This window comes from Pristiophorus japonicus, chromosome 11 (genome assembly GCF_044704955.1).
Source record: "Pristiophorus japonicus isolate sPriJap1 chromosome 11, sPriJap1.hap1, whole genome shotgun sequence".
Taxonomy (NCBI): domain Eukaryota; kingdom Metazoa; phylum Chordata; class Chondrichthyes; family Pristiophoridae; genus Pristiophorus; species Pristiophorus japonicus.
The window spans coordinates 64,340,056-64,585,614 of record NC_091987.1 but is presented as its reverse complement, the minus strand read 5'-3'; the positions used below and the strand labels follow the sequence as shown (position 1 = coordinate 64,585,614).

Here is a 245,559-nt window from a genome sequence, read left to right as displayed (position 1 = left end):
CTTTGTTAATAAACAGCAGGCACTTATTCAGCACCGAGTGAGATCAAACGTTCCCGCAAGTTTCCACTCCCCCTTTCCGTGCTCTCAGGCACACCAATCACACCATGCAACCTCCATCATTTATGCCACTTTGGCGCGGGAAACAAAAGCGTCCACATTCATATTTCTACAGTGCTCGATTGAAGATTTTTTTCCCAATCACCCCATAAAAACCTTAGGGTCTTAATTGTTGTTCTGTTTCAGTTATTTGTTACATTGCGTTGTGGCTTAGTGGGTAGCACTCTCGCCTCTGAATCAGAAGGTCGTGGGTTCAATTCCCACTTCAGAGCACAAAAATCTAGCTTGACGCTACAGTGTCGTCTTTCGCATGAGATATTAAGCAGAAACCCTGTGTACCCTCTCAGGTGGATGTGAAAGATCCCATGGCACTATTTCAAAGAAAAGCAGGGGATTTATCCCCAGTATCCAATTTGCACACAACAAGCTCCTGCCAATAGCAATGTAATAATGACCAAATAATTTGTTTTTTGTTATGTTGATTGAGGGATAATTATTTGACTCCTTCAGTATTGCACTGGAGTGTCAGCCTGGATTATGTTCATTCGTTTTTAAAGTGGGTCTAGAACCCACAACCTTCTGACTCAAAGGGAAGATTATTACCACCAAGCTAAGGCTAGCAGCTAATAATAGAACATGAGCATGATGAAGTGCAAATTACAAAAGCTTGCACCACACCAAAGAAAATACCAGCGAGGACTCTACGCTCCCTTGATGATGTCTCAGAAAAGGTCTGCTTAAGGAGGCAGCAGTTCAGTAAGAAGGCAGTGAAGGAACTGTTCCCCATTGCAAAGAGGCCTCCAAACATAATAAAGAACAGGCTTGCTTCAGAAAACAGAGCTCATCACAAAGTGATAGCAAATGATTCTTTTTAATCACAATGCCTGCATCTGCGGCCTCTTTTTGCTGTTGTTAAGTCTATCCTAGTGCTGCGCTGAGGCGACACCTGAGGGCGGGGACTCCATTGGTGCTTGGCTTCACTGTCTTATCATGAGCTTCTTCGAACCACGGTTGCCTTCATCTGAGGGTTTCTGTGTCCTGGGAGGATTCTTCATCAGGCTGCAACACCACTGTAGGCACACAAACAGCCTGGTCCTGTATCCCAACACCAACATGAACAAGCATCTGAAGGGGCTGTCAAGAAAGGTCACATGAGCTCTCAATAGGAGAGAGCACAGCATCATTAAGGTGGATTCTAGCCATTCCATTTGTGCTGGGTCCTTGAACTGAGTGCCCACATCAGTAGGAGGGCAGAATAGATGGTATCAGTTAGATTCTGCAGACCCTCAGAGATCAAAGATAAAAAAAGGGATTGTTACATTAATGGGGTTACACTACAGGCCCCCTAATTAGAGGAGGGATATAGAAAAGAAAATTTGTAGACAGATATCGGAGATGAGAAAGAATAACAAAATTATTGTTTTAGGAGATTTTAATTACCCAGTCATGGAATGAAATAGCGAGGGAGAGAATGGAGGCAAGTGAATGGAATTCCTAAAATGTGTGCAGGACTCCTTCCTCATGTCGTGTACCTACAAGGGGAATGGCATTGCTAGATCCAGTTATGAGTAATGAAACAGTTCAAGTAGACAGGTCTAATGTGGGTGAGCTGAGCACCTCAGGAATAATGACCATAACATGATATGAAAGTGGAAAATGTTAGTACAAAAACAAAGGTACCCGATTTGAATAGGACACCAATTAGAAAGATGAGATGTGATCCAGCTGAGATGAGGTGGAAAGAGAAATTGTCACACAGGACTGTAGATCGACATAGATCATTTTAAAAGGGGGATTGCAAAATTGCAGAATATATGTATAACATTAAAAAGGAAATTACTTCAAGTTTTAGAATACTAAGTAAAAGGGCCTTATATGCATGATAAAAATAAGAGATAATACTGTACAAGAAAATAAGGATCGAGCTTAAGAGAGGAATAAGGAAAACAAGAACAAAGTACGAGAAGAGTCTCAAAAATATTTAAAAGAATAGTAAAGTATTCTACAAATATACTAATAAAAATAAATTATTGATTGTGAGATGGGACCCCTGATAAGATAAAATAGTGAGTTAGTAGAGGATAAATGGATATTGGAGGAGATATTTAGCAAGTACTTCTCATCAGTGTTTACAAAAGAGATGAACATTAGGGAGGTCTGAACTGGCTATAAGCGAGATGAAGGATATTATAATAAATAAAAGGAAAGTATTAGAGATGCTAGTTAAGCTAAGGGAGAACAAAGTTCCAGGGATCCTGATGGGAAATAGAAATGATGGGGAAATTTTAACCTAAAGAAATAGGTGGGTTGGGGACAGCTAAAGTGTTAAAAATCTGAATACCAATCTGAAACAGAGCCAGAGCCAGTATCCTCGTGGGAGGGTTTGCTAGTGCTGTTGATGGGGGTTTAACCTAGCTTGGCAGGGGGATGGGAACCGGAGAATAGGTTCAGTGGGGAGAGAAGCAACGCTGGTATTGGGCAGCAGAGAAGTAGAAGTTGAAGGTGAATTTGGAAGACAGAGGAAACAAGGACTGGAAAATAGATAACAGGGGAGTTTGGCAATAATAAATGGTATATCATCATCATAGGCAGTCCTTCGGAATCGAGGAAGACTTGCTTCCACCCCCTAAGTGAGTTATTTGATGGCTGAACAGTCCGATACGAGAGCCACAGGCCCCTGTCACAGGTGGAACAAACATTCGTCAAGGGAAGGGATCTATGGGGCTGGTTTGCCGCATGCTCCTTCCGCTGCCTGCACTTGGCCTCTTCGCGCTCTTTGCATTGAGACTCGAAGAGCTCAACACCCTCCCGGATGGACTTTCTCCACCTCGGGCAGTCTTTGGCCAGGGTCTCCCAGATGTCAGTGGTGATGTTGCACTTTACCAGGGAGGCTTTGAGGGTGTCCTCCTTTGGATTGTTTACCACGAAGGAGCCTCGCATAAAGCATTTGCTTAGGGAGTTTTGTATCTGGCATGCGAACTATGTGGCCTGCCCAGCGAAGCTGATCGAGTGAGGTCAGTGCTTCAATACTGGGGATGTTGGCCTGGTCGAGGACACTGATCTTGGTCTGCCTGTCCTCCCAGGGGATTTGCAGGATCTTGCGGAGACATCGTTGGTGATATATTTCCAGCGACTTGAGGTGCCTTCTATACATCATCCATGCCTCAGATCCATACAAGAGGGTGGGTATTACTACAGCCCTATAGACCATGAGCTTGGTGGTAGATTTGAGGGCCTGATCTTCAAACACTCTTTTCCTCAGATGGCTGAAGGCTGCACTGGCACACTGGAGGCGATGTTGAATCTCCGCATCAATGTCTGCCTTTGTTGATAAGAGGCTCTGGAAATGATCCATGTTGTCGAGGGCCGCGCCGTAAATCTTGATGATTGGAGGGCAGTGCTGTGCGGCGGGCGGTGACAGGCTAGTGGAGGACCTTTGTCTTACGGATGTTAAGCGTAAGGCCCATGCTTTCATATGCCTCAGTGAATACATTAACTATATCCTGGAGTTCAGCCTCTGAATGTACGCAGACGCAGGCGTCGTCCGCATACTGCAGCTCAATGACAGAGGTTGGGGTGATCTTGGACCTGGCCTGGTTTATACTTCAATGCAAGGAGTATAGGAAATAAGGCAGATAAGCTGAGAGCACAGATTGACACTTGGGAGTATGATATTATAGCTATTAATGAGGCATGGTTGAAAGAAGGGCAGGTATGGCAGCTCAACATTCCTGGTTGCAGGGTATTTCAGATGGGATAGAGAGGGGGTAAACAAGGAGAGGGGGGGTTCACAGTATTGATTAAAGAAACAATTACAGCTGTGAGAAGGGTTGATATGTTAGAGGGGTCATCAAACAAGGCCATACGGGTTGAATTAAAGAACAAAAAAGGGGCGATCACTCTACTGAGAGTGTACTATAGACCCCCAAGCAGTCAGAGGGAGATAGAAGAACAAATATGTGGGCAAATTGCTACAAAGTGCGAAAACTATAGAGCTGTAATAGTAGGAGATTTCAACTACCCCAATATTAACGGGAAAACGATAGTGTGAATGGTACAGAGGGTGCGGAATCCTAAAATGCAGTCAGGAGAACTTCTTTAGCCAGTATGTAACAAACCCAACAAGGGAGGGGGCAGTTCTGGACTTGGTTTTGGGGAATGAAGAGGGGCATGTGGAAGGGGTATTAGTGGGGGAGCATTTTGGTGCAAGTGATCATAATCCAGTAAGATTTAGGGTAGTTATGGAAAAGAACAAAGGGGGACCAGGAATAAAAGTTCTCAATTGGGGTAAAGCCAATTTTGCTGAGCTGAGATGGGATTTGGCCAAAGTGGACTGGAAATGGCTATTTGATGGTAAATCAGTGTCAGAGCAATGGGAGGCATTCAAGGAGGAGATCCTGAGGGTACAGAGCAAGTATGTTTCATTAAAAAAAGGGTGGGGCTAATAAATCTAGAGCCCCCTGGATGTCAAGGGACATACAGGGCAAGATAAAGAAAAAAGGGGAAGCTTATGACTGATAGCGGGAACTCAACAGTGCAGAAACTCTAGAGGATTATAATAAGTGCAGGTGTGCAATTAAAAAATATATCAGGACAGCAAAGAGAGAGCATGAAAGAATGTTGGCAAGTAAAATCAGGGAAAACCCAAAGATGTTTTATAACTACATCAAGAGCAAGAGGATAACTAGAGAAAGAGTGGGGCCTATTAGAGACCATAAAGGAAATCTGTGTGTGCAAGTGGAAGACGTGGGTAGGATTCTTAATGAATACTTTGCATCCATTTTCACAAAAGAGAGGGGCGATGCAGACTTTGCAATGAGGGAGGAAGAGTGTGAAATATTAGATGAGATAAACATAGTGAGAGAGGCAGTATTAATGGGTTTAGCAGCTTTGAAAGTAAATAAATCCCCTGGCCCGGATTAAAAGTATCCGAGGATGTTAAGAGAAGCAAAAGAGGAAATAGCGGAGGCTCTGACTATCATTCTTGAATCCTCCCTGGCTACAGGTGCGGTGCCAGAGGACTGGAGGACTGCTAATGTTGTACGTTTGTTTAAAAAGGGAGAAAGGGATAGACCGAATAATTACAGGCCAGTCAGCCTAACCTCGGAGGTGGGAAAATTATTGGAAAAAATCCTGAGGGACAGGATAAATCTTCATTTGGAAAGACATGGATTAATCGAGGACAGTCAGCATGGATTTATCAAGGGAAGGTCGTGTCTGACTAATTTGATAGAATTTTTCGAGGAGATAGGGTCAATGCGGGCAGTGTAAATGGATTTTAGCAAAGTTTTTGACAAGGTCCCAATGGCAGACTGGTCACAAAAGTAATAGCCCATGGGATCCAGAGCAAATGGCAAGTTGGATCCAAAATTGGCTAGGAGGCAGGAGGCAATGGGTAATGGTTGATGGGTGTTTTTATGAATGGAAGGCTGTATCCAGTGGGGTTCCACAGGGCTCAGTGCTGGGTCCCTTGCTTTTTGTGGTATATATCAATGATGGACTTAAATGTTGGGGATATGATTACGAAGTTTGCAGATTACACTAAAACAGATTGTGCAGACTGCAGGAAGATATCAATGTACTGGTCAGGTGGGCAGAACAGTGGCAAATGGAATTCAATCCGGATAAGTATGAGGTAATGCATTTGGGGAGGTCTAACAAGGCAAGGGAATACACATTAAATGGTACAACACTGAAAAGTGTAGAGGAACACAGGGACGTTGTAGTGCAGGTCCACAGTTCCCTGATCCCTGAAGGTAGCAGGCCAGGTAGATAAGGTGGTTAAGAAGGCATATGGAATACTTGCCTTTATTAGTTGAGGCATGGAATACAAGAGCAAGGAGGTTATGCTTGAACTGTGTAAAACACTGGTTAGGCCACAGCTGGAGTACTGTGTGCAGTTCTGGTCACCACATTACAGGAAAGATGTGATTGCACTGGAAAGGGTGCAGAGGAGATTTACATGAATGTTGCTTAGACTGGAAAATTTTGGCTATGAGGAAAGATTGGAGATTCTGGGTCTGTTTTCTTTGGAACAGAGGAGGCTGTGGGGAGACCTGATTGAGAAATATAAAATTATGAGGGCCCTGGAAAGTATAGATAGGAAGGATCTGTTTCCCTTGGCAGAGGGGTCAACAATCAGAGGCATAGATTTAAAGTAATTGGGGGAGATTTAGTGGCGATATGAGTGGAAATTTCTTCACTCAGAGGGAGGTGGGGGTCTGCAACTCACTGCCTGAAAGGGTGGTAGAGGCAGAAACCCTCATCACATTTAAAAGATATTTGGATGTGCATTTAAAGTGCCGTAACTTACAGGGCTAATGATCAAGAGCTGGAAAGTGGGATTAGGCTGGATAGGTCTTGGTCGGCCGGCACGGACACGATGGGTCAAAATGGCCTCCTTCTGTGCTGTAAATTTCTATGATTCTATGATTCTATGAAACTGCTGCCAACCCGCCCACTTCCACTTTTAATGGAGGCGGGACAGGCAGCCAATCCTTTCCCAGGAGGCAGGTCGTCTATTTAAATATTAAAATGAGGCTGGAAGCCTCTGCTTTAATCTCTATTTTGTGTTTAACTGTAGCCAGTTGGGGTTTTGCACACCTCATGAAACCCGCCAGCTAATGCAAGGTGAGGACTGCTGGATCCAGGAGATAAGTGCCTTTACACTAACCTCCTGAATCCAGGGTCCCTGGATAACCCACCCCCGCGATCGGAGACCCTCAAACAAGGCCTCATTATTTTGCTTTTGTATTAATATTTTTGTACTGGTTGACAATTCGATCCCTCCTCATGAATTTGTCAGCAAAATCCAAATGAAACTGGTTTCTTCTAGGACAAAGGGAGGCACTGGGTCTCCTGTTTACAGAGGGCAGTCAGGCGTTCGCACTCAAGTAGCAACTTTCTGTCATCATACCCTGCAGAGACTCCAGTTCGTCGAGAATCCTTCAAAATGGTGCATTAGCAAGGTATTTCTTTCACCAGATGTACGGACAGAAGTCGGTGAAACATTCTGCCGACCAGTGGAGGTGACCGTGATATACTAAAAGTCTAGAGCTTAATAGTTTCCAGCAGGGGCTCTCTCTCGACCAATGCAGTGGCAATTCTGGCAATGCCAATCTTCCTCAACCCCCACCTCTACGTCCTTGGCTTTGGTAGCATGCGGTCAGCATAGAAAACCCTGTGGCAAATGTCCACGAGAGTCAGGGAAGCATAGGATGGCGGTGGAGTGGATTAAATCTCACCAGAGGTATTAGCTACACAGTTATGTGGCCTGGAGCCAAGACCATTCAGGAACTGAAGTCCGCACTCTGCACTGACTTCTGTATCGAGGGGACTGAATTGTGTGGAGCGGTTCCGTTCTGCCTCACCTCCATTTGGATGAGTCTGCTTATCAATTTGAAGCCCCAAAACCTTTCTCAGGAGCCCCCATCTCACAACTTGAGCCGTCACTCAGAAATTCCGTTCGGGTCAGTCCATTCTGCAAAGAGTGATTTCCTGCATAATTTGCTATTGTACTCTTAACTTCCTCTCTCTCATCTTCCACCCACCTGCACATTGGTGAAACATTCTGCCGACCAGTGGAGGTGACTGTGCCGAGTGGAAAGCATTGACTGATGGTACAAAATGGGTCCTGGGGTGGAAGCTGCTTTCTGACCTGCTCAATTGTATCTGTGGTCAACCATGGCCATCCCCTACTCAAAATCAAAAAAACTGGCGGCCCATTTCGCTGCTCAATGTGGACTACAAGATCCTGTCAAAGGTCATCGCCAACAGGATCAAGTCTGCTTTTGAGCTGGTGATTCACCCGGACCAGACCTGCGCTGTCCCCGGCAGGAAGATCTCTGACAGCCTGGCGCTACTCAGGGATACGATCGCCTACGTGCGGGACAGGGGGGTGGACACCTGCTTAATCAGCTTAGACTAGGAGAAGGCCTTTGACAGGATATCGCACACGTACCTGATGGACGTGCTCTCCAAAATGGGGTTTGGGGAGGGTATCCGCAATTGGATCCAACTGCTCAACAGAGACATCAGTAGCACAGTTCAAATCAACGGGTGGGAAACTGAAAGCTTTCCGATCAGATCTGGAGTCAGGCAAGGCTGTCCTCTCTCGTCTGTCTTGTTTGTGTGTTGTATCGAGCCCTTTGCCGGGTCCATCAGGAGGGATGCAGGCATTAGAGGGGTGATGATCCCAGGCAGCGGAGGCGCTCAGGTCAAGACCTCCCTGTACGTGGACGACGTGGCCATCTTTTGCTCGGATCCGCAGTCGGTCCGCAGATTGCTCACAATCTGCGACCAGTTTGAACTGGCCTCGGGGGCGAAGGTCAATCACAGCAAAAGCGAGGCCATGCTCTTTGGCAACTGGGCCGACCGATCCTTTATTCCCTTCACCGTTAAACCAGATTACCTGAAGGTGTTGGGAATATGGTTCGGAGCGGACGGGGCGTGCGCCAAAAATTGGGAAGAGCGTATCGCCAAAGTGAAGCAAAAACTGGGATGGTGGAAGCTGCGCTTCCTCTCCATGGCAGGAAAGATCCTGGTCATCAGGAGTGAGGTGCTCTCGGGGTTGCTACATGTGACACAGGTCTGGCCCATCTCTCACTCCTGTGCCGCGGCAGTCACCCGGGCCGTCTTCCACTTTATCTGGAGGTCCAAAATGGGCCGTGTCCGCAGAGACACAATGTAGAAATCTCTGGACAGTGGAGGAAAGGATGTTCCGAACGTGGCCCTCATCCTGATGGCCACCTTTGTGTGCGGCTGCATCAAGCTGTGCACAGACCCCTGGTACGCAAACACCAAGTGTCACTACGTGCTGAGGTTCTACCTGTCCCCGGTGTTGTGAAGGATGGGCCCGGCCACGCTGCCGCGAAACGCCCCCACCAGTTGGACCATGCCTGTCCACCTGTCCTTCGTGGAAAAGTTTTTCACAAAAAACCCTTTGACCGCAAAGCCATAAGACAGTGGTCGGCACGTAAGGTCCTGGATGCCCTACGAAAGAAGGAGAGGGTGGACCCTGTCGGGTGGTTCCCTGAGCAGACTGTCGAACTCGTTTGGCAGAACGTCTCATCGCCAGAGCTTTCACACAAGCACCAAGACGTAGCTTGGTTGGCGGTGAGGAGGGCCCTACCCGTCAGAGTGTTCATGCACAGCCGGCGTCTCAGCAGCACGGCACGGTGCCCCCGAGTCGGCTGCGGGGTGGACGAGACTGTCACCCACCTCCTTCAGGATTGCCCCTTTGCAAGGCAGGTCTGGAAAGAGATGCAGTGGTTGCTGTCGAGGTTCATCCCAAGCAGCTCCATAACACAGGACTCTGTGCTCTACGGGCTGTTCCCAGGGACACACACCGAGACAGACATCACCTGCTGCTGGAGGGCCATCAACTCGGTGAAAGACGCACTTTGGTCTTGCCGAAAAATGCTGGTCTTCCAGAGCAAGGAGATGTCCACGTCTGCGTGTTGCAGACTGGCGCAATCCAAGATCCAGGATTACGTGCTGAGGGACACACTAAAAATTGGTGCAGTCGCCGCAAAGGCACGGTGGGGAAGGGCCACAGTTTAAAGCCCTTCCGCCACGATAAACCCAGGGGCTGGAATCAGTACAAAACTCCCCTCGGGCTGTACTTGTAAACGTTTTGTATAGATAGAGCACCATGATCTGCAAACACCTACGTAGTGCCATGTATAATGCAAGTTCTGTTGTGTAATGCATGTTGGAAAGAAATGTAACTGTATCCTCACTGTGTACCGTATGGTGACACATGTAATGTAACTTGATGAACGTACCACAATGTATCCTGGATTGTATGAATCGTACCTTCAAATGTAAAGTAAAGAAATGTATTGAACGGAACTGCGGTCAGCATCCAAATGTAATGTATGGAATTGTTGACCGCATCCAAATATACTGAACTGCTTTCGAATGTATTGTGCAAATTTTTTATATGAATAAAGTAGATTTTGAAATTTAAAAAAAAATCCCCTACTCTTCTTCTGAAAATCTACTTTCTTCCATTCCTTATGTTATCCTGCCTCTGATGGTGAAGGCATTTCAGGCCAAGCTATAAGTTCAATCTGCAAGTTTAAAGCTACAAGCTCCAAGTTCAATGCCTTCAGGGCCCACTGCCCATCCCCCGGTATGCCTTTGTTCTTTGCCTCAGAGCTTGCATCAGTTGGATCTCTGAAAAAATGTGATTTCCTTCACTCGCGAACAGGACTTCATTGCTTTACCGTCTACATTGTTTGACTCATTAGCTCTGGCTTTGCTCTGCTTCAGTCGCTTCAAGTCTTTGCTGCTGAATTCTTCTGTCAAATTGGTATCCGATCTCCTGGACTTCGGTGGACATCGCTAGACTATGTTTCTGCTTTGAACCACACTGGATTACACTGCTACGTTTCTGCACTGTGTCATGTATGTAACATTGTAACTGTGTAAGATTTGCCATCAGAGGGCACAACTGTTGGAGGCCCAAGGGTCACCTGCACACCTCGTGCAAGGGAGTATAAAAGGTTGTGTGCCATGCTGCTTAGGCACTCTGGAGTTGTATTAAAGAGACTAAGGTCACATCAGTTTTAGCTCACAGTACTCAGTCTTGTGGAGTTCTTCCATACCTAACAATTGGCGACGAGTAACAGATTACAAACTTTCACGTGGTCATGGCTGCCATTGGTATTTTAGAGAGATTTGTAGAGGGTGATGATTGGGAAGCCGTCGTTGAGTGTCTTGACCAATACTTCGTGGCCAGCGAGCTGGATGGGGACGATAAAGTGATCAAGCGCAGGGCGATTCTCCTCACTGTGTGTGGGTCCACAATATACGGCCTCATCAAGAATCTGCTAGCACCAGAGAAACCAGCGGAGAAGACATATACAGAGTTGTGATCTCTGGTTTGGAACCACCTCAAGCCGAAGGAGAGCGTCTTAATGGCCAGGTATCGCTTCTACACACACCACCACTTTGAGAGCCAGGATGTGGCGAGTTATGTCGCCGACCTGAGACGCCTTGCGGGAACTTGCGAATTTGCTGGATTTTTGGGGGAAATGCTGCGGGACTTTTTTGTGCTTGGTATCGGCCACGAGGTCATTCTTTGCAAGCTGCTGTCCACCAAATCCCTAGACCTGAGCAAGGCCATCACGATAACCCAGGCATTCATATCCACGAGCGATAACACCAGACAGATATCTTCCCAGTATCGAAGCTCACCGGCAAATACCGTGCATAAAATAACGTCGCTAGCAGGCAGAACTGCATATGGCAGGGCCTACACGTCTGCAGCTGCAAGACCTAGGATGACTCAGAGTCCACCATCAGGCGTGAATGCAAATCCATTAGCACCATGTTGGCGCTGCGGGGGTAATCATCGAGCCCATCAATGTCAATTCAAGCACTATGTGTGCACAGGCTGCAAAACAATGGGACACCTCCAGCGAATGTGCAAGAGTGATGCAACTCAACACGTGGCAGACTTGGCAGAGGATGATCGATCCGGCACGGATCATGCAGATCAAACAAGAGAGGCAACTCAACCGAGGAAGAAGTGTATGGGATACACGCCTTCACCACCAAGAGCCCTCCTAACATGCTGAAAGTCAAATTGAACAGTATTCCAGTATCAATGGAGTTGGACACGGGGGCGAGTCAGTCAATTATGAGCCAGAATACTTTTGAGAAACTGTGGGGCAACAAGACACAAAGGCCCAAACTGAGCCTGATTCAGACAAAGCTGCGCACCTACACCAAAGAGCTCATATGAGTCACTGGCAGTGTGGCAGTTAAGGTATCATATGATGGAGCTGTGCATGATTTATCACTGTGGATGCTATTCGGCAGAAGCTGGCTGGGAAAGATTCGATGGAACTGGGACGACATCAAAGCACTATCTTCAGTGGATGATGCCTCGTGCGCCCAAGTGCTGAGCAAATTTCTGTCGCTATTTGAACCAGGCATCGGCAACTTCACAGGTGCCAAGGTGCAGATCCATCTAGTCCCCGATGCAAGGCCCATTCATCACAGGCTCGAGCCGTTCCATATATGATGAGGGAGAAAGTCGAGATCGAACTGGACAGACTTCAATAAGAGGGAATCATATCGCCAGTCGAGTTCAACGAATGGGCCAGTGGTTGTTGAAAAGCGATGGCACGGTCAGAATCTTCGGAGACTACGAGGTAACGATCAACCGAGTTTCGTTACAAGACCAGTACCCACTACCCAAGGTGGATTACCTGTTCGTAGCATTAGCGGGTGGAAGTCGTTCACCAAGTTGGACCTAACCTCCGCCTACATGATACAGGAGCTGGCTGAATCTTCGAAAAGATTGACGTGCATCAACACGCACAAAGGACTGTTTATATACCTCAGGTGCCCTTTTGGGATTCGCTCGGCTGCTGCTATCTTCCAGAGGAACATGGAGAGTCTGCTGAAATTGGTTCCGCGCACCATTGTGTTTCAAGACGACATCCTGATCACCGGTCGTAACACCACCGAACACCTGCACAACCTGGAAGAGTTCTAAGTCTACTAAACAGAGTGGGACTGAAACGCTCCAAGTGTGTTTTCCTGGCGTCAGAGGTCGAATTTTTGGGGAGAAAGATTGCGGCAGACGGCATCAGACCCACGGACTCAAAGACAGAGGCCATCAAGAATGCACCCAGACCACAGAATGTGATGGAGCTGTGTTCGTTCCTGGGACTCCTCAACTATTTTGGTAACTTTCTGCCCGAGTTAAGCACTTTGCTGGAACCGTTGCACATGTTGCTATGTAAGGGTGATGATTGGATTTGGGGTAAATCTCAGGAGACAGCCTTTGAGAAGGCCAGAAACCTACTTTGTTCTAATAAGTTACTTGCACTATATGACCCGTGTAAACGATTAGTGCTAGCTTGTGATGCATCTTTGTACGGGGTCGGCTGTGTGTTACAGCAAAACAATGTATCAGGCAAACTTCAACCGGTTGCATACGCATCTAGAGGTCTGTCTAAGGCTGAAAGAGCCTGCAGTATTGTCGAGAAAGAGGCATTAGCATGTGTGTATGGGGTTAAGAAAATGCACCAATACCTATTTGGACCAGTTTGAGCTTGAAACTGACCACAAACCGCTCATTTCGCTATTTTCAGAAAGCAAAGGTATAAACATCAATGCTTCGTCCCACATCCAAAGATGGGCACTAACATTGTCCGCCTATGACTATGTTATCGGCCCCAGACCAGGCACAGAGAACTGTGCTGATGCCCTCAGTCGGCTACCATTGCCCACTACCGGAGTGGAAATGGCGCAGCCCGCAGACTTGCTTCTGGTCATGGATGCCCTTGAGAGCGAGGGGTCACCTGTCACTGCTCGCCAGATCAGGACCTGGACCAGCCAGGACCCGGTGCTATCACTTGTAAAAAGTTGTGTCCTCAATGGGAGCTGGTCGGCCGTTTCCAGGGAAATGCAAGATGAAATGTCCATCCAGTTGGATTGTCTCTTATGGGGTAATCGCGTGGTTTTGCCAAAAAAAGGCAGGGAATGTTTATACATGACCTACACAATATCCACCCAGGCATAGTCATGATGAAGGCTATTGCCAGGTCGCATGTTTGGTGGCCCGGCATTGACTTGGACATAGAGTCATGCATACACCAGTGCAACATATGCTCACAATTGAGCAATGCACCAAGGGAGGCTCCACTGAGCCTGTGGTTATGGCCCTTCAAACCGTGGTCCAGGATCCATGTAGATTTTGCTGGCCCCTTTCTCGGAAAGATGTTTTTAGTTGTAGCGGACGCCTACTCTAAATGGATTGAATTCATAATCATGTCATCCAGCACATCCACTGCCACCATTGAAAGCCTCTGGGCTATGTTTGCCACCCATGGCTTGCCCGACGTCCTTGTCAGTGACAATGGACCGTGTTTCACCAGCTCGGAATTCAATGAGTTTATGACCTACAATGGCATCAAGCATGTCAGATCTGCCCCGTTTAAGCCCGCATCCAATGATCAAGCGGAACGGGCAGTCCAAACTATCAAGCAGAGCTTGAAATGCATGACGGAAGGCTCCTTGCAGACCCACTTATCTCAGGTTCTGCTCAGCTACCGGACACGACCCCAATCGCTCACTGGGGTTCCCCCTGCAGAATTGTTAATGAAGAGAGCACTCAAAACCAGGCTCTCCCTAGTCCACCCGGATCTAAATGATCATGTGGAAACCCGGCGTCACCGGCAAAACATGTACCACCATCGTGCGGCTGTACCATGTGACATTGATGTTAATGACCCTGTGTTTGTCCTTAATTACGGTCATGGTCCTAAATGGGGTGCTGGCACTGTCTTGGCCAAGGAGGGGATTAGAGTGTTTATCGTCAAACTATTGAATGGACAAACGTGCAGAAAGCATCTGGATCAGACCAAACTGCAGTTCACCGACAACCAGGAACAACCTGAAGAGGTCATCACCATCATCGATCCACCAACACACACCCAACCAGCAATCGACCTCGCTGTTAATCAAGAGGATGAACCCACCCAACTTCCTTTTCTGGCTCCCATGTTAGCTGACATTGTTAACGGTTCTCTCTCCCTCAAATCTGCCATCATCATCCCTCCTCAAAAAACCAACCCTCGACCCTTCCGCTCTTGCAACCTCACTTTCCTCTCCAAAGTATTGAACGTGTTGTCCCCTCCTAAATTCATGCCCATCTTTCCCGCAATTCCATGTTTGAATCCCTCCAATCCGGTTTCCGCGTCTGCCACAGTACCGAAACGGTTCTCATCAGTCACAAATGACATCCTTTGTGACTGTGACAAAGGGAAACTGTGCCTCCTCATCCTTCTTGACTTGTCTGCAGCCTTTGACACGGTTGACCGCTCTGTCCTTCTCCAATGCCTCTCCACTGTCGTGGGACTATACTCGCCTGGTTCCATTCTCATCTATCTAATCATAGCCAAAGAATCACCTGCAACAGCTTCTCTTTCCGTCCCTGCATCATTATCTCTGGTGTCCCATAAGGATCTATCCTTGGCCCCCTCCTATTTCTCATCTACATGTTGCCCCTTGGCGACATCATCCAAAAACAGAGTCAGTTTCCACATGTACACTGATGACACCCAGCTCTACGTCACTGCCACTTCTCTCGACCCCTCCATGATGTCTAAATTGTCAGACTGCGTATCCAACATCCAGTTCTAGATGAGCAGAAATTTTCTCCAATTGAATATTGGGAAGACCAAAGCCATTGTTTTCAGATCCCGCCACAAACTCTGTTCCCTTGCCACTGACTCCATCCCTCTCCCCAACTTCTGAGGCTGAACCAGACTGTTTGAAACCTTGGCATCATTATTGACCCTGAAATGAGCTTTCAACCACCTATCTGCAGCATAACTAAGACCACCTATTTCCACCTCCGTAACATCGCCCGTCTCCACCCTTGCCTCAGCTCATCCGCTGCTGAAGCCCTCATCCATGCCTTTGTTACCTCTAGACTTGACTATTCCAACACACTCCTGGATGGACTCTCACACCCTACGGCTGCCTGTATCCTAACTCGCACCAAGTCCCAGTCACCCATCACCCGTGTTCACTAACCTACATTGGCTTCCGGTTGAGCAATGCCTCGATTTCAAAATTCTCATCCTTATTTTCAAATCCCTCCATGGCCCTGCCTATCTCTGTAATCTCCTCCAGCCCCACCGCAATGTCTACCCTCTTGAGCTTCCCTGATTATAAATCGCTCAACTATTGGTGGCTATGCCTTCTGTTGCCTTGGCCCCAAGCTCAGGAACTCCTTGCCTAAACCTCCGCCTCTCTTTCCTCCTTCAGGATGCTCCTTACAACATATCTCTTTGACCAAGCTAATTGGTTACCTGTGCTAATTTCTACTTATGGGGCTTGGTATCAAACTTTTATCTCAAAACTCCTGTGAAGTGCCTTGGGACGTTTCACTATGTTAAAGGCGCTATATAAATACAAGTTGTTGTTGTATTCGGGGATCATACCTGGCAGTTGGGTGACCTGGGGTGGCGAATATTTCACAGCAGTGGCCTCAACTATCTATTTGGGCTACTTGATCGACACTCAGGCCACATGGCCGAGACAAAACTGTTGCACATTTTGTACAATGGCAGAGGTTGTAGCCCCATTTACATTTCTTAAGATTGTGCTCCTCAACAGATTGATGGATCTCCTGGTGGGCCTGTTGAAAATCCAGGATTTGCAAGATTGCTGCAGGGGTGTGTGTGTGGGGTGGGGGGGTAATTACTTTACCCACACATTTTTAGTTTGACTGGGTCACTGGTATCAGTGGTGCTGCCCTCTTGAGGTGGGCACTTAATTATTTTTCTGGTTGCTTTGGTCTCATGACTGGTGCCACTTTAGTGCCTATCAAAAGAATCCCAATAGTAACCCCTCACCCCTGAAATCCCACACTAGCCAAATACCCATTTTTGGAAGTTCTGTTATTACACAATTCCCACTTCGCCCTAGGCTGTGTTATTCATCTGGGACATTGCTGGGAGAACTCATTGAGAGTAGAATATCTAGATAATTTTTTTTAAGCATGGCAGTTCTGATGGAAAGGTACTACAGGAAGCAGGAGGGACATTTATCAGGAGGTGCATGCTACATGCAAACTTTTAAATAATAATTAGAAAAGGATGGTTGCATTCCTATTTTGAACATTGGCAGAAACAAGAACTGAAAAGTCAGATTAAGAGCTATGACTTAATAATGCATTTTCTTACTACATTGTTATTTCTCCAACCCCCCAGCTTTTTGTTTTGCACACTATTTTTGAATTCTCAGAATTTAAAGCATCTTTTGTGTTGTGGACATAACCACAGTGATAGGCTGGAACTTAAAATGCATTTTACTCATGAATCATCTATACAATAAATACTATCAGGATATTTTAATCCAGATTAAAGTACTGGACAAGTTTTAAACACTGTACCCGCAAAATGCAAGAGGGAGGGGAGGAAGACATTCTCAGCATATTTCAATGTACTTTGGTGGGTTAAAAAGTAGCCTAGTTTGCAGGAGAATTTTGATGAGCAGGAGTCTGCTGCAATCAAGTAGCCTGCACATATTCAGTTTAAGCTCATATGGGAAAGGGCCACTTGCTCACGGTAGCAGAAAGTTTCTGCCTTCCGTGCAGTTATATGCCAACAGTCAATACTCTTGCAAGAGGGAAAAAACAGATTGTGTGTTTGTGTCCATTGCCCATCAAAAAGGTGGAGAGGCTTCAAATTATGTAAAAACAAATTGAGAAGCTTGTATGAAATTTTACCTACAAATTTACTGAAAATATAAACACCCATTTTTATTTCCCCTTTTCAAATCAGTCCTATTTCATCAAGTAAAATACTAATTGGAACTGTACATTTCCTCCCGCCCCAAACTGGTATTTCCGTAAATGCTTTGTAAAAGTTTTGTATTAGAAGCATGCTTAGGATTAAACACTACTCGAGGAATCATTGCTTCCTAAAGGTTCTTAAAAGTAATTCAAATGTGCAAGTTTATAAAGACAAATCAATGCATAGCCTTTATTTAAAAGCATTTTAATATTTACACAAATAGTATACTATTTTTCACAAATAGTATAAAAAAGGTCATTTAAAGTGCAATTTATTAGCTACAAAAAAACAAGAAAATTAGTTTTAAATATTTTCTAACTGACCCATTTAATGAATGAGAGTATAAATCATCAGCTGAGGTATGGAATTCAGTGCAATTATACTGCTCAGGGATATGTTTTATACAAAAACATGGCACTAAGCACTCTGTGTTGTGTGTTTCTTTTTAAAGTTGAGTTTCATAAGACACCCCGTTGTGTATAATTATTACTGAAAGCAATCTACTTATTTACAATATAAATTTGCAGCAAAGCAAAACAGAATTATATAAAATGAATCTGAAATTAATTGACATCAGCATTAACACCCCACCCCACTGTGCTGTGTTTATAAAACACAAAGTGCTGGTGTTTTTTTTTTTAAATGGCTTGATCTACCTGCACAAACTTTTAATGTATTTGTACTTTCATTCATACATGCACCGTATACACACACACAATTTGGGAAGCCTTTCTTTTGGAAAAAGGAGGGATATGCGCTTATCCTGCAAATTATTTCCATTGCTTAAGCAAATGGTGAAGGCCTTAACTCACTTTTGTTTGAATCCAAAATAATATAAACTCAACCCACCCATTAATGCTCTAAGGCAGCTTTCATGAATATTAGAAGCTGCTACCATGCAACAAGATTTTGCTTTACAGTACTAGCTGATTACTCCTTTAGCTTTTTTTCATCTGAAAGCTAAAGGAGTAATCAGTTCCAATACAAAGTCTTGGTTGGTGCAAAAAAAAATCTAAAATCTGGCATTTGTCCAATACCTGTTAGATTTAACTTGATAACCCTGAAATGGCCATGTTAAATATTGGCCAAGTGACATTTTTCCTGATCATGTAAAGTACACTATTCTAACACAGTACCAAATACCAATCAAGATATTTATTACTTGAATTACTCTGGCAAAAATGGAAGAGTCTAGGACAATAAAACACTGATGCATATACGTGATGATAAATTAATCGTCTGAGATACTGAATGTGTAATTTGTAACTAGTTTTAATCCAGTATTGTGCTTCCATCAGAGACTGACCACTAATATTAGTTCTGACGAAAGGTTATCGATCTGAAACGTTAACTCGGTTTCTCTCTCCACAGATGCTGCCTGACCTGCTGAGCATCTTCAGTATTTATTTCACATTTCATAGAAACATAGAAAATAGGTGCAGGAGTAGGCCATTCGGCCCTTCTAGCCTGCACCGCCATTCAATGAGTTCATGGCTGAACATGCAACTTCAGTACCCCTTCCTGCTTTCTCACCATACCCCTTGATCCCCCTAGTAGTAAGGACTTCATCTAACTCCCTTTTGAATATATTTAGTGAATTGGCTTCAACAACTTCCTGTGGTAGAGAATTCCACAGGTTCACCACTCTCTGGGTGAAGAAATTTCTCCTCATCTCGGTCCTAAATGGCTTACCTCTTATCCTTAGACTGTGACCCCTGGTTCTGGACTTCCCCAACATTGGGAACATTCTTCCTGCATCTAACCTGTCTAAACCCGTCAGAATTTTAAACATTTCTATGAGGTCCCCTCTCATTCTTCTGAACTCCAGTGAATACAAGCCCAGTTGATCCAGTCTTTCTTGATAGGTCAGTCCCACCATCCCGGGAATCAGTCTGGTGAACCTTCGCTGCACTCCCTCAATAGCAAGAATGTCCTTCCTCAAGTTAGGAGACCAAAACTGTACACAATACTCCAGGTGTGGCCTCACCAAGACCCTGTACAACTGTAGCAATACCTCCCTGCCCCTGTACTCAAATCCCCTCGCTATGAAGGCCAACATGCCATTTGCTTTCTTAACCACCTGCTGTACCTGCATGCCAACCTTCAATGACTGATGTACCATTACACCCAGGTCTCGTTGCACCTTCCCTTTTCCTAATCTGTCACCGTTCAGATAATAGTCTGTCTCTCTGATTTTACCACCAAAATGGATAACCTCACATTTATCCACATTATACTTCATCTGCCATGCATTTGCCCACTCACCTAACCTATCCAAGTCACTTTGCAGCCTCATAGCATCCTCCTCGCAGCTCACACTGCCACCCAACTTAGTGTCATCCGCAAATTTGGAGATACTACATTTAATCCCCTCGTCTAAATCATTAATGTACAGTGTAAACAGCTGGGGCCCCAGCACAGAACCTTGTGGTACCCCACTAGTCACTGCCTGCCATTCTGAAAAGTACCCATTTACTCCTACTCTTTGCTTCCTGTCTGCCAACCAGTTCTCAATCCATGTTAGCACACTACCCCCAATCCCATGTGCTTTAACTTTGCACATTAATCTCTTGTGTGGGACCTTGTCGAAAGCCTTCTGAAAGTTCAAATATACCATATCAACTGGTTCTCCCTTGTCCACTCTACTGGAAACATCCTCAAAAAATTCCAGAAGATTTGTCAAGCATGATTTTCCTTTCACAAATCCATGCTGACTTGGACCTATCATGTCACCTCTTTCCAAATGTGCTGCTATGACATCCTTAATAATTGATTCCATCATTTTACCCACTACTGAGGTCAGGCTGATCGGTCTATAATTCCCTGTTTTCTCTCTCCCTCCTTTTTTCAAAAGTGGGGTTACATTGGCTACCCTCTACTCGATAGGAACTGATCCAGAGTCAATGGAATGTTGGAAAATGACTGTCAATGCATCTGCTATTTCCAAGGCCACCTCCTTAAGTACTCTGGGATGCAGTCCATCAGGTCCTGGGGATTTATCTGCCTTCAATCCCATCAATTTCCACAACACAATTTCCCGACTAATAAGGATTTCCCTCAGTTCCTCCTCCTTACTAGACCCTCTGACCCGTTTTATATCCGGAAGGTTGTTTGTGTCCTCCTTAGTGAATATCGAACCAAAGTACTTGTTCAATTGGTCTGCCATTTCTTTGTTCCCAGTTATGACTTCCCCTGATTCTGACTGCAGGGGACCTACATTTGTCCTTACTAACCTTTTTCTCTTTACACATCTATAGAAACTTTTGCAATCCGTCTTAATGTTCCCTGCAAGCTTCTTCTTGTACTCAATTTTCCCTGCCCTAATCAAACCCTTTGTCCTCCTCTGCTGAGTTCTAAATTTCTCCCAGTCCCCGGGTTCACTGCTATTTCTGGCCAATTTGTATGCCACTTCCTTGGCTTTAATACTATCCCTGATTTCCCTTGATAGCCACGGTTGAGCGACCTTCCTTTCTTTATTTTCACGCCAGACAGGAATGTACAATTGTTGTAGTTCATCCATGCGGTCTCTAAATGTCTGCCATTGCCCATCCACAGTCAACCCTTTAAGTATCATTCGCCAATCTATCCTAGCCAATTCACGCCTCATACCTTCAAAGTTACCCTTCTTTAAGTTCTGGACCATGGTCTCTGAATTAACTGTTTCATTCTCCATCCTAATGCAGAATTCCACCATATTATGGTCACTCTTCCCCAAGGGGCCTCACACGAGATTGCTAATTAATCCTCTCTCATTACACAACACCCAGTCTAAGATGGCCTCCCCCCAGTTGGTTCCTCGACATATTGGTCTAGAAAACCATCCCTTATGCACTCCAGGAAATCCTCCTCCACCATATTGCTTTCAGTTTGGCTAGCCCAATCTATGTGCATATTAAAGTCACCCATTATAACTGCTGCACCTTTATTGCATGCACCCCTAATTTCCTGTTTGATGCCCTCCCAAACATCACTACTACTGTTTGGAGGTCTGTACACAACTCCCACTAACGTTTTTTGCCCTTTGGTGTTCTGCAGCTCTACCCATATAGATTCCACATCATCCAAGCTAATGTCCTTCCTAACTATTGCATTAATCTCCTCTTTAACCAGAAATGCTACCCCACCTCCTTTTCCTTTTATTCCATCCTTCCTGAATGTTGAATATCCCTGGATGTTGAGTTCCAAGCCCGGATCATCCTGGAGTCACGTCTCCGTAATCCCAATCACATCATATTTGTTAACATCTATTTGCACAGTTAATTCGTCCACCTTATTACGGATACTCTTTGCATTAAGACACAAAGCCTTCAGGCTTGTTTTTTTTTTTTTAACACCCTTTGTCCTTTTAGAATTTTGCTGTACAGTGGCCCTTTTTGTTCTTTGCCTTGGGTTTCTCTGCCCTCCACTTTTCCTCATCTCCTTTCTATCTTTTGCTTTTGTCTCCTTTTTGTTTCCCTCTGTCTCCCTCCATTGGTTCCCATCCCCCTGCCATTAGTTTAACTCCTCCCCAACAGCACTAGCAAACACTCCCCCTAGGACATTGGTTCTGGGCAGGACCGGAACCAATGTCCTAGGGGGAGCATCTGCAGTATTTTGCTTTTGTACTACCACTAATACTACATTGGTTTCATTAAGAAAAGGTGTGGGGAACTGCGTCCTCAGATATCAGATTTCCACAGTCTGCTCAAAGTAGCTCTAGTCTCTCAATGATTAGATATTGGATTAACAAATCATCTAAAAAGGATAATTCAAACTATTGTCTTCTCCCAATTCCAAATTCTTCTTCCACACCCATTCAAAAAAAGTGACTCCACCTCTGAAGGAGCTGACTGGCAACCTGTGCCAAGGCCTCTAATCAATGCTGGAAGGAGGTGCATAACCACAGCACAAGTGGACTCTGCTGAATTTCCTTCTTTCCAAGGAAAGAACACGTGCAGTGTTCATTTACATTTAAAATGACACTGGAAACCAATACAACAGCTACAATAAGGAGATTGTGACAAATTTTCAACAACACTAGACACTTAGCTACCTCACCACAAGCCAGATCTCTATTGCACACACTAAAATCAATACTCATTTACATCAGGCCAATTATGTTATGTGCAGCATTAAAACCACCATAGTGCTTTCTAACACTACCCCAGACTAACTTGAAACAGACTTACTGAAAACAAGACTAATTGAGAGATAAATTCTTAATTTACTTCTTGGTAACTGGTGCTATTTATCTTAAAATGGGTTGTCATTACAGTTGTGTTCAGTCTCCAATACCATTCTTTCAATTGGACAATCATAGAATGATATAAGCATAGGAGGCCACTCGGCCCATGATGCTTGTGCCGACTCCTTGAAAGATCTGTCCAATTAGTCCCACTCCCTTGCCCTTTCCCCAAAACACCCTTCAAGTATTTTTTTGTCTGACCTATTCTTCTGTAGAATGCTACTAAGGGCAGACAGTTGCACGATCATAAAATTAAGGCCACTGGTATGGGTGATTAAATGTTTTAGCTGCAACTGTTTTTTGAATATGCTTTATAGCTCCACTATACTTACACTTCAACAGACCATAAATATATTCGGATACTCATTATAAAGTAGCAAAGCATAATTCCTGCTTAACTGACATGCTTACAGCAAAAAAAAAAGAGAAAAGTAGTATCGATGTACTATCTGTATTAAAAGGTACAGGTATCTATAAGTAGTCAATTATTAATAGTTGCACTGAGCAGCTGAAGTGAAAATTTCAGTGCAGTTGAATATTTAGGTTTCAGCCAGGGTACTCTTGTAGAATCTCTTCCCCATCTCCGATTGCAATTGCATTGGAGCCACTATTAGTAAGCCAACATCCCCAGCATTGAAGCACTGACCACACTGGACCAGCTCCGCTGGGCAGGCCACATTGTTCGCAAGCCAGGCACGAGACTCCCAAAGCAAGCGCTCTACTCGGAACTCCTTCACGGCAAGCGAGCCAAAGGTAGGCAGAGGAAACGTTACAAGGACACCCTCAAAGCTTCCCTGATAAAGTGCAACATCCCCACTGACACCTGGGAGTCCTGGTCAAAGACCACCTTAAGTGGAGGAAGTGCATCCGGGAGGGCGCTGAGCACCGAGTCTCATCGCCGAGAGCATGCAGAAATCAAGCGCAGGCAGCGGAAAGAGTGTACGGCAAATCTGTCCCACCCACCCCTTCCCTTAACGACTATCTGTCCCATCTGTGACAGGGACTGTGGTTCTTGTATTGGACTGTTCAGCCACCTAAGGACTCATTTGTAGAGTGGAAGCAAGTCTTCCTCTATTCCGAGGGACTGCCTGTGATGATAATGATGACCAGTAACTAATCAGTGTAGTGATGCGTGTAATTGAAACTGTGTAGACAGTACCAGTCTTTTAATCCCCATTGATTGGCAACTTCTTAAATCTCTTAATATTCTACACTTCACTTGCAAGTGAAGTATGCAAGGTGTGAAATGCATGGGGATTGTGTAATCCAGCTCTCCGATGTTTTTACAGAAACTCAAATCAAATTTAGCAGGTAATGCTTTAAAGGTATTACAAGAAAATTAATGAGGGTTCACAATTACTGGAAGGGGTGGCGAGGTAGAAGAAAGCCACCATTACTACTCAGATTTAGAACATATTTTAGAAGGTGGTGGTGGTGAAGGTCCCTAAACCAGGACAGATTTCCTCCAAAAATTGGTTTTAAGATTCTGTAGATGTCTACAGCCAGGATTTTAGTTTACCCCAAGACATACAGGAAACAATAGACTGTCCCCATTCCACACTGTAATTGTGTCAATGTGTGTAAACGGGTGTCTGTGGTACTTCCGGTGTAGGTTTGGAAACATAGAAAATAGGTGCAGGAGTAGGCCATTCGGCCCTTCGAGCCTGCACCGCCATTCAATAAGATCATGGCTGATCATTCCCTCAGTACCCCTTTCCTGCTTTCTCTCAATACCCCTTGATCCCCTTAGCCATTAGTCCATGTCTAACTCCCTCTTGAATATATCCAATGAACTGGCATCAACAACTCTCTGCGGCAGGGAATTCCACAGGTTAACAACTCTCTGAATGAAGAAATTTCTTCTCATCTCAGTCCTAAATGGCCTACCCCTTATCCTAAGACTATGTCCCCTGATTCTGGACTTCCCCAACATCGGGAACATTCTTCCCGCATCTAACTTGTCCAGTCCCATCAGAATCTTATACGTTTCTACGAGATCTCCTCTATCCTTCTAAACGCCAATGAATAAAGGCCCAGTTGATCCAGTCTCTCCTCATAGGACAGTCCAGCCATCCCTGGAATCAGTTTGGTGAACCTTCGCTGCACTCCCTCAATAGCAAAAATGTCCTTCCTCAGATTAGGAGACCAAAACTGAACACAATATTCCAGGTGAGGCCTCACTAAGGCCATGTATAACTGCAGTAAGACCTCCGTGCTCCTATACTCAAATCCCCTAGCTATGAAGGCCAACATACCATTTGACTTCTTCACCGCCTGCTGTACCTGCATGCCAACTTTCAGTGACTGATGAACCATGACATCCAGGTCACGTTGCACCTCCCCTTTTCCTAATCTGCCGCCATCCAGATAATATTCTGCCTTCGTGTTTTTGCCCCCAAAATGGATAACCTCACATTTATCCACATTATAATGTATCTGCCATGCATTTGATCACTCACCTAACCTGTCCAAGTCACCCTGCAGCCTCTTAGCATCCTCCTCACAGTTCACACCACCACCTAGTTTAGTGTCATCCGCAAACTTGGAGATATTACACTCAATTCCTTCATCTAAATCGTTAATGTATATTGTAAAGAGCTGGGGTCCCAGCACTGAGCCCTGTGGCACTCCACTCGTCACGGCCTGCCATTCTGAAAAGGACCCATTTATCCCGACTTTCTGCTTCCTGTCTGTCAACCAGTTCTCTAACCACGTCAGTACATTACCCACAATACCATGCGCTTTGATTTTGCACACCAATCTCTTGTGCAGGACCTTGTCAAAAGCCTTTTGAAAGTCCAAATACACCACATCCACTGGTTCTCTCTTGTCCACTCTGCTAGTTACATCCTCAAAATTCCAGAAGATTCATCAAGCATGATTTCCCTTTCATAAATCCATGCTGACTTGGTCCGATCTGGTCACTGCTTTCCAAATGCGCTGCTATTTCATCCTTAATGATTGATTCCAACATTTTCCCCACTACTGATGTCAAGCTAACCGGTCTATAATTACCTGTTTTCTCTCTCCCTCCTTTTTTAAAAAAGTGGTGTTACATTAGCTACCTTCCAGTCCATAGGAACTGATCCAGAGTCAATAGACTGTTGGAAAATGATCACCAATGCATCCATTATTTACAGGGCCACTTCCTGAAGTACTCTGGGATGCAGTATCAGGCCCCGGGGATTTATCGGCCTTCAATCCCATCAATTTCCCTAACACAATTTCCCACCTAATGGCTGAGGAGCATGAGCAGCTCCAAGGAAATTCCTGGTTAATAACACTGCAGAAATAGAAGTAAACCAAGCAGCATTCCACTTCAGTGAATGTAACTACTGAACCACATCACATAAAACTACACAAATTTGAAAATGTCCATTTCAGAAGTTGTCTTTAGTCAGCCTCACTGTGTGGATTATGTCTGCTCACAAGACAGCTTTGTTGACACTTCATCCCTGCAGTCCAAACAACCAGAAATGTTTTCAGATGCTTGTGACTCTTCTCTGTATTTCTTTACAATGTTGTATACACAAAAGACCAGGAACAGCACTGCAATTGCTGCAAAGTAAATGGAGTAAGCCAGAAACTGGAAAGAAGAGAAAAGTATAACATTCAATAAACAGCTCTTTTAGTCTCATCTAACAAATAATGAAAATGTTATTCAGTCTCATCTAACAAATAATGAAAATATGTTATTCATTAGTAAAAGAATACTAAATAGTCAGAATTCTTCCATCCTGTGGGCTCAGTATTCATTAAGATCTGTAGAGGGCATTTTACAGAAGATAAAAAGTTAAACTAGTCATGCATCACATTTAATGTTGAACGAGAGAGAGAGAGAGAGAGAGAGAGAGAGAGAATTCCCAGATTGTTCATACACACCAAATATTCATTTCAAAGCTGGGAGCATCCATCCATTTCTTAGCTAGAGATAAGGGGGGGGTGGTGAAGAGAGAGGGAGCAAACATTCAACTTCGACGGGAGTGGAATATTGGCGGTATCCGATGTCATGGAAAGAAAAATCAGGCGATGTGCATAATGGGCAATAAAATATTGTCCGTTTTCCACCCCCACCAAAGTTGAGGAGAGGCAAGATAAGGTAACTGGTACAATTCTAAAGGGGTATTGGAACAAAGACCTGGGGGTGTATGTACACAAATCTTTGAAGGTGGTAGAACAATTTGCGATGGCCGTTTAAAAAGCATACAGGTCCCTTGGCTTTATCAGTAGAGGCAGAGAGGACAAAAGCAAGGAAGTTATGCTATACCTTTATAAAACAAAGATGAGGCCTCAGCTGGAGTATTGTTTTCAATTCTGGGTACCACACTTTACAAGAAGGATGTCAAGGCCTTAGAGAGGTGCAGAAGAGGTTTACTAGAATGCTTTGGGATGAGGGAATTCAGTTACATGGAGAGACTGGAAAATCTGGAGTTGTTCTCTTTAAGCACAGAACATTAAGAGATTTGATAGGTGTTCAAAATCACGAAAGAATAAATAAGGAGAAACTGTTTCAAGTTGCAGAAGGGTCAGTAACCAAGGACACAGACTTAAGGTAAATGGCAAAAGAAGCCGAGGCGACAGGAGGAAACAAATATTTTATGCAGCGAGTTATGATTATGATTATGATGAGTGGTGGAAGCAGATTCAATAGCAACCTTCAAAAGGGGATTGGATAAATACTTGAAGGGGGAAAATTTGCACGGCTATGGGGAAAGAGCAGGGATGCGAGACTAAATAGATAATTTTTTCAAAGATAGGCACGATTGGCCTCATGTGCTGTATGGTTAGACGGTGGGATCTGTGGCCTATTTCTATGCCATTTTCTATTAGTGTCCAGTTTTCTCGGTTATAGCAGCACTAATGTGGACCAGGTGGGGAGGGGTAGAGTGCCTCAAGGTGGTGGAACCATAATGTGACTTTTATACTAAATCTCAGCCAAAACAAGATTGTAATTTCTCAGTACAGGTTGAACCTCCCTTATCCAGAACCATCCCTTATCCAGAACCATTGCCGGCCACTGGGTGGCAGATGTGCAAAACTCCGACATGAACAAATTGAAGTCCTTTCTCGCTGCTGACTCCCGCAATCGCTGGCCTGACCCCACAATTCCAACCCCACCCCCAATGATCTCTCTGCCACACTCCCAACCCCAAGCCAGCCAACCCCAATATCCCCTTGCTCAGTACCTGTACCATCCAATTTAACATGACCACCTCTCGTCCAGAAAAATCCCTTATCCAGAACAGGCCAGGTCCCGAGGGTTCCAGATAAGGAAGGTTCAACTTGTATCCATAATTATTGGGGGAAGATTTCCACTGTTTGTTATTTAAGGCACAAATCAAATGGATTCTTTATACACATTTATGACTTCACCTCCAGTTAAAATACATTTATACCGACTATAGCAATACCAAATTGGATAGGTTACCTGTCCAAATATGTCTAAATTCAGCATGCTAGATTCCACTACAATCAGAGTCAAGACAGTCTGAAGCACTAAGGCAACGAAAGTGTTTACACCAAACACCAAAGCATAGAGTTCCATGCTTAGATTTGCAGCAATTTTGTACCTTTAAGAAAGAAAGACAGGCAATTACTACTGAGTTTTCTCAAAACTATTATAAACTTAGAAATTAATTACACTTTTGAACAAGAAGTCTACTCACGTTGCTATGGTTATAAGCATCATGTAAATAATTCTGAAAGCAACGTAACAGATGTAGCACACCCAGATGTTTCGGACAGTGTCCATCACATACACTGCAGCAGCAATAACAAGAGAGAAGACGAGGAGTGCAGCTTCACCCCAGATGGACCATGATATCTTTACATAACCTACGACAAATGCTGCCACAGCACCTACATATAGACCAGAACAATAGAACAAGTATTAAAAAAGTAACTTTTAAGCACTTCATATCTTTAGTTGGATTGTGTGTAGAGCAGAAAAATATTCCCTGTCTATTGGAACTATATTTGGTATTGACAATGTGGAAATCAAGAATTATGAGCATTTGTACAAAGATACTCATAATATAAATGAAAGAGGGGAATAGAATAACAGTTCTTGCACCTTGGTACCCTGCAGGACAAGAATTGGGAATGTGAAGCCAGTCATATTACTCTCAATACATCCAAATCGTATTTCCTTAATATATTTAACAGAGTAAGGCATTGTACAGGTAATTAATATGTCTACATGTGGAATTTTATCAACTGCCAAATGCAGTGTTCAAATAAAGTGGTTCCAAAAAAGGGACGGCTGGGGGAAAAAAGTTGCCATTCAGAATGTAGATTCAGGGATACTGTTCATACAAGAACGCAAGACTTAAGAGCAGGAGTAGGCCATATGGCCCCTCGAGCTTGTTCCGCCATTCAATAAAATCACGGCTGATCTTAAACCTCAACTTCACTTTCCCGCCAGATCCCCATATCCCTTGATTCCCCTAGAGACCAACAATCTATCTCAACCTTGAATATACATAACAACTTAGCATCCACAGCCCTTTGGGGTAGAAAATTCCAAAGATTCACAACTGAGTGAAAGAATTCCTCCTCATCTCAGTCTTAAATGGCCGACCCCTTATCTGGAGACTATGCTCCCTAGTTACCTTAAATTTCTTCCCATTCTTCTTTTCCTCTGAAAATGTATCACCTTGCTTTTCTCCACATTAAAATTTCATTTGTCCTCTATCTGTCCAATCTACTAACCAGTCTATGTCCTCCTGAAGTTGCATACAGTCCTCGGTGACCCATTTTTGGTGGCCTGCAAATTTTTATATTATGCCTCCATGCCCAAGTCCAGATCATTTACATTAAGATCAATGGTCTCAACACTGACCCCAGAGGACACCACTGTTTGGATCAATTCTGTCTGTAAAACATCCATTAACCACTGCTCTCACCAAATGGTGTGACATTCCCTTTAAAATTAGTGCAGTTATTATCAACAAGCCTTTCATAAAACACCTCATCAAACACCTTTTGAAAATTTGAAATACCCACATAACCTCCACTCCATTATTTCCTATTTCTCAGACATTATTTTCCTTTTACAAATCTTTGCTGGCGGTCCTTAATTAACCCATCATTCTAGGTGCATATTAATTTTACCCTGTATATGGATTCTAGAATCTTACCACTACCAAAATTAGATTGATTGTTCAAATGACTGGTTTATACTTACCTGGTTTATCCCTTTCTCTTTTCTGAACAATGGTGCTACATTGTCTCCTGGTATAACTTTCATATAGGCCTCTAGGTCAATGGACCTGCCAGGATGAGACACTCCAGGCAGAAGTTAAAAGAGCAACAGAATTAGGTAGTATTCATGGCATGGTGGCGGGCGGTAGATAGTGTGCGCAAGTTGCACCATGTTGGAATGGTGCAGGCTTGATGGACCAGCTGATCTTTTCCTATCTTTGTATGTGTGTAAAGAGATTTGCTGTCTCTGATCTCCCTCAGCATGCTAGGCTGCATGTTAGCAGTGTTTGGTGCCTTTTACACTCTAGTCCCACCACTTTTTTTTTAGTACTACTGCCTAAACTCCAGTTATTTTAGTTATGCTATACCTCTATCTTGAAACCTTTCATTCCCATCAATAAACTTCCACCTGTGAAAACTGAGCCAGAGCACTCATTTAGTATCCGCATCCCTTCATCATCCATTAAATTACCTTTTTCATCTCCAAAATCAGTCCTATTTATTTTTTGTTAATAACATCCTTTACTGTTTCCCTGTATATTCCCTTCCAATCTTTCTTCTTGCCCTTCAAGCCCATCTATTTTTCGGTTGCTTCCCCTCTATGATCCATTTGATTTTCTTGTGTTACTGAGACATGGCTGAAAGATCAGGTATGGCAGCTCAACAGTCCTGGTTACAGGGTTTTCAGACAGGATAGAGAGGGGGGGGGGGTGTTGGTCACAATATTGATTAAAGAAACAATTACAGCTCTGAAAAGGGATGATATGTTAGAGGGGTCATCAAACGAGACCAAATGGGTTGAATTAAAGAAAAATAAGGGGCAATCACTCTACTGAGAGTGTACTATAGACCCCCAAGCAGTCAGAGGGAGATAGAACAACAAATATGTGGGCAAATTGCTGTAAAGTGCAAAAATTTTAAAGCTGTAATAGTGGGGGATTTCAACTATCCTAATATTAACTAGGAAAAAAAATGCAGTGTGAATGGCACAGAGGGTGCAGAATTATTAAAATGCATTCAGGAGAACTTCTTTAGCCAGTATGTAACAAACCCAAGAGAGGGGACGGTTCTGGACTTGGTTTTGGGAAATGAAAAGGGGCAGGTGGAAGGGGCATCAGTGGGAGAGCATTTTGGTGCTAGTGATCATAATTCAGTAAGATTTAGGGTAGTTATGGAAAAGGACAAAGCGGGACCAGGAATAAAAGTTCTCAATTGGGGTAAAGCCAATTTTGCTGAGCTGAGATGGGATTTGGCCAAAGTGGACTGGAAATGGCTACTTGATGGTAAATCACAGAAACATAGAAATTAGGTGCAGAAGCAGGCCATTTGGCCCTTCAAGCCTGCACCGCCATTCAATAAGATCATGGCTGATCATTCAACCTCAGTACCCCTTTCCTGCTTTCTCTCCATACCCCTTGATCCTTTTGGCCGTAAGTGCCATATCTAACTCCCTTTTGAATATATCTAATGAACTGGCCTCAACAACTTTCTGCGGTAGAGAATTCTTATTCTTAGACTGTGACCCCTGGTTCTGGCACTCCCCAGCAACGGGAACATTCTTCCTGCCTCTAACCTGTCCAATCCCGTCAGAATGTTATTTATGTTTCTATGAGATCCCCTCTCATTCTTCTAAACTCCAGTGAATACAAGCCCAGTTGATCCAGTCTCTCCTCATATGTCAGTCCTGCCATCCCGGGAATCAATCTGGTGAACCTTCGCTGTACTCCCTCAATAGCAAGAACATCCTTCCTCAGATTAGGGGACCAAAACTGAACACAATATTCCAGGTGTGGCTTCACCAAGGCTCTGTACAACTGCAGCAAGATCTCCCTGCTCCTATACTCAAATCCTCTAGCTATGAAGGCCAACATGCCATTTGCCTTCTTCACCGCCTGCTGTACCTGCATGCCAGACTTCAATGACTGATGTACCAGGTTACCCAGGTCTCGCTGCAACCTCCCCTTTTCCTAATCTGTCACCATTTAGATAATATTCTGTCTTCCTGTTTTTGTCACCAAAGTGGATAACCTCACATTTATCCACATTATACTGCATCTGCCATACATTTGCCCACTCACCTAACCTGTCCAAGTCACCCTGCAGTCTCTTAGCATTCTCCTCACAGCTCACACCGCCACCCAGCTTAGTGTCATCTGCAAACTTGGAGATAGTACATTCAATTCCTTCATCTAAATCATTGAAGTATATTGTAAATAGCTGTGGTCCCAGCACTGAACCCTGCGGCACCCCACTGGTTACTGCCTGCCGTTCTGAAAAGGACCAGTTTATCCCGACTCTCTGCTTCCTGTCTGCCAACTAGTTCTCTATCCACGTCAATACATTTCCCCCAATACCATGTGCTTTAATTTTGCACACTAATCTCTTGTGTGGGACCTTGTCAAAAGCCTTTTGAAAGTCCAAATACACCACATCCACTGGTTCTCCCTTGTCCACTCTACTAGATATATCCTCAAAAAATTCTAGAAGATTTGTCAAGCATGATTTCCCTTTCATAAATCCATGCTGACTTGGACCGATCCTGTTACTGCTTTCCAAATGCACTGCTATTTCACCTTTAATAATTGATTCCAACATTTTCCCCACCACCGATGTCAGGCTAACCAGTCTATAATTACCCGTTTTCGGTCTTCCCTCCTTTTTTTAAAAATAGTGGTATTACATTAGCTACCCTCCAGTCCATAGGAACTGATCCAGAGTCAATAGAATGTTGGAAAATAATCACCAATGCATCCACTATTTCTAGGGCCACTTCCTGAAGTACTTTGGGATGCAGCCCATCAGGCCTTGGGGATTTAATCAGCCTTCAATCCCATCAATTTCCCTAACACAATTTACTGACTAATAAGATTTCCTTCAGTTCCTCCTTTTCGCTACACCCTCGAACCCCTAGTATTTCCGTAATGTTATTTGTGTCTTCCTTAGTGAAGATAGATCCATAGTATTTGTTCAAATTGGTCTGCCATTTCTTGTCAGAGCAGTGGGAGGCATTTGAGCTGGAGATCCTGAGGGTACAGAGCAAGTATGTTCCCTTTAAAAAAAAGGGTGGGGCTAACAAATCTAGAGCCCCCTAGATGTCAAGGGACATGCAGGGTAAGATAAAGAAAAAAAGGGAAGCTTAGGACAGATACCGGGAACTCAACACCCGTAGAAACTCTAGAGGAGCACAAGAAGTGAGGGGTGCAATTAAAAAAGATATCAGGAAAGCAAAGAGAGAGCATGAAAGAATGTTGGCAAGTAAAATCAGGGAAAACCCGAAGATGTTTTATAACTACATTAAGAGTAAGAAGATATCTAAAGAAAGAGTGGGGCCTATTAAAGACCATAAAGGAAATGTACGTGTGGAGGCGGAAGATGTAGGTCGGATTCTTAATTAATACTTTGCATCTATTTTCTCAAAAGAAAGGGGCGATGACAGTCAGCATGGATTTGTCAAGGGAAGGTCGTGTCTGTCTAAATTGATTGAATTTTGAGAGGAGGTAACAAGGAGAGTCGATGAGGGCAGTGTGTAGGATGTAGTGTAGATAGATTTTAGCAAAGCTTTTGATAACGTCCCACATGGCTGACTGGTCACGAAAGTAAAAGCCCATGGGAACCAGGGAAAAGTGGCAAGTTGGATCCAAAATTGGCTTGGAGGTAGGAAGCAAAGGGTAATGGTTGATGGGTGTTTGTGTGACTGGAAGGCTGTATCCAGTGGGGTTCTGCATTGCTCAGTGCTGGTTCCCTTGCTTTTTGTGGTATATATCAAAGACTTGGATTTAAATGTTGGGGGTATAATTAAGAAGTTTTCAGATGACACTAAAATAGGTTGTATGGTTGATAATGAAGAAGAAAGCTGCAGACAGCAGGAAGATATCAATGTACTGGTCAGGTGGGCAGAACAGTGGCAAATGGAATTCAATCCGGATAAGTGTGAGGTAATGCATTTGAGGGAGGATCTAATAAGGCAATAGAATACACATTAAATGGTACAACACTGAAAAGTATAGTGGAACAAAAGGGACCTTGGAGTGCAGCTCCACAGATCCATGAAGGTAGCAGGCCAGGTAGATAAGGTGGTTAAGATGGAATATTTGCCTTTATAAATCAAGGCATGGAATATAAGAGCATGGAGGTTATGCTTGAACTGTATAAAACCCTGGTTAGGCCGCAGCTGGAGTACTGTGTGCAGTTCTGATCACCACATTACAGGAAAGATGTGATTGCACTGGAAAGGGTGCAGAGGAGATTTACAAGAATGTTGCCGGGACTGGAGAATTTTGGCTATGAGGAAAGATTGGAGATGCTGGGTCTTTTTTCTTTGGAACAGAGGAGGCTAAGGGGAGACCTGATTGAGGTGTATAAAATTATGAGGGGCCTGGATAGAGTGGATAGGAAGGACCCGTTTCTCTTGGCAGAGGGGTCAACAACCAGGTGGCATAGGTTTAAAAGTAATTGGGGGGAGATTTAGAGGAGATATGAGGGGAAATGTCTTCACCCAGAGTGTGGTGAGGGTCTGGAACTCACTGCTTGAAAGGTTGGAGGAGGTAGAAACCCTCACTACATTTAAAAGATACTTGGATGTGCACAAAGTGCTGTAACCTACAAGGCTATGGACTAAGAGCTGGAAAGTGGGATTAGGCTGGATAGCTCTTTGTCGGCCAGCGTGGACATGATAGTGCAAAATGGCTTCCTTCATGTTGTAAATTTCTATGATTCTATGAACCCTAGATGTACCACACACTTCTTCTGTTAATTTGAGTTTCTCTTCAGTAAGGAGCTCCAGCTTTTGCTGCACCAGTTTTCTTTCGGAAATATGTCTACTTCCTTGAACTAAAGTATTAACACCCCATGGCAGTTTATAAGAAGAGCAAACTCAACTGCTTTCATTCAAGAAACAATATTAATGTGAACGTACCCAATAGTGCAGATGCAGCTTCCACCATGCCGTTGTAAATCTGGGAATTCTGAGAAGGAAGAATTTTCTCCCACAGGATTTGAATGTAATTCAATATTTGAAAATAGCCGCAAGTAGACAATGCCCACCATGTTGACCAGCAGAGCAGTGGCCATGAGGAATAACACTGCAGGAAAGTCTTCCATAACATTGTAAGAACGCAGATACCTTTGAGCGGCTTTTTATTCTGAAAAATAAAAATAGTTAAAAATACATGTGCAAAAATGTATCCACCAAATTATTTCTAAAAATTGTTTCAGGGGCAGCATTTTGTATACTTGCAGAGTGAGCACAGTGCAGGCATATGCTCATTGGATGTATGCGGCAGAGTCATTGACAGCACTGCTGTGATATGTGACATTTCAGCTGATCTGGAAGGAGGCAGGTGGATAGCTTTGCCCTTCACTTTAAAATAGAGAGCAGAGTGGCAATATGGCGCATTAATGTTTAACACCATTACTGCTGATGCAACACAGGTTTGATCCTTTTTCCTGACACTATACTGCTGGGAAAGAGAAAGAAAGAGCAAAGAGAAATAAATAAATAAAAAGACGAGAGAGATAGATTTAATTAGAGGACTGGTTTCCTAGAAAGAGGGAATGGGAAGTGCTGCCCACCACACCTCTGCCCTCTTACGAGGGTTCATGGAATTCCAGGCCCTAGGAGTTTAAGTAAAGCTTTGTGATCTAGTGAAATCTGCTGTTTGCTCTGCTTTATAGTCTCTGTTAGAGTCCTATGTGACTATCACAGAGAGCCAGAATACAAAGATGTCTTCTAACATATGGGGCCCAAGTTTCGGCCCCGACCTGGACGCCCGTTTTTCGTGCCACAAAGTGCGCCTAAAAAAAACTTACAGATTCTCCGGCTCCCTGCTGGTCCTCTGGAGTCGGGCGCGGCGCAGCACGAGCTGTAGGGGGCGGAGCTAGGTCCCTGCGCTGAAAACAGTGCCGGGACCTCTGCACATGCTAGCTACAGTGGGCGCGCATGTGCAGTAGTTCCAGGTGCCCAAAACTGTGTGGGAGGGGCCCGAAGCACGCAGCCCCTAGCCCTGGCCGAATGGCTCCTGCTTCCTCCCGACCTGACTCGACTCCCGCTTCCCCCTGGACCGGACCAGACCCGACCCCCGGACTGGACCCAACCCGTGCTCCCCGCACCCGACCTGACCTCCCTCTCCATCCCTCCCTCCCACCCCCCCCGGCCCAGACCCGCGCTTCCCCCCCCCCCCCCCACCCGACCTGACCTCCCTCTCTCCGACCCGAACCGACCTCCCTCCGCCGCCGCCGCCCCCCCCCCCCCCCACCTACCTACCTGTAAATCTGGTGCTGGGGACGGGCCCTGCCCGAAGTCTTGGGCCCGGCCCGTTCCCCCCACTCTCCTTTCTCTCCCCCCCCTTTCTACCCCCACTCTCCTTTCTCTCCCCCCCTTCCCCCCTTCTCCTCTTTCCCCCTCTTCCCCCCTTTCCCCTTCTCCTCTCTCCCCCCCTTTCCCCTTTCTCTTCCCCCCCTTTCCCCTTCTCTCTCTTCCCCCCCTTTCCCCTTCTCCTCTCTTCCCCCCCTCTTTCCCCTTCTCCTCTCCCCCCCCACTTTCCCCCTCTCCTCTCCCCCTCCACTTTCCCCTTCTCCTCTCCCCCCCCACTTTCCCCTTCTCTCCCCCCCCACTTTCCCCTTCTCCTCTCCCCCCCCCCACTTTCCCCTTCTCCTCTCCCCCCCCCCACTTTCCCCTTCCCTCCCATCCCTCCCTCCTCCCCCACCCCTCGCTGTCAGAAACACAGACACTGACAGACAGAGAGTGAGAGACAGACAGACAGAGAGATAGAGACACTGACATGACACATTGGGGGGGGGGGGGCATCCCAGCATGCTGTTGGAGGGCTCCCAGTGCTGCAGTCGGCAAGTAGAAATTGTTTTATTTATTGATTTAAAAAAACATTATTTCTTACTAATTTTTTTTGATTGATTTATTGATGTTTTTATCATTTATTATTGATGATGGCTCTTTATTTGTAAAACTGAAGTGTTTAATGTTTGTAAACTTCCCTTTAAGCCCAACCCCCCGCCCCCCCCATTCCATACGCCTGATTTGTAACCTATGCCTGATTTTCTAAGGTGTAGACAAGGTTTTTTTGAGCGTACAAAAATCTTCACTTACTCCATTCTAAGTTAGTTTGGAGTAAGTTTTCACTGCCGAAACTTTGAAAACAGACGCCAGTGGCCGGACACACCCCCTTTTGAAAAAAAAATTCTGTTCCAACGTGAAACTGTTCTAACTGACTAGAACTAGAGCAAACTAAATCCCGAGAATTTAAATTTCTAAGATACTCCGTTCTACACCAGTTGCTCCAAAAAATCAGGAGCAACTGAGGCCGAAACTTGGACCCATGGAGTGTGAATATTCGCAGCGCAAAAGATTTATTACTTACCCTGGGCATATTACCTCCTACATTACTCATCAAGTGGGGGTAGGTTCTGGTTTGCAAGATGATGGATGCAGTCATTTTTGCTAGGCACAAGAAAATAAATCTGGAGACAACTCAAATCATAAGTTCACACCAACTGTTCACCCAAACCACTGTGCTTCTGATTTCAGCAGCAGGGTGTAATCAAAGCAGGAAATAAGGTAAATAAAACACACACACATTACCGTAATTTCATGGGTGTATGAGATGCTGTCCATTGGTTCTGGCAGATAGCCATCCACCATATTCTCAGCATCATCATGGTCACAGTTTAGTGGTGTTGTGGATGTTGATTCAAGTTCTTCTAAAGATGCCCTTGCACCTTTACCTTTGATTTCCTTTCCATTACAGTCTCCTCTCACTCGGTGAAAGAACATGCTCTTCTGTGGCATTGGAAGAAACATCGATGTAATAAAGGCAACTGCTACACAGACTAAGGAAATTACATTGAGGTGGAAGAGGGACATCTCAGTAAATGAGACCAAGATTTGTCCAGTAACAGATCCCACTGTGTACCCAAGCAATGTGGCACAACGACAATATCCAGTTACTTTCTGGTACATGTTAAAGTCCACTACAGTGTAGATGTAGGAGTAATAGGCCACTTCTGATGCAGTTACCATCCCATAGAAAAATTCCAGAAACTGCATTGCCAGCAGTCCTTGGGCATACAACAGCATGAACCAGGTAATGACCAAAGCTGCACCTTGTAGAATGATGACTGGCTTGTAACGAAGGTAGTCAGTTGCAAGGAAGATGGGAAACAAAAGCACTAGGTAGGAGTACGTCCACACTGGGAATATCTCGCTCACCTATTTAAAAAAAATAAAAGTCCAATAGATTTAAGTCATGAAGGTTAATTTCTAATTTTCACATCAGTGAGCTCTCAAAATTCAAAACCTTAGTTGTTAGAAACTTGAATGAAACTATGTATTAAATTGCGAATATACTCAAAATGCACACGATGTTATCTGATGAGAAATCTAAATGAAGATTCAACTTGTAAAACAGAATTTTATTTCCTTCTGAATATACTTCATTTCGAAGATAAAACTCAGTTATGAAAGTAATAATTACTCTGCTAATCCCATTCCCATACAAAATTCCCCCTTCTCTCATGGAGGTGCTAACTCATGCTACAGTCATCCCACAGGCACCTGCAAACATCAGTTATCCCACTCAAGTGACCATTCTTGCCACGAGCAGTGAGTATCAAGCCAGATACTACTGGAAAGGCCTCCCAACGAGAATCTGACCTCATCCAAGATCCACATGCAGATTTCCAGTTGAGAGTCACTGGTGGTGATCAGGAACAGAAACCCTGGCTGATTCTTCCTGACCTGTCCCCTGTCCTCAAGCTAGGGAGACTTGTGCCAAGTGTAGCACCTGGAATGCTGCCCTGGCTGACACCAGCTAGCAACACAGGCCAGGGATTAAGCTTGGCACATTTTTATGCCTTGTTGTTCATACGTACCAGTGTGGCAATGAACCACCAGGGGAGAAAAAAACTATTTTCACTTCATATAACTGTGGCTGACCTGCTCTCGGGATTCCATCATACTAACCCCAAATTAGCCACCAAGAGCTTGTCAGAACTGCTCAGAGCAACTCCTCATCTCTAAAGAAACAATCCTTCACGAGCACAATTTCATAATGACACAGCAGAGATCAAGAACTCAGCGTGAATCAGACTTGAAGCTCCAGCTACAACTCCCGTGATGTGCTACAGTATAAAGCGGGGTCTCACAGATAGATTGGACAATACTTCATTGCAAAGCAATTTAATTGAGATATTTAAAAGGAATTTTCTTGAATGACTACTTGTGACTTTTACTGATTTCCTGCCATAATATTACACAATTGTTTCTGTAATCTGTGCTACAAAATGGTAGTGTTTTCATTCAGATCTTAAATCTGCATTTATTCAAAATAATTTGCCGAAAATTCCGGCCTCCATCGGGTCCGTACGAAGTGCACATGGACCAGTGACGCCTCGCAAAAGCCGGTTTGCGGGGCGTGATGCACATGCGCTAAAAAACGACTTTTCCAATCTCCCTTGACAGATCCTCCACATCCCCGGGAGAAAGACATTTGCACAGCCGAGATTGGGCTATTTGCCCAACTCATGCCCAGCGAATGTCCTTCAAACTGTTACGCCTGGTGAAAGCAGGCGCATAGCCTACTTTTACCAGCGTAAGTTTTAAAATATAAAAATTAAATTTAAATACACATTTTTGTAGTTTAAAAACCTGTCCATTAAGGCAAGTTTATTTGTAACATTATTAAAACACAATAAAAAAAAATTCAACATTTTTTTTTCTAAAACATTTAATTTTAATTAATTTTAAATATGAGAGATGGTTTATTTATTTATTTTGCTGTGATTGGGTGTTTTAGGGGTTTTTCTCATTGATAGTAATGGGAACGCGGAGAAACGGAGTTCCCATTTTTATGAAAATACTGCATCATGATTGGTTGCCCAGGCCCACATGACTCCAGCTTGGACTTGCCTACTTTGAAGACAGGTCCTCATGTGCTGCGCAGCGAATGAAGGCCTCCGCTCCCGATCCTGCGTTCCTCCGAGACCAAGTACTTTTGCAGATTTTTTTCAGGTCGAAGGCATTTGTATGAAGGAAGCCTCTGACCTCAATTTCAGGCCCCTTATTTTTCTACATTTCACCATTACACATCCCAGCAGGGTCAAAAAGGACAAATTTGTTTTATTGAAAAAAAAATGTATAGATTTTAGATGTCCTGCAACATCACAACAGAAAGGAATGCCCCACCTCCATCTGTGAAAGAGTAAAACCCAGGACCTGGCCAGCAAAGGTCGTCCCAATATAGAACAATAATGAGATTCAAGAGAATACAGACTAGTTTGTGTGACAAATCTTGCTGCAACCAGTCTGAGCAACCTGATGCAATCTTTGTCTTCACAATGCACTTCAGAATCATAGAAATTTACAACACAGGAGGCCATTTCGGCCCATTGTTTCTGTGCCAGCCGAAAAAGAGCCATCTACCTAATCCCACTTTCCAGTTCTTGGTTCGTAACCCTGTAGGTTACAGCACTTTGAGTGTATATCTAAGTACTTTTTAAATGTGATGAGGGTTTCTGCCTCTACCACCCTTTCAAGCAGTGAGTTCCAGACCCCCATCATCTGCTGGGTGAAAAAAGATCTCAACTCCCTGCTAATCCTTGTACCCCTGGCTATTGAGCTTTCTGCTAAGGGAAATAAGAGTAGATAAGTATACCTCAATTAAGTCTCCCTTCAGCGACCTCTGTTCCAAAGAAAACAACCCCAGACTATCCAATCTTTCCTTAGCTAAAATTCTCCAGTTCCTGGCAACCTGCTCATAAATCTCCTCTGTACCTTCTCTAGTGCAATCACATCTTATGTTATGGTGAACCTTTATAGAACTCTGGTCTGACGTCAACTGGAGTATTGTGTTCAATTCTGGACACTGCACTTTAGGAAGGATGTGAAGGGCTTAAAGAGGGCGCAAAAAAGATTGACAAGAATGGTTCCAGGGATGAGGGACTTCAGTTACGTGGATGGACTGGAGAAGCTGGGGTTGTTCTCCTTGGAGCAGAGAATGCTGAGAGGAGATTTGATACAGGTGTTCAAAATCATGAGGGGTCGAGACAGAGTAGAAACTGTTCCCATTGATGGAAGGATCGAGAACCAGAGAACAGAGATTTAAGGTGATTAGAAGAACCAAAGGCGACATGAGGAAAAACTTTTTTTTGTGGAACGAGTGGTTAGGATCTGGAATGCACTGCCTGAGAGGATGGTGGACGCAGATTCAACTGTGGCTTTCAAAAGGGAATTGGAGAAGTACCTGAAGGAAAAAAATCTGCAGGGCTACGTGGAAAGGACAGGGGAGTGGGACTAACTGAAGTGCTCTTGCAAAGGGATGGCACAGGCTCGATATGCCGAATGGCTTCCTTCTGCGCTGTAACCATTCTATGGCCCCAAGTTTCCACATGATTTGCTCCTGATTTTTAGGAACAACTGGTGTAGAACGGAGTATCTTAGAAATCGGAATTCTCGCCATTTAGTTTGCTCCAGTTCTAGTCAGTTAGAACAGTTTCACTTTAGAACAGAATTTTTTTTTCCAAAAGGAGGCGTGTCCGGCCACTTACGCCTGTTTTCAAAGTTTCGTCAGTGAAAACTTACTCCAAACTAACTTAGAATGGAGTAAGTGAAGATTTTTGTACGCTCGAAAAAACCTTGTCTACACTTTAGAAAATCAGGCGTAGGTTACAAATCAGGCGCAGGGAATGGGGGGGGGGGGGGGGGGAGAGGGGTTTAAAGGGAAGTTTACAAACATTAAACACTTCAGTTTTACAAATAAAGAGCCATCATCAATAATAAATGATAAAAACATCAATAAATCAACCAAACAAAAAAAATTAATAAGAAATAATTTTTTATTTTAAATCAATAAATAAAACATTTTCTACTTACCGACTGCAGCACCGGGAGCCCTCCAACAGCCGCTGGGATGCCCCCCCCCCCCCCCAGTGTGTCTCTGTCTGTCAGTGTCTGTGTTTCTGAGAGAGAAGGGGGAGCGGAAGGAGGGAGGGGAAGGAGACGGGGCGGGGTAGGGGGGGGAGACGGGGCGGGGTAGGGGGGGGAGACGGGGCGGGGTAGGGGGGGAGACGGGGCGGGGTAGGGGGGGGAGACGGGGCGGGGTGGGGGGGGGAGACGGGGCGGGGTAGGGGGGGGAGACGGGGCGGGGTAGGGGGGGGAGACGGGGCGGGGTAGGGGGGGGAGACGGGGCGGGGTAGGGGGGGGAGACGGGGCGGGGTAGGGGGGGAGACGGGGCGGGGTAGGGGGGGAGACGGGGCGGGGTAGGGGGGAGACGGGGCGGGGTAGGGGGGGAGACGGGGCGGGGTAGGGGGGGAGACGGGGCGGGGTAGGGGGGGAGACGGGGCGGGGTAGGGGGGGAGACGGGGCGGGGTAGGGGGGGAGACGGGGCGAGGTGGGGGGGAGACGGGGCGGGGTAGGGGGGGAGACGGGGCGGGGTAGGGGGGGAGACGGGGCGGGGTAGGGGGGGAGACGGGGCGGGGTAGGGGGGGAGATGGGGCGGGGTAGGGGGGGGGAGGAGATGGGGCGGGGTAGGGGGGGGGAGGAGATGGGGCGGGGTAGGGGGGGGAGGAGATGGGGCGGGGTAGGGGGGGGGAGGAGATGGGGCGGGGTAGGGGGGGGGAGGAGATGGGGCGGGGTAGGGGGGGGGAGGAGATGGGGCGGGGTAGGGGGGGGAGGAGATGGGGCGGGGTAGGGGGGGGGAGGAGATGGGGCGGGGTAGGGGGGGGGAGGAGATGGGGCGGGGTAGGGGGGGGGAGGAGATGGGGCGGGGTAGGGGGGGGGAGGAGATGGGGCGGGGTAGGGGGGGGGAGGAGATGGGGCGGGGTAGGGGGGGGGAGGAGATGGGGCGGGGTAGGGGGGGGGAGGAGATGGGGCGGGGTAGGGGGGGGGAGGAGATGGGGCGGGGTAGGGGGGGGGAGGAGATGGGGCGGGGTAGGGGGGGGGAGGAGATGGGGCGGGGTAGGGGGGGGAGGAGATGGGGCGGGGTAGGGGGGGGGAGGAGATGGGGCGGGGTAGGGGGGGGGAGGAGATGGGGCGGGGTAGGGGGGGGGAGGAGATGGGGCGGGGTAGGGGGGGGGAGGAGATGGGGCGGGGTAGGGGGGGGGAGGAGATGGGGCGGGGTAGGGGGGGGGAGGAGATGGGGCGGGGTAGGGGGGGGGAGGAGATGGGGCGGGGGGGGGGGCGAAGGAGAAAGGAGATGGGGGGGGGGGGTCGGGGTGAGGCTGAACGTCCAGGCCCATCCCCAGCACCAAATTTACAGGTAGGTGGCGTTGGGTCGGGTCGGGGTCGGGAGCGCGGGTCGAGGTCGGGGCGGTGGTGGGAGGGAAGTCGGTTCGGTTCGGGTCGGGGGGAGGGAGGGAGAGGGAGGTCAGGTCGGGGGGAGGGAGGTCAGGTCAGGTCGGGTCCTGTCCGGGGGCCGGGGGGGAGGGGCGGGGAAGCGGGAGTCGGGTCAGTTGGTGTCGGGTCCGGTCCGGAGGCGGGGTGGCGGGAGTCGAGAGGAAGCAGGAGCTGGTCGTGGGAGGAGCCTTATTCACGCAGCCCCAGTGAGGCCATTGGGCCAGGGCTAGGGGCTGCGTGCTTCGGGCCCCTCCCACACAGTTTCGGGCGCCTGGAGCTACTGCACATGCGCGCCCACTGTAGCGCGCATGTGCAGAGGTCCTGGCACTGTTTTTAATGTAGGGACCTGGCTCCGCCCCCTACTGCTCCTGCTGCGCTGCGCCGAGCTGCAAACGACCTGCAGGGAGCTGGAGAATCTGGAAGTTTTTTTTAGGCGCACTTTGTGGCGCGAAAAACGGGCGTCCAGGTCGGGACTGCGCCGTTCTTAGCGCGGCTCGAAACTTGGGCCTTATGATTCTATCCTTCCTGTAATGTGGTGAGCAGAATTGTACGCCATACTCTAGCTGTAGCCCAACTAGTGCTTTATACAGTTCAAGCATAACCTCCCTGCTCTTATATTCTATGCCTCAGCTAATAAAGGAAAGTATCCCATATGCCTGCTTAACCACCTTCTCTACCCTGTCCTGTTACCTTCAGAGATCTGTGGACGTGCACTCCAACATCCCACTGTTCCTCTATACATCTCAGTATCCTACCATTTATTGTGTTTTCCCTTGCTTGGTTAGCCCTCCACAAATGCATTTCCTCACACTTCTCCAGATTGAATTCCATTTGCCACTTTTCTGCCCAACTGGCCAATGCATTGGTATCTTCCTGCAGTCTACAGCTTTCTTCCTCACTATCAATCACACGGCCAATGTTTGTATCGTTGCAAACTTCTAAAATCATACACCCTACATTGAAGTTTAAAATCATTGATATACCACAAAAAGCAAGGAACCTAGTACTGAGCCCTGCGGAACCCCACTGGAAACAGCCTTCCAGTCACAAAAACACCCATCGACCATTACCCTTTGCTTCCTGCTATGGAGCCAATTTTGGATCCAACTTGCCACTTACTCTCAAGTCCCATGGGCATTTACTTTTATGACCAGTTTGCCATGTGGGACCTTGTCAAAAGCCTTGCTAAAATCCATGTAGGCTACATCAAATGCGCTGTCATTGACCCACTTTGTTACCTCCTCAAAAAATTCAATCAAGTTAGTCAGACACGACCTTCCCGTAACAAATCCATACTGACTGTCCCTGATTAAACAGTGCCTTTCCAAATGACAATTAAAACTGTCCCTCAGAATTTTTTCCAATAATTTGTCCACCACTGCGGTTAGGCTGACTGGCCTGTAATTATTCGGTCTCTCCCCTACTCCCTTTTTAAATTAAAAAAGTAGGACCTCAAAAAAGGTAGTAATCTCAGGATTGCTATCAATGCCATGTGCTAGTCAGAGTAGGAATTGCAGGATAGTTCAGATGAATACGTGGCTTGAGGAACATAGAAACATAGAAAATAGGTGCAGGAGCTGGCCATTCAGCCCTTCTAGCCTGCACCGCCATTCAATGAGTTCATGGCTGAACTAAAGCTTCAGTACCCCCTTCCTGCTTTCTCGCCATACCCCTTGATCCCCCCCGAGTAGTAAGGACTTCATCTAACTCCCTTTTGAATATATTTAGTGAATTGGCCCCAACCACTTTCTGTGGCAGAGAATTCCACAGGTTCACCACTCTCTGGGTGAAGAAGTTTCTCCTCATCTCGGTCCTAAATGGCTTACCCCTTATCCTTAGACTGTGACCCCTGGTTCTGGACTTCCCCAACATTGGGAACATTCTTCCTGCATCTAACCTGTCTAAACCCATCAGAATTTTAAACGTTTCTATGAGGTCCCCTCTCATTCTTCTGAACTCCAGTGAATACAAGCCCAGTTGATCCAGTCTTTCTTGATAGGTCAGTCCCACCATCCCGGGAATCAGTCTGGTGAATCTTCGCTGCACTCCCTCAATAGCAAGAATGTCCTTCCTCAAGTTAGGAGACCAAAATTGTACACAATACTCCAGGTGTGGCCTCACCAAGGCCCTGTACAACTGTAGCAACACTTCCCTGCCCCTGTACTCAAATCCCCTCGATATGAAGGCCAACATGCCATTTGCTTTCTTAACCGCCTGCTGTACCTGCATGCCAACTTTCAATGGAACGGTGCAAGGAGGAATTCAAATTCCTGGGGTACTGGAACCGGCTCTGGGGGAGGTGGGACCAGTGCAAACCGGGCGGTCTGCACCTGGGCAGGACCAGAACAAATGTCCTAGGCGGAGTGTTTGCTAGTGCTGTTGGGGAGGGGTTAAACTAATATGGCAGGGGGATGGGAACTTAAACAGGGAGCAGAAGCAAAAGGTAGGAAGGAGAAAAGTAAGAGTGGAGGGCAGAGAAATCAAGGGCAAAAATCAAAAAGGGACACATTACAACATAATTTTAAAAGGACAAAAAGAGCGTTAAAAAAACAAGCCTGAAGGCTCCGAGTCTCAAGGCGAGGTGCATTCGTAATAAGGTGGACGAATTAATTGGGCAGATAGCTGTTAACGGATAGGATGCAATTGGGATTACGGAGACATGGCTCCAGGGTAACCAAGGCTGGGAACTCAACATCCAGGAGTATTCAATATTCAGGAAGGATAGACATGAAGGAAAAGGAGGTGGGGTAGCGTTAATGGTCAAAGAGGAGATTAACGCAATAGTAAGGAAGGACATTAGCTTGGATAATGTGGAATCTGTATGGCTAGAGCTGCGAAACACCAAAGGGCAGAAAACGTCAGTGGGAATTGTGTACTCCAGGAAATCCTCCTCCACTGTATTGCATACCAGTTTGGTTAGCACAATCAATATGTAGGTTCAAGTCACCCATGATAAATGCTGTAGCCTTATTGCACGCGTCCCTAATTTCCTGTTTGATGCCATGCCCAACCTCCCTACTGCTGTTTGGTCGTAGTAGGGAGGTTGGGCATGGCATCAAACAGGAAATTAGGGACGCATGCAATAAGGCTACAGCATTTATCATGGGTGACTTGAACCAACATATTGATTGTGCTAACCAAACTGGTATGCAATACGGTGGAGGAGGATTTCCTGGAGTGTATAAGGGATAGTTTTCTAGACCAATATGTTGAGGAACCAACTAGAGAACAGGCCATCCTAGACTGGGTCTTGTCTAACGAGAGGGGATTAATTAGCAATCTGGTCTTGCGTGGCCCCTTGGGGAAGCGTGACCATAATATGGTAGGATTCTTCATTAAGATGGAGAGTGACGCAGTTAATTCAGAGACGAGGGTCCTGAACTTAAAGAAACGAAACTTTGATGGTATGAGACGTGATTTGGCTAGGATAGACTGGCGAATGATACTTAAAGGGTTGACGGTGGATAGGCAATGGCAGACATTTAAAGATCACATGGATGAAATTCAACAATTGTACATCCCTGTATGGCGTAAAAATAAAACAGGAAAGGTGGCTCAACCGTGGCTAACAAGGGAAATTAGGGATCGTGTTAAATCCAAGGAAGAGGCATATAAATTGGCCAGAAAAAGCAGCAAACTTGAGGACTAGGAGACATTTAGAATTCAGCAGAGGAGGACGAAGGGTTTAATTAGGAGGGGGAAAAGAGTATGAGTAAGCTTGCAGGGAACATAAAAACTGACTGCAAAAGCTTCTATAGATATGTGAAGAGAAAAAGATTCGTGAAGACTAATGTAGCTCCCTTGCAGTCAGAATCAGGTGAATTCATATGAATTCAGGTGAACAAGAAAATGGCAGATCAATTGAACAAATACTTTGGTTCTGTCTTCACTAAGAAAGACATGAATAACCTCCCGAAAATACTAGGTGACAGAGGGTCGAGCAAGAAGGAGGAACTGAGGGAAATCCTTATTAGTCAGGAAATGGTGTTAGGGAAACTGATGGGACTGAAGGCCGATAAATCCCCAGGGCCCGATAGTCTGCATCTCAGAGTACTTAAGGAAGTGGCCCTAGAAATAGTAGATGCATTGGTGGTCATTTTCCAAAATTCCATAGACTCTGGATCAGTTCCTATGGATTGGAGGGTAGATAATGTAACCCCACTTTTTAAAAAAGAGGGAAAGAAAACAGGGAATTATAGACCGGTTAGCCTGATATCGGTGGTGGGGAAAATGTTGGAATCAATTATTAACAATGTAATAGCAGCGGATTTGGAAAGCAGTGACAGGATTGATCCAAGTCAGCATGGATTTATGAAAGGGAAATCATGCTTGACAAATCTTCTAGAGTTTTTTGAGGATGTAACTAGTAGAATGGATAAGAGAGAACCAGTGGACGTGGTGTATTTGGACTTTCAAAAGGCTTTTGACAAGGTCCCACACAAGAGATTAGTGTGCAAAATTAAGACACATGGTATTGGGGATAATGTATTGACGTGGATAGAGAACTGGTTGGCAGACAGGAAGCAAAGAGTGGGAATAAACGGGTCCTTTTCAGAATGGCAGGCAGTGACTAGTGGGGTGCCGCAAGGTTCAGTGCTGGGACCCCAGCTATTTACAATATACATTAATGATTTGGACGAAGGAATTGAATGTAATATCTTCAAGTTTGCAGATGACACTAAGCTGGGTGGCAGTGTGAGCTGTGAGGAGGATGTTAAGAGGCTGCAGGGTGACTTGGACAGGTTAGGTGAATGGGCAAGTTAGGTGAATGGGCAAATGCATCGCAGATGCAATATAATGTGGATAAATGTGAGGTTATCCACTTTGGTGGCAAAAACAGGAAGGCAGATTATCTGAATGGTGACAAATTAGTAAAACGGGAGGTGCAACGAGACCTGGATGTCATGGTACATCAGTCACTGAAGGTATGAATGCAAGTACAGCAGGCAGTAAAGAAAGCAAATGGCATGCTGGCCTTCATAGCGAGAGGATTTGAGTATAGGAGCAGGGAATCATAGAAAATAGGTGCAGGAGTAGGCCATTCAGCCCTTCGAGCCTTCACCACCATTCAATATCATGCATGATCATTCACCGCAGTACCCTTTTCCTGCTTTCTCTCCATACCCCTTGATCCCTTTAGCCGTAAGGGCCATATCTAACTACCTCTTGAATATATTCAATGAACTGGCATCAACAACTCTCTGTGGTAGGGAATTCCACAGGTTAACAACTCTCAGTGAAGAAGTTTCACCTCATCTCAGTCCTAAATGACTTACCCCTTATCCTTAGACTGTGTCCCCTGGTCCTGGACTTCCCCAACATCGGGAACATTCTTCCTGTATCTAACCTGTCCCGTCAGAATCTTGTATGTCTCTATGAGATCTCCTCTCATTCTTCTAAACTCCAGTGAATAAAGGCCCAGTCGATCCAGTCTCTCTTCAGATGTCAGTCCAGCCACCCCGGGAATCAGTCTGGTGAATCTTCTTGCTATTGAGGGAGTGCAGCGAACATCCTTCCTCAGATTAGGAGACCAAAACTGAACACAATATTCCAGGTGTGGCCTCACCAAGGCCCTGTACAACTGCAGTAAGACCTCCCTGCTCCTAGACTCAAATCCCCTAGCTATGAAGGTCAACATACCATTTGCCTTCTTCACCGCCTGCTGTACCTGTATGCCAACTTTCAATGACTGATGAACCTTGACACCCAGGTCTCATTGCACCTCCCCTTTTCCTAATCTGCCACCATTCAGATAATATTCTGCCTTCGTGTTTTTTCCCCCAAAGTGGATAACCTCACATTTATCCACATTGGGCAAATGCAGTATATTCACCTAACCTGTCCAAGTCACCCTGCAGCCTCTTAGCGTCCTCCTCATAGCTCACACCGCCACACAATTTAGTGTTATCTGAAAACTTGGAGAGATTACACTCAATTCCTTCATCCAAATCATTAATGTATATTGTAAATAGCTGGGGTCCCAGCACTGAGCCCTGCAGCACATCACTAGTCATTGCATGACATTCTGAAAAGGACCCGTTTATCCCAACTCTCTGCTTCCTGTCTGACAACCAGTTCTCTATCCACATCAGAAAATAACCACAAAAAACATGTGCTTTAATTTTGTACACCAATCTCTTGTGTGGGACCTTGTCAAAAGCCTTTTGAAAGTCCAAATACACCACATCCACTGGTTCTCCCTTGTACACTATACTATTTACATTCTCAAAAAATTCCAGAAGATTTGTCAAGCATGATTTCATTTTCATAAATCAATGCTGACTTGGACCGATCCCATCACTGCTTTCCAAATGCGCTGTTATTTCATCTTTAATAATTGATTCCAACATTTTCCCCACTACTGATGTCAGGCTAACTGGTCTATAATTACCCGTTTTCTCTCTCCCTCCTTTTTAAAAAAGTGGTGTTACATTAGCTACCCTCCAGTCCATAGGAACTGATCCAGAGTCGATAGACTGTTGGAAAATGATCACCAATGCATCCACTATTTCTAGGGCCACTTCCGTAAGTACTCTGGGATGCAGACTATCAGACCCTGGGGATTTATCGGCCTTCAATCCCATCAATTTCCCCAACACAATTTCCTGCCTAATAAGGATATCCTTCAGTTCCTCCTTCTCACTAAACCCTTAGTCCTCTCGTACTTCCGGAAGGCTATTTGTATCTTCCTTTGTGAAAACAGAACCAAAGTATTTGTTCTACTGGTCTGCCATTTCTTTGTTCCCCATTATAAATTCACCTGAATCTGACTGCAAGGGACCTACATTTGTCTTCACTAATCTTTTTCTCTTCACATATCTATGGAAGCTCATTGAATGGCGTGCAGGCTCGAAGAGCCAAATGGCCTATTCCTGCACCTATTTTCTATGTTTCTATGTTTCCCGGCAAGCTTCCTCTCATACTCTATTTCCCCCCCTCCTAATTAAACCCTTTGTCCTCCTCTGCTGAATTCTAAATTTCTCCCAGTCCTCAGGTTTGCTGCTTTTTCTGGCCAATTTATATGCCTCTTCCTTGGATTTAACACTATCCTTAATTTCCCTTTTTTGTCACCGTTGAGCTACCTTCCCCATTTTATTTTTACTCCAGACAGGGATGTGCAATTGTTGAAGTTCATCCATGTGATCTTTAAATGTTTGCCATTGCCTATCCATTGCCAACCCTTTAATTATCATTTGCCAGTCTATTCTAGCCAATTCACGTCTCATACCATCGAAGTTATCTTTCCTTAAGTTCAGCACCCTAGTCTCTGAATTAACTGCATCACTCTCCATCTTAATAAAGAATTCTACCATATTATGGTCACTCTTCCCCAAGGGGCCTCGCACAACAAGATTGCTAATTAGTCTTTTCTGATTACAAATCACCCTATCTAGGATGGCCAGCCCTCTAGTTGGTTCCTTGACATATTGGACTCGAAAACCATCACTAATACACTCCAGGAAATCCTCCTCCACCATATTCCTACCAGTTTGGTTAGCCCAATCTATATGTAGATTAAAGTCGCCCATGATAACTGCTGTACCTTTATTGCACGCATCCCTAATTTCTTGTTTGACGCTGTCCCCAACCTCACTACTACTGTTTGGTGGTCTGTACACAACTCCCACTAGCGTTTTCTGCCCTTTGGTATTCCACAGCTCCATCCATACAGATTCCACATCATCCAAGCTAATTCCTTCCTTACTACTGCGTTAAATTCCTCTTTAACCAGCGACGCTACCCCAACTCTTTTTCCTTTGTCTATCCTTCCTGAATGTTGAATACCCCTGGATGTTGAGTTCCCAGCCTTGGTTACCCTGGAGCCATGTCTCCGTGATGCCAATTATATCTTATTCATTAACTGCTGCGTGTGCAGTTAATTCGTCCACCTTATTACGAATACTCCTTGCATTGAGTATTCAGGCTTGTCTTTTTAACATACTTTGCCCTTTTAGAATTTTGCTGCAATGTGGCACTTTTTGATTTTTGCCTTGGGTTTCTCTGCCCTCCACTTTTACTTTTCTTCTTTCTCTCTTTTGCTTCTGCCCTCATTCTATTTCCCTCTGTCTCCCCTGCATAGGTTTCCATCCCCCTGCCATATTAGTTTAACCCCTCCCCAACAGCACTAGCAAACACTCCCCCCTAGGACATTGGTTCCAGTCATGCCCAGGTGCAGACCATCCAGTTTGTACTGATCCCACCTCCCCCAGAACCGGTTCCAATGTCCCAGGAATTTGAATCCCTCCCTTGTGCACCACTCCTTAAGCCACGTATTCATTGGAGATATCCTGCGATTCCTACTCTGACTAGCATGTGGCACTGGTAGCAATCCTGAGACTACTACCTTTGAGGTCCTACTTTTTAAATTTAACTCCTAGCTCCCTAAATTCATCTTGTAGGACCTCATCCCGTTTTTTTACCTATATCGTTGGTATCCATATGCACCACGACAACTGGCTGTTCACCCTCCCCCTTCAAAATGTTCTTTACCCATGCACCAGGAAGGCAACATATCATCCTGGAGCCTCGATTGCGGCCGCAGAAACGTTTATCTATTCCCCTTACAATAGAATCCCCTACCCCTATAGCTCTCCCACTCTTTTTCCCGCCCTCCTGTGCATAGTGCCATGGACTTGGCTGCTGCTGCCTTCCCCTGATGAGTCATCTCCCCTCCTCCTCCCCCCCCCCACCCCCACCAGCACCCAAGGTGGTGTATCTGTTTTGGAGGGGGATGATAGCTGGGGACCTCTGCACTACCTTCCTTCCACTGCTCTTCCTGTTGATCATCCATTCCCTATCTGTCTGTGTAACCTTTACCTGCGGTATGATCAACTCACTAAATGTGCTATTCATGGCATCCTCAGCATCGCGGATGCTCTAGAGTGAATCCACCCACAGCTCCAGTGCCGCAATGCGGTCTGTCAGGATCTGGAGCAGGATACACTTCCCCCACATGTGGTCGTCAGGGACGCTTCCACATAGCACAGGAGCATGACACGTGTCTGTGCTCTCCTGCCATGACTTAACTTTTACTGCAGTTGTACAGGGCCTTGGTGAGATCATACCTTGAGTATTGTGTGCAGTTTTGGTCTCCTAATCTGAGGAAGGACCTGCTTGCTATTGAGCGAGTGCAGCGAAGGTTCACCAGACTGATTCCCAGGATGGTAGGACTGACATATGAAGAAAGACTAGATCGACTAGGCTTATATTCACTGGAATTTAGAAGAATGAGAGGGGACCTCATAGAAACATATAAAATTCTGACTGGACTGGACTGGACAGGTTAGATGCAGGAAGAATGTTCCTGATGTTAGGGAAGTCCAGAACCAGGGGTCACAGTCTAAAGATAAGGGGTAAGCCATATAGGACCTAGATGAGGAGAAACCTTTTCATCCAAAAAGAGTGATGATCCTGTGGAATTCTCTACCACAGAAAGTTGTTGAGTCCAGTTCGTTGGATATATTCAAGAGGGAGTTAGATGTGGCCCTTAAAGCTAAGGAGATCAGTGGGGTACTGAAGTTGCATGATCAGCCATAATCATATTGAATGGCGGTGCAAGCTCGAAGGGTCGAATGGCCTGCTCCTGCACTTATTTTCTATGTAAACAACGGAACGATAGCAGTCCTCCAGCATCATACCTGTAGCCAGAGAAGATTGGAAAACTTCACAGTACACCAGTGATGCAATCTTTGTTTTCTCATTGCAATGTCACAGCACACCACTGTTGTTTAGAGCAAGGGCATCCAAGCTTTTTGCATTTGTGGGTCAGAGGGGAAAAAAAAATCACAGCTATGGGGAAAGAGCAGGGGAGTGGGATTAATTGGATAGCTCGACCAAAGAGACAGCGCAGGCACATTTGGCCGAATGGCTTTCTGTGTTGTATCATTCTATGACATAGAGACACCCAGGACTCCGGCATAACATTGTGTGTCTATTAGTTTGCATACATCTTAAATTGCTGATCCAAACAGATCTTGGTGTCTATTTGGAGGATTTATCCACCAGTGAGGCAACCATGCCAGAAACAGCATTTTTCAAATCACCAGTTTTACAAACTTCAAAACAAGACAAAGCTGCAATTAAATATAAAAACAAGTCAGACTAAGTTGCCCGGACTCGGCCAGGACATTCCTATTTTACAGCGCTGCCTGCCAAGTTTCAATTTCTACTACCTGACTACTGGGCAGTTTTTGAACGAGAACAATGTAACATGGTGAGGGCATTTACTTTCCAAATGAAGTACATAAAAAAGTACATCTTACGTAATTTAAATTTTTTCTAAATAATCTATAGTTGAATGTAACAATATGCAACAACCGTAGGGAGGGGAAAGACATCATTTTGTCATGTTAGGAGGATGCGCCGTTCAAAGGGCGCTTGGATCTGACGTCCTTTTTGCTGACTCATACTCATGACCTTCCAGTATTTAGTATTCGGCAGTTCCTCCTATCGAGATGTGTGACCTTCCAGTAACACTTTGAAAACAACGCTGCACCGTGTCCCGCCAACACGACCTTGGATAGTGCAGCAAAGATCTCCAGGGACTCAGAAGTCCAGTGTTGAACTTAAAGATATTGGAAATACAAAACAAAAAAACATCCCTGGCAGTCACAACAGAAACACTGAAGGCTGCATATCCTCTTTTAAGTTGAGAAGTAACTGACGGCACGAATGTTGGCGAGTGCAGCTTTAACACCAGTGCACGCTCTGTACAGACCAGCAGGATACATTTCAACAGCAGAGCACTGGGGCATCACACGGCAATTGCGGGCCTGCATCCTCACATGTTTCTCACTCACCTGCTGCTCCGTCAGGTTCTTGTCGGGTCCCAAAAGATAGGGAGTGAGGAAAGGTTCCGAGGGGCGGACATTGGAGAAGAAGCCGCAGACACAGAGCACGGCGGTGGGGCAGAGCCAGCCGGTGTGGGGGGCCTCAAAGGCGCTGCCCATTGCAGTGTGGCGGCTCCGGGCTCGGCCTCTCTCCCGGGAAAACCCACCGGGCTCAGTCTCTCCCGGAATAGCCACTAGCGCCCCGAGCGTTTTAAAAAAGGCAACTTACACCAGAGTGCACGCCTATTGTAAAAACATTAATTCTAACATTACTTCAAACCCACTTAAAAACACACACAAGACCTGCGCGCAAACTCTGCAACCCCCGGCAACTGAACCGAAAAGACGGACCGCTCCGCCTGCTCTTTAAATAGCAAATAGCAGAGCGGAATTGGGAGGTGCGGCCGAATGTCATCACAACGCGCCGTGACTGGAGGAGGTGATGCAGTTTGAGAGGCTGGGCTGTGTGCTGCTGTCCTTTATCTCAGTGGCACCACTTCGTGCACCAAGTGTAATAACACTGTAGTGTTTCCTCCTGGCTGTCGACAAGGACGTGCGACGTTGTATTAGTGCACCATTATCATCATAGGCAGTCCCTCGGAATCGAGGAAGACTTGCTTTCACTTTAAAAATGCACTTGAGGATTGCAAGATCTATATGCATGTAAAAGGGTCAGTACTTTGAACAAAAGTCTCCTCATAGCTCCCCCCCCCTCCATAAAGATGCTTAAGATCTAAAGCACATTATGCGCGTTCGGCTCGCTTTAAAGTTTAGGGTTGTGAACTGTAGGCGATGTAATTCCTAAACGAACGATTTTTGTGAAAACTAAGTAACTCAGGATTCGATTTTGAAAATGTATACTTCTAAAGACAGTGCACCACAGTGTGAAGACCCACGCGTACCACTGGATAATATTGGTTTTCGACATATTTCACCCACACCTCCCTCAGACACTGTTATATGGAATAGGATGTGTTTAATAATAGAAATGTACAGATTAGCAGCATCGTTTCACAGTACGCTCTAAGTCTTGCCTTATATATTTAGGTTTCGGGTCTTGCTTTAGACATTTTCTCCGGCACGGCGGTGCTAGTTCCATTAACAGACCGAGTGTCTCATGTTTAGATGGTGCCCATACTAACTATACGATAACATAGCCCGGGAGTGTAATAATAGTATCCCCTTCTGATCTGAACTAGATATTAATGTCTTTCACATGTTCTTCAATCTCCTTGGAGGTAAATATTTGGTGAGATGAGGACAAATACGAATTGTTAAGCTTCTTTATTTCACAGCAAGTGTACATACAGAAGTTATAATCAGACTCACTTAATTCAATTAATACAATTTGTCTTTGTACAATACAAAAATAATCAACACACTATATTACCCGCTCCCCTGCTGAGATGATATTGTCGACACTCCCACTGCCTCCCTTCTCTCCTCTCCTCTCCTATCTCATTCTTCTCTCCCTAACCCTATAACCACTCCTTTCTCTTCTATCTACTGTTAATATTGATAAACTCCAAACAATAGTAGAAAGAAAACCTGTACTTTAAAATATCTACAGACAAATTCTAAAGTACTATACATTGATGCATTTTACGTAACTATTAAAAAAATCTTTTGGCAAAACCAACTATGTAATATACGATTTAGATCCAACCAACATCAGCTGTGTTTTGATGCTGAATTATATTGTAATGTTTTATAAATTTATCCAAACCAAAATAACTAGTAATAAAATGTAACCTGATTCTTCAAATCAGCATTACTTCATCCACTCTATGTTGTGTCCCCTGTAAAAATGCATTGATGATTTTAATTAGAAAAGTATTTTTTTGTCTTTTTACAAAGGGTTCTCCTTTCTTCTGCGAATGCCCTTGAAAAGACCTTCATTCAAAAATCACATCCAATGAATTCCAGTCGAAGTGCAATGCCCTTGTTCCAACTTTTCGGAATAATTCGGATATATTTGGCAGAAATGGGTGGATTGATGTAGTTTTTCTTGTGTCTATTATCATCAGTGTTTCCTATGAATATCTAAATTAAAGACAATATCAATAAAAAATTCAGTTTTGTTGAAGTATTCTTACACAAGTGGACAGGCTACCCTCATCCTATACTTGAGGCTCTTGCATTCAGTTTTATTTCCAAAACACTGAGCTCTTTGGAGAAATATTTAACTGGGTGTTTTTCCTTTTCCTTGGATAAGACCCAACCTTTCAGACCAAATGAGGATTTTAAGATACTATTTGACCATCAGCAGCCATGGACTCAACCAACACCGACACTGGTGATTGTCATCTTTCTCATTCCTGGATGATGATGTGGTGCCATTCATTTCCTAACCCAGTATTGGCTGAATACAAAGCAGAAATGAAAAGCACATTGGTCCTCCAGCCACTGCAAGAGTGTCTCAGGGCCTACACCAACCTCCAATATCAGTGTTCGAGTGTGGTGCGATGATCCAATTTAGGATTCTTTCTAATAATTTAATTGTAAATGAGCAACCTATTGCTTCGGTAAAATATTGAAAAATGTTACTAATAAAGTTTATTCTTTGCAAATTGGTATTGATATAGCTTAAAGAATACAATATTCATTTTTCCTTTTAATATGCTTTTTCAAATTGAATTATGCAGGTTACCATGGAGAAAATGAAGATGATATGATTTACTAGAGGGAAAAGTGATATTAAAGCATAATGAACGAAGAAATTAGTGTTATTTTAACAAACACAATAAGTTCTATGTGGTATAAAAATAATTCTGGCCATATGTAAAATAATAAATATTCTATTCATCTTTTTGAAGAGGCACTAGGATTAACAATTCCACCAACGTGCAGTAATTGGCAACAGGGTCTGTTGCATCATATACCTCAGACAATATTTTTATAAAAACTCACCACAAGGTCTTTGGCCAAGAGCACTGACAAGTCTGCATTAGGGATCACTATACCCCCACTTACTAATTTAAAAAAATGCAAGGTCAAGAGAGTGCTTCTTTTCCCTGATGGGACAACAATTCTAAGAAAATATAAATTATAGGATGATTCCATCCAGCTTGCCCCATTGCTTAGTCGATGTTCAGGATAGGTACAAACTATTTTTATTGCTCTTTTCCCTTGACAATAAGCAAAATAATTCCTCCATATTTCTTTTAAAATTACTCATTTTATTTTCTGCAGAAGGTGCTAATTCATATTCAGATATAGTTTCACATGCACAGACTGGCAACTCTCCAGCAACTTGTTCCAAGTAGCCAATTTTCATTTGTGAGCCTATTTGATCATAAGTAGCTTTACAGCCGAACAGATCTGGTTATCACCAATGATCTACAAAAGTGCACTTACCTGATGTATGTGATTTACACTTCAGCCCTTTAAATACAAAAATATTCTGCATTCCACATAGATAAATGCTACCAAGAATTAATTTTTTAAAATGGTGTTAAGGTACAGATCAGCCATGATCTGATTGAATGGGGAGCAGCCTCTGGAGTGGTGGTGGTGGGGGGGGCGGGGGGGGGGGGCTTACTTCTGTTCCTATGATCTTAAATAAAAGCTATTTAAAGAGGAAATGCATGTTTGGGTACAATGAGTTTAAACATGCCGTTTAACTTGGAAATATATATGACATCACAGATTAATGCAAATGTACGTTTACGTATTGAACTTTCTAAACTAATTGTAGACAATCATGCAGATTTATTGTGAAATGTTTATTTTTTATTAAAACAACGCATTAAAGCTTTATCCGATTTATACATATTTTATGTTACAGAGACCAGCTGTTTGTAACAGGCTCTCCTGTTGCTCATTAACAAAGATATTGAGGCTTTATAGAGGATATAATGCAGATTCACTCGGATGCTGCCTGGTATGAGGAAATAAACAGAAAGAAATATGACAGAAGTATTTAAAATGATAAAAGGATAGAGAGACAGAAGCAGACTGTTTCTAGTAGTTGAGATATCTAGAATGAGGAGCTATAGATGCAAGGTTAAATGTAAGAGATATAAAACAGAGAGCAAGGTAAACTTCTTTACATAGAGAATTGTGAGGCTATGGAATTCACTTCCAGGCTTAGTGTTTGAGGCAGAAACAATGTCAGCATTCAAGATTAGATTGGATAGGTGGTTGAAGAAAAATGGGATGAAGGGATATGGGAACATGGTAGATAAACATGGTTTGGGTTATTTGCTCAAGTGGAAGGTAAACACCAACAAGGACTGGTTGGGCTGAATGGCCTGTTTCTGTGTTGTAACTTCTATATATTTCTACGTAATGTCACACCAGCACTGACAAAACAGACATAACATTCTTATCTTTTCCTCACCACATTCAACAAGTTATGTTCCTACCTTTTCATCCACATTTGGCTGATCTGTATATGGTAGCCATATTTCTCCATTATTGCTAAAATGCACAGCATAGGTTTGCACAAACATTGCAGTGGTGAAGGACTTGGCCCCTTGCGTAATAATGCCACTTATCTTCATTTTCTTCAGAAAGTTAACCTGAAGCCATTGGTTTAGATTTTGTTTCTGGTTCAAAAAAAGGACACACAGTTTTTTTTAGGGATACTTTAGTGACATGGCAGAACACTGAAATTTAGGTAATTGTTTTACACTTTATATTAACATTACTTGTGTTATCTATACCTGTATAATGACATTAAGTTTGTGTCTCTCCCCTGTATACTCTTCCCTCCTGAACACCATTCCCCACTCCTTTGTGTTTGTGCCATCCAATGTGAAATAAATGAAAGTGTTTGAACTGGCAAACAATGCTTACGTCAGTGGTTTTATGCATCAGTGGAGTGAAGACTGACTGATATGACATGACACATTACCAAGGATAGCTTGGAAGGATATGGTTGTGTAAAAGATTTATGCTGTAGTGACCTTCACAACTATGTTGTGCTGCAGAATTCGACTTTGCCCGTTTTGGACCCTGGAAACATGCAAAACATAATTTCGTCCCCACGAGGAGAAACCTATAAAAGGGGAAGGAGACATCTGTGGCCTTTTTTTCTGCTGGGAGCTAGAGGGATAGTTACTGTCGAAGATTAGTGGGCCAATAATATAAAACAACATCTCCAACTCATCATAAGCAGTAAGACAGATGACCCCACTGTACAGATGATATAAGATTTGTGCTGATGCTCAGCATTGAATATTAGATACTAACATTTATTAATAAACATAACATAAATCTTGTGGTGTATAGAAGAACTCCACGAGGCTGAGTACTGTGAGCTAAACTTAGTGTGACTTTAGTCTTCTTTATTACAACTCCAGAGTGCCTAAACAACATGGCAGCCAACCTTTTATACTGGCCCTGCAGGTGTGTGTGCAGGTGACCATTAGGACTCCAACAGTCATGCCCTCTGGTGGTAAGTATTCAAAGTTACATACATAACAAATCTAAAGTTGAGTCCTTAGTATTATCAAAATGTGTTAACTTATTACTTGGATGAGATCATTTTAATATAAATTAGTCATTTAGTGATCAGGCAGATAAACAATTGATGCTCTATTTCCTGCATACATTTGATTGCCACGCATTATTTCCACGCAGGTCCAGACGTGCGCGTGATGGTTGCCAAGAACCCCACCAATATGACATCAGGAAGGATGAAGCAGTTATCTGATCATCTGTAATATTTCGATTCTCCATTCCCAGGGGTTGTGAGCAATCTGAAAAACAACAAAGAGTTGTGCGTGTGTGTAAATAAACAAAACCAAAACTCTGCAGTCTATATTCCACTAATTTTAGTGAAAATGTACATTGCACTACTTTATACTCATTTTCTCTTTCAATAAAAATAATGAAGAGATGAAACTATTGCCCTATATTCTCCCCTTCCACGGTCTGGTGTGCATTGTTTGTAGCTGAAAGACGACGGTCATATGAGAACCAGCAAGGATTTGTTGAAGGCAAATAAGTTTTTGACTAACTTGACTGAGTTCTTTTATGAAGTAAGAGAGAGGGCTGATTAAGGTAGTGCGGCCGAGTTATGTGGACTTTCAAAAGGAGCTAGATTAAATACCACATATGAGAGGTTAGCAAAATTGAAGCCCATGGGATTAAAGAGGCAGTGGCTGCTTGGTATGAAATTGGTTAATAGACAGAAAGCAGAGAATAGTGGTGAACAGTTGTTTTTCAGACTGGAGGGACGTCTACAGTATTGTTCCCCAGGGGTCAGTATTAGGACCACTGCTCTTTTTGATGTATATTAATGACTTGGGTAAATAGGGCATAATTTCAAAGTTTGCAGAGGACATGAAACTCGGAAATGTAGTAAACAGTGAGGATAATAGTAATAGACTTCAGGAGGACATAGACAGGCTGGTGAAATGGGCAGGCAAATTGCAATTTAATGCCGAGTAGTGTGAAATGATGCCTTTTGGTAGGAACAATGAGTAGAGGCAATATAAACTAAATGGTACAATTTAAAAGGGGATGCCGGAACAGGGAGACCTCGGGGTGTACGTACACAAGTCTTTGAAGGTGGCAGGACAAGTTGGGAAGACTGTTTAAAAAAAATCATACGTGGATCCTTGGCTTTATAAAGAGGCATAGAGTATAAAAGTAAGGAGGTTATGCTAAACCTTTATAAATCACTGGTGAGGCCTCAGCTGGAGCAGTGCGTCCAATTCTGGGCACCACACCTTAGGAAGGATGTCAAGGCCTTAGAGAGGGTGCAAAAGATATTTATTTAGAATGGTACAGTGATGTGGGACTTTAGTTACATGGAGAGACTAGAGAAGCTCGGGCATTCTCCTTAGAACAGAGAGGGTTAAGGGGTGATTTGATAGAGATGTTCAAAATCATGAAGGGTTTTGATAGAGTAAATAAGGAGAAACGGTTTCCAGCAGCAGAAGGGTCAGTAACCAGAGGACACAGATTTATGGTAATTGGCAAAAAAAAGAGGCGAGATTGTTGTGTATGTAGGCACCTTTAATAATGACTCCACGAGGCAGGGTATGATACTTAAACTGTGTAGACCTGAGTGCAGACAACAAGCTGTGTGTTCCTTTTTATACTGGGTTACCTGCCGTGTGCAGGTAACCCTTAGGTCTCCAGCAGCAGCACCCTCTAGTGTACAGACAAGGTGTATACAGTGTAAGGGTACATTCAGTGTTGCATAACAGTGTTACAGACATCACACAGTAAACAGGCATGCATACACAACAACACTTCCCCTCTAAGCATTTTTCATATCCTTGTCGTCATGTCCAGGGGAGGTGATTAGTGGTGGGCTATGGGAGGTTGTGGTGAGGGTTTGAGGATTGTGTGGTTGCCAGGTGTGACCCCTGTGCTTGAGGCTGGCCTTGTACATTTCCCCTCCCTCACACACAGACTATGTGGGTGTTCCTGTTGTGGGATCCCTTGGGGGGGGTAGCCACGGCAGCAGTGGGTGGTGTGCAGGGCCACAAGACTGGGTGGGCTCCTTGTCCACCAATTGGGATGAGGGTCAAGTCATCCCAGGGTTTGCCAGGGGAGCTGGAGGGAATTGGCCTCATGCTCCTGGTGATGGCCCTGATGGCCAGGGGTTGTAGGGCTGGTCTGGTGCAGATTGCCATTGGTGGTGCCCATTGACCACTTGTCCCTGTAGTGGGTCTGCTCCCACTGGCTGTGTGTGTGGCCTGCAAGGGGCATCACATTCATTTCAAAGGTCCAGGCTACATGGTCAGGTAGCCTGCCTGGACCTGGGGGTCTCCCACAGGGGGATTCCATTGGCATCTGCATGGTCCCTGTAGAACCCAATGTCCTTTGGCAGTGTCCTACCGGTATACATGACACCTTGGCTCTGATCACACAGTCGAGCCTGCATTATACATTCTAGCATTAGCATCACTTTTGGGTGTCCTGGTTTCAACAGACATTAGGCATTTCACATTCTCTATCATTATTGTTTAGCATAATGAACTTGTTCTTAACCTTACTGACACCTGCATTCATCTCATTAGTCACATTAGTTAAACCAGCATCACAATTCATTGTTACATTGCATACATTTTCATACTTGCACCCTTTAATCGCATCTTTAGCTTTAGAGTCCGTGTATTCAAATAGTTGAAACTTCCCCTTTAAATTTCTTTGGTTACCGGTCACCTTTAAGGGAGCCTTCAAATCCAATTGGCCGCTCGGTGACACGTGATGCTCCTCCATGCTCACTTGTGGTATGGCCGCGGCCATTTTGATTACAAGTTTTTCTCCTTGTGCTGCGGCTGCCATTTTCTGGCTTTCCTGCAGGTAGGCTGTGGTGCTCTTTCATTCCACAGGTTTGACCCTGGACATCGGGAATCCATTTCTTTCGACGCCGTTCACCTCGGAGTGCTGCCTCAGCTCGGAAAGTGGAGTTTGGATCCTCGGTCTTGGAGATTTCGCCGGGATGCTGTGGGTAGTCGATCTGGATAGTGGAACCTCCGGATGCAGCAATGGATCCATGTTCGAGGCCGATTGCCGGAGCCCGGAGGCCTGGGAGCAGCTTCGCTTGGACAGGATGCCGTTGTGGTCGATTGGCGGGATTCATCCAAAGTTCTTCAACAGTCGCTTGGCTCATCACAGACTGGCTCGCCCCTGTGTCGCTCTCCATAGAAACTGGGACCGTCGACGTCTACTTTCATTGTCCATGGAGAACTTTCGGTGGAGCAGGTATGAGTTCCATACTCTTTTTCCAGGGGTTGAGCTACTTCATCTTCCTCTGTGTCGGAGCCCCGTTGATCAGCCAACAAATCAGAGACACGGTGAGTACAGCTTTTTCTACACATCCTTTGAAGGTGCCTTTTCTCTTTGCATGCATAGTCTTTGTAGCGGCGCTGGTGGGCCCTGTGGTTTCGTCCACAGCGCCAGCATGGGGCTAGCCGGTTTGCCCCATGTAGCGGACTCAGGTTTGCGGGACTCAGAGCAGCATTTCTGCCCTCAGAAGCATCAATGCGGTGCACTGCTCTCGTCGGTTTAGAGTCCCTTAGTGCTTCATTTATGTGGTCGCCAAAGTCACACAGTGCAGCCAGTCTCCTTAAGTGTCCCAATCTTCCCCATCAGTAAATTGCTGAAAGATGCTGAGATTCGACATGCTGAGTGTGTGGTTCGTAATCTCATATTCCCATCGCCAGTTGTGTATGTAGGCACCCTTAGTAATGACTCCACGAGGCAGGGTATGATACTTAAACTGTGTAGCCCTGCAGTCCTTTATTTGCAGCTCCTGAGTGCAGACAACAAGCTGTGTGTTCCTTTTTATACTGGGTTACCTGCCGTGTGCAGTTAACCCTTAGGTCTCCAGCAGCAGCACCCTCTGGTGTACAGACAAGGTGTGTACAGTGTAAGGGTACATTCAGTGTTGCATAACAGTGTTACAGACATCACACAGTAAACAGGCATGCATACACAAGAGATGAGGAGAATTTTCTTTACACACCGAGTTGTTGTGATCTGGAATGCACTGCCTGAAAGGGTGGTGGAAGCAGATTCAATCGTAACGTTCAAAAGGGAATTGGATAAATAGTTGAAGGGGAAAAATTTGCAGGGTTATGGGGAAAGGGCTGGGGAAATCAGACTAATTGGATAGCTCTTTCAAAGAGCCAGCACAGGCACGATGGGTTGAATGGCCTCCAGTTATACTATATGATTCTATAATGATATATTCTCCTAGCCATCCATCAATAACACTTTGAACTGGCTGCAAAAAAAGTACTCAAGGGGATCTTAACACTTATGCAAGAATGGTCCACAGTGAATCTGCTTCTAATTTTCCCTCTCCCTGTGGACAACGTGCCTGGCTTCCACTATTAGAAAGAACAATGGCATTACATTAAACACTGACAAATCCCCAGGACCTGATGGTTTCCACCCCAGGATTTTAATGGAAGTAGGTGAGGAAATTGCAGATGCATCATCTGATTCAGGAATTATCCCTCTAGATTGGAAAATTGCAAATGTAATTCTATTATTTATGAAAGGTGAGAGAAACCAGGAAATTGTAGACCTGTTAATCTAACTTCTATTGTGGAGAAGTTATTGGAATCTATAATTAAGGATTGAGTGACTGAGCATTTAGAGAAATGAGAGCTGATTAGAGACAGCCAACATGGATTTGTAAAGGGTAGGTCACATCTAATGAACCTAAATGATTTTTTTGAGCAAGTAATTAAAGTAGTAATGTCTATGGATATAGTTTATTTAGACTTCCAGAAGGCATTCAAGAAGGTTCCGCAAAGGCTAAAATTAAAGCTCGTGGAATTGAAGGCAAATTATTGGTCTGGTTAGGTGATTGGGTAGGTGATAAAAGACAAAGAGTAGGGATAATGGGTATGTACGAGAATTGGAAGGAAGTGACTAGTGGTGTCCCACAAGGATCTGTGCTGGAGCCTCAACTATTCATTATGGCCTGGAATTTGCAGTTAGCGGCAAAGCGAAGGCATTCGGTGCTGGCCCCGAAGTATGTTTGCACAAGGATCTCGCAATCCGAGTGTCAAGAACTTCGGGTTTTCCGACCTTCAATTTAAGTCAACGAAATATAGTTGGAATCCCTTTGTGCAAACTGCTGTGTCATCAACAGGCTGTCAAAGTAACCAATCAAAATGCAGAGTTCTCACTGTAAAGTCCTGTCCCCTCAGTACAGATTCACACAAGGCATGTAGTGAAGTCAAGGTCACTCTGGACCTGCACCTTATATACCTGTCTTTTGCAAGTGCATCCCTGGTGGTAAGGTATGCTGGTCGTTACAGGTCATATCTTATTACAGTCATGTATAGCATACAGTTATATGTAATAATGTAAGATACATGACACTCACAGACAGGGAACAGTGAAGTGAGTAAGTTCTTAAAATTCTAAATGTTTAAAAAATGTTAGAGCGCAAAACAAAGATCGGGGCTCTCTCATGGGGAAAAGGCAAATCTAAAATAAAGATGGACAAACTTTAAATAAAAAGTAAAAAAACTAACATTTTTCTTTAAAATGTTCACAATTATTAAAATGGGCGAATTTCACACTACAGAAAATTAAAATTAGTTTTGCCAGGACCTTACAATTTGTTGTGTTCAGAATAACTCCACAAGACTGTATATTGTAAGCTCAAACTGTTGTGACCTTGGTCTCTTTAATGTAACTCCAGAGTAAGGAAGCAGCATGGTAGACTGCTGCCCAGGGTGTGCAGGTGACCCTTGAGTCTCCAATAGGTGCGCCCCCTGGTGGCACAATAGTAAAGATTACATACATAACATCACTCCCCCCAAAGTCTTAGGTACAAGTTGAGGTGATCCGGGGCTCTACGTTCCCGGGTTGATCGCCTGAGTTGAAGTCCTGGTATGCGTGAGTTGGTCGGATCATTGCTGCACTGTAGCGCGGCTGGTCTGATCGGACTGTCGGGCATGGTGGGTTCATCCTCGTGGTTGACAGCGAGGTTGATTGTTGGTTGGGTGTGTGTAGGTGGATTAATGATGGTAATGTCCTCTTCAAACTGTTCTTGGTTGTCAGTGAATTGCAGTTTGATCTGACCCAAGTGCTTTCTGCACATTTGTCCATTCAGAAGTTTGACAACAAACACTCTGTTCCCCTCCTTGGCTAAAATAATGCCAGCAATCCATTTGGGACCATGACCATAATTAAGAACAAACACCGGGTCATTAACCTCAATGTCACGCGATACAGCCGCACGATCATGGTACACATTATGCCGGTGACGCTGGGTTTCTACGTGGTAATTGAGATCCGGGTGGACTAAGGAGAGCATGGTTTTGAGTGCTCTCTACATTAACAATTCTGCAGGGGGAGCCCCAGTAAGTGACTGGGGTCGCGACTGGTAGCTGAGCAGAACCCGAGATAACCGGATCTGCAGGGAACCGTCCGTCACGCGTTTCAAGCTCTGCTTGATAGTTTGGACTGCCCATTCCGCTTGACTATTGGATATGGACTTAAACGGGGCAGACCTGACGTGCTTGATGCCATTGCGGGTCATGAACTTGTTGAATTCCGAGCTGGTGAAACATGGTCCATTGTCACTAACAAGGGCATCGGGCAAACCACGGGTGGCGAATATGGCCCGGAGGCAGCGGTCGTACATGATGACATTATTATACATTCAATCCATTTAGAGTAAGCGTCCACTGCTACTAGGAACATCTTTCCCAGAAAGGGGCCAGTGAAATCTACGTGGACACTGGACCACGGTTTGGAGGGCCAGGACCACAGACTCAGTGGGACCTCCCTTGGTGCATTGCTCAACTATGAGCAAGTGTACGCATGACTCCAATTCCGAGTCAATACCGGGCCACCAAACATGCGACCTGGCGATAGCCTTCATCATGACTATGCTTGGGTGGGTACTCTGTAGGTCACGTATAAACGTTTCCCTGCCTTTTTTTTGGCAAAACCACGCGATTCCCCCATAGGAGACAATCCGAATGGATGGACATTTCATCCTTGCGTCGGTGGAACGGCTTAATTTCGTCTTGCATTTCCCCGGGAACAGCCGACCAGCTCCCATTAAGGACGCAGCTTTTTACTAGTGATAGCACAGGGTCCTGGCTACTCCAGGTCCTGATCTGGCAAGCCGTGACGGGTGACCCCTCGCTCTCAAAAATATCCATTACAAGAAGTCTGCGGGTTGCGCCATTTCCATCCCGGTGGTGGGCAATGGTAGCCGACTGAGGGCATCAGCACAGTTTTCAGTGCCTGGTCTGTGGCGGATTATATAATCATAAGCAGATAACGTTAGTGCCCATCTTTGGATGCGGGACGAAGCATTGGTGTTGATACTTTTGCTTTCTGAGAACAGCGAAATGAACGGTTTGTGGTCAGTTTCGAGCTTGAACCGGAGTCCAAATAGGTATTGGTGCATTTTCCTAACCCCATATACGCATGCTAATGCTTCTTTCTCAACCATACTGTTGGCTCTTTCACCCTTAGATAAGCTTCTGGACGCAAATGCAACCGGTTGCGGTTTGCCCGACACATTGGCTTGCTGTAACACACAACCGACCCCGTACGAAGATGCATCACAAGCTATTACTAAACGTTTACACGGGACATACAAGTAACTTGTTAGAACATAGCAGGTTTCTGTCCTTATTAAAGGCTGTCCCTTGAGATTTACCCCAAACCCAGTCGTCACCCTTGCGTAGCAATAAATGCAACGGTTCCAGCAAAGTGCACAACCCCAGTAGAAAGTTACCAAAATAGTTGAGGAGTCCCAAGAACGAATGCAGCTCCATCATATTCTGCGGTCTGGGTGTATTCTTGAAGGCCTCCGTCTTGGAGTCCATGGGTTTGATGCCGTCCGCCGCAATCTTTCTCCCCAAAAATTCGACCTCTGGTGCCAGGAAAACACACTTGAACGTTTCAGCCCGAGTCCCACTCTGTCCAGTCGCGTTAGAACCTCTTCCAGGTTGTGCAAGTGTTCGGTGGTGTTGCGACCAGTGATCAGGATGTCGGCTTGAAACACCACAGTGCGCGGAACCGATTTCAGCAGACTCTCCATGTTCCTCTGGAAGATGGCCGCAGCCGAGCGAATCCCAAAAGGGCATCTGTGGTATATGAACAGTCCTTCGTGCGCGTTGATGCATGTCAATTTTTTTGAAGGTTCAGCCAGCTCCTGTGTCATGTAAGCAGAGGTTAGATCCAGCTTGGTGAACGATTTCCCCCATTAGCATTGCGAACAAGTCATCCACTTTGGGTATGGGTACTGGTCCTGTAACGAGACTCGGTTGATCGTTACCTTGTAGTCCCCGCAGATTCTGACCATCATATCGCTTTTCAACACCGGAACAATTGGACTGGCCCATTCGTTGAACTCGACTGGCAATATAATTCCCTCTTGTTGAAGTCTGTCCAGTTCGATCTCTACTTTCTCTCGCATCATATATGGAACCGCTCGGGCCTTGTGAGCCGTGCATCAGGGACTAGATGGATCTGCACTTTGGCACTGTGAAGTTGCCAAAGCCTGGCTCAAATAATGTCCCGTGTAAACGTTTAGCACTTGGGTGCACGAGGCGTCATCCACTGAAGACAGTGCTTTGATGTCGTCCCAGTTCCATCGGATCTTTCCTAGCCAGCTTCTGCCGAACAGCGTTGGGCAATCGCCTGGTACAATCCATAATGATAAATCATACACAGTTCCATCGTACAATGCCTTCACTGCCAATGACTGGTATGAGCTCTTTGGTGTAAGTGCGCAGCTTTGTGTGAATCGGGCTTAGTTTTGGCCTTTGTGCCTTGTTGCCCCACAGTTTCTCAAAAGCCTTCTGGTTCATAATTGACTGACTCGCCCCCCCCATGTCCAATTCCACGGAAACTGAAATGCCATTTAATTTGACTTTCAACATTATTGGAGGGCTTTTGGTAGTGAAGGTGTGTACCCCATACACTTCCTCTTCAGCCTCGGGTTGAGTTGCCTCTCTTACTTGTTCAGTGTGATCCGCGCCAGATCAGTCATCTTTTGCCGACCCTGCCACATGGTGAGTCACAGTACGTTTGTACATTCGCTGGAGGTGCCCCATTGTTCCACAGCCCTTGCACACGTAATGCTTGAATCGATATTGATGGGCTCTATTATTGCCCCTGCAGTGCCAACATGGTGTTAATGGATTCACATTCATGCCCCACAGCGGATTCTTGAGTCATCCTAGGTCTGGCCTCTGCAAGCGTGTAGGCCCTGCCATGTACAATTCTGACTGCTGAAGGCATTATTTTATGCACAGTACTTGCCGGTGAGCTTCGATGCTGCTAAGATACCTGTTTAGTGTTATAGAAACATAGAAACATAGAAAATAGGTGCAGGAGCAGGCCATTCAGCCCTTCTAGCCTGCACCGCCATTCAACGAGTTCATGGCTGAACATGAAACTTCAGTACCCACTTCCCGCTTTCACGCCATACCCCTTGATCCCCCGAGTACTAAGGACTTCATCTAACTCCCTTTTGAATATATTTAGTGAATTGGCCTCAACTACTTCCTGTGGTAGAGAATTCCACAGGTTCACCACTCTCTGGGTGAAGAAGTTTCTCCTTATCTCGGTCCTAAATGGCTTACCCCTTATCCTTAGACTGTGACCCCTGGTTCTGGACTTCCCCAACATTGGGAACATTCTTCCTGCATCCAACCTGTCCAAACCCGTCAGAATTTTAAACGTTTCTATGAGGTCCCCTCTCACTCTTCTGAACTCCAGTGAATACAAGCCCAGTTGATTCAGTCTTTCTTGATAGGTCAGTCCCACCATCCCGGGAATCAGTCTGGTGAATCTTCGCTGCACTCCCTCAACAGCAAGTATGTCCTTCCTCAAGTTAGGAGACCAAAACTGTACACAATACTCCAGGTGTGGCCTCACCAAGGCCCTGTACAACTGTAGCAACACCTCCCTGCCCCTGTACTCAAATCCCCTCGCTATGAAGGCCAACATGCCATTTGCTTTCTTAACCGCCTGCTGTACCTGCATGCCAACCTTCAATGACTGATGTACCATGACACCCAGGTCTCGTTGCACCTTCCCTTTTCCTAATCTGTCACCATTCAGATAATAGTCTGTCTCTCTGTTTTTACCACCAAAGTGGATAACCTCACATTTATCCACATTATACTTCATCTGCCACGCATTTGCCCACTCACCTAACCTATCCAAGTCACTCTGTAGCCTCATAGCATCCTCCTCGCAGCTCACACTGCCACCCAACTTAGTGTCATCCGCAAATTTGGAGATACTACATTTAATCCCTTCGTCTAAATCATTAATGTATAATGTAAACAGCTGGGGCCCCAGCACAGAACCCTGCGGTACCCCACTAGTCACTGCCTGCCATTCCGAAAAGTACCCATTTACTCCTACTCTTTGCTTCCTGTCTGACAACCAGTTCTCAATCCACGTCAGCACACTACCCCCAATCCCATGTGCTTTAACTTTGCACATTAATCTCCTGTGTGGGACCTTGTCGAAAGCCTTCTGAAAGTCCAAATATACCACATCAACTGGTACTCCTTTGTCCACTTTATTGGAAACATCCTCAAAAAATTCCAGAAGATTTGTCAAGCATGATCTCCCTTTTACAAATCCATGCTGACTTGGACCTATCATGTCACCATTTTCCAAATGCGCTGCTATGACATCCTTAATAATTGATTCCATCATTTTACCCACTACTGAGGTCAGGCTGACCGGTCTATAATTCCCTGCTTTCTCTCTCCCTCCTTTTTTAAAAAGTGGGGTTACATTGGCTACCCTCCACTCGATAGGAACTGATCCAGAGTCAATGGAATGTTGGAAAATGACTGTCAATGCATCCGCTATTTCCAAGGCCACCTCCTTAAGTACTCTGGGATGCAGTCCATCAGGCCCTGGGGATTTATCGGCCTTCAATCCCATCAATTTCCCCAACACAATTTCCCGACTAATAAAGATTTCCCTCAGTTCCTCCTCTTTAATAGACCCTCTGACCACTTTTATATCCGGAAGGTTGTTTGTGTCCTCCTTAGTGAATACTGAACCAAAGTACTTGTTCAATTGGTCTGCCATTTCTTTGTTCCCCGTTATGACTTCCCCTGATTCTGACTGCAGGGGACCTACGTTTGTTTTTACTAACCTCTTTCTCTTTACATACCTATAGAAACTTTTGCAATCCGCCTTAATGTTCCCTGCAAGCTTCTTCTCGTACTCCATTTTCCCTGCCCTAATCAAACCCTTTGTCCTCCTCTGCTGAGTTCTAAATTTCTCCCAGTCCTCAGGTTCGCTGCTATTTCTGGCCAATTTGTATGCCACTTCCTTGGCTTTAATACTATCCCTGATTTCCCTAGATAGCCACGGTTGAGCCACCTTCCCTTTTTTATTTTTACGCCAGACAGGAATGTACAATTGTTGTAATTCATCCATGCGTTCTCTAAATGTCTGCCATTGCCCATCCACAGTCAACCCCTTAAGTATCATTAGCCAATCTATCTTAGCCAATTCATGCCTCATACCTTCAAAGTTACCCTTCTTTAAGTTCTGGACCATGGTCTCTGAATTAACTGTTTCATTCTCCATCCTAATGCAGAATTCCACCATATTATGGTCACTCTTCCCCAAGGGGCCTCGCACAATGAGATTGCTAATTAATCCTCTCTCATTACACAACACCCAGTCTAAGATGGCCTCCCCCCTAGTTGGTTCCTCGACATATTGGTCTAGAAAACCATCCCTTATGCATTCCAGGAAATCCTCCTCCACCGTATTGCTTCCAGTTTGGCTAGCCCAATCTATGTGTATATTAAAGTCACCCATTATAACTGCTGCACCTTTATTGCATGCACTCCTAATTTCCTGTTTGATGCCCTCCCCAACATCACTACTACTGTTTGGAGGTCTGTACACAACTCCCACTAACGATTTTTGCCCTTTAGTGTTCTGCAGCTCCACCCATATAGATTCCACATCATCCAAGCTAATGTCTTTCCTAACTATTGCATTAATCTCCTCTTTAACCAGTAATGCTACCCCACCTCCTTTTCCTTTTATTCTATCCTTCCTGAATGTTGAATACCCCTGGATGTTGAGTTCCCAGCCCTGATCATCCTGGAGCCACGTCTCCGTAATCCCAATCACATCATATTTGTTAACATCTATTTGCACAATTAATTCATCCACCTTATTGCGGATACTCCTTGCATTAAGACACAAAGCCTTCAGGCTTGTTTTTTTAACACCCTTTGTCCTTTTAGAATTTTGCTGTACAGTGGCCCTTTTTGTTCTTTGCCTTGGGTTTCTCTGCCCTCCACTTTTCCTCATCTCCTTTCTGTCTTTTGCTTTTGCTTCCTTTTTGTCTCCCTCTGTCTCCCTGTATAGGTTCCCATCCCCCTGCAATATTAGTTTAACTCCTCCCCAACAGCACTAGCAAACACTCCCCCTAGGACATTGGTTCCGGACCTGCCCAGGTGCAGACCGTCCGGTTTGTACTGGTCCCACCTCCCCCAGAACCGGTTCCAATGCCCCAAGAATTTGAATCCCTCTCTGCTGCACCACTGCTCAAGCCATGTATTCATCTGCGCTATCCTGCGATTCCTACTCTGACTAGCACGTGGCACTGGTAGCAATCCCGAGATTACTACTTTTGAGGTCCTACTTTTTAATTTAGCTCCTAGCTCCTTAAATTCTTTTCGTAGGACCTCATCCCTTTTTTTACCTATGTCGTTGGTACCAATGTGCACCACGACAACTGGCTGTTCTCCCTCCCATTTCAGAATGTCCTGCACCCGCTCCGAGACATCCTTGACCCTTGCACCAGGGAGGCAACATACCATCCTGGAGTCTCGGTTGCGTCCGCAGAAACGCCTATCTATTCCCCTCACCATCGAATCCCCTATCACTATCGCGCTCCCACTCTTTTTCCTGCCCTCCTTTGCAGCAGAGCCACCTACGGTGCCATGAACTTGGCTGCTGCTGCCCTCCCCTGATGAGTCATCCTCCCCAACAGTACTCAAAGCAGTGTATCTGTTTTGCAGGGGGATGACCACAGGGGACTCCTGCACTATCTTTCTTGCACTGCTCTTCCTGTTGGTCTTCCATTCCATATCTGGCTGTGGACCCTTCTCCTGCGGTAAGACCAACTCACTACACGTGATACTCACGTCATTCTCAGCATCGTGGATGCTCCAGAGTGAATCCACCTTCAGCTCCAATTCTGCAACGCGGACCGTCAAGAGCTCGAGGCGGATACACTTCCCACACACGTAGTCGTCAGGGACACGTTCGTGGACATGAAAGTCTGGGCTATCGTGATGGCCTTGCTCAGATCTGGGGATTCGGCAGACAGCAGTTTGCAAAGAATGACCTCGTGGCCGATTCCAAGCACGAAAAAGTCCCGCAACATTTCCCCCAAAAATCCACACAGTCCCGCAAAGCGTCTTAGGTCAGCGACATAGCTCGCCATGTTCTGGCCCTTGGAGCGATGGTGCATGTAAAAGCGATACCTGGCCATTAAGATGCTCTCCTTCAGCTTGAGGTGTTCTCGAACCAGCGTGCACAACTCTGCATATGTCTTGTCCGTTGGTATCTTCGGTGCTAGCAGATTTTTGACAAGGCCATATATTGTGGACCCACAAACGGTGAGGAGAATCACCCTGCATTTGACCGTGGTATCTTCTGTATCCAGCTCATTGGCCACAAAGTACTGGTCAAGACGCTCAACGAAGGCTTCCCAATCATCAACCTCAACAAATCTTTCAAGAATACCAACGGCAGCCATAACCGCGTGAAAGTTTGTGATGTTACTTGTTGCCAATTGTTGTGTTCAGAATAAATCCACAAGACTGTATATTGTAAGCTCAAACTGTTGTGACCTTGGTCTCTTTAATGTAACTCCAGAGTGAGGAAGCAGCATGGTAGACTGCCTTTTATACCTGCTTGCCCAGAGTGCACAGGTGACCCTTAGGTCTCCAACAGGTGCACCCCCTGGTGGCAAGTCTTACACACTAGTAAAGTTTACATTCATAACACAATTTGTTTAGCAGTAATAATGCTGTCAAAACCCCAGTTACAACTAATCCCTTTGGGTCTAACTTTTAGTGGGAAATTTAACAACGTACTTACTGCAGAAGAGCCGGACAGTTTCCCTGATTTGGCTGGTCACACAGATTAGCAGCTCTGCAAAGCCTGTTTCTGAGCTCTCAATGACAGACCGCAACTTTGGGATTTCCGGATCCGCCTGCACATGTGCCAAATCCCGAAGTTGTGGTCAGTTTCAAAGGCGGAATAATGGCGAACGCTGCCAGTTTGCCGACATCCTGACCACAAATTCCGGGCAATTATTTATTAATGATTTAGATAACAGAATAGGGAGTCAGATATCCAAGTTTTTGGATGGCACAAAAATAGGCAGCATTGTAGGCAGTGTAGACGGGAGCATAAAATTACAAAGAGATATTGATAGATTAAGTAAATGGGCAAAACTGTGGCAAATGGACTTCAACGCAGGTAAGTGCGAGATCATCCAGTTTGGACCAAAAAAATAATAGATTTGAGTATTATTTAAATGGTGAAAAGCTAGGAATAGCGGAGGTCCAAATAGATTTAGGGATCCATGTACACAGATTACTAAAATCTAGTAGTCAGGTACAAAAACTAATCACAAAGTTTACAGGAATTTTAGCCTTTATAACTAGAGGGCTAGAATATAAAGGGAAGTTTTGCTACAACTATGAAAAAATCCTGGTTAGACCACATCTGGAGTACTGTGTAGAGTTTTGGGCACCGCACCTTAGAAAGGATATATTGGCCTTGGAAGGAGTGAAGCGCAGATTCACTAGAATGTTTCCAGAGCTCCAAAGGTTAGATTATAAGGAGAGCCTACATAAACTAGGCGTGTATTCCCTGGAATATAGAAAGTTAAGGGGTGATTTGATTCAGGCTCTTAGGATTTTGAAAGGAATTGATACGGTAGAGAAACTTTTTCCGCTGGTGAGGAAATCTAGGACAAGCGGACTTAACCTTAATATCAGAGCCAGGCCATTCAGGAGAGAAGTTCGGAAACTCGGCTTCATGCAAAGGGCGGTAGAAGTGTGAATCCATGGCTGATACGAACACTGCAGTTATGCCTTGAAATTCGGGACCGCCCATTTTTAGATACTCCCTCACCTAGGGTACTTACCCCACGAACAAATGGTAGAACATAATAGGAGCAGGACTAGACCATTTGGCCCCTCGAGCCTGCTCCGCCATTCAATAAGATCATGGCTGATCTGATCTTTGCCTCAACTCCACTTCCCTGCCTGCTCCCCATAACCCTCAACTCTCTTATCGTTCAAAAATCTGTCTATCTCCACCTTAAATATATTTAATGACCCAGCCTCCACAGCTAGTTGGAGTAGAGAATTCCAAAGATTCATGACACTCAGAGAAGAAATTCCTCCTCTTCTCTGTTTTAAATGGGCAACCCCTTATTCTGAAACCATGCCCCCTCGTTCTAGATTTCCTTACGAGGGGAAACATCCTCTCTGCATCTACCCTGTCAAGCCTCCTCAGAATCTTATATGTTTCAATAAGATCACCTCAGTCTTCTAAACTCCAATGAGTACAGGCCCAAGGATCTCCAAATAAAAGATCCTCTCGGAATGGGTGATCACAGTATGGTTGAATTTGTAATACAGATTGAGTGAGGAAGTAGTGTCTCAAACGAGCGTACTATGCTTAAACAAAGGGGACTACAGTGGGATGAGGGCAGAGTTGGCTAAAGTAGACTGGAAACACAGACTAAACGGTGGCACAATTGAGGAACAGTGGAGGACTTTTAAGGAGCTCTTTCATAGTGCTCAACAAAAATATATTCCAGTGAAAAAGAAGGGCGGTAAGAGAAGGGATAACCAGCCGTGGATAACCAAGGAAATAAAGGAGAGTATCAAATTAAAAACCAATGCGTATAAGGTGGCCAAGGTTAGTGGGAAAATAGAAGATTGGGAAAATTTTAAACAACAGCAAAGAATGACTAAGAAAGCAATAAAGAAAGGAAAGATAGATTACGAAGGTAAACTTGCGCAAAACATAAAAACGGATAGTAAAAGCTTTTACACATATATAAAACGGAAAAGAGTGACTAAAGTAAATGTTGGTCCCTTAGAAGATGAGAAGGGGGATTTAATAATGGGAAATGTGGAAATGGCTGAGACCTTAAACAATTATTTTGCTTCGGTCTTCACAGTGGAAGACACAAAAACCATGCAAGAAATTACTGGTCACAGGGATGTGGGAAGGGAGAACCTTGAGACAATCACTATCACTAGGGGGGTAGTGCTGGACAGGCTAATGGGACTCAAGGTAGACAAGCCCCCTGGTCCTGATGAAATGCATCCCAGGGTATTAAAAGAGATGGCGGAAGTTATAGCATTCGTTATAATCTACCAAAATTCTCTGGACTCTGGGGAGGTACCAGCGGATTGGAAAGCAGCTAATGTAACGCCTCTGTTTAAGAAAGGGGGCAGACAAAAGGCAGGTAACTATAGGCCGGTTAGTTTAACGTCTGTAGTGGGGAAAATACTTGAAACTATCATTAAGGAAGAAATAGCGGGACATCTAGATAGGAATAGTGCAATCAAGCAGACGCAGCATGGATTCATGAAGGGGAAATCATGTTTAACTAATTTACTGGAATTCTTTGAGGATATAACAAACATGGTGGATAGAGGTGTACCGATGGATGTGGTGTATTTAGATTTTCAAAAGGCATTCGATAAGGTGCCACACAAAAGGTTACTGCAGAAGATAAAGGTACGTGGAGTCAGAGGAAATGTATTAGCATGGATAGAGAATTGGCTGGCTAATAGAAAGCAGAGAGTCGGGATAAATGGGTCCTTTTCGGGTTGGAAATCGGTGGTTAGTGGTGTGCCACAGGGATCGGTGCTGGGACCACAACTGTTTACAATATACATAGATGACCTGGAAGAGGGGACAGAGTGTAGTGTAACAAAATTTTCAGATGACACAAAGATTAGTGGGAAAGCGGGTTGTGTAGAGGACACAGAGAGGCTGCAAAGAGATTTAGATAGGTTAAGCGAATGGGCTAAGGTTTGGCAGATGGAATACAATGTCGGAAAGTGTGAGGTCATCCACCTTGGGGAAAAAAAAACAGTAAAAAGGAATATTATTTGAATGGGGAGAAATTACAACATGCTGCGGTGCAGAGGGACCTGGGGGTCCTTGTGCATGAATCCCAAAAAGTTAGTTTGCAGGTGCAGCAGGTAATCAGGAAGGCGAATGGAATGTTGGCCTTCATTGCGAGAGGGATGGAGTACAAAAGCAGGGAGGTCCTGCTGCAACTGTATAGGGTATTGGTGAGGCCGCACCTGGAGTACTGCGTGCAGTTTTGGTCGCCTTACTTAAGGAAGGATATACTAGCTTTGGAGTGGGTACAGAGACAATTCACTAGGCTGATTCCGGAGATGAGGGGGTTGCCTTATGATGATAGATTGAGTAGACTGGGTCTTTACTCATTGGAGTTCAGAAGGATGAGGGGTGATCTTATAGAAACATTTAAAATAATGAAAGGGATAGACAAGATAGAGGCAGAAAGGTTGTTTCCACTGGTTGGGGAGACTAGAACTAGGGGGCACAGCCTCAAAATACAGGGGAGCCAATTTAAAACCGAGTTGAAAAGGAATTTCTTCTCCCAGAGGGTTGTGAATCTGTGGAAGCAGTTGAGGCTAGCTCAATGAATGTATTCAAGTCACAGATAGATAGATTTTTAACCAATAAGGGAATTAAGGGTTATGGGGAGCGGGCGGGTAAGTGGAGCTGAGTCCACGGCCAGATCAGCCATGATCTTGTTGAATGGCGGAGCAGGCTCGAGGGGCTAGATGGCCTAGTCCTGTTCCATGTTCTTATGTTCTTATAACCTGCTCAACCTTTCTTCATAGGAATCAACCTTGTGAACCTTCTTTGAACTGCCTCCAAGGCAAGTATATCCCTCCTTAAATAAGGAGACCAAATCTGTACGCAGTACTCCAGGTGTGGTCTCATCAATGCCCTGTACAGTTGTAGCAGGACTTCCCTACTTTTATACTCCATCCCCCTTGCAATAAAGGGCAACATTCCATTGCCTTCCTAATTACTTGCTGTACCTGCATGCTAACTTTTTGTGTTTCATGTACAAGGACCCCCAGCTCCCTCTGTACCGCAGCATTTTGTAATCTCTCCCCATTTGAATAACAATTTGCTTTTCTATTTTTCCTACCAAAGTGGATGACCTCACATTTTCCCACATTATACTCCATCAAACGTTTGTCCACTCACTTAACCTGTCTATATCCCTTTGCAGATTCTTTGCGACTTCCTCACAACTTGCATTCCCATCCATCTTTGTATCATCAGCAAATTTGGGCGCATTATACTTGGTCCCTTCATCCAATTCATTAATATAGATTGTAAATAGTTGAGGCCTAAGCACTGATCCCTGTGGCACCCCACAAGTTACAGTTTGCTAACTGGAAAATGACCCATTTATCCCGACTCTCTGTTTTCTGTTAGTTAGCCAATACTCGAGCCATGCTCGCATATTACCCCCAACCCCGTGAGCTCTTATCTTGTGGAGTAACCTTTTATGTGGCACCTTATCAAATGCCTTCTGGAAATCCTAATACATGACATCTACTGGTTCCCCTTTATCCACTCTGCTCGCTACATCTTCAAAGAACTCCAGCAAATTTGTCAAAAATGATTAACATAGAAACATAGAAAATAGGTGCAGGAGTAGGCCATTCGGCCATTCACTGAAGTTGCATGGCTGAACATGCAACTTCAGTACCCCATTCCTGCTTTCTCGCCATACCCCTTGATCCCCCTAGTAGTAAGGACTACATCTAACTCCATTTTGAATATATTTAGTGAATTGGCCTCAACAACTTTCTGTGGTAGAGAATTCCACAGGTTCACCACTCTTTGGGTGAAGAAGTTTCTCCTCATCTCGGTCCTAAATGGCTTATCCCTTATCCTTAGACTGTGACCCCTGGTTCTGGACTTCCCCAACATTGGGAACATTCTTCCTGCATCTAACCTGTCTAAGCCTGTCAGAATTTTAAATGTTTCTATGAGATCCCCTCTCATTCTTCAGTAAATACAAGCCCAGTTGATCCAGTTCTTTCTTGATATGTCAGTCCCGCTATTCCAGGAATCAGTCTGGTGAATCTTCGCTGCACTCCCTCAATAGCAAGAATGTCCTTCCTCAAGTTAGGAGACCAAAACTGTACACAATACTCCAGGTGTGGCCTCACCAAGGCCCTGCACAACAGTAGCAACACCTCCCTGCCCCTGTACTCAAATCCCCTCGCTATGAAGGCCAACATGCCATTTGCCTTCTTCACCGCCTGCTGTATCTGCATGCCAACCTTCAATGACTGATGTACCATGACACCCACGTCTCATTGTATCTCCCCTTTTCCTAATCTGTCACCATTCAGATAATAGTCTGTCTCTCTGTTTTTACCACCAAAGTGGATAACCTCACATTTATCCACATTATACTTCAACTGCCATGCATTTGCCCACTCACCTAACCTATCCAAGTCCCTCTGCAACCTCATAGCATCCTCCTCGCAGCTCACACTGCCACCCAACTTAGTGTCATCCGCAAATTTGGAGATACTACATTTAATCCCCTCGTCTAAATCATTAATGTACAATGTAAACAGCTGGGGCCCCAGCACAGAACCTTGTGGTACCCCACTAGTCACTGCCTGCCATTCTGAAAAGTACCCATTTTTACTCCTACTCTTTGCTTCCTGTCTGACAACCAGTTCTCAATCCATGTCAGCACACTACCCCCAATCCCATGTGCTTTAACTTTGCACATTAATCTCTTGTGTTGGACCTTGTCGAAAGCCTTCTGAAAGTCCAAATATACCACATCAACTGGTTCTCCCTTGTCCACTCTACTGGAAACATCCTCAAAAAATTCCAGAAGATTTGTCAAGCATGATTTCCCTTTCACAAATCCATGCTGACTTGGACCTATCATGTCACCTCTTTCCAAATGCGCTGCTATGACATCCTTAATAATTGATTCCATCATTTTACCCACTACCGATGTCAGGCTGACCGGTCTATAATTCCCTGTTTTCTCTCTCCCTCCTTTTTTAAAAAGTGGGGTTACATTGGCTACCCTCCACTCGATAGGAACTGATCCAGAGTCAATGGAATGTTGGAAAATGACTGTCAATGCATCCGCTATTTCCAAGGCCACCTCCTTAAGTACTCTGGGATGTAATCCATCTGGCCCTGGGGATTTATCGGCCTTCAATCCCATCAATTTCCCCAACACAATTTCCTGACTAATTACCCTTTCATAAAGCTCTGCTGACTCTGCTTGACTGTATTATGATTTTCTAAATGTTCTAAACTTCCTTAATAATGGACTACAACATTTTCCCAATGACAGATGTTAAGCTAACAGATCTATAGTTTCCTGCTTTCCATCTCCCTCCTTTCTTAAATAGTGGTGGTACATTTGCGGTTTTTCCAATCCGTTGGGACTCGCCAGAATCCAGGGAATTTTGGTAGATTACAACCAATGCATCCACTTCTCTTAAGACCCTAAGATTGCAGGCTATCAGGTCCAGGGGACTTGTCCACCTTTAGTTCCCATTAGTTTGCCAAGTACTTTCTCTCTCTTGATACTGATTGTTTTAAATGCCCCCCTCCCAATAGGCCCTTGATTATCAAATTTTGGGATGCTTTTAGTACTTTCTACCGTGAAGACCGATACAAAATATTTGTTCAAAGTTTCTGCCATTTCCCTGTTTCCCGTTATTAATTCCCCAGTCTCATCCTCGAAGGATGAACATTTACTTCAGCTACTCTCTTCCTTTGTATATACCTGTAGAATCTCTTACTATCTGTTTTTATATTTCTTGCTAGTTTACTCTCATAATCCATCTTCCCTCTCAAGTTAGGGTAGGGGGAGCCCTGGATATTGGGCTTCGGACCTCATTCCCACATAAACAGCATTGCAGGAGGAGGCCATGCAGGCAAGTGATCAGTGGCCGAAAGGAGGGGCGTTTCTGGACCTCACCGGGGACATTGCTGGCCACAATCCAATTGAAATGCCACCACTTTTATCCAGGCAGAGAACAGTTTACTCAGCATTGACCTTCTTAATCTGTAGATGTTCAGTTCTATTCAGGGCCATTTACCAATAAAATCATTGGCAAGCTTAACACAATTTTTTGAATTTAAATGTACATTTTCTGTTTTTTTAGGTACTTTTTATACCAATTCATATCTCGCTGACATCAGCCATTTCCCAGCTGGAGTGGAGGGGGGGAAAACCGGAATAAATGAAAAAGTTACTTGCAATTATACTCACAGTCTATTTCACAACCATATAATTCCATGCGAAGAGTAGGTCTGACTCTGAAGGATGTTGGATTTAATTTTAGATACCTTGCGATAATGGGAGGGTTGAACCGGTTAAGCTTTATTTCTCCAGCGTTAGAATTTCCTTCAAAAATCTTCAAATGGATCACGGGAAAAAAAAATGGAACAAGTTTTCATAGAGATCAAGAACAGATACTAATTAGGAACACTTTTGATATTAAATGAAACAACCTGTAGGCAAGCTATTTTTGTACATTCAACTTTTAAAAAGCATTTTTGTCGCATTTCTGTTTATCCATCTTCTCAAGGGCACCCAACTCGAGGGTGAGCAGCAATCTGATCTCAGGACCCACCAAAACCACTGGATAATTCTCCAGTAGAGATTGTGTGTGCTGAGGGGCTCAGAGAGCCTCACCAATGAACCTGAGTCTTGCCCCAAACATCACCCCGTAAAAACCTCATTCTGTATGGATGGTGGACTCTCCCAATTTTCTTTCCTCCTTCAAGGAAATCAGCTCATGATGGCTCAATATCTGGTGCCAGTTTGTCCCTGCTACTCTGCAGCATAGCCCCTACTTCATATAAGATTATTTTAAAATAACGTAAGAAGTTTTAAGAATAGCAAATAAACCATTGGCTCAATCAACCTTTTTCACAGATCAATCCCATCTACCTGCTTCCTTATCATTTCATTTGACAGGGCTCAATTTTCCCCAATGCCGCTTTTTGGCGTACTGAAAGAGTTACGCCCATTTTTTTGGCCCCGACTACTCAAAAAAAACCCTAGCAAGTTTCCCTGTTCTGTTTTTTGAAATTGCCGCCGTGTAGCCTGTCCTTTAGCTTGGAGGCGGGGGGGGGGGGTGGGGGGGTGGGGGGGTGGGTGATGGAGCCTAATGTCTGCACTGAAAAAATGATGCCCCCCTTTTGCGCATGCGTGAAAAAAGAGAGACTTTTTGACGTGATTGCTATGGGCGCACATGCCCAGTACAGCTCCCGGTCTGTATTTGGCCATTTTTAAAGAGCCAGTTGTGTGCGAGAACTTTCATTCTCATTGGAAAAATCGGAGCTGCAATACAAGATGCAACGCGGCTCAAGGACCAAGAATTTCTTACAGGATGAAGTGGAGGCAGTAGTTACTGTAATTGAGGCCAGATGGCACGAGCTGGACACCAGCAGAGGTCACATAATAGTTTCACCAAAAGAAATGAAGAAATGCTGAAACCAACTTGAAGATTATTGTGGAATGGTGGCCACCCTGAGGTCCGGAGCCCAGTGCAAAAAGTAGCAGGACCTTGGTCAAGCAGTTAGTGTAGGTAATATTTTCATTTATTCACTGGAATTGCAATTGTAAATGTGACCATCTGTATATGTCCCACCCACAGAAAAACACCCTCTCTAAAAAAATCATATTTTCATCTTTGCAGAGGAAAGGGGCACATAACAAAAGGGAAGGAACTTGAACAGGAGGAGGTCCGGTAAATCTGCACCCACTGACACTCATGGAAGAGAGGGTCGCTGCTTTGATGGGTCCTGCCTGGAGAAAAGCAACCACCACGGCACAAGCTGGGCCCACACTCGAGGGAGAGGGCAAGTCCTGTAAATTCCACAGTCTGGCTTTGCCAAATGTTAAGTACTGTGTGGGTTAGCCATGCTTTGGTCCATGGGGATGTCTCCATCAGCTACGCTTCGGTTGATGCAATGTGCTATCATTCATCGTGGTCCTGCAAGTGAGCCTGCTGCCTGCGCTGTGTGAGCCTACTCATGCCACCCTGCCCCCTCCTCTGCCGTTCACCATTTGTCTGTTCTGTTTTATTTTGCAGAATTTGAGGCCAACCTTGACGAGGCTGAAGCTGATGCAGATGATGATTCAGCTGTGGACGAGCCTGAAGAGACGAACATCTTCCAATCCCACCTTTTAGACCAAGAGCATGGGAGTGAGGGGGAGTGGGAGGTGATGGATGAAGCCCACACTGTAGTACTCACTCTGGAGGAAGTGCAGCTGCCGCCCACTGAGGTGCCAGGCCCTTTCCTGAGTGGTACGAGTGTTGGTGGGACATTCCATGGTTTCTCAGAGTCCGAGGTTGTGGGTCCCAGTGGGGTACAGCGAGGCACACCCAGGGCCTCACTGTCCGAGGCTGCGGGTCCCAGTGGGGTACAGCGAGGCACACCCAGGGCCTCACTGTCCGAGGCTGCGGATCCCAGTGGGGTACAGCGAGGCACACCCAGGGCCTCACTGTCCGAGGCTGCGGGTCCCAGTGGGGTACAGCGAGGCACACCCAGGGCCTCACTGTCCGAGGCTGCGGGTCCCAGTGGGATGCAGTGAGGCACACCCAGGGCCCCACCGTCTGAGGCTGCGGGTCCCAGTGGGATGCAGTGAGGCACATCCAGAGCAAGGAGGGGAAGGAGAGCTCGACCTTGTTCTCCTGAGGTGCAGGACCTAATAGATGTGGTTCAGATGATGGCAATGAGTGCGGAGAGCATTGACCTTACGCGATCACTCCTGGACACCATCAGTGGGGTGGGTGCTGAGATATCGGGACTGTCGGAAGAAGTAACAACACTCTCACGAGAAATGGGAACACTGTCTCGGAACATGAGGGAGGGAATGTTGGAGGTAGTTGAGACACTGTCAGAGCACATGAGGGAGGGAATGTCAGAGTTAGTTGCTGCAATTAGGGAATAGGCCCAGACCCTGCACCCATTGACAAAAAGAACTGGCTCTCCCACTCCAATCCCTACACCAGCCTCTGAAGAGGCCCAAGCCGGGCCTTCCAAATTACTTTGCTGTTGTTATTATTATTATTGTTGTTACTGTTATAACTGTTGTCAAATTAAAAGTTTTTTGTAAGTGATGTAAATTTACAAGTTTAAAAGTTTGTAAGTGAGCTTAGAATTTGTAAGTGATCTTAACTGAAAATGTTAAAATTTGATACAAGAATATTTTTATTAAAGTACAAACAAATGTTTGTTAAACTTTTGAATAAAATATATTTTAAATTATAACAATCATTTCCATTATTTGTTTCATTATGAGCACGACTTTTTGAAGTAAATAAGAATCATTTCCATTATTTGTTCCATTAAAACACAACATTACGGAACATGTCTAAACAGTAAACATAGTCCATGTGGAATAGTTGTCACTGAGCCTTCAGGCAGCAAAGCGTTCATGGATGAACTGCTGGCGCAAGGCTCGAACAATTATTAAAGGGGCACGACAGCCCACCCTCCTCCGCTGTTGTGCTCAGGGTTCAGGTAGTTGCATGGCTTCCTCGTCCTCCTGCTCCTCCTCATGATCTGCATCTTCCTCATCATCATCCATCACTCTTACCTCGGGTGGGTCTTCTACTACCAGCTGCTGCTGCCTCATGATGGCTAAGTTATGCAGCATACAACAGTGAACTGACCGACAATCTCAGGGGAATATATAGCAAGTAGCCTCCGGAATACTCCAGGCATCGGAAACGCTGTTTCAAGATGCCAATGGTCCTCTCTATAATGCTACGCGTCGCAATGTGCGACATGTTGTATTCACGGTCAGCTTCCTTCCAAATTACGCGTAGGGCTGTCAGGAGCCAAGTGGCGAGGCCATACCCTTTGTCTCCCAGCAGCCCTTCTTGTAAAGTCCTGTCCCCTCAGTACAGATTCACACGAGGCATGTAGTGAAGTCAAGGTCACTCTGGACCTGCACCTTTATTTCACAGCTCTGGAATGCTGCACTTGCCTGAGACCTGCTCTTATATACCTGTCTCTTGCAAGTGCACCCCTGGTGGTAAGGTATGCTTGTGGTTACAGGTCATATCTTATTACAGTCATGTGTAGCATGTCAGGATACAGTTAGATCTAATAATGTAAGATACATGACATCACCCTCCCCCAAGGTCTTAGTCTTTATAGGTTCAGTCTCTCAGGTGGTCTACGCTCTCGCGTGGAGCGTCTGAGTTGTGGTTCAGTTGTTTGCCTTGGTGTCTGTTTTTCTTTGGGTGTGGTTGCTGGTATCTCGCCTGGGCTGTCTGTTTCGATTGGTGTGATTGTTGTTGACTCGCCTGGGCTGTCTGTTGGGATTGCCCTTTCCTCAGGTTGTTCCCTCTGTCTGTCCACCAGGTGTGGTGCGAGTTCCACATTGTAGTCTGCCTCTGGTTCCGCAGTGTTATTGGTAAATCTGCTTTTGACTTGGTCTACATGCCTCCGGCAGGTTTTGTCATTGTCCATTTGTACTACCAGTAGCCGGTTTCCTTCCTTGCCCGTTACTGTCCCTGCAATCCATTTGGGACCCCTGCCATAGTTTAGTACAAACACTTTGTCCCCTATCTCATTCCATCTCCCCCTCGAATTTCTGTCATGGTACTCAGTCAGCTTATGGCGCTTTGCCTCAATGATTTCGTGCATGTCTGGGAAGATTAATGAGAGCCTTGTTTTTAAAGTCCTTTTCATCAACAGTTGCGCGGGGGGGATCCCAGTCAATGAGTGCGGACGAGATCTGTATGCCAGCAGCAGTCGCGACAGGCGACCCTGCAGTGTGGGACCTTGGATTTTAAGCATGCCTTGTTTAATGATTTGCACTGCTCTCTCCGCCTGGCCGTTGGAGGCCAGCTTGAACGGTGCCGTCTTGACGTGATTTATGCCGTGGTCAATTATAAAGTCTTGGAATTCTGCACTGGTGAAGCACGGACCATTGTCACTGACCAATATGTCAGGGATTCCGTGCGTTGCAAACATGGTTGCGAGGCTCTCCACAGTGATGGAGTTTGTGCTTGAGTTTAAAATGGTGCATTCGATCCACTTTGGAAATTCATCTACAACTACGAGGAACAGTTTGCCCATGAATGGGCCTGCATAGTCTACGTGCACCCGCGACCACGGTTAGGGAGGCCAGGGGCTCAGTGGAGCCTCCCTGGGGGCATTGCTGAGTTGGGCACAAATGGTGCACCTTCGGACGCGGAGCTCCAAGTCCGCGTCAATATCAGGCCACCAGACGTGGGATCTGGCTATGGCCTTCATGAGAACGATCCCCGGGTGTTCGTGGTGGAGATCCCGGACAAATGCCTCTCTGCCTCGCAGAGGCATGACTACTCGGCTGCCCCACATCAGGCAGTCTGCTTGTAGTGATAGCTCATGCATGCGCCTGTGAAAGGGTTTTAATTCCTTGGGGCAGGCATCACAAGCCTCTGCCCAGTCACCGGTTAGGACACATCTTTTTACTAAGGATAACGTGGGGTCGCTGGCCATCCAGGCTCTGATTTGGCGAGCGTCATGGGCGAACCTGTGGACTCAAAGGCATTGATTGTCATGACTATCTCACAGTCCTGTTCATCAGACCCTTCCGTGGTCGCCAGGAGTAGCCTGCTGAGCGCGTCGGCACAGTTGTCTGTGCCTGGTCTGTGCCTTATGGTAAAGTCGTAGGACGCCAGCATGAGTGCCCACCGTTGAATTCGCGCCGAGGCGTTGGCGTTTATTGCCTTGCTCTTGGATAGGAGGGACGTGAGAGGCTTGTGGTCAGTTTCTAATGCGAACTTGGCCCCGAAAAGGTATTGGTGCATCTTTTTGACACCGTACTCGCAAGCGAGCGCCTCCTTCTCTACCATTCCGTACCCGCGCTCCGCCCGTGAAAGTGACCTGGAGGCATAAGCTATGGGTTGTAATTTGCCCGCACTATTGACATGTTGCAAAACACACCCGACCCCATAAGCTGATGCATCGCATGTGAGAACTAGCTTTTTACCTGGGTCAAAGAAAGTCAAAACACTGTTGGAACACAGAAGGTTGCGTGCCTTATTGAAGGCGCGTTCCTGGGCGTCCCCCCAAAACCAATCGCACCCCTTTCTGAGTAGCACGTGGAGAGGCTCCAGCAGCTTAAGTTCTGCATAAAGTTCCCAAAGTAATTGAGTAGCCCGAGAAAGGCGCGCAGTTCTGAGACATTTCGGGGCCTGGGTGCCAGGTGAATTGCTTCTGTTTTGGACTGTTGGGCGGATTCCATCAGCGGCAATCATTCTGCCCAAAAATTTAACCTCGGGTGCGAGAAACAGGCACTTGGATTTCTTGACTCGTAGGCCTACCCGATCCAACCGCTTTAGTACTTCCTCCAAATTATGGAGTGGGAGTCGGTGTCCCTGCCCGTGATAAGTATGTCGTCTTGAAATACAACCGTCCCCGGGATGGACTTGAGCAGACTCTCCATGTTGTGCTGGAATATGGCAGCTGCCGACCTGATGCCGAATGGGCATCGATTGTACATGAAAAGGCCTCGACGTGTGTTGATGGTGGTGAGTAGCTTGGATTCCTTGGTCAATTCTTGTGTCATATATGCAGATGTGAGGTCTAGTTTTGAGAAAAGTTTACCTCCAGCAAATGTGGCAAATAAGTCCTCCGCTCTGGGCAGCGGGTACTGGTCCTGCAGGGAGACTCTGTTTATGGTAGATTTGTAGTCCCCACAGATTCGTACGGATCCATCAGGCTTCATGACTGGGATGATGGGACTTGCCCAGTCGCTAAATTCCACAGGTGATATAATGCCTTCCCGCAGAAGCCTGTCTAGTTCGTGTTCAATCTTTTCCCTCATCACATAAGGTACAGCTCTGGCCTTGTGATGGACCGGTCTTGCATCCTGTGTGATGTAGATTTTGACTTTGGCCCCTTTGAAAGTGCCCACACCTGGCTGAGAGATGTTCAAATCACTTTATAACTGTTGAGCAGGAGGTCCGTTCCTCTAATGACATGGCATGGACATCATCCCATTTCCAGTTTAGTTTTGCCAGCCAGCTTCTCCCCAGCAGTGCTGGGGGGTCTCCGGGGACAATCCACAGGGGAAGTCGGTTCACTGTCTCTTTGTGTGTGACAGAGAGCATGGCGCTGCCGAGGACTGGTACGATTTCTTTGGTATAGGTCCTTAGTTTTGGTCTGTCTCTTTTATGCGGCCACAGTTGTTCAAATTGTTGAGCGCCCATGAGAGATTGACTCGCTCCCGTATCCAGCTCCATGTTGACAGATATCCTGTTGAATAGGACCCTCATCATTATAGGAGGCGTCCTGTTGTAGGAGCAGCGGCCATTGATCGTGTTGACTCGCTGTACATCGGTGTCCCGGGTACTGTCCCCACCGTCTTCTGGTCCACTTTCCGACCCATCCGATTCGTATACCAGCCGAGCTGCTGTTTTTTTGCACATGCGGGCCAAATGCCCTGTACTTTCACAATTTCTGCAAACAACCTGCTGAAATCGACATCCCCTTGATGAGTGCCCACCCCCACACCTCCAGCACAGACCTGTTCCATTGTTCAAAGTGTTCCCAAAGAATGAGCTGCGTCTGGCTGATCTCTCTTGAGCTTCTCTCAGTTTGTAGTTGATTGCTCGCATTGTGGGTTGATGAGGTGTGAACAGCTGTTCCTGTGGCCCTTGATGGCTTCTGCCTGCTGGCGAGAGCCTGTTCTCCCGGTTTTGTCTGTGTGTGGGGGCAGCAGCTTGTTTAGTGCTGTGAACTTCTTGTTCCGATATTTCGTTAGTTGTCGTACCTGCATTGTAAATCAACCTCGTTTCTTCTTCCTCTACCAAGAATGTCAGGTTCTTGGTCTCTATGAGCTTTCAGAATATGCTTGCGTGGCCTATTCATTCAATGAAAAAGTCTCTCAGCATTTCTCTCCTCAGTTCATCGGAGAACTCACATAAACTAGCCAACCTCCGAAGTTCCACCACGAAGTCGGGTATGCTCTGGCCCACACAGCATCTGTAGTTGTAGAACCTGTGTCTGGCCATGTGTAGGCTGCTCGCTGGCTTCAGGTGGTCTCTTACCAGTGTGCTCAATTCTTCAAACGACTTGCCTGCTGGTTTCTGGGGTGCCAGCAGATCCTTCATTAAAGCGTATAGTTTCGAGCCACAGCTGGTCAAGAGATGGGCTCTTCTCTTGTCTGCCTTATCGTCGCCTAACCAGTCTTTGGTTACAAAGCTTTGCTGGAGCCTTTCTATAAAGTCCTCCCAATTGTCTCCCGCATTGTACTTTTCATCTGATCCGTTGTTCGCCATTCTGTGGATTCTGTAATCCCGTAACTCATCGCCACTGTAAAGTCCTGTCCCCTCAGTACAGATTCACACGAGGCATGTAGTGAAGTCAAGGTCACTCTGGACCTGCACCTTTATTTCACAGCTCTGGAATGCTGCACTTGCCTGAGACCTGTCCTTATATACCTGTCTCTTGCAAGTGCACCCCTGGTGGTAAGGTATGCTGGTGGTTACAGGTCATATCTTATTACAGTCATGTATAGCATGTTAGGATACAGTTATATCTAATAATGTAAGATACATAACACTTCTGGCTGCTGCTGAAACATGACAGATATAACGCTATCGAGTAGGATGAACGCATCATGGATGCTCCCAGGATATCTTGCATCAGTTGACATGATGCGATGCATGTCATCACACACGAGCTGCACATTAACAGAGTGGAAGCCTTTTCTGTTCCTGTACATTTTGGAATCCTCCAAAAGGTGCTCGCAAGGCAATGTGGGTACAATCAATGCAACCCCATGCAGAAGGCTTGTCCGAGGAAAAGCAATCAATATTGCCCCCATGATTAAATTGTTTCTTTGCAAGAAGCTCAAAACAGCAGGTCCAGCTTCTTTGTTCTCTCTCTCCCCAAGGTCGACGCCCTAGTATGGACCACACCCAGGTCTGCACACGCACAATAGGCTTGCTTAGAACAGGAAGCTAGACATTCAAATGCGGACATTTGGGGCAACGAAGTCTAATTAAATTCTTTAATTTTAGATTTTTTTCAAACTACCACTCCACCATCAACTGAACGTTTCTTCACCGGGTTCAAGGGTCGGTTGGCATAATTGCTTCCTCGCCTGGACACAGGGGTACGGCAAAACCCCCCTCCCTCCCTCGGGCTTGTTTTGATGCTGCTGCATAGTGTAAGGGTTCTCATGCCTTCAGTTCGGCTGCCACCCCCGCACCCTGGGCTTGTTTTGAAGCCGAGCCCTGAGCGAGGGACCGATTCTGCCGGCCGACACTCCGACACTTGAGCCCAGTTTGGAGACATTCGGAAGTGGCGTGGCACTTTGAAAAAGAATCCAAAATGAAAGAATTGCATTAAACTTTCAATTTCTGCATTTTAGATTTGAAAAAAATTAAGCTTGATAATGCATATTTAATATGTTCTTGTCTGCCTCCAATACTTCACCTAAAAACAATGGCGTCTTTCTGTGCCGATTTTGTAATGTGCGATGATTTTTTGGGAGTGATCACATACGCCATCCTAGGAAAAATGTAAGTTGGCCAAACTTGCACAAGTGTGAAAAACTAGCGCAGACATCAGATTACGCCCCCAATGACGCAAATAAAAACAAATCTAAAAAAAATCGTAACTAACTGAGTTACGCTGGCACACAATCTTTGGGGAAACTTGGATATTTTAATTAGTGCCAAAAAAACAGCGCAGATCACTGGGGAAAATTGAGCCCAGTGTTAGCCGTGATTCAGTGGGTAGCCTCTGAGTCAGAAGGCTGTGGGTTCAAGTCCCAATCCAGAGACTTGAGCATAAAATCTTGGCTGACACTCCAGTGCAGTACTTTTGGATGAGACATTAAACCGAGGCCCTGTCTGCCTTCTCAGGTGGACTCCACGCACTCTTTTTGTGCTATTTCTCGGGAGAGAGAATACCAGCATGAACTGAGGGAAGAGAAAAGTGCCAGCTTGAATTGGGTGGAGGAGAAATGATCTGAATGGAGTGATGTGATCTGAATGGAGTGATGAGAATGTCAGCATGAATTGAGGGGGGGAGAGAAGAGGAGTGCCAGTCTGTACAAAAAAAGGAGAAAGGTGCCAGCATAAATGAGGGAGAAGGGTGGCAGCGTGATCTAGGTAGGAAGGGGTGAAAGGTGCTATCACGAACTGAGATAGGTGAGGGAGGAGAAAAAAAAAAGAGTGCGATACAAACAATTTAAAAACAACTTTAAAAAGTTAACAGAATTCCAATAATAAAACAAAAGAATTTGCATTTATATGGAGCGTTTCATAGCCACAGAGCACCCCAAGGTGCTTCACAGCCAAAAAGTACAGTAGTTTTGAAATGTAGTCACTGTTGTAATGTAGGGAAACGCAGCAGCCAATTTATCTCCAAGGTCTTCTGTACAATGAGATAAACAACTTTATACACATAGATAATCTGTTTTAGTGATGTTGATTGAGGGATAAATGTTGACCAGGTCACTGGGGAGAACTCCCCTGCCGTTCTCCAAAAAGTGCCACGAGATCTTTTGCTTCCATCTGAGAGGGCAGACAGGTTTAATGTTTATCCAAGAAACCTCCGACAGTGCAACACTCCCTCAGTGCTGTGCTGGAGTGCCAGCATAAGTTATGTGCTAAAGTCTCTGGAGTAGGCCTTGAACCTATAACCTTCTGATTCCGAGGCAAGAGTGCTACCACTGAGCCAAGGCTGAAATGAACAATAAATATTAAAAATGCTCCACAATTTCTCCAAGAAATTAGGGAAAATCTCTAACTTTAGCCACAATCTTCTAGTGTACAAGCGATGGAGTGCTGAGTACACCTGCAGCTTAAATTATGACAAGCCCTTGCTCCAATGCATTTTTTGTGTAACTGTGTGTTATAACTGGGGCTGTTGTCAGCTTTTTTATTGTTTAGCTTTTGGTAATTTTCCAAGCTGACATATATGGAAACACATCCAATTGTCTTGAGCCCATATAGGCAATCCACCTCAGTGGCTTTCTTGATATTATTCTGTAACTCTACTATTCCTTGGGATGAAAAGTTTAGCCAGATTTCCGTTCTTACGCCAACCTTTCAAACTTGTGTCCCCTGTTATTTTAACCCTTCACCATAGTGAACAATTTGCCTGGATTCATTGTCAAATTTCTTCATAATCTTGAACACTGCATATATTCAGCTTGTTTTTGCCCCACATGATACTCTAACCATGAGAGTGCACAACTTACTCCATGCTTGTGGAACCTTGCCTGTGCTGTCATGTAAGTGGCCCTTTGGAAGTACATGGGACTGGCTTGGGGTAACTTATCTTCTGATTTTATGCTCATTCCTGTCTGGCCTCTTTTTAACAAAAAAAAAGCAATGTTTTTCCTCTTTTGGCAATTACATGGCTAAAGTTTGTAACTCATCAAGTGGACAACCGCAAGCATAGAGGCACATCTTATCATTGCACCTTTTGATGAATGGTGGGGACATGAGATGGGCATGTCAGACGGAGGCAAGAAAGTATACTGATGATTCAGTTTTAGAAAAAATGTACATTAGAAACAATATTTTGCACATATAAAGCAGAACAATGCTCAGTCTGAGGTGTTTAGTTGAAAATACATTGACAGAGGAGTCCCACATTGTAAAAATTGGTAATATTCCCAGTCCATCCCTCAGCAGATTGTAAGGGTAGAAGTTGGTACACAACCATTGTTCGTGTGATAAATTATTCATAATTCATAATTTACACTGACCTGTTTGTAGCTTCTGCTGTTTCCATTGTAATACTTCCAATTTTTCCCATCCCCACTGTATTCAATGGAAAAGGCTGTAATGTAACTTTGTACAAAAAAATTGCTGGCTCCTTGCGTGGCAATCGAGGTAAGCACCATTGGCCTTTCCAGATCAACCTGTGACAACAACGCACATCGATTAACTAACACAGGAAAAATCACACCAATTATCAATAAATTGCTGACCAGAGTTGGACCAGCCTGTAATGTCTTCATTCTTTGATATTGGACATAGACTGGGAACTGTCAGAGAGAAATTATCAGGAGCTTCCACGAATTGCTGAAAAATATCCAAAAATCTGCCCACTCTAACTGTGCCTAGGAGGACTACTCATTCATCTTTAAGACATTCAATTGCATTGCATGTATTTATGTGGAGCGGAGGTCAGACTCAGGAACCGGCGAGGAGCGGGAGGTCGGGGAGCGGGAGGTCGGGGAGCGGGAGGTCGGGGAGCGGCGAGGAGCGGGAGGTCGGGGAGCGGGAGCGGCGGGGAGCGGGAGCGGCGGGGAGCGGGAGGTCGGGGAGCGGGAGCGGCGGGGAGCGGGAGCGGCGGGGAGCGGGAGGTCGCGGAGCAGGAGGTCGGGGAGCGGGGAGGAGCGGGAGGTCGGGGAGCGGGAGCGGCGGGGAGCGGGAGCGGCGGGGAGCGGGAGGTCGGGGAGCGGGAGCGGCGGGGAGCGGGAGCGGCGGGGAGCGGGAGGTCGGGGAGCGGGAGCGGCGGGGAGCGGGAGCGGCGGGGAGCGGGAGGTCGCGGAGCAGGAGGTCGGGGAGCGGGGAGGAGCGGGAGGTCGGGGAGCGGGAGCGGCGGGGAGCGGGAGCGGCGGGGAGCGGGAGGTCGGGGAGCGGGAGCGGCGGGGAGCGGGAGCGGCGGGGAGCGGGAGGTCGGGGAGCGGGGAGGAGCGGGAGGTCGGGGAGCGGGAGCGGCGGGGAGCGGGAGCGGCGGGGAGCGGGAGGTCGGGGAGCGGGAGCGGCGGGGAGCGGGAGGTCGCGGAGCAGGAGGTCGGGGAGCGGGGAGGAGCGGGAGGTCGGGGAGCGGCGAGGAGCGGGAGGTCGGGGAGCGGGAGGTCGGGGAGCGGGGAGGAGCGGGAGGTCGGGGAGCGGCGAGGAGCGGGAGGTCGGGGAGCGGGAGGTCGGGGAGCGGGGAGGAGCGGGAGGTCGGGGAGCGGCGAGGAGCGGGAGGTCGGGAAGCGGGAGGTCGGGGAGCGGGGAGGAGCGGGAGGTCGGGGAGCGGCGAGGAGCGGGAGGTCGGGGAGCGGGAGGTCGGGGAGCGGGGAGGAGCGGGAGGTCGGGGAGCGGCGAGGAGCGGGAAGAGTGGAGGTCAGGACTGGTGAGGTGCAGAGGTTGGAAGCGGAGAGGAGAGGACGGACGAGGATGGAGGAGCAGAGAGATTGTTGCCCAGAGATGGAGCAGTGTGGAAAAGAACAAGGGAAGGCACAGCATGGGTCAATAGCGAGGCTGTGAGTTCGTGAGGCTCACATTGCGTATCATGAATTCCACGTAGAGAGGGATCCTGTGGGAAAGAGGAAGGAAGGAGTACAGGAGGAGTATGTTTGAGTTTATCAGAGCAGCATCGGTGAGACGAGCGTGGGGAGGCCTATAAAGGCCCAACATCGAGGATAGGCCAGCTTGTACAACTGCAGCAGAGCGGCAAAAAAGTAGAAAGAAATCGAAAGGTGACGTCACAGCCAAGGGGGTAAGTGATTGGCTGGTGATTGGTAAGTAGCTTTTCTTTTTTCTTTTCTTTATCAGTGTAACCTTTAGAATTGTTGTTGCCAATTTAAGTTTATCTAAGCGTTAAGTCGTGGCAGGAGAGCTCGGGCACGTGTTATGCTCCTCCTGTACCATGTGGGAAGTCAGGGACGCGTCCAGTGTCCCTGATGACCACGTGAGCGGGAAGTGTATCCGCCTCCAGCTCCTGATGGACCGCATTGCGAAACTGGAGCTGCGGGTGGATTCACTCTGGAGCGTGCACGATGCTGAGAATTATGTGAATAGCACGGTTAGTGAGTTGGTCTTACCGCAGGTAAAGGGTCCACAGCCAGATAGGGAATGGAAGACCAACAAGAAGAGCAGTACAAGGAAGGTAGTGCAGGGATCCCCTGCGGTCATCCCCCTGCAAAAAAGATACACCACTTTGGGTACTGTTGAGGGGGATGACTCATCAGGGTAGAGCAGCAGCAGCCAAGTTCATGGCACCGTGGCTGGCTCTGCTGCACAGGAGGGCAGGAAAAAGAGTGGGAGAGCGATAGTGATAGGGGATTTAATTGTAAGGGGAATAGATAGGCGTTTTTGCGGCCACAACCGAGACTCCAGGATGGTATGTTGCCTCCCTGGTGCAAGGGTCAAGGATGTCTCGGAGCGGGTGCAGGACATTCTGAAAAGGGAGGGTGAACAGCCAGTTGTCGTGGTGCATATAGGTACCAACGATATAGGTAAAAAAACAGGATGAGGTCCTCCGAGACGAATTTAGGGAGCTAGGAGTTAAATTAAAAAGTAGGTCCTCAAAAGTAGTAATCTCAGGATTGTTACCAGTGCCACGTGCTAGTCAGAGTAGGAATCGCAGGATAGCGCAGATGAATACGTGGCTTGAGGAGTGGTGCAGAAGTGGGGGGGGGTGTGTCAAATTCCTGGGGCATTGGAACCGGTTCTGGGGGAGATGGGACCAGTACAAACCGGACGGTCTGTACCTGGGCAGGACCGGAACCAATGTCCTAGGGGGAGTGTTTGCTAGTGTTGTTGGGGAGGAGTTAAACTAATATAGCAGGGGGATGGAAACCTATGCAGGGAGACAAAGGGAAATAAAATGGAGTCAGAAACAAAAGATAGAAAGGAGAAAAGTAAAAGTGGAGGGCAGAGAAACCCAAGGCAAAAAACAAAAAGGGCCACATTACAGCAAAATTCTAAAGGGGCAAAGTATGTTAGAAAGACAAGCCTAATGCTCTGTGCCTCAATGCGAGGAGTATTCGGAATAAGGTGGACGAATTAACTGCGCATATAGCAGTTAACGGGTATAATGTAATTGGCATCACGGAGATATAGCTCCAGTGTGACCAAGGCTGGGAACTCAACATCCAGGGGTATTCAGAATTTAGGAAGGATAGACAGAAAGGAAAAGGAGGCGGGTGGCATTGCTGGTTAAAGAGGAAATTAATGCAATAGTAAGGAGGGACATTAGCTTGGATGATGTGGAATCTGTATGGGTGGAGCTACGGAATACCAAAGGGCAGAAGACGCTAGTGGGAGTTGTGTACAGACCACCAAACAGTAGTAGTGAGGTTGGGGACAGAATCAAACAGGAAATGAGGGATGTGTGCAATAAAGGTACAGCAGTTATCATGGGCGACTTTAATCTACATATTGATTGGGCTAACCAAACTGGTAGCAATGCAGTGGAGGAGGATTTCCTGGAGTGTATTAGGGATGGTTTTCGAGACCAATATGTCGAGGAACCAACCAGAGAGCTGGCCATCCTAGACTGGGTGATGTGTAATGAGAAGGGACTAATTAGCAATCTTGTTGTGCGAGGCCCCCTGGGGAAGAGTGACCATAATATGGTAGAATTCTTTATTAAGATGAAGAGTGACACAGTTAATTCGGAAACTCGGGTCTTGAACTTAAGGAAAGGTAATTTTGATGGTATGAGGTGTGAATTGGCTAGAATAGACTGGCAAATGATACTTAAAGGGTTGATGGTGAGTAAGCAATGGCAAACATTTAAAGATCACAAACTTCAGCAATTGTACATCCCTTTCTGGAGTAAAAATAAAACGGGGAAGGTGGCTCAACCATGGCTTACAAGGCAAATTAAGGATAGTGTTAAAGGCAAGGAAGAGGCATATAATTGGGCTAGAAAAAGCAACAAACCTGAGGACTGGGAGAAATTTAGAATTCAACAGAGGAAGACTAACATTTTAATTAAGAGAGGGAAAATAGAGTACGAGAGGAAGCTTGCAGGGAACATAGGCCCCAAGTTTCCACACGCGGCAAAACAGGTGCCCCTCCGAGCTGGGCGCCCGTTTTTCGCGCCGAAAACAGCGCCTGAAAAAAAACGCGCTATTCTCGAGTGCTTTGCAGCTCGATGTCTGCTTGGCGCGGCGCCCAGGGGGCGGAGCCTACCACTCGCGCCGATTTTGTAAGTAGGAGGGGGCGGGTACCATTTCAATGAGTTTTTTTCGTGACGGCAACCCTGCGCGTGCGCGTTGGAGCGTTCGCGCACGCGCAGTGTGAAGGAAACATTGGCACTCGGTCATTTTTGTAGTTCTTTGTAGCTGTTCAATTTTTAACATTTTTTAATAAAACCACATTGCCCTTCCATGATCAGCACTGAGGCTTCTTGCAGCAGTGAGAAGGCAGCAGGAAGCCTCAGAAGTTGAGGCAGCTGTTTCCCGACAGGTCCGACCGATGGCAGGGGGGCCTCCCTGTTGCTCCTAAAAATCAGGAGCAAATCATGTGGAAACTTGGGGCCATAAAAACTGACTGCAAAAGCTTCTATAAATATGTGAAGAGAAAAAGATTAGTGAAGACAAACGTAGGTCCCTTGCAGTCGGATTCAGGTGAATTTATAATGGGGAACAAAGAAATGGCAGACCAATTGAACAAATACTTTGGTTCTGTCTTCACGAAGGAAGACACAAATAATCTTCCGATTGTACTAGGGGACAGTAGGTCGAGTGAGAAGGAGGAACTAAAGGATATCCTTATTAGGCGGGAAATTGTGTTAGGGAAATTGATGGAATTGAAGGCCGATAAATCCCCAGGGCCTGATAGTCTGCATCCCAGAGTACTTAAGGAAGTGGCCCTAGAAATAGTGGATGGCGGGACTGACATATCAAGAAAGACTGGATCAACTGGGCTTGTATTCACTGGAGTTCAGAAGAATGAGAGGGGATCTCATAGAAACGTTTAAAATTCTGCCGGGCTTAGACAGGTTAGATGCAGGAAGAATGTTCCCAATGTTGGGGAAGTCCAGAACCGGGGTCACAGTCTAAGGATAAGGGGTAAGCCATTTAGGACTGAGATGAGGAGGAACTTCTTCACCCAGAGAGTGGCGAACCTGTGGAATTCTCTACCACAGAAAGTTGTGGAGGCCAATTCACTACATATATTCAAAAAGGAGTTAGATGTAGTCCTTACTACTAGGGGAATCAAGGGGTATGGCGAGAAAGCAGGAATGGGGTACTGAGGTTGCATGTTCAGCCATGAACTCATTGAGTGGCGGTGCAGGCTCGAAGGGCCGAATGGTCTACTCCTGCACCTATTTTCTATGTTTTTATGTTTCTATTGGTGATCATTTTCCAACAGTCTATCGACTCTGGATCAGTTCCTATGGACTGGAGGCTAGCTAATGTAACAGCACTTTTTTAAAAAAGGAGGGAGAGAAAACGGGTAATTATAGATCGGTTAGCCTGACATCAGTAGTGGGGAAAATGTTGGAGTCAATCATTAAGGATGAAATAGCAGCGCATTTGGAAAGCAGTGACAGGATCGGTCCAAGTCAGCATGGATTTATGAAAGGGAAATCATGCTCGACGAATCTTCTAGAATTTTTTGAGAATGTAACTAACAGAGTGGACAACGGAGAACCAATGGATGTGGTGTATTTGGACTTTCAAAAGGCTTTTGACAAGGTCCCGCACAAGAGATTGGTGTGCAAAATCAAAGCACATGGTATTGGGGTAATGTATTGACGTGGATAGAGAATTGGTTGGCAGACAGGAAGCAGAGAGTCAGGATAAACGGGTCCTTTTCAGAATGGCAGGCAGTGACTAGTGGAGTGCCGCAGGACTCAGTGATGGGACCCTAGCTCTTTACAATATACATTAACGATTTAGATTAATGAATTGAATGTAATATCTCCAAGTTTGCGGATGACACTAAATTGGGTGGCAGTGTGAGCTGTGAGGAGGACGCCAAGAGGCTGCAGGGTGACTTGGACAGGTTAGGTGAGTGGGCAAATGCATGGCAGATGCAGTATAATGTGGATAAATGTGAGGTTATCCATATTGGGGTCAAAAACATGAAGGCAGAATATTATCTGAATGGCGGCAGATTAGGAAAAGGGGAGCTGCAACGAGACCTGGGTGTCATGGTTCATCAGTCACTGAAAGTGGGCATACAGATACAGCAAGCAGTGAAGGAGGCAAATGATATATTGGCCTTCATAGCTAAGGGAGCAGGGAGGTCTTACTGCAGTTGTACAGGGCCTTATTGAGGCCTCACCTGGAATATTGCATACCGTTTTGGTCTCCTAATCTGAGGAAGGCGTTCTTGCCATTGAGGGAGTGCAGCAAAGGTTCACCAGACTGATTCCAGGGATGGCTGGACTGTCATATGAGGAGAGACTGGATCAACTGGGCCTTTATTCACTGGAGTTTAGAAGGATGAGAGGGGATCTCATAGAAACGTTTCAGATTCTGACAGGGCTGGACAGGTTAGATGCGGGAAGAATGTTCCCAATGTTGGGGAAGTCCAGAACCGGGGACATCGTCTTAGGATAAGGGATAGGCCATTTAGGACTGAGATGAGGAGAAACTTCTTCACTCAGAGTTGTTAACCTATGGAATTCCCTGCCGCAGAGAGTTGAAGATGTCAGTTCATTGGACATATTCAAGAGGGCGTTAGATAAGACCCTTATGGCTAAGGGAATCAAGGGGTATGGAGAGAAAGCAGGAAAGGGATACTGAGGTGATTGATCAGCCATCATCTTATTGAATAGTGGTGCAGGCTCGAAGGGCTGAATGGCGTACTCCTGCACCTGTTTTCTATGTTTCTATGTATTGGCACATGCGGCAGAGCCTGGTCTCCAGTCGTCTTGGATCCCCTTGCCACTGGACTAAGACCTTGCTCTGTAAAGCCCGTGTAGTGCCTGGTGTGTAACGGCCGCCCCACGTTAAAATAATCCACGCACAGGCATCTTCCACCGTTTAAAATGAATTCATCAGTCACCTGGGTACTCCTTTTTAGTGTGGGAGCAAGTCATCCTCGACCCCGAGGGATTGCCCATGATGATGATTATGTATGAATCACCAAGCGACATATAAGTGAACTGTTTCAGTAGTAAAAAAAGCAAGTGGATCTTTAAAATTATAATAAAATATAAAATTCAACATTCCAAGGGGTAGGATTAGTTTTCCGAAATAATGTACCAGCCACAGAGCTTTGCACGATGAGAAAACATATTGAGAATTCAGATTTGCCGGTCAGAGTGTCCCACATAATTTCCCATGGGCAGAAAATCATGTGGGACAAGATGATCTCCACATCTCATTCGTACTTTCATTGTTTGAAGCTTGGAACCTGGAATGTTAATTTATAAAGTCTATCTCTAAATCTGAAAGTAAAGTTTCAGTAAAGAGGGCAACATATAACTTTCCCTGCATTGTTTAAACCAGGATTTGATGTACAAGATCCTTGACTGACAATAAGTTAAGGAGTACTAGATTGTAACATTGCTCATTATAGACCTAATTAATGGGATTGGATCTGATATGGACAGGTATTGGCTGAGATGATAGAACATTCCAGAGAATATGATGTTTTCTCTGTTGCTGAAGACCATTTGTTCTATTTTAAAAAGACCAATTCACTTGCTGTATGCTCGTTAGTCTGGTAGCCCATTGCTAATGAGCAAGGAAAGGAGAGGGAAAAGTGCTAGATTATAGCTTGATCAACACCCACAGCTTGAGTAGGATTGTCGTCTGTTGAGGGGTCAGACAAAATAGTGCGAATGATTGAGAAAATATGCAGTTTTGCTTGTTTGCTTTTGTGGCTTAGAGAGTATTTATGCAGAACTTCAATCAGATTAAGTGGGTAGGTAGAAGCCATTAAAGGGGAGATTGTACATGGCTTTTGAAGAAATGAGCTTCTGAAACCAAATTACCTTTACTCATTCATATTTTCTTACATTTTTATGATATGCCTAGTCACTTCCATAAGTGTGTGTGGGGGAGAAGTTGAGATTGTTTGTGCTTCCGGTTAGTACCCCCGGGGGCACTAACAGGGAGCAAACGACTTTTTGCCCAAACGCGGCACTGCCAACGACTCGAGTTAAGTTCCGCAGGCTTTTAGCGGCGTCAGTAACCGGTAGCGCCCCACTCCACTGCGCCGGTGATGATGATGTCATCACCGTGCGCAGCGATCCGTTTTCACCCCGGAGCAAAGATTTGGGTGATGCCAGCGACAGCTTTCAGAGGACACATACATGGTGGCCAGCCACTCGCGGGGCGCTAGTCAAAGGGGAGGTGGCATGTGCGTGAATAAAAGATCGGCCGACTTATTTGTCGTGGCCCGTTGCCTCTTTGAACGCGGGGTCCGTGCCGTGATCTGGCAGCCCGGCACTCCACTTGAGTGCCGGGCTGATGGCATGCCACCCCGTTCTCCGGTGGTCCAGGTAGGGTACCGCAGAGTCTATGCGGCAGTGCTACTCAACCCAGTGCGTAGCGCTGTGCTCCGCTTACTTTGCTCCCACCCTCGTTAGCACCCCTCCAACAGGAAGTGGAGCGCATTTGTGTGGTCCACTTCCTCTCGGGGGCAGTAGCCCCAATTTCACGACTGAGGCGTGACTTCCTCTCGCGGATTTTACCGTCCCCAAACGGGGCGCTACACAATTCCCCACCTTTTATGTTTCCAAGTTTGACGATAGCTCCCCCACAATGATTACTCTGTGGTCAATTATTTTTAAGAAAAGATGATGTGGCCATTACATTCATTTGTAGCAATCAAGACATACTTGAATCCAAGGTTTGTTGTGGCTGTGCATTTCAGCACTCCAGGCATTGATCCTCTGTCTGTTGTGTAATCTTGCTAGCTTTGGCTCCCAGCTATCTAATAAAGGAAGAAATAGTTTAGCAAAATGAAATGGAGAAACTGCAAACGCTGGCAAAATAAAGATAACAAAATACACAGATCATCTGTAAAGATACAAGAGGTTACAATGTTTTGGGTGTGCACTTGTCATCAGAATGCACGCCTATAAGGGAGCCCACCCACTGGTCCATCCATTTAAATCAATGGACAATCAGCTCCATTAGGGGCACTTGCTCCTCCTGCCCAATTTTCCTGTATTTGCTATAACCAGGAGATCTAATAGATCCAAGAACAGGAACATCTGACCTTTGGTCATTTACTCTGCTACATTGAGTTCATGCTGCCCTGTTCGAGCAGTTGATCTAAATCACAGTTCATTTATTGGCAAATACACGTGTCATGTATTGATGCTTGGGGTCACTGGACACCAGGGGACGCCACTGTCGGAGGTCATCGGGCTGTATGCGCGTGTGTGCGGGCCCTGGTATATAAATGCTGGTACCATGTTTTGTAGTCACTTTGGGCGCGAATAAAGTGGACCAGATTTACCCGAGTGCGTTTACAATAACAAGTGTTTTGAGTCATCATATACATAACATTTGGTGACGAGGTAACTTGAGAACCTTCGCATGCACAATTCTGGAGAGATTCGTGGATGGCGAGGATTGGGCGGATTTTATCAACCATCTGGATCAGTATTTTGTGGCCAACAATATGGGAGACGATGACACAGATAGGTGCCGGGCGGTTTTCCTCACTCTTTGTGGTTCAAGAATATATGGCTTCATGAAGAATCTGCTCTCGCCTGCACGTCCAACGGACAAAATACAAGGATTTGTACGCTTTGGTATGTGACCATCTCAAGCCAAACGAGGGGATCATATCACGCTATCGCTTCTACACATGTTCGTGCGGAGGGCCAGGATGTGTCGGGATTTGTTGCCGACCTGCGACCTCTTGCTGAGCCGTGTAAGTTCGGGACATGCTGCGAAATTTCTTCGTGATAGGCATCAACCATGATGTGATTCTCCGGAAGTTATTGGCTGCAGAGACGCTGGATTTGAGGAAGGTCATCGCGACAGCCCAGGCATGCATGACGACTGATGATAATTTGAGACAGATATCATCGAAAAGTCGGAGCTCCACGGCAAGTACTGTAAACAAGATTGTGTCATCGTCTGGCAGAGCTGCTTATGGCAGGGCCTACTCGACTGCTTATGTGAAACCTGTAGATGCTCAAAGTCCGCCAACTGGTACGAATCTTATTTCACCCTGTTGGCATTGTGGGGGCAATCATCGGCCTCATCAGTGTTGGTTTAGGCAGTACATCTGTAACGGCTGTTCCAAAGTGGGGCATCTTCAGAGAATGTGCCCACAACTGAGCAAGCGTGCTGCCGCTCATCACATTGGTGATGATGACCAGTCTAGTGCTGGCCTGGTTGTACAACCCGAGGAGGAAGTGTATGGTCTGTATTCATTCTTGGGAAAGAGCCAGCCGATAATGGTTAATGTGAAACTGAATGGCGTGCCGGTATCGATGGAGCTGACACGGGTGCGAGTCAATCGATAATGAGCCAAAGGACATTCGACAAGCTGTGGGACACTGAAGCGGTGAAGCCTAAGCTGAGTCCAGTCAATGCCAATGTGTAATTACACTAAGGAACTCATGCCGGTGATTGGCAGTGCAGTCGTCAAGGTGTCATATGATGGTGTGGTTCATGATCTTCCGTTATGGATCGTTCCAGGCAATGGTCCAATGCTGTTCGGCAGGAATTGGCTTGAGAAAATCAAGTGGAATTGGATTTAGTGATGTTAATTGAGGGATAAATATTCACCAGGACGCCGGGGATAACTCCCCTGCTCTTTTCAAAATAGTGCCTTGGGATCTTTTACATCCACCTGAGAGGGCAGACCGGGGGCCTCGGTTTAACGTTTCATCTGAAAGACAGCACCTCTGATAGTCCAACATTCCTTCAATACTGCACTGGAATGTCAGCCTAGATTTTTGTGCTCAAGTCTCTGGTGACAGTCAAGATTAACATGACAGTCGCTGGTAGTAATGCACAAGTGCCACTTACAGAGACACTCCTGTATACATAATGGGAACAGTAGATTGAAGAACACACAAAGGAGTCTGAGTTATAAGAATAATTATCCTTTGGAGATCCAAATCATCTCTTTGAAGCAGTCTCTAGACCTTGGTAGATAATGAGATAACAACTTGCACCAAGTTATATTTCCTTTTGGAATTTTCTACCAGGCTGTTTTCACACAAATTACATTTTCTTCTTACAAAATGCTAAACACATTAACATTTCGATTATGCTGCCCCAATATCAAAGAGAATCTTTTTCTTGAATTCCTGGAGAGCAATCCTGCTTGTTGTAGCTGGAATGTCCACCAATTTGTACTTCGTGAAAAGACCAGCCTCAATTTTATGTCCTAACTGCTTTGTACAATAGAAAACCAAGGGCAGAAATAATTATTTTTGTCGCAATGACATTAGTCTGTTAATCTGTATAATAATGATAGAACTATGAGCATGAATTTCATTCATGTAGTTAGGTACATCATCATCACAGGCAGTCCCTCGAAATCGAGGAAGACTTGCTTCCACTCTAAACGCGAGTTCTCAGGTGACTCTACAGTCCAATATAGGAATTACAGTCTCTGTCACAGGTGGGACAGACAGTCGTTGGAGGAAAGGGTGGGTGGGGAGTCTGGTTTGCCGCACGCTCCTTCCGCTGCCTGCGCTCGTTTTCGGCATGCTCTCGGCGATGAGACTTGAGGTGCTCAGCGCCTTGCCGGATCCTCTTCCTCCACTTAGGGCAGTCTTTGGTCAGGGACTCCCAGGTGTCGGTGGGAATGTTGCACCTTATCAAGGAGGCTTTGAGGGTGTCCTTGAAATGTTTCCTCTGCCCATCTGGGGCTCGCTTGCCATGTAGGAGTTCCGAGTAGAGCGTTTGCTTTGGGAGTCTCGTGTCGGGCATGCGGACAACGTGGCCCACCTAACAGAGCTGGTCGAGTGTGGTCAGTGCTTCGATGCTGGGAATGTTGGCCTGATCGAGAACACGGACGTTGGTGCATCTATCCTTTCAGGGGATTTGCAGGATCTTGCGGAGACATCGTTAGTGGTATTTCTCCAGTGATTTGAAGTGTCTACTGTATATGGTCCACATCTCTGAGCCATACAGGAGGGTGGGTATCACTACAGCCCTGTGGACCATAAAACTTGGTGTCAGATTTGAGGGCCTGATCTCCGAACACTCTCTTCCTCAGGCGATCAAAGGCTGCGCTGACGCACTGAAGATGATGTTGGACCTCGTCGTCAATGTCTGCCCTTGCTGATATAGTAGGCTCCCGGAGGTATGGAAAGTGATCCACAATGTCCAGGGCCACGCCATGGATTTTGATGACCAGGGGGGTAGTGCTGTGTGGCGGGGTCAGGTTGGTGGAGCACCTTTGCCTTACGGATGTTTAGTGTAAGGCCCATGTCAGTACTCTGCAGTACTGACTCATTGACCCAGATAATAACAGGGAGGTGGAAAGGGGGTGGGGGGAGGTATAGTGGCCAGGAAACCAGGAAGAACAGGATTGACAGGATCTGATTTTTTAAAATTCTATTTCCCGGTCGGAGCCCGACAGATTGAAGGCTGGCTGGCTGGTGGGCGGGTGGGTAGGCCTGCGGCTCAAGGTGGCAGCTGGGGATCTGGCATTGGCAGGCAACCCGTCATCGGTGGGGGGGGGGGGGGGGGGTGGGGGGAGGGCAGGGGAAGGTCATTGGCGGGATGGGGCATCGGTCATTGGTCAAAATTGAGCCCAATACAGTCCTTACCAAAAAAGTGTCATCAGACGTACATTCAGCAATACGAACATCATACAATGGCATGAATTGTATATAAAAGCTATTAACTTTGGGGCTAAAAAGTCTACATTGGTAAATTAACAGAAATTTCTGAAATGACATTTGCCTGAAGCCACATCTTTCGTGTGCGTGCTTAAGAGAAATACTATAGTATTTAGCCTTTTCAACGAGACGCACATCCGTGCTGAGAAATGGAAGTACAAACTGAAATTCTGCAATTATACATTAGGTCGATCAGCATCGGAAAAGAGAAAGGATGGAATATAATATTTCAGCTTCTGATGAAGGGTTATATGTGAAACATTCACCCCAACTTTCATCTTTGATTTTTTCAGGTGCTGACAGAATTTGTCTATTTCCAGCATACGTAGTATTTTTTTTTCTTTTTATTATTACTGGGGAATTAGATTATTTTCCCAATGTTGTATGCAACTCCAGTATCAAACATGCCAAAAGTCTGCTACAGCCAAGGACCCAAATGCTCAAGAGACTGCACAGGCATAGAAATGTTTCTGGCCAGAACTGTCGTATTGCAAAGAATGCTAGTGTTTCCAATCTGAATTGTCAGCTGACATTAGCCTTTCGATCCCCACTGATTTGGAATTTGTTAATCCTCATGCATTTCATACTTTGTTACAATTCCCTGCTGACCTTTGAGGCTAGATGCCTTCTAATAAATCAGCTGATTGAGTGGCTGAGATTAAAGAGGGATAATTGAGTGGCCTGCTTAGCCAGTTAAATGTCCACAGCATGAATTGCATCAAATACATGCCGGTGTTTATAAACTGTATCTCCTGGTACGGTGATAAGAGCTGCAGTGTTCCCATTTAAGATTATGGTTTTTTTTTAAATCAGTTGGTTTGAATAACACATTCAGCACTTGTTCGGTGTAATACCACTTGGTTATTGCATCTGTCTATCAACAACGGCTGGGCCCATGACACTTTAGATGTACGAGGAGAGACAATTATGTAATTTTCAATTCTAATTTCAAATGAGAAATGTTTACAATGCTGTAAATACTTCTACTTTAAACAGGGGGGGATTTTAAACTCCAAGGACAGGTGGGTTGAGGGCAGGTGGGAAGGTAGAAATGCTGTGCCTGCCATGGCTCAGTGGATAGCACACTCGCCTTCGAGTCAGAAGATTGTGGGTTCATGACCCATTCCAGGGGGCTTCAGCACAAAAATCTAGGCTGACACTCCAGTGCAGTACAGAGAGAATGTTGCACTGGCGGAAGTTCCATCTTTCGGATGAGATATTAAACCGAGGCCCCTTCTGCTCTCTCAGGGTAAAAAAATCATATGGCACTATTTTGAAGAGGAGCCGGGGAGTTATTCCTGGCATCCTTGCCAATATTTATCCCTCAATCAACAGATTATCTGGTTGTCATCACATTGATGTTTGTGGGAGTTTGCTGTGCGCAGATCAGCTGCCACATTTCCTACATTACAAACGTGATTAGACTTCAAAAAGTAATTCATTGGCTGTAAAGCGGTTTTGAATGTCTTGTGATTGTAAAAGGTGCTATTTAAATGCAAGTCTTTTTTTAAAATTCTCAATCCCGGCATGAACCCATCTCCAATGCGCCCACTCCGCAGTTAACAGAGGCACGTTTGGGTGCGTGTGAGTAACCTCCTTGCCGGAGGTGGGTTGATCATTATCACATGCTAATGAGGTGCATTTTGAAGAGATTTCAACAGGGATTTGATTTTTTAAAATTTGTTCCTGGGATGTGGGTGTTACTGGCAACGCCAGCATTTATTGCCCATCCCTAATTGCCCTCGAGAAGGTGGTGATGAGCCGCCTTCTTGAACTGCTGCAGTCCATGTGGTGAAGGTACTCCCATGGTGCTGTTAGGGAGAGAGTTCCAGGATTTTGACCCAGCGATGAAGAAGGATCGGCGATATATTTCCAAGTCAGGGTGGTGTGTGACTTGGAGGGGAACTTGCAGGTGGTGATGTTCCAATGAGCCTGCTGCCCTGGTCCTTCTAGGTGGTAGAGGTCACAGGTTTGGGAGGTGCTGATGAGGAAATCTTGGCGAGTTGCTGTGAGTAGATGGGACACACTGCAGCCACGGTACGTCGGCGATGGAGGAGTGAATGTTTAAGGTGGTGGATGGGGTGCCAATCAAGCGGACTGGATGCTGTCGAGCTTCTTGAAAGTTGTTGGAGTTGCACTCATCCAGGCAAGTGGAGAGTATTCCATCACACTCCTGACTTGTGCTTTATAGATGGTGGAAAGGCTTTTGGAGTCAGATGAGACACTCGCTGCAGAATACCCAGCCTCTGAACTGCGCTTACTGTGCAGGTGTGGCCACAGTATTACTGTGTTGCCACCGCATTTATGTGGCTGGTCCAAAAATGTACCAGAAATGCAATGTACCAGGAAAACACCCTGTAATGCTCCAGTGCGAGAACATAAGAACACAAGAAACAGGAGCAGTAGATCCTATGGCCCTTCGAGCCTGCTCCGCCATTCAATAAGATCATGGCTGATCATCGACTTCAACTCCACTTTCCCGCCCGATCTCCATATCCTTTGATTCCCCTAAACTCCAAAAATCTATCTATCTCAGCCTTGAATATATAAGAGCATCCACAGCCCTCTAGGTCAGAGAATTCCAAAGATTCACAACCCTCTGAGTGAAGAAATACCCTTTATTCTGAGACTGTGACCCCTGGTTCTAGACTCCTCAGCCAGGGGAAACAAACTCTCAGCATCTACCCTGTCAATCCCCTTCAGAATCTTGTATGTTTCAATGAGATCACCTCTCATTATTCTAAACTCCAGAGAGAGTATAGACCCATTCTACACAATCTCTCATCTTAAGACAGCCCTCTCATTCCAGGAATCAATCGAGTGAACCTCTGTTTGTTGATTGCTGTACCTGCATGCTAGCTTTCTGTGTTTCTTGCACAAAGACAACCAAATCTCTCTGAACACCAACATTTAAAAGTTTCTCACCATTTAAAAAATATTCTTACTTTCTATTCTTCCTACCAAAGTGAATAACCTCACATTTCCCTCCATCTGCCACCTTACTGCCCACTCACTTATCTTCCCATTTCCCACACAAGCCACTCTTGTGACTTTGCTAAATGAAAATTAGTGCTAGATTATGTTTGTTTTATGCTGAGCAGTTGCATTGTCTGGACTGATCTAGAATTGCCCAAATTGTTTTTGTTTATGACACACATTGGAGAGATGAGGTTTTCATCTTAGTTTGAACTGTATTCAAGTCAGACCAGCAAGTCAAGGACAGTGGGCTGATCCACTGCATAACCCAGTCCTCCCATTTTCATATATTTTAGAAACAAGTTGCATCATTGAAAGTAACAGTGGCAAAACACTTACCTACATGGTCTGTTGCAGTGATCTGTGGATCAGTTATACTTCCAGATACCATACCCAAGGGATAATCACAATCTGTACAGGAAGCAAAGAGTATATTGCATTAGATATAATCTGGAAGAATTCCTCTTTCGGAATCCTTTTGTTTAGTCTATATTGTTGAAGTAGATTAATCCATTACTGTAACTGTCAGGACAGTGTAAAAAAAATAACAGATAATGGCTGAAATTAAAAGGAAAGTATTAACATTTCTATAGCCTGCATGCGCAGCCTGATTATTGGGCTTTATAGTCATTAGGATATGGAGCCCAGACATGTAGAAACTTGGTGTAGAGCTTGATCCGCAAACTTAGCTCCCCCGCTAAATCTGCTTTTCTTCCAGCTCCACAACATTACCCACCTTCTCCACCAAAAACCGAATCCACACTTCTCTCACCTCTGGCTGGGCCTTTCCAACATGCTCCTTGGTGACTTCCATATATTACTATTTATGTCATCCAGAGTATTGTGGCCATGTCCTCCAAGGTATTAAGGCCCACATTCCCAATGACTCCTGTCCTCACTGAGTTACAATGGTTTCCTGTGTCCCAGAGAATTAACTTGTAAAATTCTCATCCACACCTTTCAATCTCTCCATGGCCTCGCTCCACCCGCTATGTTCCTGTGTGCATCTCCTGGTCTTTAAACATTGATCTATTTCTTGTTCCCTGCTCCTCTGCCCCACCACTCCTTCAGTCACCTTATTCCACCCCTGGAACTTCCACCCTCAGTACCTCTGGAAGCCACTTCTTCCTTCGTAAAGACACAGCCAAAGTATGTGTTCAACTGGTCTGCAATTTCTTTGTTCCCCATTATAAATTCACCTGATTCTGTCTGCAAGGGATCCTACATTTGTCTTCACTAATCTTTTTCTCTTCACATATCTATAGATGCTTTTACAGTCAGTTTTTATGTTCCCGGCAAGCTTCCTCTCATACTCTATTTCCCCCCTCCTAATTAAACCCTTTGTCCTCCTCTGCTGAATTCTAAATTTCTTCCAGTCCTCAGGTTTACTGCTTTTTCTGGCCAATTTATATGCCTCTTCCTTGGATTTAACATTATCCTTAATTTCCCTTGTTAGCCACGGTTGAGCCACCTTCTCTGTTTTATTTTTACTCCAGACAGGGATGTATAATTGTTGAAGTTCATCCATGTGATCTTTAAATGTTCGCCATTGCCTAACCACTCTTTAATTATCAGTCGGCAGTCTATTCTAGCCAATTCACGTCTCATACCATCGAAGTTACCTTTCCTTAAGTTCAGGACCGTAGTTTCTTAATTAACTGTGTCATCTCCATCTTAATGAAGAATTCTACCATATTATGGTCACTCTTCCCCAAGGGGCCTCGCACAAGAAGATTGCTAATTAGTCCTTTCTCATTACACATCACCCAGTCTCGGATGGCCAGCCCTCTAGTTGGTTCCTCAACATATTGGTCTAGAAAACCATCCCTAATACACTCCAGGAAATCCTCCTCTACCGTATTGCTACCAGTTTGGTTAGCCCAATCTATATGTAGATTAAAGTCGCCCATGATAACTGCTGTACCTTTATTGCACGCATCCCTAATTTCTTGTTTGATGCTGTCCCCAACCTCACTACTACTGTTTGGTGGTCAGTACACAACTCCCACTAGCGTTTTTTGCCCTTTGGTATTCTGCAGCTCCAACCATACAGATTCCACATCATCCAAGCTAATTTCCTCTTTAACCAGCAATGCTACCCCACCTCCTTTCCTTTCTGTCTATCCTTCCTGAATGTTGAATACCCCTGGATGTTGAGTTCCCAGCCTTGGTCACGCTGGAGCCATGTCTCTGTGATACCAATTATACGTGAAATACGTGAAAAGGCCGGTTTGTTAAAACTCCAGAGATCACATGGCAGTTGTCTGTGACAAAGAACTGTCAGTCATCCAGAATGTACGGGTTCGCCCTAGCGAAAGGAAAGGGGCTCAGATATCTGAGGCATGCATAAACTATTGGAAAACCACTGATATGCAAAGGCACTTCTCACCTCCCTCTCAGAAGAGAAGCAGAACAATGGACCCACTGGCCTGGCCAGACCAAGAGGGGCCAGTTCTTCCCTACACAAAAGCTGAGAGATGTCCCAGACCCAGGACCATCAGACACATGGGTCTGATGGCCCATCACCGACTAAGCACCTGAGTACTTAGAAGCAAAAGGATTTCAAAGATTGGCAGGAGAGATAAGGGCAGCAGGACTCCTTTAAAGATAGACTCTTTTCCACCATTCTCTAGCGTTCTGGAGCGTTCACCAGTGTTCGAGCGTCCCCCTCTCTCTCTCGCTCCACCAAGGCTGATGTGACAAGGAGGAGGACCAGCTGAGCGATCGAGACCAACTGGTGAGCATGGTCGCGAGTGTCCCAAGCCGGTAACCAGAGCGCCAGGCGAGCTGTGTGGGGTGTAAAGGGCTCAGCGTTTTCTTGGAAGTGAAGCTTTTTCGGGCTATTCTAGGGAGGGAGCTTCATGCGACTGGGTAATTCGCTGATAGGGGGGAGTTAGCCACCATAGCAACAAGGAAATGACTGCATGTCACTGGTCCCCAGTGTTGTACTGTATGTTGTTTTAACCTGGATCTTATTCTCCACAGAGACAGTGATTTTTTTTAAAGTAGTGCATGTTTTAGCCAGTGTATGTTTGACCAAATAAATAAGTGCGATTTTTCACCAAAGCATTCCTGTCCATGACTTATTCCATTTACATTCTGGATAATAATAATCCCTGGGTATAGAATTCTCGTAAGGCGGGGGCGATTGAAACCGTCCGTCTAGCCATTGGGCTAGGATCAAAACCGCTTACAACTGAGAACATTATCTCTTAAGGTAGATCTAAGTAATTGGGCTACACCCATTGTTGTTGTACCTTAGTCAGATGGTAATGCTGATGCTATGTCCAGGTTGCCATCCCTATCACAAGTTACACCCTTTAGGGAAGAAGTGTTCTATTTTTCATACACTGATGAACTGCCAGTCATAGTTGAAGAGATTGGTAGAGCATCCAAATGTGACCCTGTTATGTCAAAGGTGTATGATTACATAGCAAATGGCTGGCCAAACCAGGTCTCAGAGAAAAATATTCATCCATACTTCGTTCGTAGGAATGAATTATCAGTGGATACAGATTGTATCATGTGGGGTGCAAGAGTAGTTATTCCAAATAAATTCAGGTCCAAATTATTAGGAGATCTTCATGACCAGCACCTGGGAATGTGTTTGGCCAAGAGTTTTGCACACAGTTACTTCTGGTGGCTAGGTCTAGATAAAGATATAGGACTGGATTTTCGAGAGATTTGCGACCGGGTTTTCACCGCGATTTGACCCTCCCTGGCGAAAACCCGGTCGCAAAGCCCAGGCGGGATCCTTGGGTACCTGTTTGCGGTGGCGCTTCCAAATACCCCGGGGAGAGGTGCGCTGACATACAATGACTTGGATTGGTATTTGCGTCTGAGTTTCAGCACTCTCCTGGCCCATATGCCGTGCCCAGAATAGCAACAGGTCAAACCTGTCAGTACAGCCCTGCCAGCAGCGGTAAGTATGAAAACCTGCAAAAAAAAGTAAGTTAAAGTTTTTATTTTTAATTTTTTTTTGCAGCGATTAGATAGTTAAGGGCCTTGTAAATGTTTTTGGAATGTTTTTTGGAATTTTCTTTTCTCCCTCCCAAGGCCTCTCTCGCAGCTATCCCGGCCCCGGACCAAAGTTGCTGAAACTCATGTTTTGCCCCGGCGCAGATGTAAAGGCCAAAAGTTTGGCCTAAAAATGGTACTGCAGCGAAAACAGCAAGTTTCACGCATTGCTACCGTTTTCGCCGAAAAACCCCGAAAGTCGAAAATCCGGCCCAAAGAGTACACCATTAGTCAGTGTACAACATGTCAATCTGTAAGCAAGAAACCACCATCAGTATCATTACAGCCATGGAAATGGCCTCCCAGGGTGTGGCAAAGGTTACATATAGATTTTTGCTGAGCTAGAAGGACATCAATTGTTCATTGTGATTGATAGCCATTTGAAGTGGGTAGAGGTGTTTCCGATGTGGAAAATAATAAAACAAAATTTGCGAAGATGGTTTTCTTCATATGGCCTCCCAGAAGAAATGGTGTCTGATAACGGGCTTCAATTTTGTTCAGAAGAATTTGTACAGTTCACGAGCAGTAAAGGTGTAAAATTGGCAAATTTTCTGATTACTTATCATAATACTACTCACACAACTACTGGTAGAACACCAGCAGAGTTGTTTCTCAAAAGACAGCCACAAACCAAGTTTCCATTGTTAAAGCCAAACCTGGCACAGTGAGTAGAACAGAAACAATTAAGACAGAAAGAGAATCATGATAGAGATAGATTAAGAGAGAGAAGTGTGAAATTGAATCAAAAGGTGAGAGTGAAGAATCATCAATGGTTAAAGTGATTACCAGGAAGAGTAGTGGAGATACGTGGCCCTCGTGTGACACATTTGGTCAAGATGTTTGATCATGGAATAGTTAGGTTGTTCACATTGATCATATTTTACTTACAAATGTGGAAGGAGTTGAAAGTTGGAATGATTCGATTATTTCTGATGAGTCAGATAGTCTTGTTACAAGTAGAGTACCAGTAGCAAATCCTACATCAGATGTACTAGAAACAAGTCCAAGAGAAAGTCAGAATTTAAGTCTGAGTCTGAGTCAGGCAGACAAACAGTCTGAAGTTGTAGAGAGTTCAAATGTAGATCAAGGGTTAGCTTGGAGGAAAACTTTCCTCAGACTCAGCCTAGAATGAGTCTAAGTTCGACACGAAGTTTGGGAAGTTCTGTTCGAGAGCGAAGGTATCCTCTTCAAAGCAGAAAACCAATGGTTACGTTTGATTTGTAAATATGGCAAAATAAGTCCATATCTTTTGTTAAATATAACCATGCACATTATGTATGATGATTATTTTGTTATGATTACTTCTTCATAGACTACAATTCTTTACACATTTGTTTATGGTTGCTCACTAAGAAGAACTATTTCAAATATCCCTCTCCCATGAAAATACTCTCACTATAATATGGTTTGCTATACCACAACCTCACTTATTTCATTCAGGAGATAAAATGTCAATAGGATAAAAAAATATATAAAATATTGTAAAACTTTCTGATATAACCTGTATCACACTTCATTAAAAGTCTGCCTGTCATTATGCTTGCTAGTTGAGTAAATTATATATAGTCTCTTTATAGATGTTTGCTTTGAAGGTTGCAGTTCCACTCAACAAAGGGACAAGCAGACAATCATCTGTCAAATCACTCCACTCCCCACTTCCCGATGTGCACTTCTATCACACAAAGCTCTGTGCTGGAAGCACCGAGTTATAAAATGTATCCCCTTCATCTGCACAACACAGTGGGAATCAATGTGGAAACTAATCAGCACCCTAACTTGTATGATCAGTACAAGTAACAAAAGACCATATATAAAGTATATAAAGTAACAAAATCAAAAGACCGTGGATGTTGGAAATCTGAAATAAGAACAGAAAATGCTGAAAACATTTCTGAAGAGAGAAACAGAGTTAACGGTTCATAGAAACATAGAAAATAGGTGCAGGAGTAGGCCATTCGGCCCTTCTAGCCTGCACCGCCATTCAATGAGTTCATGGCTGAACATTCAACTTCAGTACCCCATTCCTGCTTTCTCGCCATGTCGATGATCTTTCATCAGAACTGGAAGATGTTAGAGATGAACAGCTTTTAAGCAAATAGAGCTGGGAAAAGTGGGCAGGAAAAGAACAAAAGGGAAAAATGATGGAGTGGAGGACAGGAAAGACTCAATTGACAAAAGTAATGATGGTGCAAGACAAAAGGAGGCAACAAAAGACTGGTCCAGAGGAGATGTAAATGGTTACAGTGGGGGAGGGAAGCATGGGAAATCTGGCAAAGAGAAGGCTCCCGTGGCCCAGAAAGGAGGTGGACAAAGGGAGGAAGATCCCAGTTTAAAAAAGGGAGGAAAGGATAAACCGAGTAATTACAAGCCAGTTAAGTTTAACCTCGGTGGTGGGTAAATTATTGGATTCAATTCTGAGGAACAGTACAAACCTTCATTTAGAAAGACACAGATGAATCAAGCACATTCAGCGTGGATTTGTTAAGGGAAGGTTGTGTCTGACTAACTTAATTGAATTTTTTTGAGGAGGTAACAAGGAGGGTCAATGAGGGCAGTGCATTTGATGTGGTCTACATGGACTTTAGCAAGGCTTTTGACAAGGTCCCACATGGCAGGCTGATCAAAAAAGTAAAAGCCCATGGGATCCAAGGGTGAGTGACAAATTGGATCCAAAATTGGCTCAGTGGTAGGAAGCATAGAATCATAGAAATTTACAGCATGGAAGGAGACCATTTCCGCCCAAAAAGAGCTATTCAGCCTAATCCCACTATCCAGCTCTTGTTCTATAGCCCTGCAGGTTACGGCACTTCATGTGCACATCCAAGTACTTTTTAAAATGTGGTGAGGGTTTCTGCCTCTACCACCCTTTCAGGCAATGAGTTCCAGACCCTCACCACCCTCTGGTTGAAGAAATTTCCCCTCATATCTCCTCTAAACCTCCTACCAATTATTTAAATCTATGCCCCTGGTTGTTTACCCCCTAAGGGAAATAGGGCCTTCCTATCCACTCTATCTAGGCCCCTCATAATTTTATACACATTAATAAGGTCTCCCCTCAACCTCCTCTGTTCCAAAAAACAAAACAAACCCAGCCTATTCAATCTTTCCTCATAGTTAAAATTTTCCAGTCCTGGCAACATCTTCATAAATTTCCTCTGTATCCTTTCTAGTGCAATCACATCTTTCCTGTAATGAGTGACCAGAACTACACACAGTACTCGAGCTGTGGCCTAACTAGCATTTTATACAGTTCAAGCATAACCCCCCCTGCTCTTGAATTCTATGCCTCGGCTAATAAAGGTAAGTATTCCGTATGCCTTGTTGGTTGGCTGACGGGTGTTTTTGCCACCGGAAGGCTGAGGTCTGTGACAGGGCTCAGTACTCAGTTCCTTGCTATTTGTAGTATATATTAATGATTGAGACTTAAATGTAGGGGACATGATAAAGAAGTTTGCAGAAGATACAAAAATTGGCAATATGGTTGACAGTGAGGAGGAAAGCTTTAGACTGCAGGAAAATATTGATGGATTGGTCAGTTGGGCAAAAGAGTGGAAAATGGAATTCAATCCGGAGAAATGTGAGGTAATGCATTTGGGGAGGTGCAACAAGGCAAGGGAACACACAATAAATGGGAGGTGTGGAGGAACAGAGGGACCTTGGAGAGTATGTCCACAGATCCTTAAAGGTAGCAGGACAGGTTAATAAGGTAGTTTAAAAAGGCATATGGAATATTTGCCTTTATTAGGAAAGATTGGATAGGCTGGGGTTGTTTTAGATTTAAAGTAGTTGGTAGAAGGATTGAAGGGGAGATGAGGAAAAAAACATTTCACCCAGAGGGTGGTGGGGGTCTAGAACTCACTGCATGAAAGGGTGATAGAGGTAGAAACCCTTATCACATTTAAAAAGTACTTGGATGTGCACTTAAAGAGCCATGACCTGCAGGGCTACGGACCTAGTGCTGGAAGGCGAGATTAGGCGAGAGTAGCTCTTTTTCGACCGGTACGGACATGGGCCAAATGGCCTCCTTCTGTGTCGTAATTTTTCTATGATTCTAGTTCTACTTAAAAAGTAAAACCCACAACTCCCAAAAATCAATTGCATTGTGATTTGAGCACTAAATCAACATGATTACTGCATACACCAATTATAAACAAAGGGCCTAAAATACTTGGGGGGCGGGGGAAGGTAGCTTACTCCTGGCAAGAGGCTACAATTTGGGGCGGAAACAGGAGCTGCTGAATTTCCACCGCATAACCTCGGATAGAAATTCCGGTTGATGGGAAGAGCGGGGTGGACAAAGTTTCTACCCCCCCCCCACCCCGCACATTTATAGTAAACTTTGTGGGCATGTCTGATAGTGTATTGGGCTGTCAATGAATATGGACATATTTTCATCTTCTTACTGCCCTGATTTTGGATCCTATCAAGATGCTGTAGGGAGGGTAAAACTTATTCTTTCACTTTGAACAACAATTAAAGGGATGTTAAATTTAAGGGATAGCAGTACTTGATAGGTACCATAAGAATATCTGACAAATCCGTTGATCTAATAAGTTTGTGTTGTAGCCCAGGATTTTCCCATTTCCTAGGTCCGGTAGACCACAGGAAAAGCAGCCTGGTTGACAGACAAGCTTCCAGTCGGGCGGGGAATGCTTGCTGGACAGGGCGTCGCAGCAACAGGTAGGTGCTGGGTCCAAGGGAGGGGGAGGTGCAAGCCCGGGGCGGGGGCTGGTCCAATCCCCGGGGAGAGCCCTATCCCCAACCCCAAGGGGGAAGTTGCAAATCCCAGGGTGGGGGGGGGGGGGGGGGGGGAGGGGTCTGATTCCCAACCACAGGGGTGAATTCCGATCCCTGGGGGAGTCTGATCTTGACACTGGTGGTGGGTGAGTAGGGCTGCGATGAAGCATTCGTGCTCTGCCTGGCCCACAATGATTGCTCCCCGAGGCTGCCCTCGCCTTGCTGCACCTACTGGGATTCCTGGCCGGCTGCAGTTAAACCTGCGCAACAGGAAGATCAGAGGCTTCAGGCCTCATTATCATATTTAAAGTGCCATCCTGCCTTCTGATATCAGATTGGCTGCCCGTCTCCCGTCCTGCTTGAATAAAAGTTGAAAGTGGGCGGGTTGGAGTCAGAATATAGGTTCTTAAAACTTTAACTACCCCCCACCCCACCCCCCATCTGTTTTTTTCATGTGAAAATTCCCCCCACAGTGTCTGTTACAAATATCCATCAACTTTTTTGTTTGAAATCTTTTTGATTTTCTTGAGAACTGTCTGTATTTCTCTCCTGAATGGTTATTTTGTACTTTCATTATTCCCCAATGTGGTATGGAACAAGACTTTACGAGGCCGAAATTCAGGTCTGCCCAAAACGGGTGGCACCTACCTGCTTCTGAAGCGTTTTTATCGCCGCGTCGGATGAGGTGACCTCTTTTGTGAAATTCAGCTCTTTGTCATTTTTGTGTCAGGCGGACCAGATGTCGGTCATAATGGGTGCGGAAGATCAGTCATAATGTAAGCAGAAGATCGGCCACAAAAGGGGCGGAAGTGGAGGCAGGCCAGAGTCTCCGCCGCTGTTATTCATCAGCGGAGCGGTGATGATGTCAAATCAGCAGAGCGGTGATGATGTCATGACGTGTGTGCGTCACCACGTCTCGCCCCTTCACTTAAAGGGGAGAGCTGCTGCGAGCTCTGCGATGATTTCAGTTAGGTCCACTGGACCACCAGGAGGGTTTCGGCCGGGCCAGCGGCTTGGCACCCAAGAGGGGACATAATTGTCCTGTCGCTCTGGAAGTCAGCCAGCAAAAAAAGAAATGACGGCCACGCGCCCTCCCCTTGAAGGGCCGCCGCACAGCCATGTCCCACACACTGAAAGCAATGTGCACCCCGACAGAAAAAGCTGTCGGGGGCACCACTCGGCAGACTGTGGATTTTTTGATGTGAATTTAGATGGAGGTGCGGGAGATTGGCGGCGTGCGGCTTTGATGATGCACTTAGGAGTGGTCCGCAGCAGCGAGACGGAAGTGGGGACTGCCGGAAAAACCACCGAGGTGAATTTCGCTATCGCCAGCCATTGGACTCCGCCGCATGGTCACCGCTTTCTGGTGGTAAGAGGCCTTTTCGGAAGGCTAAATTTTAGCCCCTACTTCTCCCCCCCAAAAAATCACAGGAGTCAGAAGGAACAGAAGAGAGATAGATAGAGATAAAAGATAGAAAGTACATGAAGGCCAGAGAAATTAAGACAGAAGGAAGGAGACAGAAAGAAAGAATAGGAACAGAAAGATAGAGTAGAAAAATGACAGCATAAGTGTTGTTTGTATTTTTGACTGTGAGCAATGCCATCGAGGAATTCAGCAAAAGTCTGAACTGCACGAACAAAGTTATAATGTTATTTGAGCATTCAGACATGCCACATCATTGAACTTATTTGTGGCTGCAGTTATAATATAGTTTCTGCCCTTTTTACTTTTGCATTTGGCAGCGGTCACAGCAGTCAGGAACTGCAGGAAGTCTTGATTTAGACATGATTTTGAAATGTTATTTTATTTTAAGTGATGTATATTTAAGTTTTATTTCACATGTTGTTACTCTGTACATTGTATGTGTTAGAGAATATAACAATTGGTATACATTATTACACTATTGTAATTAAAGTCGCACATACCTAGTGATAGAACCAGCAAATATGCCTGCATTCCCGCTTTGTAATGCTCTCCATTTTCACAGTCTAATAGCCATACGCCAGGATTTGATGAATGCATTTCAATGGTTCTAAAGGCACCTATGTATTTCAGTACAAGTGTTTGATTAGGATATTGGATGATTTTAGGAATACTTAATTTCCTGAAATCTGTGCAGTAAAAATAATTCTGTTCTTGCTTCTATTATCTGTTTACTAATTTTCTGTAAGTGGAATCTATGAGCTCAAGTTTCGGCCTGAGTTGCTCCTACTTTTTTGGAGCAACTAGTTTAGAATGGAGCATCCTAGAAATTGCAATTCTCGGCATTTAGTTTGCTCCAGTTCTAGTGAGTTAGAATAGTTTCACTTTAGAACAGATTCTTTTTTCAAAAGGGGGCGTGTATCCGGCCATTTACGCCTGTTTTGCAAGTTTAGGCAGCGAAAACTTACTCCAAACTAACTTAGAATGGAGTAAGTGTAGTTTTTTGTCCGCTCAGAAAAACCTTGACTACACTTGGAAATCAAGCGTATGGAACGAGAGATGGGGGGGCGGGAGGACAGTGGGAAAGGGGGGTTTACACCCTATTAAACACTTCACTTTTACAAATAAAGAGCCATCATCAATAATAAATGAGAAATAAATCAATAAATAAACCAATAAAAAAAAATGTAAAAAATAAAAAATAACTCAAGAATTATTTCTACTCACCTACTGCAGCACCGGGGAGAGAGAAGAACCGGGGGGGGGGGGGAAAGAGAGAAGAAGAACGGGGGCGGGGGAAAAGAGAGAGAAGAACGGGGGGAGGGAGGAGGAGAGAAGAAGAACGGGAGAGGGGAGGGGGAGAGAGAGAAGAACGGGAGAGGGGAGGGTGAGAGAGAGAAGAACGGGGGAGGGGAAGGGGAGAGAGAGGAGAACGGGGGAGGGGAAGGGGAGAGAGAGGAGAACGGGGGAGGGGAAGGGCTGAGAGAGGAGGACGGGGGGAGGGGAGAAGAAGAACGGGGGAGGGGAGAAGAAGAACGGGGGAGGGGAGAAGAAGAACGGGGGAGGGGAGAAGAAGAACGGGGGAGGGGAGAAGAAGAACGGGGGAGGGGAGAAGAAGAACGGGGGAGGGGAGAAGAAGAACGGGGGAGGGGAGAAGAAGAACGGGGGAGGGGAGAAGAAGAACGGGGGAGGGGAGAAGAAGAACGGGGGAGGGGAGAAGAAGAACGGGGGAGGGGAGAAGAAGAACGGGGGAGGGGAGAAGAAGAACGGGGGAGGGGAGAAGAAGAACGGGGGAGGGGAGAAGAAGAACGGGGGAGGGGAGAAGAAGAACGGGGGAGGGGAGAAGAAGAACGGGGGAGAGGAGAAGAAGAACGGGGGAGAGGAGAAGAAGAACGGGGGAGGGGAGAAGAAGAACGGGGGAGGGGAGAAGAAGAACCGGGGAGGGGAGAAGAAGAACGGGGGAGGGGAGAAGAAGAACGTGGGAGGGGAGAAGAAGAACGGGGGAGGGGAGAAGAAGAACGGGGGAGGGGAGAAGAAGAACGGGGGAGGGGAGAAGAAGAACGGGGGAGGGGAGAAGAAGAACGTGGGAGGGGAGAAGAAGAACGTGGGAGGGGAGAAGAAGAACGTGGGAGGGGAGAAGAAGAACGGGGGAGGGGAGAAGAAGAACGGGGGAGGGGAGAAGAAGAACGGGAGGGGGGGAGAAGAAGAACGGGAGGGGGGGAGAAGAAGAACGGGAGGGGGGGAGAAGAAGAACGGGAGGGGGGGAGAAGAAGAACGGGAGGGGGGGGAGAAGAAGAACTGGAGGGGGGGGGAGAAGAAGAACGGGAGGGGGGGAGAAGAAGAACGGGAGGGGGGGAGAAGAAGAACGGGAGGGGGGGAGAAGAAGAACGGGAGGGGGGGAGAAGAAGAACGGGAGGGGGGGAGAAGAAGAACGGGAGGGGGGAGAAGAAGAACGGGAGGGGGGAGAAGAAGAACGGGAGGGGGGGAGAAGAAGAACGGGGGAGGGGAGAAGAAGAACGGGGAGGGGAGAAGAAGAACCGGGGAGGGGAGAAGATGAACGGGGGAGGGGAGAAGAAGAACGGGGGAGGGGAGAAGAAGAACGGGGGAGGGGAGAAGAAGAACGGGGGAGGGGAGAAGAAGAACGGGGGAGGGGAGAAGAAGAACGGGGGAGGGGAGAAGAAGAACGGGGGAGGGGAGAAGAAGAACGGGGGAGGGGAGAAGAAGAACGGGGGAGGGGAGAAGAAGAACGGGGGAGGGGAGAAGAAGAACGGGGGAGGGGAGAAGAAGAACGGGGGAGGGGAGAAGAAGAACGGGGGAGGGGAGAAGAAGAACGGGAGGGGGGGAGAAGAAGAACGGGAGGGGGGGAGAAGAAGAATGGGAGGGGGGGAGAAGAAGAATGGGAGGGGGGGAGAAGAAGAACGGGAGGGGGGGAGAAGAAGAACGGGAGGGGGGGAGAAGAAGAACGGGAGGGGGGGGAGAAGAAGAACGGGGTGGGGGGGGAGAAGAAGAACGGGGGGGGGGGGGGGAGAAGAAGAACGGGGGGGGGGGAGAAGAAGAACGGGGGGGGGGGAGAAGAACGGGGGGGGGAGAAGAAGAACGGGGGGGGAGAAGAAGAACGGGGGGGGAGAAGAAGAACGGGAGGGGGGGGAGAAGAAGAACGGGAGGGGGGGGAGAAGAAGAACGGGAGGGGGGGAGAAGAAGAACGGGAGGGGGGGGGGAGTAGAAGAACGGGAGGGGGGGGGAGAAGAAGAACGGGAGGGGGGAGAAGAAGAACGGGAGGGGGGGAGAAGAAGAACGGGAGGGGGGAGAAGAAGGGGGGGAGAAGAACGGGGGTGGGGAGGAGAAGAACGGGGAGGGGGGAGAAGAAGGGGGGGGAGGAGAAGAACGGGAGGGGGGGGGGGGGAGAAGCCGGGCCCCGCCGAGGACTTCGGGCAGGGCCCACATGCAGCTCATGCTGGGCTGCCGCCAACACAAACGTCCTTTTGGGTGGGGACCGCCCAAGCGAGATGCGGGTGGGTGGACCCCCGCCGCCGAGGACTTTGGCCGGGGCCCGAATGCAGCAGATGCAGGACCGCCACTGCCGATGACTCTTCGGGCGGGGCCCACCCCCAACGAGAGGCCGCAGACCCCGCCGCCAACTCCAACGAGGACTTTGGGGGACTTTGGGCGGTGCCCACCCCGAGTGAGAGGCCAGGTGGTCAGGCCGCGTCTACGCCGGGCTCCCAGCAGTACTTTGGGCAGGGCTGCCCCCAAGGTAAGATGCGTCAGGCCATTCGGCCCGGGATAGGGGCGACGTCCCTTCGGCCTGGGATTGGGTCGTCGCCCCGGAGACCGGACGCGCTGGGAGGGCCAGGAGCTACTGCACACGCGCATCAGCTGCAGGCGCTGTTTTTGGCGCAGGGCTGTAGCTCCGCCCCCAGCAGCTCCTGCTGTGCCGCGCCGAGGTGGAAATGGACCTACAGCTATCCGAGAATCGCGAGGTAAGTATTCGGCGCAATCTTTGTTCTATAAATTAGGCGGGCCTCTCCGATGTGCGCCATTCTAGCAGGCATCTGAAACTTGAGCCCAATAAAGGAAAAATAATAATAATCTACTTGGTTGCACCACAGAAATGATTAGACTTTGCCAACATTGAGAGCTTGTTCTTTAAATGTGTTAGTACATATAGAGTGAAGTAGCACACACACTTTTTTCCTTACCTGGATACAAATTGTAAATGCCCAGCCGATGTTCGTTGTCCCTTCTTTCAATTAAGGTATGACCATGGAAACGTACAGAATGCACATCCTCTGAGCTTCCCATGTTAATCAAATACCATCGCACCAGCTCTTTCTCATACATCACCAGGCCCCTTAAAGAGCCATCGACAAATCCATTTATAGCTAGAAATGCAAAATAGTCCTTTAACTAAGAACAAATTGTAGAAATATTACTGGCTGCTTTGAAAGGTGTGATCCCTTCACAAAACTGTCCACAAATGTGGTTACTATCTAACTATTTAAAATGGAAAAATAATTAATTCTGCTGGCATGTTACTTGAATTAAGATGATTGCTGGTTGTAGGTTAGGGTTGCCAACCTTCCAAGGTGTCTTGGAATCTCCAGGAAAGAAAGATTAATCTCCTGGACACTGCTGCAAGCAGTCCAGAAGAACAATCATAGGGGGATTAAATAAATTGTGAGTTTTTTCATTGCTTCGAACACTTTTGTTTATTAGTTATAAAAATATTGGAGATAGATAAAAAGGTTGTGCGACTGAGTGGAGGTGGAGGTGAACGGTCATGAAGGTTGGAGGTGAGAGGTCATGTAGATTGAAGGTTGGAGGTGAGAGGTCATGCGATGAAATCTCCAGGAATGCGTCGAACCAGAGTTGGTAACCCTATTGTGGGCAGAAATTCTTGTGCCAGTATATGTCCACACAAATAAATGACCTAAATTATAGGATAAAAGTGTCTGAAAGAATGTCTCACCTCAGGAAGGCAATGGCTACGTACTGTGCAGTCCAGTTACGCACTTTTTTGGTTACAGGAGGATAGTTTAACAGTGATAAAAATTAAAAGGGAAATAAATCGAAGGAACATGTTTAACAAAAAATATACCTTGGGGTTCAATTACATAGCTTGCTGTCTCTCATGACTGCTGACATTCTGGCTACTGAACTGACAAAATTGGCAGTTGTGCTACTGTGGTTATTGAAAAGGCTTTAAAGTTAAAGGCATTTTAATACTGGAAAAGGAATGAATACCGTGAAATGTATTGCGCTGTATAAAATCTGTAGAGTTCTCGCTCATCTCACAGGACCCCTTACAAATTTGGTCCTTGTTGTCATTCAGGTACCAACTTTTAGTTTCATCAAAAGTGGTGAAGAGCAAAATGAACTCGCGAGCATCGTCAGGGAGTTCAGTAATGGAGTTCAATGTTCCATTCCGACAGATCAACAGAGGCCCGATCAAACCTGAGTTAATATCCTTCTCCTATAAGGAAAGAAGCAATACTATAAATATTTGCAAAGTGTAAATATTTCATTCTATAGTTTCAAATGCTTAGATTCTTCTCTGTCATTTTGATTGTGGAACACTTACAAAGTCCACGCTGGAATAGTAGACCCAGGTCTTGCAGACTGAATCGGTGGATGTCGGTGCAGACCGAGGCGGCACGTTCCACACGTAAGTGTACGTGGTGTTTGGGAGAACGGCACCATCTGATTTAAACCACTCAGTGGAGAAATCTTCATAGCTCACTCCTTCAGATGATTTTTCATATGATACTCCATGCGCATGAATGGAGTATGGTCTCGAAGCAAGGTTTTTGAACATAACCTGACAAATAAGTACAGGTTTTAGAAGATTAGTAATACACAGACTGTTCTTTGTTTACAAAGTCAATGCTGTTCCCTAAAGCACTCATTGAGTGTGGCACACTGAAGATGTCTGATTGGTCATTTCCAGGAAGCATTAATTAGTTTTATATATTTTTTTCTCATCTTCTTATTCTATGCACCTGATCCTAGGACATTGACAATGCCACTCTGTAAATGGCTACAAGCTGACATCCGAGGTCACAAACACTGCATGTTATATATAGGGAGCTAAATTGCTCCCTATATGAGGCCTGAAAACGGACAGAGGGATCGTGAAGCTCGATCTGCCCGTGCCCAGTGAAAGTAATTTAGGCAGCACACGAAACTCATGATTGAAGCGCTGAGCTCAGCACTAAATGCGCTCAACAAAGGGCTCAATTTCATGGGAAGTCTGCTCTGTATTTAAAAGGTTGTCTGCAGAGTGAAACGCTGTCTGCACTTCTTAAAGGGGAGGTGCTTTGTGAAAGAGGTACCTCATTCTGACTGGGGCTAAGCAAAGGGGAAATTAGTAATGTCACAACAAGGCAGAGAAAGGGCACCTTGGTTCTTGGATGCAGCACTGGAGGCCTTGATGAAGGGGGGCAAGAGGAGGAGACAGGTTATCTACACATCGGGGCCCAAGTGGTCTTCCAGACACACTGTACAAAGGCAGTGGGAGGAGATAGCTGGAGCAGTCAGTGCCACCAGTCTTTCCCCAGGACATGGATCCACTGCCAGAAAAAGTTTAATGACCTCACATGAGTAGTCAAGGTCAATGAATGCTTCTTCAAATGCCATATCTCACCAACTGTACCTCTAGCCTCACACACTGCTCAATGCACCACACCCCCATCACTCACCTACCAACAATCTTTAGCAAACACGACTCATACCTCACAATCAGTGTGTCACCCACCCTCACACATGTACATCACCCAAACACATTGCTGACATACTTCCCTTTCTCTTGCAGGTCAGTGGAACCTGACCCAGCTGGAGGAGACAGTCCTAGATATAATTGGAGGGGCCGACACTGAGGCCGTGGCGATCAGCAAGGCTGAAAGGATTGATGATAACAGTATGCGCATACCTAATCTTCCTTCTTACATTCCACTTCCCCCTCATCCCGCAATCTCTTCTCACTTACAAGTTGCTGATGGTGTAAGCATGGACATCTTGCTTTTTCCCCTCCCAACAACCTGACCCTCGTCTTTCTCCTTTCAGATACCCAAAAACTGCCTGCAGCCTAGCCTGTGCAGCAAAGGAGCAGAGATACCTTTACTCGATCTGAGACTCCCAGGTACCAGCTGAGAAAATGGCACTGCACATACTTTAGAGCGTTGTATAGGGGTGGGATCTTCACATGGTGAGTCACCAGGGACAAGTGGGCTGCAACCAGAGCAGGGAGATTAGTACAGGTGTCAGCTCCCTGGAGAGTGAGATCACACACGAGTTCTGCTGTAGAGAACTCAGGTGAGGACTTCAGATGAAGGCCATGCACACAGAAATACTTGGTGTATTGGCAGACCTACCAGAGAGCCTCTTGATGCAGTCAATGAGCATGGAGGAGTCCGGCTCCAACCTTGCATAAGACTTTGCGCATTGCTTGGAGCCCATGATTTCCAGGCTGGGCCACCATTTTTTTTTTAAACCGACCATAATTGCCGGCCCTAAGGTCCCGAATTTTGCGGCCATAATGACTTACTTTGATGTGCAGTAACTATGCGGCATATGTAGGCATACACAGCATGAAATGAGTTGTATTGGATGAAGGAGGATTGTTGGCCAGAACTCCCTACTCTTTTTTGAATAGCGATATGATAGTGATGGAGTATAAAAGCAGGGAAGTCTTGCTACAGTTATACAGGGTATTGGTGAGGCCACACCTGGAATACTGCGTGCAGTTTTGGTTTCCATATTTACAAAAGGATATACTTGCTTTGGAGACAGTTCAGAAAAGGTTCACAAGGTTGATTCCAGAGATGAGGGGGTTGACTTATGAGGAAAGGTTGAGTTGGTTGGGCCTCTACTCATTGGAATTCAGAAGAAGGAGAGGTGATCTTATTGAAACGTATAAGATTATGAAGAGGCTTGACAAGGTGGATGCAAGAGAATATTGCCACTAATAGGGGAGACTAGATCTAGAGGGCATAATCTTACAATAAGGGGCCGCCCATTTAAAACTGAGATGAGGAGAAATTTCTTCTCTGAGGGTTGTGGATCTATGGAATTCACTGCCTCAGAGAGCTGTGGAAGCTGGGACATTGAATAAATTTAAGACAGAAATAGACAATTTCTTAAGTGATAAGGGAATAAGAGGTTATGGAGAGCGGGCAGAGAAGTGGAGCTGAGTCCATGATCGTATTAAATGGCAGAGCAGGCTCGAAGGGCCATATGGCCTATTCCTGCTCCTATTTCTTATGTTATGTTCTTATGATATGGCTAATGTTGAGTTGAATGGGCAAATGGAACTTTGGGTTTATATCTCATCCAATTTTTCAGTAATACATGGGTTGTCAGCCTAGATTATGTTTCTAGGTCTTGAAGTGATGCACTTTTAAAGTGGAAACCTATTAATTTGCAGTAAAATATTATATATTGTGCTTGCAGTGAGATAATATAAAATATAATTTGAATAATACAGTATACCTTGATGACATCATTAACTTCTGCTCTGATGACAGGTCCAAGTATTCCCAAGTGGTCGTCCCTTTCTCCGTAAGCAAACCGTTTCGTAAAGAATGCATCTGTATATCTCCGAAAAATGACTTTTTTATACTGAGTATTTCTTTGCTTCGCTGAACTTCTAAGGTCTCTGATAACACATTAGGAAAATGTTATATGTAGAACAGAATCCCATTAAATTCAATAGGTCAGTACACACACACAGGAGTTGTATACAAGCTGGACTGACAATCATGACTAATTATCTGCATCTCACTGACAGCAATTATCTTCTTTAAAGATTCGATATCAAATATATTATGTACATGTGATTTTACACAATCTTTCAGTGATCGTTAATAACAAAGCTTTGCTGAATACCAACGTATTTCAAAATTTGGTATTTTAGGGTTATCTGGCTTTTATACCTGTTTATGGAGTGGGTCTTTGAATTAGTAGGAAACTACTTCTAGTGAAGGGTTCAAACCCACTCCAGACAGCCCCAGCAAGTGGAGACTCGAATATGGTCTCTGAATACAGTGTTGACATCCAGCAGGGTACTCGTGTCTGGAAGGAGTGACCACTAGTTCGGTGCCAAGTCTCTCAGTCGGAAGGGTTGGATTCAGGCACCACTCCAGGCAGCCCCGGTGAGCGGAGAGCCAGCTGAGAATACTAGATTGACTGGAAACTTGTGTCTGATGGGTGTAGGTGGTTTTGCGCCTTCCCCCCATTGTACGGGTAGGTCGGGCTCTTTAGCCTTGGTTGCAACCCTCATAAGAGAAGTCATTCCGAAGATAAAAACCACAAGGCAGTGGAAAATCACTTCAGCAACTCATCCCTAGTAAGTGGCTCAAGAATCTTATGGGAGAGACCAGAGTTAGAACCTGGCATAGGGCAGAACATGATGTACAGATACTTTAATACACGTGTCAATTTTTATCTATGCTAGATATTATTAATAATACATTTTTTAATTAATCTGGATATATGTCAAAAAAGGTTAGTACCATCAATACACTGTCTCTGAAGTGACATAGTCACTGGGTCAAGACCATATTACTTTAATTTTCTGTATAACATTAAAGATGATTTGCTTGTACTGTTATGAGACAGTATAAAAATTCGACATCTCCACTAAGTAGGGGAGGAATGGATTAATCAAGGATAGTCAGCATGGATTTGTCAAGGGAAAGTCATGTCCGACTAACTTGATTGAATTTTTCGAGGAGGTAACCAGGAGGGCCGATGAGGGCAGTGTGTATGATGTAGTGTATATGGATTTTAGCAAAGCTTTTGAGAAGGTCCCACATAGCAGACCGGTCACGAAAGTAATAGCTTGTGCTATCCAGGGCAAAGTGGCAAATTGGATCCAAAATTGGCTCGGAGGCAGGAAGCAAAGGGTAATGATTGATGGGTGTTCTTGTGACTGGAAGGCTGTATCCAGTGGGGTTCCACAGGGCTGAGTGTTAGGTCCCTTGCTTTTTCTGGTATATATCAATGACTTGGACTTAAATGTTGGGGTATGATTAAGAAGTTTGCAGATGACACTAAAATAGGCTGTGTGGTTGGTAATGAAGAAAGCTGCAGACTGCAGGAAGATCTGCACTGGTCAGATGGGCAGAACAGTGGCAAATGGAATTCAATCCAGATAAGTGTGAGGTAATGTATTTGGGGGAGGTCTAACCATGTAAGGGAATATACATTAAATGGTACAACACTGAAAAGTATAGAGGAACAAAGGGACCTTGGAGTGCAGGTCTATAGATCCCTGAAGGTAGGTCAGGTAGATAAGGTGGTTTGGACGGCTTATGGAATACTTGCCATTATTAGTCGCGGCATGGAATACAAGAGCAAGGAGGTTATGCTTGAACTGTATGAAACACTGGTGAGCCCACAGCTAGAGTACTGTGTGCAGTTCTGGTCACCACATTACAGGAAAGATGTGATTGCACTGGAGGGTGCAGAGGAGATTTGCAAGAATGTTGCCTGGACTGAATTGGCTATGAGGAAAGATTGGAGATGCTGGATCTGTTTTATTTGGAACAGAGAAGGCTAAGGGGAGACCTGATTGAGGTGTATAAAATTATGAGGGGCCTGGATAGAGTGGATAGGAAGGACCCGTTTCCCTTGGCAGAGGGGTCAACAACCAGGGGGCATAGATTTAAAGTAATTGGAGGGATGTTTAGGAGATACAAGGGGAAATTTCTTCACGCAGAGGGTTGTGGCAGTCTGGAACTCACTGCCTGAAAGGGTGGTAGAGGCAAAAACTCTCACCACATTTAAAAGATACTTGGATGTGCACTTAAAGTGCCGTAACCTATAGGGCTACAGGCCAAGAGCTGGAAAGTGGGATTAGGCTGGATAACTCTTGGTTGTCTGGCATGGACACGATGGGCCAAAATGGCCTCCTTCCGCGCTATAAATTTCTATGACTCTATGGTTGGGGCAAATAACTTGGGCTACATCATTTTCATACTATTAAATAGTGCATATTTTGGCGATAACACTATTTAATGGTGACATATCCACAATAAATACATAGATACCAGTGTTAACAACTTTGGTACAGTGCTGACTAAGCTGAAGATTAGGCAAGAAATTACAGTCAGTGAAGTTACTGTATAAAATGATTGGATGAAATTCCTCTCTGCTATTTTAATGGAATTAAAATAGCACTTCTATTAAAATAGTGGAAGGGAGGATTTTGAAAAAAAAAGAGTCCACTAAGCATTAATGCTGTAATCGCTCACTGTAATTTTCAGACGCATGCAAGGATTGTTTACAGTAATGAAGCTTGATAGCGACACCTACAGATGTTTCAATGGGCATCCAGAATGTGTAATTCTAAAATTCTATTCTGTTGAGCATTTGTTGAAGTTATATCAAAGCACATTAACCAATAGTGAGTTATATTAGTGAATTCTCAACAAAACATCAATGTACAACACTGACATAGAAAAAGCCAATTTCACTTGGATGTAGAAAATGTAATATCAGTGAGCAGTGTCTGTGACACCAGTCAGTATGTATTTAAAGTACCTTTGGTGATGCAAATTGGGAAATTACCCTATCTTTAATTTTCATCTTTCATTTTTAATGCCTCAGGCCTAGAAATTTCTGGCTCTGGGAGTGGTTGATTTCTGCCTCGGAGGGTGAGGGGGAAAGAGGGGTCAAGTATTGAGGGCAGGACCCAGTTTCAGTAGAATGCCACATCATTCCGTAGATGCCCTGTAAATTCTGGGTTGGCGGGGGCGTTATCAGTGGTTTTACTGCTCACCCGTTAAGGAAGTGTGTCTAAGGACTACCCCAGAATTCTGCCCTTTTTGCCTTTAAAAGATCTTAGTGGAACTCTCACCAGTTGAGCTGGCATGAGTCCTATTAAAGCCCTGAAGAGTCTATAAACTTTTACTATGGAAAGGTAATCATTCCCAAAAGGGGGTCAATGCTTGCTGCATTGTGGTCACAAGAGGATACTTTTTCTTGGTGGCCCTCGCATCCATTGGAGCAGCATGGTGCTCATCCAACATTTTGTCTGGAAGCTTGGGGCAACTGAAGCATCTTTGCAGGCACAATGTGCCTGCCCCGGCCAGGGCAGTGACTACACTTCAAAAGTACTTCACTGGCTGCAAAGCACATTGGGACATCCTGAGGTCATGAAAGGTGCTATATAAATGAAAGTCTTTTTTTCTTTATGTAAACGATCCTGCGATTTAGGATAGGGTTTTTCTGCTTTTTCATGGATGGATGATGGTTCCATTACAATGCATTTCTGTGGACAGCTCAGACTCCTAGGAATTTCAGGGACTTCAATGTTCAATGGAGAATAAACTGCACTAGACTGTTATACACTGTATCTCACCAAAGCACACTCGCCTCTGAGTCAGAAGGTTGTGGGTTCAAGTCCCACTCCAGAAACGTGAGCACATAAATCCAGGCTGACACTGCACTGTCAGAGGTGCCGTCTTTCGAAGACGACATTAAACCGAGGCCCCATCTGCTTTCTCAGCTGGACATAAAAGATCCCATGGCACTATTTCAAAGAAGAGCAGGGGAGTTATCCCCGGTGTCCTGGTCAATATCCCTCAATCAACACAACAAAAACAGATTATCTGATCATTATCACATTGCTGTTTGTGGGAACTTGCTGTGTGCAAATTGGCTGCTGCGTTTCCCACATTACAACAGTGACTACACTCCAAAAGTACTTCCTTGGTTGTAAAGCGCTTAGAGAAATTCGGTGGTCATGAAAGGCACTATATAAATGCAAGTCTTTCTTTTATAATAAGAGAATTTACAAATACATTGATATACAATTTATCAACAACAGCACATATAGCCCCACTATCATTTTGGTCTTTTTTGCAAACAAGGCATATGTGTAAGTTAAACCATACACAGTTTCACCGGTACTTTTCATAGCAGGGAGAGGCAAAGTTCATTGCTCTTGTCTTAAATACCATAATGAGGAAGCATACGAGTGGAAATAATTACACCAAATGATAATACTACCTTTTTTTATTTAGGACAATTGCTTGGCTGAGCTACAACACTGCTGTTAATTCTGACAAACAAAGGCAACACAAAAAATAGAACAGAGAACAACAAAATGACTGCCGACTACTGAATCCCCAATCTCAGCCATGACACTGAGATGCCAACCATTTGATCAAGTGATTTCAACAACAACTTGCATTTATATAGCATCGTTAATGTAGTAAAAGGAAGGGTGTGGAAATAAAAGGATGCTGAATCCAGGTCACTGGCATACTTCAGAGGAGGCCTAGGAATAGGATTTCCATTTGCCCTCTTAGCCACAGATAATGCAGAACACGTGAAAAAGAAAAAGACAAAAGGGAATAAAATACCTTAAAAGAAAATCAAAAACAAGGGAAAATTCTATACTTACATTGTATTTCTGGAATAATCCCAAAAAACTTCTTCTGCAGCAATAAAGTAACGTCTCACATTCCCACTGTTGCTGCGTAAGTAATGCTCAACGATCATTTCTGGATCCCGGGACATGTCTGAATGAGTTCGGCTGTCACGGGTGTAAGGGCTTACAGAATCTAAAACTGTCTTCTCTTCATCCTGATTTCCAGCAGCTCCAAGAGGGTTTACCTCCGCGTTTGCAATATATTCATCATACTCAAGAGTTACTCCATTGTTACGTTTTGGAATTCCTACTATAATACTGTTTGAGGTGTCATCTTGATAAATAACAGAATGTTTAGGTTTAGGGTTAAATCCTCTTGGTGACATATGTTTTTTACCTAAAGGAACATGGATTCTTTGTTTAAAACCAGGCTTGAATCCTCTAGGGGACATTTGATTCTTCAATAATTTTCTGTGCTTTAGCATCATTTCAGCTGTAGCTTGTCTTCTGGCATTTTCTACAGTTTTGAACTGTTTTGTAGAATTGTTGTGTGTTGTGCCCTTTATGTATCTTCTCAAACTTTTTAGCTTTGAAACATAAACGCCTTTTTTCTCCACTTGGTATGTCAAATGACGTCCTTCAGGTTTTAAAGGTGCTCCCTGAAATCGAAACCTGTGGCTACCTGTTAAATGCTTCTTTAAATAAATAAATACCTTTTCAGGATCTTCACTGCTCTCCATACTTGCTTCTTCTGTGGTATGTGTGAAATGTTCCACACCCTCATCAGACACTTGATTCAATGAATTACTCTTCTCATTATCAGCTGTCATTTTACTTGTGCTGTTATTATTTGTACTGGAGTTAGTTTGATTTTCTTCATAATCGACAGAAACATTAATTGCTTGTGAAGAGGTTGCTGCACTCTGTCCTGATGAATTAGCTGGATGTTTTGTTTTTGTGCCTGTCTCATTTGATACGGTAATTGTTTCATTAAAAATATTGACACTCGTCATCTCATGTAGGGCACAGTTTTCATGCACACAATGATGGATACTTGTCTGCTGGGTGAAGTTAAAGCTGTGTTCAGGCTCAATTGTCTGATTCTGTTCAAGTAACAATTCATCAATTAAACCTAACTCCACACCTATTTCTCTTTTGACCGCATTCCTTTTCTCTTTGTTGTTTTCCTGTCTGTCATTCATTTCACTACCAGTATATATTTCTACAACTTTGTCACCTTGCCGTGTGATGAAATCTTCAGCTTTGTCACCTTGACTAATTATTTCTGCGTTATTTTCTTGTGGGACTAAATCAGAATCCTCTTCTCTTTCGTCATCAATAATTTTGACATAACTGATGTTCTCTGCAGTTATTTGAGAATTATCACTTTGCTTTAACGCTGATACAGGAATCTCTGCTAAATGCCTCTTGTTTTTCATAGTGAGATTAACCAGAACATCCATTTCATTCACATTAATTAGGAAATTGGTATTGTTGGCAGCAGTCCTTAGTGCAGAATCTTGACGTAGACTACTGTCATTATTTGCTTCATAATCTTCTCCAAAAACCTCCAGGTTAATATCTTTCATCATATCTGGCGAATTGGGCTTTAAATGAGCATTTGTGGATGTGAATTTCAGCACATGTGAATCGGATGTTTCAGCTATTTCTGCCATCTCATTGAGTGCTTCTTCTTTTGATGGCTTTTCAGATGTACTTTCAACTGGTATTATACCCTCGGGTTGTTTAAGTTTGTCTTCAGGCAAATCATACTCTAACACATCTGTTGTACTTTCCCTCAGTAAACTAATCAGTTTGCTTGCATCGATGGATGTTTTATTTTGAGTTCCAGTTACATTTGAATGCAATTGGCTGCCAGTTAAAGGATCCTGCTCCTTGCATATAGTAGTGTTGAGCCCTCCCGAATCATCAGATTCACCTTCAATAAATTGGAAAATATTTTCTTTCTCTTCCATTTCCTGTGGTTCTTTGAATGATCGGAATCCAAGTTCTTTTAGAATTGCAAGTGTTTCTTCATCAATTTCTTCTTTACTGGCTTCCTCACTTACCTCCACCAACACTTTGTCTTTAGCATAGTCAATCTTAAAGAAAACTAATGGGTGTGCAACTACTTCATCCTCACACTGATAAACTTTAATTCTTATCCTCATACCATAGGTCGCCTGCTGTGAACTTAAAGTTCTGAGAAGCCATTCACCTACAAAACAAAACGCCATATCACAGGAGCAACAGCAAAGCAAAGTACTTTATCACAGTAATAGCAACAAAATGATGGCAGTAAAACAATGTGCAGTATCACAATAACAGCATCAAAAAACAAATATGGTGGACAGGAACAGAGGACCGGTTGCATGATCAAACTGCCTGATTTGAATTGCTTGAATGCTTTGACAGGGGCAATCATTAGAGCAGCACTAACCATGGATGAATAATCCATCAGTGCTTTCTACTGGAATTATACCCTTTTTTATTAACCATATCAAACATATGGTCCAAAGTAACTAACTCCTAATGTTGCTCCTGTAGGTACCTGAAATGGTTCTGTGGCATTAAAACGGAGGGCAGTAGTGATGGATGCCAGTCCCTGTATGGTCTTTTTTTAACGACAGTCCCCACCACTTATAGTGGGTGTGTTAATAAAATTGGTGGGGACTGTACTTAGTTCTAACACTGTCCCTACCTCACCCCTACTAATGCTGAAATGTTTATCCATGCTTTCATTACCTCTGAACTTGAATTCTTCAAAGTCCTTGCAGAGTGCAGCTGGCCATAAACTGCCTTGCACCAAGTCCTGCTTACCCATCACTTCCACACTTGCTGATCTGCACTGGACCTATGCCCCCAAAACCTTAAAGTTTAAATCTCTCATCCTCAACTTAAAAACCCTCCATGGCCTTGCACCACTCTACCTTTGCAATGTCCTTCAACCATACACCTCCTCTTCCATCCTTTGGTCCTCTGATTTTGGCCTTCCTTTCAACTCAACATTGGTGCATAGCTATCTCAGACTCTATGGAAGTTCCTCATTAAACACCTCTGTCTCTATTTCACTATCCACATTTAAAATCCTTCTTAAAATCCACCTTCAAGCGTTTGATCCAATATGGCTTAGTTGCACCCTTGTTCTACATGTTGTAGGGTGACCCATTAAATTGTAATTTCTTGTGTTCAATTAAGACAAAAATGCTAAAGCTTATTTTATTTCTTTTCTGAAAAATTTCTGCACATAAACCATGGAGGAAAAATTGCATAGTGCCCCATGTGGGGCAATAACTTTTGCAGTCGTGCAGGACTGATCGATCGCGGCCCAAGAAAATCATGAAAAATGAACGTTAGGTATGACTATTTGTTTTTTCCACCCAACCATCATCCCCTTTAAACAGCCCAGCTTCCCTAACAATGCCTCCCACAGCTGTCGGGGTTGTCGCCTGGTAATGCTGCAGGGGGCGGAACCGAAATTCGGGTCAAAGCGCTATGCAGAACGATGTCATCATGATCTCTGGACGCAGGAGATCGTGGTGCTAGGGGTTACTGCCACCGCAAACCTAGACGGGAAGTTTGCGGGCATCGGTACCGTCCCTGCACCCGGTCGCAAAGTTAGTAGTGCCCGGTTGTCCCACCCCGGAGGCGCAAAGGAGGCACATTTCTCGGCCCAACTTTATATATAAATTAAAATAAAATAACTTTGTGTTTTCATAACTTCTTCTGAAACAAACCAAAAATATAGGTTGAGGAGTGCTGCGGCTTTAATATTAAACTTAATGAATCACACTGTGGTCATAGGGGGCAGAATAGCTTCATTGCCAATTTTTCCAGTTGTGCAGATTTGTAAACGATCTGGTAAAATGGACAGTCTGTACAGAAAACAGCACAAATGAAGACACTCACCTAAACTGTCCAACTGCATGGCTAGAGTTTCACCAGTTAGAGGGAAGAGGTGTACCACATCCTCATTTGTAGTTCTGTGTTTGAAGGTGTGCCCATGGAAGTGAAGTGACTGAATGCGATCTTGGGCACCAATGGTTGAAACATGCCAGTATGTGACATCTCCTTCACATAATGGTATCACTTCTTTGCTTTCGTACACAAGGCCATTTATTGCTGAAAACATCCACACAGAGTTATTTAAACATTAATTTGTGTACAGTAGAATATAAATGTAAAGGTTAAAATGTGGCTATAGTACTGTTTATGACGGCTGGTAGCAAGAAACACAACAGCTTAAAATGCTCAGTCCTTATGGGACTAGGATGGTTCAGTGGGTTGCTGCACTGCTATTCATCTCTGGGCCTTGGATTTGAATCCATCCCAGAATGATGGCATGAGAGTCTTATTTCTCTGAATTTGCTTCGTAACAGATCTCAGGGTTCTAAAGGAATAAGTTGGTCAGATACAAGATCAGTGAAGAGGAAAATCTATGCTCGTCCATTAAAAGGTGGTCTTCGGAGTTTGGAATTACAGTACGTTGATGATGCCTAGGTAGAAGTAACTTTAATATTCATCTAGCTCATGCTAGCTATACTCTTACCTGGGAGTGTTTGATGTTGCTATGGCTACTAGGAGCCAACAACAACAACATTTATATATTCTGCCACTGACACCTGGTCATAAAAGTGCCATTGTAACCTCTTGGCCATTTTTTTTAGATAAATACTGAGACCTGAAATAAATGGTTTCTTTGCTTCTCCTTTAAGGGGAAAGAAAGCACAAAAAAACAAAGTGTGAGGAGGAGGTTGTTTATTATAGAAGATGATAATGATCTTATCAGGGAAGTTCTGATGTTTTAATAAACTTCAATTGTATTAATTACAGTGACTAAGCACCCAGAGTAGTTTGATTTCAAACAGCAGGGAGCATGATTTCAATTACCCTGAGGATGCTCTGGAATTGCACAAGCCCAAGAAACGGAAATTCAATGAGACCTGTTGCCTCGATGCTGTATTGTAAGGATGGGATCTTCCACGATGTTTCCTCTAATTTTTTGGGGGTGCTGCATGGCCCCTTTAATGGTCCATTCAAAATTTCACACAAGAGCAGTTTTTCCCTTAAAGAGCCGGTGAACAAGCTGTGCAGGACCTCCAGAGCGCTGCAAAGGAAACATTGGTCTTCTACCTACCAATCCACTCCAGCAACCAGAGTCAGCACAACTGCATGCCACTGAAGTTGGCAAAATGCAACTCCAGTGCACTGGGATGAAGGGCATCGAAAATTTTAGGTGCCACCTTTAAATAGCTAAAAGTGGCTGTTTTGGCAATATAGTTCAACATTCTATTGACCTTGCTGATAATGGCTTTGCATTGTTTGGACATGTTGAGTGCAGAGTCTACTGAGACACGTAGGACTTTTTGGATCCTGAAACCAGTTACAGATCTAATCACACATGAATTTTAAATAACCTGTAAAACCTGAGAAATGATAACCAATGCACCTGTACTCACTGTACATGATGTTTGATTCGTAAAATTCAGGGTCTGTGAGGTCAACACTGGAAGGATCCAGACATGATTGAATGTTCTCATCAATATACCAGCTTTGGTTCTCATCAATCGCTGCAAATATGAGGTGTTGCTCTTGATCCACTCTTATCTAAATCAGATAGAATCAAATGCCAGAAGATCTTCAGGGATTCCAATATGACAACTTTGGCTGGATTTTCCTCTGGGGCAGGTTCAATGCCGGAGGAGGGTCAGAGCGAGACTTCTGCCTGTCACAGTGACCCCACCGTGACACTGACTCATTTTCCTAGGTGAAGGCTCATTTTACATATACAAGGTGGCCTCCATACCACCAAAAAAGAGCCCACTGCTGCAAGTAAGGAAAAAGATGGCAGTAGTAAGAAGAGGAGGAGGCACCAGTACAGGAGCAGAGTTTTTTGGGGAAACTTTGACCAAGCTCTCCATGAGCCGAGTTGACATATAGAAAGAGGGGCATGAAAAGAGTGAATGGAGTCCACTACTAGGCTCTCTCCTTCCAACATTCTTCCGAGTGAGGTTGGTGCTACTGCCTCAAAGTATACTGCCACTCTTCTCCTGATGGTGGCAGTGGTAGTAGGGAGGAATTTTGGGTGGAAACCTGTGCCCCGCCTCCGTCATCATATTCTTTTGCAGTGGTGTGGTCTGGGCTCATGAAATCTACTTCCCTGCAGTGCGGGAAGGAGGGAAGGCCAGGTTGGCAGTGGTAAGGGCAGAGTTTTGGCGGTAGCCACTCCTGCCCAAATTGCCTATATTTTCTATAATTGGATGGTGTAAGAGAGGAAAATCCAACATTTTGTTACTTAAGCAGCAGTTTTATTACAACACAGTTAAAAACATTAGAAGGCTAAAAATCTGTTGCACTTCTAGTGCATTCTCTCCAAAAGCACAGCAGGAATGCCATGGAATAGCTATGAATTAGGCCAGGGCACGGAAATGCCAGATCCCGCTTTTCCTTGAACCATCCCATGAGGCCTCATTTGGTGTAGTGCCTCTGCCTATCTTAAACAAGAACACTGGCATGAGATGGGGTGTGACCAGGAGTTAACTTATTCCTAGTCTGGTATCACATTGGTGGGTAATACACCGATTAAAAGTCTCCCAAATAGTGAAAGTAGGTCCGGCACTTGTCCCAGATAGTTGAAAATGTTAAACATTTTTGAAGATTTTTCAGTCCCCTTATAAAAGGGAGCCAATGATAGACCCCTATTGACATGGGTACTCACCATTCAAGAGGGGTGATCTCGCTCTGAGCTTGTACACTTTGGAAGTGTCACCACCAAAGTTCATAAGTGGGTGCATCTGGTACATATGCCAGGATTTTGGGCCGTTGGTTTTCTTTCGGACCATGTGGGGTTTTTTCCCCCAGTAACTATTTGTACTAAGTCTCCCTTCTGCGCATGTATCTCCTCACGCATGCGCATAAGCAAAAGTTAGCACAAATCACCGACTCCGCCACATCCTTCCCCCAGCACAATTCCTACTAATCCTTTCCTACAGTTTGTCCATCTGAGCAGCTGAACGTATCTGCCGAGCATCCCCGAGCCTCGAGTGGGTCCCGAGCCCCCAGCAGTGCCATAGAGAGCAGGCGGCAGGGAGAGCGAGAAGGGGGGAGAGAGAGAGCAAGCTTGGGGATGGAGGGGGGGGGGGTGAAGGGGAGAGAGAGCTTTGGGATGTGGTGGGGAAGGGAGCGCGAGCTTGGGGGGGGGGGGTAGAGAGAGAGAGCAAGGGAGCTGGGCGGGGCGGGAAGAGAGCTGGGCGGGGGGGGGAGGAGAGCTTGGGGGTGGGGGGGGGGAAGAGAGGAGAGCTCGGGGGGGGGGGAGGGGGAAGGAGAGCTCGGGGGGGAGAAGGATGAGGGGTGATCTTATAGAAACATTTAAAATCATCAAAGGGATAGACAAGATAGAGGCAGAGAGGTTGTTTCCATTGGTAGGGGAGGCTAGAACTAGGGGGCACAGCCTCAAAATACGGGGGGAGCCAATTTAAAACGGAGTTGAGAAGGAATTTCTTCTCCCAGAGGGTTGTGAATCTGTGGAATTCTCTGCCCAAAGAAGCAGTTGAGGCTAGCTCATTGAATGTATTCAAATCACAGATAGATAGATTTTTAACCAATAAGGGAATTAAGGGTTACGGGGAGCGGGCGGGTAAGTGGAGCTGAGTCCATGGCCAGATCAGCCATGATCTTATTGAATGGCGGAGCAGGCTCGAGGGGCTAGATGGCCTACTCCTGTTCCTAATTCTTATGTTCTTATGTTCTTATGACAGGGTCTGGTAGGCTGAAGAAAATGGAAAAGTTTTTCACTGGCCACAAGGCCATAAAGCAGTGGTCGGCACGTAAGGTCCTGGACGCCCTACGAAAGGAGGAGAGGGTGGACCCTGTCGGGTGGTTCCCCGAGCAGACTGTCGAACTCGTCTGGCAGAACGTCTCATCGCCAGAGCTTTCACACAAGCACTAAGATGTAGCTTGGTTGGCGGTGAGGAGGGCCCTACCCGTCAGATCCTTCATACACAGCCGGGGTTTCAGAGACACGGCACTCTGGCCCCGAGTTGGCTGTGGTGCAGACGAGACAGTCATCCATCACCTTTGGGACTACCCCTTTGCAAGGCAGGTCTGGATGGAGATGCAGTGGTTGCTGTCGAGGTTCATCCCAAGCAGCTCCGTAACACAGGACTCTGTGCTCTACGGGCTGTTCCCAGGGACACACACCGAGACAGACATCATCTGCTGCTGGAGGGTCATCAACTCGGTGAAAGACGTACTTTGGTCTTCCCAAAACTTGCTGGTCTTCCAGAGCAAGGAGATGTCCACGTCTGCGTGTTGCAGACTGGCGCAATCCAAGGTCCAGGAGTACGCGCTGAGGGACGCACTAAAGATTGGTGCAGTCGCCGCAAAGGCACGGTGGGAAGAGCCACAGTTTAAGGCCCTTTCCCCACGGTAAACTCAGGGGATGGAATCAGACCCCCCCCCTCGGGCTGTACTTGTTAATCTGCTTGTACACATAGAGCACCATGTACTGAAAAACACCTGTGTTGTGCCATGTATAATGAAAGTCTCTGCACTGTTTAGTAACTTGTAAAGAAATGTAAATGTATCCCCATCCGGTCCGTGTACTGCATTCATCTGCATAGTGCTACATGTAACGTGATTCGTAATCGGCATTGAAATGTATCCTGGAATCTAATGTAAACCTGTTCTCATCTGCTCCATGTAATACCTTCATTTGCATAGTATTACATGTAATGTGACTTATGGATTGTACTAAACTGTACCTTGAAATGAAATGCACGCTAGTGCATTGTATGGAACTGCTGTCAGCATCCAAATGAATTGTATGGAATTGCTGACCGCAACGTACTGAGCTATTTTCCAATGTATTGTGAAAATTTTATATGAATAAAGTATATTTTTGAAAAAAGAAAAAAAAAAGGCTGTGGCAGGGTCAGGCTCGGCTGTGCTATCCCACAGTCGGATAGCCCATGGACCTGGTTATGGTTCATACATTGGCTAGGAGGAGGTAATATTAATATTAGGCAGTCCCTCGTTTTGAGGATGACCTGCTTCCACACCAAAAAGGGATGAGTTCACGGGTGTTTCAATGAGGGACTTGACATTCTAGGTCCCGAACTACATACTGAAGGGTGGAAGATGCCTGTGCATGGATTTTTTTTTTTAACGTGGGGTGGCCGTTGCACACCAGCAACCAAACGGGCTTGACAGAGCTAGGTCTTGATCCAGTGGCAAAGGTCAACCAAGACGACTGGAGACCAATCTCTGCTGCACAGACTTAGTGTGCACGCATGCACCGACTATCCATAGATCGCAGTGTGGGCTGGCCTGTGCTGCCCCTGGGCCCTCGTCTCTCCTGGGCCTTCGCCTCTCACTGCTCCTCCACCCCGATCAAAAATGCAGCAGTCAGAAACAGGACATCAATTAGTCTCTAATCTCGGAGACATCAAATATCGACACTGTTATTTGAAATATCAAAATATTAAACTCCAGCCTAGTTGAAGGGTTATTAACATCAGCAGAAACAAACAAACAGTTCAGAAGGATGTGAATAATAGCAGCAATAACAGCAGAATCCAAACCCTGCAATCACTTGTGAACTTGCTGGTGTCTTGCTGGTGTGGGAACCCACACACTGAGCAGGTGAACAGTCTCTCCCCAGTGTGAACTCGCTGGTGTTTAAGCAAGGAACAGTACTGAGTGAATCCCTTCCCATGCAAGGGGGAGGTAATGTAGGGCTGCTAGCACACTGTTCCCCAGCTTCAGTTACTGCTTTCTGGAGACAGAATCAGCAAATGTAATTAAAAATAAGTTATCCTAGGGCTCAAAGGGTGGAAGTGTAAAACTTAAAGTGGGTTATTTTTAGGCAATATTTATGATGTACTCATTATTCTTTAAATGAAGATATTATTCAGTCACCAATATACTCTACAAGAATCATGTGGTTCTCATTGATGACGCCTTCACTTATAGCCCATGCACAATGTGTGTCCAATATTCTTAGAAAAACAGTTTATTTGCCATTTTCCTAATCTTTATTTGGATATACAAAGAAATGCTTTGATCCTCAATGACATGAATGTACATTTTTCTTATACAGTACCTTACAGTTCTAGTTGAGGCAAACTTCATTAACCATACCAGTGTTTGAGCAGCTGTATTACTCCAGTGCTTCCCTTTTGTGACGGTGTACAGGGTGTGTCATCTGCTTTGTAACTGTGTGCTTCTCAGTGTTTCCCCAATGGGAAGAAGAAGTGAAGTGGATGGCTGTGCATCAGTATGAACCTTTAATGATGGGAGTGATCCAGCATTTTGCGAGTCTGTAGATGGCCCTGCATTTACATACACCATGCAGCGGCTGCCTGGACCTGTCTGCTACTAAACAATCGATAGCCATTTGAGACGGGTGGCTGGATAATACAGATGTGGCAGTACCCCGAGAAACCTCTCCATCATCCTTGCCAGCTCATGACACTCCCTGCTGTCAAGCAGTCCCTCAGCATAGGCAGAGATTAGTGTGGGAGCAGATGACCTTGATTATAATTAGGACAAACTTGCCGCAGTTGAGTAAGAGGTAAATATTTCTGATTATTCGAGGGATTTGAATCTGGGCCACAAAGAGGTTGTTGAAATCCAACAATGTGCTTTTATCAATTTGCTGAGGCACATGAACTTACTCATCCCTGTAATCCCAAAGCCCAAAACCCCCACCCTGAGTGTTGCAAAATTCAGGAACCCCCATTTAAATATGGGCAAACCCCTGGGCAACCCTGTATTACCGAACCTCCAGCTCTGTTAAACTTCAGGTTTCCCGTCTGCAGTTATGCTATAATTAAAGACTCCAGCCCTACCTAAACCCCACATCAGCTCCCCAGTACTCCCAAATTCCAGGACTGCTACCTACTGCAAATCAGTGGCCCTGATAGCGATAGAATACCTCTTTTATTATAAACAGCAGATATGTACTAGGAGCAATGCCACAGCAGATAAGCTAGACTACATAAAATAAAAGATGGCTTTCTAATGGTTAACAGATTAATGCTACTTTACCTGTAAATTCCTGAAATCCAGCGATAGATCCTTGCAGATTAAAAGTGGTCCAAAAAGTCCTGAAGCAATGTCCCGTGTGATATCCACAGCACTATGATATACTCTTGTTAGGCACCTGGAGTCAAAGGATGTTGGTCCAATATCTTCAGAAATACGCCAAGTGTAAACATAGGATTGATCAGGATCAACCTGTTTCTTGGAATCTGCAGGGTTAATGTATTAATTGGTCATTGAACACTTGAACCAGGGCAGATACAGATAACAATCCCTCCTCCCTACAACACAGAATCCACTGTGTCCTGTGGACGATTTGATCATTCCATCTATATGCTTAACTTTATAATCATTCAGAAATGTTTTCAGCCCCTTTTATGTCCCTTTTCTGGGAGACCATTCCACCATCTAGCCTTGCCTTCCCCCTCCCTCTGACTCCAGGTGAGCTAATCTTATGGACCTGATGATGCTATGCCTATTGCAACTCTGATTGTACCCTATGTTGACTTAGAATTGGAGTCTAACCAAAAGTAGATAGGGTTCCCAACTCAAAAAGAGACAAACAGGAATGCTACTCTGTTTCTATTTTTAAAAGCTGTATAAGATCATTTGTTTTTGTTTTGTAATATTCTTGGTAGAATTTCAGTATCAATTGCTCTACCGGTCAGAATACAGTTCTCCTTTAAGGTTATCACTACTATGCAGATGCTTACTAACTCTATAGAGAAAATAAAAAATATCCACCTGATGTTAGCTAGTTATCTTAACCCAATAAAGAACTGTCTTGTTCCCTAAAGTAGGTTGTGAAAGAGTTATACTGAGTTAATTAGGTTTCACTTGTACTGGGATTGTGTGGTGCAGTAGGTAGCACATCTTTCAGCCACTGGGACCAGAGTTTGATTCTGGTCCAGTTCTGACGGGATGAAAGTTCTCTCATTTTGGTGGCTGTAAGAATCCCACGTAAAACAAGTTTAGGAAGTCTCAGCCCAGTTCCTAGTGGTCATTGTCCAGAGCACACATCTGCCCTTGGCAATCTTAATGAGAAGGGCCACAAGGATAACCAATGTTGGAAATAGAAAATAGTCACACTTGCGCAGTGGGGACATTCTTCTGTAGCTATAGTCACGTTGTTGAGGAGTAATAAGAGTTTTACTTTGCAGGTTGTCTATGTTATACCTGACTTGAGAGTGCTTGTTGCTGTCACGAAATGGACTAACATCCCTTACAAAAGGTCATCGCAATTCTATGTATACTTCTCAACCTTTCTATCTCCTTTTTAACTAATCTCCCTCGGTTTCTTAAAAATAATAAATCATGAGCTGTTACACCATATTAGTATCATACACACTGTCATCTTGGATGCCACCGAACGAGCACCCACCCAAAAAAAAATAATGCTCGTATTAGATAAGAAGCAATATTATAATGCTCCTTTCCAACAAAACTCATCTTCACGTCAGCTGATATCCACAAATACAGTTTTTTCCCCATTCCTTCTTGTATCGAACAGTGTATTCCTCTCTGCTGTTGCTTCAGCACTGAAACTTTCCCTTCTGACTTCAGTCCTGACTCTATTCTAATCTTAAATCATCTCCCTGCATCTCTCCTGTTGGATTGTCTCAGATTTGGGTTGTCTATAGAAACATAGAAAATAGGTGCAGGAGTAGGCCATTCGGCCCTTCGAGCCTGCACCGCCATTCAATGAGTTCATGGCTGAACATGCAACTTCAGTACCCCATTCCTGCTTTCTCACCATACCCCTTGATCCCCCTAGTAGTAAGGACTTCATCTAACTCCTTTTTGAATATATTTAGTGAATTGGCCTCAACAACTTTCTGTGGTAGAGAATTCCACAGGTTCACCACTCTCTGGGTGAAGAAATTCCTCCTCATCTCAGTCCTAAATGGCTTCCCCATTATCCTTAGACTGTGTCCCCTGGTTCTGGACTTCCCCAACATTGGGAACATTCTTCCTGCATCTAACCTGTCTAACCCCGTCAGAATTTTAAACGTTTCTATGAGGTCCCCTCTCATTCTGATTAAGGATAGGGTGACTGAACACCTTGAAAATTTCCAGTTGATCAGAGAGAGCCAGCATGGATTTGTAAGAGGTAGGTCATGTGTGACAAACCTGATTGAATTTCTTGAGGAGGTGACTAAAGTAGTGGATAGGAGAAAGACTTTGGGCTGGATTTTCGGCTGTCTATAACCTCAGTTAGTGGTCAGAGGGGGCGATAATGCGAGCATGAGAGCTTAGCGACTGGGTGCACAACTTTTAGCGCCCCAACAGAAAATTCATTAGCGGCTCACCAGGGGTGTAAACCATTAGTGCCTGGCTGCTGCTGATCACTCCGATCACGATGTATTCCTGGTGCATGCGCACACTTGCGCCCGGTTGGTAAATTCAGTGCTTGCGCCTCATTGAGCGACTGCCAATAACAACGTCTGGAAAAATAGTCGGTACAAGCAACCCACTACTTACTGTTTGCCAAACGGAAAATGACCCATTTATTCCGACTCTCTGTTTTCTGTTAGTTAGCCAATCCCCTATCCATGCTAATATATTACCACCAACCTCATGAACTTTTAATTTGTGCAGTAACTTTTTATGTGGGATAAATGGGTAATTTTCCGGTTGGCAAACAGTAACTAGTGGGATGCCGCAGGGATCAGTGCTGGGACCTCAACTATTTTACAATCTATATTAATGACTTGGATGAAGGGACAGAGTGTAATGTAGTCAAGTTTGCTGATGATACAAAGATGGATGGGAAAGCAAATTGTGAGGAGCACACAAAAATCTGCTCCTCACAGCCCTCGGTCAGCAGCCCGGAAGATTACATATAAACCTATAAACAATGAAGAATGGTAGAAAGGTAACGAGCACCCAGCCCAACCAGACCATTCCACACAACTGCGACACCTCTTACACTGAAACATTCTACACTCCACCCCAAAGGGACATAGGTGGGTTAAGTGAGTGGCCAAAAATTTGGCAGATGAAGTATAATGTGGGAAAATGTGAGGTTATCCACTTTGGCAGAAAAAATAGAAAAGCAAATTATAATTTAAATGGAGAAAAAATGGAAAATGCTGCAGTACAGAAGGATCTGGGGGTCCTTGTACATCAAACACAAAAAGTTAGTATGCAGGTACAGCAAGTAATCAGGAAGGCAAATGGAATGTTGGCCATTATTGCAAGGAGGATAGGGTATAAAAGCAGAGAAGTCCTGCTACAACTGTACAGGGTACTGGTGAGGCCACCCCTAGAGTACTGCATACGGTTTTGGTCTCCGTATTTAAGGAAGGATATACTTGTATTGGAGGCTGTTCAGAGAAGGTTCACTAGGTTGATTCTGGAGATGAGGGGGTTGACTTATGAAGATGGGTCGAGTAGGTTGGGGCTATACACATTGGAGTTTAGAAGAATGAGAGGTGATCTTATCGAAACATAATATAATGAAGGGTGGATGCAGAGAGGATATTTGCACTCATCGGGGAAATTAAAACTAGGGGGCATAGTCTCAGAATAAGGGGCCACCCATTTAAAACTGCGAAGGAGGAGGAATTTCTTCTCTCAGAGGGTTGTAAATCTGTGGAATTCTCTGCGGAGGCTGGGTCATTGAATATATTTAAGATGAAGATAGACAGATTTTTGAGCGATAAGAGAATAAGGGGTTATGGGGAGCGGGCAGGGAAGTGGAGCTGAGTCCATGATCAGATCAGCCATGATCTTATTAAATGGCAGAGCAGGCTTGAGGGACCAAATGGCCTAACTCCTACTCCTAATTCTTATGTTCTTATGTAAACTTTATTGGGTGCATTACTATGCCGTGCCTTTTAAAGACTTAGCTTTTCCCGGGATCTGATTTGGAGTTCCGCGCATGCGCAAATTGGACTGCAAAATGTACTGACCAAACTTTCGTTATCGCCTGCCCACCACCCCCCCCAGCTCTGGTGTGCAACGGCTGATTTATCGCCCGTCAGCTCTTTGAGCAATTCTGCCGAATTTCTGGGAGGGAGGCGCAAATATTTTCAAGGCGCTAAAAGTACCGCTCCGCCTGGATTAACACTGCAACTGAGGCACGGCCAAATTTCTCCCCCATTATGGATGTAATTTATATGGATTTCCAGAAGGCATTTGATAAAGTCCCTCATAAGAGACTGTTAACTAACGTTGAAGCCCATGGAATTGAAGGCAAATTATTGACCAGCCTAGGAAATTGGCTGAGCGGCAGGAGACAGAGAGTAGGGATAATGGGCACGTACTCTAATTGGTAGGTTGTAACCAGTGGTGTCCTGCAAGGATCTGTGTTGGGGTCTCAACTATCTCTGTATTTATTAACAATGTAGTTGATGGAATAGAAAGCCACATATCCAAATTTACCGATGGCACAAAGATAAGCGGCATTGTAGGTAGTGTAGATGAAAGCATAAAATTACAAAGGGATATTGATCGATTAAGTGAATGGGCAAAACTGTGGTAAATGGAATTCAATGTAGGCGAATGTGAGGTCATCCATTTTGGACTTAAAAAGGAAAGAACAGGGTACTTTCTAAATGGTGAAAAGCTAAAAACAATGGAGACCCCAAGGGACATAGATTAAAATGTCATGAACAGCTACAGAAAATAATCAAAAAGGCTAATGGAAAGCTTGCCTTTATATCTAGAGGACTAGAATACAAGGGGGTAGAAATTATGCTACAGCTATACAAAGCCCTGGTTAGACCACACATGGAGTACTGTGAGCAGTTCTGGACACCACACTGGAGGAAGGATATATTGACCTTGGATGGAGTGCAGTGCAGGTTTACCAGAATTATACCCGGACTCCAAGGGTTAAATTATGAGGAGCCATTACATAAATTAGGATTGTATTCCTTAGAATTAAGAAGGTTAAGAGGTGATGTGATCGAAGTTTTCAAGATGTTAAAGGGAACAGATAGGATAGATCAAAATTATTTCTGCTGGTTGAGCAGTCTAAGTTTAGGAGGCATAGTCTGAAAATTAGAGCCAGACCTTTCAGGAGTGAAATTAGGAAACACTTCTACACACAAAGGGTAGTGGTAGTTTGGAACTCTCTTCTGCAAATGGCAATTGATGCTAAATCAATTGTTAATTTTAAAATCAGAGATTGATAGATTTTTGTTAACCAAAGATTTTAAGGGATATGGGGCTAGATTTTCCCAAGAGTTTTGTCAGTGCACTGACCTCAAGCGCGCCGACTTTGCGCACTGGAAACGGCGCCGGCAAAAACTCGCCCCATTCTGGCCGCTGCGTACAGTCCCCGGAGTCCTGGCATGGCGTCGATGTTGAAGTGGGGGGTGGAGCCAAATGCCCGCGCTGAAAACACTGCCGGCATCTTCGCACATGCGCAGTAGTGCCGGCCCCGAAGTGCGCGCATGCGCAGTAGAGAGAGAGAGAGAGAGAGAGAGAGAGAGAGAAAACTTGGCACTCTGCCATTTTTAAAGAGCATCGCAGCTGTAAATGCTGCCTGCCAGGAGCGCTCTGAACCTAACTAGCTGGTGTGCTGACTGAAAGCTGCAGTATCCTGCCTGAAATTAACTGTTGCATGCCTGGAGAAGTCTTAGGGATCATTGCAAAAGTGCTGCTAAGTGTCTCAGGGGACTGTCTGTTTTGAAAAATCACACAAGTGCAGTGGAAAAGTGTATTAGAGCATTGCAAAAGTCCTGTTAGTGTCACGGAGCAGTTGCAGCAATAATGCAGCAACGTCCACCAAGAACAAAGAATTTCTTGCATGACGAAGTCAAGGCACCAGTTACTGTCATTGAGAACCGATGGCAGCACCTGGATACCGGCAGAGGTCACACAAAAGTGCCACCCAAAGAGAAGAAACAACCCTGGAACCAAGTTGCAGAAGAATTCTGCGGATTGGTGAACAAGAGATCTGGAAGGCAGTGTAAAAAGAAGTGGCAGGACCTTGGTCAAGTAGTTAGTGCAAGTAATATTTCCATTTATTCAAAGTAATTTCAATTGTAAATGTGACCAGCTGTATAAGTCCCACCCAGCAGAAAGACACCCTCTCTAAAAAGTTGCATTTTAATCTTTGCAGAAGGGAAAGAACTAGATCAGGAGGAGGACCGTCAAATCTGCACCCACTGACACTCTTGGAAGAGAGGGTCGCTGCTTTGATGGGTCCTGCCTGGAGAAGAACCATCAGTACCGCACAAGCTGGGCCCGCACGTGAGGGAGTGGGTAAGCCATGAAAAGTCATTGTGGTCCTTCAAATCAACCTGCTGCCTGGTCTGCTATGTGTGAGTCTACTCATGCCACCCATTTCACTCTTCTGTTATATCTTGCAGAACTTGAGGACAATCCGCCTGATGATCCAAATCAAGATTCAGATGTGGACGAGCCTGAAGAGGAGAGCAACCCTCCAGAACAACATGGGCGCGAGGGGCACTTTGAGTAGATGTGGGAGGGGTTCGATTACAGGAGTGTTCTTCTGAATCGTGGAGGTCAACATATCTCACCTGCCAGGCTCTTCCGTGATTAGTGGTTCGACATTCTATGGTTTCCACTGTCCGAGGTTGCAGGTCCCGGTGGTGGTGGTGGTGTTGTGCCGCAGTATTGCACACCCGTGGCCCCACTGTCCGAGATTGCAGGTCCCGGTGGTGGTGGTGGTGTAGTGTCGCAGCATTGCACACCTGTGGCCCCACCATCCGAGGTTACAGGTCCCAGCAGTGATGGCGGTGGTGCTGGTGCAAATCAGCAGGGAACACCCAGGGTCCCAAGGTCCCAGCGTGCACCTCCCAGTGGGATGCCGCAACCCAGATCCCGGGGGAGGGGAAGGAGACAAGGACCACGCTCTCCTGAGATGCAGGATGCAACAGACGTGGTTCAGATGATGGCATTGGGTGGGGAAAGCGTTGAGCTTACCCGATCACTCCTGGACACCATAACTGGGTTGAGTGAGGAGGTAGTGGGACTGTCGGGAGAAGTAACAATAATGGCACGGGAAATAGGAACCATGTCCACTATCAGTGAGGGAATGGTATCCATGAGGGATGGAATGTCAGAGGTAGTGGAAAGGACAACAGTTGCAATGACCAAGGCCATGAGGGAGGGAATGTCTGAGTTAGCTGCTGCAATAAGGGAACACACGCCCAGACCCCGCGCCCATTGACAGAATCAACTGCCACTCCCACTCCAATCCCCGCACCAAACTCTGAACAGGCTGAGGCCGTGCCTTCCAGCTTGCCGCCTGGGCCCTCCAGCTTGCCACGTGACGTTGACGCCCCCCATCCTCAAGAGGTGCCTAGTGGTCGAGATGTTAGAAAGAAGAATCTTGGTGTGCACCCCAGAAACACTGTGCCACCGCCTGCGGGCAGGGGTCGTGGAGAGCCCACGACCAAGCGCAGTGGGCGGCCTTAGACTAAGGGGGATGAGAGATGGGTGCAGCCTTTCTTTGCTGCTGTTGGTTATGTCACTTCACTCACTGTTCTAACTGTTATCACATTGGGTGTTTTTTGTAAGTTATGTAATGTTACAAGTTTAAAAGTGATCTTAACGTTTAAGTGATCTTAAAGAGTAAATTTTGATACAACAATATTTTTATTACAATGAAGTTAAGTACATTGCAAAGTTTTCAATAAAATATATTTTTACATTTAAAATGAATCATGTTCAATTAATACAACACAGGAACAGCTCCAAAAAATAAACCCTCCTCTCCTCCCCCCGCAGCCCCGCCACCCCCACCCGATTAAATGCGCAGCAGCTCCAGCAGCTGCAATTTCTCCAGTGCATGTCTTCCCTCCCCTATCCCAGGCCGAATGGCCTCACACACAGGCTGACCCGCTGCCTTTCCCGGGCAGACTTTAAAGATAAGGTAGGATTTACTTTTTTTTTTTTTTAAATTGTATTTTATTGGTTTGATCTTTTCCTTAATGTTTGCTGCTTGGTCGTTGAGGTCCTCTCCAGTTCTCTTCCCTCCCCTATCCCTGCCCTAATGTCTGCTGAATGTGCGCTGCTTTTTCTTAACGGCCCGCAAGGTTTTTCAGAGCTGGTCACATACGTTGACCAAAGTGGATCTGGAGTACGTATGCCAAAGTGGCATAAACGGCCAAAACTGTCGTTAAGTGTCTGGGAATGCTCCCCTTTGGAAAAAAAAATTGACCTAAAAAAAAAATCGTACCTAACTGACTTACTCTGGAGCAAATTTTTTGGGGAAAGTGGCATTTTCTAACTTATGCCAGAAAAAACTTACTCCAAAAAAATTGATGCAAGTCATGGCCAAAATTGGGCCCATGGAGTTAAGTCGTAGATCAGCAATGATCTCATTGAATGGCAGAATAAGCTTGAGGGAGTAAATGGCCTACTCCTGTTCCTATTTCAAATCAGCAGCAGGAGCCTGGAATCAAGTCGAGAGTTCAAAGCAATCACTGCCATTTAACTATCACAGTGCTGGAGGTGTGGGGCAGAGAAACAGTTGATTGCTGATTGGGATGCAAAGGTGTGATGCTGTTGCTACTTTTACTTCACAGAAATGACTCCACCAGAAGCTAAACCAGCCAAGAAGTGAGCCTTACCTTAAGGATGACATGTCTCGCCTAAAATGTAACCTAACCCTACTTTTAACTCCAAACAAGGTTTTAATACATTTCTGAAGGTGGGGAGGAGGTGAATTGGTAAAAGAAAAACAATTTCCTCAGTTTGAAGGAAAAAACATTTCCCATTGTTTTTTTACCCCAGATCAGGTCTGGAGATGTATGCAAATTGCAAGGGTGACAACAGCACACGTTATGTGCTGTATGTACCACGCCGAGGTCACCAATGCGATAAGTGTCCCTATAGACCTGCTTTTCAGCACAAACAGAAATGGAGGCTGTGCAACTTGGATTTGTTTGAGGTCCTGGACCAACTTTAGGGACTGCTGTGATGACTATATTCTTTATACTACAGCAAATGTCAGTCTTTCATTCCTAATTAGGTATATAGCAAGGACAGCAATGGACTGACACAGTTACCACACTGATAGAGCCCTGAAGACTGAGGCCATCAATGAAAGACTAGTTAAACATAAAGGCATTATTTACTAAGCTCAAGATCGCAATTGTGTAAGATCTCCCAACAACTTATAATATCCCACTATTGTAGTGGCAGGTAAGTGCCCGCAGCCATACACTAAATATAAAAGGAAGAAGGCACCTTTCGTGACTCGGGATGTTCCAAAGCGCTTCACATCCAATGAAGTACTTTTGGAGTGAATTCACTGTTGTAATGTGGGAACTGTGGCTGGCAATTTGAAACGTCTCTCAAACAGCAGTGAGACAATGACCAGATAATCTGTTTTGGTGATGTTGGTGAGGGATAAATATTGGCCTGCTCTTCAAAAAATGTTATATATCCACCTGAGAGGGCAAACAGGGTCATGGTTTAAAGTATTACACTCGAGTGTCAGCCTAGATTATGTGCTCAAGTCTCTGGAGTGGGGCTTCACCAATGACTTAGAGGCGAGAGTGCTACCATTCTCAAGCCCAACACCAAACATTAGGAATCAATTTTCCTCATTCATTTGCGCCGTTTTTTTGGCTGTATTTATTTTTTCACTCAAGTTTCCCCGTGATCTGCGCCGACGTAACTGACTTAGTTACGATTTTTCTAGGACAGTTTTATTTTACGTCATGGGGTGGGGAGGGGTGGTGTTCCCTCATGTCTGCGGCAGTTTTTTTCAATTGTTCGCAGTTTGGCCAACATTTTTTTCCTCTTCGGTCGGTGTATCTGGCCATTCCCGAAAAACCCTCAGGTGAGTTAAGAAAACCAGCGCACATTCACAAATCTGCGCTGAAAGAAACTATTATTTTTAAATTGAAGATTTTGGAGAGAGTCAAGAACACTGTCAAAATCAATAATAAAGTTGAACTTTTTTTTTTAAACCTGTCAATGTAGAAGTGTAAATTTGTTGGATTTCAGAAGTTCTCTCACTTTAAAAAAAAAAAGTCACTCACACACCACTAGCGAACGTCTTGATTCAGGGCTGGAGAGTTTAGGTTTGGCCAGCAGAATCGGCCGCGCCCAGACACAGGGGCTCAGCTACAAAACAAGCCATGGGGGGGGGGGGGGGGGGGGTGAAGGAGAGAGAGAGAGAGAGAGAGAGAGAGAGAGAGAGAGAGAGAGAGAGAGAGCGCGGGAGAGAGAGAGAAAGGAGAGACAGAGAAAAAAGAGAGAGAGAGAAAGAGAGAGAGAAAAAAAAGAGAGAGAGAGAGAGGAAAAGAGAAAGAGAAAGAGAAAGAGAAAAAGAGAAAAGAGAAAAAGAGAAAGGAAGGGGAGAGAGGCCAATCAGAAAGCTTGGAGCCCATGATGGAGGAGGAGGGAGAGAGAGAAGTCACAAGACTCCAATTAAGGAGGAGGGGGGGGGGGGGGGGAAAGAGAGAAGTCACAAGACTTTTGGCTGTTGTCCATCCATACAGACCTGGAGATACACCACTGCGAACCTGTGCTGCCTGCTTTCCTGCTGTTTTGAGCTTCTTTCAAAGGTTACATTTAAGTATGGGGGCAATACTGACAATGTCATTCCTTGTGCGAGTCTTCTGCATCATGGTGCTACGTAGGAGACAATTGATTCGATTTCATCACATCAGGAACATCAGAATCCGTAGGGTGCTGGGCAGGAGGCCTTACACACCTCGGGTATATCGAGACAGGCGTTTGTACCTCCACCCGAATGATGTCGACTGTGTCAGAAGGCTGTGTTTCCGCAAAGAAGTTGTAAGTGAGATCTGTGAGTTGGTCAAAGCAAATCTGCAACCTAGAAGCATCAGGAGGACTGCTTTGTCAGTTAAAGTGAAGGTTACACAGTTGCACTTGCATTCTATGCCTCCGGATCGTTTCAAGCTATAACTGGGGATGTGTGCGCCATCTCTCAATATGCAACACATGTCTCCATTCGCCAGGTCATGGCTGCACTGTATGCGCATAGGAATGACTTCATAAAGTTTCCCATGACCTCCCAAGCAATCCATGACAGGGTTATGGGCTTCTTCAAGATTGCTGGCTTCCCAAAGGTATTGGGCTGCATTGATTGTACCCACATCGCCTTTGAAGGATTCCAAGATGTACAGGAACAGAAAAGGCTTCCACTCCATTAATGTGCAGCTTGCGTGTGACGACATGAGTCATATCATGTCAACCTATGCAAGATACCCTGGCAGCACCCATGATGTGTTCATCCTACGCGACAGCATTATATCTGCCATGTTTCAGCAGCAGCCAGAAGGGCAGAGCTGGCTACTGGGAGACAAAGGGTACAGCCTCGCCACCTGGCTCATGGCGCCCCTACGCGTAACCCGGACGGAAGCTGACCGTGAATGCAACATGTCGCACATTGTAATGCACAGCATTATTGAGGGGACCATTGGCATATTGAAACAGCATTTCCGATGCCTGGCCCATTCCGGAGGCTACTTGCTGTACTCCCTTGAGATTGTCGGTCAGTTCACTGTTGTGTGCTGCATGACTTCGCCATCATGAGGCAGCAGCACCTGGGAGTGGAAGACCCACCTGCAGTGATAGTGGCTGATGACAATGATGTGGAAGATGCAGATGACGAGCAGCAGGAGGACGACGAGGATGAGGAAGCCACGCAAGTGCCTGAGGCTGGAGCACGACGGCGGGCCATAGTGCCCCTTTAACAATTGTTCGAGCCTTGCGCCAGTAGTTCATCTGTGAACGCTTTACTGATGCCTGAGGGCTCAGCGACAACTATTCTACATGGACATGTTTACTGTTTGGAGCTGTTCCGTAATGTTGTGTTGTGTTCATGGAGCATGACTCAGTTTTAATGTAAAATATATTTTATTCAAGTTTACAATATACTTAACTTAACTTTAATAAACTTATTCTTGTATCAAACTTTACTTTAATATCACTTTTTAAGATCACTTAAAAACTTGTAAATTTATATAACTTACAAAAAACTTTTAATTTGAGAACAGTTACAACAACAACAGCAAAGAAAGGCTGCACCCATCTCTCATCCCCCTTATTCCAAGACCGCCCGCTGCGCTCGGTCTTGGAATTCCATCACCCCTGCCCGCAGGCAGTAGTGCAGTGTTTCTGGGCTTGGTACCAAGCTTATTCTTTCTAACATCTCGGGTACTGCGCACCTCTTGAGGGTGTGTGGTGGGGGGGGGGGGGGGGGGGGGGTGGCGGGGTGGAGGGGGGCGTCGGCATCAGGCAGCAAGTTGGAGGGCCCAGGCGGTAAATTGGAGGGCCCAGCTTTGGGCTCTTCAGAGGCTGGTGTAGGGATTGGAGTGGGAGTGACAATTGATTCTGTCAATGGACGCAGGGTCTGGGTGTGTTCCCTTATTGCAGCAGCTAACTCCAACATGCCTTCCCTCATGTGCCCTGACAGTGTCTCAACAACCTGCAACATTCCCTCCTTCATTTTGAGCAAAATTGTCTGAACGACCTGCAACATTCCCTCCGTCATGGTCAGTGACGTGGTTTGCACCATCTCTGACATTCCCTCCCTCATGGCCACTGTTCCCTCACTGATGTCCCGGATATTGTTCCCATTTCTCATGTCATTGCTGTTACTTCTCCCAACAGTCCCGCTATCTCATCACTCACCCCACTGATGGCATCGAGGAGTGATCGGGTAAGGTCAATGCTCTCTGCACTCAATGACATCATCTGAACCACATCTGTTAGATCCTGCACCTCAGGAGAGTGATGGCGAGCTCTCCTTCTCCTCCTCCTCCTCCTCCTCCCCATGGGTGTGGCTCATACCTCAACACTGGGACCCGCAGCCTGGAATGGTGGGGCCCTGGGTGTGCCTCGCTGCACTCAAACCACTAGTCATGGAAGTGGCTGTCACCTCACTGAGCGGCAGCTGCTCCAAAGTCAGTACAACAGTGGGAACTTCATCCAGCTCCACCCCCTCCCCCTCACCCCCATGTTCTTGGTCTGGAGAGTTGGATTGGAAGATGTTCTCCTCTTCAGGGTCATCCTCGTCTGAATCTGCTTCTGCACTGTTAGGGATGGCCTCAAGTTCTGCAAAATATAACAGAACAGTCAAATGGTTAGCAGCAGAGGAGGGGGCAGGGTGGGTGGCATGAGTAGGCTCACACATCACAGGCCAGGCAGCGGGTCGATTTGAAGGACCATGATGAATTTGCAGGACTTACCCTCTCCCTCGAGTGTGGGCCCAGCTTGTGCAGTACTGATTGCTTTTTTCCAGGCAGGACCCATCAAAGCAGCGACCCTCTCTTCCAAGGGTGTCAGTAGGTGCAGAATTGCCAGGCCTCCTCCTGTTCGAGTTCTTTCCCTTTTATTGTGCATCACCTTCCTCTGCAAAGATGAAAATGCAACTTTTTAGATAGGGTGTCTTTCTGCTGGGTGGGACATATACAGCGGATCACATTTACAATTGCAATTCCATTGAATAAATGAAAATATTGCTTACACTAAGTACTTGACCAAGGTCCTGCCATTTCTTTTTACACTGGCCTCCAAATCTCATGGTGGTCACCACTGCGTAGTAATCTTCTGCAACTTGGTTGCAGCGTTTCTTCATTTCTTTGGGTGGAACTTTTGTGTGACCTCTGCTGGTGTCCAGCTCCTGCCATCTGTTCTCAATCACAGTAACGAGTGCTTCCATTTCTTCCTGTAAGAAATTCTTGGTCCTTGCACAGTGTTGCATCGTGTAGTGCTCCAACTGCGATTTTCCCAATGCTCTCACACAGCACTCCTCCTCACACACACAACCAGCTCTTTATAAAAATGGGCAATTTCCAAATCCGAGCTGTACTGAGCATGCGTGTCCATTGGAACGTTTGGAAATGTAACTTTTTATCTCCGCGCATGCACAGAAGGTGTGGCTTCGTTTTTTGGCACAGACATCAGGCTCCCCCCCCCCCCCGCCCCCCGAGGTGACTGGACATGCTGCGCGGTGCCAAATTCGAATTATACATTGGGGAAATTTTGGCAAAATATTTCTGCCGCATTTCTGGCCTAGAAGGGTGGGCGTAACTCTGGCAATATGCCAGAAAACAGACTTAGGGAAAATTGAGCCCATCGTCCTTCAATTTTATTCTTAATTTTTTTTTTTAAACTATCTCGGATTTAGTTGAGAATCTGACGGTGAACCCCATAAAAATGGTGTCTGGAAAATGTGAAAATAATTGTGGGTTGTTATTTAGCTTGACTGTACATTTTTTTTTTAAGTCTCTTGTTTGTTGTCGGAGTTTTAGAAATGTTCAAAATAAAAAAGGTAATTTTTCACTGATTTTTCTGAATTTAGGGTCTATTTTCCCTCACTGATTTTCTCCATATTTTATACTAACAATAAAACTTGCGAAAAAAGATTGAAAAAAAATGTTTGCTTTAAATTGGCCATAAAATTATTTTAAAGGTCCTTCAGAATTGACTGTAGTAGACAGGCCAAACAACATTGTGCCCAGAATGTGGCTGTGCCACAATACATAACAGTGTGACAATATATATCAACTTAAAGTCTTTGAGAATATTAATTCCAAATAATTATGTCATAAAGAATTTAAATAAAGTCATTTTACCTGTGGAGTTCCCAGGGTAGGTAGTACCTTCATTGCTCTTCTTGATTGTTATTCCATGAGGGTAGATGCTGTAGGGTCGACTAGCCATATTCTTAAAAAATACCTGTAAAGAGGAAAAAGGGGCAATAATTAAAAGAATTGTTAACTGGGCTAGAAATTGCGAAGCCCTCCATTTGGGGCAATAACTTTTGCGAGAGTGCAAAGGTATCGCCTGGTGTTACACAAGTGAATCCAATGCAAACTTCTGGTTTAGCGCTCCAGGAGGGAAGTGGAGCGCTGAATCACGCGCTACTACTTCCTTTGGAGCGCTAAACGGAGCAAGAGGTAGCGGCAGAGTGCTGCACAATTTTCAGCGCAGCGCTGCCAGATTCACAGGCTCCTTCCATCCCTTAAAGGGAAGGGCCAATTCTGAGGTTGTTTCAAGGTAAAGCTTCGACTGGTTGGTGATGGCGCCTGCGATCCGCGAAGGTCAATCCCAAGCACTCTAATAGAGTGCAGGGCTGATCAATTGCTGCATGTGAAAAATTCAAAAAGCAGCAGTGGGGTAAAAAATAAAATGTTGGCCTACCTGACCACCAATGCCTTTAAATACCGCTCCCCAAGCGGCCGGCTGAGCTCACAATGCCTCCTGCAGCTGTCGTTGTTGACGCCCAGCGATGCTGCAGGGGGCTGAAGCAAATTTAAGAACCGGGGCGATAATGGAGCGCTGCGTACCGGGTGACATCACAATCTCCAGGGTGCAGGTCGAGGCGGTAAGGTTTACTTGCAGTGCTCGCTAAGCCACCAGGGAAGCTCATGAGTGTCGGTACTTTCGCCGCGCCCGGTATGTCATTAGCGTCCCGTTATCAGTCACCGGAGACATTAATGGGAGGCGCAAACAAGGCCAATTTCTCCCCGAGTGTCTTCCAAGATATCTTAGTATGCTTGTAACTAGAGCTGTATGCTGTGCCATCAGCTGTAATGAAATGAAATGTGTGTGTTACTATTTATGTCTGCCCCACTTCATAGAATCACAGGTCTAAAAATTCAGCTGCATTGCGCTCGCTGTTTGGGTGCAATGGATGCCGAATTTGGTCCAAAATGGCATCCGAGCAGTGCACGCACACTTCTGGTGCAAGCTGTGCAGGACACCATCTTGGAGAGGGCGGTTGGGCAGACATGTGCTGTATGATAAGTAGGCAGATTGTGATGTGACTCAGTGTGCAACACTGAGTTGACACCAGTGCTACCATTTTCATCATCATCGCTGGAACTAACGCCCTGTGTTAGCCTCGCACTGCTGAACATGTGTTCAAAAGAATATAAGAACATAAGAAATAGGAGCAGGAGTAGTCCATTTGGCTCCTCGAGCCTGCTCCGCCATTCAATAAGATCATGGCTGATCTGATCCTGGCCTCAACTCCACTTCCCTGTCCTCTCCCCATAACTCCCTTATCTTTCAAAACTCTATCTCTCCACCTTAAATATATTCAATGACCCAGCCTCCACGGCTCCCTGGGGTAGAGAATTCCAAAGATTTACGACCCTCAGAAGAAATTCCTCCTAATTTCTGTCTTAAATGGCCGACGCCTTATTCTGAAACTATGCTCCCTAGTTCTAGATTCCCCCACGAGGTGAAACATTCTCTCTGCATCTACCCTGTCAAGCCCCCTCAGTATCTTGTATGTTTCAATAAGATCACCTCTCATTCTTCTAAACTCCAATGAGTATAGGCCCAACCTGCTGAACTTTTCTTCATATGACAACCCCTTCATCTGAGGAATCAGCAGCAGGGAGGACATTCCAGCAGTGCTATTTAAAAGGATCATCAACAACTGTCAGGTAACTTGCTTTTTGATTTCTTCTGGCTGTGTGTATGTTTGTTGAAGTGTTTGGAGCTTTCAAGAGTTGCTTAAAGTTGGTGAGGTAACAAGGAGTGGTGCTACATGTGGAGAAGCCTTGGTTCTGATTTCAAGGGGTCTGCTCAGACCACTTGCTCTCAGTCATGGGTGCTCTAGTTGTCATCCCCCTTGGCCTGCAGCATGACCAGGAGATGGAGCAAAGAGGACACAAGCTGCTCACAGAGGGAGGAGGAGAAGGGCTCTTGGCAAGAAGCCTTACCCACCGAGGGTCTTCCAAGAACAATTCTCTGAACGCAACTTGAGTCAGAAGCAGTGTGTGAGGCGTCTGCACTTTACAAAGGAGGTGCTCACAGAACTGCACCTCTAGCAACCAGTTCTGCAGCCTCATTCCAGGGCAAGGACAGCACTGCCAGTGGCTGTGAAGTTGAGCATAACCCTAAAATGCTTCACGTCGGGATCCTTCCAGGATGGAGCAGGTGACATCTGGAACATCTCCCAGTTCATTATCCACTGCTGCATAAGAGGCGCAACAGAAGCTCTTTATGCCAGGAAAGGGGAGTTCATTGTCTTCTCTCTGATCAGAGAGGAGCTCTACAGTATTCACTGGAGCATATGTCCCGATTCGTGGTGGCCTGTTGTATCCTCCACAACCTGGCCATCATGAGAGAACAGCCCTTACCACCAGTGATATGGCCACCAGGAGCAGGAGGAGAAAGAAGGAGGAGGAAGCAGAAAAGGAGGACGACAAAGCAGATGAGGAGGAGGCAACCCAGACAGCCCCTTTCTGGCCGAGATATCCGGGATAGAATCATCTGCCTGCAGTGTCAGTGACGCAACCACAATTCCCCATTCAACAATAGTCCCACAACTTACCTTCCCTCTGTTACTGACCATCTCTTGGCCCCAATGTTGAAATAAATGCCACCACAAAGCAAACATTAAAATTCAACTTTATACATTTATCCATCAAAAAAATCAAATAATCGTCCTTGTGCATTTCCTTAGTGACTGTCGTGCATGTGTCTTTGCCTATCCTAGTGCTCCTACACAGTGTTCCCCCTGTGGCTGCAGCGTGGCTGGTGGAAGGCTGCTGACTTTCCGTGGGGGACATTGCAGATGGCCTTGCAGGACGACCTCGAGGAGCTCAGCATGGGCGGCAGCAGTCTGGGCTGGCTGGCTCACAGGCAACTGCAATGGCACTGACGGAGTGGCAATGGTGGAAGTATGAATGCTGTCATCCTGAGAGAGGATAACAGGTTCTTGCTCCCTTGAGCCACTACCACTTCTTCAGCAATCCTAGTACTCTGGTGTACAGACTGCTGTGACACCCTGCAAGCAATGTTCCCTCTAATTAAAGGGGCCGCGCGGGCTATTCAAAATTTCGCACATGCGCGGTTTTCCTATTTAAAAGCCGGCTCACTGGTTGTGCGGGACCTGCAGAGCGCTGCGTGGTCACATGACCGTGCAGCTTAAAGGGAACATTGCCTGCAAGCCCCTTCCAGCCATGATGGCAGCAGTCTGTGCTTGTGTGGCAGCAAGCCGAGCTTGCATGACTTCAGACTGAGTTTCCATTGTAGCACTCAAGATGTTGGGCGACATCTGCATATGCTGCAATGGAATCTGAGACTTCGGCCATCAGATGCAACATGATGGTTGGGTCCCCAAGTATGTTAATGAATCTGCTCAGCCCTTCCACGCTGGAAAGGATGGGCATTAAGATCTGTCCAAAGCCCTGTGCGAGGCTGGAGCTGGACTCCTCTATGCTCCTTGACATTGCATTCAGGCTTTCTGGCAGGCCTGCCAATGCACCCAGCATTTCATTCTGCATATCCATCACCGTTCTTCTGTAGGCCGCCCCATCGAAGTCTTTATCCATGTCCTGTGTAGCAGAACTTGAGGGGCCTCGCCCTCCGGGGAGATGGCACCTATGGTACCCTTTCCCCCTGCCCTGGCTGCAACCCACTCGTGCCCGGTATCTCATCTCCCCATCTAAAACTATCCTCCAAATTATACAATGTGTCAGTATCTGAGCTGGTGGCTGGGAGTGCAAAATCGTATGATGGTGACTTCTTCAATCTCCTCTCCATCTTCTTGTTGAGCCACTGGCTGGGCAGGCTAGATTTCTTGGGTGCCTGAAATGAGAAAGGCACAAGGGTAGGTTTGTGGTGAGGGCAGGGGGAGAAGCAAGAGGTGCATGCTTACACCATGTGCAGTTTGTAAATCAGAAGAGATTGTGGGGTGAGGTGGGATATGAAGAGGAGGATAACGTATGAGGATACTGGCATCTTGTATTATTTTAGCCCCACCGCTGGCCATGGGCTCAGCCATGCCCCTGCCAAGAACGCCCAAGCACCATCTCCTCCGTGGCGGTAAGGTGATGCAGGTGAGCCTGTCCCCCGCCGGTTAGGTTCTGCTGCTGTCGGTTATGCGCCACCTTTTCCAGCAAGAGAAAGGGAAGTCTAGTGTAATGTGTTTGGGTGATGTGCCTGCCATGGTCGAATAGCTGACCGTGTTCAAGCTGTGAGATGTGAGTGTGAGGCAGCAGTGGTAAGTGTGTGCAGGTGAGATGAAGCTATGAATGTGAGGTGTGAGTCGTGTTTGTTAGAGATTGTAGGTGAGTGAGTGTTGGGGGTGTGGTGGATTTGGCACTGTGTGAGGCTAATGGTCAGATGGTGGGATATGGCCTTTGAAGATGAATTCAATGACCTTGACCACTCATGTGAGGTCATTAAACTTCTTCCTGCACTGAGTCCAGGCCCTCGGGGCTACACTGCTAGCATTTATGACGGTGGCTATCTGCTCACATTGCAGTCTGGTCTGTTGCCTGGAGGGCCTCTGGCCCCCTATGGAAAGAGGACTTCTATCCTGGAGTTGATCTCCTGGATCAAGGCCTCCAGTGCTGTATCAGAGAGCACAGGTGCATGCTCTCTCCCCTGTTGTGCCATTATTAGACCTTTGCTGCCCACTGTCTTTCCAGCCATTTCAATCACCTGCTGTAGGCAGAGGGCACCTCCCCTATCAGAGGTGCAGACTGCATTTAAGAAGTGCAGGCTAGCTTTGATCGGAGCTAGCCTCGCATGAACTTGGTCCCCCTGCTGAGCACTCATCCACTCAGCAGCTACAGTCATGCTAATCAGCAGGCAGCACGAAGTTTGCATGCTGCCTGCAGTCCTCTGAGCAGGCGCGGGCTGATTGTGCGTCATGATCCCCGCGCCTGTTTTCGGGCCTTATCTGATTTCTATGCCATAGAATCTTACAGCACAGGAGGAGGCCATTTGGCTCACAGTGTATGTGCCAACTCTTTGAAATAGCTATCCAATTAGTTCCACTCCCCTGCTCTTTCCCCATAGCCCTGCAAATCTTTCCTTTTCAAGTATATATCCAGTTCCCTTTTGGAAGTTACTATTGCATCTGCTTCCACCACCCTTTCAAGACTGTGCATTCTAGATTAAAACTCACTGCATTAAAAAAATCTAATTTCCCCTTTGATTCTTTTGCCAAATATCTTAAGTCGGTGTCCTCTGGTTACCAACCCTCCTGCTGGTGCCATCTCTCAAACCTCAAAATATTCATTCAAAACTGTGTAACTGATGCAGCTTTATCCTGGATGGCCAGCATAGTATCAGCCTGTGTTTTTTTTTAAACGGTGGATGATCAGGAGAACCTTGTGGAAATTCACCCCCATAATCTAGGTCGATACTTCAGTACTACAAAGGCGCTATATAAATGCAAGTTTTTTCTTTACTGGGGGAGTGCTACACTGTTGGAGGTGATGCTCTTAGTGAAATGTTAAAACCAGAGCTCGGTCTGTCCTTTTGCGGTACAAGTGTTTGTTAAAGATGTCATTGCTGTAGTTGGGAACTTTCACATGGTGGCAGGGTTCCCTGAATGCAAGGTGTCCAAAATGGTGCCCATGTGGACATCGGGGCTCTTTATATCAACCTCGAGGCTGATATGACAGAAAGAGTTTAAAAAGGGAAGAAAATCAGAAACATAAAATATTCAAAATGGAGTAGTAAATTTGACTGGAGTGTAAGGAGGCAAAATTCGGTACCGCCATTTTTGAGGCGGTGTTACCGCCTGAGTGCTGATTTTACCGCCAGGCGTTGGGTGCAGGCTCCAACTGCCAAATTCAGTTTTTACGTCCAAAGGTGAGAGAGCAGCGCTAAAAAGTGGCGTTGCACACTCATCCTCAGGCGGGAGCTCAGGAGGCCGACTGAATTTCGCATCGGGAGGCTGCCACCATGCTAGCTGAAAAACAGGAAGAATAGGGAAGAAAGAAAAAACCCTCAAACTTCTCCAACCCACGCACAAACTTCCCCACTGCTACAACTAATGAAAACATTAATAAAGAAAGAAAAAAAACTTACCTTGCTCGCTGGCCGATTCCGCCCAAGTTCTGCTCTTTAACCACCACTTTTTTCAGGCTGTACTGCTGCCTGTCGGTATGGCAGCCATACAAACTAAATATCGCGATAAGAGGCGCCAAGGAGGCAGTGCATGCATACTGATGTTATGATTTCCATGGCATTAACCGGCGGGACGTAACGTTTTAACGCCCTTAAAAAATGACCACCGAATTTCACGTCAGGCGTGAACAGCACCTAATGCCACTCCCAACCGCCTAGCTCCCCGTTAACACCTAACCTTATCAGCAGGCTTTAGCAACCAAATTTTGACCCTTAAGTTTTTAATTGTTTCAGTACACAATACTGTTTTTCTTCAATTTATAAATACCAGCAGAGAGAGAGAGAGAGAGAGAGAGACAGAAGAAAAGAAAAGAAAAGAAAAGAAAAGAAAAGAAAAGAAAAGAAAAGAAAAGAAAAGAAAAGAAAAGAAAAGAAAAGAAAAGAAAGGAAGAAAGGAGAAGTGTGCATTTTTGAATTAAAGAAATGGAACAACAGATTGATTCACTTAATTCTACACATTTCTCTCAGGATTATGTAGTTGAATGGAACATTCTGGTGTGCCTATGATGTGCACACATGTATGTTTATTTTATTTAACTTTTGAAGGTTGCATTTCCAAAAACAATCCAAACATACCACCCAAAAAAGTTGGGGCCTGAATTTGGTGAAGGCCCCCGCCCGTCCAAGTGTTGCCCAAAGGACCGCCAAGATACCCAACAGTACTTTGGGCGGGGTTTTCATCAAAAAGGTCTTTCAAAAGGTCGGCGGGAGGCAAATGAGGGACGTCCGCTGCCAATCTGGGCGACAGCCAGCGAAGGCTCCCAAACTCGGCGGCAAAGGTGCTTGTCACCCAAGTGCCGCCGAGGATAGAGTCGGGCCCATTGAGGGTCAAAGACCTGCAAAGAAAAAGCATTAAAAAAAAACAACGGAACACCTTCAGGGGACCCTATACAGGTAAGTCCCTGTAAAGAAAACAATAAAAAAAATGTTTACTCATTTTTTTTTCAGCTCTTCATACCCACTGTCGGGGACAGACCAGCCTCCTCACAGTAGTCTACCCTCATTCTGGCGCCGACTCCCGCCTGCACCAATCTGACATCTCAGCGGACGGGAGCCCACTTATGCCACTCAGCTGCCCGCTGACGTCAGCGTGTGCGGTGAGTGCAACAATTTCGGGCTCTCGATCTTTGTTAACATCCAATTCAATAATTAATTAAATGAACAATTATATTTAAATTGAGTACCTTAATTACATCTCTGATTTCACCTCTTATAACAGGAGCCCCAATTCTGTCTTGTAGAATAGAGACTGGTTCTTCATCTTTTGTTACTTTACGCGTAGTAAAAGTTTCATCTGTGTATTCTACATAAATTGCCTTTTTATATATTTTCCCAATGCGGTTTGGTCCTTGATCCAAATATTTGGATTTAAAATCGCTAAGGGCAATAAAAGGAGAATTAAAGATAAAAATAGGGGGAAGTGGTTTCAGATAATAATGTTTGATTGGTCGGTTATTTAATTGAATTCTTCAGGTGCTTATTCTATGTTCAGTTGAAGTGGTATTTTTTCATGTTAAAATGTTTAGCAAGCTGTTATTAATATTAATTTCCATTCAGTTGCATGAGCTTAGGCCCTTCTATCTGGGATGACTGTTAGAGAGATTATTTGTTCTGCATTTTGTCACACTGCCACCTTCTGGAACCTGGAGAGAGCAATGAATCAACCAACCAATCAAACTGGAAGAAAACATCGGTAGCTAAGCCACAGATTCCCCCTCACTTAGACACAGACCTGAAGAGGCAGAAGTCACCCACCAACCAGAACCTTCCCGCTCTGAAGTTGAAATCGCTCATCAAACACACCTAAGTAGCCAGAATCTGCTGAAACCACCCCACTTTTCGTCTGTGACCTGCAACGGAGACAGGATCCAGCCATGGACAATTCCACTGGAGCCAGAAAACAGTCATCAAGGCAACAATTTGATGCTATTCCCACATTCCCAAAGAGGCAAAAAAAGCAGCTGGGCACCCCCATTCCACCCCTCCCACACACACTCACACTGAACTTCTTAGTCCCCCCCCCCCCCCCAAGGCAACATTTGCACTTAGATAACCCCCATTGAGACAAACTCCCCCCTCTCCTCCTGTCCTCTGCCCGTCCTACCACCTCCACCTCTCCTACCTCCTCGGTTATGTTCAGAATAACTCCACAAGACTGTATATTGTAAGCTCAAACTTTTGTGACCATGGTCTCTTTAATGTAATTCCAGAGTGAGGAAGCAGCATGGTAGACTGCCTTTTATATCTGCTTGCCCAGGGTGTGCAGGTGACTCTTGGGTCTCCCACATGTGCGCCCCCTGGTGGCAAGTCTTACACATTGGTAATATTTATATACATAACATCCTCCAATTCATTTACTTTCTCCCCTTGCTCTCCCTTCCTCTCCGTCTTCTATGCCTCCCCCTTCTTCATCTCCCCGTCTCCTTTCCTTTACCTCTCTCCCCTACACCCGCACTTTGCCCCTATCCTCCCTTCCTGTCCTCTCCTCACCCCCTTCCTTTGGCCCTTCCCTGCCCCCCCTCCACCAACCCCCCATTCCTCTTCCCTCCCAGGCGCCTCTCTCCCTCACCCCATCCCCAGTTTCCCTCCCCACCTCCATCCTTTCCAGCTGACTCCTCTCCCCCCACCTGTCTTTCAATGATCTTCCTGCTTTCTAACCCTGTTTGACCTCCTGTGTGCAATGCCATGGGAGACTGACTAGTATGTTCAATTTCAGCAGTGCTTCCTTACTTGTATACTCAATGCCCTGTGTAAAACTGAGAATTATATTTGCCTTTTTATGTTTTTTTTTTCCAATTGCAATCCCACCTTTAAGAATCAATGTACCTGTATTGCATGATTTCTCCGTTCATTCCATTAAGAATCTTGCTGTTTATGTTTAATGCCTTTCACTGCATTGACCCCCAAATTTCTACCACATTTCTGTGCAATAAACTGCATATGCCACCTACTTGCCCATTCTGATAACTTGTCTGTGTCCTGCATCCTTCCTCATAGTTTAGCAAGCCCCCTAACTTGATCAGCAAACTTCAATATCAATCCTCTTGTGCTATGCCCTGATCTACATTAGAACTGCTTTTTTTTATGGACGTGCTTATTTGTACTGGAAAAATGGCCACCATGCTCCACCCTTTGTCTATGATTTATCCTCCAAGGGTACCAGTCACACCCTGAAGTTTCACAGGAATGTGTCACTGGAACCGCCCATCCCAAGGTCTCATTGACTTTGCAAATTGTAACTCGATCCACTTTGACTTCCTGAAGTGACAGAGGACAGAGCTCCCCAGAAGACAGCAAGGGCCAGCCAAAGTCCCATACCCCAGTCCAAGTGCATCTCTCCCCTAGCCAAAGTGCCTTACCCCAGTCTGTGCATTCCTTTCCCAGCCAAAGTGTCTTACCTCAGCGCAAATGCATCCTCCCCGCAGCCCCCCCCCCTATCATAGATGGGGCATTGTGTACAGGTTTATTGGGTGTGAAGTGAATAGTGACAGTGTCGTGATTTCTGGATATCATCCACTCCAACGATGTCCCTTGTAGGGGGTTGGAAGAATGTGATCCGTCTTCCCTGAGATCCCTCTTTCCACTCCGATCCTCCCCACCAACCCGTGTCTCTCCCCCCAACCCCCCAGTCTCTCCCTCCCCGTCTCTCCCTCCCCCACAGGCCATCTCAAGATCAGGTCGGCAGTCTCAGGCCTCATGTCCTGCTTCTCGGCACCATGTGGAGAGAATGATTCGAGGCCGGGATGAGTGCTGGTGGGGTAGAGCTTGACAGACGTGGCATTGGGGGGGGGGGGGGGGGCGGGCGGAGGGAAAAGAGAGACTTGACAGACGCATGTTTGTCAAAAAAAGTGCAGTAGAAATAGTTACATTTTTTTTTAAACACAGGTACAGTATGTTCTTGCTGCATTTTCTTGGTGATTTTGCACAAACTTCAGCCACTTTTTTTCTGTTTGTGAAGAACAACCAAGAGCCAGCAATCATTTCCAACACGGTGTTATTGTTCAGGTGATGTAATGTGTTTCAATGTGATTTATGCTGTTTATTTGCGTGATTCCAAAAAAAATGTTCACCTACAATTTTTCACAAAAACTGTGCTGTTTGTAAAAGTTTATTTGGTTACATACTCTTCTACTTATGTGTTTGTGTAGGAAAATAGACAGAAAAGGCATCAGCAAAAATAATAGAAAAAATTAAAGTCTACAGGCCTTAGAACGCTGTTGAGACAAATTAAGGCCCGAATGCCCATTACAGTGACAACTTGCATTTATAAAGTTAAACATCCCAAGTGACTTCACAGAAGACTTATCAAACAAATTCTGACAATAAGGAGATATTAGGACCAAAAACTTGGTTAAAGAGGTAGGTTTTAAGGAACGTCTTAAAGGAGGAGAGAGGGGTAGAGAGGCTTAAGGAGGGAATTCTAGAGCTTAGGGCTTAGGCAGCCGAAGGCACGGCCGCCAATGGTCGAGTGATGAAAGTCGTGGATGCTCAAGCAGCCAGAATTGGAGGACTGCAGATATCTTTGAGGATTGTGGGGCTGGAGGAGGTTACAGAGATAGGGAGGCCATGGCAGGATTTGAAAACAAGGATCAGAATTTTAAAATCACGGCGTTGCTTATCCAGGAGCCAATATAGATCAGCGAGCACGGGGGTGATGGGTGAACGGGACTTGGTGTGAGTTAGGGCACGGGCAACAGACTTTTGGATGAGTTCAAGTTCATGGAGGGTGGAAGGTGGGAGACCGGCCTAGGGAGTATTGGAATAGTCAAATCTAAAGGAAACAAATGGATGGATTAAGGTTTCAGCAGAAGATGAGGTGAGACAGGGGCGGAGATGGGCGATGCTACGGAGTTGGAAGAAGAGATAACTTTTATCCTTACTTTCTATAGTGAATTCAGTCTCAAAGGCTACAAGTGACAAGAATGATTATTTTAGCAATCTTGCTCCACTCTTCCTTGCTAAACACATATATGCACACAAAAAACATACAAAAATTTGCAAAATATTAGAAAAACCTGAACAGTAATTCATGGAAGAACAGCTACAAAATCATCAATGTCAGTCTTTCCTTGGATTCATTTTGAGAATAAATTAGACTACCTGTCTATGTAGCTTGGAATATCAGAAGCATAATCCCACAAAATTTCTTCAGCTGCAATAAAGTATTGGCGAATTTTTCCTGACCGTCTGCTTGAACTATATCTGGGTGGAGACTCAGAGCTGCATTTTTCTACGTTGAGATATCCATATACTCCAGCTGTTTCATGTCAGATTACAAGAAAAGAAGATTATTCATGCATCTTGTATTGTTAACAGGCTAATTTAAATGCTTATACTGGAGATCATTTAATCTCACAAGAGGAAAGACAGACAGCAGTGATCTTACACAGCATCAAGTACACCACCTGTTGGCTGAACATAAAATGGCATTGGTATAGATGTCACAAGAAAGACTGAAGCTTATTTGCTCATCTTACTATCTCAACTGAATGGGAGGAAGGTACTAAGAAAGGCAAGACCATGATTAAGACCATGCATTAGCTTTTCAGATTACCAAATATCCAGGAGGCATTTTGACCCGGTTAGCAGTTTCTCCCCATGTTACAATAAATATATACACATGCACATACATATACATAAATACATGGAAACGGATCTCCCTTAGCATTACTCACGTTTAGTCAGGCAATAGGCTGTTTTATCCCATTTAATGTACAATACATTGTCAAGGCAACTGAGTGACGGTGATCGAATTAGTGAAATTGCAATTTTATCACACTATATTATGGGTGTATTAGTGATATTTTCGGGTTTGAATTCTATGATTTTTGTGTGGAAGCTACAATCTTGATTATTATTACATGCTCAGTTAACCATGCAGTTAATTTGATCTCTTACTTTAAAAAAAAAAGTCGAGGATACACAGCAAAATGGTGGGGAAGATGTTCCAGGTTGTAGGGAGCTTAGGAAACATGCAGATGTACTGATAAATGGCCCATGTGGTTTGATATGCAATTGGAACATTTTGTAAAAGCACATTTCATGCTGTGAAGTGAATAGGTAACAGCTAGCAACCAGTGGCAGCCTAAAGGCTTGAAAAAGGCCTAGATGGGTCGCAGAAGCAGCAGAGGATGAAGCAAGAGCAGTGAGGCTGCAAAAGTTCGGGTCAGAAAGAAAGGTAAAGGTACTTGAAAGCAGTGTTGGGTGAGAGACTCGATTTTCCCAGGTTTGTGAACACTATGGGGACTAGAGTCACCTACCGAAGAGGCAGAGCTGGGGGTGCTCACTGAATAATGAGTACCATATATAGGTAAGGTTTTAAGCAGCTGAATACCAGAGGTGAGAGTAGCTGCTCTCGTCATCAAGGTAGCATTTGACTAAAGCTGGCACCAAGAAGCCCTAGCAAAACTGAGGTCAATGGCAGTCAATGGCTGGTGTCATACATAACACATAGAAGATGGTGGTAGCTGCCAGAGACCAATCGTTGGTGTTTACCAAGGAAGAGGACTTTGCCAAAGCTATGGTAAATGAAGAGGATGTCGGGCTATTGAATGAGTTAAAAATAGTTAAAGAGGAGGTCCTAGAAAGGCTGGCAGTATTTAAAGTGTGTAAGTCACCTGGTCCGGATAGGATATATCTTAAGTTGTTGAGGCAATTAAGGTTCAAAATCGTGGAGGTGCTGGCCACAATCTTCCAATCCTCCTTACACCCAGAGATGGTGCCAGAGGACTGGAGGCTTGCAAATATTAAACCCTTGTTCAAAAAAGGGAGGAGGATAAACCTGGCAATTATAGGCCAGGTCAGTCTAATGTCGGTGGTGGGGAAATTTTTAGAAATAATAATCTGGGAAGCTTTTAGAAACAATAATCTGGGAGAAAATTAACAGCCACTTGGACAAGCATGGACTGATAAAGGAGAGCCAGCATGGATTTATTAAGCGCTAACCTGATTGAGTATTTTGATGAGGTAACAGAGAGGGTGGATGAGGGCAGTGCAGTTGATGTGTATGTGGACATTCAAAAGGTGTTTGATAAAGTACTACATACTTGGCTTGTTAGAAAAATTGAAGCCCATGGGATAAAAGGAGCAGTAACAGCATGGATGCAATATTTGGCTAAGGGGTAGAAAACAGAGAGATGTGGTGAACTGCAGCTTTTTGGAGTGCAGGGAGGTATACAATGGTGTTCCCTAGGTTCAGTACTTAGACCACTGCTATTTTTGATATACATCTAAGACTTGGACTTGGGACTTGGACTTGAAATTTGCAGATGACACGAAACTTGAAAGTGTAGTAAACAGTGAGGACCTCAAGAGGACAAAGGCTGGTGGAATGGACAGACACATGAAGGAAAAGGAAAAAGAAAGACTTGGATTTATATAGCGCCTTTCACGACCACCGATGTCCCAAAGTGCTTTACCGTCAATGGAGTAGTTTTGAAGTGTACTTACTGTTGTAATGTAGGAAAATGGCAGCTAAAATTCAATGCAGAAAAGTGTGAGATGATATATTTTGGTTGGAAGAATGAGGAGAGACAATACAAGCTAAATGGTGCAATTTTAATGGGGGTGCATGAACAGAGAGACCTCAGGTTGTTTGTGCACAAATCTTTGATGGTGGCAAGACAAGTTAACACAGCAGTTAATACAGGCACTATAAATAGAGGCAGAGTACAAAAGCCAGGAAGCTATGCTAATCCTATATAAAACATAAGTTCGGTCCCAGCTGGAGTACTGTGTCCAATTCTGGGCACCACTTTGGGGAGGGTACAGAAGAGATTTACTAGAATGGTTCCAGGGATGAGGGATTAGTTACGTGGATAGACTGGAGAATCTGGGGCTGTTCTCTATAGAATGGAGGTGGCCAAGAGGAGATTTGATAGAGGTGTTCAAAATCATGAAGTTAGATAGAGTAAATAAAGAGAAATCATTTCCAATGGCTGAAGGATCGCTAACCAGAGGACACAGATTTAAGACAATTGGCAAAAGAACCAGAGGCGACATGAGGATGACCTTTTTTATGCAATGAGTGGTTAGGATTCGGAATGCAGTGCCTGATAGGGTGCGGTATACCGATTCAATAGTCACCTTCAAAAAGGGAATTGGATAAATACTTGAAGGATAAAAAATTGTAGGAATATGGGGAAGAAGTTGGAGAATGGGATTAACTGGATTGCTCTTTGAAAGAACCGGCAGAGACTTGATGGGCTGAATGGCCTCCTTCTGTGCCGTACTAGTCTCTGATTCTATGATCGCAGCACCAGGACATCGCTGCAGGAGTTCCTCAGAGAAGCATCCTTAGTCCAACCATCTTCAGCTACCTCATCAATGACTTTCCCTCTGTCATAAAGTCAGGAGCGGGACTGTTCACTGATGACTGCACAGTGTTCAGGTCCAGTCACAATTCCTCCTGTCCATGCAAGCCTATTGCAGGACCTAGACAACATCTAGGATTGAACTAAAAGTGGTAGGTAACCTAGCACTATGTAAATGATGAGCAATCACCATCTTTGAAATGAAAAGACCAATGAACCTCTCCCTGGCCTTCAGCAGCATCACCATCACCAAGTAACCCCATCATAAACATCCTGGGGGCCACATTGACCAGAAGCTGAACTGGACCAGCCATATCAGCACTGTTACTGTGAGAGTAGAGCAGATATTGAAGTATATACTATCTAATGGATGCACTGTAGCAACTTGACCAGCTTACTTCAACAGCACCCCACAGCTCCATGACCTATACCTGACACAAAGATCAGCAATGTTAAGAGAACACTATCATCTCCAAGTTCCCTTCCAAGTCACACAGTACCCTGATTTTGACATATATTCCTGTTCCTTCATCATCACTGGACAGAGTCCTAGAATTCACTACCTACCATTATGGAAGTACCATTGCCACAGAGACGGCAGCAGTTCAAGGAGAAGGCCCACCAGCACATTTTCAGGGCAAGCAGGGATGGACAACACATGTGGCCTTATCAATATCATTTAAAAGAAATTGGTGAGCTTTGCCCAGGACAATTAGAGGCTGAATGCTCTTAGCAAATGGTTGGCTTCCACCAGGATGACTTGTCTCCAGACCTCATTACAGCCTTGGTCTAAATATGGACAAAAGAGCTGAATTCCAGAGATGAGGTGAGAGTGACTGCCCTCGACATCAAGGCAGCATTTGACCAAGTGTGGCATCAAGAAGCCCGAGTAAAATTGAAGTCAATGTAAATCGGGAGAAAATTTTCCACTGGCTGATGTCATACCTAGCACAAAGGAAGATGGTTGCGATTGTTCGAGGTAAATCATCATAGCCCCAGTATATCGCTGCAGGAGTTCCTTAGGGCAGTGTCCTAGGCTCAACCATCTTCAGCTGCTTCATCAATGACCTCCCCTCCATCATAAAGTCAGAAGTGGGGATGTTCGCTGATGACTGCACAGTGTTCAGAGCCATTCACAACTCCTCAGATAATGAAGCAGTCCATGCCCGCATACAGCAAGATCTGGATGACATTCAGGCTTGGGCTGATAAGTGGCAAATAACATTCACACCACACAAGTGCCAGGCAATGACTATCTCCAACAAGCGACAGTCTAATCACCGCCCCTGGACATTCAACGGCATTACCATCACCGAATCCCCCACCATCAGCATCCTGGGGATCACCAGAAACATAACTGGATGAGCCACATAAATACTGTGGCTACAAGAGCAGGTCAGAGGCTGGGTATTCTACAGCGAGTGTCTTACCTCCTGACTCTCCAAAGGCTTTTCACCATCTACATGGCACAAGTCAGGAGTGTTATGGAATACTCTCCACTTGCCTGGATGCGTGCAGCTCCAACAACACTTAAGAAGCTCGACACCATCCAGGACAAAGCAGCCCACTTGATTGGCACCCCATCCACTACTTTCAACATTCACTCCCTCCACCATTGGTATACCATGGCTGCAGTATGTACCATTTACAAGATGCACTGCAGTAACTCGCCAAGGCTTCTTCGGCAGCACCTCCCAAACCCGTGACCTCTACCACCTAGAAGGACAAGGGCAGCAGGCACATTGGAACATCACCACCTAAAAGTTCCCCTCCAAGTCACACACCATCCTGACTTGGAAATATATCACTGTTCCTTCAACATCGCTGGGTCAAACTGCTGGAACTACCTCCCTAACAGCACCGTGGGAGTATCTTCGCCACAAGAACTGCAACGGTTTAAGGCGGCAGCTCACCACTACCTTCTCAAGGACAATTAGGGATGGGAAATAAATGCTGGCTTTGCCAGCGATGCCCACATCCAAGGAACGAATAAAAAAAAAAATCCTCATGTCATTTAAAGATCGATTCAGTGTTTCTGGAATGAGGATGTGGTGAGAGGGGGTGCTCGATGTGGCAGTGGTGGGAGGGTGGCCTTGGGATATGGGAGGCCCTGGGACAGTGGAGGTGAGGTATAGGAGCATTGGGGCAGACATTGCTGGGTGTGGGAGTACTGACAGGAGAATCCTGGATGATGTGAAAAATTTAAAGGAGCTGTGCAGCACCATTTGAGAAAAGTATTATAGCCATGTTCATGCCTGTTGACCATGGAACTAGTTACAACTTCCTAGAACATAAGAATTAAGAGCAGGAGTAGGCCGTACAACTTTTCGAGCCTGCTCCACCATTCAATAAGACTACAGCTGATCTTCGACCTCATCTTCACTTTCCTGCCCGATCCACATATCCCTTGATTCCCCTACAATCCAAAAATCTATATCTCAGCCTTGAATATGCTCAATGACTCAGCATTCACAGCCCTTTGGAGTAGAGAATCCTAAAGATACACAACCCTTTGAGTGATTCAAATATTCCTCCTCATCTCTGTCTTAAATGGCCCACCCATTATCCTGAGACTATGCTCCCTAGTTCTAGACTCTTCAGCCAGAGGAAACAACCTCTCAGCATCTACCCTGTCAATCCCCTTCAGAATCTTTCATGTTTCAATGAGATCACCTCTCATTCTCTAAACTCCAGAAAGTATAGGCCCAATCTACTCAATCTCTTCTCATAAGACAACCCTCTTACCTGGCTCCCTCTCAAACTGTCTCTTACTTTTTGTACACTGGAATGAGGGGTGCAAAAAAATGAGAAAATGTATCATTCCCCCGCAGTGACATAACTCACTACAATGAACATAAAGTTATTCCTCCTACAAATTGTGTTACTTTCAAAACATTGAATATCTCTCAGTGCTCATACCCAGGCGATGATGCTGTACTTGAGAAGATAGCAGCCATTTTCCAACTTGAGTAGGAGACATCTGAACGGTAACAGATGAGCCTGGGGTCAGACCGACAGATGATACTCTGTGCTTATTGTTCAACAGGACTTGACCATTAAAATGAACAGAGAAGATTTCTGGACCTAAGCTCATTCCAATCAAATGCCAGCTAATGTCCGTATGAGCACAGGCACCAAGTTCTGCAACAGAAACAATATATAGAGGTTAGATGCCTACTACAGCCAACAGCACCAAAATACGATAATACAGGTACATCCCGTCTCAAATCCGGCAACCTCAGGACCGAGACCGTGCCGATTTTTGGATTTTTCCAGATTTTGGACAAGAAAATCAAGAGCGTATGTATGCTACCGAAACAGACAAAGTACTAATTGGTCGGGTCAGATCGATGGTCATTCGGCAAGGCTCGGCAAGGCTTGGGCCGATCGCACGGCATTTAAAACATATCGGCGAAGCTGATAACTAGTCCGGTCCACTGGTTTTTGGGCAATAATTCGAGATTTTATTTTACTGATTATCAAATGGGATTTTCTCAAAAATGTGTGTTTTTTGGACAATCAGATTTGAGATATTGTACCTGTACTTGCCAATCCTTTAAAGCTTAGAATTATTTTTCTGGTACTATTTTTTTCAATAAATATTGAAGATTCATAGGGATGGGATAGTCTATCTCAATGTTTTGGTTTCCTCTTTGGTATCTCAGTACTGGACTGAAACACATCTCCATCAGATACATAAAAGGTTACTGCACAAGATAAAAGTTCACGGGGTTGGGGGTAATATATTAGCATGGATAGAGGATTGGCGAACCAACAGAAAACAGAGTCAGGATAAATTGTTCATTGTCTGGTTGGCAATCAGTAACTAGTGGGGTGCCGCAGGGATCAGTGCTCCCCAACTATTTACAATCTATATTAACGATTTGGAAGAAGGGACCGAGTGTAACGTAGCCAAGTTGGCAGACGATACAAAAATGGGAGGAAAAGCAGTGATTGAGGAGGACACAAAAAATCTGCAAAAGGACATAGACAGGCTAAGTGAGTGGGCAAAAATTTGGCAGATGGAGTATAATGTTGGAAAGTGTGAGGTCATGCACTTTGGCACAAAAAAAATCAAAGAGCAAGTTATTATTTACATGGAGAAAGATTGCCAAGTGCTGCAGTACAGCAGGACCTGGGGGTACTTGTGCATGAAACACAAAAGGATGGTATGCAGCTACAGCAAGTGATCAGGAAAGCCAATAGAATCTTGGCCTTTATTGCAAAGGGGATGGAGTATAAAAGCAAGGAAGTCTTGCTACAGTTAGACAGGGTATTGGTGAGGCCACACCTGGAATACTGTGTGTAGTTTTGGCTTCCATATTTACAAAAAGATATACTTGCTTTGGAGGCAGTTCAGAGAAGGTTCACTAGGTTGATTCTGGAGATGAGGGCGTTGACTTATGAGGAAAGGTTGAGTAGGTTGGGCCTCTACTCATTGGAATTCAGAAGATTAAGAGAGGTGATCTTATCAACACGTATAAGATTATGAGGGGGCTTGACAGAGTGGATGCAGAGAGAATGTTTCCACTGATGGGGGAGACTAGAACTAGGGGGCATAATCTTAGAATAAGGGGCCGCCCATTTAAAACTGGGATGAGGAGAAATTTATTTTCTCAGATGGTTGTGGACCTGTGGAATTTGCTGCCTCAGAGAGCTATGGAAGCTGAGACAGTGAATAAATTTAAGACAGAGTGAGTGTTTTTTAACTGATAAGGGAATAAGGGGTTATGGGGAGCGGGCAGGGAAGTGGACCTGAGTCCATGATCGGATCAGTCAAGATCGTATTAAATGGCGGAGCAGGCTCGAGGGGCCATATGGCCTACTTCTGCTCCTATTTCTTATGTTCTTATATAGCCTCAGCCTGGTCTTCTTCAGCTAAAGGTTTACTCTGATTGATGCTGCAAATGAACATAGATATACAATTTCTTTTAGAAGTACACATTAATGGATCTCCTGAGGCACTGCTGATGGTGAATCTAGGGGATTGCTGATCTCAAACCGAGGTCGGTCAAGTGCAGCAGAGGCACAAATGCACGTCAGTGATCCTGGGAGAAATCGTGTGGCAAGAACAGCTGATCTATCAGTTGGAAATAAAGTGTTGCTAGCTTTCTCAGCAGGGTGCACATGGCTCCCTGCTGCTCGGAGTGGTGCTTTGCTTATCTAGTTGCGACCAACAGACTGAGTAATGAAAAATGAGGCCTTGAATTTCGTAGAGGTTGTTCTGATCTCCCACTTTACTGGCGGAAGATTGGTACAACCTCCCAGAGAAACAGTTGATTTAAAAACTCTGACCTGGAGATACCATTCGGACCCACGTCTACCATACAATGACCTAGAGGGGGAGAAGTGGCGGTTCCTACTATGCAGATTGCGGAGCAGAAAGGAGACAGTAGATGCGAGAATTCCAGTAGGTAAAAGCACTCCCACCAGCCCGGTCTCCATTGATATCATGCGCCATGTTTGGGGTAGGTGGAAGTGCCAGTTGCCCCAGGGCTCATCGAAAAGTGACAACGGCTCTTTTTCTGAGTGGAAGCCGTGAATTTCGGCATTGTCCCCAATTTTCCTCCACCTCCATTACACTGGGTGTGTGCCTCAGAAAATTTGAGCCATTTTATTTATGCAGCCAATGTGCAATGGAGTGTAACAATTTTAAAATGGTTTCTATGATTGCTTTCATAGAAACATAGAAACATAGAAAATAGGTGCAGGAGTAGGCCATTCAGCCCTTCTAGCCTGCACCGCCATTCAATGAGTTCATGGCTGAACATGCACTTCAGTACCCCCTTCCTGCTTTCTCGCCATACCTCTTGATCCCCCGAGTAGTAAGGACTTCATCTAACTCCCATTTGAATATATTTAGTGAATTGGCCTCAACTACTTTCTGTGGTAGAGAATTCCACAGGTTCACCACTCTCTGGGTGAAGATGTTTCTCCTCATCTTGGTTCTAAATGGCTTACCCCTTATCCTTAGACTGTGACCCCTGGTTCTGGACTTCCCCAACATTGGGAACATTCTTCCTGCATCTAACCTGTCTAAACCAGTCAGAATTTTAAACGTTTCCATGAGGTCCCCTCTCATTCTTCTGAACTCCAGTGAATACAAGCCCAGTTGATCCAGTCTTTCTTGATATGTCAGTCCCACCATCCCGGGAATCAGTCTGGTGAATCTTCGCTGCACTCCCTCAATAGCAAGAACGTCCTTCCTCAAGTTAGGAGACCAAAACTGTACACAATACTCCAGGTGTGGCCTCACCAAAGCCCTGTACAACTGCAGCAACACCTCCCTGTCCCTGTATTCAAATCCCCTCGCTATGAAGGCCAACATGCCATTTGCTTTCTTAACCGCCTGCTGTACCTGCATGCCAACCCTCAATGACTGATGTACCATGACACCCAGGTCTCGCTGCACCTCCCCTTTTCCTAATCTGTCACCATTCAGATAATAGTCTGTCTCTCTGTTTTTACCACCAAAGTGGATAACCTCACATTTATCCACATTATACTTCATCTGCCATGCATTTGCCCACTCACCTAACCTATCCAAGTCACTCTGCAGCCTCATAGCATCCTCCTCGCAGCTCACACTGCCACCCAACTTAGTGTCATCCGCAAATTTGGAGATACTACATTTAATCCCCTCGTCTAAATCATTAATATACAATGTAAACAGCTGGGGCCCCAGCACAGAACCTTGCGGTACCCCACTAGTCACTGCCTGCCATTCTGAAAAGTACCCATTTACTCCTACTCTTTGCTTCTTGTCTGCCAACCAGTTCTCAATCCACGTCAGCACACTACCCCCAATCCCATGTGCTTTAACTTTGCACATTAATCTCTTGTGAGGGACCTTGTCGAAAGCCTTCTGAAAGTCCAAATATACCACATCAACTGGTTCTCCCTTGTCCACTTTACTGGAAACATCCTCAAAAAATTCCAGAAGGTTTGTCAAGCATGATTTCCCTTTCACAAATCCATTCTGACTTGGACCTATCATGTCACCATTTTGCAAATGCACTGCTATGGCATCCTTAATAATTGATTCCATCATTTTACCCACTACTGAGGTCAGGCTGACCGGTCTATAATTCCCTGTTTTCTCTCTCCCTCCTTTTTTAAAAAGTGGGGTTACATTGGCTACCCTCCACTCGATAGGAACTGATCCAGAGTCTATGGAATGTTGGGAAATGACTGTCAATGTATCCACTATTTCCAAGCCCACCTCCTTAAGTACTCTGGGATGCAGTCCATCAGGCCCTGGGGATTTATCGGCCTTCAATCCCATCAATTTCTCCAACACAATTTCCCGACTAATAAAGATTTCCCTCAGTTCCTCCTCCTTACTAGACCCTCTGACCCCTTTTATATCCGGAAGGTTGTTTGTGTCCTCCTTCGTGAATACCGAACCAAAGTACTTGTTCAATTGGTCTGCCATTTCTTTGTTCCCAGTTATAACTTCCCCTGATTCTGACTGCAGGGGACCTACGTTTGTCTTTACTAATCTTCTTCTCTTTACATATCTATAGAAACTTTTGCAGTCCGTCTTAATGTTCCCTGCAAGCTTCTTCTCGTACTCCATTTTCCCTGCCCTAATCAAACCCTTTGTCCTCCTCTGCTGAGTTCTAAATTTCTCCCAGTCCCTGGGTTCACTGCTATTTCTGGCCAATTTGTATGCCACTTCCTTGGCTTTAATACTATCCCTGATTTCCCTTGATAGCCACGGTTGAGCCACCTTTCCTTTTTTATTTTTACGCCAGACAGGAATGTACAATTGTTGTAGTTCATCCATGCGGTCTCTAAATGTCTGCCATTGCCCATCCACAATCAACCCCTTAAGTATCATTCGCCAATCAATCCTAGCCAATTCACACCTCATACCTTCAAAGTTACCCTTCTTTAAGTTCTGGACCATGGTCTCTGAATTAACTGTTTCATTCTCCATCCTAATGCAGAATTCCACCATATTATGGTCACTCTTCCCCAAGGGGCCTCGCACAATGAGATTGCTAATTAATTCAGAATACACAACCTGTAAACAGTCCCTAGCTGTTGGCTAGATACCTCAGGCTTGTGATATATATTAATATATGTAAGGTTGCCATTGCAAGAGGAGATGCAGAACCATAACAAATAAGCTATTATTTTGAAAAGCTCGCCAGGTGCACATTGAGGGAAGTTTTCATCTTCAACTCTTCACTAGTTTTAGAAACGGACAGGTTTTAATTTCCATTGTATCTGTAGTTCTTCTCGCCCCACCCTCAATTTTCTCTCCTACTCTACTCGAGCAGTGAGGAATGCACTGACTTCTGCTAGGTATAATTCCTCTAGTTCTCCAGCGCCTGACCCAAATGGTTATTCGCCATCTGTGAGGGGGTGAAATTGATCTTCGATGATATCGCCAAACAGGCACTAGCGCATTGGCAGCCCGTTTTACACCCCGCTCGGTTTTCTTTTCTATTGACGTTTTGCGCTATCGTCGAAGACCAATTTCACCTCAAGTAACAGCAGGCTATTAAAGCATGAAAAGCATCACAGCTGAGCCTCAGCCTGGCCTCACATGGTTCAATACTCATGTACTTTCCGGCAGAAGTTGATCAACAACAATTGGTAGGTAAACTCTGGTTGTTTTTCTATTTCCAAACCTAGGGGCATAGAGACCATTTAATGTGCCCCAATTTCAGCCTCAGCTGAGATCAGCTAACTCAGCACAACTCAGGAATTGAACTGGGAACATTCTGGCCTGTGTGTCTTAGTACCACATCACATGGTCATCTGGAATTTCCGTGGGGGGCTCCCCGATCTCTTGTTGTAACTTCATTGCAGGATCGGCGCAAACCCTGGAGAAACTGCTTAAATAGCCATTTACACCATATCTCCGAGGTTTCTGCTAATCTTCTGCTGATGTTACAGTGGGAGATCAGGAGAAGCTCCCATAGAAATTCTAGTGTATTTACCCAGAAAGACATCAGGTGAAATACTATAGTTCTGTTTGCCAGGGACAAAATTAAACCCACCTTTTGTTCTTGAACTCAGTATAGTCCAAAGCTAAATGAATCTTGAGCTACACAATGGTAATCTACTTCATGTCAAAGTTCACCTTCTGTAACATTGGAAAGATGTAGACAGGCTGCCAGCCCACTATTACATTACTTGGTGCGGCGAATGTTTTTGTGGCGGAGGAGCAATGAGAGATCGTGGCGGAGGTGCGGCGAATGTTTGCGGCAGAGGAGCAGCGAGAGATCGTGGCGGAGGTGTGTCAAATGAGGGTACAGGGCCCAGAAGAGCTGAGGGCCCAGGGGCAGCACAGGCCAGCCCACACTGCGATATGTGTGCGCACTAGGTCCGTGCAGCAGAGCAGGTCTCCAGTCGTCCTGGTTAACCCTTGCCACTGGATAAAGGCTCTGTAAGCCTGTGTGGTGGCTGATGTGCAACAGTCATCACATGTTAAAAAAAATCCACGCACATGCATCTTCCACCCCCTCAATTGGCGTTCAGGACTGGAATATTGAGTCATTCATTGAAACATCTGTGAACCCATGTGGAAGCAAGTCGTCCTCATTCGAGGGACTGCCTATGATATATGACATTACTACTGGAGTAGCACTTTTACAGCTATTTCAGCTAACCCTCGGCATTTATGCCAAGTACTTGAGATCTGCTGCAACTGCATTTCAGCATTCTCTGTCAGACCTAAAATAACCTCCTTGTGGTGCATACCTGGTAAACTGCCATTTGTAAATCCGTTTATGGAATACATTTTGATTGGAGTCTTTTTTTTATACTTATACCAGCTCGCACTTTCATCAAATACAGAAAACAGCAAAACAAATTCCGCCGCAAAGTCTTTTTGCTCTCCGTTTTTATTTAAACTGCCTAAACAGAAAGAAAAAGGAACAACATCATTACTGAGATTGATTAAATACTTGGCACAGTCTGCACGTCACTCGATTTTTCTTCTATTCCTACAGAACTGTTAAGGTAGTCCTCACTTCCAATAACTTCACATTAATTTTAACTCGGGGCCTGTATCAGGTGAATGGAGGAAGGCAGGGAGAGCAGGAAGCTAACCCGGATATCACCAGCGATCTGTGGCAATCTTAACTCCCAGACCGTATCTCAATATGATTAATGAGCTGCCCGCATCCCTCCCTACCTCCCCAGCCAATTACATCAAGAAACAGGCAGCTTCCCTACTTTAAGCACACAATTTGGGCCTATTTAAAGTGAGAAAGCACATCTTGGAGCGAGATTGTGTTCCAACACAATTCTGCTGGGACTACTGGTGGGTCCATTTGGAGGCGGTCAGGGAAAGGAGGAAGGTACTGTTCCCCAGCCCCAGGGCCACTATCCATCAAATCTTGAAAGAAGTGGCTGACCGGATCTGGCCTCAGTGTAGGAAGAGATCCATTTACTTCACAGAAGCTGCAAGGGTGAATAGAGGTTTTCACTTCTCTCGAACAATGCTCGGCAACACTCGTTTCAACTCCTTCCCCATTAATTTCAACAATTCCCTTCCCTCCATCACACCCTTAGCATACAATCACAGGGGCACACTATAACACTTCATTCCAAACACTCTTCTCTCTTTACACCATATATTAATAGCATTCTCTGCTCACACTCTAGCACTTACATAATCATCAACTCCTCCCAGCATTGCTTCAATTTCACAAACCACACTCTTGGCTTTACATTCATCACCTCCCGTCCTCATTTCTCCTTGCTTCTTCGCCACCTCTCACCACATGTACTATATGCACAAGCCTTACATATTTCCACTTACCTTTTCAACAACAACTGCATAACTCTCACCCTCTCTTTCTGCAGGACAAGGCAGCACATAATGGCCCCAAGTTTCGCCATGATTTGCTCCTGATTTTTAGGAGCAACTGGTGTAGAACGGAGTATCTTAGAAATCGGAATTCTCGCCATTTAGTTTGCTCCAGTTTTAGTCAGTTAGAACAGTTTCACTTTGGAACAGAATTTTTTTTCCCAAAAGGGGGCGTGTCCGGCCACTTACTGTTTTCAAAGTTTCGTCAGTGAAAACTTACTCCAAACTAACTTAGAATGGAGTAAGTGAAGATTTTTGTATGCTCGAAAAAACCTCGTCTACACTTTAGAAAATCAGGCGTAGGGAATGGTGGGGAGGGGGTTTAAAGGGAAGTTTACAAACATTAAACACTTTAGTTTTACAAATAAAGAGACATCATCAATAATAAATGATAAAAACATCAATAAATCAATCAAAAAAAATGAAGAAGAATTTTTTTTTTTTAAATCAATAAATAAAACATTTTCTACTTACCGACTGCAGCACCGGAAGCCCTCCAACAGTGTGCTGGGATGCCCCCCACAGTGTGTCTCTATCTTTCTGTCTGTCTGTCTGTGTCTCTCATTCTCTGTCTGTCAGCGTGGGGAGGGGGAGGGGGAGGACGGGGGGAAGCAGAGGGAGGGATGGGGGAGAAGTGGGAGGGATGGGGGAGAAGTGGGAGGGATGGGGGAGAAGGGGGAAGGATGGGGGAGAAAAGGGGGAGAAGGGGGAGAGAAGAAAAAGGAAGGGGGGGGAAAGGAGAGGAGTGGGGGAAAGGAGATGGGGGGGAGGGAAAGGAGATGGGGGGGGAGGGAAAGGAGATGGGGGGGAGGGAAAGGAGATGGGGGGGAGGGAAAGGAGATGGGGGGGAGGGAAAGGAGATGGGGGGAGGGAAAGGAGATGGGGGGGAGGGAAAGGAAATGGGGGAAGGGAAAGGAGATGGGGGAAGGGAAAGGAGATGGGGGGAGGGAAAGGAGATGGGGGGGAGGGAAAGGAGATGGGGGGAGGGAAAGGAGATGGGGGGAGGGAAAGGAGATGGGGGGAGGGAAAGGAGATGGGGGGAGGGAAAGGAGATGGGGGGAGGGAAAGGAGATGGGGGGAGGGAAAGGAGATGGGGGAGGGAAAGGAGATGGGGGGAGGGAATGGAGATGGGGGGAGGGAATGGAGATGGGGGAGGGAATGGAGATGGGGGGAGGGGGGGAAAGGAGATGGGGGGAGGGGGGGAAAGGAGATGGGGGGAGGGGGGGAAAGGAGATGGGGGGAGGGGGGGAAAGGAGATGGGGGGAGGGGGAAAGGAGATGGGGGAGGGGGGGAAAGGAGATGGGGGAGGGGGGGGAAAGGAGATGGGGGGAGGGGGGGGAAAGGAGATGGGGGGAGGGGGGGGAAAGGAGATGGGGGGAGGGGGGGAAAGGAGATGGGGGAGGGGGGGGGAAAGGAGATGGGGGGAGGGGGGGGAAAGGAGATGGGGGGAGGGGGGGGAAAGGAGATGGGGGGAGGGGGGGGGAAAGGAGATGGGGGGAGGGGGGAGAAAAGGAGATGGGGGAGTGAGGCTGAACGGGCCGGGCCAGATTTACAGGTAGGTGGCGTTGGGTTGGGTCGGGATCGCAGGTCGGGGTCGGGGGGGTGGTGGGAGGGAGGTCGGTTCGGTTCGGGTCGGGGGGGAGGGAGGGAGAGGGAGGTCAGGTCGGGGGGGGGGGCGGTGGGGAGCGGGAGTCGGGTCGGTGTCGGGTCCGGTCCGGAGGCGGGGGACGGGAAGCGGGAGTCGGGTCGGGTCGGGTCGGGTCGGGTCGGGAGGAAGCAGGAGGAGCCTTATTCACGCAGCCACAGTGAGGCCATTCGGCCAGGGCTAGGGGCTGCGTGCTTCGGCCCCTCCCACACTGGAGCTACTGCACACGCGCGCTCACTGTAGCACGCATGTGCAGAGGTCCCGGCACTGTTTTCAGCGCAGGGACCTAGCTCCGCCCCCTACAGCTCGTGCTGCGCCGCGTCGAGCTGCAAACGACCTGCAGGGAGGTGGAGAATCTGGAAGTTTTTTTAGGCGCACTTTGTGGCACGAAAAACGGGCGCCCAGGTCGGGACTGCGCCGTTCTAGGCACATCTCGAAACTTGGGCCCAGCGCGAAGGAGAGGACCAAGTCCTGGGCCGGAGTACCAAACATCATGGACTCACCCAACTGGATTTTCGTGGCCGAGGCAGAGCTCCGAGCATTGGGGGAAAAGTGAAGCAGGCAGCTTACCTGAGCAGGGTGCCTGTATATTACTTGTAGCTGTTATGCTCATAATAAAGTAATGCACACTGAGTACTGTAGATAGTGAGTAAGTGTGACCTTAGCTCCTTTATTTAAACTCCAGAGTGCTGGTACAGCCTGCTTATATACAGTGCTCCCAAGGGATGCTGGGATCCCTTGGGACTCCAACAGGTCGGCCCTCCAGTGGCGGTATGGTACAGGTTGCTTAGGGTTACATACATAAGATCACTCCCTCCCAAAGTCAATAGTACACTTATTTACAGGATGAGATGATCTGGGGCTTTTTGCTCCCTTGTCGATCGTCTCCGAACAAATGCAGGTGTGGTAGAGTTGGTTGGTTCTTCACTGGGCTGCTGGGGATGGTGAGTTCAGCTTCGTGGTCAACCATGATGTCGGTTGCCACTTGTGTGTGTGTTGGAGGGTCGAAGTTGGTGGTGTCCTCTTCAGGTTGCTCGTGGCTGTCTGTGAATCGCAGTTTGGTTTGGTCCAAATGCTTTCTGCAAGTTAGTCCATTGGCAAGTTTACCCTGAAACACCCTACTCCCTTCTTTGGCTATGACTGTGCCAGCAAGCCATTTGGAACCATGTCCATAGTTGAGTACAAATACAGGGTCATTGACTTCAATATCGCATGATAAGTTTGCATGATCATGGTACATGCTTTGTTGATGCCGCCTGCCCTCGATGTGATCATGGAGGTCAGGGTGGACAAGAGAGAGCCTTGTTTGAGTGCCCTTTTCATGAGCAGCTTGGCTGGGGGAACTCCGATGAGCGAGTGGGGTCTGGTGCGGTAGCTGAGCAGGACTCGGGACAGTCGGGTCTGCAGGAAGCCTTCTGACACACGTTTCAAGCTTTGCTTGATGGTTTGAACTGCCCGTTCCGCCTGGCCGTTGGATTCGGGCTTGAACGGGGCAGATGTGAAGTGCTTGATCCCATTGCGGGTCATGAATTCCTTGAATTCAGCACTGGTGAAGTACGGCCCATTGTCGTTGACAAGGACATCAGGCAGGCCGTGCGTGGCAAACATGACTCGTAGCCTTTCGATGGTGGCAGTGGACGTGCTTACAGACATTATTACACATTCAATCCATTTTGAATAAGCATCCACAACAACCAAAAACATTATGCCTAGAAGTGGGCCAGCATAGTCAACGTGGATCCTAGACCATGGTTTGGAGGGCCATGACCACAAACTTAGCGGTGCCTCTCTGGGTGCATTGCTCAGTTGAGAGCAAGTGTTGCATTGGTGCACACATGACTAAGTCTGAGTCGATGCTGGGCCACCACACATGGGATCTGGCTATAGCTATAGCTTTCATCATTACTATGCCTGGGTGGGTACTGTGTAGGTTTCATATGAACGTTTCCCTACCTTTCTTAGGCAAAACCATGCGATTACCCCACAAAAGACAGTCCGCCTGTACGGACATTTCAGCTTTGCGCCGCTGGAACGGCTTGATCTCTTCATGCATCTCCGCTGGGACGCTGGACCAGCTCCCATGGAGGACAGTTTTTTTTTTTTACCAGGGACAATAAAGGATCCTGGCTGGTCCAGGTCCTGATCTGGCGGGCCATAACAGGTGACTTTTCGTTTTCGAATGCATCCATCACCATGAGCAAGTCTGCAGGCTGTGCCATTTCCACCCCAGTGGTGGGCAATGGTAGCCGACTGAGAGCATCAGCATAGTTCTCTGTGCCTGATCTGTGGTGGATTACATAGTTGTATGCAGACAGCGTGAAAGCCCATCTTTGAAAGCGGGCAGAGACATTGATGTTAATCCCTTTGCTCTCTGAGAATAGCGATATGAGCAGCTTATAGTTCAAACTTGAGACCAAACAGATACTGGTGCAATTTTCACCCCGTAAATGCATGCCAGAGCTTCTTTTTCAATCATGCTGTAAGCCCTTTCGACCTTGGACAAACTCCTGGACGCATAGGCGACCGGATGCAAGATTCCCGATTCGTTTGCTTGTTGTAACACACACCCGACCCCGTATGACGACGCATCGCAAGCTAGCACTAATCTTTTACATGGGTTATACAGAACAAGCAGTTTGTTGGAACATAACAGATTTCTGGCTTTCTCAAAAGCAGCCTCTTGTGATATCCCCCATACCCAGTCGTCTCCCTTGCGTAGTAGCACATGTAGGGGTTCTAGCAAAGTGCTTAACCCGGGTAGGAAATTACCAAAATAGGTCAGGAGTCCCAGGAACGACCGCAGCTCCGTCACGTTCTGTGGTCTTGGCGCGTTCTTGTTGGCCTCAGTCTTGGCATCGGTGGGTCTGATGCCGTCTGCCGCGATTCTTCTCCCCAAGAACTTGACCTCTGGCATCAGGAAAACATACTTCGAGTGTTTCAACCCGAGTCCCACGCGATCTAGCCAACTTAGAACCTCTTCCAGGTTCTGCAAGTGTTCGATGGTGTCCCAACCTGTAACCAATATGTAGTCCTGGAAAACCACAGTACGCGGAACTGACTTTAGCAGGCGCTCCATGTTTCTTTGGAAAATTGCCGCAGCTGATTGAATCCCAAACGGACATCTATTGTAGATGAACAGACCTTTGTGCGTGTTGATGCAGGTGAGGCCTTTCGACGATTCCTCCAGCTCCTGTGTCATGTCGGCTGAGGTCAGGTCTAACTTGGTGAACATCTTTCCTCCAGCCAGGGTCGCAAATAGGTCGTCTGCTTTGGATAGCGGGTACTGGTCCCGTAGCGAAAAACGGTTAATCGTTACTTTATAGTCCCCACAAATTCTGACTATGCCGTCGCCTTTGAGACCCTGAACAATCGGACTGGTCCACTCGTTGAACTCCACCGGTGCGATGATGCCTTCTCGCTGCAGCCTGTCCAGCTCAATTTCCACTTTCTCTCGCATCATGTATGGCACCGCCCATGCCTTGTGGTGGATGGGTCATGTACCAGGAACCAAGTGGATCTGCACCTTCGCCCCCGAGAAACTTCTAATGCCTGGCTCCAAAAACGATGGGAACTTGCTCAGAACCTTGGCACATGAGGCGTCGTCGACGGACAAGAGCGCTCAGATGTCGTCGCAGTTCCAGTGGATTTTTCCCAGGCAACTTCTGCCGAACAGTGTGGGGCCATCTCCTGGTACAATCCATAGTGGGAGTTCGTGCACTGCTCCATCATAGGAGACTTTTACTTCTGCGCTGCCAATAACAGGAATCAGCTCTTTGGTGTAAGTTCTTAAGATTGGTATGAATGGGGCTAAGCTTGGACCTGTGTGCCTTTTTGCACCACAGCCTGTCGAAGGCCTTTTTGCTCATGATAGACTGACTCGCACCAGTGTTCAGTTCCATGGATACTGGAATTCCGTTCAGTTCAACTTTTAACATGATCGGTGGACATTTCGTGCTGAAGGTGTGTACCCCGTACACTTCTGCCTCCTCGGTTCGAGTCTCTAGTTCAGCCTGATCCACCATGGATCGATCTTCCGCTGCAACATGATGGTTTGCAGGGTTTGCAGCTCGTCTGCACATTCGCTGGAGGTGTCCCATTGCTCCACAGCCTTTACAAGCATAGTGTTTGAAGTGGCATTGATGGGCTCGATGATCACCTCCGCAGCGCCAACAAGGTGTTAACTGCCTCGCATTAACGATTGATGGTGGGCTCTGGGTCATCCGAGGTCATGCAGCTGCCGGCGTGTACGTTCTGCAATTTGTATTGCTGCCTGAAAACGATGTTACTTTGTGTAAAGTACTAGCCAAAACTTCTTTATGCTGCGAAATTTGTTTGGTGTTGTCGTTGGTGGACATAAATGCCTGGGCTATCGTTATGGCTTTGCTCAGATTCGGTGTTTCAACAGTCAATAGTTTACGAAGGATAACCTCATAGTCAATGCCAAGCACAAAAAAGTCTCTTAGTATTTGCTCCAGGAATCCATCGAATTCGCAATGTCCTGCAAGGCACCTCAGTTCGGTGACGTAGCTCGCCACTTCCTGGCCTTCAGATCATTGACATGTATAAAATCGATACCTTGCCATCAAAACACTCTCCTTCAGATTTAGCATACACAATTCTTCATAGGATTTGGTTGTTGGTTTCACCGGAGCTAGAAGATTCTTCATGAGGCCATAGGTTGTTGCCCCGCAGACGGTGAGGAGGATCGCCCTTTGTTTGGCAGCGTTCTTGTCCGCTTCCAGCTCATTGGTCACGAAGTATTGGTCGAGTCGCTCCACGAAGGCCTCCCAATCGTCCCCTTCTGAGAATTTCTCCAGGATGCCAACAGTTCTTTGGATTTTCACGTGGTTGTTTGGTATCTTGTCGCCAATTGTTCTGCTCATAATAAAGTAATGCAACTGAGTACTGTAGGCAGTCAGTGTGACCTTAGCTCCTTTATTTAAACTCCAGAGTGCTGGTACAGCCTGGGAGACCTGCTTATATACAGTGCTCCCAAGGAATGCTGGGATCCCTTGGGACTCCAACAGGTAGGCCCTCTGGTGGCGGTATGATACAGATTGCCAGCATAACAGTAACCTTCATTAAATCTCTCCAATCTGGTTTCCACCCTTTTCATAGCACCGAAACAGCCCTAACCAAAGTCAAGAACAACATTGGTTGTGACAATGACTATGGTGCACTTGCCCTCATTGTCTTCTTTGAACTCTACAGCCTTTGACATGGTCACCCTCACATCAAAGTCAGCTATGGTAGCATAGTGGTTAAGTGACTGGACTAGTAATCCAGAGGCATGGACTAATAATCCAAAAGCGGCAAATTCAAATGCCGCCATGGCAATGAGAATTTTAATTCAGTTTATAAAAACAGTAAATTTAAAAAAAGCTGGTATCAGTAAAAGTGACCATAAAGCGGTCGGATTATTTTAAACCCAACTAATCCTTTATTACACAGGTCTTTATGTGACCTCAGTTCCACATCAAGGTGGTTGATTCTTGACTGCCACTGGTTGTATCAAACCACGACCAGCAGTTCAAGAAGGCGGCCCACCACTACCTTCTCAGCCTTGCCAGCAATGCCAACCTCCCAAGCATGAATAAAGAAAAAGAAAAAAGTCCCTTTCACCTATCCCCTCTGTTCCCCATTGACTCAAATTTAAAAATCTCATCCTCATGTTGAAATCCCTCCATGGCCATGCAAATCTCTGTAACCTCTTCCATTGCACAAACCTCCTGTACCTCCAAACTCTCCGTTCCTCAGGTTATAGCCTCTTCTCCATCCTCCCTTTACTCTTTAAGCCACTGACGCTCCTTGCTCTGGAATACCCTTCCTATACCCCATTTACTTCCTCCCCTCATTTAAGACACCCATCAGCTGAGGCTCAGTTGGTAGCACTCTTGCGCTGAGTCATAAGGTTATGGGTTCAAGTCCCACTCCAGAAACTTGAGCACAAAATTCTAGGCTGTCACTCCAGGGCAGTACTGAGGGAGTGCTGCACTTTTGGAGGTGTCGTCTTTTAGATGAGACGTTAAACCTAGGCCCCATCTGCTCCCTCAGGTGAACGTAAAAGATCCCATGGCACTATTTCGAAGAGGAGCAGTAGAATTATGACCGGTGTCCTGGCCAATATATATCCCACACTCATCACTAAAACAGATTATCTGCTCATTATCACATTGCTGCTTGTGGGAGCTTGCTGTTTGCAAATTGGCTGCCGCATTTCCTACAATAAAACAGTGACTACACTTCAAAAAGTACTTCAGTGGCTGTAAAGCTCTTTGAGATAACCAGTGGACGTAAAAGGCGCTATATAAATGCAAGTCTTTTTTTTTCTATAAAACCGACCTCTTCGATCAAGCTATTGGTCACTCCTTCTAATATCTCCTTCTGTGGCTTGGCATCCATTTTAATTTCATCATGCCACTGTGAAGCACCTTGGGATGTTTTTCTATGTTAAAAATACTATCTGAATGCAATTTGTTATTGTTAAAGACTTTCAAGCATAAGAGCCAAGGACACTCAGTTGGCATTCCCTTTTGGACTTCCCCTAGCTTGCTAATCTCAGTAACGTTGTCCTGGATGGTAAACTGTGTTGGGATTAATGACTGTTAGGTGATCAGAGATCCAGCAACATAGCTCCCATAGTCCTGCCCATCAAATTGCACAGGGCATCATGGATCCAGGGATGCATGTCAAAGGGGTAATAGGTAAATATTCCAACACAAGTACAATAAGAGGACAAGAAATGAATTACCAGGTTTACAGATGAGTAGAGTTCCAATCAATCCTGTGTGGCTATCTTTTACTACATCAATATCAGAAGTATAGGTGTAGGTAAGGCACTGAGGATCAACTAATGTTGGTCCTACTTCTTCTGTGATCATCCATTTATAGGTATGCTTTTGGAGTGGTGCAATAGGTTCTTTTCTGTCTTCAAAGAATAATCTGTTTTCATGGAAGAATCCTAAACAAATACAAAGAAACAAGGTTAATGTTTCATACACAGGCTGTACTATAGAATACAGGCATGATTATGGGGAGTTTGATTTAAAAAAAAATATTTCCTTTAACTTTAACACCTTTAACTACTACATTCAGTCAGTGGTCCAGCTCCAAAATGGACATTCTATACATAGAGTTTGGAGCCGAAATTGCCTTCCACCCAAAAGGGGGCGCACCTACTGCTTTTTGGCGTGCATTCATCATCTTCATAGGCAGTTCCTTGAAGTCGAGGAAGACTTGCTTCCACTCAAAGTGAGTTGGACAGGTGACTGAACAGTCCAATACGGGAATTACAGCCTCTGTCACAGGTGGGACAGACAATTGTTGAAGGAAAGGGTGGGTGGGGAGTCTGGTTTGCTGCACGCTCCTTCCACTGTCTGCGCTTGGTTTCTGCATGTTCTTGGCGACGAGACCCGAGGTGCTCAGTGCCCTCCCGGATGCTCCTCCTCCACTTAGGGCATTCTTGGGCCAGGGATTCCCAGGTGCCAGTGGTGATGTTGCACTTTATCAAGGAGGCTTTCAGGGTGGCCTTGAAACGTTTCCTCTGCCCACCTGGGGCTCGCTTCCCGTGTAGGAGTTCCGAGTAGAGCACTTGCTTTGGAAGTCTCGAGTCGGGCATGCGAACGATGTGGCCCGCCCAACGGAGCTGGTCGAGTGTGGTCAGTGCTTCGATGCTGGGGATGGTGGCCTGATCAAGAACACTGACGTTGGTGCGTCTATCCTCCCAGTGGATTTGCAGGATTTTGCGGAGGCAGCGCTGGAGGTACCTCTCCAGCGCTTTGATGTGTTTACTCTATATGGTCCACGTCTCGGAGTCATATAGGAGGGCGGGTATCACTACTGCTCTGTAGCCCATAAGCTTGGTGTCAGATTTGAGGTCCTGGTCTTCAAACACACACTTCCTCAGGTGACCGAAGGCTGCACTTGCTCACTGGAGGCGGTGTTGGACCTCATCGTCGATGTCTGCCCTTGCTGATAGTAGGCTCCCGAGGTATGGAAAATGGGCGTGCAATGGATGGGGTGGTCATTAGAGCGAAATTTAGCACTTTGGGGGGAATAAAAGAGCGGTGCCATGTTGGTGGCGGGAACGGGTTATTTGCAGCAGTGTGGGGGTGGACTGACCGATTAGGCCCCGAGCATTGAGATTGTCTCTGGTGCTTCTAAAGGAATGGCTAATGCAAGAGCTTTAAGGAGGGCCAGCCGCTTCTCGGATGTTGAACTGGAGACCCTCGTCCAAGCTGTAGAGGGAAGGAGGCGAGTACTGTATCCAGTCACAGGAAGACCCAGTTGCGCTGTCGTTGTGAATGCATGGAGAGAGATAGCAGTGGAGGTGTCGGGGACCTCCATTCATGACCTCACCGCCAGCTAATGCCGCAAAAGGCTGAACGACATCGTTCGACTGATGAAAGTGAGTACATGTTCCCCCAACTCCTGACCGTCCATCTCTGAGCCTCTCTTTCACCTATTCTTATTTCCCACCTTCACTATATAGTCACTGAAGCACCATTTAATTGCTGAGGCATCTATATCTGTGTGCATGCTCACAATGGAGGATCCCTTTCATGTGGGAGTTATACCTGCATGTAATTGACCAATACTTGGGGTTGGATTTTTGGCTTTTTGCGATTTCTCCCGTTTCCAGGTGCAAATCGTGGCAAAATCAAAATTTTAGCGTTGGGTTAGCGTTCGCGCCAGAGCGTGCATCTTTCGCCAAATTAAAGTTCACGACGAACATTAGCGCTAACTCCGGCATTGCACAACAGATTTTGTGCACCAGAGCCAAAAGGTCAAGCCCTAAAAAAAAAGCGGCTGTGCTGCGCATGTACAAATTTTTTTCTTCTTCCCACGCTTCTGGTATACTGTCCAATCGCAAACTCTAATTCAGGGTATAACAGTGCGCATGCACAGTACACCAGGGGCTGAATCAGCCATTCTATAATTCAACTTTGATCATGGAGGAGGAGGATAGCAGAGAGCGTGCCAGCCGATTTTCTCAAGAGGCTAACAAAGCTCTTGTGGGGGCTGTGGAGAGGAGATTGCAAGAATTATACCGGCAGGGTGGATCTAGACCCCTGCCATCCATTTTTAATAGAATATGGAGGGAAATTGCTGAGGTCTCTGCCTCAGACACAGTGGACAGGAGTGGGAAGCAGTGTCGAAAAAAGTTTAATGATCTTTCGAGGGTCGTTAAGAGCGAGTACAATTTTTATTGTACTTTAAAAACATGTCACTGCTGCAGCACGTGGGAGCTGGTTGACCCCATTGAGGTCCATGGTGACCACATCTGTGTTAAGTGTCTGCAACTCGAGGAACTTCGGTTCAGTGTTGATGAGCTGGAGTCCGAGCTGCAGACACTGCGACACATCAGGGAGAGGCAGAGTTACCTGGACGCCGCGATCCAGGAGGCAGTCACACCAATTAGATTAATTAATTCAAATTCAATCCGTGGTCAGGGACAGGAGGGTGTGACTACAAGTGAGGAAGGTATGGGGATTCAGGATGGAGTGACGGAGGAGCCTCAGCCCTTGTCCAACAGGTTCGAGTCTCTTACTCCCTGTGTGGATAAGAGCAGGGACTGCAGGGAGGATGAGCAAACTGACCACAGCACCGTGGTACAGGGGAGCTATTCAAGTCAGGGTAGTAAAAAGAAAAGTTGCAGTGGTAGGGGACAGTATCATTAGGGGGATAGATACTGTTCTGTGCAGTGGAGAGCGTGAATCCTGAAGGCTGTGTTGCCTGGGTTAAGGACATCACCTCTGGGCGGGAGAGGAATTTGAAGTGGGGGGGGGGGGATGATCCAGTTGTTGTGGTCCACATGGGTACCAACGACATAGGTCGGGCAAACAAAGAGATTCTGCTGAGGGATTATGAGCAGCTAGGGGTCAAATTAAAAAGCAGAACCACAAAGGTAATAATCTCTGGATTACTACCTGAATCATGAGCAAATTTGCACAGGGTAAATAAGATCAGAGAGTGAAACACGTGGCTCAAAGACTGGTGGTGTGGGAGAAATGGGTTTTGGTCCGTGGGACATTGACACCGGTACTGGGGAAAGAGGGAGCTGTTCCGTTGGGATGGGCTCCACTTAGACCATGCTGGGATTAGGGTCCTGGCGAATCCAATAACTAGGGCTGTAGAAAGGCAGGGGGGGGGGGTGGGGGGTGGAGGGTTCAGGTGAGCAAAAATTTTAAAAGTCAAAGAATAAGGAGAAGGCAACAGAGCAAGGGAGCACCGGGGGAAAATGAAAACCAGAGCGTGACAGAATGTATAAACATAAAAGTGAATCAGAAAGTGGGTCAAAACAGGGAAAAACTGGTAAAAAACAAATTTAAACGCTCTTTATCTGAATGCACACAACATTCGTAACAAAATAGGTGAGTTGACGGCACAAATCGATACAAATGGGTATTGTTATGTATGCAACCCTATGTATTATACCGCCACCAGAGGGCGTAAATATTGGAGTCCCAAGGGATCCCAGCATCCCTTGGGAGCACTGTATATAAGCAGGTCTCCCATGCTGTACCAGCACTCTGGAGTTAGAATAAAGGAACTAAGGTCACACCTACTCACGTTTACTGTACCCAGTCATATTACATTATTATGAACATAACAGGTATGATCTGATAGTCATTACAGAGATGTGTTTGCAAGGTGACCAAAGCTGGGAACTAAATATTCAGGGGTATTTGACAATTCGGAAGGACAGACAGAAAGGAAAAGGAGGTGGGGTAGCTCTGTTAATAAAGGATGAGATCAGTGCGTTAGTGTGAAACGATATTGGCTTAAAAGATCAAGATGTTGAATCAGTTTGGATAGAGATAAGGAATAATAAGGGGAAAAAGTCACTGGTGGGCATAGTCTATAGGCCCCCTAACAATAAACATAGAAAATAGGTGCAGGAGTAGGCCATTCGGCCCTTCGAGCCTGCACCGCCATTCAAGATCATGGCTGATCACCCACCCCAGCACCTCCCCCCTCCACACCCCCGACCCCCCCCCAGCCGCAAGGACCATATCCAACTCCCTCCCGAACACATCCAATGAACTAATAGCTACACTGTTGGACTGAGTATAAATCAAGAAATAATGGAGGCTTGTAAAAAAGGATCATCAATAATTAAGGGCGATTTTAACCTTCATTTTGATTGGACAAAGCAAGTTGGCCATGATAGTCTTGAGGAAGAGTTCATAGAGCGCATCCGGGATAGTTTCCTGAAACAGTACATTGCGGAATGAACCAGGGAGCAGGCTATCTTAGATCTGGTACTGTGTAATGAGACAGGGTTAATAAATGATCTCCTAGTAAAGGATCCTCTCGGAATGAGTGACCATAACATGATTGAATTTCAAATTCAGTTGGAGGGCGAGAAAGTTCGATCACAAACCAGTGTCCCAAGCTTAAATAAAGGAGAGGACAAAGGTATGAAGGCAGAGTTGGCTAAAGTGGACTGGGAAAATGGATTAAAATATGGGATGGTTGATGAGCAGTGGCTGACATTTATGATATTATTTCAAAACTTTCAACAAAAATGTATCCCAATGAGAAGGAAAGACTGTAAGAGAAAGTATATCCACCCGTGGGTAACTAAAGAAATAAGGGATGGTATCGAATTGAAAACAAGGGCATACAACGTGGCCAGGACTTGTGGGAGACCAGAGGATTGGGAAACTTTTAAAAGCCAGCAATGAACGACTAAAAAAATGATAGAGAGGGAAGATAGATTATGAAAGTAAACTAGCATGAAATATAAAAACAGATAGGAAGAGCTTCTACAGGTACATAAAAAGGAAGAGTGGCTAAAGTAAATGTTGGTAATGCCGCACCTGGAGTACTGCGTACAGTTTTGGTCTTCATATTTAAGGAAGGATATACTTGCATTGGAGGCTGTTCATAGAGACTTTGAAACATAGAAACATAGAAAATAGGTGCAGGAGTAGGCCATTCAGCCCTTCGAGCTTGCACCACCATTCAATAAGATCATGGCTGATCATTCACCTCAGTACCCCTTTCCTGTTTTCTCTCCATAACCCCTTGATCCCTTTAGCCGTAAGGGCCATATCTAACTCCCTCTTGAATATATCCAAAGAACTGGCATCTACAACTCTCTGCGGGAGGGGATTTCACAGGTTAACAACTCTCTGGGTGAAGAAGTTTCTCCTCATCTGTCTTAAATGGCTTACCCCTTATCCTTAGACTATGTCCGCTGGTTCTGGACTTCCCCAACATCGGGAACATTCTTCCTGCATCTAACCTGTCCAGTCCCGTCAGAATTTTATATGTTTCTAGGAGATCCCCTCTCATCCTTCTAAACTCCAGTGAATACAGGTCCAGTCGATCCAGTCTCTCCTCATATGTCAGTCCTGCCATCCCGGGAATCAGTGAACCTTCGCTGCACTCCCTCAATAGCAAGAACGTCCTTCCTCAGATTAGGAGACCAAAACTGAACACAATATTCCAGGTGAGGCCTCACCAAGGCCCTGTACAACTGCATTAAGACCTCCCTGCTCCTAAACTCCAATCCCCTAGGCTATGAAGGCCAACATACCATTTGCCTTCTTCACCGCCTGCTGTACCTGCATGCCAACTTTCAATGACTGATGTACCATGACATCCAGGTCTCGCTGCACCTTGCCTTTTCCTAATCTGCCGCCATTCAGATAATATTCTGCCTTCATGTTTTTGCCACCAAAGTGGATAACCTCACATTTACCCACATTATACTGCATCTGCCACGCGTTTGCCCACTCACCTAACCTGTCCAAGTCACCCTGCAGCCTTTTAGCATCCTCCTCACAGCTCACATCGCCACCCAGCTTAGTGTCATCTGCAAACTTGGAGATATTACACTCAATTCCCTCATCCAAATCATTAATGTATATTGTAAAGAGCTGGGGTCCCAGCACTGAGCCCTGCGGTACCCCACTAGTCACTGCCTGCCATTCTGAAAATAACCCGTTTATCCCGACTCTCTGCTTCCTGTCTGCCAACCAGTTCTCTATCCATGTCAATACATTACCCCGAATACCATGTGCTTTGATTTTGCACACCAATCTCTTGCGTGGGACCTTGTCAAAAGTCTTTTGAAAGTCCAAATACACCACATCCACTGGTTCTCCCTTGTCCACTCTACGAGTTACATCCTCAAAAAAATTCCAGAAGATTTGTCAAGCAGGATTCCCTTTCATAAATCCATGCTGACTTGAACTTCACTGCTTTCCAAATGTGCTGCTATTTCATCTTTAATAATTGATTCCAACATTTTCCCCACTACTAATGTCAGGCTAACCGGTCTATAATTATCCGTTTTCTCTCTCCCTCCTTTCTTAAAAAGTAGTGTTACATTAGCTATCCCCCAGTCCATAAGAACTGATCCAGAGTCGAGAGACTGTTGGAAAATGATCACCAATGCATCCACTATTTCTAGGGCTACCTCCTTAAGTACTCTGGGATGCAGACTGTCAGGCCCTGGGGATTTATCAGCCTTCAATCCCATCAATTTCCCAAACACAATTTCGCACCTAATAAGGATTTCCTTCAGTTCCTCCTTCTCACTCGACCCTCGGTTCCCAATATTTCCGGAAGGCTATTTGTGTCCTCCTTCCTGAAGACAGAACCAAAGTATTTGTTTAACTGGTCCGCCATTTCTTTGTTCCCCATTATAAATTCACCTGAATCTAACTGCAAGGGACCTATGTTTGTTTTCACTAATCTTTTTCTCTTCACATATCTATAGAAGCTTTTGCAGTCAGCTTTTATGTTCCCAGCAAGCTTCCTCTTATTCTCTATTTTCCCCCTCTTAATTAAACCCTTTGTCCTCCTCTAGGTTGATTCCAGAGATGAGGGGGTTGGCTTATGAAGATAGGTTGAGTATGTTGGGCCTATACTCATTGGAGTTCAGAAAAATGAGAGGTGATCTTATCGAAACATACAAGACAATGAGGGGGCTCAACAAGGTGGATGCAGAGAGGATATTTCCACTCATGGGGGAAACTAAAACTAGGGGGCATAGTCTCAGAATAAGGGGCCACCTATTTAAAATTGGGATGAGGAGGAATTTCTTCTCTCACAGGGTTGTAAATCTGTGCAATTCTCTGCCCCAAAGTGCTGTGGAGGCTGGGTCATTGAATATATTTAAGGCTGAGATAGACAGATTTTTGAGCGATAAAGTGAATAAAGGGTTATGGGGAGCAGGCAGGGAAGTGGAGCTGAGTCCATGATCAGATCAGCCATGATCTTATTAAATGGCGGTGCAGGCTCGAGGGGTCAAATGGCCCATTTCCTGTTTCTATTTCTTCTGTTATGTTCTTATGTTGATGCACTGCATTACTTAAAATTATAAATCTGACACTATTTGTTCTCACGCTGTTGCTGTCTCTCAACATCCTGTGAGTTGCCTCCTAAAATGCATGACCCATAGGTAGGCTTAGTTTGGCACCCTATTTGCCATGAATGATCTTTACACATTATTAAGATTGCTTTCTGAGATCTCATAAGATGTGTCCACACTTCGATGTCCTCCTGATGAACTACATGCAACTTTCAAGGCCATTAAACAGAGGACTCTATTACATTCCGATAGTATGGTACAAGTGCTTTGGTGGCTATCTGTGTGTGCCACAAGAGCAGATGGACCCTCTGGTAACCAGTCCCATTTTCATCTTTGCAGGCAAAGAAGTCTCATAATCAGCACGAGCAGTCCGCCTCAGACCCTGCCACTCACCGGCCTCAAGGAGTGCTGATTCCTGCTTGGAAACAGAGGACAAATCCTGCACATTCCCTGGGTTAGGCTGGGGCAATGTGATGCAGTGTATGTGGACTGGATATAATGGAGCAGCCGCGATGCTTCAAATAAGCCTGTACTATGTGATCTTCCTCATGTCACCCTGCCCCTTCCCCTGCTGCTAACCACTTGTCTGTTGCTTTCTATTTCCAGATGACCAGTCATAGGCGGCACATCCCGCAGATCAATCCTCCACTTCAGGCCATCATGTGGCGGAAGAGGAAGAGGAGTTCACAAGATCAGCTGACTCCAGGGAGTCCGGGGGGGGTGGGTGGCGGGGCGCGGTGGGCAGATGCACTCTATACCGCTTTTTCTACCGGCAAACATCTCGTCTGAGGATGATGCAACTTTCACGGGCTTTGAGACCTCCGAGGCTCCTGGGACTAGTGGCGTGCAGCAACACAGTTCTTGAGTCGAATCCCATATGCCATCTCTCCGGCGGGTGAGTCGGCAAAGTGATCTGCTGACACACAGGCAGACATGGAACTGGACATGGTGGAACTGTCCAGGGAGAGCATCCAGCTCACCAGTCAGCTCCTTGATGTCCTGGGTAGGATTCCCGTGACCATCGAGACACTCACTGCGACCATTACGGAGGTAGGGTCACAGATTGTCAGTGCGAACTGCGAAACCTGCGAGGCCATCAGTGCCTACACGAGGCTTGTGGCCTCCAGCAGTGACACTGGAGTCCCAGAGAGTGCGGCGAGAAGCCTTTCTGAATATGGTGCATCACAGGCACAAGCTCTGCTTCAGCTTGAGCAGGTGATCCAGTCCATAAACCTTTCCACCATACGCTCTGCAGTCCCCAGTGTCACACCCAGACCCATACCACCTGTGACTGGCGACACCGATGAAGAGTCTCGCCAGTCAGAACCGGGCCTTCCATGCCACGAGCTGATCCCCAGACAGCATCTCCAATCTCTCCCCCCAATACAGCAGCGCTCTGGCAACTATGCTGCATGCCATCATGGTGCCACTTTGGGTGCGAGCAGCAGGCAAGGGAGGGGAAAGTCGGTGATAAAGACAGTGGGGCAGGGGTTGCTGCATTACGCTGGTTATAATGTTATTGTTGTTGTTGTTCAGTCACACTGCAGGATGCAGATAATTTATTATTTTATTAAAGTTTCAAAGTTTGCAAATTATGTGAACAAAGTTATAAAAGTTTATAATGTTTGATGAATTCCTTTGTTCACCTTAACCATTCCTGTGTAGTGTCTCCTTTGCAGAATAAGAGGGGGAAGAGTCAACATGGTGGGATTGAGTGGCCAGGCAACAGTCAAATGTGCCGTTCACTCGTCAAGCAAAGCGTTCAATGATGAGCTGCTAACGTAAGGCTTTTGCAGCGGCAAAATTCCCATGATGCGTCCCCTGTGGTTTGTGGTGGGGGTGGTGGTGGCATGGGTTCCTCGCCAGGCTCCTCCCCCTGCTGAGGTGGTCCTGCAATCCACATTGGCAAATTCTGTTCCCTCATGATGGTTAAGTAGTGTAGCATGCAGCACACCACAGTGAACTCAGAGACCTGCTCTGAGGGGAGTATTGCAGGTAACCTCCAGAGTGGTGCAGGCATCGGAAGCACTGCTTGAATACGCCAATTATCTGTTCGACAATGTTGCGTGTGGCTGCATGGCTCTCATTATAACTTGTGTATCTATAAAGCATGCACTCCCATGTTCCGCCACCAGGGAGTGCATCCCCTGAAGTCCCAAGGGATCCCAGCATCCCTTGGGTGCATTGTATATAAGCCGGCCCCTAAGGACTGTTCCTCACTCTGTAGTGTCTTAATAAGGACTGAGGTCACTGTTACTTTAATCTCCCTGTGTGCAGCCTCATCTGTGTTAGGAATACAATAACTGGCGACGAGAATACGAATCCAACGCAAAGATGCAGCAAACTATGGGCATCCTGGAGAAGTTTGAGGGTGAGGACTGGGAAGCCTATGTCGAACGGCTAGACCAGTACTTTGTAGCCAACGAGCTGGCTGGAGAAGAAACGTTGCAAAAAGGAGAGCAGTCCTTCTCACAGTCTGCGGGGCACCGACCTACAGCCTCATGAAGAATCTTCTGGCTCCAGTGAAACCCACAGATAAGTCGTATGAGGAGCTGTGTACACTGGTTCGGGAGCATCTCAACTCAAGGGAGAGCGTGCTGATGGTGAGGTATCGGTTCTAAAAGTGCCAGCGATCTGAAGGTCAGGAAGTGACGAGCTACGTCGCCAAGCTAAGGCGACTTGCAGGACAATGTGAGTTTGATGGCTACATGGAGCAAATGCTCAGAGACTTTTTGTACTGGGCATTGGCCACGAGACCATCCTACGAAAACTTTTGACTGCAGCGACACCGACCTTCAGTAAGGCCATTGCGATAGCACAGGCGTTTATGTCCATCAGTGATAACACCAAACAAATCTCAGCACACAAGTGCATAAATTAACTGGAACTGTGTTTGCGAGCAGAAATGTACAGGGCAGAACCCACAAGTCTGCAACTGCCAACAGGCCTCAGGTGACCAGATGACTCAGAGTCCCCAACAAAGGATGAATGCAAGGCAATTCACACCTTGTTGGCATCGTGGAGACTTCCATTCAGCCTATTCATGCCGCTTCAAAAGGGTATGTTTGCAAGAGCTGTGGAACAATGGGACACCTTCAATGAGCTTGCAGATGAGCTACAAGCTCTGCAAAACCTGCTAACCACCATGTCGCAGAGGAAGATTGGTCCATGGTGGATCAAAGCAATTTCGAGCCTCAGAGAGGAGGCAGATGCTGAAGTACACGGGGTGCACACATTTGAGACGAAATGTCCACCTATAATGCTAAACTTAAAATTGAATGGCTTACCTGTAGCCGTGGAACTAGACACTGGCGCTTGCCAATCCATCATGAGTAAAAAGATGTTTGAGAGACTGTGGTGCAACAAGGCATTCAGACCAGCCCTGACCCCCATCCACACGAAACTGAGAACGCACACCAAAGAGCTCATCACTGTCCTGGGCAACGCCATAGTCAAGGTCACCAACGAGGGCACGGTGCACGAATTGCCACTCTGGATTGTCCCGGGCGATGGTCCCACACTGCTTGGAAGGAGCTGGCTGGGCAAAATCCGCTGGAACTAGGATGACATCCAAGCGCCATCACATGTCGATGAGGCCTCATGTACCCAGGTTCTGAACAAATTTCCTTCCCTTTTTGAGCCAGGCATTGGAAACTTTTCTGGGAAGAAGGTGCGAATCCACTTGGTCCCAGAGGCACGACCCATTCACTACAAGGCACGAGCGGTATCTCACATGATGAGGGAGAGTGTGGAAATCGAGCTGGACAGGCTGCAACGCGAGGGCATCATCTCCCCAGTGGAATTCAGCGAGTGGGCCAGCCCGATTGTTCCTGTATTCAAAAGTGATGGCACGGTCAGGATTTGCGGCGATTATAAAGTAACTATTAATCGTTTCTCGCGACAGGACCAATACCCGCTACCTAAGGCAGACGACCTATTTGTGACGCTGGCAGGAGGCAAAACGTTCACGAAGCTCAACCTGACTTCGGCCGACATGACGCAAGAGCTGGAGGAGTCTTCAAAGGGCCTCACCTGCATCAACACGCACAAGGGACTGTTCATCTAAAACAGATGCCCATTTGGAATTCGGTCGGCTGCAGCAATCTTCCAGCGAAACATGGAAAGCCTACTCAAATCAGTACCACACACCGTGGTCTTTCAGGACGACATATTGGACATGGGTCGGGACACCGCCGAGCACCTACAAAACCTGGAGGAGGTCCTCCAGCAACTGGATCACGTAGGGCTGCGGCTGAAAAGGTCGAAATGCGTCTTCATGGCAACAGGAGGAGTTTTTGGGGAGAAAGAGCGCGGCGGATGACATTCGGCCCACAGACGCCAAGACAGAGGCTATCAGGAATGCACCCAGGCCACAGAACATCACGGAGCTGCGGTCATTCGTGAGACTCCTCAACTATTTCGGTAACTTCCTACTAGGGTTAAGCACTCTTTTAGAGCCCCTACATGTGTTATTGCGCAAAGGTGAGAACTGGGTATGGGGAAAAAAAAACAAGGAATTGCTTTTGAGAAAGCCAGAAACATTTTATGCTCCAACCAGCTACTTGTATTGTATAACCCGTGTAAAAGACTTGTGCTAGCATGTGACGCGTCGTCGTACGGAGTCGGGTGTGTATTACAACAAGCTAATGTTGCGGGGAAGTTGCAACCTGTCACCTATGCTTCCAGGAGCTTGTCTAAGGCTGAGAGGGCCTACAACACGATTGAGAAAGAGGCATTAGCGTGTGTGTTCGGGGTAAAGAAAATGCATCAGTACCTGTTTGGCCTCAAATTTGAGCTGGAAACCGATCACAAGCCCCTCACATCCCTGTTCGCTGAAAACAAGGGGATAAATACTAATGCCTCAGCCCGCATACAAAGGTGGGCACTTGCGCTCTCAGCGTATAACTATACCATCCGCCACAGGCCAGGCACCGAGAATTGTGCGGATGCTCTCAGTCGGCTACTATTGCCCACCACGGGGGTGGAAATGGCGCAGCCTGCAAACTTGTTGATGGTGGCGCAGCCCGCAGACTTGTTGATGGTCATGGAAGCGTTTGAAAATGATAAATCGCTTGTCACGGCATGCCAGATTAGGACTTGGACTAGCCAAGATCCTCTGCTTTCCCTCGTAAAAAACTGTGTACTGCACGGGAGCTGGGCCAGCATCCCTATTGAAATGCAAGAGCCAATCAAGCCGTTCCAGCGGCGAAAGGATGAGCTGTCCATTCAGGCAGACTGCCTGTTGTGGGGTAACCGTGTAGTGCTACCAAAAAGGGCAGGGAGACATTCATCTCGGATCTCCACAGCACACACCCGGGTATAGTAATGATGAAAGCGATAGCCAGATCCCACGTGTGGTGGCCCAGTATCGACTCTGACTTAGAGTCCTGTGTCCTGCAATGCAGCATATGTGCTCAGTTGAGGAACGTACCCCAGAGAGGCACCACTAAGTTTGTGGTCCTGGCCCTCCAGACCATGGTCGAGGATCCATGTCAACTATGCGGGCCCGTTTCTCAGTAAAATGTTCCTGGTGGTGGTGGATGCTTTTTCAAAATGGATTGAATGTGAAATAATGTCGGGAAGCACCGCCACCATTGAAAGCCTGAGGGCCATGTTTGCCACCCACGGCCTGCCTGACATACTGGTCAGTGACAACGGGCCATGTTTCACCAGTGCCGAATTTAAAGAATTCATGACCCACAGTGGGAGCAAACACGTTACCTCGGCCCTGTTTAAACCAGCCTCCAATGGGCAGGCAGATCGGGCAGGACAAACAATCAAACGAGTCACAGAAGGCTCACTCCAAACCCACCTGTCCCGAGTACTGCTCAGCTACCGCACGAGACCCCACTCGCTCACGGGGGTGCCCCCGGCTGAGCTACTCATGAAAAGGACACTTAAAACCAGACTCTCGCTGGTTCACCCCAATCTGCATGATCAGGTAGAGAGCAGGCGGCAGCAACAAAATGTAAATGATGGTTGCGCCACTGTGTCACGGAAAATTGATCTGAATGACCCAGTGTATGTGCTAAACTATGGACATGGTCCCAAGTGGATTGTGGGCATGGTGATAGCTAAAGAAGGGAATAGGGTTTTTGTAGTCAAACTAGACAATGGACAAATTTGCAGAAAGCACTTGGACCAAACGAGGCTGCGGTTCACAGACTGCCCTTAACAACCCACAGCAGACACCACCTTTTTCGAGCCCACAACACACACGCAAAGGATCAACGACACCACGCCGGACCAGGAAATCGAGCCCAACAGCCCAGCAAGGCCAGGCTCACCTAGCAGCCCTGCAGGGCCAACAACACGCCAGCCCAGCAAGGGCACAGCCAACACACCAGAACAGACATTTGTACCGAGGCGGTCCACCAGGGAAAGAAAGGCTCCCGACCGCCTCACCTTGTAAATAGTTTTCATTTTGACTTTGGATGGGGGTAGGGGGAGGAGTGATGTTGTGTATCTGTAAAGCATGCACTCTCATGTTCCGCCACCAGGGAGTGCATCCCCTGAGGTCCTAAGGGATCCCAGCATCCCTTGGGAGCACTGTATATAAGCCGGCCCACTAAGGCCTGTTTCTCACTCTGGAGTGTCTTATTAAAGACTGATGTCACTGTTACTTTAACCTCCCTGTGTGCAGCCTCATCTGTTAGGAATACAATAATAACGATGCTTGGCTTCTGTCTGAGGGTTCTGGAGCGGGGTCATGAGCCAGGAGGCGAGGCCGTAACCTTTGTCCCCGAACATCCAGCTCTGGCCTTGTGGTTGACGCTAGAATGTGTGAGAGAACACTGCTCTCACGCAAGATGAAAGCATCATGGATGCTCCCTGGATATTGGGTGTTGACTGCCATGATGCGCTGAGTATGGTCGCAGACGATCTGTACATTCATGGAGTGGAATCCCTTTAGGTTTTGGTCAAACTCTGGATTATGTAAAGGTGCTCGCAGAGCGATGTGCATACAGTCAAGGGCACCTTGAACCTTGGGGAAGCCAACAAATCATTCAAAACCTACAGCCCTCTCATTTTAGGTCTCCTTGGTCATTGGGAAGTTTATGAAGTCCATCCTGCGTGCGTACAGTGCAGTAGTCACCTGGCGAATGCAGCAATGTGTAGTGTGCTACGAGATGGAGCATATGTCCCCTGCTGATGCTTGAAAGGAGCCGGAGGTATAGAAGGCAAGTGTCACAGTCACCTTCACCTCGTCGGGCAGGGCAGTCCTGTTGCCGCTGGTAGGCTGTAGGTCTGCCTGTACGAGTTGGCATATCTCTGTCAGCACTTATTCTCGGAAGCGCAGCCTTCTAATGCACTGTGCCTCAGAGAGCTGCAGGTATGAGCGATGTTCCCTGTAAACTCGAGGGGGTCAAGACCTCCTCCCCATACGTCTGCAACCTCTTCAATTACATTGCAAATGATCAATAAGCCTTCTTCCAGCTCGACGCCATATAAATATAGCAGCCAGGATTAATGACTGACATAGTATTGCCCCATCTTTTAAAATGTCCTTAAATGTCCTTTAAAACAAACTATAAACTCAAATAAACTTCACAATGAAAAATATGCAGTAACGCAGCATTCTTCTTCCAATGCTTTTAATCACTCAGAACTCTGACTTTCTCCTCCATTTACAAGATGGCGCCGTTAGCACCTGGTGCACCCTGGGTCCAACTGTTTTTTGCTGGCGCGTTCTCGGGAAGACGCTAGATTGGGCGATATGCTCGAATGTTCCGCCTGGGGCGCTAGCGCAGCATTGCATGACGATTTATGTCATCCAAATGGTGAAAATATCAGGCGGGTGCCAAGTTTTAGCATTGCCGAAAGTTCCGCCCAGGTTCAAAATCTTGTGCGCCTCGTTTCATGCCAAAAATCATTTTTGCGCTCCACCCAGGCGCTAAACGGGGCGCAAATGAGCCGAAAATCCAGCCCAAAGACTAATTTGCCGAGGCCTCACGACACTGCTACTCAGCAACCCTTCTTTGCTTTGCAGACCAAGGTCTCCCACAACCGTTTGGCGCAGAGGACTGGTGGGGGCGCGGCTGATATCCAGCAGTTCCGTGACATAGGAGAGGGTGCAGTGGCTAGTGGGCCCACATGTTGCCTTTCCTGTGGCCGCCGGTAGTATGGATCCCGCTGGGGGCAGCATCGGTAAGTGAAAGCCTTTCTTTAATGCCATCTCTCCCTCAAAGTCCAAGCGCCTATCGTTCAATTGGTTATCATTGTGTGCAAGTTGCTTGCTGGATGGTGTAATACCCTACCTCACCATCACGGAACCTTTGTGCCATTTATGATTGCAGATGATACCCAGAGTGTGAGCCAGAGTCAGCCAGACACCCTTGAGCTGAGTGCAGAGATTGGCAGCATGTCCGATGAGGGCGAAGAAGAGGGGGACACTGCTGAGACCATCACGTCGCTGCTCCCTACACTCCCACGCACCAGCTCAGATACTGGGAGTACATGGTCGTTAGTTAGATTTAGAAGTGGGGTCTGCACTGGGTGATGCACCGGGGCCTAGCGGGCTGCAGCATGGTGAAGGGCAAAGGGAACCTCGGGAGCCAGTTCTCCGGGGGAAGGTGGGGGGGGGGGGGGGGGAGGAAGTGAGAGTTCTGCTGCAGAAGACGCAGATGACGAGCCCCTCGATGTGGCAGCATTTGAAACAAGGGTGCAGGCAAATGTTGGGGGCAATGGCAAGGGTCCCCGAGAGCCTGTCACAAGTGGTCAGGAGTGTGGAGGAGTCTGCCTCCCGCATTGTGGATGGCTCTGCACACACCATGGAGCCCAGCATTGCCAGTGGGCAGACGATGGTGGACTCCCAGAGTGACCGTGCGGATCTAGCTGTGATGCTGCATGTCATGGGCGATGTGGCAGCTGCCATTACAGCACAGGCTGAAGGGAACCAACGTCTCAGTGCTGTATTCGAGAGAATGGCCACTGGCCTGGAAGCTCAGAATGATCTCATGCAATCTGAGTAACAGGCCACGGAGCGTCTTACTGCTGTCGTATCTGGTGGCATCGAGACTGTGTCTGCTCTCATGCTGTCTCAGCTGGATGCCACGCGACTTCTGATTGCTGCAATTGAGGCTGGGTCCACCGAGGACCTTCTGGTATCGCGCCACCCCAGCGACCTGTGCTCCGATTGGTGGGGATGGTGAGGTGCTGCCCCGGGGGTGTGGCGCAGGCTCCTCGGACCAGGATCCTAATGTGGGTTCTCAGACTCCCAGCAGCCCTGAGCTGAGACCTGCCGCTCCGCCATTGCTGCCAAGCATGGAATTGCCCCAGCCACTTCCAACTGAAGGCACTGAGGAGGATGCGGCCCAGTCGGAAGCCGGCCCTTCCAGGACCAGAGCTGGTTGAGGATGTAAGGACATCTGTAGCTTCTAAACCTGAAACATAGCAGCCTTCCCAGAGCCATGATGCAACCACAGGGGTGACACTGCAGCATAGTTTCAGAATAGGTAGTCGTGAGAGGAGTTATAAGGTAATGCACAAGAGTGAGAATTGATAATGTGTATGTTTTTTTGCGCCATTATTTCTTGTGTAATAAGTCTTTATTTTAGGTTTGAATAGCTATGCAGATCTCTCATTTCACTGTGGGGAATGACGTGTGAAAGGGCTCATTGGTTTTCCCATGGAGATGCACAGATGAAGGGTAAAGTATGAATTAACTCAGCGGAAACAAGCAGCAATGACACGGTTTCGGACTTCCCTTGCAGGGTCAGGATGGCGATGCTGCCTCCTGCGTGGCCGATGACCCACATCCTGGTCCTCCTCCTGTGCCTCCTCCTCCTCCTCCTCCTGCACATCATGCTCCTGCGCCTCCTCAGGCGGTACTGCTGCCTGGTCCTCCAAGGGTTGTGCCCTCATGATTGACAGGTTGTGAAGCATGCAGCAGCCCACCACAAATAGGGACACCCGCTCAGGCGAATACTGCAATATTCCTCCTGAACGATCCAGGCAACGGAACCTCTGTTTAAGGATTCCGATGGTCTGCTCAATGATGCACCTGGTGGCTGAATGACAGTCACTGTACGATTGCTGTGCAGCAGTCCTGGGGTGGCAAAGGGGAGTCAGCAGCCAAGTGCAGAGTGGGTGGCCCTTGACTCTAAGGTGCCAGCCGCAATCTTGGCTTGGGCCAGCAAACACGCCTGGCACACCGGTCGGCCGCAGGATGAAGGCATTGTGGCTGCTGCCAGGATATCGAGCATCAACTGCCATGATTTTGCGGTTGTGGTCACACACCAGCTGGACATTGAGGGAGCAGAATCCCTAGCGGTTACAGAAGATCTCGGGATTGTTCTGTGGCATGGGTGCAGTCTATGGCGCCCGCAATCCTGATGAATCCGGTCTGCTGCTCCACCTGCTTCTTCCTGCTCATAGGAAAGGATATGTAGTCCCTCCTCCTCTTATAACAGAGCCTCTGTCACCCGACGGGTGGAGTTATGCGCGGCAAACTGTGAAACGTTCAAAATGTCTGTTGTTGCAGCTTGAAAAGATCCAGTAGCAGAGAAATTGAGGGCGATGGTGACCTTGGATGCGACTATCAGAGCTGTCCTCAACCTTGTTTGAGGCTGCAGGTCTGGCTGCAGCAGATTGCACAGCTCCGTGACGACGTCCTTGCGGAATCGCAGTCTCCAGAGACACTGGTCATCCATCAGGTCCATGTAGGAGAACTGCTGTCTGTAGACCCTTTGACGATAGGGCCTTCTGCCACCACGTCGATGTTGGCATGTTCCTCTGACAGCTGCCTCATTGCCTTCTCCCTCCTGCTCTTGTTGGTCCTCACCCCCTGCAGCCTGGTGCTGGCAAGCATCCGCCTCTTGTGCCTGCTGCCTCCTCTCCATCTGGGCTGACATGTAGTGCTGAAGTCTGCGTACCTGACCCTCCTCCTGACGGAGGTCCTTCCTGGTGCACCTCTCTGGGTTCAGCTCAGTCGCCATCTCCATCGCCTTCTGCATGTTCCTCACCCATGTGAGCTGCGTTCCTTACCTGCTGCCTCTCCAACCGTTGGAGCCGGTGCGGCCTACTCCCGTGTGCCTCCCTGCCACACACAATGTGCAGGAGGTGTTCCGCTGCCAGCACTGACCCCATTTAGTAATCCTCCTCAAGCCCAGCTTACTCAGTCAGTGCTCTCTGTTGCTGAGTATGAAGAGGCTGATCCACTACTCCTCAAATCCGGTGTCAAGAAGGCAACTCTCAATGGTTTCAAGCGTCTGAAATAATCTGGCCGACAAGAACGGTAGGAGACGCACCGCGCCTTTAAATGCCGCTAGCGGTCTTCAGCAAGCAGTATGTACCGACCTAAAAACCTGTCATTGGCCCCGACAGGCGGCCGGAAGATGATTTAAGGGCAATTTGGTTTCCGGGGCAGGTCCGAGGCAGTGCGCGCTTTGATGACATCATTACCGACGCATTCGCGGGAGCGGGGCGGAAGTGGGGGGAGTGGCCACTGAGAAGCTCTGTTGCTGCAGACAGATCTGCAACCAAGGTTTACAACATGGGCAGCTCTAAATGTACCAGAAAAACGACCACAACTCTGAATTTCCAAGCCACTGGCTCATTGCAGGGAGCCACAGAGACCTTTTTGCCAGATCAGCCTTGCCATAAGGCAAGTAATGGCCTCTTTACCAAGGCAACTCAGTTTATACAGTTCGACAGTGCTCCCAGACACAGAGGCATTTTCCAGAATTACTAAATTTACCATGCTGCTGCAACAAAACCTATTATTTGCAGCTTTACGTTTTAAACAGAGGTTACATAGAAGGTCTATATGGACAATGTGCCAAAGTAGTAAAAAATTCTTGCTCTCATTAATAATTAACAGCTTGGTACAAGTATTGGCAATTTCTGACATACCCCTTTTCTAATACATACAGTGGTGTTAAACATTAAGCAAGCTATCAATAAGTAAGTGGCTTACCCTACTAAGTTATTTACACATTGAATCTTGTAACATGGTGTAGCATGTACTGATGGGTCTGTTTAGGTTAAATATACTTTGAGAAAATTAACAAACTATCACAGTAGGCAGGCAAGTTATTCTACATTTTTGTGTCTCTGCAGAGGGTTTTCAGTATTGTAATTTGATGTGTCAACTCATGTCAAGTTGTGCACTTTGAATGTAGGCAGAAGGTGCAAGATCAGCTGAAGAAGGCAGTCTCACACACATCGGCTTCACAGTATAACAGCAACTGGTGCAACTGAAGTTTAAAAAGTTCCCAATAAGTTTACTGGTTGTTAGCAGAGAGGCAACTTTAGTGTCAATGTTAGCCGAAAGCAAGCTTTAACATTAGTGTTAATCATCTTGTCCACATTAAAATATAATCTGCTTCAGATGCTAATTACTGGTACCCTAAAAATGCACATAAGACAAATGTGCAGTGTTATGTATGTAAACATTGTAACTATGTAAGACTTGCCACCAGAGGGCGCAACTGTTGGAGGCCCAAGGGTCACCTAAAGCCGAAGGAGAGCGTCTTAATGGCCAGGTATCGCTTCTACACACACCACCACTCCGAGGGCCAGGATGTGGCGAGTTATGTTGCCGACCTGAGATGCCTTGCAGGAACTTGCGAATTTGCTGGATTTTGGGGGGAAATGCTGCGGGTCTTTTTCGTGCTTGGCATCGGCCACGAGGTCATTCTTTGCAATCTGCTGTCCGCCGAATCCCTCGACCTGAGCAAGGCCATCACGATAGCCCAGGCATTCATATCCACGAGTGATAATGCCAGACAGATATCTTCCCAGCATCGAAGCTCACCGGCAAGTACTGTGCATAATATAACGTCACTAGCAGACAGAACTGCATATGGCAGGGTCGACACGTCTGCAGCTGCAAGACCTAGGATGACTCAGAGTCTGCCATCGGGTGTGAATGCAAATCCATTAGCACCATGTTGGTGCTGCAGGGGTACTCATTGAGCCCATCAATGTCGATTCAAGCAAAGGCTGCGAAACAATGGGGCACCTCCAGCGAATGTGCAAGAGTGCTGCGACTCACCACGTGGCAGAGTCGGCAGAGGATGATCGATCCGGCGAGGATCACGCAGAACGAACAAGATAGGCAACTCAACCCGAGGAAGTAATGTATGAGATACACACCTTCACCGCCAAGAGCCCTCCTATCATGCCGAAAGTCAAAATACACGACATTCCGGTGGTATCAATGGAGTTGGACACAGGGGCGAGTCAGTCAATTAGGAGCCAGAAGGCTTTTGAGAAACTGTGGGGCATGTCATGTATGTAACCACAATGTAACACTGTATACACTCAACCTAGATGCACACCTTGACCACAAGGAGTGAACTTGTGGGAGACACTCCTTACGTGATCACACAGGTATAAAAAAGGGAGGTCCCACGGAGGGTCATCGTCTTTGGAGTACTGTGAATAAAGAGTTAAGGTCACAAAGTGACCTTGTCCCCAGAATGTGCCTCATGTGGTTTCATACTGTAAAGTAAGGACTTTACAGGGCAACAAGGCACAAAGGCCAAAACTGAGCCCGATTCAGACAAAGCTGCGCACCTATGCCAAAGAGCTTATACCAGTCATTGGCAGTGTGGCAGTTAAGGTATCGTATGATGGAGCTGTGCATGATTTATCACTGGATTACACCAGGCAATGGGCCAATGCTATTCGGCAGAAGCAGGCTGGGAAAGATTTGATGGAACTGGGATGACATCAAAGCACTATCTTCAGTGGATGATGCCTTGTGTGCCCAAGTGCTGAGCAAGTTTCCGTCGCTATTTGAACCAGGCATCGGCAACTTCAAAGGCGCCAAGGTGCAGATCCATCTAGTCCCCGATGCAAGGCCCATTCATCACAAGGCTCGAGCGGTTCCATATAGAATGAGGGAGAAAGTAGAGATCGAACTGGACAGACTTCAACGAGAGGGAATCATATCGTCAGTCGAGTTCAACGAGTGGGCCAGTCCGATTGTTCCGGGGTTGAAAAGCGATGGCATGGTCAGAATCTGCGGAGACTACAAGGTAACGATCAACTGAGTCTCGTTACAAGACCAATACCCGCTGCCCAAGGCGGATGACCTGTTTGCAACGTTAGTGCGGGTGGGGGGGGAAGTCATTCACCAAGTTGGACCCAACCTCCACTTACATGACACAGTGGCTGGCTGAATCTTCAAAAAGATTGACGTGCATCAACACGCACAAAGGACTGTTCATATATCTCGGGTGCCCTTTTGGGATTCGCTCGGCTGCTGCCATCTTCTAGAGGAACATAGAGAGTCTGCTGAAATCGGTTCCGCGCAACGTTGTGTTTCAAGACGACATCCTGATCATCGGTCATGACACCACCGAACACCTGCACAACCTGGATGAGGTTCTAAATCAACTAAACAGAGTGGGACTGAAACGCTCCAAGTGTGTTTTCCTGGTGCCAGAGGTCGAATTTTTGGGGAGAAAGATTGCGGCACACGGCATCAGACCCACGGACTCAAAGACAGAGGCCATCAAGAATGCACCCAGACCACAGAATGTGATGGAGCTGTGTTCATTCCTGGGACTCAACTATTTTGGTAACTTTCTGCCCGGGTTAAGCACTTTGCTGGAACCGTTGCACATGTTGCTATGTAAGGGTGATGACTGGGTTTGGGGTAAATCTCAAGAGATGGCCTTTCAGAAGGCCAAAAACCTACTTTGTTCTAATAAGTTACTTGTGCTTAATCCGTGTAAACGATTAGCGCTAGCTTGTGATGCATCTTCATATGGGGTCGGCTGTGTGTTATAGCAAGCCAATGTATCGGGCAAACTTAAACTGGTTGCACACGTGTCTAGAAGTCTGTCTAAGGCTGAAAGAGCCTACAGTATGGTCGAGAAAGAGGCGTTAGCATGTGTATATGGGGTTAAGAAAATGCACCAATACCTATTTGGACTTCAGTTTGAGCTTGAAACCGACCACAAACCGCTCATTTCACTGTTTTCAAAAAGCAAAGGTATAAACACCAATGCTTCGGCCCGCATCCAAAGATGGGCACTAACATTGTCCGCCTATGACTATGTTATCCATCACAAACCAAGCACGGAGAACTGTGCTGATGCCCTCAGTCGGCTATCAATGCCCACTACTGGGGTGGAAGTGGCGCAGCCCGCAGACTTGCTTCTGGTCATGGATGCCCTTGAGAGCGAGGGGTCACCAGTCACTGCTCGCCAGATCAGGACCTGGACCAGCCAGGATCCTGTGCTATCACTTGTAAAAAGTTGTGTCCTCAATGGGAGCTGGTCGGCCGTTTCCAGGGAAATGCAAGATGAAATTAAGCCGTTTCACTGATGTAAAGATGAAATGTCCATCCAGTCGGATCGTCTCTTATGGGTAATCGCGTGGTTTTGCCAAAACAAAGGCAGGGAAACATGTATATGTGACCTACACAATACCCACCCAGGCATCGTCATGATGAAGGTTATAGCCAGGTCGCATGTTTGGTGGCGCGGCATTGATTTGGACGTAGAGTCGTGCGTACACCAGTGCAACACGTACTCACAATTGAGCAATGCAGCAAGGGAGGCTCCACTGAGTCTGTGGTTATGGCCCTCCAAACCGTGGTCCAGGATCCACGTAGATTTTGCTGGCCCCTTTCTCGGAAAGATGTTTTTAGTTGCAATGGACGCTTACTCTAAATGGATTGATTGCGTAATCATGTCATCCAGCACATCCACTGCCACCATTGAAAGCCTCCGGGCTATGTTTGCCACCCATGGCTTGCCCGATGTCCTCGTCAGTGACAATGGACTGTGTTTCACCAGCTCGGAATTCAACGAGTTTATGATCTGCAATGGAATCAAGCATGTCAGGTTTGATCCAATGATTAAGCGGAACGGGCAGTCCAAACTATCAAGCAGAGCTTGAAACGCATGACGGAAGGCTCCTTGCAGACCTGCTTAGCTCAGGTTCTGCTCAGCTACCGGACACGACCCCAATCGCTCACTAGGGTTCCCCCTGCAGAATTGTTAATGAAGAGAGCACTCAAAACCCAGACTCTCCCTAGTCCACCTGGATCTAAATGATCATGTGGAAACCCGGCGTCACCGACAAAACATGTACCACGATTGTGCGGCTGTACCACGTGACATTGATGTTAATGACCCTGTGTTTGTCCTTAATTACGGTCATGGTCCTAAATGGGTCGCTGGCACTGTCTTGGCCAAGGAGGGGAAGAGAGTGTTTATAGTCAAACTATTGAATGGACAAACGCGCAGAAAGCATTTGGATTAGAGCAAACTGCGGTTCACCGACAACCAGGAACAACCTGAAGAAGACATCACCATCATCAATCCACCAAAACTCCCAACCAGCAATCGACCTCGCTGTCAATCAAGAGGATGAGCCCACCATTCCCAACAGTCCTGTCAGACCAACCACACCGCAGTGCAGCAATGGTCTGACCAACTCACCCATGCCAGAGTTTGAACTCAGACGATCAACCATGGAGCATAGGGCCCCGGATCGTCTCAACTTGTAAATAATTTGTATCAAAGTCTTTTGGGGGGGGGGGGGGAGTGATGTTATGTATGTAAACATTGTAACTATGTAAGCCTTGCCACTAGAGGGCGCAACTGTTGGAGGCCCAAGGGTCACCTGCAAGGAAGTATAAAAGGTTGTCCGCCATGCTGCTCAGGCACTCTGGAGTTGTATTAAAGAGATTAAGGTCACATCAGTTTTAGCTCACAGTACTCAGTGTTGTGGCGTTCTTCTATAAACATGTAGAGCTCCATTTCTTTTGACTAAAAGGTGCAGAGTAGGCAGTGTGCAGGTGACCCTTAGGTCTCCACCCGTAGCACCCTCTGGTGGTACAGGTATGGTGTATACAGTGTGAAGATACATTCAGTGATCTAATGTAACAGTACATACATTATACATACACAACATAATTAGAGTTGGCCAGCTCCAAATTCCTTAAAGTGGGTACAAGTCTCAAACTAGTACCTGAAGTATAGCATGACCAGAGAGAATAATTGAGACGTGTATGATGCATCTATAGTAACTTTAGCATTAGACAGGCTATAGCCATTTGTAATGTACAGAGATATTCAATAGATTTTATGATTATGTGCGATCAAATAATGGTATAACTTTCAGACAATATTAAATCGGGACAGTATTACCCAATATGCAATGGATTCAAACCCATACCTAAAAGCACCAATGAAGGACACTGTGGGGGAAGAAGAGTAGTGTGACCTTGTGTCCTTTGAAAACTTGTTTGTTTACCCCTTTCCTGTAAATAATCTTTACAAGTCAGCAATACTGAAACTCAGACTTCATCATTAACCAATTTGCTTCTAAACTTGGATTAACACAATCCGATTAACTAACTCGAACTGGACCAAATTTCTAAATCCGATGTTAATCCATGACTGCATTTAGTGCAAGGTTGCAATCTCACTGGTGCAACAGGCATGACAATCTCATCGGTCAAAACACTAAAGTAATGATACTGAAATTACAGAGCTATTAAGAAAATGTTGTGCTCCTGATGTAAATCTGATACATGAAATGGGAACTAATGCAAACTCTGCACAACAGTTGCCTTGTGATTGATCTGAACACCGACAAAAACATAGGGATAGAATTTTAGCATAGGTTTCTGGATCATCCACTGTAATCTTGGTGGAAGATCAGTGGAAACCTCAGAGGCACGTCCAATTACACTGTTTCTCTTGGATTTCCATCAAATTTATTTGGGGAGATAAGGAAACACCTGTAGATATTACTGATGTAGATTTGTACAAACTGCCGGCTACTGCCAGCTGTATCTGAATCATTTGACAGTCCATCAAAAATTTGATACTGTTGATAATAGGGAGGATCTGGAGGAGAAAGTTACACGAGTTCATTGGTGAAGACTTCCTAGGCTACAATTCCTGGCAGTAACCCAATGAAGTTTCCAGTGACAACTTTACATTGCCATAGGTTATTGATCAAAATGTTAAAATATACGCTGGCACACCTATCAAAGCTGCCAGCCAAAATCCAGCAAAGCATAAAGACCCAAAGTGGTCACGAGCACTAATTATATTTTGTGGGCCACAATTTTGATGATGTTCACCCCAGCTAGTTTTTTCCAAAAAAGGGAAAAAAATTTCACTTTTATTGTCATTTATGAACAGCCAATGAAATCGTGGAAACTCTTGATTTTAAAGTTTGTGATTCCTGAGAATGAAATTTCAATAGTGGCAACAAAAATTCACAATCCACCTGCAATAATGATCCTTCAAACTTCTCAAGCAATTAATGAGACACTTAACCAGTTCAATTTTGTTAATGCAGCTGTGAAGTGCATGATATTTGTAGATAATGGTTCAAGAAAAATTAAGAGCCTGATTTAGAGACTCGGTCCTGCACATAACTGTTAAAATGGAACATCAAACAGATTTTGGGTAGTGGAGGATGTCTCTATGCTAAAAAACAACTTGGCCTAGAAATTAGAGTAGACCAGAAACCTGCCGGTAATACTGCTGGCCAAGGCTAATAACCGCCTGCAAAAAGAGCACAGGCAGCACTCAGAGAATCTCTTGTACAACACCTTCTTTCCATCGCTAACCTCAGCAGGTCTGAAGGATTGGTGCAGCGTTCTCGGGCAATGTGCTGCATTGGATCATTTAGTGACAGCTCCAGTGTTTAGTTATCAAGTCCACTGATGGCCCTTGTAGGGTTGGAGCATTCTGCGTTGTGGCACATCACGAGGCATTTGTTTGTTATGGTTCCCCTCATTCTTTCACGAACATTTGTCTGGGTCTTGTGTGAAGTCCCAGACTGCCTGGTACTCCCACCTTCATTGGCTGCCATAGCTCCACAGATCTTTCACCCAGATGGTTGCTGTGTGGAGGTTTCTGCTCCACCATGGTGCTGGAGTAGGAGGGGAATGGGGATGCACTGTCTTACAGCGAGCAGTGACAGCGCACTAGCCTATGGCATTGGGGATTCACTCCCTGGTGAGTGGCTGTTAAAGCACAGGATCAGATTTGGAAGGACTGTGACTGGAAACACCACATAAAGAACGTGGCACAGATGTCCTTAAACCATTGCATGAGCTATAAATAGAAAGAAATTACAAAAAAAGGGGAACATGAACACCTGGCTAGAAGCTTACTAGTGTGAATGGTGCAGGGGAGAGTTCAATTCAATTTTTAACAACAGCAGACTTTGGAAGAACTCTTGGTGAGAATATACGGTCAAGCCTTTAAAAAACAGACTTCCAAACTTTGCATATTATTTTGTCAGTTGCTAAACTAGAAAACCCCAATGTATAAAATTTAAATCAGGCTCTTAATTTTTCTTGAACCATTATCTACAAATATCAGCATTGATTTTTTTCCTGAGATTATTACAGCTGTAGTACAGTACAGTTTATTTTTAAAAGTATTTACCTCCCATGTTTAACTGACCATGGGGGAGATTTGATCAATCTCATTGGAAGCAGTTTTCACTCCAATTACTTAGTCTGAGCTCTCCATAGTTAACAGTTATCCCAGCAGCTATTTACTGTATTGGTTCGAGCTCACCACCGCTTTCCCCCGCCTCTCCGTGCGGTCAATGGCAGCATGCACGGGCGCGCTTTGGAGAGGGTGATAAGAGGAGTGGCGAGCTCCAAAACGGATGAGCGTGTATCAATTCAGAGTTACACACTAATTGACGTCATGGTCCTGCTAATGAAAATACTTTTAACAAGCGCAGGCAATGGCAGCAGTGCCGACCTGCTGAAAATGGCAGCCTCTGTGGGACCTGCCAGAAGCAGGCGGAAGTGAGGCAGCATTCATTAAAATAGGACTTAACGGCCAGCACTAATTTCTAGGACCATGTATCTAAATAGGTTCTCAAAGTACATCACAACCAGTGAGTTACTTTTGAAGAGCAGTTACTACTGTCATGTAGGCAGATGCAGCAGTCAAAATTTGTGCTAAGCCAGGTCCCACAAACAGCAAATCAGATGAATCAATGATTAGTCTATTCTGATGGTGTTGAATAATGGCAGAATGATGACCAGGGTGTCAAAAGAACTCCCTGCTCTTCAAATGAATCTATAGGATCTTTTACATCCATCAGAACATGCCCCAGTTAAATGCCCCAGGGTTGAATTTCCATATAGGTTCTCCGATTCGTCTGCTGTAACTTTGATGGAAGATTTGCAGAAACCCTAAAAAAATGGCGTAAATGTAGAAGGATCTGGGGCATTGGAGGCTAACTCATTGAGACCAACAGTGCAGTGTGTGGAAGCAGTAAGGAAATTGGATCTTGCAATGTAGAGCCAAAGGGATAAAGCACAAATCCCAGGAGATGGTAATAAGTCTGTACAAGGCACTCAAAAGGCCAAATCTGAAGTTGTGTGTGTAATTCTAGTTCCCATACTATAGCAAGGATATCCAGACACAGCAAGAAATGTCTCTGAGAAAAATAATTCATCTTATTCTTCTGACTACTGCTGTATTGCCCTTACATTGGTACATTTTTGTTATGGAAGTTGCTGGCGACTCTTAAATTATCACATTGAAAGTTCTGGCATAATCAATGATTGCTGGTAAGGGGTTTATTATGGCCGTTCCATTGTTGCCTTTATTGCCTGCATTACACATCTCTGCCATTGTCTTATGCACCTCTAAAGGAACAGGGACTGGCACCATGCACTTTGAAATAAGCTAGTCATAAATAAGCTAGTCGTAATAGTTTTTTTAAAAAAAGGTCGAAACTATGTTTGAGTGTATCCAAATTGCTCTCAAATCATTCTGTGTTGTGGTTAATGCCTCATCCTCTGACTCTTTTCCCACTAACTCAGGGGTACCTGAGAAATCTGTCCTCTCTCTCATCGTTTAATCCAGCCACTCTTGCTGATGTTTCCATCCTACATTCATCAACTTCCTTTCATGGCTGAATCACTGCATCTTGACTTAATCCACACACTTCAATGGGGCAATAAAATTCTTGTTTCTTTCAATTCTTCAAAGATGCAGTTTTTTCGAAGACTGTTTTCTCAAAGTCTCTCAAGATGAACCAGCTACCAGTTCTACATTTCATGTCTCCACCATTAGTCTTTCTTTATCTATCAACATTCTTAATGTCACCTAATCACTACTTCCCAATCCAAGGTAGGTAAATGGAGTTGAGGTACAGATCAGCCATGATCCAATTGAATGACCTACTCCTGTTCCTATGTTCCAATCTCATCTTTTCTTTTTGCCTGTTCAATTTTGGTGGTGCCCTGCACTATGCACCTTGGCCCATCACATGGATTTCTCAATAAATCTTAAAAAACAAATATTGTAGAAAGGTGATTAGTACTTTTGGAAATGATTCTGCCTGACAAACATAGCGTTCCCTGCTACCTTTGTATTAGTTTCTGTAAATGAGTTCTATTTAAATAATTGAGCTGCATCGGGAATCAAAAAATTCTAATTTTATTGAAATGTTATATTTAAAATGTATGTTTGCATAGCTTTATTAAGCTATTTATACACAATTGCACAATTCTGCTAGCAGTGTTTACTGGTTCATGGTTCAACATGGTTGGTTACCTTGCCTGTGTTCTTCTGTATACTTTATTCTCAGCTTTATAAATTAACTGTCAGTGCACATAATATTGAATTGAAATGTTCAACAGCTTTGATATTTTAACTGAGTATAAGTCGTAATAAAACACTACCCAAGATGAAACTGATACAGGAAAAGGAAATAAATTTATATTTGAACATGTGATTACCCGGGTAATTTTAAAATCCAATTATTTTTTTCCTTTCCCACAATTTACTTTCCTCTCTCTTGAAGGTATCGACTCATAACAGGTGCCACGTGCCCTTTGATTCCTCACTCAAGAAGCAATTTTTCAGGTGTGAGCGTGGACAGCGAGTGTCAGAAGGCTATTCATTCATGGATGTATAAAATCCAAACCCAATCTTGTCCTTATGAACAGCACAAACATTCCAGTACTGGATAGCAATAAGGAGCAGGAAGGAACCATGAATGATTTCTTTCTTTCTCTACCCCTAAGGCACTAAGGCCAATCAGAGGGATTCTATTACTGACCCAGCCGAGATCAGAAACCTCTTATTTAAAAATATAACTGTAAACGACTTTAATTATTTTTTTTTAATTCAGGAAGTTACATTCACATAGCCTCAGAATGTCTATTCCTAAATGAGGTAGAAATCAGGTGTAGTGCTGGTGAAGGATTTTCTGGGTTGAGTTTGCATATCACAGGGACAATACACTCTTCAGGGCTGAGACCATTTTGTGATGGTTATTGGGTTTTATCAAGGTAGTGGAAGATAGATCCTGAATATGGGTAGGCAATTGTAGAGTTGGACCATTGTCTATAATCAAGTTACAGGAGGAATCAATCCCCTTTTTATGTTGGTCTGCATTCTGCTCCTAGTTATTCATGAAATCGGGTGGGGGGGGGGAGCTGTAAGGATTTGTATCTTTTAGTTCATCAAGAAGGAGCCTTGATTGCTTGGTCTTTCCAAGCACAAGACAAAAAGATAACAGATATCATATGTGCATGTGTCCCACTAAAATCAGAATTACATTTGGCTGTGTGCTTATAGGTATGGGAGCGAATGTGCTTTCCAGTAACTATGCCCAGTAGAAATCGGACCAAATGTGAAGGCATTGTGAGGTGAGTGGCGATCTTTGTGATCTTCTGGATGGCTACTCAGTAGAAAGAGTGCAAGAAGCTGATTATAATATGCCATTCTGAGTATAGCCTCTCCATGAAGGACAGATAACATTTGCATGGTGTGTGATATGTCCCATGACCTCTGGATTGTGTTCACACGTTTTTATTTCCAAATGGTGAAGCTGGACAATAACAGAAGATGGGCCAAGTAACTATATCTACCTGCAAGCCTGGTCTCCATTCAGTATCTCCAGTAAATATGACATAAAAGGTCAAGAACTCACCATGGACTGGGGTGGGGGGGGCGGAGAAAGAGAGGAAACCAAGGGCAGAAATGACCCCACTGTACCACTCTGCCAACTTATACTTTTCTTCATGCTTCAAAAGAGCTAGATACACACAATATCCACCCTCAAATTCTGCTTTTGTATCAATGAACCCAACACATAGCTTCAGTGGTTTTCATAGAATGGGAGAATCTGGCGCTACATGTCTGCACACCCGATAGAAACAGATTCCTTACAATGAAATCTGTAAATGAAGTATATTAAATTCAAATTGTTGACAAATAAATCACTGCTTTGTCTTTAGCAATAAACTCCGAGAGAGGTCTCGACTTACTGCGCACGAGTTAAATCCAATCTTACCGTCAGCTGATTTCCCGCTGGAGATTCCCTGTGGCCGAATGTTGAAAGGATGAGCCGCCTTATTCTTGAAATGGATTTTTAAGGTATCTCCTACTTCTGCTCGCAGAGTGGGACCCAGCAGACCTGCAACAATCCCCCACAAAGTCAAACGAAAAGATAATAAAATCAAATCATAGCCAGAACATAAACAACTTCTCATCGCTATTTCAAACATACGAAATAATAACGATACGGACGATTCAACTCGAGTATCGCTTGACTGTTCCGTATTACCTTTGAAATATTAATCATCAAATTAAATATCGTATTAACTATCATTAATTATCAAAATAATAGTTACCTCTCCACTCTGGGCCAACTTTTTCATTGGTAAAACCAGAGTCATGATATTCCTTGTAAACGACCTTTCGATATGGTTCTGTTGCAGTAGACGAACTGAAAATAGAGATTCAGAAATATATTAGCTTACTTAGCTTTCAAAGGGTCAAACAACTAATCAACGCCACAAACGCAAAGACTGACACGATTTAATAATTTTTTTGGTTTTGAAAAAAAATCAAACCACTAGTTGATATATTTCGGCAAGTTTACAAGAGTCATAAAAATAAACATGACAGATAAGAAACTGTAATTTAAAAATATTATTTCAGTGTCACTAGAATCAACAGTTGAATGTTGTCTAAAAGTGCATATGCACCTTTCTGCTCCACGCCTGGAATAAACCCAGTCAATTTCAACGGCAGCCACATGGTACAGCCTCACTGCCGTCAATCCCCCGTGTATTAGCGAGGACATTAGCAGCAGGAGTGTGCAGCAGCGCTTCATGGTTTCACCCGTGCCTCGTAAATCTCCTTCCACAATGTCCACCAACTTGCCCCGTTTTATTTGGAATCTGACGTGCGCCCTTCCGGACTCAGCGACCCAGGGTTTAGGCACTATCGATCTCTCCACCTCCATCACATCCGTAACAGATCAAATAACAAATCATGCCATCAATTCGCACAGACCCGTCACAAGCTTCTAGGTAAACACTGGTCCGATGAGTCACCTGTGTGCGAATAACGCCGTAACTTCGGCGCAACATCCGTACAAAGCCCGGAGAAATGGCGCAAACACGGATCGGGAGAAGCCCTGCGGAATGTTAAAAAAATACAATCGCATCTCAGGTAGGGCGGTCAAAAACATGTTTTATAAACGGCAGGTTAAACTTTCATTTTAATCAGCTATATATTTTAGAGTTCTGATGAAAGGTCATCGATCTGAAACGTTAACTATGTTTCTCTCTCCAGAAATGCTGCCTGACCTGTTAAGTGTTTTCCAACCTATATTTTTTTTATTGGGGTAGGAATTGGGGTCAGAGCCTTCCCCCAGGCGGATGCCTCAAACCTGCAAAATATCGAAGAATTTACCTGGTGTTCCAGGGGGATCGGAGACTTGTGGTCTCACGTATCTGAGCCGGCCCAACCCAACCATCCCATTAATGGCACGAATCACGGTAAGTATGAATGGGAATACCCCCCAAGACACACAAACACTTAAAATAAATTTAAAAAAAAACATCACATTTAAAATGAATCAAAATGGAATTTAATTAATTGTTTAAAACAAAACTTTAAATTTTTGAAAAATAAATTTACATTTTAAAGGGTCTAACATGAAACTTAGTTTATTTAGCAGGATTTTAAATGTTTAAATTATTGAAAAAATGTATTTTTCTGTCCTTTAAAACTGTCTTGCAAATGCCCTTTTTCAGATTCCTACGATCTGTTAAGAGGATTCTTGACAAATCGCAAGTTCTGGGTTTCAACACATAGAAACATAGAAAATAGGTGCAGGAGCAGGCCATTTGGCCCTTCGAGCCTGCACCACCATTCAATATGATCATGGCTGATCATGCAACTTCAGTACCCCATTCCTGCTTTCTCTCCATACCCCCTTGATCCCTTTAGCCAGAAGGGCCACATCTAACTCCCTTTTGAATATATCTAACAAATTAGCCCCAACAACTTTCTGTGGTAGAGAATTCCACAGGTTCATAATTCTGAGTGAAGAAGTTTCTCCTCATCTCGGTCCTAAATGGCTTACCCCTTATCCTTAGACTGTGACCCCTGGTTCTGGACTTCCCTAACATCGGGAAAATTCTTCCTGCATCTAACCTGTCCAATCCCGTCAGAATTTTATATGTTTCTATGAGATCCCCTCTCATTCTTCTAAATTACAGTGAATATAAGCCTAGTCGATCCAGTCTTTCTTCATATGTCAGTCCTGCCATCCCGGGAATCAGTCTGGTGAACTTTCGCTGCACTCCCTCAATAGCAAGAATGTCCCTCCTCAGATTAGGAGACCAAAACTGAACACAGTATTCAAGGTGTGGTCTCACCAAGGTCCTGTACAACTGCAGTAAGACCTCCCTGCTCCTGTACTCAAATCCTCTCTCTTTGAAGGCCAACATGCCATTTGCACATGCGCAGCACATGCCAAACCTGGAACTTGCGGGGGCTCGACAGGTGCGCACCTCGTATGTGCCCAGCGGGGCCACAAATTCAGCCTCATTTTATACGTTTTACAGTGCTAGGTTTCGCCCATTCTCAACCCAAGCAAAAAGACTCCGGAAAATGCAGTGGGAGGTGCTGTGACAGCATTGGTGCCTCATTAGCATATGATTATCTGGCCTATGCCTGCTCCAGGTTCAAGAGTGCCACCCCCTTGGGCAACCCTCGGAAATACCCAGGTAATAAAGGGCAGCAACACCTGGCATGCAGCATGGGGCACCTCCTCTTGTCCTTTGCCGTGCCTTTATGAAATATGCAATTCCTGGGCACAAAGCAAAGGAAAGCCACCTTTATCTTTTTCGATGAAACAAAATTGTTTACATGGTTACAAGATTATTTAAAACGTTACATCAAATGCTTCTGAGTTTTTTTTTAATTCAACAGCAAAAATTAATGTTTAACTCACCCACTGCAGCTGTATAAACATTCGATTTCCCAAAAGATTTGGGGATAAGGTTGTGTCTGTCGGCTTGACTCTCCCCGCTTGACAGGCTTGCTCAATTCAAAAAGTTTTACAATGTTTTTTAAAAATGTAAAACTTTAGTTGAAAACCTACCCACATTCATCACCGAGTTTGTATTCAAATCATTAAAAAAATACACACAAACTGAAATACTATTACACAGAAAGACCCAATTTGATCTTTTCAATGAGAAAAATAAATAGTAGATAGCTAGGCATTTAGAAATATTTAGCTCTCACTGAATTAAGCTTGTGAACATCATTTTCTAGCTTTTTCAAAATCAACCACAGGCCTGTTATCAGTACTGTCTGTCTGTTTTTTTTTCTCACGCTTTTCATTTCCATTGGTTTTAATAGTGATGAATTATGGGCAGTTTCTGTAATGGGCAGCCAATCTGCAACACAAGATCTACACATGGCAGCAAGTTGAAAATCTACCCACTCAATATTAGCTCTAGCTGAATTAAGCTTTTTATAACTTCTTCGTAGTTTTGGAAAGCAATCAAACAGATATTGTTACAGTTCTGATGAAAGGTCATTGACTTGAAACGTTAACTTTGATTCTCTCTCCAAGGACATGCACTCCAAGGTCCCTTTGTTCCTCTACACTTCTCAATATCCTACCATTTCATGTGTATTCCCTTTCCTTGTTAGCCCCACCCAAATGCATTACCTCATACTTCTCTGGATTAAAGTCCATTTGCCACTGTTCTGCCCACCTGACCAATTGATTGATATCTTCCTGCAGTCCGCAGTTTTCTTCTTCATTACCACATAGCCAATTTTAGTATCATCTGCAAACTTCTTAATCATACCCCCATATTCAAGTCTAGATCATTGATGTATATCACAAAACGTATTGAGCCCTGCGGAACCCCACTGGAAATATCCTTTCAGTCGCAAAAACACCAATCATTGCCCTTTGCTTCCTGCCTCTGAGCCAATTTTGGATCCAACTTGCCACTTTGCCCTGGATCCCATGGGCTTTAACTTTTGTGACCAGTCTGCCATGTGGGACCTTATCAAAAGCTTTGCTAAAATCCATTTACAGTACATCATACACTTTTGCCTTCATTGACCCTCCTTGTTACCTCCTCAAAAAATTCAATCAAGTTAGTCAGACACGACCTTCCCTTAACAAATCCGTGTTGACTGTCCTTGATTAATCGGTGCCTTTGCAAGTGAAGATTTCTCCTCTTCAAGATTTTTTCCAATAATTTTCCCACCACTGAGGTTAGGCTGATAGGCCTGTAATTACATGGCCTATCCCTTTCTCCCTTCGTAAACAAGGATACCACATTAGCAGTCCTCCAGTCCTCAGGCACCATGCCTGAATCCAAAGAGGACTGGAAAATGATGGTCAAAGCCTCTGCTATTTCCCCTTTTGTTTCACTTCACAGCCTGGGATACATTTCATCCGGGCCTGGGAACTTATCCACTTTCAAAGCTGCTAAACCACTTAATACCTCCTCCCTCACTATGTGTATTTCATCTAATATTTCACACTTCTCCTCCTTGATAATGTCGGCAACGGCCCACTCTTTTGTTAAAACAGACACACGTATTCATTAAGAACCATACCCACATCTTCCGCCTCCACACACAGATTACCCTCATGGTCTCTAATAGGCCCTACCCTTTCTTTAGTTATCCTCTTGCACTTAATATATTTATAAAACTTCTTTAGGTTTTCCTTTATTTTACTTGCCAAGAATTTTTCATGCTCTCTCTTTTCTTTCCTAACATCTTTTTTAATTTCACCCCTGGACCTTTTATACTCCTCTAGAGATTCTGCAGTATTTAGCCCTCGGGACCTGTCATAAGCCTCCCTTTTTTTCTTTATCCTACTCTGTATGTCCCTCGACATTCAGGGGGTCAAGATTTGTTAGTCCCTCTCTTTTTCTTTAAGGGCACATATTTGGCCTGAACCCTCCGGATCTCCTCCTTGAATGCTTCCCACTGCTCAGACACTGATTTACCTTCAAGTAGCTGTTTCCAATCCACTATGGCCAAAACATCTCTCAGCTTAGCAAAGTTGGCTTTTCCCCAATTTAGAACTTTTATTCCTGCTCTATCCTTGTCCTTTTCCATAACTACCTTAAATCTAACTGAATTATGGTCACTAGCACCTAAATGCTCTCCCACTGATGCCCCTTCCACCTGCCCAGCTTCATTCCCTAAAACTAAGTCTAGAATTGCCCCCTCCAGTGTTGGGCTTGCTACATACCGGCTAAAAAAGTTTCCTTCAATGCATTTTAGGAATTCCACACCCTCTATACCCTTCACACTATTTTTTTTCCCAGTTAATATTAGGATAGTTGAAATCCCCTACTATTACTGCCCTATAGTTTTTGCACTTCTCAGAAATATGCTTACATATTTGCTCTTCTATCTCCCTCACTGTTTGGGGGTCTATAGTACACTACCAGTAGTGTGATTGCCCCTTTTTTGTTTTTCAGTTCGACCCATATGGCCTCATTTGATGATCTCTCTAACATAGCATCCCTGTTCACAGCTGTAATAGTTCCTTTAATCACTACCGCGACTCCCCCACCCCTTCCTTTTTACACCCCTCTCTATCCCATTTGAAGATCTAAGAATGTTGAGCTGCCATACCCGCCCCTCTTTTAGCCATGTCTCTGTAATAGCTATATCATCATACTCCCAAGTGTCTACCTGTGCTCCAGCTCATCTGCCTTATTCGCTATACTCCTTGCATTGAAGTATATACCATTTAGTACAGCCAGACCGCCTTGTTGACTACTTTCTAGCCTTTGTTTCCTCTGTCCTTCAAATTCACTTTCTACATTTTTGCTTTCCGGAGATTACGACCATTGAGGTCCTGCTTTTTAATCTCTCTCCTTGCTCCTTAAATTCTGCCTGCAGGACCTCATTCCTCTTTTTACCTACGTCATTGGTACCGATATGGACCACAACCTCTGGCTGTTCTCACACTCCCCCCAGAATGCCCTGCAGCCACTCAGACATCCTTGACCCTGACACCAGGGAGGCAACATACCATCATGGAGTCATGTCTGCGGCCGCAGAAACGCCTGTCTGCTCCCGACTATTGAATCCCCTATCACTTTAGCTGGCCATCCTAGACTGGGTGATGTGTAATGAGAAGGGACTAATTAGCAATCTTGTTGTGCGAGGCCCCGTGGGGAAGAGTGACCATAATATGCTAGAATTCTATATTAAGATTGAGAGTGACACGGTTAATTCAGAAACGAGGGTCCGAAACTTAAGGAAAGCTAACTTCGATGGCATGAGGTGTGAATTGGCTAGAATAGACTGGCGAGTGATACATAAAGAGTTGACGGTGGATAGGCAATCGCAAACATTTATAGATCACATGGATGAACTTCAACAGTTGTACATCCCTGTCTGGAGTAAAAAATAAAACAGGGAAGGTGGCTCAACCGTGTCTAACAAGGGAAATTAAGGATCATGTTAGATCCAAGGAAGAGGCATGTAAATTGGCCAGAAAAAGTAGCAAACCTGAGGACTGGGAGAAATTTAGAATTCAGCAGAGGAGGACAAAGGATTTAATTATGAGGGGGAAAATAGAGTATGAGAGGAAGCTTGCCGGGAACATAAAAACTGACTGCAAAAGCTTCTATAGATATGTGAAGAGAAAAAGATTGGTGAAAACAAACGTAGGTCCCTTGCAGTCGGACTCAGGTGAATTAATAATGGGAAACAAAGAAATGGCAGACCAACTGAACAAATACTTTGGTTCTGTCTTCACGAAGGAAGGCACAAATGACCTTCCGGATATACTAGGGGACCGAGGGTCTAGTGAGAAGGAGGAACTGAAGGATATCCTTATTAGGCGGGAAATTGTGTTGGGGAAATTGATGGGATTGAAGGCCGATAAATCTCCAGGACCTGATTGTCTGCATCCCAGAGTACTTAAGGAGGTGGCCCTAGAAATAGTGGATGCATTGGTAATCATTTTCCAACAGTCTATCGACTCTGGATCAGTTCCTATGGATTGGAGGGTAGCTAATGTAACACCACTTTTTAAAAAAGGAGGGAGAGAGAAAGCGGGTAATTATAGATCGGTTAGCCTGACATCAGTAGTGGGGAAAATGTTGGAATCTATTATTAAGGATGAAATAGCAGTGCATTTGGAAAGCGGTGACAGGATCTGTCCAAGTCAGCATGGATTTATGAAAGGGAAATCATGCTTGACGAATCTTCTGGAATTATTTTGAGGATGTAACTAGCAGAGTTCACAAGGGAGAACCAGTGGATGTGGTGTATTTGGACTTTCAAAAAGGCCTTTGACAAGGTACCACATAAGAGATTGGTGTACAAGATCAAGGCACATGGTATTGGGGGTAATGTACTGGCATGGATAGAGAATTGTTTGGCAGGCAGAAAGCAGTGAATCGGGATAAACGGGTCCTTTTCGGAATGGGAGGCAGTAACTAGTGGAGTACCGCAGGGCTCAGTGCTGGGACCCCAGCTCTTCACAATATACATTAATGATTTGGATGAAGGAATTGAGGGTAATATCTCCAAGTTTGCAGATGACACTAAACTGGATGGGATGTGAACTGTGAGGAGTATGCTAAGAGGCTGCAGGGTGATTTGGACAGGTTAGGAGAGTGGGCAAATGCATGGCAAATGCAGTATAATGTGGATAAATGTGAGGTTATCCACTTTGGTGGCAAAAACACAAGGCAGAATATTATCTGAATGGCGGCAGATTAGGAAAAGGGGAGGTGCAACGAGACCTGGGTGTCATAGTACATCAGTCATTAAAAGTTGGCATGCAGGTTCAGCAGGCGGTGAAGAAGGCAAATGGCATGTTGGCCTTCATAGCTAGGGGATTTGAATATAGGAACAGGGAGGTCTTACTGCAGTGTACAGGGCCTTGGTGAGGCCTCACCTGGAATATTGTGTTCAGTTTTGATCTCCTAATCTGAGGAAGGACGTTCTTGCTATTGAGGGAGTGCAGCAAAGATTCACCAGACTGATTCCAAGGTTGGCTGGACTGACATATGAGGAGAGACTGGATCAACTGGGCCTTTATACATTGGAGTTTAGAAGGATGAGAGGGGATCTCATAGAAACGAATAAGATTCTGACAGGACGGGACAGGTTAGATGCGGGAAGAATGTTCCCGATGTTGGGGAAGTCCAGAACCAGGGGACACAGTCTAAGGATAAGGGGTAGGCCATTTAGGACTGAGATGAGGAGAAACTTCTTCACTCAGAGTTGTTAACTTTGTGGAATTCCCTGCCGCAGAGAGCCGTTGATGCCAGTTCATTGGATATATTCAAGAGGGAGTTAGATGTGGCCCTTACGGCTAAAGGGATAAAGAGGTATCGAGAGAAAGCAGGAAAGGAGTACTGAGATGAATGATCAGCCATGATCATATTGAATGGTGGTGCAGGCTCGAATGGCCTACTCCTGCACCTATTTTCTATGTTTCTATGTTTCCATTCTTCTTCCTCCTTCCCTGTGCAGCTGAGCCACCCAGTGGTGCCTTGGACTTGGCTCTGGCTGCACTCTCCAGAGGCACCATCGCCCCCACGAGTACTCAGAAGAGAATACCGGTTGGAGAGCGAGATTGACTCAGGGGGCTCCTGCACTACCTGCCTAGTCCTCCTCTTCTGTCTGCTGCTCACCCACTCCCTCTCTGCCTGCACACTCTTAAGCTGCGGGGTGACCACCTCCTGAAACGTGCTATCCACATAGCTGTCAGTCTCACGGATGCACCACAGTGACACCAGCCGCCACCCAAGCTCCAAAACGCGGAACTCAGTGTTGCTGCAGCTGGAGACAGCTCTTGCACACATGGTCATCCAGGCTATGTGAAGCGTCCAGGACTTCCCACATGCCACAGGATATGCAGTCCATGGGAATGAGCTGCCTTGCAATCCCTCTAGTTAGACTCAGCAATATCAAGCAAAAATAAACTCTAAACCTCAGCAAAACACATGAGAAATAAGAGCAGGAGTAGGCCACACAACACTGCCCTCCAGTCATCAAGATCCACGGCGCGGCCCTGGACAACTTTCCATACTTCAGGGGCCTATTATGAGCAAGGGCAGACATCGACAACGAGGTTCAACACCGCATCCAGTGCGGCACGCAGCCTTCGGTCGCCTGAGGAAGAGAGTGTTCGAAGATCAGGCCCTCAAGTCTGGCAGCAAGCTGATGGTCTACAGGGCTGTACTGATACCCACCCTCCTGTATGGCTCAGAGACATGGACCATATACAGTAAAGACCTCAAATCGCTGGAGAAATACCATCAACGATATCTCCGCAAGATCCTGCAAATCCGCTGGGAGGACAGACGCACCAACGTTAGCGTCCGTGATCAGGCCAACATCCCCCAGCATCGAAGCACTGACCATACTCGACCAGCTCCGTTGGGCAGGTCACATTGTTCGCATGCCCGACACAAGACTCCCAAAGCAAGTGCTCTACTCGAAACTCCTACACGACAAGCAAGCCTCAGGTGGGCAGAGGAAACGTTTCAAGGACGCCCTCAAAGCCTCCTTGATAAAATGCATCCCCACCGACACCTGGGATTCCCTGGCCAAAGACTGCCCTAAGCGGAGGAAGAGCATCCAGAAGGGCGCTGAGCACCTCGAGTCTCGTCGCTGAGTGCATGCAGAAAGCAAGCGCAGGCAGAAGGAGCATGCGGCAAACCAGACTCCCCACCCACCCTTCCCTTCAACGACTGTCTGCCACACCTGTGACACTGTAATTCCCATATTGGACGGTTCAGTCACCCAAGAACTCACTTTTAGAGTGGAAGCAAGTCTTCCTCAATTTCGAGGGACTGCCTATGATGAGGATTCCCTTATTGCTCAAAAATCTGACTATCTCCACCTTAAATATATTCAATGACCCAGCCTCCACAGCTCCCTGGGGCAGAGAATTCCACAGATTTACAACCCTCAGAGAAGAAATTCCGCCTCATCTCAGTTTTAAATGGGCGGCCCCTTATTTTGAGACTACGTCCCCTAGTTTTAGTTTCCCCTATGAGTGGAAATATCCTCTCTGCATCCACCTTGTCTGGCCTCTTCATTATCTTATATGTTTCGATAAGATCACCTCTCATTCTTCTGAACTCCAATGAGTATAGGCCCAACCTATTCAACCAATCTTCATAAGTCAACCCCATCATCTCCGGAATCAACCTAGTGAACCTTCTCTGAACAGCCTCCAATGCAAGTATATCCTTCCTTAAATACGGAAACAAAAACTGCATGCAGTACTCCAGGTGTCGCCTCACCAATACTCCGTACAGTTGTGGCAGGACTTCTCTGCTTTTATACTCTATCTCCCTTGCAATAAAGGCCAACATTCCATTTGCCTTCCTGATTACTTGCTGTACTTGCATACTAACTTTTTTATGCACAAGGACCCCCTGATCCCTCTGTACTGCAGCACTTCGCAATTGTTTTCCATTTAAATTATAATTTGCTTTTCTATTTTTTCTGCTAAAGTGGATAACCTCACATTTTACCACATTATACTCCATCTGCTAAATTTTTGCCCACTCACTTAGCCTGTCGATATTCCTTTGCAAACTTTTTGTGTCCTCCTCACAATTTGCTTTCCCACCCATCTTTGTATCATCAGCAAACTTGGCTACATTACATTTGGTCCCTTCATCCAAGTCTTTAATATAGATTGTAAATAGTTGAGGCCCCAGCACCGATCCCTGCGGCACCTCACTAGTTACTGTTTGCCAACCGGAAAATGACTCATTTATCCCGACTTTCTGTTTTCTGTTAGTTAGCCAATCCTCTATCCATGCTAATATATTACCCCCAACTCCATGAACTTTTATCTTGTGCAGTAACCTTTCATGTGGCAACTTATCGAATGCCTTCTGGAAATCCAAATACACCACATCCACTGGTTCTCTCTTATCCACCCTGCTCGTTACTTCCTCAAAGAACTCCAACAAATTTGTCAAACATGATTTCCCTTTCATAAAACTATGCTGACTCTGCTTGATTGAATTATCCTTTTCCAAATGTCCCACTGTTGCTTCCTTAATAATAGACTCCAGCATTTTCCCAATGACAGATGTTAGGCTAACTGGTGTATAATTGCCTGCTTTTTATCTGCCTCCTTTTTTAAATAGGGACGTTACATTTGCGGTTTTCCAATCCGCTGGGCCACCCCAGAATCCAGGGAATTTTGGTAAATTACAACCAATGCATCCACCATCTCTGAAGCCACTTCTTTTAAGACCCTAGGATGTAAGCTAAAGGGGACTTGTCCGCCTTTAGCCCCATTATTTTACCAAGTACTACTTCTTTAGTTGTAGTGATTGTATTAAAGTTTCTCCCTACCTATAGCCCCTTGATTATCCACTATTGGGATGTTTTTAGTGTATTCTATCGTGAAGACCGATTCAAAATATTTGTTCAATGTCTCTGCCATTTCCCTGTTCTCCATTATTAATTTCCCAGTCTCATCCTCTAGGGGACCAACATTTATTTTAGCCACTCTTTTCCTTTTTATGTACCTGTAGAAACTCTTACTATCTGTTTTATATTTCATGCTAGCTTACTTTCATAATATATCTTCCTTCTCTATCATTTTTTTTTTTAGTCGTTCTTTGGTGGCTTTTAAATGTTTCCCAATCCTCTGGCCTCCCACTAGTCTGAACCACATTGTATGCCCTTGTTTTCAATTTGATACCATCCCTTATTTCCTTAGTTTGTCATGGATGGTTATCCCTTCTCTTACAGTCTTTCCTTCTCATTGGGATATATTTTTGTTGCAAGTTATGAAATATCTCCTTAAATGTCTGCCACTGCTCATCAACCATGGTCTATTTTCCCAGTCCACTTTAGCTCACTCTGCTTTCATACCTTTGTAGTCTCCTTCATTTAAGCTTAGAACACTGGTTTGAGATCCAACTTTCTCATCCTCCAACTGAATTTGAAATTCAACCATGTTATGGTCACTCATTCCTCGAAGATCCTTTACTAGGAGATAATTTATTAATCCTGTCTCATTACACAGTACCAGATCTAAGATATCCTGCTGCCTGATTGGTTCCACAACGTACTGTTCAAGGAAACTATCCCGGATATACTCTATGAACTCTTCCTCAAGGCTCCCCTGGCCAATTTGCTTTGTCCAATCAATATGAAGGTTAAAATCGGCCATGATTATTGCCGTTCCTTTTTTACAAGCCTCCATTATTTCTTGATTTATTCTCCGTCCAACAGTGTAGCTACTGTTAGGAGACCTATAGACGACACCCACCGGTGATTTCCCCCCCTTATTATTCCTTATCTCCACCCAAACTGATTCAACATCTTGATCTTCTGAGCCAATATCATTTCTCACACCCAATCAGCTGATTAAATTAATTAGGTTTTTTAGATTAGAAATATCCATTATCAATTTAATTGTGGTTCCTTTATTTAAAGAACTACAAACTAATTTTTATTTAAAGACTAAGTACTAACGTAACAGAAAAAATCCACTCACCCATCAGCTACTTCCCTTGCGCCGACGTCACTTTTAAACTCAGACGTCCCTTTCAAATGTTGCCTGTTGAGCCTTGCTTTTATCTGCTCCGCCTTGCCCCAACGCCCGCTGCTACTCCCATGCAGGTCCGCTGCCTCTGTCGGGCCTGCACTCGCCGTGTTGCTTTTATCTGCTCTGCCTTGGCTCAGCTCCCATGCAGGCCATGAGGTTACAGATTGTGATGGAATACAATTCTGCTGTTGCTGATGGCCCACAGTGCTTCATAGATGCCCAGTTTTGAGTTGCTAGAACTGCCCTGAATCTATCCCATTTCACATGGTAGTAGTGCTACACAACAGGATGGAGGGGGTCCTCAGTGTGAAGACGGGACTTCGTCTCCATAAGGACTATGAGGTGGTCACTGCTACCAATACTGTCATGGAAGATGCATTGCAACAAGTAGATTGGTGAGGACGAGGTCAAGTAGGTTTTTAAACTAGGTTGGTTCTCTCGCCACCTGCCACAGGCCCAATCTGGCAGCTATGCCCTTGAGGAATCCACTAGCTCAGTCAGTAGTGGTGCTTCTGAGCCACTCTTGGTGATGGACATTGATGTCCTCACCCAAAGCACATTCTGTGCTCTTCCTACGCTCAGTGCTACTTCCAAGTGGTGCTCAACATGGAGGAGTACTGATTCATCAGCTGAGCGAGGGCAGGAGGTGTAATCAGCAGGAGGTTTCCTTGCCCGTGCTTGACATGAAGCCATGAGACTTTGTGGGGTCCGGAGTCAATGTTGAGAACTCCCATGGCCACTCCCTTCCAAGAACATAATAGGAGCAGGAATAGGCCATATAGCCCCTCAAGCCTGCTCCGCCATTCAATAAGACTATGCTGATCATCGACCTCCACTTTCCCGCCCGATCTCCATATCCCTTAATGCCCCTAGACACCAAAAATCTTCTATCTCAGCCTTAAAAATATTCAGAGACTCAGCATTCACAGCTCTCTGGCACAGACAATTCCAAAGATTCACAACCCTCTGAATGAAGAAACTCCTCCTCATCTCTGTCTTAAATGGCCTACCCCGAATCGTGAGACTGTGTCCCGTAGTTCTAGACACTCCAGCCAGGGGAAACAACTTCTCAGCATTAACTTTGGGGGGGGGGGGGGGGGGGCGGGTGGGAACGAGAAGAGAAACCAAGTAACTACAGACCTGTCAGTCTAACATCAGTTGTGGAACCTGTCATTAGGGACAGATTAACTGATCACTTTAACAAATTTGAGCTCATCAGTGTCAGAATGAATTTATGAAGGGTAAGTCATGTCTGGCTAATCTCGTTGAATTTTTTTGAGGAGCTCACTAACAGTACATAAGGGAATGTCTATGGATGTTATCTATATGGACTTTCAGAAGGCATTTGATAAGATTCTGCACAAGAGATTAGCAAAGATTTGTGTACAGCATTGAAGGCAACCTTGCGACATGGGTTGTAAATTGGTTGGGTGGTAGAAGAATCACAGAATAGTTACAGCACAGGAGGCCATTTGGCCTGTCAAGCCTGTACAAGAGCACTTCAGCTAGTCCACTCCCCCGCCCTTACCCTGTAGCCCTGCAAATTTTTTCCCCTCAGGTACTTATCCAATTCCCTTTTGAAAGCTACGATTGAATTTGCCTCCACCATCCTTTCAGGCAGTGCATTCTAGATCCTAACCACGCACTGCGTAATTTTTTTTCCCCTCGTGTTGCCTTTGGACTGACAAAGGATACTTACCCTGATTGGTGGAATGTGACAAGTGGTGTTCCCCAGGGGCCTGTACTGTGGACTCAGCTTTTCATTATATTGTTCAATGGCTTGGATGAAGTAATGGAGAATTGTGTATCCAGGTTTCCGATGACACTAAGTTAGAAGGCACAGTAAGTAGTGCCAATGGGAGCGAGAAGCTACAAAGGAAGGTAGACAGATAAAGTGAGTGGGCAAAACTGTGGCAAATGGAGCTCAATATGGGGAAATGTAAGGTCATTCACCACTTTGGATCCTAGAAAGACAAATCGGAGTATTTTCTAAATGGGGAAAAACTGGAAACTGTGGAGGAGAGATTTGGGTGTCCATATACACAAATCACTAAAGGCTAATGGACAGGTACAAATAGGAATCAAAAAGGCGAATGGAATATTAGCCTTTATCTCAAAGGGACTGGAATACAAAGGGGAGGAAGTAATGCTTCAGTTTTATAGAATCTTGATCAGACCCCATTTGAAGTATTGTTTTCAGGTTTGGGCACTGCACCTCACAAAGGATGTATTGACCTTGGAATGGGTGCAGTGCAGAGTTACCAGAATGACACTGGGGCTTAGAGGGTTAAATTATAAGGACAGGTAGTATAAACTTGGCTATAGGAGATTGACAGGTGATCTGATGGAGGTGTTTAAAATCTAAAGATATTTGACAGGATAGCTACGGAGAAGCTATATGCTCCAATGAGGGAAATTAAGAACAAGGGGACATAATCTTAAACTTAGAGCTAAGGTCATTCAGGATCAAAATCCTTCCACATGAAGTGTAGTAGAAATCTAGAACACTTTTCCTCGAAAGGCTGAGGATGTCAGAGTCAATTGAAGCATTCCTGAGATCAATAGATTTGTGTTAGGTAAGGGTATAAACAACTTGTACTTATATAGCGCCTTTAACATAGGAAAACCTCCCAAGGTGCTTCTCAGGAATGCTATGACAAAAAATTGATACTGAGCCACATAAGAAATTAAGGTAGATGACCAAAGGCTTGGTCAAAGAGGTAGGTTTTAAAGAGCATCTTAAAGGAGGAAAGAGAGGTAGAGAAGCAGAGGGGTTTAGGGAGGGAGTTCCATGGCTTAGGGCAGCTGAAGGCGTAGTCACTAATGGATGAGCGATTATAATCAAGGATGCTCAAGAGGGCAGAATTAGAGGAGCACAGATATTTCCGGGGGAGGGGGGGCACTGTGAGGCTGAAGGAGATAACAGAGATAGGGAGGGGCGAAGCCATGGCGGGATTTGTAAACAAAAGCTCAGGGTTGACCGCGACTTGGTGCAAGTTAGGACACGGGCGGCCGAGTGTTGGATGACCTCAAGTTTACATAGGGTAGAATGAGAGGCCAGCCAGTAGTGTGTTGGAAGAGTCAAGTTTAGAGGTAACAAAGGCATGGTGAAGGTTTCAGCAGCAGATAAGCTGAGGCAGGGGTGCAGATGGGAAATGATACGGAGATGGAAATAGACAGTTTTAGATATGCTGCGGATCAAGGAATATGGATCAAAGATGGGTAAATGGGATTGAGATACATATCTAAATGAATAGTGGAACAGACTCAAGGGGCTGAATGACCTGCTGCTGTTCCTATGTTCCTTTTTTTGAGTGGATAGTTGGAGGTAAGTTTGCAACAGGAGACAAGAGTTCCTTCTATGCTTCTTTACTGAACCATTGCCTGCTTAAACAGACCTCTTCTGAGACATCCTCGAGGGAGCGGTATATGGACTCTTGTTGAAAGGTATCTCCTAGTTAGTCTTTTCTTGTGGTGTGGCCTTATATTCCATCTCTGTCATTGCCTCTTCCTCCTGCTCCAGTCCTGCCTCCATTATAAAGATGTTTTTAGGAACCCCATAATGAACCTCATTTCTCTGCCTGAACTGCTGAAAGGCACTTACATAATCCATTCTTAGTTGCATAGCTGAGGAAAGATTCTTCTATTCAAGAACCTAGGGACATGGCCTACACTTGAATGGGGGTAAATTCAAACTACACTGTGGAAACATTATTTCAGTGAGCGAATCTACAGAATCTTTTACAGAATTTTAAAAAAAGTCTTCCAGTGGAGCCTAGAGGAGCAGGCATGCTTATCCGGGAGCCAATGTAGGTCACCAAACATAGGGGTGATGGGTGAACGGGACTTAACATGAGTTAGGATACAGCAGCAGAGTTTTGGATGACCTCAAGTTTATGGAGGGTGTAAAATGGGAGGACAACCATGGGTGTTATGGAACAGTCAAGTCTCGAGGTAACAAAAGACATGGATGAGAGGTTCAGCAGCAGATAAGCTGAGGTAAGGGTGGAGTCGGGTGATGTTGCGCAGGTGGAAATAGGCAGTCTTGGTGATGGCGCGGATATGTGGTTGGAACCTCATCTGGGGGTCAAATATGACGGCAAGGTTGCGAACGGTCTGCTTCAGCCTCAGACAGTTGCCAGGGAGAGGGATGAAGTCTACGGCTGGAGAATGGAATTTGTGGTGGGAACCGAAGATAATGGCTTCGGTCTTCCCAATATTTAGTTGGAGGAATTTTCTGCTCATACACTACTGGATGTCGGACAAGCATTCTGACAATTTAGATAGTGGAGGGATCGAAAGAAGCGGTAGTGAAGTAGAGCTGGGTGTCACAGCATACATATGGAATCTGATGTCGTGTTTTCAGATGATGTCACCGAGGGGCAGCATGTAGATGAGTACTAGAAGGGGGCCAAGGATAGATCCTTTGAGGCGACACCACAGGTAACAGTCCAGGAGCACTAAGAGAAGCCATTGCAGGTGATTCTCTTGCTACCGACTGGACAGATAAGAATGGAACCAGGCGAGTACAGTCCCACCCAGCCGGATGACGGAGCAGAGATGTTGGAGGGGGATGGTGTGGTCAACCATGTCAAAGGCAGCAGATAGGTTGAGAAGGACAAAGTGGGATTGTTAACCACCGTCAGTCACAGAGGATGTCATTTGTGACTTCGATAAGATCTGTTTCAGTACTGTGGCAGGGGCGGAAACCTGAGTGGAGGGATTCAAATATGGAGATCCGGGAAAGATGGGCACTGATTTAGGAGAAGATCCAAATGACAAGGAGAGAGAGGATGGAAATGGGGTGGTAGCTTGCAAGGACAGAGGGGTCAAAGGCAATGTTCCTCCTAACTTTTTTGGGTGCGTGGTCCCTTTAATGGGCTACACACCCCATTTTAAATTTCGTGTGAGATTTCATATTTGAAAAGTCGTTCCTGGGCTGAGCAGGACTGGCAGACAGCTGTGCAATCATGCAGCTTTGCGGGAATGATGGTGAAGGGTTGGTCTTTTGGGAGGGGTGATGACACAGATTTGAAAGGGAGGGAGACAGCACCTGAGGAGAGAGAAACGTTAACAGTATCAGCTAACGTGGGGGCTAGGAAGGGAACTTGGTGGGGGGGGGGGGGTGGTCAGCAGTTTAGTGGGAATAGTCACAGGAACAGGAGGAGGGTCTCATGGACATGATGAGCTCAGAGGGTACGAGGGGAAATAGGAGAAACTGAAGAAAGATGCGAGTTTCCAATTCTTAAAACATTCATGTACATTGCATTAATATTCAAAATACATAGCCATTTCGTTTGTTTTATTATTGCACTGCTGTTATTACTCTTTGTTCTTTTCCGCCCAACATTGACTTCTAATCACTTATCTTTATAAGTTACCCCATTTACCTTGCACTCCATTTCATTAATATATAAATCAATACCACTCATTTTGTTGTAGGTGCTGAGCATGTATTTGGAAATTTACAAATCTGTGTTTTATTTCATAATGGAGAGTTTTGGCACAGATTGGCACTAAATTGGAAATCTGAATCAGAAAGACCATAGAATGCTTGGTGTAGGAAATAGAAATATTGCATTGGTGCAATGTGAGTTCTTTTGCAATTAATGTTAAGATACATTTTTAAGGCAGCAAAGAAAACTTTACTCTGTATTTGGATTGACCAGGAAATAATTGATGCTGACACTGGAAGACACGAGTCATTTACACAAAAGTTTACCAAAAAATATTAACTGGAGTCCATGATGTAAAGTCCTTACTCTACAGCATGAAACCACACGAGGCACCTTCTGGGGACAAGGTCACTCTGTGACCTGAACTCTTTATTCACAGGACTCCAAAGACAGTGACCCTGCGTGGGACCTCCCTTTTTATACCTGAGTGATCAGGTAAGGAATGTCTCCCACAAGTTCACCCCTTGTGGTCAAGGTGTGCATCTAGGTTGAGTGTATACAGTAATACAGTGGTGTTACATTGTGGTTACATACATGACATCACCTCCCCCCACAAAGTCTTATTGGAATCATAGGCTTAGTCTTTCAGGTGGTTTACGCTCCCTTGTGGAGCGCCGCAGTTGGGGCTCTGGTTGGTGGACACTGACAGTGAGTGTCTGTCACGTGTGGTGATTCTGGCCTGTCCGCAGGGACTGTGCATTCTGCTGATTGCTCTTGTTGCTCGTTCACTGGCGGTGTGGTGAGCTCCATCTCATGGTCTTCTTCAGGTACCTCCGTGTTGATGCTGAACCTTTTTTTTGACTTGGTCCAGATGCTTACAGCATATCTGACCATTGTTGAGTTTTACCACCATGACCCTATTCCTCTTTGTCAATTACAGTGCCCTCAAGCCATTTGGGCACCATGGAGTGATTGACGACGAATACAGGATCATTTATTTCTATAAACCTCCCCCTCGCATTACGGTCATGGTACTCGTTTTGTGACTTGCGCTTGCCCCCAACTATGTCGGTCAGGACTGGGTGAATGAGGGACAACTGAGTTTTGAGTGTCCGTTTCATTAGTAGCTCTGTGGGCGGGACCCCCGTGAGCGAGTGTGGTCGGGATCTATAGGTCAGCAGGAGGCGCGATAGGCGGTATTGTAGGGAGGGCCATTGAATCTTGAGCATACCTTACTTAATGATTTGGACCGCATGTTCCGCCTGGTCATTGGAGGACGGCTTGAACGGCGCAGTTCTGACGTGGTTGATGCCATTGCATTGTGAAACATGGGCCATTATCACTAACCAGGATGTCCGGCAAGCCATGGGTTGCAAAGATCACATGTAGGCTTTCCACGGTGGTGGATGACGTGCATGAATTCAGAATGATGCACTCGATCCATTTCGAGTACACATCTACCATAATAAGAAACATCTTCCCCATGAACGGGCCCATGTAGTCAACATGAATGTGTGACCATGGCTTGGTGAGCCAGGGCCACAGGCCGAGCGGGGCCTCCCTGGGGGCATTACCCAGCTGGGCACACGTCGTGCACCTGCGAACACAGTGTTCCAGGTCTGAATCAATTCCAGGCCACCAAACGTGTGACCGGGCAATGGCCTTCATCAACACAATGCCTGGGTGCTCGCTGTGGAGTTCCCTGATGAAGGCCTCCCTGCCCTTCTGGGGTATAACTACGCGGCTGCCCCATAGTAGGCAGTCGGCTTGGATGGAGAGCTCAGGGCATGCTCCGTGTGCGGGCGCATAATCCCCAGTCAGGACACATTTCTTAATCAGGATAGGAGGGGACCTCTCTTTGTCCAGATTTTGATCTGGCGGGCTGTGATGGGGGAGCCTGCGCTGTCAAAGGCATCGACAGCCATGACCATCTCGGCGCTTTGCTCCGCTGCCCCCTCAGTGGTGGCCAGTGGAAGCCTGCTGAGCGCATCAGCGCAATTTTCAGGGCCGGGCCGGTGCCGGACGGAGTAGTCATAAGCAGCCAGCGTGAGAGCCCATCGCTGTATGTGAGCTGATCTGTTGGCATTGACAGCCTTACTGTCTGACAACAGGGATGTTAATGGCTTGTGGTCCGTCTCTAATTCAAACTTCCTACCAAAGAGGTACTGATGCATTTTTTTTTGCACCGTAGACACATGCAAGCGCTTCCTTCTCGGCCATCCCATATCCCCGTTCTGCTTGAGAGAGTGACCTGGAGGCATAAGCCACAGGTTGTAGTTGACCCTCAGCAATGCCTTGCTGCAACACGCACCCAACCCCATAGGACGATGCATCACGTCAGAAACAAATTTTTTTACAGGCGTCGTACAAGGTCAACAACTTGTTTGAACAAAGTAGGTTTCGCGCCCGATCATTACCCAGGGCAGTTTTGAGAGACGATATTGGCTCGAATGAACAAAATGTTGAATCATTGTGGGTGGAGATTAGAGATAGTAAGGGGAAAAAGTCACTGGTGGGCGTAGTTTATAGGCCCCCAAATAATAAGTTCACGGTGGGGCGGGCAATAATCAAGGGAATAATGGAGGTATGTGAAAAAGGAACGGCAGTAGTCATGGGGGATTTTAACCTACATATCGATTGGTCAAATCAAATCGCATGGAGTAGCCTGGAGGAGGAATTCATAGAATGCATACGGGATTGTTTCTTAGAACAGTATGTTACAGAACCTACAAGGGAGCAAGCTATCTTAGATCTGGTCCTGTGGAATGAGACAGGAAAAATAAACGATCTCCTAGTAAAAGATCCTCTCAGAATGAGTGATCACAGTATGGTTGAATTTGTAATACAGATTGAGGGTGAGGAAGTTGTATCAGAAACGAGCATACTATGCTTAAACAAAGGGGACTACAGTGGGATGAGGGCAGAGTTGGCTAAAGTAGACTGGAAACACAGACTAAACGGTGGCACAATTGAGGAACAGTGGAGGACTTTTAAGGAGCTCTTTCATAGTGCGCAACAAAAATATATTCCAGTGAAAAAGAAGGGCAGTAAGAGAAGGGATAACCAGCCATGGATAACCAAGGAAATAAAGGAGAGTATCAAATTAAAGACCAATGCGTATAAGGTGGCCAAGGTTAGTGGGAAACTAAAAGATTGGGAAAATTTTAAACAACAGCGAAGAATGACTAAAAAAGCAATAAAGAAAGGAAAGATAGATTATGAAAGTAAACTTGCACAAAACATAAAAACAGATAGTAAAAGCTTTTACAAATATATAAAACAGAAAAGAGTGACTAAAGTAAATGTTGGTCCCTTAGAAGATGAGAAGGGGGATTTAATAATGGGAAATGTGGAAATGGCTGAGACCTTAAACAATTATTTTGCTTCGGTCTTCACAGTGGAAGACACAAAAACCATGCCAAAAATTGCTGGTCACAGGAATGTGGGAAGGGAGGACCTTGAGACAATCACTATCATTAGAGGGGTAGTGCTGGACAGGCTAATGGGACTCAAGGCAGACAAGTCCCCTGGTCCTGATGAAATGCATCCCAGGGTGTTAAAAGAGATGGCTTAAGTTATAGCAGAGGCATTCGTTATAATCTACCAAAATTCTCTGGACTCTGGGGAGGTACCAGCGGATTGGAAAGCAGCTAATGTAACGCCTCTGTTTAAAAAAGGGGGCAGACAAAAGGCATGTAACTATAGGCCGGTTAGTTTAACATCTGTAGTGGGGAAAATGCTTGAAACTATCATTAAGGAAGAAATAGCGGGACATCTAGATAGGAATAGTGCAATCAAGCAGACGCAACATGGATTCATGAAGGGGAAATCATGTTTAACTAATTTACTGGAATTCTTTGAGGATATAACGAGCATGGTGGATAGAGGTGTACCGATGGATGTGGTGTATTTAGATTTCCAAAAGGCATTCGATAAGGTGCCACACAGGTTACTGCAGAAGCTAGAGGTACGCGGAGTCAAAGGAAATGTATTAAGCATGGATAGAGAATTGGCTGGCGAACAGAAAGCAGAGTCGGGATAAATGGGTCCTTTTCGGGTTGGAAATCGGTGGTTAGTGGTGTGCCACAGGGATCAGTGCTGGGACCACAACTGTTTACAATATACATAGATGACCTGGAAGAGGGGACAGAGTGTAGTGTAACAAAATTTGCAGATGACACAGATTAGTGGGAAAGTGGGTTGTGTAGAGGATACAGAGCTGCAAAGAGATTTGGATAGGTTAAGCGAATGGGCTAAGGTTTGGCAGATGGAATACAATGTCGGAAAGTGTGAGGTCATCCACCTTGGGGAAAAAAAAACAGTAAAAGGGAATATTATTTGAATGGGGAGAAATTACAACATGCTGAGGTGCAGAGGGACCTGGGGGTCCTTGTGCATGAAACTCAAAAAGTTAGTTTGCAGGTGCAGCAGGTAATCAGGAAGGCGAATGGAATGTTGGCCTTCATTGTGAGAGGGATGGAGTACAAAAGCAGGGAGGTCCTGCTGCAACTGTATAGGGTATTGGTGAGGCCGCACCCGGATTACTGCATGCAGTTTTGGTCACCTTACTTAAGGAAGGATATACTGGCTTTGGAGGGGGTACAGAGACGATTCACTAGGCTGATTCCGGAGATGAGGGGGTTACCTTATGATGATAGATTGAGTAGACTGGGTCTTTACTCGTTGGAGTTCAGAAGGATGAGGGGGGATCTTATAGAAACATTTAAAATAATGAAAGGGATAGACAAGATAGAGGCAGAGAGGTTGTTTCCACTGGTCGGGGAGACTAGAACTAGGGGGCACAGCCTCAAAATACGGGGGAGCCAATTTAAAACCGAGTTGAGAAGGAATTTCTTCTCTGAGGGTTGTGAATCTTGGAATTCTCTGCCCAAGGAAGCAGTTGAGGCTAGCTCATTGAATGTATTCAAGTCACAGATAGATAGATTTTTAACCAATAAGGCAATTAAGGGTTACGGGGAGCGGGCGGGTAAGTGGAGCTGAGTCCACGGCCAGATCAGCCATGATCTTGTTGAATGGCGGAGCAGGCTCGAGGGGCTAGATTGCCTACTTCTGTTCCTAACTCTTATGTTCTTATGTTCTTTAAAAGCCCGTTCCTGACAGTCCCCCCAAAACCAATCGCAACCCTCACGCAGGAGCACGTGTAGCGGATCCAACGTGCTCAAGTTCGGCAGAAAGTTCCCGAAGTAGTTCAATAGTCCCAAGAATGAACGCAACTCCAATGTGTTTGCAGGGCCTGGGTGCTCGTCGAATCGCCTGTGTTTTGGATTCGGTGGGCCGAATCCCACCTGCAGCAACCCTCCTGCCCAGAAACTCAACCTCAGGAGCCAAAAACAAACATTTAGACTTTTTGAGTCGCAGGCCTACCCGGTCCAGTCGGCGTAGCACCTCCTCCAGGATGTGGAGGTGTTCCTCGGTGTCTCGACCAGTGATGAGGATGTCGTCCTGGAATACGATCGTTCCAGGAATGGATTTAAGCAGGCTTTCCATGTTTAGTTGAAAAATCGCGACCGCTGATCGAATGCCTGTTATAAACGAACAGTCCCTTGTGCATGGAGATGGTGGTCAGTAGTTTAGATTCGTCGGCCAGTTCCTGGGTCAGAGGCTGAAGTGAGGTCCAACTTGGTGAACAGCTTGCCGCCTGCCAGCGCGGTGAAAAGGTCCTCCGCTCTCAGGAATGGGTATTGATCTTGTAGGGACACCCGATTGATGGTGGCCTTGTGGTCACCACAGATCCTGACAGAGCCATCCGCTTTTAGG

At 45.8% G+C, this 245,559-nt stretch overlaps 2 protein-coding genes across 3 annotated transcripts; both read right to left on the bottom strand.

Annotated features, from left to right (window-relative positions):
• Window positions 1–17,647: 17,647 nt before the first annotated feature.
• LOC139276050 (thiamine transporter 1-like) lies at window positions 17,648–54,304 on the bottom strand. Of its 2 annotated transcripts, none has more exons than XM_070893457.1 (6): window positions 53,953–54,304; window positions 37,406–38,032; window positions 34,727–34,952; window positions 28,275–28,467; window positions 28,037–28,178; window positions 17,648–26,194 (listed from the first exon to the last, which is right to left on the bottom strand). In XM_070893457.1, exons 1-6 carry the CDS (start codon window positions 54,100–54,102, stop codon window positions 26,024–26,026), a joined length of 1,509 nt encoding a protein of 502 aa, XP_070749558.1. In that variant the 5' UTR covers window positions 54,103–54,304; the 3' UTR covers window positions 17,648–26,023. The 2 variants fall into 2 exon arrangements, with proteins under 2 accessions (XP_070749558.1, XP_070749559.1); XM_070893458.1 differs by having other exon boundaries at window positions 37,406–37,603.
• Window positions 54,305–55,691: 1,387 nt separating this feature from the next.
• f5 (coagulation factor V) lies at window positions 55,692–222,658 on the bottom strand. Its single transcript, XM_070893456.1, has 25 exons — window positions 222,531–222,658; window positions 222,174–222,268; window positions 221,834–221,956; window positions 190,991–191,200; window positions 181,481–181,636; window positions 174,683–174,904; window positions 168,552–168,708; window positions 164,636–164,828; window positions 157,142–157,244; window positions 142,608–142,810; window positions 137,018–137,165; window positions 135,468–135,680; window positions 131,592–133,776; window positions 126,671–126,836; window positions 123,765–124,001; window positions 123,428–123,656; window positions 122,383–122,565; window positions 118,687–118,803; window positions 108,346–108,417; window positions 101,047–101,141; window positions 92,282–92,437; window positions 80,807–80,951; window positions 59,539–59,687; window positions 58,350–58,532; window positions 55,692–56,025 (listed from the first exon to the last, which is right to left on the bottom strand). Exons 1-25 carry the CDS (start codon window positions 222,656–222,658, stop codon window positions 55,882–55,884), a joined length of 6,012 nt encoding a protein of 2,003 aa, XP_070749557.1. The 3' UTR covers window positions 55,692–55,881.
• Window positions 222,659–245,559: the final 22,901 nt, after the last annotated feature.

Bases quoted from the DNA above. Each gene is read 5' to 3' on its own strand.
- LOC139276050 (XM_070893457.1), bottom strand. From the start codon at position 54,102: ATGGGCAGCGCCTTTGAGGCCCCCCACACCGGCTGGCTCTGCCCCACC. The intron at 34,953-37,405 runs GTAATGTGTGTG...TTTATTTTTCAG, and splicing joins CATACACCCATGAAATTACG to AATAAAAAGCCGCTCAAAGG. The intron at 28,468-34,726 runs GTACGTTCACAT...GTCTATATGTAG, and splicing joins AGCTGCATCTGCACTATTGG to GTGCTGTGGCAGCATTTGTC.
- f5 (XM_070893456.1), bottom strand. From the start codon at position 222,658: ATGAAGCGCTGCTGCACACTCCTGCTGCTAATGTCCTCGCTAATACAC. The intron at 122,566-123,427 runs GTATTCATTCCT...TTGCATTTCTAG, and splicing joins ACAGCGCAATACATTTCACG to CTATAAATGGATTTGTCGAT. The intron at 101,142-108,345 runs GTAAGTGTTTTG...TTCCTTTATTAG, and splicing joins CACTGCAACAGACCATGTAG to ATAGCTGGGAGCCAAAGCTA.